General features: G+C 43.0%; 3 protein-coding genes and 1 long non-coding RNA gene across 11 annotated transcripts; 3 read left to right on the top strand and 1 right to left on the bottom strand.

Annotated features, from left to right (window-relative positions):
- The first annotated feature begins 6,433 nt into the window (after window positions 1-6,433).
- LOC140719042 (uncharacterized) lies at window positions 6,434-29,680 on the top strand. Its single transcript, XM_073033400.1, has 2 exons — window positions 6,434-6,483; window positions 28,018-29,680. Exon 2 carries the CDS (start codon window positions 28,523-28,525, stop codon window positions 29,456-29,458), a length of 936 nt encoding a protein of 311 aa, XP_072889501.1. The 5' UTR covers window positions 6,434-6,483; window positions 28,018-28,522; the 3' UTR covers window positions 29,459-29,680.
- A 54,940-nt stretch (window positions 29,681-84,620) lies between these two features.
- On the top strand, window positions 84,621-104,381 carry LOC140719264 (uncharacterized). 2 transcript variants are annotated; one of them, XM_073033769.1, is made up of 2 exons: window positions 84,621-85,109; window positions 102,154-104,381. In XM_073033769.1, the coding sequence occupies exons 1-2, from the start codon at window positions 84,720-84,722 to the stop codon at window positions 103,798-103,800; spliced, it is 2,037 nt and encodes a 678-aa protein (XP_072889870.1). In that variant the 5' UTR covers window positions 84,621-84,719; the 3' UTR covers window positions 103,801-104,381. The 2 variants fall into 2 exon arrangements, with proteins under 2 accessions (XP_072889870.1, XP_072889869.1); XM_073033768.1 differs by lacking the exon at window positions 84,621-85,109 and adding an exon at window positions 100,371-100,395 and having other exon boundaries at window positions 101,366-104,381.
- Window positions 104,382-120,827: 16,446 nt separating this feature from the next.
- On the top strand, window positions 120,828-281,889 carry LOC140719268 (BAR/IMD domain-containing adapter protein 2-like 2). 7 transcript variants are annotated; one of them, XM_073033773.1, is made up of 15 exons: window positions 132,637-132,953; window positions 154,804-154,879; window positions 167,879-167,965; window positions 183,415-183,476; window positions 185,396-185,467; window positions 189,685-189,801; window positions 211,538-211,684; window positions 215,726-215,842; window positions 221,090-221,237; window positions 237,051-237,258; window positions 241,946-242,017; window positions 247,599-247,824; window positions 265,503-265,543; window positions 269,789-269,883; window positions 281,675-281,889. In XM_073033773.1, exons 1-14 carry the CDS (start codon window positions 132,903-132,905, stop codon window positions 269,862-269,864), a joined length of 1,500 nt encoding a protein of 499 aa, XP_072889874.1. In that variant the 5' UTR covers window positions 132,637-132,902; the 3' UTR covers window positions 269,865-269,883; window positions 281,675-281,889. The 7 variants fall into 7 exon arrangements, 5 of the variants coding, with proteins under 5 accessions (XP_072889875.1, XP_072889878.1, XP_072889877.1 ...); XR_012096878.1 differs by having other exon boundaries at window positions 132,639-132,953; window positions 269,789-275,749; window positions 281,675-281,877; XR_012096879.1 differs by having other exon boundaries at window positions 132,639-132,953; window positions 269,789-275,749; window positions 281,634-281,877.
- On the bottom strand, window positions 124,330-132,701 carry LOC140719269 (uncharacterized). Its single transcript, XR_012096880.1, has 3 exons — window positions 132,383-132,701; window positions 125,752-125,855; window positions 124,330-124,857 (listed from the first exon to the last, which is right to left on the bottom strand). It is a non-coding gene; the product is annotated as an uncharacterized lncRNA (long non-coding RNA).
- Window positions 281,890-288,358: the final 6,469 nt, after the last annotated feature.

The following is a 288,358-nucleotide window of genomic DNA, read 5'->3' as shown; positions in this document are numbered from 1 at the left end:
ATCTTATTTCCTCCCTGTTACCTATACATGTTATACATCTCTCTCCTCTTCTTTATCAGAGTTCCAATATCCCTCGAGAACCAAGGTTCCTTATCCTTATTTGTTTTGCCAGGGCAATACCTGGGACTGTCAGGGCTAACCCTGACAGGAACATACAAACTCTGCACTCTCAAAATTTCTCCTTTGAAGGCCTCCCACTTACCAATCACATCCTTGCCAGAGAACAACCTGTCCCAATCCAAGCTTTTTAGATCCTTTCTCATTTCTTCAAATTTGGCCTTTTTCCAGTTTAGAACTTCAACCCGAGGACCAGATCTATCTTTATCCATGATCAAGTTGAATCTATCTATCTATCTGCTTCAAGCAGACTTCTATTCTACCAGTGCCCAAGAACAATGTGGTAGACTGTCTCAATGACTATCACTCAGTGGCATTTACATCCAATGATGAAGTGTTCTGAGAGGCTGCTGTTGAAGCATTTCAGTTCCTGTCTGAGTGGCGACTTGGATCCACTTCAGTTTGCCTACCAGAGCAACAGGCCCACAGAAGATGCTCTTAACACAACCTGGAACATCTGGACAGCAAAGGTCAGGACGCTCAGCATTCAATACCATCATTCCCTCAAATCTAATCAGTAAACTCCAAGCCCTGGGCCTCAATACCCCCTTGTACAATTGGATCCTGGATTTCCTCACTTGCAGACCCCAGTCAGTTTGGTTTGACAAAAACATCTCCTCCACAATCTCCATCAGCACAGGAGCACCATAGGGATGTGTGCTTAGCCCCCTGCTCTACTCACTTTACACCTACGACTGTGTGGCTAAGTACAGCGCGAACGCCATATATACATTTGCTAATAATACCACTGTTGTGGGCTGTATCAAAGGTGATGATGAATCAGCATACAGGAGGGAGATGGAAAATTTGGCTGTGGTGTAATAACAACAACCTCTCACTCAATGTCAGTAAGACCAAGGAACTGATAGTAGAGCAAACACAAGGAAATCTGCAGATGCTGGAAATTCAAACAACACACACAAAATGCTGTTGGAACAGAGCAGGCCGGGCAGCATCTATAGGGAGAAGCACTGTCGACGTTTCGGGCCGAGACCCAGGAGAGGCAAACCAGAGGTCCATGAGCAAGTACTCATTAGAGGATCAGAGGTGGAGAGGGTCAGTAACTTTAAATTCCTGGGGGTGACTATCTTAGAGGACCTGTCTTGGACGCATCATATAAATGTAATTTGCAAAGAAAGCACAGCAATGCCTGTACTTCCTTAGGAGTCTAAGAAGATTTGATATAATGTCAAAAATTTTGACAAACTTATAGATGTGTAGAGGAGAGTGTATTTACTGGCTACATCATGGAATATCCTACAAAAGATAATGGATTCAGCCAGCTATATCGGGGTAAAACTCTCCCAACCATTAAGCCCATCTACATGAAACATTGCCGTAGAAAAGCAGCATCCATCATCACCACACAGGTCATGCTCTTTTCTTGCGGCTGCCATCAGGTAGAAGGTACAAGAGCCTCAGGACTCGCACCACCAGGTTCAAGAACAGTTACTACCCCTCAACCATCAGGCTCTTGAACAAAAGGGGATAACTACACTCATTCTGTTTCTGGTGTTCCCACAACCAATGGTCTCACAATGGACTCTTTATCTCGTTATTTCATGCTCTCGTTATTTATTGCTATTGATTTATATTTGCATTTGCAGTTTGTTGTCCTATGCTTTGTTCCATTTTTCATTGATCCTGTTATAGTTACTATTTTTTACTGAGTTAAGTATTGTATGTAATTAGTTTTGCTACAACAAGTGTATGGGACATTGGAAAAAAGTTGAATTTCCCCATGGGGATGAATAAAGTATCTATCTATCTATCTATCTATCTATTCTATAGATTTGCTGTACGCCTGTAGGAAAATGAATCTCAGGGTCATGTGTGGTGACATAAGCGTACTCTGATAATAACATTTACTTTGCACTTTGATGAAATCTCCTCCAGAGCCTGGCATCCTCTGAGTGCATGCCTGAGTTTTGGAATTGTTTCTCCAGATCTGATGCAGCATAAAAACAATATACATAAAGAAAACAATAAAAACACAATAAATACAAATCTTGATAATACTGATTGTGCTTACATAAAGTGACTCAAATGTAATCATAGTATTCATTTGGAAAGGAACAGAATATAAGAGCAAGTATTTAATGCAGAGGCTTTATAAGGCATTGGTCAGACTGAACTAGGAGTATTGAAAGCAATATTAGGCCCCTTAGATAAGCTGGCATTGTAGAGTTCCCAGAGGACGTTCCGGTAATCAAAGGTTAATGTATGGGGAGCATTTGATGGCTCTGGGGCTGTACTTGCTGGAGCTTAGAAGAATGTGGGGGAAGGGGGTGGTGGTTTCTCCAACATTGAAAAGCCCATCTGGGGTCCAAGAACCCCTTGATTAATGGTATTGGGCCATGGGATAAAAAGGTTAAGGACCCCTGGGTGGACATGGAGGGGATGTTTCCTATAGTAGGGGAGTCAGGACCAGAGGGCACAGATAGAGTGGGTGTGGAGAGGATGTTTCCTATAGTGGGGGAGTCAGGACCAGAGGGCACAGGTAGAGTGGGTGTGGAGAGGATGTTTCCTATAGTGGGGGAGTCTAGGACCAGAGGACACAGATAGAGTGGGTGTGGAGAGGATGTTTCCTCTAGTGGGGGAGTCAGGATCAGAGGGCACAGGTAGAGTGGGTGTGGAGAGGATGTTTCCTATAGTGGGGGAGTCAGGACCAGAGGGCACAGGTAGAGTGGATGTGGAGAGGATGTTTCCTATAGTGGGGGAGTCTAGGACCAGAGGACACAGATAGAGTGGGTGTGGAGAGGATGTTTCCTATAGTGGGGGAGTCTAGGACCAGAGGACACAGATAGAGTGGGTGTGGAGAGGATGTTTCCTATAGTGGGGGAGTCAGGATCAGAGGGCACAGGTAGAGTGGGTGTGGAGAGGATGTTTCCTATAGTGGGGGAGTCAGGACCAGAGGGCACAGGAAGAGTGGATGTGGAGAGGATGTTTCCTATAGTAGGGGAGTCAGGATCAGAGGGCACAGGTAGAGTGGATGTGGAGAGGATGTTTCCTATAGTGGGGGAGTCAGGACCAGAGGGCACAGGTAGAGTGGATGTGGAGAGGATGTTTCCTATAGTAGGGGAGTCAGGATCAGAGGGCACAGGTAGAGTGGATGTGGAGGGGATGTTTCCTATAGTAGGGGAGTCAGGACCAGAGGGCACAGGTAGAGTGGATGTGGAGAGGATGTTTCCTATAGTAGGGGAGTCAGGATCAGAGGGCACAGGTAGAGTGGATGTGGAGGGGATGTTTCCTATAGTAGGGGAGTCAGGACCAGAGGGCACAGGTAGAGTGGCTGTGGCGAAGACGTTTCCTATAGTGAGGGAGTCCAGGACTAGAGGGCATAGATAGAGTAGATGTGGAGAGGATGTTTCCTATAGTAGGGGAGTCAGGATCAGAGGGCACAGGTAGAGTGGATGTGGCGAAGATGTTTCCTATAGTGAGGGAGTCCAGGACTAGAGGGCATAGATAGAGTAGATGTGGAGAGGATGTTTCCTATAGTGGTGGAATCTAGGACCAGAGGCACAGCCTCAAAATAGGACAACACTTCAGAACAGAGATGGGAAGGAATTTCTTTAGCCAGGTAATAGTGAATCTGTGGAATTCAATGCAATGGACAGCTGTGGAGGCCAAGTCAATGAGTATACATAAAGTGGAGTTTGATAGGTTCTTGATTAGTAAGGCTGTGAGAGGTTACAGGGAGAGAGTAGGAGCTTGAAAGTGGCCAACAGAAGCAAAAAGTAACAGAGTCTTCACCCAGATTGAGCAGAAAGCTTTAAAAATCAATGTTACTAGCTGTTTTTTTCAGAGCTAGAGCAATAGCCAATCGGAGTTTGTGATTCATTAGCAAGGTCAAATAAAAATAAGGCAGGGACAGGTGAAGCGGCCATTATTGGAGTGCAGCAGTGTTTGAGTGGAGAGACTTTTGGCTTTGGCTCAGTAGGCATGGGCAACGTAAGTATCTGGTTAGCTTTTTCTTGTTCATTCTTCATCTGTAAGTGTATCGTTAGGGCAGTAAGAATGGCTCCAGGGGCTGGATGATGTTCTTTGTGTGAGATGTGGGAATTCTTGGAGATCTGCAACCTCCCGAATAACCACATCTGCACCAGGTGGACTGAGCTGCAGCTCCTCAGAGAACATGTTGAAGAACTGGAGCTGCACCTCAATGACCTTTGGCTCATATGGGAAACTGAGGAGATGATAGTTAGATGCTATAGGGAGGTAGCCATCGCTAGGGTGCAGGAGGCAGGTGAATTTGTGACTGCCAGGAGAGGAAAGGGAAACAGGAGTAGGTACAGAGCAGCCCTGTGGTTCTTCTCCTAAATTACAAGTGTAACACTTTGGATACTGTTGGCAGGGAAATCTTACTAGGGACTGGGTCTTTGGCACTGAGTGTGGTGCTGTGGCTCAAAAGGGAAGGGGGCTGAGGGGGAGTGTAGTGGCCACAGGACATTCCATTGTTAGAGCAGTAGATAGCAAAGTCTACGAAGCGATAGAGGGACCCAGATGGTATGCTGCTTCTCAGGTGCCTGGGTGTGGATGTCTTGCATTGTGTCCATGACATTCTAAAGTGGGAGAGTGAGCAGCCAGCCTTGGTATATACTGGTACCAATGACATAGGAAGGAGAAGAGGGGAGGTCATGCAGAGAGAATTTAGAGAGTAAGGCAGAAAGCTGAAAAGCAGGACCACCAGGGTAACAATCTCTGGATTACTGCCTGTGCCACATGCCAGTGAGGAAAAGGATAGGATAACTTAGCAGATGAATGTGTGGCTGAGGAACTAGCGCAGGGGTAGTGATTCACAAGGTATGACCTGTACAAAAGGGATAGGCTACACCTGAACCTGAGGGGGACTAACATCCTTGTGGAAAGGTTTGCTAGAACTGTTGGAGAGGGTTTAACCAAATTTTGCAGGGGAATGGGAATCGGAGTGATCGGGCTGTAGAAAGAGATGTTAGTTTACAAGCAGAGATAGTGTATAATGAGACTATCAGGAAGGTCAGGCAGATGAGAGGGAAAAATTGCAGTTAGTGGGATGGGTGCAGTGTAATAGGGGACAAAATTGAAAAGGCTGACAAATACAGGACTGAAGGTATTTGAATACATACAGGATACAGAATAAAGTGGGTTATCTTGTAGCACAGTTAGAGATTTGCAGGTGTGACGTTGTGGTCATTGCAGAGTTGTAACTGAAAGACAATTGCAGTTGGGAGCTTAATGTCCCTGAATACACAAGTTATTGAAAGGACAGGTAGATAGGCAGAGCAGGAGTGGCTCTGGTGTTAAAAAAATGAAATCAAATCTTTAGAAAGAGGTGATATAGGATTGGAAGATGTAGAATCATTGTGGATAGAGTCAAGAAACTGCAAGGTTAGAAGACCCTGATGGGTGTTGTTGATAGGCCAGACACATTCCAGCATGCTACAAATATTTGCTTTTGCATTCTGCAATCCTTCAATTGTATTCAAATACTTTTTCTGAAGTAGCTTTCAAAGAGTTGCCAGGTCTTCTAAAACATCATCAAGGATAGTTAATGCTAATCATTTCAAAGTTAAATCAACATTATATAAAAGAACGTGGCACATGGGAGCACTTCAGTTACTGTACTGCTGTGCACCCATGCAGCTTAAAGCTGCCTTCTGAACCACTTGATGTAGAATTGTCATCAGATTTCCTTCCACCGTTTCTGTGACATCAGCAGACTTGGACATCTTGCGTATCATCCCCTCCTCATGGTCGTTATCTTGTGAACAACTGTGGTTAAGAACCGGTCACTGGGTACTTCAAAAGTTATCCCCTTCCTGTCTGACGAGGGAATCAGACCAGGAGGATGAGGCTACAAATGAAAGATCAGCAACACTTGGAAACTGATTGACTCAGAATAAGAGGTTTATATTTTCAAAGTGCTGGAGGAACTCAGTGGGTCAGTTGACGTTTTGTGCTGAGACACTTCAACATGCCTAGGCTGTTTACTCCTCTGCTTAGATGCTGCCTGACCTGCTGAGTTCCTGTTGCACTTTGTGGATGTTGCTCTACAGTTTGTTTACAGCATCTGCAGAATCCCGTGTGTTTTATATGTGCGTTTGTCAATGAGTTGGATTTTGACAGTTGTCACACGGATTGCCCGTTGACATTGAGTATATTGTTTGTGGGAGTTTCCTGCATGATAACATTGACTGCTTTTGAGAAGTCTGTGTGGAACCAGTTCTTGCCGACACCTTTGATGCTACTTTGAGTACCCACAAACCTCTGCGCTTCAGAAATTGCCGTTGGTGACCCAGCGATCAAATGCGCAGGCGTAAAGGACTCCGCGCAGTCCCGTAAACCGCGCATGCGTGCAGTCGGCAGGCTGTGGCGGGTCGGCGGCAGGTAGGAGAGGGGTTCTCGTCAGCACCGCGACTCGGGGGCAATTGTTGCGAGCTCCGGACACATCGTGTCTCCACATCCCCCGTCCTTTTCCCTCTCTCTCAGCCCCACGGTCCATACTTGGGCCCGGGTAACGTTCTGCTCATGAGCGAGTGAATATCGCCATGCGTCTCCCGTTAATATCACCGGCATATGTCGTGAAATGTGTTTTTGCGGTAGCAGTACAATGCAATGCATTTAAAAACTGAATTACAGTAAATACATATAATATGTAGTGGGAAATATAGCGAAGTAGTGTTCGTGGGTTCAACGTCCATTCATTCAGAAATCTGATGGCTGAGGGGAAGAAGCTATTTCTGAATCATTGAGTGTGTGCCTTCAGGCTCCTGTACCTCCTTCCTGATGGTAGCAATGAGAAGAGCACGTGTCCTAGGTGATGGGGGTCTTCAGTTTAGGAAGTCGAGGATCCAGTTGCAGAGGGAGGTACAGAGGCCCAGGTTCTGTAGGTTATTAATCAAGACTGTGAATCATAGTGTTAAATCCTGAGTTACAGTCAACGAACAACATCCTGACATGGGTGTTTATATTGGCCAGATGATCTGGGGCTGTGTGAAGAGCCACTGAGATTACATCTGCCGTACACCTATTGTGATAGGCAAACTGCAGTGGGTCCAGGTCCTTCCTGAGGCAAAATGTCGACTCTTTTCCATAGATGCTGCCTGGCCTGCCGAATTCCTCCAGCATTTGCTTCTCCCTTGTAATGTCAGCTTCACTTACCTCTGTCCCTGCAACACTTGGAACTTCCAGTATACTGCTAGTGTCATACTGCACAGTGAAGACTGATACAAAATATTTATTCTGTTAGAACATAGAACAGTACAGCATGATATTGTGCCGAACCAGCTAAAGAGCCAAACCCAAAGATCACAAGACAAAGGAGCAGAAGTAGGTCATTCGGCCCATCAAGTCTGCTCTGCCACTCCACCATGAGCTAAACTATTCTCCCGTCTAGTTCCAATTTCCGGCTTTTTTCCCCATATCCCTTGATACCCTGACTAATCAGATACCTGTCAATCTCCTCCTTAAAAACCTTCAATGATTGGGCCTCCACAGCTGTATGTAGCAAAGAATTCCATAAATCCACGACCCTCTGGCTAAAAAAATTTCTCATCTGTTTTAAATGGGTACCTTCTAATTCTAAGACTGTGACCTCTTGTCCTGGACTCACCCACCAAGGGAAAAGCCTTTCCACATCTACTCTGTCCAACCCTTTCAACATTCAAAATGTTTCTATGAGATCCCCTCTCATTCTTCTATACTCTAATGAATACAATCCAAGAGCCGATAAACGCTCCTCATATGTTAGTCCCTGCATTCCAGGAATTATCCTAGTGAATCTTCTCTGAACTCTCTCCAACATCAGTACATCCTTTCATAGAAACATAGAAAATAGGTGTAGGAGTAGGCCATTTGGCCCTTCGAGCCTCACCGCCATTCAGTATGATCATGGCTGATCATCCAACTCAGAACCCTGTACCTGCTTTCTCTCCATACCCCCTGATCTCTTTAGCCACAAGGGCCATATCTAACTCCCTCTTAAATATAGCCAATGAACTGGCCTCAACTGTTTCCTGTGGCAGAGAATTCCACAGATTCACCACTCTCTGTGTGAAGATGTTTTTTCTCATCTCGGTCCTAAAAGGCTTCCCCTTTATCTTTAAACTGTGACCCCTCGTTCTGGACTTCCCCAACATTGGGAACAATCTTCCTGCATCTAGCCTGTCCAATCCCTTTAGAATTTTATACGTTTCAATAAGATCCCCCCTCAATCTTCTAAATTCCAGTGAGTATAAGCCTAGTCGATCCAGTCTTTCTTCATATGAAAGTCCTGCCATCCCAGGAATCAATCTGGTGAACCTTCTTTGTACTCTCTTTATGGCAAGAATGTCTTTCCTCAGATTAGGGGACCAAAACTGCACACAATAGATAGATAGATACTTTATTCATCCCCATGGGGAAATTCAACTTTTTTTCCAATGTCCCATACACTTGTTGTAGCAAAACTAATTACATACAATACTTAACTCAGTAAAAAATATGATATGCATCTAAATCACTATCTCAAAAAGCATTAATAATAGCTTTTAAAAAGTTCTTAAGTCCTGGCGGTAGAATTGTAAAGCCTAATGGCATTGGGGAGTATTGACCTCTTCATCCTGTCTGAGGAGCATTGCATCGATAGTAACCTGTCGCTGAAACTGCTTCTCTGTCTCTGGATGGTGCTATGTAGAGGATGTTCAGAGTTATCCATAATTGACCGTAGCCTACTCAGCGCCCTTCGCTCAGCTACCGATGTTAAACCCTCCAGTACTTTGCCCACGACAGAGCCCGCCTTCCTTACCAGCTTATTAAGACGTGAGGCGTCCCTCTTCTTAATGCTTCCTCCCCAACACGCCACCACAAAGAAGAGGGCGCTCTCCACAACTGACCTATAGAACATCTTCAGCATCTCACTACAGACATTGAATGACGCCAACCTTCTTAGGAAGTACAGTCGACTCTGTGCCTTCCTGCACAAGGCATCTGTGTTGGCAGTCCAGTCTAGCTTCTCGTCTAACTGTACTCCCAGATACTTGTAGGTCTTAACCTGCTCCACACATTCTCCATTAATGATCACTGGCTCCATATGAGGCCTAGATCTCCTAAAGTCCACCACCATCTCCTTGGTCTTGGTGATATTGAGACGCAGGTAGTTTGAGTTGCACCATATCATTCCACTCCAGGTGTGGTCTCACCAAGGCCTTGTACAACTGCAGTAGAACCTCCCTGCTCCTGTACTGGAATCCTTTTGCTATGAATGCCAACATACCATTTGCCTTTTTCACCGCCTACTGTACCTGCATGCCCACTTTCAATGACTGGTGTACAATGACACCCAGGTCTTGTTGCACCTTCCCTTTTCCTAATCGGCCACCATTCAGATAATAATGTTTTCCTGTTCTTGCTACCAAAGTGGATAACCTCACATTTATCCACATTAAATTGCATCTGCCATGAATTTGCCCACTCACCTAACCTATCCAAGTCACCCTGCATCCTCTTAGCATCCTCCTCACAGCTAACACCGCCGCCCAGCTTTGTGTCATCCGCAAACTTGGAGATGCTGCATTTAATTCCCTCATCTAAATCATTAATATATATTGTAAACAACTGGGGTCCCAGCACTGAGCCTTGCTGTACCCCACTAGTCACTGCCTGCCATTCTGAAAAGGTCCCGTTTACGCCCACTCTTTACTTCCTGTTTGCCAACCAATTCTCTATCCACATCAATACCATACCCCCAATACCGTGTGCTTTAAGTTTGCACACTAATCTCCTGTGTGGGACCTTGTCAAAAGCCTTTTGAAAATCTAAATATACCACATCCACTGGTTCTCCCCTATCCACTCTACTAGTTACATCCTCAAAAAATTCTATAAGATTCGTCAGACTTGATTTTCCTTTCACAAATCCATGCTGACTTTGTCAGATGATTTCACCGCTTTCCAAATGTGCTGTTATCACATCTTTGATAACTGACTCTAGCATTTTCCCCACCACTGATGTCATGCTAACCGTCTATAATTCCCCAGTTTCTCTCTCCCTCCTTTTTTAAAAAATGGGGTTACATTAGTCACCCTCCGATCCTCAGGAACTAATCCAGAATCTAAAGTGTTTTGAAAAATTATTACTAATGCATCCACTATTTCTTGGGCTACTTCCTTAAGCACTCTGGGATGCAGACCATCTGGCCCTGGGGATTTATCTGCCTTTAATCCCTTCAATTTACCTAACACCACTTCCCTACTAACATGTATTTCCCTCAGTTCCTCCATCTCACTAGACCCTTGGTCCCCTACTATTTCTGGAAGATTATTTATGTCCTCCTTAGTGAAGACAGAACCAAAGTAGTTATTCAATTGGTCTGCCATGTCCTTGTTCCCCATGATCAATTCACCTGTTTCTGACTGTAAGGGACCTACATTTGTCTTAACCAGTCTTTTTCTTTTCACATATCTATAAAAGCTTTTACAGTCACTTTTTATGTTTCCTGCCAACTTTCTCTCATAATCATTTTTCCCTTTCCTAATTAAGCTCTTTGTCCTCCTCTGCTGGTCTCTGAATTTCTCCCAGTCCTCAGGTGTGCCGTGTTTTCTGGCTAATTTGTATGTTTCTTCTTTGGACTTGATACTATCCCTAATTTCCCTTGTCAGCCACGGGTGCACTACCTTCCCTGGTTTATTCCTTTGCCAAACTGGGATGAACAATTGTTGTAGTTCATCCATGCGATCTTTAAATGCTTGCCATTGCATATCCACCATCAACCCTTTAAGTATCATTTGCCAGTCTATCTTAGCTAATTCACGTCTCAGACCTTCAAAGTTACCCTTCTTTAAGTTCAGAACCTTTGTTTCTGAATTAACTAAGTCACTCTCCATCTTAATGAAGAATTCCACCATATTATGGTCACTCTTACCCAAGGGGCCTCGAACGACAAGATTGCTAACTAACCCTTCCTCATTGCTCAGTACCCAATCTAGAATAGCCTGCTCTTTAGTTGGTTCCTCGACATGTTGGTTCAGAAAACCATCCCACATACATTCCAAGAAATCCTCTTCCTCAGCACCCTTACCAATTTGGTTCACCCAATCTATATGTAGATTGAAGTCACCCATTATAACTACTGTTCCTTTATTGCACGCATTTCTAATTTCCTGTTTAATGCCATCCCTAACCTCACTACTACTGTTAAGTGGCCTGTACACAACTCCCACCAGCGTTTTCTGCCCCTTAGTGTTATGCAGTTCTACCCATATCGATTCCACATCCTCCAGGCTAATGTCCTTCCTTTCTATTGCGTTAATCTCCTCTCTAACCAGCAACGCTACCCCACCTCCTTTTCTTTCCTGTCTATCCCTCCTGAATATTGAATATCCCTGGATGTTGAGCTCCCATCCTCGGTCACCCTGGAGCCATGTCTCTGTGATCCCAACTATATCATATTCATTAATAACTATCTGCACATTCAATTCATCCACCTTGTTATGAACGCTCCATGCATTGACACACAAAGCCTTCAGGCTTGTTTTTACAACACTCTTAGCCCTTATATAATTATGTTGAAAAGTGGCCCTTTTTGGTTTTTACCCTGGATTTGCCTGCCCGTCACTTTTACTTCTCACCTTACTACTTTTTGCTTCTTCCCTCATTTTACACCCCTCTGTCTCTCTGCACTTGTTCCCATCCCCCTGCCACATTAGTTTAAATCCTCCTGAACAGCAGTAGCAAACGCTCCCCCTTGGACATTGGTTCCAGTCCAGCCCAGGTGCAGACCATCCTGTTTGTACCGGTCCCACCTCCCCTAGAACTGGTTCCAGTGCCCCACAAATTTGAATCCCTCCCCCTTGCATCATTTTTCAAGCCACATATTCATCTGAAATATCCTCCTGTTTCTACTCTGACTAGCACGTGGCACTAGTAGTAATCCAGAGATTATTACCTTCGTGGTCCTACTTTTTAGTTTATCTCCTAACTCCCTAAATTCACCTTGTAGGACATCATCCCATTTTTTACCTATATCGTTGGTACCTATGTGCACCATGACCACTGGCTGTTCATCCTCCTGCTCCAGAATGTCCTGCAGCCGCTCAGAGACATCCTTGACCCTTGCACCAGGGAGTCAACATACCATCCTGGAGTCTCGTTTGCAGCTGCAGAAATGCCTATCTATTCCCCTTACAATCGAATCCCCTATCACTATAGCTCTCCAACTCTTTTTTCCTTCCCTCCTGTGCCGCAGAGCCACCCATGGTGCCATGAACTCGGCTGCTGCTGCCTTCATCTGATGAGACTTCTCCCCCAACAGTATCCAAAACAAAGTATATATGTTTAGGAGGGAGATGACCTCAGTGGACTCCTGCACTACCTGTCTTCTAAGATAGGGGGCCCAAAACTGCACACAGTATTCCAAATGGGGTCTCACCAGTGCCCCATAGAGCCTCATCAACACCTCCTTACTCTTATACACTATTCCTCTTGAAATGAATGCCAACATCGCATTCACTTTCCTTACTGCCGATCCAACCTGGTGGTTAACCTTTAGGGTATCATGCACTTCGACCCCCAAGTCCCTTTGCACTTACGATTTTTGAATTTTCTCCCCATCTAAATAATAATCTGCCCAATTGTTTCTGCTTCCAAAATGTACAACCGTACACTTCTCAACATTGCATCTCATCTGCCATTTCTTTGCCCACTCTCCTAAACTGACCAAGTCTCTCTGCAACCTTTCCGTTTCTTCAACACTTCCTGCTCCTCCACCTATCTTGGTGTCATCCGCAAACTTAGCCACAAAACCGTTTAATCCATAATCTGAATAATCGATATACAGTGTAAAAAGAAGAGGCCCCATCACCGACCCCTGCGGAACACCACTAGTGACCGGCAACCAACCAGAATAGGATCCCTGTATTCCCACTCTTTGCTTTCTGCCTATCAGCCAATGCTCTACCCATTCCAATATCCTTCCTGTAATCCCATGGGCCCTCATCTTATTAAGCAGCCTCTTATGCGGCACCTTATCAAAGGCCTTTTGAAAATCCAAATACACAACATCCGGAGCCTCTCCCTTGACAATCTTATTTGAGATTACCTCAAAAAATTCCAATAGGTTGGTGAGGCAGGATCTTCCCTTCATGAAACCATGCTGGCTTTGGCTTGGGCCTATTTTGTCATGCACCTCAAGGTAATTCATAATCTCATCCTTAAGGATCGACTCCAATAACTTTCCAACTACCGATGTCAGACTAATAGGTCTGTAATTTTATTTTTGCTGCCTCCCCCTTTCTTAAACAACGGAACTACATTTGCGACCTTCCAGTCCTCCGGAACTGTGCCCGAGTCCACTGATTCCTGGAAGATTATTTCCAATGCCTCCACAATCTCCAAAGCCACCTCCTTCAGAACACGTGGATGCACCTCATCTGGTCTGGGAGACTTATCTATCCTTAGTCCATTTAGCTTCTCAAGCACTTTCTCTCTAGTAATCTTGACTGTACCTAATTCTATTCCCTGAGACCTCTGGCTATCAGGTATGTTGCTAATATCCTCCATTGTGAGACTGATGCAAAATACCCATTTAGTTCCTCTGCCATCTCTTTGTTACCCATTTATAATTTCTCCAGCATCCTTTTCAATGGGTCCTATATCTACCCATGTCACTCTTTTACTCTTCATATATTTAAAAAAACTCCTGGTGTCCTTTTTTTATGTTAATTGCCAATTTCCTTTCATAATTCATCTTTTCTTTCCTAATGACTTTCTTAGTTTCCTTCTGTAAATTTTTAAAATTCGTCCAGTCCTCAGTTTTCCCACTAATTTTTGCTTCCTTGTACGCTGCCTCTTTTGCTTTTATTTTAGCCTTAACTTCTCTCGCTAGCCACATTTGTGTCATTTCTCCTTTTATGATTTTCTTTTTTCTTGGAATATATTTTTCCTGCACTGTCCTTATTTCTTGTAGGAATTTCATCCAATTCTGCTCTACTGTCCCTCCATTTAGCTTACTTTTCCAATCAACTTGGGCCAGTTCCTCTCTCATACCACTGTAATTTTCTTTGTTCCACTGAAATATTGATACACCTGATACCAGCTTCTCCTTTTCAAATTTGAAACTGAACTTGATCATATTATGATCACGACTTCCAAGGGGTTCCATTACCTCTAGTTCCCTAATCAACTCAGGCTCATTACACAGCACCCAATCCAAAACAGCTGATCTCCTGGTGGGCATCCCGTAGGCACTCTACAAACTCCCTCTCCTGAGCTCCAGTATCTTCCTGACTTTCCCAATCCACTTTCATATTAAAATCTCCCATAATTATCTTGACATTTTCCTTCTGATATGCTTTTTCTATTTCCAGCTGTAACTTGTAGTCCACATCCCGGCTGCTGTTTGGAGGCCTGTATATAACTGCTATTAGTGTCTTTTTACCCTTGCCATTTCTTAACTTGACCCATAGGGATTCTACTACTTCTGATCCTATGTCCCTTCTTTCTAGTGATTTGATATCATTGCTTACCATCAGGGCCACGCCACCCCCTTTACCTACTTTCCTATCTTTCCTATCTTTCCTATACACGGTGTATCCTTGAACATTTAGCTCCCAATCACATCCATCATTTAGCCATGACTCAGTGATGGCCACTGTGTCATATCTTTTAACCTGTAGCTGTACATCAAAGTCATCCACTTTATTTCTAATGCTGCGGGCATTTAAGTATAGTACACTTAGCTGAGTATCTGTTACTGATTTTGTTATGTTTCTATTGCACAGCAAATTATCCTGTCTATTCACCTGCCTGTCCTTCTTGCCATCTTTGCTGCTCAGTATCTTTGACTTATTTCTATTTTCCTCTTCCTCGACCCTAACACTGGTTTCCTTCCTCTTGCCAACTTAGTTTAAACCCTCCCTAACAGCTATATTAAACAATCCTGCCAGGATATTAGTACCCTTTGAGTTCAGGTGTAACCCATCGTTTCTGTATAAGTCATGCCTCCCCCAAAATAGATTCCAGTGATCTAAGAATTTGAAGCCCTGCCTCCTGCACCAGTTACTTAGCCACACATTCATCTGCTTAATTCTGCTATTCTTACCATCATTGGTGCGTGGCTCAGACAGTAATCCTGAGATTATTACTCTGGAGGTCCGGCTTTTCACTTTTCTTCCTAGCTCCCAGTAATCTTCCTTTAGGACCTCCTCGCTTTTTCTGTCTATGTCATTGGTACCAACATGTACCAAGAATTCTGGTTGCTCAGGATACTCTGGACCCGATCCAAGATATCTCGTACCCTCGCACCAGGGAGGCAACACACCATTCGGGTATCCTTGTCTGGCTCGCAGAATCTCTTGTCTGCTCCCCTCACGATGGAATCCCCTATAACGACTGCATTTCTCCTTGCTCTCTTGATCACGGCACTGGGCAGAGTGCCAGAGTCCCGTTCGTTGTGGTCTTCCTCTGTCTGGTCAACCTCTCCAACAGTATCTAAAACTATATATCGATTCCTGAGGGGAACTGTCACAGAGGTGCTGTCCACTATCTCTCTATAGGTACTATTGATCAGCTCCTCACTTTCTCTAATTAGCTGAAGGTCATCAAGTTGTTGCTCCATATCCCTCACACGATTCCTAAGGAGCTTCATCTCATTGCATCTGGAGCAGATGTAATCCTGGGGGAGGCTGGGAGTCTCTCAGGATCCCCACATCTGGCACTCCAGGCACAACACTAATCCTAAATGCATACCTATAATGCTACTGTTAGCTCTACATAAAAAAAAAACCTGTAACCTATCACTTTACTGTGAGACTCAACGGTCGCAGAAAGCCTCTTCCCATTTCCGCCTAAGCCCGTTGAGCCAAAGCCCTATCACTCTGTACCCGTTCACTCCGCTGCCCGCTGGATATGGTGGTGTTCTTTTTAAATCTTCCGCACCTGCACAGTTGTGCCTCTTTTATCCCAATTAGTTTGGGGGATAAAACGTGAATTTTTTCCCGAAAACTGGCGACTTACTCTGCTGCTTGCTTGCTGTGATTCAGAGGAACCGTTGAAGCTTGCTTCCCTTTTTAAAGGGACTCTGAGGTCACGCGCCTGTGCAGTTGTGCCTCTTTTATCCCAAGTAGTTTGGAAAAAAAAACCTGAACTTTTCCCTGAAAACCGGCAACTTACTCCACTGCCTGCTTGCTGTGATTCAGAACATAAATCTCTCCTACCTACATAATATCCGTATCCCTTCATCTTCCTTACATTCATGTGCCCATCCACACAGTTCATGTAACTTCAATCAATTCATGCCCCTGACACCCGGAACTTCCACCATACTTCTAGTGTCTTCCACAGTGAAGACTGATGTAAAATACATATTCAGTTTGTCCACCATTTCGTTCTCCCCCATTACTACAATGTTGTCCAGCAGTCTGTTATCTACTCTCGCCTTACTTTTAGACTTTATGTATCTGTAAAATCTTCTGGTATCCTCTTTAATAGTATTGGCTAGCTTTCTTTTGTATTCCTTCTTTACCTTGCTTTTTTAATTTCACCTTCTGTTGGTTTTTAAAAGCTTCCCAATCCTCTAACTTCCCACTGATCTTTGCTCTATTACATGCCCTGTCTTTGGCTTTTAGCCATGGTTGTGACATCTTGCCTTTAGAATACTTCTTCCTTTCTGGAATATATGTATCCTGTGTCTTCCGAATTGCTTCCAGAAATTCCAGCCATTGCTGCTCTGTCATCATCCCTGCCAGTGTTCTTTTCCAATCAATTCTGGCCAGCTCCTCTCTCAGTCCTCTGTAATTCCCTTTACTCCACTGATACATCTGTCTTCAGCTTCTCCTTCTCAAATTTCAGGGTGAATTTTATCATGTTATGAGATCACTGGTCCATAAGGGTTCCTTTGTCTTAAGCTCTAATCAATTCTGATTCATTGCACAACATTCAATCCAAAATAGCTGATCCCTTAGTGGGCTGCTCTAAAACGCCATCTCATAGGCATTTTACAAATTCCCCCTCCTGGAATCCAGCACCAATCTGATTTTCCCAATCAACCTGCATATTGTAACATTACTATTGTAACCTGACTATTGTAACATTATCCTTTTGGCATCCGTTTTCTATCTCCTTTTGTAATTTGTAGACCACATCCTTAGTACTGTTTGGGGGTCTGTATACAATTCCCATCAGGGCCTTTTTATCCTTGCAGTTCCTTAGCTCTAACCACAATGATTCATTAACTTCTGACCCTATGTCACCTCTTTCTAACGATTTGATAGCAATTTTTTACCGACAGAGCCATGCCAGCCCCTCTACCTTCTTGCCTATCCTCTTGTGTATCCTTGGACCCTTAGCCATAATCTTTCAGCTGCAATTCAATGATGCCTACAACATTATCTATGCTAATCTCTAACTCGGCTACAAGTTTATCTATCTTATTCTATATACTGCACGCATTCAGTCCTGTATTCACCCTTTACAATTTTGTCCATTTGACCTCTCCACTATCTGTTCTGACACTCTGGTTCCTATCCCTCTGCAGCTCTAGTTTAAACCCCACAGTGAAGCACCAGCAAACCTTCCCACTAGAATATTTGTCCCCTTCCAGTTCATGTGCAAGCTGTCTCTTCTGTACAGGTCCCACCTCTCCAGAAGAGACCCCGATGATCCAAAAAATCTTATGCCCTCCCTCCTACACCAACTGCTTAGCCACTTGTTAATCTGTATAGTTTTCCTCTTTCTGGCCTCTCTAGAACGTGGTTTGGGTAGCAATCCTGAGATCATGACCCTGGAGGTCCTGCCCTTTAACTTAGCACCTAACTCCCTGAACTCAAGTTGCAGAACCTCATAATTTCTTCCTACCCATATCATTGGTACTTAGATGGATCATGACTTCTGGCTGTTCACCCTCCCACTTATTAATATTGAGGACCTGATCCGAGATAGATCAGACCCTATCTTCCGGGAATCTTGTTCTCATCAACAGAACCTTCTTTCTGTTACCTTAACTAATGAATCTCCTATCACCACAGCTTGTTTCTTCTTGCCCCCCTACTCCCCTTCCCTTTTGAATCACTGAGTCAGATTCAGTATCAGAGACCTGACCACTGTGTCATTCCACACCCCTCCCCCACAAATAGTATCCAAAGGAATCTACCTGTTGTTGTGGGGGATGGATCAGGGTACTCTGCACTGGCTGTTTAATCCCTTTCTCCTTCCTGAATGTCTCCCAGTCTCCTGTGTCCTGCACCTCGGGTGTAATTACCTCTCTGTATGTCCTATCTATCACTCCTCAGTCTCCTGAATGATCTGGAGTTCCAGTTCCAGCTCCAATTCCTTAATGCAGAGTGGTAGAAGCTGCAGCTGGATGCACTTCTCACAGTTGTAGTCGTCAGGACACTGCATGTCCCCCTGCCTTCCCACATTCCGCAACTGCCCTGTCTGGCATCTCTGCTGTCCTAGCTGAGCAAATATAAAGATGGGAAGAAGAAAAACTTCACCTTGAGCTTTTCTTTTTTTCCTTTCTCTGACTGAAGCCTCAAAGTGCTAAAACCTTAAGATCACTACTCCGACTCCACTCAATAAACAGTATCCTGACAGAAGTATTATTATTGTCTAGATGTTCAAGGCTGTGTGAAGAGCTGGTGAGATCACACCCGCATAGACCTCCCTATTGTGGTGATAAGCAAATTGCAGTGGGCCCAGGTCTTTGCTGAGACAGGAGTCAATTCTAGCCATAACCAACCACTCAAAGCACTTCACCCAGGAAGAGCAGAGCAAGTTGGGCACTGGTATAATTTTTGCCCTTTTGAAGCAGGTAGAAACTCTTGACTGTGGCAGTGAGAGAATGAAAATGTCTAAACTCAACTGAATCGCAAAATTTACACAAATGTCCTCTTTGGTAAGCAGTGACCTTCTGCCAAAGCTTATCTGTGTAAAACTGGAGTCCCAATCTACCATTGTTCTGATTGCATAGGGTCCATTATTAACACTGAATCCCTTGCTACAGCTCAAACACCCTAGGCATATTCATCTCTATCAACTGCTGAACTCCAGCAAATGAACAGATTTCAGGTGAGACCATTCTTGAAGATCTCTCTGACAAGGAATGTTCCCTTTCTGGACAGACATACTTTCCTGAGTATAGATGTTGGGCAGTTTGAAAGCTTTCACTTTCCAAGCCAACTACTTCCAATCCTGAATCAATGTAGCTATTCACATCTCTTGCCCCATGGTGCATAAAAGACTGTGTTTCTTTTCCTATCAGGTTGAGCTTGTTCATGAGGTTCACTGTGCAGAACACTGCTGTACTTCCTTGATCTTGGAAAGCTTAAGTACCCACCATCTTGATACTCTTCTTAGACTTCACCTGATCTGGAATTACAGGAAGTTTACAATCATGATCACCACCCCCAGTAAGGCCATGAGATACCAGGGCATTACTCACTGCTGTGTTTGTTTCTTCCTTGGCTTGTTTCAAATCTGTACTCTTTTTAACAGAGTGAATATGAAGTATGCTGGGTTGTTTGCCCTCTTTTGGAAGAGGACAGTGAGGCTTTGAGAAGAAGTGCGGCGGCGGCCATTTTCAAATTGCTTCTCAGATCGGAGTTCTGAGAGGCGGGACTGCGCAGGCGCGTGAAGGAGGCCTGGGAAGGAGGGAAGATATAAAAAGGAGAGAAGGAGTGAGGTAGTTCTCTTTTGGAAGAGGACAGCGAGGCTTTGAGAAGAAGTGCGGCGGCGGCCATTTTCAAATTGCTTCTCAGATCGGAGTTCTGAGAGGCGGGACTGCGCAGGCGCGTGAGGGAGGCCTGGGAAGGAGGGAAGATATAAAAAGGAGAGAAGGAGTGAGCTTTAAGCAGCGGGCAGCGGAGTGAGCCGGGAGCAGAGTGTATGGCTTGGGCTCAGAGGGCTTAGGCGGAAGAGGGCACAGTAGGCTTATCTTTTAGTTCTCCTTGTTATTTTCAGTTATTCGGGAAGTATCAGTGTGAGGGCAGCTTGTTCTCGGTGTCGGATGTGGGAGATCCTGGAGTCTCCGAGCCTCCCGGACGTCCACATCTGCGCCAGGTGTGTCGAACTGCAGCTCCTGAGGGACCGAGTTAGGGAACTGGAGCTGCAGCTCGATGACCTTCGCCTGGTCAGGGAGAGTGAGGAGGTGATAGAGAGGAGTTACAGGCAGGTGGTCACTCCGGGGCCACGGGAGGCAGATAGGTGGGTCACGGTCAGGAAGGGGAAGGGGCAGGTACTAGAGAGTACCCCAGTGGCTGTACCCCTTGACAATAAGTACTCATGTTTGAGTACTGTTGGGGGGGACAGCCTACCTGGAGGAAGTGACAGTGGCCGGGCCTCCGGCACAGAGGACGGCCCTGTAGCTCAGAAGGGTAGGGATAGAAGAAAGAGGACCATAGTAATAGGGGACTCGATAGTCAGACAGGCGGTTCTGTGGAGGTGATCGGGAGTCCCGGATGGTAGTTTGCCTCCCTGGTGCCAGGGTCCGGGATGTTTCTGATCACGTCCAAGATATCCTGAAGTGGGAGGGTGAGGAGCCAGAGGTCGTGGTACATGTAGGTACCAATGACATAGGTAGGAAAGGGGAAGAGGTCCTGAAACGAGAGTATAGGGAGTTAGGAAGGCAGTTAAGAAGAAGGACCGCAAAGGTAGTAATCTCGGGATTACTGCCTGTGCCACGCGACAGTGAGAGTAGGAATGGAATTAGGTGGAGGATGAATGCGTGGCTGAGGGATTGGAGCAGGGGGCAGGGATTCAAGTTTCTGGATCATTGGGACCTCTTCTGGGGCAGGCGTGACCTGTTCAAGAAGGACGGGTTACACTTGAATCCTGGGGGGACCAATATCCTAGCGGGGAGGTTTGCTAGGGCTACAGGGCAGACTTTAAACTAGTAAGATGGGGGGGCAGAAATCAATTTGAGGAAACTATGGGAGAGGAGGTTAGTTCACCAGTAGAGCAAGTAAGTAGACAGTGTGTGAGGGAGGAAAGGCAGGTGATGGAGAAGGGATGCGCTCAGCCCGAAGATGTAGGGCAGAAGAAAGAACAGGATAATAAATTTGAATGCATTGCTAGGGATGAAAAGAGAGGAGGAGGTGGAGAGTATCTTAAATGTATCTATTTTAATGCTAGGAGCATTATAAGAAAGGTGGATGAGCTTAAAGCGTGGATTGATACCGGAATTATGATGTTGTAGCTATTAGTGAAACATGGTTGCAGGAAGGGTGTGATTGGCAACTAAATATTCCTGGATTTAGTTGCTTCAGGTGTGATAGAGTAGGAGGGGCCAGAGGAGGAGGTGTTGCATTGCTTGTCCGAGAAAAACTTATGGCGGTGCTTTGGAAGGATAGATTACAGAGCTCCTCTAGGGAGTCTATTTGGGTGGAATTGAGGAATGGGAAAGGTGTAGTAACACTGATAGGAGTGTATTATAGGCCACCTAATGGGGAGCGTGAGTTGGAAGAGCAAATGTGTAAGGAGATAGCAGATATTTGTAGTAAACACAAGGTGGTGATAGTGGGAGATTTTAATTTTCCTCACATAGATTGGGAAGCTCATTCTGTAAAAGGGCTGGATGGTTTAGAGTTTGTGAAATGTGTGCAGGATAGTTTTTTGCAACAATACATAGAAGTACCGACTAGAGATGGGGCAGTGTTGGATCTCCTGTTAGGGAATGCGATAGGTCAGCTGACAGATGTATGTGTTGGGGAGCACTTCGGGTCCAGTGATCACAATAGCATTAGCTTCAATATAATTATGGAGAAGGACAGGACTGGACCTAGAGTTGAGATTTTTGATTGGAGAAAGGCTAACTTTGAGGAGATGCGCAGGGATTTAGAGAGAGTGGATTGGGTCAAGTTGTTTTATGGGAAGGATGTAATAGAGAAATGGAGGTCATTTAAGGGTGAAATTATGAGGGTACAGAATCTTTATGTTCCTGTTCGGTTGAAAGGAAAGGTTAAAGGTTTGAAAGCGCCATGGTTTTCAAGGGATATTAGAAACTTGGTTCGAAAAAAGAGGGATGTCTACAATAGATATAGGCAGCATGGAGTAAAGGAATTGCTTGAGGAATATAAAGAATGTAAAAGGAAACTTAAGAAAGAGATTAGAAAAGCTAAAAGAAGTTACGAGTTTGGTTTGGCAAATAAGGTGGAAGTAAATCCGAAAGGCTTCTACAGTTATATTAAAAGCAAGAGGATAGTGAGGGATAAAATTGGTCCCTTAGAGAATCAGGGTGGTCAGCTATGTGTGGAGCCGAGGGAGATGGGAGAGATTTTGAACGATTTCTTCTCTTCGGTATTCACTAAGGAGAAGGATATTGAATGGTGTAAGGTGTGGGAAACAAGTAAGGAAGTTATGGAACCTATGACAATTAAAGAGGTGGAAGTACTGGCGCTTTTAAGAAATTTAAAAGTGGATAAATCTCCGGGTCCTGACTGGATATTCCCCAGGACCTTGAGGGAAGTTTGTGTAGAGATAGTAGGAGCTCTGACGGAGATCTTTCAGATGTCATTAGAAACGGGGATTGTGCCGGAGGATTGGCGTATTGCTCATGTGGTTCCATTGTTTAAAAAGGGTTCTAGAAGTAAGCCTGGCAATTATAGACCTGTCAGTTTGACATCAGTGGTGGGTAAATTAATGGAAAGTATTCTTAGAGATAGTATTCATAATTATCTGGATAGACAGGATCTGATTAGGAGTAGCCAGCATGGATTTGTGCGTGGAAGGTCATGTTTGACAAACCTTATTGAATTTTTTGAAGTAGTTATGAGGAATGTTGACGAGGGTAAGGCAGTGGATGTAGTCTATATGGACTTCAGCAAGGCCTTTGACAAAGTTCCACGTGGAAGGTTAGTTAAGAAGGTTCAGTCGTTAGGTATTAATGCTGGAGTAATAAAATGGATTCAACAGTGGCTAGATGGGAGATGCCAGAGAGTAGTGGTGGATAATTGTTTATCGGGATGGAGGCCGGTGACTAGCGGGGTGCCTCAGGGATCTGTTTTGGGCCCAATGTTGTTTGTAATATACATAAATGATCTGGATGATGGGGTGGTAAATTGGATTAGTAAGTATGCAGGTGATAGTAAGGAAGGTGGCGTTGTGGATAATGAAGTAGGTTTTCAAAGTTTGCAGAGAGATTTAGGCCAGTTAGAAGAGTGGGCTGAACGATGGCGGATGGAGTTTAATGCTGATAAGTGTGAGGTGCTACATTTTGGTAGGAATAATCCAAAAAGGACATACATGGTAAATGGTAGGGCATTGAAGAATGTAGTAGAACAGAGAGATCTAGGAATAACAGTGCATAGTTCCCTGAAGGTGGAGTCTCATGTAGATAGGATGATGAAGAAGGCTTTTGGAACGCTGGCCTTTATAAATCAGAGCATTGAGTACAGAAGTTGGGATGTAATGTTAAAATTGTACAAGGCATTGGTAAGGCCAAATTTGGAATATTGTGTACAGTTCTGGTCACCGAATTATAGGAAAGATATCAATAAATTAGAGAGAGTGCAGAGACGATTTACTAGGATGTTACCTGGGTTTCAGCACTTAAGTTACAGAGAAAGGTTGAACAAGTTAGGTCTCTATTCATTGGAGCGTAGAAGGTTGAGGGGGGATTTGATCGAGGTATTTAAAATGTTGAGAGGGATAGATAGAGTTGACGTGAATTGGCTGTTTCCATTGAGAGTAGGGGAGATTCAAACGAGAGGACATGATTTGAGAGTTAGGGGGCAAAAGTTTAAGGGAAACACGAGGGGGTATTTCTTTACTCAGAGAGTGGTAGCTGTGTGGAATGAGCTTCCTGTAGAAGTAGTAGAGGCCAGTTCAGTTGTGTCATTTAAGGTAAAATTGGATAGGTTTATGGACAGGAAAGGAGTGGAGGGTTATGGGCTGAGTGCGGGTAGGTGGGACTAGGTGAGATTAAGAGTTCGACACAGACTAGGAGGGCTGGAATGGCCTGTTTCCGTGCTGTGATTGTTATATGGTTTTATATGGTTATACCTTTGTATGAAAGGTGATTCTCGCAATCCTTGCTAATGTGTCCCTGACACAAACAAGCAAAGTAGGCACCATTTTCTTTCAGAAACTTACATCTCCTTCTGAACTTTTTTCATCAGTTTGGAGCACAAATACAAAGTATGTTCACCCTGGCGGAATAGACAAACCTTATTGTTAGTTCTGGACACAGCCTTCCTTTGCCTTCACAGCCGTCACAGTGGTGGCAAAATGCTTCCAGTAGCCTTAGACTGAATTCGTGATCCAGTTTTATTCATACCTTTACTTACTGCCAGGTTGTAGGTTTGTATACTTTCCCAAACACTGGGTGTGTAACAATGAAGTCAACAATGTCAGTGAAATTAACCTTACGGTTGTGCCTTTTTAGCAGTTCATACACTGCTGATCTTCATTCTTTTCTAAGTTCATTGGGTAATTTATTTACAAGAATCTTTGTATTAGCAGGCATGTTCAACTCATGTCGTATTCAAAGCCTGAGAAGACGCAGGTCACTCAGGTTTGCCAACTGAATAAAAAAGGCAGCAACTCCTGGCAGTTTGGAACTTTGAGCAGCAGCCAATCAGAGTTCAGGATTGATTGTCAAGAGCAAATTAAAGTGGGGCAAGCAGAGCAGCCATCAACAGAGTGGACAAAGTTAGAGTGGAGATTTTGAAACTTCAGTCAGAGAGGGCAAAAAAGCTCTAGGTAAACTCCCCCCCCCCCCCCCCCCCAACAGTTTATTGTTCTTCCTTCTTGTGTTGACAGAGGTTGTTAAGACCTCTACAAGGCTAGACAAGGGGGAGTGTCATAGGATGGAAGGCCTTAGAAGAAAGAAAGGGGGAAGGGAGCACCAGAGGAAGGTGGAGAACAGGTAATTTTTCTTTTATTTTCTCTTTCCCTCTCACAATAGCTCCTTGCCTGTTCTCCATCTTCCTCTGGTGCTCCCCTCAGTGGTAGGGGTACAATAGGGTCTTTTAAGAGGTTCTTAGGTAGGTACATGGAGCTTAGAAAAATAGAGGGCTATGAATAAGCCTGGGTAGTTCTAAGGTAAGGACACGTTCGGCACAGCTTTGTGGGCTGAAGGGCCTGTATTGTGTTGTAGGTTTTCTATGTTTCTAAAGGTCTGGGGAACAAAAGGATTTGAGGGCATGCACGTTCCAGGGATCACATCATGCATTATTGGCCATGAAGCATTGGCACTGCTGCAGGTGCTTGCAGAGTATAAGAATTTCAAAATAACATTTAAGATAGACATCAGGAGGGTAAAAGAAGGCATGGGGTTGTCCTAGCAGACAAAGTGAAAGAGAATCCTGAGGGATTCTACAGATATGTTTAGAGCAAAATGTTTGCAAGGGTCAAAATTGGTCCTCTGGAAGATTAGAATGGTAATCCGTGTGTGAAGCCAAAATAGATGTAGGAGATCTTAAATGAATCTTTTGCATCTGTACGTCGTCAGGAGACAGACACAGTCTGTAGATGTGAGGCAAACTGGCATCAACTTCATGGGCCCTCAACAGATTACAGTGGAAGAGGTGTTTGCTGTCCTGAGGCAGATTAGGCTGGATAAATCCCCAGGCCTGACAAAGTGTTCTCCCAAACCATGCGGGTGAGGGGGGGGGCAAGTGCAGAAATTGCAGGGCCCAAGCAGAGATGATTAGATTATCCTTTGTGACAGGAGAGGTACCAAAGGATGTTGTTCTGCTGCTTGAGAAAGGCTGTCAGTATAAACCAGGAAATTACAGGTTGGTGTCTGATGTTGAACGGACATCAAACAGCAGCTCATACCTTTTCACCTTGTATATACACTATACAGCTTTTCAGTCTAACCCAGTTGGTCACAGCAGCGTTTGACCTCTTCAAAACTGTTTCAAACCAAACACAGTGTGAACGACAAAAAAAAAGGTCGTACTTGCCACAAGCTGCTATTCGTTTGGTATAACTGTTGAAATCCTTGCTGACAAAATGTAGCAGCAAAAATTGATCCTAAATCAAAACACAACAATTGCCGCCAGCCTGAGCCCCCACACAGAGTTGTTATACTTGAGTGACATGCCCACACCTCCAGTGATTGCTCCAAAGAGTCAAATTCCTTATTTTGATCCTCTATTAGCAATTAGCAAACATACAATTAAGCATTATTGAGGCAACACAAGTGAATCTGCAGATGCTGGAAATAAATAAAAAAACAAAATGCTGGCAGAACTCAGCAGGCCAGACAGCATCTATGGGAGGAGGTAGTGACGACGTTTCGGGCTGAAATCCTTCATCAGGAGTGAAGTAACATGGGATGGTCAAGGGGGGATAAGAAGTGGGGGGAGGGATAAAGTAGAGAGCTAGGAAGTGATAGGTTGGAGGGAAATGGGCTGGGGGAAAGTGGAGAATTATGGGAAATAAAAGAGAAAGAAAGGTAGGGCTGGGGGGAGATTATAGTGAGGGGGGACAAAAGCGAAAGAGAACCAGACTGAAATGATAGATAGGGATGGGGGTAAGTGGGGGGGTCAGGGGTATCAACGGAGGCCGCAGACTGGGAGACCGTTTTGCCGAACACCGGTGCTCAGTCCTCCAGCAGTGGCGGGATCTCCCTGTGGCCACACACTTCAATTCCACAGACCACTCCCACTCCGATATGTCTGTCCATGGCCGCCTCTACTGTCAAGATGAGGCCGCGCGCAGGTCAATGGAGTCCCACCTGGGTAGCCTCCTACCTGCTGTCATGAACATCCAACTCTCAGACCTCCGTTGATATCCCTGCCCCCCCCCCGCCTTAACCCCATCCCTATCTATTATTTCAGTCTGGTTCTCTTTCTCTTTTGTCCCCCCTCACTATAATCTCCCCCCAGCCCTACCTTTCTTTCTCTTTTATTTCCCATAATTCTCCACCTTCCCCCAGCCCAATTCCCTCCAACCTATCACTTCCCAGCTCTCTACTTTATCCCTCCCCCCACTTCTTATCCCCCCTTGACCATCCCATGTTACTTCACTCCTGATGAAGGATTTCAGCCCGAAACGTCGTCACTACCTCCTCCCATAGATGCTGTCTGGCCTGCTGAGTTCTGCCAGCATTTTGGGTTTTTAAGCATTATTGAGGGTCAGGCAAGATATGACCTCTGCCAGCCACTAGCTACAAAGTGCCACAAAATAAGCATGAATACATAATTTACTCCCTTCACATTGACCACGGCCCACTGATGTTACTAGTTATAATAAACACGCAGCACAGAATGCATGGGTCCTGCATTACTCCCCAATGCAGCATGTTTTGACCTATCCTCTCTGGATACATAATGATATCAAACACCTTTCTGCTGGGGAACAGGTGACCTGTAGTTTACACATCACTAAAGTGTCTCACTCCAAATAGAAATGATGCTGCCCTCCTCCCCTCCATGTTCATTGGAATTACCATCGCTGAGTTCGCCATTGTCAGTCACCTTGGGACTTGCGGTGGGGGGGTTTGTAGGTTGTGGTCAAAGTAAGTAGAAAGTCTCTAGGATCAGCCATGTAATATCATGTGTTCTTGTAGTGCTGTGGGACATAACCAGATCTTGAAATAATACCAATGGAGAGAGATAAACTGAGCCACGTCACGGAATGAAGATGAGCAGGAATGGTCCATTCTGGTACAGACAGAAAATACAGTCAGAGAACTGAATGGTCAGTCCGGGTGCCTGATCTGTGCTCAGTTAGAAGATCAGGAGTTGTTCCTCCAACTTGAGTTGAACTTCACTGTAACAGGGTGATGTCAGACTTCAGCATGAAGACTGAAATGATTTCATCTGAAATGCTATCTGTGCCCATTGATGTGTCTTGTAAATCTTTTTACAGGTGAGAAACCGCACAGAATTTGTGTGCAGGAATCTCAAGCACAACAACACGTCAGTTCCAATGTCCGTATACAGGTATTTAAGGAATGACCAGATATTTCTTTTGTAACACCAATATTTCTATTGATCCTAGGAGATGAAGTATCTCATCCCAGCTGGAAACGTTCTTTGCATCTGAAATTAAGTTTTCGGTTTGAACTCAGTGAGTCCACTGGAACCCGGGTGCTGAGAACACACCAGCATTTATTGATCTGTTGTGTCTGTGGGAAGCGATTCATTTTATCATCCAAACCGATCGTACAACAGAAGTTTCACAGCAGTGAGAGGCCATTCACTTGATCCATGTGTAAGAAGAGATTCACTCACTCTGCTGATCCACAGACACACCAGTGAGTCACAAGGAAAGAGACTGTTCAATTGTCCGATGTATGGGAAGAGATTTATTTGATAATCTGATCTGCTGACACTGGGGAGAGGGTGTTCGTCTGTTCAGACTGGGAAGTGATTCACTCAGTCATCCCTTCTACAGACTCAATACCGAGTACACACGAGAGAGGCTGTTCACCAGCTCAGACTGTGGGAAGGGATTCACTCCATCAATCCACTTATAATCACACCAGTCAGTTCACATTGGGAAGATGCAGTTCACCTGCTCAGACTGTGGGAAGGGATTCACTCGATCATCTGATCTATTGGCACACCAGAGAGTTCACACTGGGGAGAGGCCGTTCAGCTGTTCAGACTGTGGGAAGGCATTCACACAGATATCCAGCTTACTGAGACACCAGCGAGTTCACACTGGGGAGAAACCATTTACTTGCTCACATTGTGGGAAAGGATTCATTCATTCATCTCACCTGAAGCTACATCTGCGAGTTCACACTGGAGAGAGGCCATTCACCTGCTCTGAATGTGGGAAGGGATTTTCTCAGTCATGTAACCTTGTGGCGCACTATCAAGTTCACACAGGGAAGAAGCTGTTCACCTGCTCTGAATGTGGGAAGGCATTCAGTCGGTCATCTGACCTACTGATACACCAGTCAGTTCACACTGGAGAGAGGCCATTCACCTGCTCACATTGCGGGAAAGGATTCAGTCAGTCATCTCATCTGAAGATACATCAGCGAGTTCACACTGGGGAGAGGCCGTTTCGTTGCTCAGACTGTGGGAAGGGATTCACTCGATCATCTGACCTACTGGCACACCAGAGAGTTCACACTGGGGAGAGGCCATTCACTTGCTCCGACTGTGGGAAGGCATTCACACAGTTATCTAGCCTTCTGAGACACCAGCGAGTTCACACTGGGGAGAAACCATTTACCTGCTCACATTGTGGGAAGGGATTTATACACTCATCTTACCTGAAGCAGCATCTGCGAGTTCACACTGGAGAGAGGCCGTTCACCTGCTCTGAATGTGGGAAGGGATTTTCTCAGTCATGCAACCTTGTGGCGCACTATCAAGTTCACACTGTGGAGAGGCCGTTCACCTGCTCTGAATGTGGGAAGGGATTCAATCATTCATCAAACCTTCGGAAGCACTACGGTGTTCACACTGGGGAAAAGTTTAAATAAGCTGCATGCTGGATATTTAACCATCACAGTTACTGAATCCAGAGGCAAGTTCACAAGTGACTGTTGGTGTCAAACTCTCTAATTATTGTTGCTGCTCATCACACCCAGTTCTGCACCCTGGTCACTGGGACTGGGAGGAGTTCCTTCAGCTGATGTTCACATTTAATGGGACTGGAGTTTAATATTCTGAATCTGTGACAAATAAATCAGTTTTATTTTAAACTCTGTCTCAGGTACTCAGTGAAACTACAACACATCCAGTGTACATTAGTCAACTCCACCCAGCTGGTCCATGACAGTCTTTATGTTCAATGACAGGTCACTTTATGGGTCACTTTCATTGCTTCCATCGGGCATTGTCCCACACAGCAGGGTTGTTGGAATAGAGAGTGTGCTCTAAAGTCTGAAAACAGAATGTGGAATGTTAAGCTGGATGTTCAGTGGAGCAGGGTCAGACACCAGAGGCGGGTCAGCTCAGGGCAGAGTTTCAGTCTCTGGACAGTGAGAGCTGTAAGAGGAAGAGGAGCAGGGGAACTGTGGGGGGGGGGGGGGGGTGGGTTAACAACAAATGGCAGAGTCGCAACAGTTGGAAGCTGATTGATGGATTTTAAAAAATGATTTGAATTTGGCTGTTGACACCCAGAATGCCTGTTGACATTAAGTATATTGCCTATGGAAGCTTGTTGTTTTAAGCTGGCAACTGATTTCCTATAAAAATATTGACCAGATAGGTGCTGTTTGGCAGAGAAGAGGTTATGCTTGTACTCAGTTTCAAAGGCACTGTATTTACCCAGAAATCTGAGGTTAAGAATATACTATCACGGTAAATTAAGTACTCAGGTCCTGATAATCCAAAGTTGTGCCCGAAGGCATATATGCATTCAGTGGACTAAAGGCTATGTAAGGATTTAGGACTCTCACGAAAAATATACTACTTTATTAACTACTTTATCTGGCATGAAGTTAAATATATCTCCAACTTAAGTAGATAAACTATTTTCTACCAATTGAAATGGAACATTAAGGTCAGGTTTGATGACAACAACCAGACCAGCTGATGCCCGTATTTCAGTAGCTGATGGGACTGTGGCCCAAAAGAAGGAGCTGGGTCCAACTTCTAGTGAATTAAAATGGCAATTAGAGTGGCACAGGAAAAACAAACTCAGTGTCTTCCCAGGTTACTCCACAGATCACCTTTGTGAGGCCACTTTATGAGTTCCCCACTGTCAATCACGTCAGGGTGACAGTGATCGCAGTCTCTAGGAGCAGCTGGGTAAATACCAGATAGATACTGGGTTGGGCAGTGGGACGTGCCCAGAACTGTTAAGCTCTAGGAATGGACAGATACACACTGAGCCAAATCACATATCAATGACTGGCAAGATTGGCTCATCATTATAGTAGAACAACACCCTGAACCAAAAATATTGAAACATGGCAGACTCAATAATGTTAGTCAGATGTGAGTTACTAGAACATTGAATAGTACAGGCCCTTCAGCCCATGATGTACTGATGTGGAATCATCTCCAAGATCAACCTAAATGTTCCTTCCTGCACAGCCCTCCAGTTTTCTAACCTGGTAAACCCCCTCTGCACTCTTTCTAATGCTTCCACATCCTTCCTATAGAACTGAACATAATGCTCAGTGTATAACCAGGATTTTATAGAACTACAACGTTACGTCACCGCTCTTGAACTCAATAACCATATAACCATATAACAATCACAGCACGGAAACAGGCCATTCCGGCCCTCCTAGTCCGTGCCGAACTCTTAATCTCACCTAGTCCCACCTACCCGCACTCAGCCCATAACCCTCCACTCCTTTCCTATCCATATACCTATCCAATTTTACCTTAAATGACACAACTGAACTGGCCTCTACTACTTCTACAGGAAGCTCATTCCACACAGCTATCACTCTCTGAGTAAAGAAATACCCCCTCGTGTTTCCCTTAAACTTTTGCCCCCTAACTCTCAAATCATGTCCTCTCGTTTGAATCTCCCCTACTCTCAATGGAAACAGCCTATTCACGTCAACTCTATCTATCCCTCTCAACATTTTAAATACCTCGATCAAATCCCCCCTCAACCTTCTACGCTCCAATGAATAGAGACCTAACTTGTTCAACCTTTCTCTGTAACTTAAGTGCTGAAACCCAGGTAACATCCTAGTAAATCGTCTCTGCACTCTCTCTAATTTATTGATATCTTTCCTATAATTCGGTGACCAGAACTGTACACAATATTCCAAATTTGGCCTTACCAATGCCTTGTACAATTTTAACATTACATCCCAACTTCTGTACTCAATGCTCTGATTTATAAAGGCCAGCGTTCCAAAAGCCTTCTTCACCACCCTATCTACATGAGACTCCACCTTCAGGGAACTATGCACTGTTATTCCTAGATCTCTCTGTTCCACTGCATTCCTCAATGCCCTACCATTTACCCTGTATGTTCTATTTGGATTATTCCTGCCAAAATGTAGAACCTCACACTTCTCAGCATTAAACTCCATCTGCCAACGTAATACCTGACTAAAGAAAGCCAACATCCCATACATCATCTTAGCCACCTTATCAACTTGCATGGAAACTTTGAGGGATCTATGGATGTTTCTCCACACTGCCAGAAATCCTGTCATTAACTCTGTATTCTGCCTTCAAATTCATACTTCCAAAGTAAATTTGGAATTGTATGTGTTTGCACCTCCTGGCTGCTTGGGGCACAACAGAGGGGGAGTAATGTTACTGTGGCAGAAACCTATGTAAATACTACACTGTGGTTTACAAATCCCTCTGGCCTCTTCTCGTCTGCCTATCACCTCCCCCCCCCCCGCCCCGTGCCCCTCCTTTCCTCTCCCCAATGGTCCACTCTCCTCTCATCACATTCCTTCCTCGCCAGCTCTTTTCCCACTCATCTGACTTCATTTATCACTTATTTACCATCCTCCTTCCCCTCCCCCTCTATCTTTTTACTCTGACTTCTCCTTTCCTTATCAGACCTGAAGAAGGGTCTTGGCGTGAAACGTTGACTGTTTATTAATTGCCACAGATGCTGCTTGACCTGCTGACTTCCAGCTTTTTGCATGGCCCTTCAGAATTTGGTGACCGGAGCAATCAAATGCCCATGCGTATAGTTGACAGAAATGGCGCATGTGCTCTCAGCCCCATGATCCGTACCTGGGCCCTAGGGCGTCTTGCTGATAAGTAATGGTGGTGTGGCCATTTATGTGGCACATGTGCGTTGCAGACACTGTGACTAATAAACGTGTCTGTTCATCGGCATTTTTGGGTAAAGTGGCAACCTGGGTACCGTTCCAGGTCATCTCTGCCAGTCTGTAGGGCGAATTGGAAGGGCAGGTGGTTGGATCTGTCAGATACTGCCGAGCTCCAGCTCTCTAAATCCAAGTACAGCTTGGGGAAAAAAGCAGCTTTAGTTCTTGAGAAAATCACCTGTGTTTACCTCCTTTTATTCTGGACTTTTCCACCCATGAAGACATGTTTTGTACCATTCTCTCTGGGTACATTTCTCCTGGGTAACAAGTGACTTGCACCTTTCACATCACAAAAGCAGCACAAGTTGTTCCTCCAACTTGGGTTGAACCTTACTGTAACAGTGTGATGTCAGACATCACCATGGAGACTAAAGTTATTTCACATGAAATGCTGTCCTTCACCCATTGATGTCTTTTGTAAGTCTTTGAGACAGGTTAGAAATGACTAAAGAATTTGTGACCACAAGATAGAGGAGCAGAAACAGGAAATTAGGCCATTGGGCCCATGGAGTCTGGTCTTCCATTTCATCTCACAGACTCAATCTCCTTCCTTCTTCCTGTATCCCTTCATACCTTGACTAATCAAGAATCTATCAACCTCTGCTTTAAATATACCCAATGACTTGGCCTGTGGCAATGAATTCCACAGATTCACCACTGACTGGCTAAAGAAATTCCTCCTCATCTCTGTTATAAATGAATGTTTCTCTATTCTGAGGCAATATCTTCTGGTTATAGATTCCCCCAATATGGGAAATGTCTTCTCAACATCCCCTCTATAGAGGCCCTTCAACATTCCAAAGGTTTCAATGAGTTCCTGCCCCCACCCTTATTTTGAGTTCTAGTAAGTACAGGCCCAGAGACATCAAATGCTCTTCCTATGATAAGTCTTTCAATCCTGGAATCACTTTTATGAATTCTGAACCCTCTCCAATGTCAGCACATCCTTTCTTAGATAAGGGGCCCAGAAATGCTAACAATACTGCAAGTGGGACCTCACCAGTGCCTTATAAAGTCTCAACATTACATCCTTGCTTTTTATGTTCTCGTCCTCTTGAAATGAATGAATGCTAGCATTGCATTTGCCGCCTTCACCGTAGACTCAACCTACAAATTATCCTTTTCAAGATCCTGCATATTATCCCCCCGAATGTGTACAACAGCTTCTGGTAGTCAAAAAGTTAAGACATCTGACTAAAAACATAACTAAAAATACCTTTTCTGAGGTAAATTATTGATGCAAACAGTGAAGGGGCAAGTGATGGTGAGGTGAGTTCAGGTGATAAGCTGAGATGACGTGTTGCAGAATCATTACAGATGGAGTTCCAATGCCTGTGGGCAAGTTTGCATCATTCTGGGTGCTGAAAGGAGAAGTTGGGTCTAGATAGAGAACATAAGGTACTCATTCAACTGGCCCGGGAGTGAGGTTGGATCACTCTGGGCTCCAAGTTTGAGAGCAGCTTTGGCATGGAGTGAGTCGCTGGGCACAGTGGTCTAGGTCCGGGGGGCTTTCGCAGCAGTAGTGTGAAGTATAACACACTGTTTAGACAATTTAAATGCTGGGTCAGATCGGAGATGAGCTGATTTCACTTGTTCTCTGCAATCTTCATTCTTCTCTCCAGGGCACTGGAGCCTCTTGCTGTTTCGCTGTTCGGTCAATTCAAACACTGGCCCAGATAGACTGAAAAGACTATGAGCCGATATCACTGTTCGCGGTGGTCATCTCCATGGTGTTGATGCTATGAAGATTGCCCAGCTGCTGTGCTGCTTGCCAGCTATTACAATGAACTGATGAGCAAGGCTTTGGCCCTGCTCCATGCTGCTCTGTGGTTCAGATGTGAGGGCTCAATTTTAGTTTGGAATGCTGTTGTTCACTTCAATTGTTTCCCTTTTTTTCCCTCTTGCACATCAAGTGTTAGTCTTTTTAGTTTCATTCTTTAATTAGCTTCTTTCAGGTTTCTTGCTTTATGGCTACCAGTGAGCAAACAAATTTCGTTTGTATAATTCTTTGAAAATAAATGAATCTTTAATCCTTCCTTTGCATCTCAGACTTTTGAATTTTCACTGCATTTAGAATACAGTCTACGCTTTTAATCCTTCTACTAAAGTGCATGACCATACACTTCTCAACACTACATTCCATCTCCATTAGAATTCCATTAGAATTTGCTCATTCTAATCTGTCCAAAGTCCTTCTGTAGCCTCTCTGCTTCCTCCAAACTAACTCCCCCTCCTATCTTTGCATCATCCACAAAACTGACCACAAAAAAATCAATTCCATCATCCAAATCAATGACATATGACATAAAAATAATCAGTCCCAACACAGCCCCCTGTGGAACACCACTAGTTACAGACAACCAACCAGAAAAAGCTACCTTTATTCCTACTCTTTGCCTACTGCCAATCAGTCAATGCCCGTGTTAGTATCTTTCCTGTAATACCATGGAGTCTGAACTTGTCAAGCAGCTTCAATGCTGCATCTTGTTAAGGCCTTCTGAAAATCCAGGTACATAACATTCACCAATGTTCCTTTGTCTATTCTGCTTCTTGTTTCTTCAATGAGTTCCAACAGATTTGCCAGGCTAGATTTTCCCTTAAGGAAAGCATGCTGACTATGGTTTCAACAAGTACCCGAAAGCACATCTTTAACAATCGACACCCAATGTCTTCCCAACCACTGAGTTTTTTTCTGTTCATTTACGGGATGTGAGCATTGCCAGCTAAGCCAATATATATTGCCCATCCCCAGTTGTCCTTGAGAAGTTGGTGATGAGCTGCCTTCTTAGACAAATTAGAATGGGCAAAGAGGTGGTAGTTGGAGTACAGTGCAGGACGTATATGGTTATGCACTTTGGTAGAAGGAATAAAAATAGACCATTTTCTAAACGGGGAGAAAATTCAAAAATCCAAGGTATAAAGGGATTTGGGAGAACTCATGCAGGATTCCCCAAAGGTTAATTTCAAGTAAAGTCAGGTTGAATTGGTTGTGAGGCAGGCAAATGGAATGTTAGCATTCATTTCAAGAGGACTAGAATATAAATGCAAGAATGTAACGCTGAGGCTGTATTAGGAACTGCTAAGGACTTACTTGGAGTATTGTGGGCAGTTTTGAGCTCCTTATTTAAGAAAGGATGTGCTGACATTGGAGAGGGTACAGGGGAGGTTCATGAGAATGATTCCAGGAATGAGAAGTTATTATATGAGCTGTGATTGAAGGTTCTGGGCCTGTACTCACTGGAATTTAAAAGAATGCGGGGGGGGGGGAATTCAGGGGAAATCTCCTTGAAACCTAATGAATGTTGAAAGACCTCAATAGAGTGGAATTGAAGAGAATGTTTCTTTTAGAGGCGGAGTCCAGGACCACGTGACATAGCCTCAAAATAGAACAGAGATGAGGAGGCAAACACGAGGAAATCTGCAGATGCTGGAAATTCAAGCCAGGCAGCATCTATAAGAAGAAGTACAGTCGATGTTTCGGGCTGAGACCCTTTGTCAGGACTAACTGAAAGAACAGATAGTAAGAGGTATGAAAGTGGGAGGGGGAGGGATAAAGCTAAGAGCTGGAAAGTTGATGGGCAAAAGAGATGCACAGCTGGAGGAGGAATTCTTTTAGCCATTTAGAGTGGTGAATCTGCATTTTGTTTCTACAGGTAACTGGAGATCAGGTCACTGGGGCCAGATAAGGAGGCGATTAATAAGTCAGGGGGTGAAAGGGTATGGAGAAACTGGAGACCCAGAGATGGGGTGAGTGGGTATTTAGAAGGTGGTAGGGATGACACATTGATGGAAGTTAGTGGGGGGAGGGTAGGTGAAGGGGGTAATAGTGAGATGGAGTGGGTGGTGAGGGAAAGCCGGAGCCCCAGAGTTCTAATGTTTTCTGGCATTCATTTTCTGGATTTTTTCTCTGTTTCATGGATGTCTGTAAAAAGTAAGGATTTCAGTTTCAGTACAGTATACATTCTCTGATATTAAACAGAACCATTGAACCATCTGGGGGAATGGGTTGACCGATGGACAGTGGAGGGAGGGGGGGTTCAGTGATTACAGGGACTTGGCAGAGACTGGTGGCAGTGATGAGGGATTAAGAGGGGGGGGGAAGAGTGTGAGTGGAAAATGAACAACCCAGAGAAGGAGTAAGGGAGAGAGGTGTGGAGTGACCCAATGATTGGTGAGAGGAGTGACTCAGAGATGGCTGGAGTAAGTGGGTGACCCTGAAACAGGGAGAGGATGTGGGGATTAGGAGAGGTGTGGGGAATAGGAAGATCTAGAGACTGGGTGATAAAAGGTCTTGGTCTGAAACATCAGCGGTTCCATAGACATTCCCTGAATTCCTCTAGCACTTTGTGTGTGAGTTGTATGTAGTTTTGTTGGTTATTATCTGTAAGACTGTATCATGACAAGTATTCTATGTATGTAAATAAGGCATTGGAACTGTACAAGATTTCAAATTTTTTATTTAGTCATGTATTGGATGTGGGTGTCGCCAGCTAAGCCTGCATTTATTGCCCATCCATAGTTGCCCTTGAGAAAGTAATGATGGTGAGTGACTTGGAGGGGGATTTCCAAGTGGAGGTGTTCCCAGGTATCTGTTCTCGTCCATCTAGATGGTAGTGGTGCTGCCTTAGGAAATTTGGTGTATTGCTGCAGTGCATCTTGTAGATAGTACACACTGTTGTTTGATGAAGCCATTCATTCTTTTAACTTGTCCCGAAGATGTGTGCAATGAAGAGGCTATTTAATGTTTATTTGTTGCCATAATTCTTCACAAACACTTACGGTGTAATGTGTTCCTTGGTCAGAGTCAATGTGACTTTGCAATCTCCATCTAGGGATATAGTCGTAAATCAGAGTTTTGGCTGTGTATGTGGCTGCTGGGAGAGCTTCCACCCATCTTGAAAATTTGTCCACTGTTACTAACACATCTGAATATCCTTGGCATTTCAGTAATGTAGTCCACTTGTAGATGTAAAAATGGACTAGGTGGGGCAGGAGTACTTAGTTGAGGTAGCTTCTCCAATGATCTGAGGTTTGTTTTCTGACATGTCATACATCTCTCAACTGTTTGTTGAGCTTGCATCCTGAACTTTGGATTCCACCACCTTTGGGAGAATCTGTCAGCCATCCTTTGCACTTCAATGCATCCTAAGGAGATAATCTGTTAAGAAAGCAGTTCAGCTGGGCCATTAGTTCCATATCTCTATACTCTATCACCATTTAACAACCCACCATTTTTCATCCAGTCCCACTTCTCTTCATTTGAACATTGATCCTGCATTTCTCAAATCTTTTATGTTCGTCTGTGATACAGAGTTAACTTGGTTTCAGTTGTTACGTACCCCGTAACTGGGTCACTTACCAGCAAAGATCGAGAGGTCCGTTGAAGTCTGATGGTACTATTTTTAAAAGTCTTTATTTATAAAGAGGCACAAAAATAAGATTAATACAAACATTCAGATAATATATGTCGTCAATACTCAATCTAAAAGCGCGGGTATAGTAATAATCATCAATAAGAAATAGCTCTATCGTTTGTCTAGGGGATAATATAATGTCCGATGGAAATATAAAAGTCACTCAGTTCCTGCAGGCTTCAGCCTTTGGGGACCGCTGGGTTTTCACTTGTTGGAGAGAGAGAGATTTGTGAGAAAAGAAACTTGCCTGGGTCTTTTGATGAGGCCAATCCGTTGAGTCGGGGGAGTTGGTCCCCCGTTGTTAGTTCAAGAAAATCGTTTCTGTGGTACCCGCCACCGGCTCCCAGGCAAGGGAACCGAATGCACGTGGCTTCCCGCTATTACGGGATCGCTAGCGTTTCTTCTGGTGCGTCTGAGGGGCCGTCTCTACAGCCCCTCTTTTATCTTGACTCGCAGGGTAGTAGATGTCAATCAGATTGGGGGTGAGGCAATCTCTCTCTCAACCAGCCCACTTTGCCCGAGGGCTTGCACATAGCCTAGTCCCCAATCCACAAATGTGTCTCCAAGAGACAATGGCCAATGTCGCGTTATTTTGCATCGCCGGGGAACGAGGCATCCGGCACGTCTCTCTCCCATTTCCTGGGTCCACTGACCCACCCCACTAGTGCTCTTGCGATTCTCACAAAGGAGGGGGCTGCGGGCAAAACACAGTTATCTGGTTTTCTTCCATTTCTTTTATTCCTTCTCTCAATCCCCTTTTTGCAGTTTCGTCTTTGAATGCATTTCCACAGCTTTCCATTGTGCCCATTCTAGAGTGACCTTTACATTTTATTATGGAAACTTCTGATCATAGTTGCACGATTTCCTTAAGTTCTCATACTAGTTGAACATTCTTGATTGGAGTTCCCAGGCTGTAAGAAATCCTCTTTGTCTCCATAGATTTCTGAAGTCATGAACAACTCCGAAAGCATATCGAGAATCCATGTAGATATTAACTATCTTCCTTCTGCTAGCTTACAGGCTCCAATTAAAGCTTTCAGTTCTGCCTGCCATGCAGAGGTACCAGGAGCAATGCTTCCTGAGGCCATCATTTCATTTTCTGTGACAACAACTGTTACATATCCCGTAACTGGATCACTTACCAGCAAAGATAGAGAGGTCCACTGAAGTCTGATGGTACCATTTTTAAACGTTTTTATTTATAAAGGGGCACAAACGGAAGGTTAATACAAACATTTTTGATAACATACATCGTCAATACTCAATCTAAAGCACAGGTATAGTAATAATCAATCAGAAATAAGCTCTATCGTTGTCTAGGGGATAATATATTGTCCATTTGGAAATATAACAGTCATTCAAAAGTTGGCAGGCTTCAGCCTTTTGGGAACCACTGGGTTTCCCGTGTTGGAGAGAGAGCGAGCGAGAGATTGGTGAGAAAAGGAACACTTGCCCGGGTCCTTACGAAGCAAAGCCGTGGAATCAGGGGAGCAGGCTTCCCTGTTGTTAGTTAAAAGTGTTTTTCCGTGATTCCAGCCACAGACTCCCGATTCGGAATCTAACACACGTGGTCCTGCTACGACGGGATTGCTATCGTGTCTCCTTGGTGCGTCTAAAGGGGTCGTCCCCCCCAGACCCTCCTTTATACTTCCTCACGGGATCGCAGGTGTCAATCTCTCTCTCAACCAGCCCACTTTGCCCGAGGGCTTTACACGTGGTCTTCATGAGACAATAGTCAAGGTCGCCTTATTCTGCATCCGGGTGGAACGCGGTATTCAGCACGTCTCTCTCTCTCCCATTTCCTGTGTCTATTCAGCACGTCTCTCTCTTCTCTTGGGTCATTGACCCCCCCCCCTTCACTAGGGCTCTTGCGATTCTCACAAAGGAGGGGGCTGGTATCATAACACCTCCCCTCTTAAACGTTTTTTACCAGCGGTTAAAAACAGTGGTATAGAGTCTTACAGGATTTTTGAATCTACCACAATACACAAGCTTTTCTTTTCACAGAGTTCTACTGTTATACATTCAAGTCAGTATCTAAACCGTTAACGATTACAGTGTCCCTTTCTTTAATATCTTAACATCGCGTACCGTACTAAAAATCTTGTAGCATCAGACTTCAATTCAATAACCACCTATTTATTTATTTTTTTTCAGCAACAAAACTAAGGAGGTGTGATCTTAGCTTAGGTGCATCTACAAAAGTTTATGCGAATACTAATCGTTTCGGTCGTTTCACTTCACCGGCAGGTCTCCAAAGGGGCTGTCTTTATTATTCACAGGCTTTGGCGCAACCCCGTACAACCTGCTTTGCTGTTTAAAAATGGCATCCCTATTAACCGTCGCCTCTTTTTCGGTGAGTCCCCCCGTGGGGAACTTGAGTAATTTGGCGTGGTGAACTCCCGCCCGTCTCGTTCATCGGGGTCATCTTATCAACACCACTTAGACCATTTCAACCCAATTCTGTAATTTTACCCAGGCGGCAAGCCCTTTTGTCAGGACCATGCAGGCTGATGGGTTTCAGTTCGAACCTTTCCCTCAGGCCGCATTTAAATTTCGGCCTTTTCACAGCGCTCTCTTGAATAACAACAGCGTGTGGGGCACCTTTACATTCCAAATCAACCTGTAATCGATGCGCAGGCACCGCGTTACCAAGCCCTCGTTTCTGTAGCTTGGTTGCTTCTTCTGACACCAATCTAAACTTTAAATTTTCTTCATTCGATTTGGGAACTACAAACTTCCCGTTCCCTTCAGTAATAATGTTTATTCCCCCTTGGTTGAGTTCCACTTTAAGGTTCACCACCCCTTCGTGTACCAACACCTGGGAACCCTCCCTTCCCCCAATTACCAGGGTTAACCGTGTCTTCACTAAACCCAGTCCATCTGACCCACAGGGACTGCATTCCTTTTCAACTGAATCAAGTACCTCAGACTTTTTCTGAGCTCCATTACTAGGTTCAGTACCACGTGCATCCACATCTTGGACACACTCAAACGGGACATCTGCCTCTTCCAGGCTTTCAATACCCGTACCCTTTATAAATTCTAAATTCCCCTGATACTCCCAGTTCCTCTCTGGGCAACTCCCTTCCGGAGTAAACTCAACCCCGCGGGCTGAAACAACCTCGTCTGCCAACCCAGCAGACCTCTCCAAGGTAATGGCATCCTTTTCATCTAGAACTGCCTTCATCTCATTATCGGGAACACCTTGATAACTCTCAACTTCTTCAAACAGGGCTGCCACCCCCGACAGATCATCCATGTCCAACTCTGGACCTTTTAACAGCTTTTTCCGTTTCTCATCTTTATTTCCTACCTCTAGGACCTTTCTCTTCGCTAAGGGCAGATCTTGCTCCTCTCCCTTAACCCCTTTCACTTTACTACTCTTCGGTTTACCACCCTCAGAACCCTCGTGGTACAGGGTCGGTAGGACCGTCTCGGCCAAATCAATACTGGCCAGATTTAAACTGCTCGCTTTCTCAGCTGCCTTTCTCGACAGGCTGCGAATGCTCGCGCCTGTGGTACAGACTGGAGATGCGAGGGGCGGGGCTGCAATCCTCACAGGCTGTTTGAGCCGTGTCCAAACCTGCCCCCTGGCTAAATCATTTCCGAGGAGGACGTCCGCGTCAGTTCTCGGGAATTCTAATGGCACCCCTATTTCGACTGGTCCAGATACCAGCTCACAATCCATAATTACCTGATGTAGGGGCACCATTTTTTATTCTTGTACCTATCCCCTTCACGGCGACCATTCCCCTTCTCCGACCGAAATCTAGTATCTCACGGCGGATCAACGACAGCTCCGCCCCGGTGTCTCGCCAGATTCGGACGGGAATGGGTGGGTCTCCCCCCTTCACGGACACGGTTCCGGGTGACAGCCAAGTCTCTGACCCTTCTCGTACTCTGTCTACCCGGGGCTCTCTCGTCGATTTACTGATTACCACGGCACACCCGATAGGGACCGCTGCTCTCCCTTTTTCTGGCTCCTTTCTCGGAGCAAAGCACCTAGAGGCAATATGTCCTCCCTTCCCACAATTAAAACAGGTCAAGCCCGGAAATCTCGGGCCGCCTGGCCTTTCCCCCTCAACCTTACCACTAGCTCCCGGCGGGACCTCTGCCTCAGCCGGCGGACTTTCCCTACCGTTCCGACGGTCTCTCGGGTAACCTTTTGGCGAGGAAATCTTTATCCTGTGGGTTAGGGCATATTCATCTGCGAACCTAGCAATTTCTGAGATGGACTTATTCGCCTTCTCATTCAAATACATCCGGATCTCCTCCGGAACACACCCTTTTAATTCCTCAATCAGAAATAACTCCCTGATACGCCCATAATCCCCGTCCACCTGTTCCGCGGTGCACCAACGGTCCAAGAGCACACCCTTTTCGTAGGCTAGCTGGGTATACGTTTGATTCCACCCTTTCCGTAAATTTCTGAACCTTTGTCTATACGCTTCCGGTACTAGCTCGTAACTCCGGAGAATGGCCTCCTTTACTTTGGCATAATTCTCCGCTTCCCCTTCCTCGACGGCCAAGGCCGCATATGCTCGTTGTGCCTTCCCCTTTAACACACTTTGTAACAACGCCACCCACTGCTCTTTGGGCCACTTTTGATTTACTGCCACCTTTTCAAAAAGCAAGAAATAACTATCAACATCCGACTCTTCGAATGGAGGTACTACCCTCAACTCCCGACTAACATTAAACCTCTCGTCTCGATCTAACCCTAGATCTCTTCGCTCTTTCTTTAACTTCTCCATCTCCAAGTCATGTTCCCTCTGTTCTCGTTTCTCCTCATACTCTTTGCTTTTCAGCTCGTTTCCTCTCGTTCTCGGCTACTTCTAGCTCCTTTAGTTGGAACTCCTGCACCCTTTCTTTCTCTCTCTCAGCCGCTTCCAGCTGCTTTATTTTAAATTCATGTTCCAACCTTAATTTCTCCAACTCTAGCTGATCCATCCCACTCGCTGGTACTGTTTCAGGGTTATTTTCCACTACCTCAGCTTCGAACACATCCTTCCCAATGTAATACCGAGTTATGGCCCCTCGCACCTCCCGCTTTTTCATGGACGACCTCACTTCTGTGAGGTCCAATCCCTTTGCCAAATTTAACAAGTCTGATTTGGTGGCCGCCTCTAGCGCCTCCACAGTCGGGTTTTTCATAAATTCATCCACGTCCATCTTTGCTGGTTTCCCGTCTGGCTACCCGCGTACCAGATCCAATTTATTTTATTTTTTTTTGACTTACAAACTCAATTCACTGCCCTCCCAATTAGGTTTCAAATCTTGAGACCAGGCCCCCACGTTGTTACGTATCCCGTAACTGGATCACTTACCAGCAAAGATAGAGAAGTCCACTGAAGTCTGATGGTACCATTTTTAAACGTTTTTATTTATAAAGGGGCACAAACGGAAGGTTAATACAAACATTTTTGATAACATACGTCGTCAATACTCAATCTAAAGCACAGGTATAGTAATAATCAATCAGAAATAAGCTCTATCGTTGTCTAGGGGATAATATATTGTCCATTTGGAAATATAACAGTCATTCAAAAGTCGGCAGGCTTCAGCCTTTTGGGAACCGCTGGGTTTCCCTTGTTGGAGAGAGAGCGAGCGAGAGATTGGTGAGAAAAGGAACACTTGCCCGGGTCCTTACAAAGCAAAGCCGTGGAATCAGGGGAGCAGGCTTCCCTGTTGTTAGTTAAAAGCGTTTTTCTGTGATTCCAGCCACAGACTCCCGATTCGGAATCTAACGCACGTGGCTTCCTTCAAAATGGCTTCCCGCTACGACGGGATCGCTATCGTGTCTCCTTGGTGCGTCTAAAGGGGTCGTCCCCCCCCAGACCCTCCTTTATACTTCCTCACGGGATCGCAGGTGTCAATCTCTCTCTCAACCAGCCCACTTTGCTTGAGGGCTTTACACGTGGTCTTCATGAGACAATAGTCAAGGTCGCCTTATTCTGCATCCCGGTGGAACGTGGTATTCAGCACGTCTCTCTCTCTCCCATTTCCTGTGTCTATTCAGCACGTCTCTCTCTTCTCTTGGGTCATTGACCCCCCCCCTTCACTAGGGCTCTTGCGATTCTCACAAAGGAGGGGGGCTGGTATCATAACACAACCATTCAAATTCCTCCCTCAATTGTTGAGGTGCACTTCTTTTTGGTAATTTGCATTTTCTTGGCAATTTTGTTGTTGCATGGTCATGATCATCGTGGTCTTCCATGTCCATGGACAATAGTGTAGCTGGATTCGTTGGATTTGTTCATTGAATGCTGCTGTTAAGAGCCTCAAGAACAGTGGTCCACATGGACCACATGGATCAGCTTCACCAATCAAACCATCCATGAAAGTCGACTTGAAAGGACCATATGGGGATTCTTTTGTATTATCTTAAGTATTGCTTGAATTCCTGAATAGGTGACCTAAACTGTCTTGTAGTGGTCTTCAGAAATATCTCAAGACTTTTGTTTGCAATCATCCTGTGTTGGGATTGTCCTTCCAATCATTTCTTAATTTCATCCCAATCATCTGATAAATTCTGTTTATCCTCTCCTATACCATATTCAACTTGAAGTGTCAACTGTCGTATTTGTTGTGAAGATCTCTTACAGCTGGTGCTTTTGGAGATTTAGTAGTTTGCTTCTGAGCTTTGGTCACTGTTTTAAGTTTGATCTTGATAAATACTCTTCACTTTTAGACTTCACTATTATGAGACAATATAATTATATGATTATAACTTGATTTCTTAAAACTTACAATCTGATTTTTTTTAGTAGGGCTCATAGCCAGCTGAGCCAAACAAATTCTTCGAAGTTATTCTTTCAGCCTGTGGATTTATCAAGGCTTATTTCTTAGCCTGTTAGAGTTGCAATCAGAATTTTTAAATAGGGATCCACCACAAATAAAGTAAAATACAGGTTTCTTCTCACTTTTAAACTCCCTTTAAACATGTACTGAACAGAATCAGATTTTTTTTTTGACAGTTCAGGAATGGAGAAGCTCTCTTACCTCTTGGATGCGCACCAAAACTTCCTTTCTTTGTCTGACGAATTCCTTGAAGTAACTGTTCCAAGTTGGGTGCCAAGAGCTGTCAGATCTCATATTTTTGATCCCTGGGTTCTTTTCGGAGTTCACAAATGAGTGAGAAATGTTGATATGCTGAGTCTTCATGATTGCTTATTTTAAAGTTTAAACAAAAATTGGAAACTAAGTGAGGAGCTGAGAAGCAAAGAACAAATTTAATAAAATGCAGAAGAAGATGGCGCCTTTCAATAAATCTGTCACCTTTATACTCGAGATAACAGAAAATTGCTTACATAACAAATTCCAATCAAATTGTTATATAATTAAAACAATTACAACACGTGCCAATGTAAATGAAAAGGAATATGTAATTGTTATACTGCTTTCAGCCAGTGAATGAGGATGAAACTACTACATACTGTGAAAAATCAATGATTTTGTTAAAAATTCAAGTTGTTATTATGTCCATAAAAATGACCATAAGACAAAGGAGCAGAATTAGGCCATTTGGCCCATTAAATTTGCTCTGCCATTTCATCTTGGCTGATCCATTTTCCCTCTCAGCCCTTCTGCTTTCTCCCCATATCCCTTTATGCTCTGACTAATCAAGAAGCCTACACCCTCTGTCTGAAAAATACCCAATGACTTGGCTACAACAGCTGCCTGTGGCAAGGAATTCCATAGATTCATCACTCTCTGGCTGAAGAAATTCCTTCTCATCTCCATTCTAAAAGGACATCCTTCTATTCTGAGGCTGTGTCCTCTGTTCTTAGACTCTCCCACTGTAGGAAGCATCCTCTCCACATCCACTCTATCAAGGCCTTTCACCATTCGATAGGTTTCAATGAGGTCACCCCTCATTCTTCTGAATTCCAGTGAGTAGAGGCTCAGAGCCATCAAATGCTCCTCATATGACAAGCCGTTCAAACCTGGAATCATTTTTGTGAATCTCCTTCAAACCCTCTCCAATGTTAGCACATCTTTACTTAGCCAAAGGGCCCAAAACTGTTCACAATACTCCAAATGAGTCCTCCAGTGCTTTCCTTGTAAATTCTCAACATTACATTCTTGCTTATTATATTCTAGTCCTCTTGAAATGAATGCTAACATTGGATTTGCCTTCCTCACTACAGACTCAACCTGCAAATTAACCTTTCGGGAATCCTGCACAAGTCCATTTGCACCTCAGATTCTCGAGTTTTCTATCCATTTAGAAAATAGCCAATACTTTTATTTCTTCCACCAAAGTTCATGACCATATATTTCCCGACACTGTATTCCATCTGTCACGTCTTTGCCCATTATCCTAACCTGTCTAAATCTGTCTGTAGCCTCTCTGCTTCCTCAGAACTACCTGCCCCTTCACCTATCTTCGCTTGCAAACTTGGCCACAAAGCCATTAATTTCATTATCCAAGTCACTGACATAATGTATAAAGAAGCTATCCTAATACTGACCCCTGTGGAACACCAGCAGCCAACCAGGAAAGGCTTTCTTTATTCCCAGTCATCATCTCCTGCCAATCAGCCAATGCTCTATACATGCTAGTATCTTTCCTATAATACCATGGGCTCTAAACTTGCTAAGCAGCCTCATATGGGGCACCTCGTCAAGGACCTGAAAATCCAGGTACATGACATCAATCAATTCTCCTTTGCATATCCTGCTTGTTATTTCTTCAAATAACTGCAATAGATTTGTCAGGCAAGATTTTCCTTTGATGCAACCATGCTGACTATGGCCTATTTTAACATGTGCCTCCAAGTACACCAAAACCATATCCTTAACAATCGGCTCCAATATCTTCCTAAGCACTTAGGTCAGACTAACTGGCCTATAGAAACATAGAAAATAGGTGCAGGAGTAGGCCATTCGGCCCTTTGAGCCTGCACCGCCATTCAGTATGATCATGGCTGATCTTCCAACTCAGAACCCTGTACCTGCTTTCCCTCCCTCAATCTATAATTTCCTTTCTTCTGCCTCTCTCCCTTCTTGAAGAGTAGAGTGACAGTTGCAATTTTTCACTCTTCTGAAATAATTCTGGAATTAATTGATTCTTGAAAGATCATTAATAATTCCTCCACAATCTCTTCAGTCACCCCTTTCAGAATCTTGGGGTGTACACCATCTGGTCCGAGTGACTTATCTACCTTCAGTTTCCAAGGAACCTTCTCCATTGTAGGGGCAACTTCACACACTTCTGATATTGCCACTCTTTAACTTCTGCTAGTGTCTTTCACAGTGAAGACTTTTGCAAAATAGTTTGTCTGTCATTTCATTGTCCCCCATTGGCACCTCTCCAGCATCATTTTCCAGCAGTCCAATATCTATTCTTGCTTCTTTTTTACACTTTATGTATCTGAAGAAACTTTTGGTATCCTCTTTAATATTATTGACTAGCTTATCTTTGTATTCCATATGATCATGAGACCATAAGTCATAGGAGCAGAATTAGGCCATTCAGCCTATTGAGTCCACTTCGCCATTTCATCATGGCTGATTCTGGATCCCACTGAACCCCATATACCCCCCCCCCCACCATATCCCTTGAAGCCCCAACCTATCAGGAATCAACTTCTGCTTTAAATATACCCATGGACTTGGCCTCCACCACAGTCTGTGGCACAACATTCCACAGATTTACCACTCTTTAGCTAAAGAATTCCTCCTTCCTTTTGTTCTAAAAGGTTGCCCCTCAATTTTGAGGCCATGTCCACTAGTTCCGGATACTCCCACCAGGGGAAAACACCCTTTTCATCACTTTCATATTTCATCTGTTCCTTCTTTATGACATTTTTTGGTTCCCTTCTGTTGGTTTTTAAAAGCTTCCCAATCCTCTAACTTCCCATTCATTTTTGTTCTATTATATGCCCCCTCTCTGGCTTTTATGTTGGCTTTGACTTGTAAGTCACTGTCGTGTCATCCTTCCATTAGAACATTTCTCCCACTTTGGGATATAGTTATCATGTGCTTTCAATTTGCTCCTAGAAACTCCAGCCAATGCTGTGTTCCCTTCCAATCAACATTAATCAGCTCCTCTTTCATGCCCCTGTAATTCCATTTACTCCACCATATTACTGATACATCTGACTTCAGCCTCTCTCTCTCAAATAGAAGGATGAATTTTATCATGAGATCACTGGAGCATAAGGGTTCCTTTGTCTTAAGCTCTCTAATCAATTCTGAATCATTGCACAACATCCAATCCAGAATAGCTGATCCCCTTGTGGGTTGAACCATGAGCTGCTCTAAGGAGCTTAGAAAAGCTCCTTAGCCAAAAAGCCATCTAGGCATTCTGCAAATTTCCCTCTTGGGATCCAGCACCAACCTGATTTTCCCAATCTATCTGCAAATTGATGTCCACCCTGACTATTGTAATATTGCCCTTTTGACATGCATTTTCTATCTCCCATTGTAATTTGTAGACCACATCTTTACTACTGTTTGGGGGTCTGTATATAACACCCATCGGGGTCTTTTTACCCACAATGATTCAACATGTTCTGATTCCATGTCACCTCTTTCTAATGACTTGATTTCATTTTTTCTGACAGTGCACCACCTCCTCTGCCTGCTTGCCTGTGCTTTTGATACAATGTGTAGCCTTGTATATTAAACTCACAGCTATAATCTTCTTTCATCCATGAATCATTGAGGCCCACAATGTCATACATGCCAATTTGTAACTCTGCTACAATTTACCTACCTTATTCTGTGTGCTGAATGCACTATCACTCTGGTTCCCATCCCCCTGCCAAATTAGTTTAAACACTCCGGAACAACTCTAGCAAATCTTCCCGCAGGTGTAACCTGTGCATTCCGTGCAGGTCATACGTTCCCAAGAAGAGATCCCAATGATCCATAAATCTGAACTCCTGCCCCCTTCACCAGTTTCTCATCCACACATTCATGTGCCAAGTCATCCTATTCTTACCCTCACTGGCACGTAACATAAGCAGCAATTCAGAGATTACTACTCTGGAGGTCCTGTTTCTCAGTTTTCTACCTAGCTGCCTAAAATCACTCTTCAGGACCTCCTCACATTTGCTACCAGTGGCATCGGGGCCAACATATACCAAGACTTCTGGGTGTGGCTTCCATTGGCAGGTTGTCCCCTTGAATAGTGGTATATTTATTATTGAGGGGATAGCCACAGGGGTACTCTGCAGTGGCAGCCCATTTCCCTTCCTTCTCCTGACAGTGACCTGCCCCATGCAACTACCTCCCTGTAGCCCCTATCACCTCCTCAGTGTCCAACAAGAACTGAAGGTCATTGAGCTGCAGTTCCATTTGTTTCATACATTCTCTGAGGAGCACATCTAGTGCAGATGTCCAGGAGGCTGAAGTTCCCCCAGAATTCCCACATCTTGCACACAGAACTAAACATGGCCCCTGGAGCCATTCTAACTGCACTAACTGTGCCCTAACAGAAATAAATTTTTAAAAATCTTCCCAGGTAGTTACACAAACACAAGAAAATCTTCAGATGCTGGAAATTCAAGCAACACACAGAAAATGCTGGTGGAACACAGCAGGCCAGGCAGCATCTATAGGAAGAAGTACAGTTGACGTTTTGGGCCAAGACCCTTCGGCCCGAAATGTTGACTGTACTTCTTCCTGTAGATGCTGCCTGGCCTGCTGTGTTCCACCAGCATTTTGTGTGTGTTCCCAGATAGTTACCTTGCCTAAGCCTAATAAGTCAAAGCCACTCCAACACTGGTCCACTCCAAGATTTGGCTGCTCCGCTCACGCCTGCTTTATCTTTATTCACCCTTTCTAATGAATTCCACTCAGTGATTGGTCGCAGTCCCACTCTGAAAAACTGTCATGATGTTCTGCCTTTTTAATTGAGTGTGAACCTAATTGAAAAAGTAGCTCTCTTCTCGTGCTCCTGCTCAGTGATCACCACAGTCCAACTCCTTACTACGGTTAAGTCTTAAGATCTTTTAGTCATGCATTAATTCAACTAATATCTTTCAAAGAATTTAATTAAAATTACATTTCTACTGCTATGCTGTTAGGCATTTTATTTTAGAAGTTTTCTGCAAATGCAGTGTGTTCTGTTAGTGTTTTGCATAAACTTCATAGACTAGTGTTTTGGCTTCAGCTCAGATAAGGAGCCATTTGTTCAACTTCAAAGTGTGGGGTCAGCCAGTCGGGTTTGTCTTGCTGTCAGCTCAACTGCACTTGAATGTGAAGGAGTGACAGACACAGCAGAACTAATGTGCTGTTGTATTGGAGATTCCCATGCAGAAATTTCTTGCCTTTTCTACCCTGTAAAAAGTTTGAAAAGAAGGTCAATGGGTAAAAGACAATATTTCAGCTAAGATAATTTTAGTCTTTATGGTGACCTCTGACATCACACTGTTACAGCGAGACTGAACACATTTTGGAGGAACAACACCTCAGTGCCAACTGGACACAGTTCAGGCATCCAGACACAACATCAAATGATCTGTCTTCCTCTGTGTATCAGAATGGATACACCGAAGGATACACTTCGTCAACCTGTGACTGGCCTCAGTTTGTCTCTCTGCATTAGTATAGATTCACATTCTGGGCATGTCCCACAGACCTACTAAGAGCACACAGTATTTACACAAATCAGGGCTTTGGGGCTGCAGACCAAGTGGGGTCTGTAGATTAAGGGGAGTAGGGGGAGGGAATGAGAGCAGGAGGATAAGACTACAAATGAATGATCAGCAAAATTTCGAAACTGATTGACTGAAATAAGAGGTTCATGTTGCCATCATCGTCGAGAATGGCAGCTTAAGTCACTAGCTCCTCCGGAAAAATGCATATTAAGCCCCGTTAACCCATCAAATATAGTATTTTTCAAAAAATATTTGAACTGAAAAGAGGGGCAAGAATGGGGAAAAAGAATGGAAATAAAAAAAGTGACACTGTGGAGCCTGCGGCCGAGAGGAGTGCAGCAAGCAGCTCTCTTACACGACCGCGTGCTAGCGAGGCGGACGCTGGGCCTCGTTCAGGCGAAGCAGCGAATATGAATGAAATTCTGAAAGAGATAGATAGAAAGATAGATAGATAGATACTTTATTCATCCCCATGGGGAAATTCAACTTTTTTCCAATGTCCCATACACTTGTTGTAGCAAAATTACATACAATACTTAACTCAGTAAAAAAATATGATATACATCTAAATCACTATCTCAAAAAGCATTAATAATAGCTTTTAAAAAGTTCTTAAGTCCTGGCGGTAGAATTGTAAAGCCTAATGGCATTGGGGAGTATTGACCTCTTCATCCTGTCTGAGGAGCATTGCATCGATAGTAACCTGTCGCTGAAACTGCTTCTCTGTCTCTGGATGGTGCTATGTAGAGGATGTTCAGAGTTATCCATAATTGACCGTAGCCTACTCAGCGCCCTTCGCTCAGCTACCGATGTTAAACTCTCCAGTACTTTGCCCACGACAGAGCCCGCCTTCCTTACCAGCTTATTAAGATGTGAGGCGTCCCTCTTCTTAATGCTTCCTCCCCAACACGCCACCACAAAGAAGAGGGCGCTCTCCACAACTGACCTATAGAACATCTTCAGCATCTCACTACAGACATTGAATGACGCCAACCTTCTTAGGAAGTACAGTCAACTCTGTGCCTTCCTGCACAAGGCATCTGTGTTGGCAGTCCAGTCTAGCTTCTCGTCTAACTGTACTCCCAGATACTTGTAGGTCTTAACCTGCTCCACACATTCTCCATTAATGATCACTGGCTCCATATGAGGCCTAGATCTCCTAAAGTCCACCACCATCTCCTTGGTCTTGGTGATATTGAGACGCAGGTAGTTTGAGTTGCACCATATCACAAAGTCCTGTATCAGTTTCCTATACTCCTCCTCCTGTCCATTCCTGACACACCCCACTATGGCCGTGTCATCAGCGAACTTCTGCACATGGCAGGACTCCGAGTTATATTGGAAGTCTGATGTGTACAGGGTGAACAGGACCGGAGAGAGTACGGTTCCCTGCGGCGTCCCTGTGCTGCTGACCACCGTGTCAGACCTACAGTCTCCCAACCGCACATACTGAGGTCTATCTGTCAAGTAGTCCACTATCCAATCCACCACGTGAGAGTCTACTCCCATCTCCGTTAGTTTGTGCCTTAAGATCTTGGGCTGGATGGTGTTAAAGGCACTAGAGAAGTCAAGGAATGTAATCCTCACAGCACAACTGACCCCCTCTAGGTGAGAGAGTGATTTGTGCAACAAATACGTGATAGCATCCTCCACTCCCACCTTCTCCTTATACGCAAACTGAAGGGACTTCCAGAAAGAAATAAAGCAGCAGCTACATGATATTAAGTCTGAGCTCGCCAACGTCAATCAAAAAATAGCTGCGGCAGAGACCCGAACTGAGAAGGTGGAAGATCGCGTTCAAAATGTTGAACGAATACTGAGTAAGACGATAAAAATATTAAATCACCAAGAAGGTAAACTGCTTGACCTGGAGGGAAGATCACGGCGGAAAAATATCAGAATCTACAATGTTCCCGAAGGAGCGGAGGGCTCGTCTATGACGGAGTTTGTCAGAAAGTTGCTGCGGGACGAGCTGGAGCTTCCCTCAACTATGGAGCTGGAAATCGAGAGAACGCATTGCACGTTAGTCTCAAAGTCTACCGAAGATAAGCCACGTTCAATAATAATAAAATTCCTTCGGAACAGCACCAAGGCGGAGATTCTGTGAAGGGCCTGGGGTAAGAAGAGAGTGTTTATAGATGATAAAGTAATATATTTTGACCAAGATTACCGCCCGCGGTCCTGCAGAAATGTAAAGAATACACTGAAATAAAGAGAGTACTAAAGCAAAAAAAGATTAGATTTCAAACTCCGTACCCTGCTAAACTTCGAGTGTTCTATGACGACGGAACGCGGTTGTACCAGAGAGTGGAAGAGGCAACTACAGACATGAAGGCCAGAGGGTTGCCCGTCAGCATGACCAAATCGAGGGAAAGCCTGGCAGAGGAATTATCCCGCTCTGCTTGTGAAATAGTGCGAGAGTCGAGAAGGCAGGAGACGGGAGGAGGCCGAGAGAAGTATATCAGGAAGAGACCGGGTGTTTCCCAAAGACAGTCCTCACCCCCTTCAGAAGAGCCATAAGGTTTGGCTAACTTTAAAAAATGTTGAGAGGCTAAATGGAAGCAAAAGTAGACAGTGATATACCTATCTCGAGAAATACTTATTATAATGTGGATTTTATATTACTTAGTTGTTATTCTTTATTCGCTCACTTACTCCTTTTTCCCCACCAGAATGAGAATATATATATATATATGTGAGCATATATGTGTATGTATGTAATATATATATATATTCTCACGGAGTCTCCCAAAGGTGGCACTGGCTTTGGCAATTCTGTTGCTGATCTCTGCATCTATGTTCACCGCTCGTGATAGAGTACTGCCCAGATAAGTAAAGCTGTCGACTACCGGTAGCTTCTGCCTCTTTACTGTGATGTGTGGTTCCTGGTAGGGCTTTCCGCATGCAGGCTGGTACATAACTTCGTTCTTTTTGGTGTTGATTGTAAGTCCAAAGTTGTCAGAATTGCCAAAGCCAGTGCTGCCTTTGGGAGACTCCATGAGAATGTATGGGAGCAGAGAGGACTCAGCCTTACCACTAAGCTGAAGGTTCTCACCACCCTCCTCTATGCCAACAAGACCTGGACTGTCTACAGCAGACACGCTAGACAACTCAACCACTTCCACTTGAGCTGCCTCCGCAGACTTCTGCATGTACGATGGCAGAACAAAGTCCCAGACACAGAGGTCCTGGAGCGGGCTAGCACCCACAGCGTCTACACCGTCCTACAGAAAGCCCAAGCCAGATGGTCTGGCCATGTCGTCAGGATGTCTGACAGTCGACTACAAAAACAGCTGCTGTATGGAGAGCTAAGCCAGGGCAAGCGCTCAGTTGGAGGGCAGAAGAAACGTTTCAAAGACTGCCTCAAAGTGTCCCTCAACATCAATCCCAGTAGCTGGGAATCGCTTGCTCTGGATCGCTCAACCTGGAGAAGCAAGACCACTAAAGGAGCGTATGCAGCAGAAATCAGATGCACCGCAGAGGCTCAGAGGAAACGCGCTGCGCGCAAGGCTCGAGCTACCTCCACTTCCACTGCAGCACCTACCCTCTTGTGTCCCACATGTGGGCGAGCTTTCAGGGCCCGGATTGGCCTCACCAGTCACCTCCGGACCCACAGTCACAAATCCTCCACCTGACAGAACTCGTGGTCGTCTTCAGACTTTGAAATACAAACAACAACGTGTGTGTGTGTGTGTGTGTGTGTGTGTGTGTGTGTGTGTGTGTGTGTGTGTGTGTGTGTGTGTGTGTGTGTGTGTGTGTGTGTGTGTGTGTGTGTGTGTGTGTGTGTATATACACAGCAGGAATACACAAGGAAATCTTTTCTGTGTAATGGATTTGTTCTCTGACTTTTATTAATACTGCAATGGGGGCCCTCAACTCACAAGTAGGAGGGGTTATCCCCCACAGTTAGACATTTCCTCTAGCTTAACATAGGGTCATCTGCTGGAGACCTCAGCCTTGGAATCACACGTTCGTTGCCATTTGTGTTATTATTTGCGTTTCTTGGTTCTTATTTGTTCAGGGAGTAGATCGATTAAGTTTTATTCTAATTTCAGTGACACATTGACAGATAAATACAGATGGCTAAGGACAAGGTAAAATTCATTTCTTTTAATGTCAATGGGCTATTAAATCCAATCAAACGTAATAGAATTTTATCCAAAATGAGAAAAGAACAAGCCCATGTAGTATATTTACAGGAAACTCATTTAAGTGATAATGAGCATAAAAAACTAAAGAGAATGGGCTTCACTAATTTGTTTTTTTCATATAAATCAGGACATAGGAGAGGAGTTGCTATTCTTATCTCAAGTAAGCTAAATTTTGAAAAAGTATTCAAAATGGGAGATAAAGAGGGCAGATATATTATGGTAAGGGGGAATATAGACAGACATTCAGTTACTCTATTGAATATATACACACACCCAGGAAGTGATATTGGTTTCTTTCAGAAAATTACTGATACTATGGTAATGGAAACAGAAGGTCTCCTGATATGTGGGGGAGACTTAAATTTACAATTACAACCAAACTTAGACTCTTCCAATAGAAAAACCTATGAAACAAAATCTTTACATAAGAAAGTTAATACGCTTTTTGAGGATGTTGGTTTAATTGATATATGGAGAGACCTTTTCCCCGACAGAAGGGATTACACTCATTATTCTGCTCCCCATTCTGTATATACAAGAATAGACTATTTCACAACATTTGGAAAATACAAAGACAAAATAAACACCTGTGGAATTGGGACAATAGATGTAAGTGACCATGCAGCTACATATTTATCTGTTGATTTTGACCTACAACCAAAGAATACTATTTGGAAACTAAATTCAAGTCTACTCAATGATCCGTACTTTAAGGAACAAATTAAAAAAGAAATTGGTCTCTACTTAGAATTTAATGATAATGGAGAGGTTTCACCTCCCATTTTATGGGATACTCTGAAGGCAGTCTTAAGAGGAAAAATTATAGAGATATCTTCATATAAGAAAATAATAAGGAATAAAACATTAGAGGAATTACAAAATAGGCTGAAGGAACTGGAGGAGAAACACAAATTTGGCACAGGATACATTGGGGAAATTAAAAGAATTAGGAATGAAATTAATAGTTTGGCTACGCAAGAAATCAGGAAAAATTTAATGTTTCTGAAACTGAGACATTATGAAAGTGGATCGAAATCTATGAAAATACTGGCGTGGAAACTGAAAAAAAAGATAGCAGAAAATACAATTAATAGAATTAGGGACCCAAGAATGAAAATGATAAAAAAATAAGCTAAGTGAAATTCAAGAAGCTTTTGAAGTGTTTTACAAAACTCTATATTCCAAAGTTCCAGGGGGAAGCATAACCCAAATTGACACCTTCTTGAATTCACTAAAGTTACCCACTTTAAGCGAAGAACGAAATCGAATGATGACTGCTGACATAACTGAAGTTGAATTAAAAGCTGCAATTAGTAGGCTTAAATTAAGCAAGTCACCAGGATCAGATGGGTATACGGCAGAGTGGTACAAAGAATTTAAAAATGAGATAATTCCTGTTTTACTCCCCACACTGAACTGGGCTCTAAAAAAGGCACAAATGCCACCCAGTTAGAAGGAATCGATAATCTCAGCTATACCGAAAGAAGGCAAGGATAAAACGGAATGCGGGTCATTTAGACCAATATCTGTTCTTAATGTAGATTATAGATTATTTACCTCCATCATGGCCAAACGATTAGAAGAGTTTCTACCCATACTGATACGTAACGATCAGACAGGTTTTATACGACAACGCCAGACACAAGACAATATACGAAGGACACTTCACATTATGGATCATATACAAAAAAATTAAGTCGAAGCAATAGTGATTAGCGTGGACACTGAAAAGGCATTCGATTTGGTTAATTGGAATTTTCTTTACAGAGTTTTACATAGATTTGGTTTCCAAGACACAATTATTAAAACTATACAGACACTTTATGACAATCTTACTGCTAGGATTAAAATCAATGGATGTTTATCAAATAGTCTTAGCCTCGAAAGGGGCACGAGACAGGGTTGTGCATGGTCATTGCTACTCTTTGCGTTAAATCTGGAACCATTAGCTCAATACATCAGACAAAATAAATATATCAGGGGAATTATTATTTAAAGGGACAGAGCATAAATTGGCTTGTTATGCGGATGACATTTTGATCTAGCTAGGGCAACCAACATACTCTTTACCTAAATTGATGCAATCCTTTGAACAATATGGTCAATTATCAGGATACAAGATCCACATAGATAAAACCCAATTACTTTCATATTACTATAGCCCACCAAGAGAAATTGAAAGTAGATGCCCCTGGGCATGGCACACAGAGTCTTTCAAATAATTGGGCACCATCATGACAAAAGATTTGGCAAAATTATCAGAATGTAATTATCAGCCTTTATATAAAAAATTAAGGAAGATGTGGCAAGATGGAACCTGATTCTTTTTTTCAGTCTCAGTTCAAGGATTGAGTCTATTAAAATGAATATACTGCCCAGACTGTTATATCTCTTTCAGACCCTACCAATAGAGATTAATCAAAATCAATTCAATGAATGGAACAAGATGTTATCAAGGTATATTTGGCAGGGTAAAAAGCCTAGAGTTTGCCTCAAAACTTTGCAATTAGCAAAGGAAAAGGGGGGGATGGGGCCTACCTTCTCTTAGAGATTATTATTTTGCAGCACAGTTGAGAGCTGTGATATGTTGGTGCAACCCATCATATGACGCTCAATGGAAAAACATTGAGGAGCGGGTACTTCCCATCCCCATACAAGCAATTTTGGCTGATAACAACCTGCAAAGGTACATAAATACTATTGATAACCCATGGGTGAAATTGACTCTTAAAATATGGAAAACTACTATAAAAGAATATAATCTAGAGGGAGATATTGCAATTCTAAAATGGTGTGCATATGACTCGGATTTTACAACAAGTAAATTGGATGCTAGATTTAAGGACTGGACAGCTAAAGGAATAACAGCTCTTTGCAACATAATGAAAGAAGGAACACTGTTCAGTTTTGAAATGCTTAAAGAGAAACACTTATTAGAAGAACAAGATTTTTATCGGTATTTACAGATGTGACAATATGTTAATAAGACGCTTAAAAATGTAACCAAGGTAAGTACATGCTTGATAGAGCTATTTAGAAAAGGATATAATTCAGATAATGGTAGTAGAATCATTTCAAGCATGTATAAGGGGTTGTTAAATCTTAAAACACATTCGACTTCATACATTAAAACAAAATGGGAGAAGGAAGGAGGGATAATTATATCTGAGGAAGAATGGACAACAATATGGAGTTATCAATGGAAGTGTACCAGTTCACAGAAATGGAGGGAGTTTGGATGGAAAAACTTGATAAGATATTTTATTACACCCTCTCAGAAATCCCATTATGATAGTAACCTGCCTGTTTGCTGGAGAAATTGTGGAAGTCAAAATGCAAATCATTATCATATTTTTTGGAACTGCCCTGTTATCAAAAACTATTGGAGGGGGATACACAATGCCCTACAAGACATCTTTAAATGTGAAATACCCTTAGAGAGTAAGACCATATATTTTGGATGTATACCTCAAGAATGGTTGAAAAGAGATAAATATTTACTGAATATACTGTTGGTGGCTGGTAAAAAGACTCTTACTAGGAAATGGTTATCACAGGAGAGCCCAACTTTAAATACATGGATGGAAATTACAATGGACATTAGCAAAATGGAGAAGATAACAACATCTGTTAATCATAAGCTGGAACAATTTGATTCATACTGGGAAAAATAGTTTAACTACATAATGCCTCATAGGCCTGATTTTATTCTCACAAATCAATGAATATGTTGTTAAAAAAGATCACTTCCTACTTGTACATAGTTCTTTCCTTTTGCTTATTTTTTCTTTCCACTCTTTTCTTTAAGTGTATACCTCAGATAAATACTTTTTGTGGAGATTTGTGATATATATGATTATATGATATATATGTACAATGTCTGAAATACATCTTATGGAAATGTTTGTTTGATGATGAACTTCAATAAAAAAAATTACAAAAAAAAAGTGGTTCATGTTGGCAAAATGCTGGAGGAACTCAGTGGGTCAAGCAGCATCAATGGAATGGACATTTCCAGTCGAAACACTTCACCTTGCGTAGTCAGTTTATTCGTCTGCTTAGATGGTGTCTGACCTGCTGAGTTCCTGCAGCACTTTCTGTGTGTTCCTCTACAGTTTATTTCCAGAATCCCTTGTGTTGTACAGTATATCTATCTGCATTTGCAAGTGAATTGGACTGTTGTCACACGGAATGCCTGTTTTCAATGAGTATACTGTTTGTGCGAACTTGCTGGGTTAATATAGCTATTCCGTTTTCTACATGAAAACACTGATTGCTTTTGAGACATAGGGGGTGGAATCAGTGCTGGCCGACACTCTTAATGGCACTTGGCTTACCCACAAATCTCCGCGCTTCAGGCTTTATTATCGGTATCACAGCAACCAAATACGCATGTGTAATGCACACAAATCGCGCATGCGCTCGGTAGGCGACAGGCTCTGGAAAATTGGTCGTAGGTAGGAGTGGGTCTCGGGGTAGGCATTTCATCAGCGCGACTGGGGGACAATTGTTACGAGTTCCGGCCACACTGTAACTCCGCATCCCGGTCCTTACCCCCTCTCTCAGCCCCAGCCCCCGGGAGCTTTCTGCTCACGAGAAAGGGACGAGGGTCATTTCTCTAGCGCATGCGCATCGCTGGGACCGTATATGGATAGGCGAGTCTCGTTCAGGATCAGGTCAAAGTTCAAAGTAACATTTATTAACAGAAGACATACACGTCATCGCATACAACCCTGAGATTATTTTTTCTATAGACAAGTCAATAGAACAGCAACTAAACAGGGTCTGTAAACATCGGGAATTGTGAACTAAACAAACTGTTCAAGTACAAATATAAATAGCAATAAATAACGAGCGTGAAATAACATGGTGAGTCCTTAATTCAGTGTAGTTATCCCATTTTGTTCGAGAGCCTGATGGTTGAAGAGTAATAACTGCTCTTGAAACTGGTGGTACGAGTCCTGACGCACCTGTACCTTCTACCTGGTGGCAGCAGCGAGAAAAGAGAATTGCCTGGGATCTTTGATGATGGATGCTGCTTTCAAAGAACAACACAGCACAGTACAGGCCATTCGGCCCACGATGTTGTGCTGACCCTTAAACCCTGCCTCCTATAAAACCCTCCACCTTAAATTTCTTCATATACCTGTCTAGTAGTCTCTTAAATTTCACTAGTGTATCTGCCTCCACCACTGACTCAGGCAGTGCATTCCACACACCAACTACACTCTGAGTAAAAAACCTTCCTCTAATTTCCCCCTTGAACTTCCCACCCCTTACCTTAAAGTCATGTCCTTTTGTATTGAGCAGTGGTGCCCTGGGGAAGAGGTGCTGGCTGTCCACTCATATCTATTCCTCTTAATATCTTGTATACCTCTATCAAGTCTCTTCTCATCCTCCTTCTCTCCAGAGAGTAAAGCCCTAGCTCCCTTAATCTCTGATCATAATGCATACTCTCTAAACCAGGCAGCATCCTGATAAATCTCCTCTGTACCCTTTTCAATGCTTCCACATCCTTCCTATAGTGAGGTGACCAGAGCTGGGCACAGTACTCCAAGTGTGAACTAACCAGAGTTTTATAGAGCTGCATCATTACTTTGCGACTCTTAAGTTCTACCCTTTGACTTATGAAAGCTAACACTCCATAAGCTTTCTTAACTACCCTATCTACCTGTGAGGCTACTTTCAGGGATCTGTGGACATGTACCCCCAGATCCCTCTGCTCCTCCACACTCCCAATTATCCTGCCATTTACTTTGTACTCTGCCTTTGAGTTTGTCCTTCCAAAGTGTACCACCTCACATTTCTCCAGGTTGAACTCCATCTGCCACTTCTCAGCCCACTTCTGCATCCTATCAATGTCAACCCACCCTTCTATCCCCACATCCAGGTCGTTAATAAAAATCACAAAAAGTAGAGGTCCCAGAACCGATCCTTGTGGGACACCACTAGTCACAGCCCTCCAATCCAAATGTATTCCCTCCACCACGACCCTCTGCTTTCTGCAGGCAAGCCAATTCTGAATCCACTTGGCCAAACTTCCCTGGATCCGAATGCCTTCTGACTTTCTGAATAAGCTTACCATGTGGTACCTTGTCAAATGCCTTACTAAAATCCATGTAGATCACATCCACTGCAGTACCCTCATCTGTATGCCTGGTTCCTATGGCAACATTACATGCAGATGTGCTCAATGGTTGTAAGGGCTTTACCTGTGATATACTGGGCCAAATCCACCACTTTTTGTAGGATTTTCCGCTCAAAGGCATTGGTGCTTCCCTACCAGGCCACAATTCAGCTGGTCAGCACACTTTCCACCACACATCTATAGAAGACTGCCAAGGTTTTTGATGAATAGCCGAATCTCCACAGGTTCCTGGGAAAGTAGAGACGCTGTTGTGCTTTTTTTGCAATTACATTTATATGGATGGGTCCAAGACAGGTCCTCTGAGACAGTGACACCCAGGAATTTAAAGTTACTGACCCTCTTCACCTCTGATGATAATTGGAACAAGAACCTCTGATCCCTCACCTGAAGACCACAATCAGTTCCTTGGTTCTACTGACATTGCGGCTGTTATTACACCACTCAGCCAAATATTTAATTTCAGTCTTGTATGCTGATTCATCACCACCTTTGATACAGTCCACAACAACAGTGTTATCAGCAAACTTGTAGATGGTATTGGAGCTGTGCTTAGTCAGTCAGAGGTGTAAAGTGAGTAGAGAAGGGGGCTAAGTACACATCTCTGTGGTGCTCTGTGCTGATGGAGATTGTGGAGGAGATGTTTTGCCGATATGAACTGATTGGGGTCTACAAGTGAGGAAATCCAAGATCCATTGCACAAGGTGTTATTGAGATCCAGGTCTTGGAGTTTACTGATGTGGTAACTTCTACTTCACAAAAGGACCACTTGACAATTTTATGGCTAAAAAAAAAATCTTTATCTGGGACGGAAAATAATATTTACAATACAGAGGCTTTCAGGTACCTCGTGCGGCAGGGGTGGAAGTAAAGCCCCACTGACCCCGGAACCCACCTCTCATTACCAACAGCTTTCCGATTAGTATTAACTTACTTTTAATAATACTCACATTACAACACTTCTCCCCCTTTAAATCCAACATTCCCCAAATATAGAAGAACTGGGAAATAAAAGCAGTAGTATCATTGGAAACTCCATGGAACTGTCTGCCTCTGAGCCTGTATCATGACGCAGGCGCACATGGTCCTGATGTCTGCAGAGAACACGCGCATCAGTCAGCTTAACAACATAGGAGACTGAACCACTCTGCTCAAGAATAACCCCAGGTAGCCATTGCTGATTATTGCTACCGCTGAAGTTCCTCACATAGACATTGTCATCCGGTTCTAACTGTCTCTCTCATGCATGTTGATCATGTCCCTCCTTCTGCTTTTCCTGCTTTCTCTCCACTTTTGCCTTCGTGTCCGGGCACAGCAGGTCCAATCTTGACTTGGGCCTACACCCCATCAGCATCTCTGCTGGAGTGCATGCAGTCGTAGTCTGTGGCGTGAGGCAGTATTTAAACAGGAAACGTGAAAGCAGGGTACTAAGAGAATCACCTGTCATTTGCTTCAGGCCTTCCTTCACTGTCTGAACAGCCCGCTCAGCCAAACCATTTGAAGCTGGGTGGAAAGGGGCCGTCCGAATGTGACGAATGCCATTCTGTTGCATGAGCTCACTGAACAGCTCACTGGTGAACGTCGGGACATTATCAGTGACCAGAGTGTCAGGCAATCCGTGGACTGCAAACACTTGCCTGAGTTTGTCCATGGTTGAGGGGGCTGTGATGTTGCCCATGATGTAAGCTTCTATCCAATTGGAGTGCACATCTACCAGTACAAGAAACATCTGCCCCATAAAAGGGCCAGCAAAGTCCAAATGTAGCCTAGACCAGGGGGTAGACTGGCTACTCCCATGGGTGCAAGGGAGCTGGTGGTGGCATGTTCTGATTGGTCTGACATTGCGTGCATGATTTTACCTTGTTCTCCAGATCCTGATCCATTCTTGGCCACCAGACGTAGGATCTTGCAAGGCTTTTCATTCGAGACACCCCTGGATGAGTCTCATGAATTTCTTCCATAATCTGTGAACGGCCAGGGGGAGGCACAATGACCCTCGCCCCCCAGAAACTGCAGCCATTGTGTTTGGCATAAGGCCTCAGTTCCTCTCCTTCCATGACTCTGGGCCAACCTTGTAAAAGGAAAGTCTTGACTTGAGACAGGACTGGGTCCCTCTCTGTCCATTGCTTGATCTGGGTCACCTTTACAGGTGTCTCTGACAATGAAAACACAGTCTCTGGAGGCACATTTGTAGTACCAGGTGTCTCAGGTAAAGGTAGTCGACTCAGCGCATTGGCGTTTGCGTTATCCCCACTCGCTCTGTACACTGTAGTATACAGTGACAATGTGAGAGCCCAACTGGCTGAGGCTAGTGGTGGGATGCATCTGGTCTCACTAAAAAGGCTCATCAGTGGTTTATCGTCCATATAAATTGTGAATGCGCGTTCATAGAGGTACTGATGAAAGCGTTTGACCGCAAAAGCAACGGGCAGACCTTCTTTGTCTAGCTGTGAATATCCCTTCTCAGCAGCCATCAGGGTACGTGAAGCAAAACCAATAGGCTTCTCTGAATGGTCCTCCATTATATGTGAGAGAACTGCCCCAACTCCATAGGGTGAAGTGTCGCATGAAAGGGTGATCTCCTTGTCTGGGTCATAGTGAACAAGCAGCTTCGTTGAGTGTAGGAGTTTTTTCATTTCCTTGCAAGCTTCCTCCTGCTCTTCACCCCACTTCCACTTAGTGTCAATAGACAATAGGTGCAGGAGTAGGCCATTCAGCCCTTTGAGACAGCACCGCCATTCACTGTGATCATGGCTGATCATCCACAATCAGTACCCCGTTCCTGCCTTCTCCTCATATCCCTTGACTCTGCTATCTTTAAGCGCTCTATCTATCCAGAGAATTGGCCTCCACTGCCTTTTGAGGCAGAGTATTCCACAGATCCACAACTCTCAGGTGAAAAAGTTCTTCCTCAACTCCATTCTAAATGGCCTACCCCTTATTCTTAAACTGTGGCCTCTGGTTCTGGACTCCCCCAACATCGGGAACATTTTTCCTGCCTCTAGCATGTCCAATCCCTTAATAATCTTATATGTTTCAATCAGATCCCCTCTCATCCTTCTAAATTCCAGTGTATACAAGCCCAGTCACTCCAATCTTTCAACATATGACAGTCCCACCATCCCGGGAATTAACCTTGTGAACCTACGCTGCACTCCCTCAATAGCAAGAATGTCCTTCCTCAAATTTGGAGACCAAAACTGGTGTGGTCTCACCAGGGCCCTGTACAACTGCAGAAGGACCTCTTTGCTCCTATACTCAACTCCCCTGGTTATGAAGGCCAACATGCCATTAGCGTTCTTCACTGCCTGCTGTACCTGCATGCTTACTTTCAGTGACTGATGAACAAGGACACCTAGATCTCATTGTACATCCCTTTCCTAACTTGACACTATTCAGATAGTAATCTGCCTTCCTGTTTGTGCCACCGAAGTGGATAACCTCACATTTATCCACATTAAACTGCATCTGCCATGCATCTGCCCACTCAGCCAACCTGTCCAAGTCACCCTGCATTCTCCTAACATCCTCCTCACATTTCACACTGCTACCCAGCTTTGTGTCATCTGCAAATTTGCTAATGTTACTTTTAATCCCTTCATCTAAATCATTAATGTATATTGTAAGTAGCTGCGGTCCCAGCACCAAGCCTTGCGTACCCTACTAGTCACTGCCCGCCATTCTAAAAGGGATCCGTTAATCCCCACTCTTCCTTACAGACTTTCCTGTCTGCCAACCAATTTTCTATCTGTGTTAGTACCCTACCCCCAATACCATGTGCTCTAATTTTGCCCACTAATCTCCTGTGTGGGACCTTATCAAAGGCTTTCTGAAAGTCCAGGTACACCACATCTACTAGCTCTCCCTTGTCCATTTTCATAGTTATATCCTCAAAAAACACCAGAATATTAGTCAAGCATGACTTCCACTTCGTAAATCTATGCTTACTCGGACCGATCCTTTTATTGCTATCCAAATGTGCCGCTATTTCATCTTTTATAATTGACTCCAGCATCTCCCCCACCACTGATGTCAGGCTAACTGGTCTATAATTCCCTGTTTTCTCTCTCCCTCCTTTCTTAAAAAGTGGGATAACATTAGCTACCCTCCAATCCTGAGGAACTGATCCTGAATCTATAGAACATTGGAAAATGATTACCAATGCGTCCACGATTTCTTGAGCCACCTCCTTAAGTACCCTGGGATGCAGACCATCAGGCCCGGGGAATTATCAGCCTTCAGTCCCATCAGTCTACCCAACACCATTTTCTGCCTAATGTGAATTTCCTTTAGTTCCTCCATTACCCTAGGTCCTCTGGCCACTATTACATCTGGGAGATTGTTTGTGTCTTCCCTAGTGAAGACAGATCCAAAGTACCTGTTCAACTCGTCTGCCATTTCCTTGTTCCCCATTATAAATTCACCTGTTTCTGTCTTCAAGGGCCCAACTTTGGTCTTAACTAATTTTTTCCTATTCACATACCTAAAGAAGCTTTTACTATGCTTCTTTATATTCTTAGCTAGCTTACCTTTGTACCTCATCTTTTCTCCCCGTATTGCCTTTTTAGTTACCTTCTGTTGCTCCTTAAAAGTTTCCCAATCCACTGGCTTCCTGCTCATTTTTGCTATGTTATACTTCTTCTCTTTAATTTTTATACTGTCCTTGGCTTCCCTTGTCAGCCATGGTCACCCCCTACTCCCCTTAGAATCTTTCTTCCTCTTTGGAATGAACTGATCCTGCACCTTCTGTATGATTCCCAGAAATACCTGCCATTATTGCACTGTCATCCCTGCTAGGGTATCCTTACAGTCAACTTTGGCAGGCTCCTCCCTCATGGCTCCATAGTCCCTTTTGTTCAACTGTAATGCTGATACTTCCTATTTCCCCTTCTCCCTCTCAAATTGTAGATTAAAGCTTATCATATTATGGTCACTACCTCCTAATGGCTTCTTTACCTTGAGTTCCCTTATCAAATCCAGTTCATGACACAACACTAAATCCAGAATTGCCTTCTCCCTGGTAGGCTCCAGTACAAGCTGCTCTAAGAATCCATCTTGGAGGCACTTCACAAACTCCCTTTCTTGGGGTCCAGTACCAACCTGATTTTCCCAGTCTACCTGCATGTGGAAATCCCCTATAACAACTGTAGCATTACCTTTGCGACATGCCAATTTTAACTCTTGATTGAACTTGCACCCTATATCCAGGCTACTATTTGGGGGCCTGTAGATAACTCCCATTAGGGTCTTTTTGCCCTTACAGTTTCTCAGTTCTATCCATACTGACTCTACATCTCCTGATTCTATGTCAACCCTCGCAAAGTACTGAATTTCATTCCTTACCAACAGAGCCACCCCACCCCCTCTGCCCACCTGTCTGTCCTTTCGATAAGACGTATACCCTTGAATGTTCATTTCCCAGCCCTGGTCCTCTTGCAGCCATGTCTCTGTTATTCCTACAACATCATACTTGCCAATTTCCAACTGAGCCTCAAGCTCATCTACTTTACTTCTTATACTTTGTGAAGCAGCTTGTACAGTGGGGCCAAAACTTTGAGAGGTCAGGAAGAAACTTGCCACAATAATTCATCATGCCCAAAAATGATCTGAGTTCAGTGATGCTCTTGGGGCTTGGGGCCTCCTTGATAGCTCTCACTTTGTCCTCCACTGGGCAAAGCCCCTCAGCTGTAATCTTGTGTCCCAGGTAGGTCACACTTGGAGCCAGGAACACAATCGCAGCCCTGCATCTGAGAGCCTCTTCAGCACTAAGTTAGCCAGATATTCTCCCTCCGTGGCTCCCATGATCAAAATATCATCAAGATACACTGCTACGTGCGGAATCCCCTGCAGCAAAGAGTCCATTGTCCTTTGGAAAATGGCGGGGCTAGACGCCACTCCAAACACCAGGCGATTGTATTTGAATAATCCCTTGTGTGTATTGATTGTGACATACTCCTTTGAATCCTCGTCGAGCAGTAGCTGTTGGTAGGCGTGGCTCACGTCCAGCTTTGTGAACAGCTTACCCTGACAGGGTCGCAAACAGGTCATCCACCCGTGGCAATGGGTACTCCTCCAGCTTAGAGGCCCGATTCACCGTAACCTTGTAGTCCCCACATATCCTCACCGTTTTATCTGCCTTCAAAACTGGAACAATAGGAGCTGCCCAGCTTGAAAACTGGACGGGCTCAATGATGCCCAGCCCCTGTAAACATTCCAGCTCCTCCTTGACTTTGCCTTTCACGGCATAGGGCTTAAAAAAACATGGTGTGGCCTCAGGGTCGACATGGAGTTTCACAGTCATGCCCTTCAGTGTGCTCACCTCGTCCCTGAAAACTTCACTCTACCGCTGCAGAATGTCCTCCGTCATGTGTTCATGCCAGTTGAGCTGGATTTTGCGAAGCCAATCGCGGTCCAAAAGACTAGGCCCACTGCCCTTAGCTATCACCAGCCTGGCTTCAGCCTTCTGACTCTCCGCTGAAATATCCACATATAACACCCTTAAATGAGGTATGGGCTGCCCCATATAGGTCCTGAGTTTGAGCTTTGACGGTCTGATGGGAGGCAGGTTGGACCCCCATGTACTCTTGTAGGTCTCCTCACTAACGACCGATGCAGTAGCCCCTAAATCTCAAACTTAATGTCCTTACCCCGAAAGTAACTGTGGCATAATATGGTACAGGTAGTTCCTCATCAGTTTCCACCCTAAACATGTTGTAGGCACACGCTGCCTCTTCGTCTGCTTCTCCTAGGTGGTGTGTGGCTGCCTGAGACTGTTGAGCTTTCCCCTGACCAGGCTTAACCTTACCCTTTAAACTCCTGAACTTTTTAGCTAAGTGTCCCTTTTTGCTACAAGCATGGCAGACAGTATCTTTGAATTTGAAAATATTTGCATAGTGCGTCCCTCCACACCGAAAACATTCCACCCGCTTTGCCTGTTCACCAGTCTTCCTCCTGACTTGGTGCACTGCCGCAGACTGCGACCCCCCCATGTCCTTTCTGGATATCCTTGGCGTTATTAGAAGCCATCTCCATGCCTTGGGCAATCTCTAGCATTGTACGGCGTAATAATTAATGCTGCATACTAATTTATTACGGAGCCTGTCAACCAACACGGCTCCAAAATCACAATGCTCCGACAGTTGCCGAAGCTCGGCCACAGAATTAGCCAGACTGACCTGGCTGTGAAACTTGAACCGTTGGACTATCACCGAAGGTTTCAGATTGTGGTGGTTTCCTACGAGCTTGACCAGTTCATCATATGGAATTTCTCCTGGTTTCCATGGTTTGGCTAAGTTCCTTATCAACTTTTAAGTCTTTGCCCCACACACACTGAGGAGAATAGAGCACTTCTTAGCCTCCCAGCATAGTGTCCCAACCTTTCCTCATTCTCCAGCCAGTTAACATAAGAACATAAGAGATAGGAGCAGGAGTAGGCCAATCGGCCCCTCAAGCCTGCTCCGCCATTCAACAAGATCATGGCTGATCCAATCTTAACTCTAGTTTTCACCGAATCCCACAAGGCAACAGTGCCAACCAACAGGGCACCATGCCGCCCATTTATTTTATTATTCATTCCACCCAAACCCATGTGATCAACCGGGGAAAAAAAAACGAGTTGCCAATTGAGGAGAAAAAATCTGGAAAATTCCTCTCCGACCCATCCAGGCTATCGAAAACTGGTCCAGGAGATCACATGGCTGATCTAAACCTAGCCTCATGTCCACTTACCTGCTCGCTCACCGTATCCCCTAATGCCATTTTTATCCAGGAAAATGTCTATCTCTGTTTTGAATTTATTGAGTGTAGTAGCTTCCACAGCTCTCTGGGGCAGTAAATTCCACAGCCCCACTACCCTCTGAGTGAAGAAATTTCTCCGCATCTCAGTCCTGGAACGGCATCCCCTTATTTTAAGATTATGCCCCCTAGTCCTAGTTTCACCCATCATTGGGAACATTCTCCCCGCATCCACCCGATCAAGCCCCTTCACAATCTTATATGTTTCAATAAGATCACCTCTCATTCTTCGGAACTCCAATGAGTAGAGTCCCAATCTACTCAACCTCTCATCATACATCAACCCACCCATCCCCGGAATTAACCTAGTGAACCTTCTCTGCACTGCCTCGAGAGCCAGTATGTCCTTTCTTAAATATGGACACCAGAACTGCACGCAGTACTCCAGGTGTGGTCTCACCAATACCCGGTACAACTGCAGTAAGACCTCCCTGTTCTTATACTCCATCCCCCAGCAATAAAAGCCAGCATTCCATTGGCCTTCTTGACCACCTGCTGCACTTGCATACTAACTTTTTGTGTTTCCTGCACCAGGACCCCCAGATCCCTTTGCACAGAAGCACTTTCCAGTTTCTCTCCATTTAGATAATAACTTGCACTATTACTTTTCCTGCCAAAGTGCAAGACCTCACACTTGTCAGTATTATAGTTCATCTGCCAAATGTCTGCCCAATCACTCAGCCTATCTATGTCCCCCTGCAGGGTTTCAATGTCCTCCGCACTCATTACACTCCCTCCCATCTTTGTGTCATCAGCAAACTTCGATACGTTGCACTTAGTCCCTTTCTCCAAATCATTAATATAGATTGTAAAGAGTTGGGGTCCCAACACCGACCCCTGCGGAACACCACTAGTCACCAACTGCCAGTCTGAGAATAAACCATTTATCCCAACTCTCTGTTTTCTGTTAGAAAGCCAATCCTCCACCCATGCCAGAATATTATCCCCAATCCCATGATTTTTTACTTTAAGTAATAATCTTTGGTGTGGCACCTTGTCAAATGCCTTTTGGAAGTCCAAATACACCACATCCACTGGTTCCCCTTTATCTACCCTATATGTTATGTCCTCAAAGAACTCTAACAAATTTGTCAAACATGACTTCCCTTTTGTAAAGCCATGCTGACTTTGTCCTATTAAGCTATGTTTATCCAAATGCCCTGTTACTGTTTCCTTAATTATCGATTCCAACATTTTGCCAACCACAGATGTTAGGCTAACTGGCCTATAATTCCCAGCCTTCTGTCTATTGCCCTTTTTAAATAAAGGAGTTACATTAGCATTTTTCCAATCTGCCGGGACCATTGCCGAGTCCAGCGAGTTTTGAAAAATTATCACTAATGCATCCACAATCCCGACCGCCACTTCCCTTAAGACCCTAGGATGCAAGCCATCCGGTCCAGGGGATTTATCCACCTTCAGTCCCATTAATTTATCAAGTACCATTTCCTTGGTGATTTGAATCGTAGTTAGCTTCTCTCCCCCTAGAGCCCCCTGTTTATCCAGTGTTGGGATATTTTGAGTGTCCTCTACTGTAAAAACTGATACAAAATATTTGTTCAGCGTTTCCGCCATCTCCATGTCCCCTACCATTAATTTCCCGGTCTCATCTTCTAGGGGACCAACATTTACTTTAGCCACCCTTTTTCTTTTTATGTAACTATAAAAACTCTTACTTTCTGCTTTTATGTTTTTCGCCAATTTACTTTCATAATCTATCTTCCCCTTCTTAATCAATCTTTTTGTTATTTGCTGCTGATCTTTAAAAGCTTCTCGATCTTCAATCTTCCCACTAGATTTAGCTACCTTATATAACTTTCTTTTTAGTCGTATTCTTTGCTTTATTTCTTTACTTAGCCACGGATAACTATTTTTTCTTTTACACCCTTTTTTCTTCAGTGGAATATATTTTTCTTGATAGTTGTAAAATAACTCCTTAAATATACACCACTGATCAAGTACCGATTTACCCTTTAATCTATTTTCCCAATCCATCTTAAGCAATTCCGCTCTCATACCATCATAGTCTCCTTTATTTAAGCTCAGTACGCTTGTTTGAGATCCAACCCTCTCATCCTCTAATTGAATATGGAATTCGACCATGTTATGGTCACTCATTCCAAGGGGATCCTTTACTAGGACATTTTTTATTAGTCCTGTCTCATTACACAGGACCAGATCTAAGACTGCTTGCCCCCTTGTCGGCTCAGTAACGTATTGTTCAAGGAACCCATCCCGAATACACTCAATAAACTCTTCTTCAAGGCTGCCATGTCAGACTTGATTAGTCCAGTCAATATGAAAGTTAAAATCCCCCATAATTATAGTTCTCGCCTTCCTCCACAAATTCACCGATCATCCCGAATGTAGCCATCCGAATGCAAGGCTCCTCATCCGTTCACAGCTCCTGATCGAAACGAGCCGACACATCCACAAAACCAGTTCACCTCGTCGCCAAAAATATGTGGTAACTTTACAAAAGGACCACTCGACAATTTTATGACCAAAAGAAAATCTTTATTTGGGACGGCAAATGATATTTACAATACAGAGGCTTTCAGGTACCTCGTGCGGCAGGGGTGGTGGATGAACTGTATACAATGCATACCAGAAATAAAACCCCGCTGACCCCGGAACCAGCCTCTTGTTACCAATAGCTTCCCGATTAGTATTAACTTATTTCTAATAATACTCACATTACACCAACTGAGTAGTTCAGAGGGGTTGATGATATTAAATGCTGAGCTGTAATCAGTAAAGAGCATCCTGATGTTTGCATCTTTGCTGTCCATATGTTCCAATGAGCCAACGAGATAGCATCTGCTGTAGACTGTTGCTTTTGTAGGTGAACTGAAGCAGACTGAATTTGAATTGACTGTATTTCTGACATCCTTCACATACATGAGGTGTAAAAATCTTTACGTTACTTCTCTGTCTAAATGTGCAATGTGCAATCGTAATAATTTATAATAAATAGAACAGTTAATGTAACATAGAAATACACTCAAATCAGTGTGATCTAGTCAGTCTGATGGCCTGGTGGAAGAAGCTGTCCTGGAGCTTGTTGTTCCTGGCTTTTATGCTGTGGTACCGTTTCCTGGATGGTAGAAGCTGGAACAGTTTGTGGTTGGGGGTGACTCGGGTCCCCGGTGATCTTTTGGGCCCTTTTTATGCACTTGTCTCTGTAAATGTCCTGAATAGTGGGAAGTTCACATCTACTGATGCGCTGGGCTGTCCGCACCACTCTCTGCAGATTAAGGGAGGTACAGTTCCCATACCAGGCAGTGATGCAGCCAGTCAGGATGCTCTTAATTGTGCCCCTGTAGAAAGTTCTTAGGATTTTAGGGCCAATACTAAACTTGCTCAACCATCTGAGGTGAAAGAGGCGCTGTTGTGCTTTTTTCACCGCACAGCTGGTGTACAGGCCACGTGAGGTCCTCGCTGATGTGGATGCCCTCTCAACCAGCTCCTTCATTTTTGCGACATTGAGGGAGTTGTTGTTTCCTTGACACCACTGTGTCAGAGAGGTGACTCCTTCCCTGTAGGCCACCTCATTATTGTTTGAGATAAGGCCAATCAATGTAGCCTTGTCGGCAAATTTAATTAGCAGATTAGAGCTGTGGGTGGCGACACAGTCATGGGTATACAGGGAGTAAAGGAGGGGACTTAGTACACAGCCCTGAGTGGATCCTGTGTTGAGAGTCAGAGGGTTGGAGGTGTGGGAGCTCACACTTCCCACCTGCTGGCGATCTGACAGGAAGTCCAGGATCCAGCTGCACAAGGCAGGGTCAAGGCCGAGGTCTCTGAGCTTCCTGTGGAGCCTGGATGGAATTATGGTGTTGAATGCTGAACTGTAGTCCAAGAACAGTATTCTCACATTAGCATTCTTCTTCTCCAGATGTGTAAGGATGGTATGTAGAGCAGTGGCTACTCCGCCAGGAGCTGATATGCTTCAACACCAGCCTCTCAAAACACTTCATCACTGTGAATGTAAGTGCCACTGGGTGATAGTCATTAAGATGGGTTACCATGTTCTTCTTGGGCACCGGTACGCTTGAAGCCTACTTGAAGCAGGTGGGTACCATATACTGCCAGAATGAGAGGTTGATGATGTCTGTGAATACACCAGTCAGTTGGTCAGCACAGCTCTTCAGTACTCAGCCAGGTACTTCACCCGGACTGAATGCCTCCTTGGATTCACTCTCTTGAAGGCAGCCTGCACGTCATCTTCAGGTACTGAGACCAAAGGGTCATCGGGAGACATGGGGGTATGTGATGGTTCCTCCCTGTTCTAGTGATCAAAGTGAGCATAGAAGGCATTGAGCTCATCTGGAGGTGAAGCTTTGTCTTTAGATTTAACTTTGTAGGAGGTTATGGCATTCAAACCCTGTCATAGCTATTGAGCATCCCTCGTTGACTCCAGCCTAGTCCAGAATCTCCACTTCGCCCGAGAGATGGCTTTCCGGAGATCATACCTGCACCTCTTGTAGCATTCTTCATCTTCAGACATGAATGTCTTTGTTCTGGCTCTCAGCAGGTTCCAGATTTCATTGTTCACCCAGGTTTCTGATTGAGGAAAACCCTGAACGATTTTGTGAGGGCACACTCATCCACAGCTGTTTCAATAGAGTCTGTAATGACCCTGGTGTGGTCATTCAGGTCCTCAGGTGAGTTCTTGAACTTGGCCCAGTCCACTGACCCAAGGCAATCCTGTAACCGTTCCTCAGCCTCCCACGACCACCTCTTGGTTATCTTGATCTCTGGAGCCTTGCTGTTCAGGATTTGTCTGTATGCAGGTAGTAGGGGTACAGCCAAATGATCTGCCTTGCCAAAATGCAGACTCGGGAAGGAACAATAGGCATTCCTTATTGTGGTGTAGCAGTGGTCTAGTGCTTGGGACCTCTACTGGAACAGGTTGTGTGCTGGTGATAGTTGGGCAGGGTTTTCTTCAAACAGGTATCTTGTTGGCCTGGATAAAATTGCCAACAATAATTTGAAATGCATTGGGATGAACTGTTACTTGTTTACAGCCAACATCAGCTGCTGATGGTATATAAACTGTGGTCAGGATCACAGATGATAGTTTGCCTTCCAGGTGCCAGGGTCCAGGATGTTTCTGATCATGTCCATGGTATCTTGAAGTGGGAAGGAGGTTGTGGTACATATTGGTACCAAAGACATAGGTAGGAAAAGGGAGGAGATCCTGAAAAAGGAATACAGGGAGTTAGGAAGGAGGTTGAGAAGCAGGACCTCAAAAGTAGTAATCTCAGGATTACTGCCTGTGCCACATGACAGTGAGTTTAGGGATAGAGTGAGGTGGAGGATAAAGGTGTGGCTGAGGGATTGGAGCAGGGAGCAGGGATTCAGATTTCTGGATCATTGGGACCTCTTTTGGGGCAGGTGTGACCTGTATAAAAAGGACAGGTTGCACTTCAATCCGAGGGGGGCCAATATCCTGGTGGGAAGGTTTGCTAAGGCTACTGGGGAGAGTTTAAACTAGAATTTCTGGGGGTTGGGAACCAAACTGAAGTGACGGAGGAAAGGGAGGTTGGCTCACAAATATAGAAAGCTTGGAGACAGTGCAAAAGGGAGGATAGGCAGGTGATAGAGAAGGGACACGCTCAGTTCGATGGTTTGAAATGTGTCTATTTTAATGTGAGGAGTATCATTAATAAAGCGGATGAGCTTAGAGCATGGCTCAGCATTTGGAGTTATGATGTGGCCATTACAGAGACTTGGATGGTGCAGGGGCAGGAATGGCTACTTCAAGTGCCAAGTATTAGATGTTTCAGAAAGGATAAGGATGGAGGCAAAAGAGGTGGGGGCATGGCACTGTTGATCAGAGATAGTGTCACGGCTGCAGAAAAGGAGGAAGTCATGGAGGGGTTGTCTATGGAGTCTCTGTGGGTGGAAGTTAGGAATAGGAAGGAGTCAGTAACTCAACTGGGTGTTTTTTATAGACCACCCAATAGTAACAGGGACATCGAGAAACAGATAGGGAGACAGATTCTGGAAAGGAGTAATAATAATCGGGTTGTTGTGGTGGTAGATTTTAATTTCCTAAATATTGATTGGCATCTCCCTAGAGTGAGGGGTTTATATGGGGCAGAGTTTGTTAGGTGTGTTCAGGAAGGTTTCTTGACACAATATGTAGATAAGCCTACAAGAGGAGAGGCTGTACTTGATCTGGTATTGGGAAACGAACCTGGTCAGGTGCCAGGTCTCTCAGTGGGAGAGCATTTTGGAGATAGTGATCACAACTCTATCTCCTTTACCATAGCATTGGAGAGGGATAGGAACAGACAAGTTAGGCAAGTGTTTAGTAAGGAGAAATATGAGGCTATCAGGCAGGAACTTGGAAGCATAAATTGGAAACAGATGTTCTCAGGGCAACGTACAGAAGAAATGTGGCAAATGTTCAGGGGATATTTGCATGGGGTTCTGAGTAGTTGCGTTCCAATGAGACAGGGAAAGGATGGTAGTGTACAAGATCGGTGGTGTACAAAGGCTGTTGTAAATCTAGTCAAGAAGAAAAGAAGAGCTTACGAAAGGTTCAAAAAACTAGGTAATGATGTGAATCTGGAAGATTATAAGGCTAGCAGGAAGGAGCTTACAAATGAAATTAGGAGAACCAGAAGGGGCAGTGAGAATGCCTTGGTGGACAGGATTATGGAAAACCCCAAGGCATTCTACCAGTATGTGAAGATCAAGAGGATAAGACGTGAGAGAATAGGACCAATCAAGTGTGACAATGGAGAAGTGTGTATGGAACCGGAGGAAATAGCGGAGGTACTTAATGAATACTTTGCCTCGGTATTCACTATGGAAAAGGATCTTGGCAATTGTAGGGATGACTTGCAGTGGACTGAAAAGCTTGAGAATGTAGATAGTAAGAAAGGGAATGTGCTGGAGTTTTTGGAAAGCATCACGTTGGATAAGTCACCAGCACTAGACGGGATGTACCCCAGGCTACTGTGGGAAGCGAGGGAGGATATTGTTGAACCACTGGCAATGATCTTTGCATCATCATGAGAACAGGAGAGGTTCTGGAGGATTGGAGGGTTACAGAGTTTATTTCCTTATTCAAGAAAGGGAGTAGGGATAGCCCAGGAAATTATAGGCCAGTGAGTCTTACTTCAGTGGTTGGTAAGTTGATGGAGAAGATCCTGAGAGGCAGGATTTATGAACATTTGGAGATGGCGCTGTGGATGGCCGCCATGGTACTACGCTCTCTGGTACTGTTGCTATTTTTTTCTGATTTGCCCTGTTTTCTGCAATTCCTCTCTGATTACATACAGCAGAGAGGAACTTCTAAAGATTAGTGAATTTGCCACCAACTGTTCTGCACCGTTTATGGATAGTTTTATGGAGGTTTTGGTCCGAGGTGCTGCAGCAGCTCTGACTAGTCTGTGCGCGAGATGCTGTAGAGGGAAGCGAGCTCATTAAACTGAGATGGCGGGGATTTCAATTTGCGCTCCCGTTGATTCACCTGGTCCTGTTTGTTGACTTCAGCTCGGCGTTTAACACCATCGTCCCAGAAATCCTCCACTCCACTCACCCAGCTTACTGTCTCCCCCGCCATCTGTCAGTGGATCACAAGTTTCCTGACTGACAGGGTGCAGCAAGTGAGCCTGGGGAGCATCATCTCTAGCACCCGGACAATCAGTACCGGTGCCCCCCAGGGATGTGTGCTCTCCCCACTGCTCTTCTCCCTTTACACTAATGACTGCACCTCGCAGGATCCATCTGTTAAACTGAAGTTTGCATACGACACAACTGTCATTGGCCTTATCCGAGACGGTGATACAGACGGGAGGTGGAACGGCTGGCCCTCTGGTGTGGTCAGAATAATCTGGAGCTAAATACGCTCAAACCTGTGGAAATGACAGTGGGCTTCAGGAGGAGCCCCCACTGACTATACTCAACAGTATTGTGTCTGCTGTGGAGACCTTCAGATTTCTGGGTGTCACAATCTCCCAGGACCTGAAGTGGACACCCAACGCGGACACTCTTATTAAAAAAGGCTCAGCAGAGGTTGTATTTCCTATGTCAACTCAGGAAGTACAACCTGCCTCAGGAGCTGCTGATTCAATTCTATTCAGGAATAATCCAGTCTGTTCTCTGTTTGTCCATCACTGTCTGGTTTGGATCAGCTACCAGACAAGACAAGAATAGACTCCAAAGAACCGTCAGGGCTGCGGAAAGGATTATTAGTGTGAAGCTGCCCTCAATCCAGGACTTATATGCATCTAGAGTCAGGAAGTGAGCAAACAGCATTATTGTAGACCCATCACACCCTGGACATCAGCTGTTCCAACTCCTTCCTTCTGGTAGGCGCTTTAGATCACTGTATGCCAGGACAAATAGGTACAAGAACAGTTTCTTTCTGTATGCCATCAGACTTATGAACACTTGAATTTTAGTCTATTATAAATCAAGGGGGACCTCATTGTATATAGTTTATGATTATTTGCACTATTGTTTTTGTTTGCTTTTAATTCTGTACAGAGAGAGCTCAGGAAACCGGCATCAAATTCCCTGTATGTGTCCTCATACTTGGCGATAATAAAGGATTCTGATTCTGATAATATGATTAGGAATAGTCAGCATGGCTTTGTCAAAGGCTGGTCCTGCCTTACGAGCCTGATTGAATTTTTTGAGGATGTAACTAAGCGCATTGATGTAAGTAGAGCCGTAGATGTAGTGTATATGGATTTTAGCAAGGCATTTGATAAGGTACCCATGCAAGGCTTATTGAGAAAGTAAGGAGGCATGGGATTCAAGGGGACATTGTTTTGTGGATCCAGAACTGGCTTGCCCACAGAAGGCAAAGAGTGGTTGTAGACGGGTTATATTCTGCATGGAGGTCGGTGACCAGTGGTGTGCCTCAGGGATCTGTTCTAGGACCCCTTCTCTTCGTGATTTTTATAAATGACCTGGATGAGAAAGTGGAGGGATGGGTTAGTAAATTTGCTGATAACACAAAGGTTGGGGGTGTTGTGGATAGTGTGGAGGGCTGTCAGAGGTTACAACGGGACATTGATAGGATGCAAAACTGGGCTGAGAAGTGGCAGATGGAGTTAAACCCAGATAAGTGTGAGGTCATTAATTTTGGTAGGTCAAATATGATGGCAGAATATAGCATTAATGGTAAGGCTCTTGGCAGTGTGGAGAATCGGGGATCTTGGGGTCCGAGTCCATAGGACATTCAAAGCTTCTATGCAGGTTGACTCTGTGGTTAAGAAGGTATATATTGAACTGGCCTTCATCAATCATGGAATTGAGTTTAAGAGCCGAGAGGTAATGTTGTAGCTATAAAGGACCCTGATCAGACCACACTTGGAGTACTGTGCTCAGTTCTGGTCACCTCACTATAGGAAGGACATGGAAACCATAGAAAGGGTGCAGAGGAGATTTACAAGGATGTTGCCTGAATTGGGGAGCATGCCTTACGAGAATAGGTTGAGTGAACTCGGCCTTTTCTCCGTGGAGCGAAGGAGGATGAGAGGTGACCTGATAGAGGTGTACAAGATAATGAGAGGCTTTAATAGTGTGGATAGTCTGAGGCTTTTCCCCAGTGCTGAAATGGCTAGCATGAGAGGGCATAGTTTTAAGGTGCTTGGAAGAAGGTACAGAGGAGATGTCAGGGGTAAGTTTTTTACGCAGAGAGTGGTGAGTGCGTGGAATGGGCCACCAGCGGTGGTGGTGGAGGAGGAAACTATAGGGTCTTTTAAGAGACTCCTGGATGGCTACATGGAGCTTAAAAAAAAATAGAGAGCTATGGGTAAAACCTAGTTAGTTCTAAGGTAGGGACATGTTGAAGGGCCTGTATTGTGCTGTATGTTTTCTATGTTTCTGTGTGAACTCCCAAGGCAAATAGAGTGATCTACATTTAATTGTTATTTGTTCTTAAGTCAGGGGAAGAAGAAGTTGACATTACCCCAACATCTGTGCACCAACGAGAATTGACTAAAAAGGATACGCCACCACCTCTTTCCTCACCAGAGTTCACAGTTTGATCATTCTGAAAATGGTAAAACCTTCCGGTCTTATCACAGCATCCGGTGTATCTGCATTTTACCAAATTGCAGTGCAACAAACAATTGAGATCTGCCTCTTCCTTCAGATAGATTGATGTCACCAGCGTAAGTCTGAAATTTGTTGCTTTTGTTACAGCATCGCAGTGTATTAAAAAAAACTGAATTACAGCGGGGTGTATATATATGATAAATAGGCATATTCCATACTGAGTATCCTGAGAAAGTTTATTCAACATATACGCCGGGAAAGCATTACCTGTACATCCTTTTTCAGTACATAAAATAGTTAATTTAAATTAGTTCAAAAAAATAGTGAGGTAGTGTTCATGGGTTCAATATCCATTCAGAAATTTGATGGCAGAGGGGAAGGAGCTGTTCCTGAATTGTTGAGTGTGCGCCTTCAGGCTCCTGTTATTCCTTCCTGATGTTTGCAGTGAGAAGAAGGCATGTGTGATGGGGGTCCTTAATAATGGTCACTGCCTTTGTGAGGTATTGCTCCTTGAAGATGTCCTGGATTCTACAGAAGCTAGTGCCCATGATGGAGCTGACTTCTCTTACCTTGCAGTTTACTTTGATCCTGAGCCCCCCCCCACCCCACCCTGCCCATACGAGACAGTGAAGCAGCCACTTAGAATGCTCTCCACGATACACCTGTAGAAATTTGTGAGTGTCTTTGCTGACATACCAATTCTCCTCAAACTCCTAATGAAATATAGCTGCTGCTGTGCCTTCTTTGTAGCTGCATCGATATGTTGAGCCCAGGATAGATCCTCAGAGATGTTGACGCTCAGGAACTTGAAACTGCTCACTCTTTCCACTTCTGATCCCTCTATGAGGACTGGTGTGCGTGCGTTCCCTCATCTTACCCTTTCTGAAGTCCGTCATCAGTTCTTTGGTCTTACTGATGCTGAGTGCAAGGTAGTCGCTGCGACACAATTCAACTAGCTGATCGATCTTGATCCTGATGCCTTCTTGAATCTGATATTCTGCCAACAATAGCTGTCATCATCAAATTTATAGATGGCACTTGAGCTGTGCTTAGCTATACAGTCAACAGTGTAGAGAGAGAGGAGAGTAGTGACTAAACACACAGCCTTGAGGTATGTCAGTGATGATTGCCAGCAGGGTGGAGATGTTATTTCTGACCTGCACAGACTGCGGTCTTCTGGTGAGGAAGTTGAGGATCCAGTTCCAGAGGGAGATACAAAGGCCCAGGTTTTGAAGGTATTCATTCAGAAGTTTAAGAATGATTGTGTTAACAGACGGACAGACATACTTTATTGATCCCGAGGGAAAATGCTGAGCTGTAGTCAACACAAGTATTAGTATTGTCCAGGTGATCTAAGGCTGTGAAGAGTCAAAGAGATTGCATCCACTGCAGACCTATAGGCAAATTGCAGTGGGTCCATGTCTTTGCTGAACGAGGAATTAATTCTAGCCATGACCAACCTCTCAAAGCACTTTATATACTGGACTTAAGGTGTTATACTTAAATGCACGCAGCATAAGGAATAAAGTGGATGATCTTGTTGTACAGTTACAGATTGGCAAGTATGATATTGGCCATCACTGAGACATGGCTAAAGGATGCATGTCTCTGGGAGCTGAATGTCCAAGGACACACGGTGTATCGTAAGGATAGGCAGGTAGGTAGAGGGGTGGCGTGGCTTTAATGGTAAGAAATGATATTAAATCATTAGAAAGGGTTGACATAGGATTGGAAGGTACAGAATCTTTATGGACTGAGCTAAGAAATCGCAGGGGTAAAAGGACCCTGATGGCAGTTATCTGCAGGCCTCCAAACAGCTGCAGTGATGTGGACTACAAATTACAACAGGAAATAGAAAAGGCTTGCCAGAAGGGCAGTGTTATGATAATTGTAGGGGATTTTAACATGCGAGTGGATTGGGAAAATCAGGTCAGCACTGGATCTCAAGAGAGAGAATTTGTAGAATGTCTACGAGATGGCTTTTTAGAACAGCTTGTTGTTGAGCCCACTAGGGGATCGGCTGTACTGGATTGGGTATTGTGTAATGAACCAGAGGTGATTAGAGAGATGGAAGTGAAGGAACCCTTAGGAGGCAGTGATCACAACATGATTGAGTTCACTGTGAAATTTGAGAAAGAGAAGCCGAAATCCGATGTGTCATTATTTCAGTGAAGTAAAGGAAATTACAGTGGCATGAGAGAGGAACTGGCCAAGGTTGACTGGAAAGGGACACTAGCGGGAAGGACAGCAGAGAAGCAGAGGCTGGAGTTTATGCGAGAAGTGAGGAAGGTGCAAGACAGATATATTCCAAAGAAGAAGAAATTTTCGAATGGAAAAAGGATGCAGCCGTGGCTGACAAGAGAAGTCAAAGCCAAAGTAAAAGCAAAGCAGAGGGCATACAAGGAAGCAAAAATTAGTGGGAAGACAGAGGATTGGGAAGTTTTTAAAAGCTTACAAAAGGAAACTAAGAAGGTCATTAAGAGGGAAAAGATGAACTATGAAAGGAAGCTAGCAAATAATATCAAAGAGGATACTAAAAGCTTTTTTAAGTATATAAAGAGTAAAAGACAGGTAAGAGTAGACATAGGACTGATAGAAAATGATGCTGGAGAAATTGTAAAGGGAGATAAGGAGATGGCAGAGGAACTGAATGAGTATTTTGCATCAGTCTTCTCTGAGGAAGACATCAGCAATATACCGGAAATTCAAGGGTGTCAGGGAAGAGAAATATGCGCAGTCACAATTACGACAGAGAAAGTACTCAGGAAGCTGAATAGTCTAAGGGTAGATAAATCTCCTGGACTAGATGGAATGCGGGAAGTAGCTGTGATCTTTCAAAAGTCGATTCTGGCCTGGTTCTGGAGGACTGGAAGATTGCAAATGTCACTCCACTATTTAAGAAGGGGGCAAGGAAGCAAAAAGGAAATTATAGACCTGTTAGCTTGACATTGGTGGTTGGGAAGTTGTTGGAGTCGATTGTCAAAGATGAGGTTATGGAGTACCTGGAGGCATATGACAAGATAGGCAGAACTGAGCATGTTTCCTTAAAGGAAAATCCTGCCTGACAAACCTAGTGCAATTTTTTGAGGAAATTACAAGTAGGCTAGACAAGGGAGATGTAGTGGATGTTGTGTATTTGGATTTTCAGAAGGCCTTTGACAAGGTGCCACACATGAGGCTGCTAAACAAGAGCCCATGGAATTACTGGAAAGTTACATACGTGGATAGAGCGTTGGTTGATTGGCAGGAAACAGAGAGTGGGAATAAAGGGATCCCATTCTGGTTGGCTGCCGGTTACCAGTGGTCCGCAGACATCCGTGTTGGGGCCGCTTCTTTTTACGTTGTATATCAATGATTTGGATTATGGAATAGATAGCTTTGTGGCTAAGTTTGCTGGTGATACAAAGATAGGTGGAGGGACCGGTAGTGCTGAGGAAACAGAGAGTCTGCAGAGAGACTTAGATAGATTGGGGGAATGGGCAAAGAAGTGGCAAATGAATTACAATGTCGGAAAGTGCACGGTCATGCACTTTGGTAGAAGAAATAAACGGGCAGACTATTATTTAAATGGGGAGAGAATTCAAAGTTCTGAGATGCAACGGGACTTGGGAGTCCTCGTGCAGGATACCCTTAAGGTTAACCTCCAGTTTGAGTCAGTGGTGAAGAAGACGAATGCAATGTTGGCATTCATTTCTAGAGGAATAAGTATAGGAGCAGGGATGTGATGTTGAGGCTCTATAAGGCACTGGTAAGACCTCACTTGGAATACTTGCAGTTTTGGGCTCTTTATTTAAGAAAGGATGTGCTGACATTGGAGAGGGTTCAGAGAAGATTCACTAGAATGATTCCAGGAATGAGAGGGTTAACATATGAGGAATGTTTGACCACTTTTGGACTGTACTCCATGGAGTTTAGAAGAATGAGGGGGTCCTCATAGAAACATTTTGAATGTCGAAAGGCATGGACAGAGTGGATGTGGCAAAGTTGTTTCTCATGGTGGGGGAGTCTAGTACGAGAGGACATGACTTGAGGACAGCAGAGCGCCCATTCAGAACAGAGATACGAAAAAAAATTTTTAGCCAGAGGGTGGTGAATCTATGGAATTTGTTGCCACGGGCGGCAGTGGAGGCCAAGTCATTGGGTGTATTAAGGCAGAGATTGATAGGTATCTGAGTAGTCAGGGCATCAAAGGTTATGGTGAGAAGGCGGGGGAATGGAACTAAAGGAGAGATTGGATTAACTCATGATGAAATGGTGGAGCAGACTTGATGGGCCAAATGGCCGACTTCTGCTCCTTTGTCTTATGGTCTTAATCACCCTGGTTGATAGTCATTAAGGCAGCTCACTCAGCTCTTCTTGGGTGCTGGTATAATTATTGCCCTTTTGAAGCAGACAGGAACCTCCAACTGTAGCAATGAGAGATTGAACATGCCTTTGAATACTCCACCAGTTAGTTGGCACAGGTTTTCAGAGCCTTACCAGGTACTCCATTGGGTATGAGGCAGCCATGGGTGACAGTTGTGCTTTCCCTGGTAATATACTTCCAAGATAATCTTGGATGAAGAATCCACCTTTCAGTCAATGAAAATGTCAGTTAGTGCTCCATGGGGAAAGATCCTTCCATCACATTTAGTTGAGAAAATTACCCTTGTTTTACCTCTTTCTTTGGACCTTTCTCCAAATGAGAACATGTTTTGTCCTTTTCTTTCTGGGCACAAAATGATATTAATACATTTATTCTGGATAACAAGTGACACAAAACTTACACATCACAAAAGCGCCACAATCTAAATAGAAATATAACTGCCCTCCTTTTCATATTCATTGTCATTGATGAGTTCACCACTGTCAGTCATCTCAAGGGATGGGTGTAGGGTCAGAGTAATTAGAAACTCTCCAGAATCAGCCTTGTAATATCATGTGCTCTTTGTAGCGCTGTGGGACTTGACCAGATCTTGAAATAATACTAATGGAGAGAGACAAACTGAGCCACATCACAGAATGAAGATGGGCAGGAATGGTCCATTCTGTTACAAGCAGAAAAACAGAGAACTGAATAGTCCGTCTGGATCACTAATCCGTGTGCAGTTAGAAGATTGTTCGTCCAACTTGGGTTGAAGCTTGTTGAAACGGTGTGATGTCAGACATCATCATCGAGACTAAACTTATCCCATCTGAAATGCTGTAGTTCATCCACTGATGTCTTTTGTAAATCTTTTTACAGGTTAGAAATGACTAAGAATCTGTGTACAGGAATCTCAAAGACAACAACAGGTCAGTTCCAATGTCTCTGTCAGGTATTTAAGGAGTGACCAGATACTTCCTTTGTAACATCGATATATCTGTTGTTGATCCTAGGAGATGAAGATGTATCTGAGTGAAATCTACTGGAACCAGGGTGCTGAGAACACACTAGCATTTGTTGATCTGTTCTGTCTGTGGGAAGCGATTGATTCTGTCATTCAAGCTGATGATACGACAGAAATTTCACAGCAGTGAGAGGCCATTCACTTACTCTGTCTGTTGAAAGGGATTCACTCACTCAGCCAATCTGCAGACACACCAGTGAGTTCACAGGGGACAGAGACTGTTCAATTGTTCGTTGTGGGGTAAGAGACTCACTTGGTAATCTGATCTGCTCACACATCTGTGAGTTCTCACTGTGGAAAGGCTTTTTGTTGGTTCAGACTGTGGGATTCATGCAGTCATGCCACCTACAGATTACTAAATTGGTTTACACTAGGGAAGAGACCATTCACCCACTCAGACTGTGGGATGAGATTCACCCACTCATCTGACCAATTGGCACACTAGTCAGTTCACACTGCAGAGATGCTGATCACCTGCTCAGACTCTGGGAAGGGATTCACTCAGTCATCTCAGCTGAAGGTACGTCAGCAAACTCACACTGGGAAGAGGCCATTTAGCTGCCCAGACTGTGGGAAGGGATTCACTCGATCATCTGACCGACTGGCACACCAGCAAGTTCACACTGGGGAGAAGTTGTACACCTGCTCAGACTGTAGGAAAGGATTCACTCAGTTATCTAACCTACTGGCTCACCAGCGAGTTCACGCTGGGGAGAAACCGTTCACCTGCTCAGATTGTGGGAAGGGTTTCACCCAGTCATCTCAACTGAAGGTACATCAGCGAGTTCACACTGGAGAGAGGCCGTTCACCTGCTCTGAATGTGGGAAGAGATTTTCTCAGTCAAGCAACCTTGTGGCGCACTATTAAGTTCACTCTGTGGAGAGGCCATTCACCTGCTCAGACTGTGGGAAGGGATTCAATCATTCATCCAACCTTCGGAAGCACTACGGTGTTCACACTGGGGAAAAGTTTAAATAAGCTGCATGCTGGGTATTTAACCATCACAGTTACTGAATCCAGAGGCAAGTTCACAAGTGACTGTTGGTGTCAAATTCTAATTATTGCTGCTGCTCGTCACATCCAGTTCTGCACCCTGGTACTGGGACTGGGAGGAGTTTATCCTGTTGATGTTTACATTTAATGGGACTGGAGTTTAATATTCCGGATTTGTGTCAAATAAATCAGTTTTATTTTAAACTTTGTCTCAGATACTCAGTGAACCTACAACACACCCAGTGTACATAAGGGAATCAGCTGTGTCCAGGAGGTACCTGCCAGTATTTCTGTTCAATGACGGTCCTTTTAAAACCTTCCCTACTGTTCACCTCTCACTCTCCCTGTGGTGATGGGTTCCAAACAGTCCCCACTCAGTGGGTGAAGAGGTTTCCCGTGAATTTCCTACATGACTTTCTGCAGACTGAAGAAGACAATGAGCTGACTGCAACACACAAAAAATGCTGGAGGAACTCAGCAGGCCAGTCAGCATCTAGGAAAAGAGTACAGTCAATGTTTTGGGCCGAAATAACTTCATCAGGACTGGAAAAACGGATGAGCAGTTAGAGTGTGAAAGTGCGGCGGTGGGGGGAGACGGTGAGAGATACTAGGTGTTATGTGAAACTGGGAAAGGTGAGGGTTGAAGTAAAGAGCTGGGAAGTTGATTGGTGAACGAGATACAAGGCTGGAGAATGGGGTATCTGATAGGAGAAGACAGAAGGCGATGGAAGAAAGAAAAGGGGGAGGAGACTAGATGAGGTGAAGGGTATGTTTCTGTGCTGCAGTGCTCTGATTTGTAATTTCCACAGTTAGTGGTTTGCTGCTAACAACTGAACCCAGAGATTTACAGAGTGGGTGAAGAGGCTGTCCAGCGATTGTTCTGTGCTCAAAGCAATTGGGACGTCCCATTGCTGAGCAGATATTGTCTTCTCATTCTATTTTGCTCAGTCTGCCACTCAGCAAGTTCATTGCTTACTGGAAATCACAGAATCAGAGAAGGGACCCAACAGAGGGCTCCCCATTCTACCTCAGTCTGGTGATGGGGAAAGGCTCCCACTCCCAGAGAGTGACGTGGGAATCCTTTGTGCAAATGTTCACAAAGTTGGACAAAATACTGAAAAAGGTTCTGGATTTTGATATAGTAAAACAACTCACTGAACTGAAAATCACATTGAAACATGGCAGACTTAATAACACTAGTCAGATCTGATTTAATAGAACATATTTAACATTTTAACAGCACAGTATGGGCCCTTTGGCCATGATGTTGTACCGACTGTGGAATCTCCAAGATCAATCCAAATGTGGGAATCTCCTACATCACCTCCATTTTTCTATCAAGCATCTGCCTATCCAAGAGTCTCTTAAATGTCCTTAAAGTATCTGCCTTGGCCTCCACCAGTAGCCGAGAATTCTACACACCCACTACTCTGAGCAAAGAACCTTGCACCCTCCAAACACCTTAAAAATATAGCCCATCATATAACCATTTCTGCCCTGGGAAATATCTTTGGCTATCCTCTCGATTGTCTCATTATCTTGTCCATCTCCATCATGTCAGCTCTCATCCTCCTTCACTCCAAAGAGAAAAGCCCTAACTCACACTACCTATCCCCATAATACATACTGTATAATCTAGGCAATATCCTGGTAAACCTCCCCTGCACCCCTGCTAATGTTACCAAATTCTTCCTATAATCAGGGTCTCAGAACTGAACAAAGTGTTTCAAGTGTGGCCGAAGCAGGGCTTTATAGAACTGCAACATTACCTCGCAGCTCTTGAACTCAGTTGCTGGCTATGAAGGAATGTGTGATGGAAATCACTCAGTAAGTACATTGCTTACACATGGGTATTTACACACGTGCAAACATTGCTTTGTCACTGCTGTCGTTGCACTGAGTGTGTGCACCTCAATGTCTTCCCTCCGGTATACTTTCATAATGGATTGCCTTTATGGTTTCTTTCCCTCCATGATCAAATGGAATATTCTATTTCCTTAGCAATGTGGATGTGTAAATGTGTATATGTGTCTGTATACTGTATTTAATGTAGATACTTTTGTTTATTTTGTGGGGTGCATCATATTCTAATTTGTGTGTAGTCTTGTGGGTAATTAAAGATGGTACATCCTGGTGTGGGTAGCTCTCAGTGGGAGAGGGAGAGATAGATAGATAAAGAGAGAGATCAAGCGGCCAGGAGTTCACACTGGAAATACTGTAGTATGGTGCTATTTCTGGTAGATATACTTTTGTAACTATTGGCAGTTTTCTTGACACTATTTTCATTAACTTTTGTAAGTTTGATTTTTGACACACCTAATAAACACCTTTGCACAAAAGTCTTTCTTTGGTCAAAACCCATGTGGGTTTACAGCTCCTTAACCACTCAATCAACTTCAGTGGAAACTAAGGGGTCTATGATAGTGGACCTTAATATCCCTCTGTTCCTTCTCACTGCTAAACATCCTGCCATTAACTCTGTCTACTGCCTTCAAATTTGTACTTACAAAGTAAATCACTGCACTTATCCATGGGTGAACAGTTAGTGACCACAACTCCTTAACTTTCAGGATAGCTATAGATAGGGATAGGTACTGTCCTTCTGGGCGAGTTTTGGAGTAGGACAAATTATGAGGATATTATACAGGAATTAAGAATTCATTAGGAACACCTTTCTCTGACAAGTCCACAGCAGACATGTGGAGGGTGTTTAAAGATCATTTGCACAGAGTACTGGAAAGGTATGTTCTATTAGAAGGAAGGATGGGGATGAAAAGATTAGAGAAACTTGGATGTCCAGAGAGGTAATGAAAATTCATTAAGAAGAAAAAGGCAAAGTATGTCAAGCTTTGGAAGTTAGGATCAAACAAGGCAACATGAGGAGTATAAAGAAGCCAGGGAAGAACTAAAGAAAGGAATTAGGAAAGCCTAGAGGAGCCATGAAAAGTCCTGGCAAGTAGGATTAAGGTGAATTCCTAGGCACTGTATGGAAATTGTTGAATTCATACATCAAGAGTGAAAGGAGAACGAGGGAGAGGGTGAGACCACTCTACGATAAAATGGGAAACATTTGCTTGGATGTGGAGAATGTGAGTGAGGTACTGAATGAGTACTTTGTTTCAGTATTTACAGATGAAAAGGATGTGGAAGACCAGGAAGATCACTGCTAAGTGTGTAAAATGTTAGGGTGTTTAGACGTCAAGGAGGAGGAAGTGTAGGGCTTCCTAAGGAGTATTAGACCATAATACATAGGAGCAGAATTAGCCCATTCAGCCCATCGAGTCTTCTCCGCCATTCCATCTTGGCTGATCCCAGATCCCACTTAACCCTTTTTGCCATATCCTTTGATGACTTGACCAATCAGGAAACTATAAACTTCTGCCTTAAATGCACCCATAGACTTGGCCTCTACTGCAGTCTGTGACAGAGCAAATTCCACAGATTCACTACTCTCTGGTTCGAAAAATTCCTCTTACTTTTATTCTAGAGGGTCACCCCTCAATTCTCAGGCTGTTCCCTCGAGTTCTGGATACCACCACTAGAAGAAATACCCTCTCCATATCCACCCTATCTAGTCCTTTCAACATTCAGTAGGTTTTAATGAGATCCCCCTGCATTCTTCTAAATTCCAGTGAGACCAGGCCAAAAGATACTAAATGCTCCTCAAATATTAACCCCTTCATTTCCAGAATAATTTTCGTGAACCTCCTCTGGACTCTCTCCAATGACAACACATCCTTCCTGAGAAATGGGACCCAGAGCTGTTGACAATACTCCAAGTGTGGCCTGACTGGTGTCTTATAAAGGCTCAGCATTATCTCCTTGCTTTTATATTCTATTCCCCTTGAAATAAATGTCAACATTGCATTTGCCTTCTTCGCCACAGACTCAACCTGTAAATTATTCTTCTGGAACTCTTGGACAAGGACTCCTGCACCTCAGTTGTTTGAACCTTATGCCAATTTAGATAATAGTCCACACTATTGTTCCTTTTAACAAAATGCATATCGTACATTTCCCAACACTATTCCATCTGCCATTTTTTTGCCCTTTCTTCCAATTTGTCTTAAGTCCTGCTGCAATCACAATGTGAAAAGTAGCGGTCCTAACACTGACCCCTCAGGAACACCAACAGTAACTGGCAGCCAACCATAAATGACTCCCTTTATTCCCATTCACTGCCTCCTGTCTGTCAGCCATTCCTCTACCCATGCCAGTATCTTTCCTGTAATGTCACAGGATTTTATCATGTTAAGCAGCCTCATGTGTGGCAGCCTGTCAAAGTCCTGAAAATCCAAGTAAATGGCATCCACTGCCTCTCCTTTGTCCACCCTGTTTGTTACTTCCTTGAAGAACTCTACAGATTTGTCAGGCAAGATCTCCCTTTACAGGAACTATGTTGACTTTGACTTATCTTATCATTTGTCTCCAAGTACCCCAAAACCTCATCCTTAATAATAGATTCCAGCACTTTCCCAACCACTGAGGTCAAGTTAACTGGTGTATAATTTATTTTCTTTGCCTTCCTCCTTTCTTAAAGAGTAGAGCGATATTTCCAATCTTCCAGGTACAGGACCATGCCAGGATCAAGTGACTCTTGAAAGATCATGACTTAATTTCTCTAACATTTCTCATACATTAAATGTACCTTTGAAACCAATGCATCCATGATCTCTTCAGCAACCTCTCTCAGGACTCTGGGATGTAGTTAATCTGGTCCAAGTGACTTTTCCACCTTAAGATCTTTGGGTTTGGTGGGTTCCAGTGACATCATCATCAAGAATGGCAGCTTAAATCAATAGCTCCTCCAGAAAAACACATATTTTGTCCCGTTAACCCATCAAATATAGGATTTTTCGAAAGTATTTGAACTGATAAGAGGGGCAAGAATGGAAATAAAAAAAGCGACACTGGAGCCTGTGGATGAGATGGGTGCAGCGAGTGGCTCTCCTACCCGACCGCATGCTAGCAAGGCTGACGATGGGCCTTGTTCAGGCGAAGCGGCAAATATGATCAAACTTTTGAAAGAGATACAGGAGTTCCAAAAAGATATAAAACAGCAGCTACATGATATTAAGTTAGAGCTCGCCAACGTCAATCAAAAAATAGTGGTGGCAGAGACTCGAATTGAGAAGGTGGAAGATCGTGTGCAAAATGTGGAACAGATGCTAAGTAAGATGATAAAAATACTAAATCAACAAGAAAGTAAACTGCTTGACCTGGAGGCAAGATTACGGTGGAAAAATATCAGGATATACAACATTCTTGAAGGAGCGGAGGGTTTGTCTATGACAGAGTTTGTACAAAGGTTGCTGCGGGACTTGCTGGAGCTTCCCTCGACTATGAAGCTGGAAATTGAGAGGGCGCATCATGCGATCGTTCCGCAGCCTACCCGAGACAGAAGATAAGCCACGCTCAATAGTAATTAAATTCCTTCAATACAGTACCAAGGCGGAGATTCTACAAAGGGCCTGGGGTATGAAGAGTGTGTTTTTAGACGGTAAATTAATATATTTCGATCAAGATTACCCCCCGCGGTCCTGCAGAAACGTAAAGAATACTCTGAAGTAAAGCAAATACTAAAGCAAGAAAGGATTAGATTTCAAACTCCATACCCTGCTAAACTTCGAGTGTTTTATCAAGATGGGATCCAACTGCATCAGACAGCGGAAGAGGCGACTATAGACATGAAGGCCAGAGGGTTGCCTGTCAGCGTGATCAAAGCAGGAAAGCCTGGCAGAGGAATTATCCTGCTCTGCTTGGGAAATAGTGCGAGAATCGAGAAGGCAGGAGATAGGAGGAGGGCGAGAGAAGTATATTAGGAGGAGACTGGGAGTTTTCCAAAGACAGCCTCCACCCCCTTCAGAAGAGCCATAAGGTTTGGCTAACTTTAAACATGTTGAGAAGCTAAACGGAAGCAAAAATAGACGGTGATATACCTATCTCGAGAAATACTTATTATAATGTGGATTTTATATTACTCAGTTACTCTTCTTCATTCACTCACTTACTCCTTTTTCCCCACCAAAATGAGAATATATGTATGTGTGTGTATATGGGGGGGGGAAGAGAAGAGATGAGGGGGGGGGGAAGAGGGAGAGGGAGAGGGAGAGGGAGAGAGGGAGAGAGGGAGAGAGGGAGAGAGGGGGAGAGAGAGAGAGAGAGAGAGAGAGAGAGAGAGAGAGAGAGAGAGAGAGAGAGAGAGAGAGAGAGAGAGAGAGAGAGAGAGAGAGAGAGAGAGAGAGAGAGATGCACAGGGAAATCTTTTCTGTGTAATGGATTTGTTCACTGACTTTTATGGATACTGCAATGGGGGCCCTCAACTCACAGGTAGGAGGGGTTATCCCCTACAGCTAGACATTTCCTCTAGCTCAACCCAGGGTCATCTACTAGAGCCCTCAGCCTTGGAATCACACCTTCGTTGCCTTTTTTGTTATTATTTGCGTTTCTTGGTTCTTATTTGTTCAGGGAGTAGTTCGATTAAGTTTTATTCTGCTAATTTCAATGATACATTGATAAATACAGATGGCTAAGGACAAAGTAAAATTCATTTCTTTTAATGTCAATGGGCTATTAAATCCAATCAAATATAAGAGAATTTTATCCAAAATGAAAAAAGAACAAGCCCATGTAGTATATTTACAGGAAACTCACTTAAGTGATAATGAGCATAAAAAACTAAAGAGAATGGGCGTCACTAATTTATTTTTCACCTCATATAAACCAGGACATAGGAGAGGAGTTGCTATTCTTATCTCAAGTAAGCTAAATTTTGAAAAAGTATTTGAAATGGGAGATAAGGAGGGCAGATATATTCTGGTAAGGGGAAATATAGATGGAAATTCAGTTACTCTATTGAATATATATGCACCCCCGGGAAGTGATATTGGTTTCTTTCAGAAAATTACTGATATTATGGTAGCAGAAACAGAAGGTCTCCTGATATGTGGGGGAGACTTAAATTTAGAATTACAACCAATTTACAAATTAAATTTAAATTTACAATTACAATTACTCTTTCAATAGAAAAACCTATGAAACAAAATCCTTACGTAAGAAGGTTAATACACTTTTTGAGGATGTTGGTTTAATTGATATATGGAGGGACCTTTTCCCCGACAGAAGGGATAACACTCATTATTCTGCTCCCCATTCTGTATATACAAGAATAGACTATTTCACAACATTTGGAAAAGACAAAGACAAAATAAACACCTGTGGAATTGGGACAATAGATGTAAGTGACCATGCACCTATATATTTATCTGTTGATTTTGACTTACAACCAAAGAAATACTATATGGAAACTAAATTCAAGTCTACTCAATGATCCGTACTTTAAAGAACAAATTAAAAAAGAAATTGGTCTCTACTTAGAATTCAAAGATAATCGACAGGTTTCACCTCCCATTTTATGGGATACTCTGAAGGCTGTCTTAAGAGGGAGAATAATAGCAATATCTTCATATAAGAAAAAATAAGGAATAAAACATTAGAGGAATTACAAAATAGGCTGAACGAACTAGAGAAAAAACACAATTTGAATTTGGCGCAGGATACATTAGAGGAAATTTTAAAAATTAGGAATGAAATTAATAGTTTGGCTATGCAAGAAATCAAGAAAAATTTAATGTTTCTGAAACAGAGACATTATGAAAGTGGATCTAAGTCTATGAATATACTGGCGTGAAAACTGAAAAAAAAAGCAGAAAATACAATTCATAGAATTAGGGATCCAAGAACAAAAATGATAAAAAATAAGCTAAGTGAAATTCAAGAAGCGTTTGAAGTGTTTTACAAAACTCTATATTACAAAGTTCCAGGGGGAAGCATAACCCAAATTGACACCCTCCTGAATTCTCTAGATTTACCCACTTTAAGCAAAGAACAAAATAGAACGATGACTGCTGACATAACTTAAGTTGAATTAAAAGCTGCAATTAGTAGGCTTAAATTAAGCAAGTCACCAGGATCAGATGGGTATACGGCAGAGTGGTACAAAGAATTTAAAAATGAGTTAATTCCTGTTTTACTCCCCACACTGAAATGGGCTCTAAAAAAGGCACAAATGCCACCCAGTTGGAAGGAAGCGATAATCTCAGCTGTACCGAAAGAAGGCAAGGATAAAATGGAATGTGGGTCATTTAGACCAATATCCGTTCTTGAAGTAGATTATAGATTAATTACCTCCATCATGGCCAAACGATTAGAAGAGTTTCTACCCATACTGATACGTAACGATCAGACAGGTTTTATACGACAACGCCAAACATGAGAAAATATACGAAGGACACTTCACATTATGGATCATATACAAAAAAAAATCAAAGCAATGGTGATAAGCGTGGACGCTGAAAAGCCATTTGATTCGGTTAATTGGAATTTTCTTTAGAGTTTTACATAAATTTGGTTTCCAAGACACAATTATTAAAACTATACAGACTCATATGACAATCCTACTGCTAGGATTAAAATCAATGGATATTTATCAAATAGTCTTACCTTAGAAAGGGGCACGAGACAGGGTTGTGCATGGTCACCGCTACTCTTCGCATTATATCTGGAACCATTAGCTCAATACATCAGACAAAATGAAGATATCAGGGGAATTACTATTAAAGGGACAGAGCATAAATTGGCTTGTTAAGCAGATGACATTTTGATCTATCTAGGGCAACCTAAAATGATGCAATCCTTTCAACAATATGGTCAATTATCAGGATACAAGATCAACATAGATAAAACCCAATTACTTTCATATAACTATAGCCCACCAAGAGAAATTGAAAGTAGATATTCCTGGGCATGGCAAACAGATTTGGCAAAATTATCAGATGCAATTATCAGCCTTCATATAAAAGAAATTAAGGAAGATATGGCAAGATGGAACCTGATTCCTTTTTTTTAGTCTCAGTTCAAGGATTGAGTCTATTAAAATGAATATACAGCCCAAACTGTTATATCTCTTTCAGACTCTACCAATAGAGAGTAATCAAAACCAATTCAATGAATGGAACAAGATGTTATCAAGGTATATTTGGCAAGGTAAAAGGCCTAGAGTTTGTCTCAAAACTTTGCAATTAGCAAAGGAAAAGGGGGATAGGGCCTACCTTCTCTTAGAGATTATGATTTTGCAGCACAGTTGAGAGCTGTGATATGTTGGTGCAACCCATCATATGATGCTCAATGGAAAAACATTGAGGAGCGGGTACTTCCCATCCTCATAGAAGCAATTTTAGCTGATAACAACCTGCAAAGGTACATAAATACTATTGATAACCCATGGGTGAAACTGACTCTTAAAATATGGAAAACTACTGTAAAATATAATCTAGAGGGAGATATTGCAATTCTTAAATGGTGTGCATATGGCTCAGATTTTACACTGAATAAACTGGATGCTGGATTTAAGGACTGGAGAGCGAAAGGAATAACAGTTCTTTGCAACATAATGAAAGAAGGAACACTGTTCAGTTTTGAAATGCTTAAAGAGAAACTTATTAGAAAAAAAAGATTTTTATCGGTATTTACAGATGCGATAATATGTTAATAGGACACTTAAAAATGTAACCAAAGCAAGACATGCTTGATAGAGCTATTTAGAAAAGCATATAATTCAGATAACGGTAGTAGAATCCTTTCAAGCATATATAAGGGGTTGTCAAATCTTAAAACACATTCGACTTCATACATTAAAACAAAATGGGAGAAGGAAGGAGGGATAATTATATCTGAGGAAGAATGGACAATAATATGGAGGTATCAATGGAAGTGTACCAGTTCACAGAAATGGAGGGAGTTCGGATGGAAAAACTTGATAAGATATTTTATTACACCCTCTCAGAAATCCCATTATGGTAGTAATGCTGGAGAAATTGTGGAAATCAAAATGCAAATCATTATCATATTTTTTGGGACTGCCCTGTTAACAAAGACTATTGGAGGGGGATACACAATGCCCTACAAGACATCTTTAAATTTTTAAATGTGAAATACCCTTAAAGAGTAAGACCATATATTTTGGGTATATACCTCAAGAATGGTTGAAAAGAGATAAATATTTAATGAATACACTGCTGGTGGCTGGTAAAAAGACTCTTGCTAGGACATGGTTATCACAGGAGAGCCCAACTTTAAATGTATGGATGGACGTTACAATGGACATTTACAAAATGGAGAAGATAACAGCATCTGTTAATCATAAGCTGGAACAATTTGATTCATACTGGGAAAAATGGTTTAACTACATAATGCCTGATAGGCCTGATTTTATTCTCACAAATCAATAAATATGTTGTAAAAAAGTACAAGTACTCCCTACTTGTACATAGTTTTTTCCTTTTGCTTGTTTTTTCTTTCCACTCTTTTCTATAAGTGTATACCTCAGATAAATACTATGTCGAGTTTTGTGACATATGTGATTATATATGTACAATACTGAAATACATCTTATGGAAATGTTTGTTTGATGATGAACTTGAATAAAAAAAAAATTACAAAAGAAAGATCTTTGAGTTTGCCTTGCACTTTTCCCTTTGTAATAGCAATGGTGCTCACTCCTACTCCTTGACACTCACTGACCTCTGGCACACTACTAGTGCTTTCCACAGTGAAGACCGATGCTAAGTACCCATTAAGTTCATCTGCAATTTCTTTCTCTTCCGTTACTACTTCACCAGCATTATTTTCCAGCAGTCCGATATCACTCTTTATATAACTGATAAAACTTTAAGTATCCTACTTAAGATGGATAAGTCCTCAGGGCCTAATGGGATTTACTCCAGGTTATCAAAGGAGGCAATAGATGAGATTGCTGGACCCTTGACCTGTATGTTTGTGTCCTCTCTAGCCACAAGCGAGGTCCCAGAGGAATGGTGAAGAAGCTCTATTTAAGAAGGGAACAGGGGAAAATCCTGGGAACCAGAGTCTTTCATCAGATGTAGGGATATTGCTGGAGAAAATTCTTAGGGATGATTCCAGAAATGGACAGGTTATCATACGAGCAACTTTTGATGGCTCTGGATCTGTACTCACTGGAATTTTTTTTTGATCTAAGTATTTTTATTAACAAAGAAAAACAGTTGAACATATGTTATAATACAACCAACCATTTTATACTAGTTACAAAAAGAACCACTCACCCCTCAATAAACAAGAACAAATTTACCAGAATTTCTGAGATTTACCAGGATGCTGCCTGGTTTAGAGAGTATGGATCATGATCAGAGATTAAGGGAGCTAGGGCTTTACTCTTTGGAGAGGAGGAGGATGGGAGGAGACATGATAGAGGTGCATAAGATATTAAGAGGAATAGACAGAGTGGACAGCCAGCGCCTCTTCCCCAGGGCACCACTGCTCAGTACAAGAGGAAATGGCTTTAAGGTAAGGGGAAGTTCAAGGGGGATATTAGAGGAAGGTTTTTCACTGAGAGAGTGGTTGGTGTGTGGAATGCACTGCCTGAGTCAGTGGTGGAGGCAGATACACTAGTGAAGTTTAAGAGACTACTAGACAGGTATACGGAGGAATTTAAGGTGGGGGGTTATATGGGAGGCAGGGTTTGAGGGTTGGCACAACATTATGGGCCTAAGGGCCTGTAATTTGCTGTCCTATTCTATGTTCTAAATAGAACCAGCCAGATCAGTCAAAAATAGATACATATTGAAGGATTCAAAATTAAACCTAATCGTGAAAAGTACCCCCCCCCCCCCGAAAAAAAGCTTCAACATCTCAAAGATAGTGACCACAGAGAAAACATATTTCCACGACAAAAGACTAGGATAATCATAATACTTTTTCTTGGCACTGCAGGGAACTATTGATTCTGCAACTGTTTATGAACAGCCCATTGGAGTCCCACATATGAAAAATGCATTACTGGTCCATGATCATAGCTTTCTCTGGATCCAGAAATTCTTTTACCATCCCGTTGTGTGTAATGCGGAGTCGAGCAGGGAACAGTATACCATATCAGATATCTGGCTGGTCACACAGCAGTTTTCTGACATCCGTGAATGCAGCTCGAGCTTTGGTGATAAAAACACAAAATGCTGGCAGAACTCAGCAGGCCAGACAGCATCTATGGGAGGAGATAGTGACGACGTTTCGGGCCGTAACCCTTCATCAGGAGCTTTGGTGACCCCTGTGGTGTAGTCTGGAAAAATAGCGATGGGTTTCCCATTGTAGTTAAGTGGAGCCTGGTTTCGGCCTCGATGTAAACATCGACACAGTCCTGATAATAATGTAGTTTAACTACAATTGCACGCGGTTTACCGCTGTTTTTTTTTTGACGTGAGACTCTGTTGCGAGTGGTCAATAAGAACGTCTTTGTCCAATTTAAGCACCCCTGACAGTAATTTAGAAATGGACTCTGTGGAACTTGACCCAGGCCCCTAAGCAACCCCCAAAATACGGATATTGTACCTCCGCATTCTTCCCTCCATGTCTTCACATTTATCATTTAAGTCCTTCAGCTCTGACTTCAGGGTGTTTCCGATGGTTTGAAGCGATACCATTTCATCTGACCACGATGATATGCCGTCTTCCATGTCTGTAACATTAGCCTTTACTTGGTCAATCTCAACTTGGGTCCGTGCCACATTGTTTGCTAACTTGGTTCTTACTACCTGCAACTCATTTTTCAGGTTCTGTAGTTGAAATCTTTGGTGAGGGCGTTTTTCAGCTCTGCTCTTATCACCGCAGAGATGTCCGTTTTTAGCTCTGAGAGGAGCTGAATTTTTAGGTCTTCCTTGTCCATTTTGCCTGAGTTCATGCAGGGTAGAGTATTTGAGCAATCACGGGCAGCACTTAAACTCTGCGCCGGGGAGTCGGTCGTCTTGGTGTTAGTGGGCCCAGTGTTCTTATATTTTCGAAGCTTACATGACATTACTGCATGTCAGAGAATAAAGTAACTCTCGCTATACGTACTTAGACGACTTATTTACTTACTTTGATAAGATTTGAAAGAAAGCACTATTCTAAATATAAAATAAAGGTTAGGCAGGAGCCCAGCCAAACATGCCTTACTCCATTGCTTGCTCACGTGGTCCCCCCTCTGTACTCGCTGGAATTTAGAACAATGAGGGGGGATCTCATTGAAACCTTTCGAATGTTGAAAGGCCTGGACGGAGTAAATGTGGAAAGGATGTTGCCTATGGTGGGAGAGTCGAGGACACAAGAGGGCACAGCCTCAGGATAGATGGGTGTCCATTCAAAACAGAGATGTGGAGAAATTTCTTCAGCTAGAGGGTGGTGAATTTGTGGAATTTGTTGCCACGTGCAGCTGTGGTGGCCAGGTCGTTGGGTGTATTTAAGGCAGAGATTGGTAGGTTCTTGATTGGACATGGCATCAAAGGTTATGGGGAGAAGGCCAGGAAATGGGGTTGAGAAAAAAAAGGATCAGCCATGATTGAATGGCAGAGCAGACTCGATGGGCCAAATGGCCTAATTCTGCTCCTATGTGTTATGGTCTTATGGATAGGATATGCAAGCATTTGGAAACCCATGGCCTAAATAGGAGAGCCAGCATGGCTTTGTATATGACAGGTTGTGCCTTACCACTTGAAAAGGTGATGAGAGAGATTGATGAGGGTAGGACAGTGGATGTTGTCTACATGGATTTTAGTAAGGTGTTTGACAAATTTCCTCATGGGAGGCTAATCCAGATGGTTAAGATGCATAGGGTAAGTGGCAAATTGGCTGTTTGGATTCAGAACTGGCTTGCACTTAGAAGACAGAGGGTAATGGTTGAAGGGATTTATTCAAGCTGGAGGTCTGTAATTAGTGCTGTTCTGCAGGGATCTGTGCTGGGACCTCTGCTGTTTGTGATGTATAGAAATGACCTGGATGAAAATGTAGATGGGTGGGTTAGTAAATTTGCAGATGACACCAAGATTTGTGAAGTTGTGGATAGTGCAGAATACTGACAAAGAGATGGCAGGGCATTAATAGAGTTGCTGAGCAGAGAGAACTTGGGATCTCAGTTCATAGTTCCTTGAAAGGGTGGTTAAGAAAGCTTATCGAATGCTTGTTTTTATTAGTCGAGGTAATGAGTTCAAGTCAGGAGATTATGTTGCAACTTGATAAAACTCTGGTTAGGCCACATTTGGAATATTGTGTACAGTTCTGGTTGCCTCACTATAGGAAGAATGTTGACTCTTTGGAGAGGGTGCAGAACAGGTTTACTAAGATGCTGTCTGGTTTAGAGGGCATGTGTTATCACGAGAGGCTGGGTACACCTGGGTTGTTTTCTCTGGAGTGCGGGAGGCTGAGGGGAGATCTGATAGAGGTTTATGTGATTATGATAGGCATAGATAGAGTGCACAGAGAGTATCTGTTTCCCAGGGTTAAAATATCTAATACTGGAGGGGATGCATTGAAGGTGAGAGGGGGTAGGTTCAAGGGGAATGTGAGGGATAAGTTTTTTACTCAGAGAATGGTGGATGCCTGAAATGCACCACCTGGTATGGCGGTAAAGGCAGATACATTATAGGCTTTTAAGAGACTTTTGGATACACACATGGATATAAAGAGGATGGAAGGATACAGTAGGAGGGATTACTGTTTTTTTAAATTTGCTTTTTAACACAATATCTTGGACCGAATAGCCTATTCCTGTGTTGTATATTTTTATGTTCTATGACAAACAGATATTAAAATCACAATGTCTTTGTACCTACTGGAATATTTTTCGCAGAAACTTATGTAAATGTTACGTTGTGGTTTACAAACCCCTCTTGGCCTCTTATCTCTTCTTCTCACCTGCCTACCATCTCCCCCCCCCCCCCCGTGCTCCTCCTTCCCTCTCCCCCACGGTCCACCCTCCGCTCCCATCACATTCCTTCCTCTCCAGCCCTTTACTTTTCCCACCCACCTGACTTCACCTATCACTTTCCAGCTAACCTGCTTTCCATCCCCCACTACCTTTTTATTCGAGAGTCTTCTCCCTTCCTTTTCAGGCCTGAAGAAGGACACAGCCTGAAATGTTGACTTTTAATAGAGTCCAGTTGCTGAGCTCCCCCAGCATCTACTGCGCTGCAGAATTCGGCGACCGTGACCCAGCGATCGAATGCGCATGCGTAATGTCAGACAGGTCCGAAACTCGCGCATGCGCTCACAGTACGTCAGGCGTCCAGACGGATTGCAGCAGGTAGGAGTGAGGTTCCGGGAGGGGTTTCCTCAGCACTGGCGTCGGCACCGCGACTCAGGGGCAATTGTTGCGAGCTCCGGACACACCGTGGTCCCGCATCCCGGGACATTCCTGGTCCTTTCCCTCTCTCTCAGCCCCAAGTAGCCGGGCCCTGGGGACCTTTCTGCTGATGAGCAAAGGTGTTGCCGCCATTCAGCGACGCATGCGCATGGCTGGGACGGGACGGGACGGGACGGGTCTCCGGTTTCAGAGTCTGAGGGAATAGCGGCGAATCATCTGCCGAGCTCCATCTGTCTAAATCCCAGCATTAGGAACTCGGAACAAAAACATCTCAGAAAGAATCTACCTTCCTGTCAATGAAAATGTTAATTAGTGCTGCAGGGGATAAAAGAACAAAATCCTTCCATCACATTTAGTTCTCGAGAAAATCACTTTTGTTTTAACGCTTTCTCTGAGCCTTTCTATTCGTGAGATTTTGTTTTGTAGCATCTGTCTGGGTACAAAATGATATCAAACACGTTTCACTTGGGTAACAAGTGACCCATAGATTTCACATCGCAAAAGTGCCACACTCCAGATACTGCCCTCTTCACCTTCATATTCATTGGCATTACCATCGATGAGTTTACCACCACCAATCACTTGTGGGGTGGGGTTAGAGTAATTAGGAAGTCTCCAGGATCAGCCGTGTAATATCGTGCTCTTTGTAGCGCTGTGGGACATGACTAGAACTGGAAATAACACAAGTAGAGAGAGGCAAACTGAGTCATGTTACAGATTGAAGACGGGCAGGAGTGCTCCATTCTGATACAGACAGGAAGTCAGTTAGAGAACTGGATGCCTGATTCCTCCAGCTTGGGTTGAACCTTGTTGTAACAGTGTGATGTCAGACATGGCCATCGAGAATAAAGTTATCTCATCTGAAATGCTGTCCTTCACCCATTGATGTCTTTTGTAAATCTTTTTACAGGTTAGAAATGACAAAGAATCTGTGTACAGGAATCTCAAACACAACAGCACATCAGTTCTAAGGACTCTGTCTGGATATTTAAGGAGTGACCAAATATTTCCTTTGTAACACCAATTTATCTGTTGGCCCTTGAAGAAATATCTCGACCACAGCTGGAAACAGGCTTTGTGTCTGAAATGAAGTTTTTTTTGTTGTAACTCAGTGAAATCCACTGGAACCCAGGTGCTAACACACCAGCACTGAAGATCGGTTCTTCAACTGTATCGACTGTGTGACGGATTTACTGTGACATCTGACTTGGTGACTTGCCAGTTAATTGATAGAAGGGAGATATCATTCTCCTGTCAGTGTGATAAGGGATTCTCTTACTCAACTGACCCACAGAGACACCAGTGAGCTCAAAGGGGGAAGAGGCCATTCACCTGCTCTGTCTGGGATAGGATCTGCTCAGTCATCCAGCCTGAAGATACATCAGCAAGTTCACATCACAGTGAGATGGTTTACCTGTTCTGTTTGTGGAAAGCAAATCATTCTGTCATCCAAGCTGCTGATACATCAGAAAATTTACAGCGGGAGGCCATTCAGTTGCTCTGTGTGTAGGAAGAGGTTCACTCACTCAGCTGATCTGCAGAGATACGAGTCATTTGACAAGGGAGAGACTGTTCAACAGTTCTGAGTGGGAAGAGATTCACTCGGTCATCAGATCTGTTGACCCAAAGTGAGACCACACTGGGGAGAGGCAGTTTACCTGTTCAGAAGCTTGGAAGGGATTCACTTAGTCATCTGAGCGATTGATGCATCAGTCAGTTCACACTGGGGAGATGCCATTTATCTGCTCAGACTGTGGAAAGGGATTCACTCAGTCATCCCACCTTCAGACACATCAACGAGTTCACACTGGGGAGAAGCCGTTCACCTGCTCAGACTGTGGGAAGGGATTCACTCGATTATCTCACCTACAGGCACACCAGTCTGTTCACACTGGGGAGTGGCCATTCCTCTGCTTAGAGTGTGGGAAGGGATTCACTCGATCGTCTGACCTACTGGCACACCAGTCAGTGCACACTGGGGAGACACCGTTCAGTTGCTCAGAATGTGGGAAGGGATTCACTCAGTCATCTCAGCTGAAGGTACATCAGCGAGTTCACACTGGGGAGAGACCATTCATCTGCTCAGACTGTGGGAAGGGATTCACTCGATCATCTCACCTGCAGGCACACCAGACAATTCACACTGGGGAGAAGCCGTTTACTTGCTTAGATTGTGGGAAGGGATTCACACGATCATCTGATCTTTTGGCACACCAGTCAATTCACACTGGGGAGGCACCATTCAGCTGCTCATACTGTGGAAAGGGATTCACTCAGTCATCGCAACTGAAGGTACATCAGCGAGTTCACACTGGGGAGAGACCATTCATCTGCTCAGACTGTGGGAAGGGATTCACTCGGTCATCTCACCTTCTAGCACATCTGCGAGTTCACACTGGGGAAAAACCATTCACCTGCACAGACTGTGGGAAGGCATTCACTCAGTCATCTCAACTGAAGCTACATCAGCGGGTTCACACTGGGGAGAGACCATTCACCTGCACAGACTGTGGGAAGGGATTCACTCAGTCATCTTCCCTACTGGCACACCAGAGAGTTCACACTGGTGACAGGCCGTTCACCTGCTCAGACTGTGGGAAAGGATTCACTCGATCATCTGACCTACTGACACACCAGTCCGTTCACACTGGAGAGAGGCCATTCACATGCTCAGACTGTGGGAAGGGATTCACTCGATCATCTCATCTACAAGCACACCAGTCAGTTCACAGTGGGGAGACACCGTTCACCTGCTGTTACTGTGGTAAGGGATTTACTCAGTCATCTCAACTGAAGCTGCATCAGAGAGTTCACACTGGGGAGAGGATATTCACCTGCTCAGAATGTGGGAAAGAATTCACTCGGTCATCTCACTTACTGGCACATCAGCGAGTTCACACTGGGGAGAAACCATTCACCTGCTTAGACTGTGGGAAGGGATTCACTCAGTCATCTCAACTGAGGGTGCATCAGCGAGTTCACACTGGGGAGAGGCCATTCAGCTGCTCAGATTGTGGGAAGGAATTCACTCGGTTATCTCACCTACAGGCACACCAGCGAGTTCACACTGGGGAGAGACCATTTACCTGCTCAGTCTGTGGGAAGGGATTTACACAGTCATCTTCCCTACTGGCACATCAGCGAGTTCACACTGGGGAAAGGCCATTCATCTGCTCAGACTGTGGGAAAGCATTCACTCAGTCATCGCAACTGAAGGTACATCAGCGAGTTCACACTGGAGAGAGGCCATTCATCTGCTTTGAGTGTGGGAAGCGATTCACTCAGTCATCTTCCCTATTGGCACACCAGCGTGTTCACATTGGGGAGAAACCGTTCAACTACTGAGAATGTGGGAAGGAATTCACTCGCGTCAATTTAACTGAAACTACATTAAGTTCACGCTGGGGAGTGGATGTTCACTGCTCGGCCTGTGAAAATGGATTCAGTTGATCATCTGACATAAAGACGTTCACGCTGTTCTGTGTGTGGGAAGGGATTCACTGAATTATATTCCGAACTGGCATACCAGTGTGTTCAGACTATGAAGAAACCATTGTGGTAAGGGTTTTCGTTGGTCATTTCAATTGAAGGAACGTCAGTGGGTTTGGACTGGAGAGAGGCCCTGAATGTGGGAAGGGATTCACTCCCGTTTTCCCACCTTATGACACACTATCGGGTTGACACTGGGGAAAGAGTTGAAATATGCTGCATGTTGGATATTTGACCATCACAGTTACTGAGTTGAGGGGCAAGTTCAAGAGTGACTGTTGGTCTTGAACTCTTCAATTATTGCTGCTGCTCATCACGCCCAGTTCTGCACCCTGCTCACTGGGACTGGGAGGAGTTTCTTCCGCTGCTGTTCACCTTTAATGGGACTGTAGTTTCATACTCAGGATCAGTGACAAATAAATCAAGTCTATTTTAAACTTTATCTCAGGGACTTAGTGAAACTACATCACACCCAGTGTACATAAAGGAGGCAGCTCAGTCGATCTGCTCCATGCCAGTATTTCTGTTCCACGCCAGTCCTCTGAAATTCATGTTTGCTGTTCACCTTTCACTTTTCCCGTGGTGATGGGTTCCAAGAATAACCACTGTGGGTGAGGAGGTTTCCCTTGAATCTCCTGCATGGCTTTCTTCAGATTGTGAGCTGATTGCAGTTGTGTCTGACCTGTTGTTTGTCCCTTAAATCTCTGGGCTGAGGAAGAATGACATTGTTAGTTAACCAAAGTAACACACACAAAATGCTGGAGAGCTCAGCATCTGTGGAAAAGCGTAAACAGTTGATGTTTCGGACACTTGATGAGTCCTGACGAAGGGTCTCGGCCTAAAATGATGACTGTTTACACTTTTCCATAGACGCTGCTTGGCCTGCTGAGTTCCTCCAGCTTTTTTGTGTGTGCTGCTTTGGAATTCCAGAATCTGCAGATATTCTCATGTTTGTTTCCTGTCCATTTCAATGTTATGGGTCATTTTCACTTACTCCAAAGGGTTGTGTCTCACACAGCGGAGTTGTTGAATACACCACCATAAAGTCTAAAAGCGGATGTGGAGCAGCAGTCCGTAAACTCTAAAAGCAGAGTTGGATGTTCAATGCAACAGGGTCAGAAACTAGACAGGGCAGAGTTTTGGTCTCTGCACAGTGGTAGGGGTAAGAGGAGTAAGGAAACAGCAGGGGTGGGTTGGGAGTTTGAAAATGGATAGCAGAATTGCAATATTTGGAAGCTGGTTAACAGAAATAGATATTTTATTTATTTTGTTGATACACAGAATGCCTGTTGACATTGAGTATATTGCCTGTGGAAGCTTGCTGTGTTAAGCTGGCAACTGAGTTCCTATAAGAATATTGTCTAGATTGGTGCCATTTGGTAGAGGGCAGCCAATAGTTCTAAACACTTCCAATAGCACTGTTCTTATCCAGAAACCTCTGAGCTGAAGAATGTACAATCACTGCAAATCATGCAACTGCAGAGTCCAAAGTTTGCTGAAAGCTGGGTACACATCCAGTTGACAAAAGGCTTCAGGAGTGGGTGTGTTGTACTTCTCAGGCACAGCTGCGATCTTACTAGGTAAAGCTAAAGGTTTGAGACTTGGATGAAAAGTTATAGTTTCAAGTTTAAGTCAAAGTACATATATGTCACCAAATCAACCACAAAATTAATTTTCTTGTGGAAATGCTCAATAACCATGATAGAATTAATATAAGACCCCACTAACAGGTCAGAGAACCAGTGTGCAAGTACAAAAAGCACCACAGAGATAAACTAAGTCCTTGTGTCTTGGCCCGAAATGTCGACAGTGCTTCTCCTTATAGATGCTGCCTGGTCTGCTGTGTTCCACCAGCATTTTGTGTGTGTTGTTTGAATTTCCAGCATCTGCAGATTTCCTCGTGTTAACTATTCTTGACATTCATTTGTATTGCCATTGCTGTGTTCATCGCTATCAATCACCTCAGGGTCACAATGATCGGAAGTCGCCATGTAAATACTGTGTTCTGGTACTTGCCTAGAACTGTTAAGCACTAGCAGTGGACTGAGACACACTGAACCAAATCACAAATATATAAAATGAACTACCATTCGGTTAGATCAGCATTTAAAAAGGCAGTTAGTTCTGAGTTAAACAATCAATGTCGGAGTGCGTTTTTAAAAAAAAAAGCAAACTACCTTTCAATCAGGACTCGGATCGAGATTTAAAAGGCAGGGATTTGCGGCAGTTTCTCTGAGTTGAGCAGTGACCAATCGGATTCATTAGAAAGAGGCAATAAAACTACAGCAACTCAAATGCAAATGGAGCAGCCATTCTTTTGACTCTGCCAGTTTTAGAGTGGCTTTTGCTCATCAGGCTTGGGTGAGGTTAAGCATCCGGTAAGTTTCATTCTTTGTGATCTTACTTGTTTATTCATTATCTGTTAGGGCACAATAGTTTAGTGAGAACGGCTGTTTGTAGGACGTGGGAAATCTACCAGATAAACACATCTGCACCGAGTGCACAGGGTTGCCACTGCTGCGAGAACGTATTAACGAACTGGAGCTTTAGCTGAATGACCTTCGACTCATGGGAGAATCAGGAGCTATAGGGAGGCAGTCACCCCTAGATTGCAGGAGACAGGTAACTGGGTGACTGTCAGGGAAATTCGCAGCCAGTGCAGAGAACACCTGCGCCTATTCCCCTCAATAATTACCATGGGGGAGCCACAGTGACCTCTGGCACTGAGCTGTGCTGTGGCTCAGAAGAGCAGAGAAGTGAAGAGGACTGCAGTGTTGACAAGAGATTTCATAGAGGAACAGAGACGAGATTTTGAGTGTGCGATAAAGATGATGGTATGTTGTCCCCTTGAGTCAGGGTCAGAGATGTCTTGGATCAGATCCAAGGTATTCTCAAGGCAAGGGTTTGCAGCCAGAAGTCATGGTACACATTGGTATCAATGACATAGGTAGACAAAGTGAAGAGATCCTGAAGATATATTTTAGGGAGCTAGGTAGAAGGCTGAAAAACAGGACCTCCAGGGTAGTAATCTCTGGATTGCTGCCTGTGCTGCGCACCAGTGAGTGTAAGAACAAAATGATTTGAATGCATGGCTGAGGAACTAGTGCAGGAGGCAGGAGTTAGGATTTATGGATCATTGGGATCTCTTTTGGGGAAGGTACGACCTGTACAAAAGGGATGGGTTACACCCTTTTGTACCTTGAACCCGAGGTGGTACAATATCCTTGTGGGCAGGTTGGCTGAAGTTATTCAGGAGGGCTTAAACTAATTTGGCAGGGAGATGGGAACTGGAGTGATAGTGCTGAGGTTGAGGTAGTTGGTTTACAAACAAAATCAATGTGTAGTGAGACTCTGAGCAAGGGGAGGATGATGATAGGGCAAAACTGCAATCAACAGGATAAGTTGCAATGTAAAAGGTGGACAAAATCAAAAAGGGTGTATACAGGACTTAAGGTGTTATATTTGAATGCACACAGTATATGGAGTAAAGTAAATGAACTTGAGGTTACAGTTATGGATTGGCATATTTAATATTGTAGGTAACACTGATTCATGGCTGAAAGATGGTTATAGCTGGAAGCTCAATGTCGAAGGATACACATTGTATCAAAAGGGCAGGCAGGAAGTCGGGGGGTGGCATTGTTCTGTTGGTAAAAAATGAGAATTAGAAACAGGTGACATAGGGTTAGAAGGTGTTGGATCATTGTGCATAGAGCTAAAGAACTGCAAGAGTAAAAAGACCCCAGTGGTAGCTGTATTCAGAACCCCAAACAGATTACAACAGAAGATAGAAAATGCATACCAAAAGTGCAATGTTATAATAGTCACGGGGGATTTCAATATGCAGATAGATTGGGAAAATCAAGTTGAAGCTGGATCCCAAGAGGGGAATTTTAGAATGCCTATGGGATGGATTTTTAGAGCAACTTGATGTTGCATCCACCTGGGGATCAGCTATTCTGGATTGGGTATTGTGCAATGAAACAGAATTGATTAGAGAGCTTAAGGTTAAAGAACGCTTAGGAGGAAGTGTTCATAATATGATCAAATTCACCGTTAAATTTTAGAAAGAGAACGTAAGTCAGTAGTACAATAGATTAAGGGAATTACAGAGGCACGAGAGAGGAAGAGGCCAGAATTGATTGGAAAAGAACACTGGCAGGGATGATGGCAGAGCAGCGATGGCTGGAATTTCTAGAAGCAATTATGGAAGGCACGAGATATATACATCTCAAAGAGCAAGAAGTTCTTGAGGCAAGATGACACAACTGTGACTAACTATAAAAGAGGGGACATAAAATAGAGCAAAAATTAGAGGGAAGTTAGGATTAGGAAACTTAAAAAACACCAGAAGGCAACTAAAAATCATTAAGAAGGTAAAGATGGAATTCAAAAGTAAGCTAGCCAATAATATTAAAGAAGATACATAAAGTATAAAAGAGAGGTGAGAGTGGATATCAGACTGCTGGAAAATGATGCTGGAGAGGTGAAGGCTGACTTTGCATCAGCCTTCACTGTGGAAGACACAAGCAGTGTGGTGCAAGTTCAGGGATTATGAAGTATGTGAAGTTACTATTACTGGAGAAGTTCTTGGGAAATTGAAAGATGTGAAACATGGACCAGATTGTGTACATTGCAGAGTTCTGAAAGAGATGGTTGAAGAGATTGTGGAGGCATTAGTAGTGATGGTTCAAGAACCACTAGATTCGGGAATGGTTCTGGAAGACTGGAAAATTGCAAATGTTACTCTCCTCTTCAAGAAGGGGGAGAGGCAGAGGAAATGAAATTATAGGCCAGTTGGTCTGACCTCAGTGTTTGGGAAGATGTTGGAGTCAATTGTTAAGATGTGATTTCAGGGTACTTAGAGGCACATAATAGGGCAACACACACAAAATGCTGGTGAATCCTGATGAAGGGTCTCAGCCCGAAATGTCAACAGTGCTTCTTCCTATAGATGCTGCCTGGCCTGCTGCGTTCCACCAGCATTTTGTGTGTGTTGCTTGAATTTCCAGCATCTGCAGATTTCCTCATGTTTGCTTAATAAAATAGACTTTTTTTGCATTGTATGTCAGTGATTTGGATGACAGAGTTGATAACTTTATTGCAAAGGTTGCAGGCGATCTGAAGATAAGTGTAGGAGCAGGTGGTTTTGAGGAAGTAGAGAGGATATAGAAAGATTTAGACAGGTTATGAGAATGGGCAAAGTAGTGGCTGATGGACTACAGTGTTGGGAAGTGGATGGTCATGCACTTTGGTAAAAAAAAATAAAATGATAGACTATTTTCTAAATGGAGAAAAAATACAGAAATCTGATGTGCAGGATTCCCTAAAGGTTAATTTGCAGATTGAGTCTAGTGTGGAAGGCAAATGTGATGTTAAGAGGACTAGAATATAAAAGCAAGCATGTAATGTTGAGACTTTATAAAGCACTGGTGAGGCCTCTCGAGTATTGTGAGCTGTTTCAGGCCCCTTGGAGTCCCAGTTAAGGAAAGAATGTGCTGAAACTGAAGAGGGTTCAAAGGAGGTTCACAAAAGTGATTCCAGGATTGAACAGCATGTCATATGAGGAATGTTCGACGGCTGGTCCTGTATTCACTGGAGTTCAAAAGATTGGGGGATGACTTTATTGAACCCTATTGAATGGTGAAAGGTCTTAATAGAGTGGATGTGGAGAGAATATTTCTTATGGTGGGAGTGTCTAAAACCAGAAGACAAAGCCTCAGAATAGAGGGATGTCCTTTTAGAATGGAGGTGAGGAGAAATTTCTTTAGCCACAGGGTGGTGAATCTGTGGAATTCTTTGCCACAGGCAGCTATGGAGGCCAGATCTGCATGTATTTAAAATGGATTCTGGATTGGTCAGGGAATGAAGGGAAATGGGGAGAAAGCAGAAGATTAGGGCTGAGAGGAAAATGATGAAATGGCAAAGCAGACTTGGCCTAATTGGCCTAATTCTGCTCCAATATCTTATGGTTTATGGTCTTTTGACAGGTAGCATTGTCCCATTATGATACAGACAGGTGGACAATCAGGCAAGTTGATGCTGAGTTCAGATGCTTGAACCGTGACAAACTAGAAGTTGCAGATTTGTGCTCTTGTGTGGAACCTCACTGTAACAGTTTGCTGACAGACCTTACCTTGGAGACTAAAACTATCTCATATGAAATGCTGTCCTTCACCCATTGATATATTTTGTAACGTTACAGGGTAGAAAAGGCAAAGAATCTGTGTACAGCAATCTCAAACACAACAAAATGTCAGTTCTAATGTCTCTGTCAAGTATTTAAGGAGTGACCAGATATTTCCTTTGTAACACCAATATATCTTTCGTTGGTCCTAAGAGATGATGAAATATCTCATCAGAGTTGTAAAAGTGCTTTGTGTCTGAAATGAAGTTTTCTGTTTTAACTTTTCATTGAACCACATTGGATCCAACACTCCAGCATATCTTCACCAGAGCTTAAACACTCAACTGTTTGAATGTGGGAAGGATTCAATGTCATTTGACATGACAAGTTCACGCTGCACAGAGGCCATTCCATTGCTGGCTATTTGGAATGGGATAAACTCGGTCATCCAGCCTAAGGATACATCAGGGATTTCACACCACAGAGAGACTGTGGGCATGGATTCATTCAGTTGTCCAAACTGAATATCAGAAAATTTACAGTGGAAGAGGTTATTCACCTGCTCTGTGTGTGGAATGAGATTCATTCAGTCATTCTAGCTACTGACACATCAGATAGCTCATTCCAGGGTGAGGCCTTTAGCCAATTATGTGTCAGGGAATTTCCTTGGTCATCCCACCTCTAGACACACCAGTGAGTTTACAGTGGTGAGAGACCATGCGTGAGAAGGAATTCACCTTGTGAGGTGATAACAAATTCACACTTAAGCTGTATACCTAACCTGTGTGAGTTTACTCCCATTGGCTCAACTGCTCAAACACCAGCTAGTTCACACGGGGAAGCCATTTGTTCAATTTTTAACTATCACATTTAGTGAATCCAGTTGCAAGTTCAAGAGTGTTCAATCCTGCAGTTGTTCATGACACCTGGATATGAACCCTGGTCGCTGGACACGGGAGGGAGTTCTGATAACATTAGCTTTTCATTGAACTAGATTTAAATATTGTGGCACTTTTATAAATAAATCAATTTTAGTTTAAATCTTGTGACTCTGCAGCACACTCATGAGGTCATTTTGTCCTGGTCCCTGCCACTGTTTCTATTCATACATAGATACATTCCTACAGGCAGTAAAATAATGAACAAAACTACACACAAAGTGCAGAAAGAACTCTGGGAACATCTATGAGTAGAGTAAAGAATCGATGTTTCAGGCTGAACCCTTCATCACATGTTCTTGGTCTTAGTGTGTTGCCTTTTCCCCCTCATTCCCTGTCCTTGTGTCTCTTGCTTTTCTGCCCCACTCAGGGCCACCCTCTTGTCCCCTCCTCCTCTACCCTGTCTTTGAGGTGCCCTCTTCCCGCCACTCCTGACATTTCTGGGTCAGTCCACCCCACTCCCCTCCCCTTCATCTGTGTTGGCCGCTTTCATCTCACTGGAATCTCTGGGTCACCCCTTACCATCTCCCCTGTCATTTCTGTGTCTCCTCCACTCACCTCTCCCACCCTACCTTGGGGGTTGCAATCTTCCCCTCGTCTCTGGATCTCCTCCTTTCCCCTTCCCTCATCTCTAGATATCTGCCCTTCCCCTACACTTGTCTCCAGATCTGCTTCCCTCTGCCCCAGCCCCTTCCGCAATCCAGGTCTACACCCTCACCATATCTGCATCTCTTCTTCCCACCTCCCTTGTCTCTGGGTCACCTCAACCATTCCTTACTGCCCACACAGGCCTCTGGCTTCCTCTTGTCTCCCCCCGCATCACTGTCTTCCCCCAACCTCCCATTCTCAATTCCCTTTTCCTCTTCCCATCTCTCAGTCACCCCCATTCCTCCAGCTCTGTGTTGTCTCTTCCACCCTTCCACCCCTGCACCTCTCTGTGGTTCTCCCTCTCCATTCTCTCTCTGGGACACCCCATTTCTGAGTGTGTCTTTGGGATACCCTCCCTTCCACAGTCACCTCTTGTGCATCTCTCTTTCCTGTCACTCCATCCCATTCTATCCGGCTCTGAGAAGACCCCTTTTCCCTACACCATACCCAGCCACTTTTGGATGTCATTCATCCCCTTGTCTTTGGGACATGTCCTTCCTACCCACTCCCACATCTAATATGCCTCCACCCCTTCCCATCAGAAGATGCGCCTTCTAGCCTTACGTCTGTGGATACCCCAGTCACCACCACCCTCTCTGTCTCTGGGACAGTCCCTTCCACCTCCCCATATATGAGAATTTCCCTGTCCCCTCTACTAACCACACCTGTGTCTCGACAGCCACCAATCTCCCACTCCCCCATCCGGTCTTGGGAGGACTCCTTCCCTGTCTCTGAAATGGATACTCCCCATTTCCATCTCCATTCCCCACATCTCCACGATGCCTCCTTCCTCCCTGCATCTGGGTTGCCTCATCTCTGGGGCAACTGTATCCCACTAGCAATTGGATGCCCCCTTCCTCCTCCTATCATCCCCACCAAACTCTATTAATGGATACCCTACCCATCTCGTATCTGGGATGACTTCACTGCTTCACTGAAATACCTTTCCACACTCCATAACCACACTTATGGGATGCCCCTTTCCCCCACCCCTCCTCAACCCATTTCCAGAATGCCCTCTTCCTCACTCCCACACCTGCCTCATTGATACAATTTCCCCCTCCTGAACCTATGCCTGTAACACCCCTTTCCCCTCTTCTGTTTCACCGCACCCCAAACTGGGTCATGTCCCTTCAAGTCTCAACAACACCCTCTTCCTCTTCTACCCCCTTCTCTGGCATGACACCACCACTCTCCTTTGGGTGTCTGGATAGACCCTTCTCCCTATGTTTCTGGGACACCCCTTCAGTGTTGTCTCAGTGTCACCCATTCCTCCCATCTCTATGACACCTTATTCCGCCCATCTCCTTTCCCCAACAACTCACAAACTCTGCGACAACTCTGACTTCCCCATTCTCCAAATCCTCAATCCTGGCTCATCCCATGTACTGTGACCCCGGTGTAGAACTGGGTGTGAAGAGCATCAGCAGTGACTGCAGAGTTCGACACCAACACTCACTTATGAACTTGCCTCTGGATTCAGCAACTTCTCAGTGTGAAGTGACTGGTGTGTCACTAGATGTGTTGAGTAAGTGAATGCCTTCTCTCAGTCTTAGCAGATCAACGACCTCTCCCCAGTGTGAACTCACTTGTCTGTGAACTGATCAGATGACAGGTAAATCTCTTCCCACACATGGAACAGTTGATCTCTCTCTATGGGAATTCACTGGTGTACCTGCAGGTCCCACGGATGGATTAAGCAAATTTTCTAATGTATGGTCAACTTAGATGACAGAGTGAATTGCTTTCTGTAGTCGGGATAAGTGAGCCATGTCAATATGGTGTGAATTTGCTGTGATGGATTGCGCTCAATCAGCGAACAGGAGCACAAGAAGAAGTTCCAATTTCACATAGGTTTGCAGTGAAGGTGAACCAAGGTAGTGCTTCATGGCAGTTTTCAGGAGTTGTACTGTGCACAATCTGTGAACGGGATTCATTAGAAAGGGAAAATAAAGCAGAGGAAAGTGGAGCGGGCACTGTGTGAATAGGCTGCTATTAGAGTGGTTTTGACTATCAGATATGGGTGAGCTAAATATCTGGCAAGTTTCTTATTCTTTATTCTGCATTCCTCATCTGTTAGGGCAAAGTTAGTGCAGTGAGACTGGCTCCGGGGATGTGTTTAGTTCTGTGTGTGAGATGTGGGGATTCTAAGACACCTCCAGCCTCCTGGTAACCGTATCTGCACCAGGTGCACTGAGATGCTTTTCTTCAGAAAACATGTTAATGGAACTGGAGCTGCAGCTCAATGACCTTTGGCTCGTATGGGAGACTGAGGAAATGATAGATCGGAGCTATGGAGTGGTAGTCACTCCTAGGTTGCAGGAGGCAGGTATCACACATGACCACTATATCCCATGAAGCCTCATTCTGAAAGCAGATGTGATGGAGACAGAGGAATTGTGAAATTTACAAGTAGTAGGGTGGGATGAGGTAGCCTAGGTAGCTATTGGAGTCTGTGGAGAAGCTCTCTCCAGAGATAGAGACACTGAGATTGAGAAAGGGAATGGAGGTGCCATACATGGACCAGTTGAATTTGAGGGCAGGGTGGAAGTTGGAGGCAAAATGGATGAAGTCGAAGAGTTCAGCACGGGTGTAGGAAGCAGCACCACTATAGTCGTCAAAGTAGCTTAGGAAAAGTGCGGGACTTTCACCAGTGTAGGCGTGGAACATAGACTGTTCCACGTAGCTGACAAATAGGCAGGCATAGCTGGGACCCATGGTTATCCCTTTTGTTTGAAGGAAGTGGGAGGAGCTAAAGGAGTAATTATTGAGAGTGAGATCAAGTTCCGCTAGGTGGAGGAGAGTACTGGTGAAGGGAAACTCATGAGGTCTAGGGTCCAGAAAAAAATCAGATCTTTGAGGCCATCTGGTGGGGGATCCATTTTCCATCCCCTTTTCCCTCTCTCACATCATCTCACCAATCAACTTCCCAGCTCTTTACTTCATCCCGCCTTCTCCAGGATTCACCTATCACTTGGTAGTTCTCTCTCCCTTCCCCCCACTTTTTAAATCTATTCCTCTGCTTTGTTTCTCCAGTCCTGCTGGAGTTTTGGGTTTCAGCCCAAAACGTTGACTGTACTTTTTTCCATAGCTGCTGCCTGGCCTGCTGAGTTCCTCCAGCATTTTGTGTGTGTGGTTTGGATTTCCAGCCATCTGCAGATTTTCTCCTGTTTGTGGTTTGATCTCTTGCAATACCTACCATTGCCACATGGCAGCAAGGCTGCTCCACCCATCGAAGAACAAATTGAAATTATTTCTTAATCTGGGGACTGTAATTCTGACCAACAAGCAAAATAAATTTCTCATCTTCAGACAAAGTATGGTCTTCATATACTTAGCAAGCAAGCAGGAGGTCCATTTTCCTGCTCTGCTGTATCTGCAGTGGTTTTGGTTTCTGGGTGGATGTGGTGATCCAGGAGGAGGCAGAGAAGCTGAACACAATTTTGAAAGAGTTTGACTGTACTGATGTATGAATATTACAGTGGAGTTAAGGGAATGACATACAGTGGATTACAGAGTTACAGAGGCATTGGAGAGGAGTTGGCCGGAATTGATTGGAAAAGAACACTGGCAGGGATGATGACAGAGCAGCAATGGCTGGAATTTCTGGAAACAATTTGGATATATACAAGATATATACATCCCAAAGAGGAAGAAATGGGGTTGGCATGGTAGCGTACTGGCTTATAGTACAGAAACCTGGGTTCAATTTCCGCTGCTGCTTGTAAGGAGTTTGTACAATCTATCGTGACCGCATGGATTTCCTCTGGGTGCTCTGGTTTTCTCCCACAGTCCAAAGATATAGTGGTTGGTAGGTTAATTGGTCATTGTAAATTGTCTTGTGATTAGGCTGGAATTAAATAGGTGATTGCTGGGTATATTATAGAGCAAAAATTGTGGGAAAATAAAGGATTGGGAAGCTTTTAAAAACCAACAGAAGGCAACTAAAAATATTATTAAGAAGGTAAATATGGAATATGAAAGTAAGCTGGCCAATAGTATTAAAGCAGATACCAAAAATTTCTTCAGATAAAGTGTAAAAGAGAGGCAAGAGTGGATATCTGAGCACTGGAAAACAATATTGGGGAGGTAGTAATGGAGGACAAGGAAATGGTGGATGAATTTAGTAAGTGTTTTGTGTCAGTCTTCACTGTGGAAAACACTAGCAATTTGGTGGAAGTTCCAGGTGTTGGGGGTCATGAAGTGTGTGAAGTTACCATTACTAGGGAGAATGTTCCAGGGAAACTGAAAGTTCTAAAGGTAGATAAGTCACCTGGACCAGATGGTGTACACCCCAGGGTTCTGAAAGGGGTGGCTGAAGAAATTGTGGAAGCATTAGTAATGATCTTTTAAGAATTACTAGATTCTGGAATGGTTCCAGATAACTGGAAAATTGCAAATGTCACTCCACTCTTCAAGAAGAGAGAGCGGCAGAAGAAAGGAGACTATAGGCCAGTTAGTCTGACCTCAGTGGTTAGGAAGATGTTGGAGTTGATTATTAAGTCTGAGGTCTTAGGGTACCTGGAGGCACATGTAAAATAGACTGTAGCCAGCATGGTTTCCTCAAGGGAAAATTTTGCCTAACAAATCTGTTGGAATTCTTTGAAGAAATAACAAGCAGGATAGACAAAGGAGAATCGGTTGATGTACTTGAATTTTCGGAAGGCCTTTGACAAGGTGTCACGCATGAGGTTACTTAATAAGCTAGAGCTCATGGTATTACAGGGAAGATTCTAGCATGGATAAAGCTGTGACTGATTGGCAGGAGGCAAAGGATGGGAATAAAGGGAGCCTTTTCTGGTTGGCTGCTGGTGACTAGTGGTGTTCCACAGGGGTCTGTGTTGGGATCAATTAATTTTACATTATTTGTCAGTGGTTTATATGATGGAATTGATAGCTTTGTTGCAAAGTTTGCAGACAATATGTGGAGGGGCAGGTAGTTTTGAGGAAGAGAGACTACAGAGATGACAGATTAGGAGAATGGGTAAAGAAATGACAGATAGAATACAGAGTTGGAAGTGTATGGTCATACACTTTGGTAGAAGAAATGAAAGGGTTGACAATTTTCTAAATGGAGAGAAAATACAAAAATCTGAGGTGCAAATGGACTTGAGAGTCCTTGTGCAGTATTCCCTAAAGTTTAATTTGCAGTTTGAGTCTGTGGTGAGGAAAATTAGGATGAGAGTGGAGGAGGTTCAAAGGAGGTTCTTGAAAATGAATCCAGGATTGAATGGTTTGTCATGTGAAGAATTTTTGATGGCTCTGGGCCTGTATTCGCAGGAATTCCAAAGAATGAGGGGTTACCTCATTGAAACCTATGAAATGGTGAAAGGCTTTGATAGAGGCTTTGAAGATGTTTCCTTTGGTGGAAGAGTGTGAGACCAAAGGACACAGACTCAGAATGGAGGGGCATCCTTTTAGAACGGAGATGTGGAGTAATTACTTTAGGCACTGAATGGTGAATCCATGGGATTCTTTGTCACAGGCAGCTGTGACAAAGGCTAACTCTCCAAGGCAGGAGAGAGAGGCTGAGAGGAAAATTGGATCAGCCATGATGAAATGGTGGAGCAGACTCAATGGGCCAAATAGCCTAATTCGGCTCCTATATTTGTGGTCTTACGGTGCTGAAATGGAGATTGCAGGCACAGACAGGTGGCAGCAGCTGCTCACCCAATTCCCTCACCAACAACTATGATTCATGGTGAATGAATCCAGAGTCTCTCTGGTGAGAAATAATTTTGCTTTTTCAGGAGTGGGAAAGGGAGAGTGAGGACCCCTTTATGGCTTGATAATCTCAGGTCACTTCATTTCACTATTAAAATAGGCTCTGGATAAGATGCCCTCTAAACAGTTAATAAATAGCAAAAAATGAAGTAGGTGGGACTGGAGAGGAAAGAATGACACAGACAGTTACCTTGCTTGATTATTTATTTATTCTCAAGTTAAATTATTAGAGACCTGCAACAGGTACTTGGCTTTTCCATTGCATTTCCACCCAATCTTCCCACTCCTCCTTTCCCGCTCTCATTCATTATACAAGGTGAATACTTTTGTAACAAACAAAATGCTGAAGGAACTCAGCAGGCCAGGCAGCATCGATGGAAAAGAGAAAACAGTCGATGTTTCGAACGGAGACCCTTCATCAGGACTATAAAAAGGAGATGAGAAGTCAGAGTAAGAATGTGGGGGGGGGGGGGTGGGGAGAGGAAGAAGTACTAGTAGGTGATAAGTGAAACTGGGAGAGTTAGCCTTGCAAGTGGAACAAGTGCCACACCTGTCCCTACACCTCCTCCCTCACTACCATTCAGAGCCCCAAGCAGTCCTTCCAGGTGAGGTGACATATCACCTGTGAGTCTATGGGGTCTTAGACTACCCGGTGCTCCTGGTGTGGCCTCCTGTATGTCGGTGAGACCCGACATAGATCAGGAGACCACTTTGCTGAGCACCTATCAGTCTGCTAGAAGAAGTGGGATCTCCCAATGGTCCTCCGTTTCAATTTGACTTCCCATCCCCATTCCAACATGTCAGTCCATGGCACATACAGGTTGAGGGAACAACACCTTATAGTCCATCTGAGCAGCCTCCAGATTGTTGCCATGAACATCGACTTCTTGAACTTCCGGTTATTGCCCCCACTTTCACCATTTCTCTCTCTCATCTTTTCACCTGCCCATCACCACCTCCTCCCCTTTCTTCCATGGTTCTGTCTTCTCCCCCAGTTTCACTATCACCAACCACCTTGTACTTTTTCCTCCCCACCTCCCCACCTTATTCATCTCTTTTTTTACCCAGTCTTGATAAAGGTCTTGGCCTGAAATGTTGACTATTTACTCTTTTCCATAGACACTGCCTGGCCTGCTGACTTCCACCAGCATTTTGGGTGTGTTACTTTGATTTCCAGCATCTTCAGATTTTCTCTTGAAGGCGAGAATGTTGTCTTTGTAAGGTTGACCATCATTCCTTAGTGGCAAAAAGAGAGCTTGTTGATATTGGATTTTGCTTTAAATTCCAAATGTCTCGAATGTTCAGTGTTCAAAATTAATTTTCCTACACTTCTGGTGCTCTAAGTACACTTCATTCACCATCTCCCTGCTGTATGGTGCAGTTCTGAAATCAAACCAGCCAATATCATTAACCAAGTCCATTGGATTCATCATATCAGTGCTGGCCCTTGTGTTTGCACCTTCAGATTAGTGACCCGGGCCTCAAGCTCTTAAACTCTCTCCCTGTATCTCTCTTCCCTCCTCACTACTTATTGCCAGAAAGACAAAGGATTTGTTTCTGATATCTCTGATTATGCATCATGTAAAAGTGAGAAATTGGGTTGTTGAAGGAGGAACAGCAATGACTATTCTCCAGACTCTGGGACCTCACCTGTGGCCAATGAGGACATAAAGATCTTTGCCAAGCCCCACTGATCTATTCTCCTGACTCTCTCTAATACCTAAGAGCTCCAGGCTCTTAATGTTCTTCAGGAGTTCCAACACCTCACCCTTGATGATAATAGCAAGACCCTGTACATCAGCAAGACCCTCCCTGATCTCACTGTCCTCCACGTCCTCCTACTTGCAGAATAACAATGCACAGTACTTCATCCACTTGGCATCCATTTCCTGATTTATCCTTAGCTCGTCTTAACTTTGCCCAAGGTATCCTTTTGTTTGTTGGTGTATATAAAAATCATGGATTCACTTTCATTCTACTCACCAAGGACATTCTACTCACCAAGGACATCTTAACCCTCCAGATTCCCTGATACAAGTCCATGGTATAGGAACAATGCCAGCTTGGATAGCATGGCTGACTCGCAGGAGGCAAAAAGGAAGCCTTTTCTAGTTGGCTGCCGGTGACTAATGGTGTTTTGTAGAGGTCAGTATTGAGACTGCTTCTTTTCATGTTATATGCCCGTTAACTCGATAGTGGAATTGATGGCTTTGCGGCCAAGCTTGCAGACAAAAAGGGATTGGTGGAGGGCCAGGTCATATTGAGGATGCAGAAGGACGAGGTCAGATTAGGAGGATGGACAATGAAGTAGCAGATAGAATACAATGTAAGGGAGTTTATGATCATGAACTTTGGCAGAAGGAATAAAGGTGTAGACTATATTCTAAATGTGGACCAAATTCAGAAATCAGGTGCAAAGGTACGTGGGAGTGCAGGCTAATTTGAGTCTTGGTGGTAATGAAGGGAAATGCAATATTAGCATTCATTTCAAGGGGATTAGAATATAAAAGCAAGGATGTAATGCAGAGGCTTTAAAAGCTATTGGTTAGACTGCACCTGAAAATCATTTAATGGCTCTGGGCCTCTACTCACTGGAGTTTAGAAGGATGAGGAGTGGATCTCATTGAAGTCTATCGAATATTTAAAGGCCTAAATTGAGTGAATGTGGAGAGGATGTTTCCTATAGTGGGGGACTCTAGGACAGAGGGCACAGCCTCAGAATAGAGGGAAGTTCATTTAGAATGGAGATGAACAGGAAATTCTTTAGCCAGAGGGTGGTGAATCTGTGGAATTAATTGCCACATGTGTCTGTGGAGGGCCAAGTCATTGGGTATATTTAATGCAGAGGTTGATATGTTTCTGATTAGTAAAGGTGTCAAAGTTTATGGGGAGAAGGCAGGAAAATGAGCTTGAAAGGGATATTCACAAAATGTTGGTGGAATGCAGCAGGCCTTTTGTGCGTGTTGCTTGAATTTCCAGCAACTGCAGATTTCCTCGTGATTGAGAGGGATATTAACTGAATCATGCTGGAATGCTAGATTAGACTCGATGGACAAACTGGCCTAATTTTGCTCTGATGTTTTGTGGTCTATAGCCCCTGCTTCCTTTATATTTCTCAAATGCCATGCTCAGCTTCACATTCTGATGTCTGACATCATCTTCATTTTCTCTTTTAACTAACATTAAAGCCTCTCCTGACGGCCAAGGTTCCTGAAATTTCCCATGCTTGTCTCTCTTACTGACTGACAGAAAATGCTGGAAGTTTTTTGGAGCTTTGAGCAGCAGCCAGTTGGAGAGATCAGCAGCTTGAGAAGCTGCAATCCACTCAGGCATCTCTGACTGGGTATTAAAGGCAGTGGTTCATGGCAATTTTTTGTTTTGGAGCTTTGAGCAGCGGCCAGCTGGAGCTTGAGAGGTTGTAATCCACTCAGGCATCACTGGTCAACTATTAATGGCAATGACTTGTGGCATTTTGTTTTAGACTTTTAGCAGTGGCCAGTCAGCGTTTGGGGTTGATTAGCAAGAACCAATCAAAGCAAGCAGAGCAGCCGTTGTCAAGTGGCCAGCTCCGGAGTGGACAGTGTCAAAGTGGAGATTGTAGGCTTTCGCTCTCTGAGGCCTCAGTCAGAGAAGGCAAACAAATGAATTTATTTTCCCCCCCTTTTCCAGTTTAAGATGGTTCTGGTGACCTTCAGCGACTTCTGGCTGGTGGCTAACAGAACAAGGAAAGCGACTAAATACTTTGTTAACCATACTTTTTCTGGCGAATGATCATCGTGAGTAATAGTTTGTAACTTTCCTTTGGAGTTGGGTAATTTGAAGTGGCATTCCCAAGGCAAGGTGAGGCGGTAGGCCCTGGTACTGAGAGTGTGGAAGAGCATGAAAAGTCATTCACAGGCCAAATCAAAACCACAGGGTCCAGGCCCTAGAGCGCTTTGATGCTGGAGAACACGGTGTTCGGCCAGAGATTTATAGGCCGAATCGAAGGGGCAAGGACTGGTATTTCCAAGTGGCAGAACCTGTTTGGACGGAGATTTAAGCGCCCGGCCACATTGAAAAGGTCAGAGTGTTGGGGCCCGAGGCAAGGTGGGAGCCGGTTCAGGTTGTTGCTTCATGATGTTTACTCAGCTGCACTCAACTATGGGACTCTGGTGGACTTCAGTTCAGAAACACTATTTGCTGTTACAGTTACTGTTTGCATGATGTATTTTCATTGTATCATTCGGTGTTTCACAGTCTTTTTTAATGGGTTATTTTATTTTATTCTTCATGGCTTTTTATGGGCATGATGTGGTTTTTATTCTCTACACATTGAGTATTTATATATATATATGTATACACACACACACACCTTTTTGAGTGTTTTTTTGGCTGCCATTTTGTTCAGTTTTATGTGCGTAGGAATGATCTGTGGTGGGGGGGAGGTTCAATATGGTTGATCTGATTTGTTCGTTTTGTTGTGCAGGAGAAGGGATGTGGGGGTTGAAGTGCCTGGTCCATTTTTGTTCTTTTTTTTTGGTGGGGAGGTGAGATTTGGGAGTTGATGATTCCATCCAGGCTCAACAGGAAGCTCAGAGTCCTCGGCCTTGACCCTGCCTTGTGCAGCTGGATCCTGGACTTCCTGTCAGATTGTCGGCAGCTTTCATGTCTTATCATGCTCTTCACATACTTGTAGAATGCCTTGGGGTTTTCCTTAATCCTGCCCGCCAAGGCCTTCTCATGGCTCCTTCTGGCTCTCCTAATTTCCTTCTTAAGCTCCTTCCTGTTAGCCTTATAATCTTCTAGATCTCTAACATTACTTAGCTCTCTGAACCTTTTGTAAGCTTTTCTTCTTGACTAGATTTATTACAGCTTTTGTACACCATGGTTCCTGTACCCGACCATAACTTCCCTGTCTCATTGGAACATAACTATGCAGAACTCCACACAAATATCCCCTGAACATTTGTTTTACTGTTATTGTTTTGTTGCCTGTTGTGTTTTGTGCTGTTCTGCAGAGCATTGTGGGCACACTATTAGGACCATAGAACATTACAGCACAGAAACAGGCCTTTTGACCCTTCTTGGCTGTGCTAAACCATTTTCTGCCTAGTCTCACTGACCTGCACCCGGGCCATATCCCTCCAAACCCCTCTCATCCCTATACCTGTCCAAGTTTTTCTTAAATGTCAAAAGTGAGCCCGCATTCACCACTTCATCTGGCAGCTCATTCCACACTCCCACCACTCTCTGCGTGAAGAAGCCCCCCCTAATGTTCCCTCTAAACTTTTCACCCTTAACCCATGACCTCTGGATTTTTTCTCCCCTAGCCTCAGTGGAAAAAGCCTGCTTGCATTCACTCTATCTATACCCATCATAATTTTATACACCTCTATCAAATCACCCCTCATTCTCCTACACTCCAGGGAATAAAGTCGTAACCTACTCAACCTTTCTCTGTAACTCAGTTTCTCAAGTCCCGGTAACATCCTTGTAAACCTTCTCTGCACTCTTTCAACCTTATTAATATCCTTCCTGTAATTAGGTGACCAAAACTGCACACAATACTCCAAATTCGGTCTCACCAATGTCTTATACAACCCACAGCTTTAATCTGCTAATGAAATTTGCCTACGACACTACATTGATTGGCTTAATCTCAAACAATAACGAGGCGGCCTAAGGGAAGTCATCTCTCTGACACAGTGGTGTCAAGAAAACAACCTCTCCCTCAATGTTGCAAAAACGAAATTATAATTTACTTATTATTATTTAATTATTTATGGTTTTATATTGCTATATCTCTACACTATTCTTGGTTGGTGCGACTGTAACCAAACCCAATTTCCCTCGGGATCAATAAAGTATGTCTGTCTGTCTGTGTAGTATCTTCAGCAAATTTAATTAGCAGATTGGAGTTGTGGGTGATGACACAGTTATGGGTATACAGAGAGTAAAGGAGGGAGCTTAGGACACAGCCCTGAGGGGCACCTGTATTGAGGGTCAGAGGTGTAGAGGTGAGGGAGCCCACTCTTGCCACCTGCTGGCATTCTGACAGGAAGTCCAGGATCCATCTACACAAGGCAGGGTAAAGGCCAAAGTCTCTGAGCTTTTTGAACGTGGGTGGAACTATGGTGTTGAATGCTGAACTGTAGTCCAAGAACAGTATTTTCACATCAGCATCCTTCTTCTCCAGATGTGTCAGGATGATGTATGGAGCTGTGGCTATTGCATCATCCATCGATCAGATGAGTCGGTAGGTGAATTGTAGGGAATCCAGTGTGGGTGGTAGAGCGCTGCAGATGTAGTCCTTGACCAGCTTCTGAAAGCATTTGTTTATTGAGGTGAGTGTGAGAGGACATCAGTCGTTCAGACATGTTACCATGTGTTTTTAGGCACATGGACAATGGTGGATAAAGCAAAAAATTAGTGGGAAGACTGAGGATGTCGAAAGGATGTTTCCCATGGTGGGGGAGTCTCAGACAAGAGGGAACAGCCTCAGTGTAGAAGGGCATCCATTTAAAACAGAGGTGGAGAAATTTCTTTCACCCAAGAGTGGTAAATTTGTGGAATTTATTACCACAGTCAGCTGTGGAGGCCAGACTGTAGAGTGTATTTAAGGCAGAGATTGATATGTTTTTGATTAGACGTGGTATTACAGGTTATGGGGAGTAGGCTGGGGAGTGGTGGGGCTGAGGAGGGGGAAAAAAAGGATCAGCCATGATGGAATGGTGGAGCAGGCTCAAATGGCCAATTTCTGCTTCTATGTCTTATGGTCTTCAAAGGTTTCAAAGGTACATTTAATGCCAGAAAAATGTATACAATATACATCCTGAATAGCTTTTTCTTCACAACATCCACAAAAATAGAGGAGTGTCCCAAAGAATGAATGACAGTTAAAAGTCAGAACCCCAAAGCCCCCCCCCAGACCCCCCCACACGTAAGCAGCAGGAAAGCAACGATCCCCCTCCCACCAGTAAAAAAGCATTGGCGCCCTCCACTAAGCACTCAAGTGTGCAGCAAAGCATCAATAAAGACACAGACTTGCAGTACCCCAAAGACTAATCGTTTACCTAGTAATTTGACATATCCCAGGCTCTCTCTCTCTTTCCCTAATAAAGGAAAAAGAGGTGTCTCTGTTTCACAGTGAGAGTGGTGACATAACAAACAACTTGCTGATTTACGATGTTAGAAGTCAGTTGTGTTGCTTTTTTCAAGTTTTGTGCCCAAAGAATTCGGGTCTCTAGGCACACAGCCAGCTTGCTGCTTTCTATCTTCTGTCTCCCACGGCACATCGATTCCCTACTGAGGCACCGCCCATGAGTTTGCCCGCCTCTAGAGCCATGAAATCCCAGAACTCCGAAGGAGTGCTAATCTTCTAGGCTGAGCCCTTGGAATATTGAATTAGAGCCAGTCATGAGACCCCGAGAGTGGGTCCCATTCCCACCCACAAAGAACCGAAGCATGTAACTCCAGATCATGGTCTTCAAAAGAACCCTGAAAGGGAAAAATAGAGATATTAAAGATAGAAATAGGTCTAAATGTCGCAAATAGGGGAGAGGGAGACCCTGGTGGTCCTCTCCATGTGTAAATCCAGGCACTAAGAACATCTGCCTTACACATAACTCTTCAAATAAATACATTTTGATACATCAGTCCCACAGTGTTCTTTATCCTGGTGCTGCCTGACTTTTCCTTCAGTTGTATTTTACCTACTCTAATCTAACCCAAGGGATAAAGTTATGGAGAAATTCACAATGCCGAAGTTGCAGAATTGTTGGGACTCAATAATTTGCAGCCAAGTAGATGCAAAGAGAGGTGACCCAGTGGATAGAAATTTTCAAAACATGTTAAAGTCCAGAATGATTGAAAATCTCAGTATGAATATCAGCTGATGTCAATCCCTAAGCTCACAAGGGAAGGAATACAAACCTCTGATGTCCGGATGTGCTGGCACTGTTGAAGCTGCAAGGCAGTCAGCACTTCCTCGCGTTCTTACCTAAGTGAGCATGGTATAAAAACAGGCCCGTTTTGCAGCTGAGGGCTGCCTTATATCGGGATAGAGAAAGGTGGAGGAATGATGCATCATTGCCTGGGTGAGTGTAGAATGTCAGCCATTTTAGCAAGCTCCCTACAGTCCATCCTGGGGGCACTAGCGAAGGCTATACAAACTTGGTCAGGCATTTGCTGCATGAAGAGTTCTTTAAAAATAAAACAAGGATTTTTTCCCCCCAGGAATGATAGCATGTGATCCATTAGCTCTGAAGTCCTGACATTGCCAAGCATGGGCAAGGAGAGCAACTGTTTGGCACACTCAGACCCTGATAGTCCAAAAGTATGTAAAAGGTGAGTTTTCAGTGATCGGTATTTATCGTGTTCAGGCAGACTCACCTCTCCTCAAGACAGCAAACAGCTCCTCCTCTGTAATTTGAATAGGGTCCACGATTTCACTGTTGCATCTCCTCACATCTATAAACTCTGTGTCCATCTCCAGACTAAATATAAATGCAAAAAATCCAATTAAAATCTCCCCCATCTCTTTTGGCTCCACACATAGATCTGACCTTGCTGAGAACCAATTTTGACCTTTTCTATCCTTTTGCTCTTAAGACATCTGTAGGTACCTCTGATTCTCCTTCAACTTGTCTGCAAGAGCAACCTCATATCTTCTTTTAGCCCCTCTACTTTCCTTCTTAGGTGTTCTCTTGCATTTCTTATACAGTACTCCTCAAGTACCTCATTTGTTCCTGCCTTTTTATACCTCCTTTTTCTCAATCAGGGCCTCAAATCTCAAACCAGAGCTTTAACATCCCTCCACAGCTTTCTGTCATTATATCCTTAATAATAGTCTTCCAGGATTTTCTCCAAGGTCTGCCCATCTGGTCTATAATTCCCTGTTATCTCTTTCTTTTTATTTTGGAGGGATTGATAGAATACAGTAAGATTCACATACTGATACAGCTCTAGTCTCCTTATTTGAAGAGAGATTTTTTCCCTCCCCTTCCCCGCTTCTATTTCTCACTCTGGCCTTTTATCTCTCTCACCTCATGTCTCCTCCACCTTCCCTTTCTCCTATAGTCCTGTCACAACCAGTGGTCATTTTCAGCTAGGATGTGGATTGTATTTTCTCAGTGTAACCTCGTGTTCCTTGGATTGTTTGCCTTTCATATCTAATTGGCTTTGGACTAGCTCTGGGTTTTCACTTTGTTTATCATGTGTCTCATTTAGGATCATGGGGATTGTTTAACTCCCTTTGTAATCACTTTAATTCAATTTGGGACAATTTGAATCAACATGGGATTTTCAATGTAGTTTTTGTCTTTGGGGTTATTGCTTTGTCTGGACACTGGGTGACTGTCAAGAGAGGGAAGGGGAGTAGACAGGAAGAGCAGAGCACCCCTGTGGCTGTTCCCATCAACAATAAGTATACCATTTTGGATACTGTTGATGGGGATGACCTACCAGGGACAAGCTGCAGTGGTTGTGTCTCTGGCTCCGAGACTGGACCCTCAGCTCAGAAGGGAAGGAGGGAAAAGAGGAGAGCAGTAGTGATAGGGGGACAGATAGGAAGAGATCGAGAATCCCGGTGCCTCCCTGGTGCCAGGGTCCGCGATATCTCGGATCAAGTTCTCAGTATTCTCAAGAGGGAGGGTGAGCAGCCAGATGTCGTGATCCATGTAGGGACCAATGACGTGGGTAGGAAAAGTGAGGAGGTCCTGAAAGGTGAGTTTAGGGAGCTAGGTGCCAAGTTAAAGGACAGGACCTCCAGGATAGCAATCTCAGGATTGCTACCAGTGCCACGTACAGGTGGGTTTAGAAATAGTAAGATAGTGCAGATCAACATGTGGCTGAAGACATGGTGCAGGAGGGAGGGCTTCAGATTTATAGATAATTGGGCAATTTTCCAGTGAAGGTGGGACCTGTTCTGGTGGGACGGTTTATATCTGAACTGGAGGGGGACAAATATTGCCAGAGAGGCTCCAGTGGATTTAAACTAGATATGAGGGGGGAGGGGAACTAGAGTGTAGGAACAGATGTATGGGAGAAGGAAGAAGAAGAAGACAGTAAAGTTCTTTGTATTGTTAGAGATAAACAGAGAGGAAGAGATGGAGAATTTCTTAAATGCATTTATTTTAATGCTAGGAGCATTGTAAGAAAGGTGGATGAGCTTAGAGCATGGATTGATACCTGGAAATATGATGTTGTAGCTATTAGTGAAACATGGTTGCAGGAGGGGTGTGATTGGCAACTAAATATTCCTGGATTTTGTTGCTTCCAGTGTGATAGAGTCAGAGGGACAAGAGGGGGAGGTGTTGCATTGCTTGTCAGAGAAAATATTACAGCAGTGCTTTGGCAGGATAGATTAGAGGGCTCATCTAGGGAGGCTATTTGGGTGGAATTGAGGAATGGGAAAGGTGTAGTAACACTTATAGGGGTGTATTATAGACCACCTAATGGGGAGTGAGAATTGGAGGAGCAAATTTGCAAGGAGATAGCAGATATTTGTAGTAAGTACAGGGTTGTGATTGTGGGAGATTTTAATTTTCCACACATAGACTGGGAAGCCCATACTGTAAAAGGGATGGATGGTTTGGAGTTAGTAAAATATGTGCAGGATAGTCTTTTGCAGCAATACATAGAGATACCAACAAGAGAAGGGGCAGATGTTGGATCTTCTGTTAGGGAATGAAATAGGTCAGGTGATGGAGGTATGTGCTGGGGAGCACTTCGGGTCCAGTGATCACAATGCCATTAGTTTCAATGTAATTATGGAGAAGGATAGGACTGGACCCAGAGTTGAGATTTTCGATTGGAGAAAGGCTAAATTTGAGGAGATGCAAAAGGAGTGGATTGGGACAATTTGTTTATGGGAAGGATGTAATAGAGAAATGGAGGTCATTTAAAGGTGAAATTTTGAGGGTACAGAATCTTTATGTTCCTGTTAGGTTGAAAGGAAAGGTTAAAAGTTTGAGAGAGCCATGATTTTCAAGGGATATTGGAAACTTGGTTAAGAAAAAGAGAGATATCTACAATAAATATAGGCAGCATGGAGTAAATGAGGTGCTTGAGGAATATAAAGAATGTAAGAAGAATCTTAAGAAAGAAATTAGAAAAGCTAAAAGAAGATACGAGGTTGCTTTGGCAAGTCAAATGAAAATAAATCCGAAGGGTTTCTACAGTTATATTAATAGCAAAAGGACAGTGAGGAATAAAATTGGTCCTTTAGAGAATCAGAGTGGACAGCTATGTGTGGAGCCGAAAGAGATAGGGGAGATTTTGAACAATTTCTTTTCTTCGGTATTCACTAAGGAGAAGGATATTGAATTGTGTAAAGTAAGGGAAACAAGTAGAGAAGTTATGGAAACTATGACGATTAAAGACGAGGAAGTACTGGCGCTTTTAAGGAATATAAAAGTGGATAAATCTCCGGGTCCTGACAGGATATTCCCTAGGACCTTGAGGGAGGTTAGTGTAGAAATAGCAGGGGCTCTGACAGAAATATTTCAGATGTCATTAGAAACGGGGATGGTGCCGGAGGATTGGCATATTGCTCATGTGGTTCCATTGTTTTAAAAGGGTTCTAAGAGTAAACCTAGCAATTATAGGCCTGTCAGCTTGACATCAGTGGTGAGTAAATTAATGGAAAGTATTCTTAGAGATGGTATATATAATTATCTGGATAGACAGGGTCTGATTAGGAACAGTCCACATGGATTTGTGCGTGGAAGGTCATGTTTGACAAATCTTATTGAATTTTTTGAAGAGGTTACGAGGAAAGTTGACGAGGGTAAAGCAGTGGATGTTGTCTATATGGACTTCAGTAAGGCCTTTGACGAGGTTCTGCATGGAAGGTTAGTTAGGAAGGTTCAATCGTTAGGTATTAATATTGAAGTAGTAAAACGGATTCAACAGTGGACGGATGGGAGATGCCAGAGAGTAGTGGTGGATAACTGTTTGTCAGGTTGGAGGCCAGTGACTAGTGGTGTGCCTCCGGTATCAGAACAGAGTGATCTGGGAATAATGGTGCATAGTTCCCTGAAGGTGGAATCTCATGTGGATAGGGTGGTGAAGAAAGCTTTTGGTATGTTGGCCTTTATAAATCAGAGCATTGAGTATAGGAGTTGAGATGTAATGTTGAAATTGTACAAGGCATTGGTAAGGCTGAATTTGGAGTCTTGTGTACAGTTCTGGTCACTGAATTATAGGAAAGATGTCAACAAAATAGAGAGAGTACAGAGAAGATTTACTAGAATGTTACCTGGGTTTCAGCACCTAAGTTACAGGGAAAGGTTGAACAAGTTAGGTCTTTATTCTTTGGAGCGTAGAAGGTCAAGGGGGGACTTGATAAAGGTATTTAAAATTATGAGGGGAATAGATCGAGTTGACCTGGATAGACTTTTTCCATTGAGAGTAGAGGAGATTCAAACAAGAGGACATGAGTTGAGACTTAGGGGACAAAAGTTTAAGGGTAACACGAGGGGGAATTTCTTTACTCAGAGTGTGGTAGCTGTGTGGAACGAGCTTCCAGTAGAAGTGGTAGAGGCAGGTTCGGTATTGTCATTTAAAGCAGAATTGGATAGGTATATGGACAGGAAAGGAATGGAGGGTTATGGGCTGAGTGCGGGTCAGTGGGACTAGGTGAGAGTAAGCATTCAGCATGGACTAGAAGGGCCGAGATGGCCTTTTTCCATGCTGTAATTGTTATATGGTTATATGGTCTGATTGGTCCTGAATACCTACATGTCTCGAGGTGTATTTCAGTTGGGGGCTTGCCAACTCCTTTGCTCAGTCATTGTGGATCCTCGTCTGGTGAAACTCTGACCAAATTCTTCTGTGTATCATGTATGATTTCATTTCTTCAAGATTCTGTGGAGTTTGCCTGGGATCCTGTTACTGTTTCTGGTTAACTTCTGTAACAAATCTTTTGTTTTGTTTGAATTGCCAAAGTCTCTGGGATTCTCCCTAGTATCCAAGACCTCTCTCAGAAAGGTGACATCCATTATTTAGGATTCCATCACCCAGGACATGCCCTCTTCTCATTGTTACTATCAGGAAGGAGGTACAGAAGCCTGAAAGCACACAATCAGTGATTCAGGAACAGCTTCTTTCCCTTTGCCGTCCAATTCCTAAATGGACATTGAACCTATGAACTAGTTTAAAAAAAACTTCAGTTTATGCACTATTTTTAATTTAACTATTTAATATATATTTCTACACTTACTGTAATTGATTTTTTCCAGTTTTATCATATATTGCATTGTACTGCTGTCACTGTTTAACAAATTTCATGACACTTGCCTGTGATATTAAACCTGATTCCGTTTCTAGCAGTTGAGTTCACTAGTGACCCTGACAGGTTCACTCTCCCCTCCTATCACATTTCTTCCTCTCCAGCCCTTTACCTTTCCCACCCAACTGCCTTCACCTATCACATTCTAGCTATCCTTCCTCTCCCCACCGCTGTTTATTCTGGCACTGTCCCCCTTCCCTCTCAGTCCTGAAGAAGGTTCTCAGACCAAAACATCAGCTTTTTATATATTTCCATAGATGTGCCTGACCTGCTGAGTTCCCCAGTGTTTTTATGTGTTTCTTTGGATTTCCAGCATCTACAAATGTTTGCATGCTTTTGAAGATATACTTGCTGTGGAGTCTGTGCAGGGGAGGTTCATCAAGATGATTCTGCAGATGAGGGGGTTAGCTTAGCTCAGTAGGTGAGACTAAAACTAGGGTGAAGATGAGGAGTTTTCAAGTTCAAGCTCAGTCTGTTGTCATTCAATTCTATGCATGTATACCATTAAATGAAACAACAATCCTCTGGATCAAGGTGCACAACAAAATACATATACCTCACACACACAACACATTAAAGTAATATTACCACAAATAACAAATAATATGGTGCATTTACAACACAAGCTAATAAGTATAATAATGCTGTGATGAGGCCTGGGTGGTGGGACAGAGTTCAGTAGGTTCCTAGTCAGACAGTCAGAGAGTAGTGAATCTATAGAATGTTCTGCCCAGGGAAGCAGTAGAGGCTACCTCATTAAATATATTTAAGACACAGTTAGACACACTTTTGCATAGCAGGGAAATGAAGGGTTATGGGGAAAAGGCAGGGTGGTAGAGCCCGGCCAGATCAGCCATGATCTCATTGAATGTCGGAGCAGGCTCGACAGGCCCGGAGGCCTAGTCCTGCTCCTGTTCTGTGTTCAGTGACTGGTTCACCACTATTTACATGTATAAATAGTGTAACTCTGATCATTGGGGCAGCAATAGCATTACGCTAACCGCTAAACTAACGTGCACTTACTGAGTTCCGTACCCATCCCTGTCTGTGAAGAGTTTGTATGTTTTCCCCATGAGTTTCCTCCCACGTTCCAAAGATGTACGGGTTAGTACACATGGGTGTAATTGGGCAGCATGGGATTGTTGGGCTGGAAGGGCCTGTTACTGTGCTGTATCTTTAAATAAAAATAAAATAAATACCTTCAGTTTGCAGACAGGGCAAAGCTGAATGGGAGAGTGAACTGGGAGTACATTAGTTATCTTCCAAACCACAAACATACAGACTGTCAGTTCCTGGAGATGTATACATTTTCACTCCCAACAGTTTCCGTATAAATAGATACCAAGCTATCTGTTGGTAAATGGATTGTTTCCATTCACAAACCACAGGTAGGAAATAGCCAAGCCTGTGATGTGTTTCAGCTCAGCAGTGCTCAATGTGTTCACAATTACTGTTTTAACTGTGTAATGTTTGTGATGTATGCACATTATGAAAATAAGTTTTTCACTGTACCTCGGTAGATATGACAATGATAAACCAATTTGGCAGCTTACACTTTGTCAAAGGACACAGCAGGATATAGATCAGTTGGAAATTTGGGAGAAGAAATGGAATTTTTTTCGATATATACCTCTGAACAGGCCTTTTCCAGCATCCCCTGCCACCTTGATTTAACCCTAACCTATTCATGGGAGAATTTACAAAGACCGATATATCTTGGTACATACATACCTGGTATGTCTTGGACAGTGGAAAGTAACCGAGCACCAGGTGAAAACCCATGCATTCGATGGGGAGGATGTAGAGTGACGCTTTATAGAGAATGCCAGGATTGAACAGAGAGAGAGGAAGGACGGGAGGGGAAAGGTTGGAGAAAAGGAGAGGGCAAGAATGTGTGTGAGAGAGTGAGCGAGAGAGGAAGAGAGAGAGTGAGACAAGGAGAGAAAGAAAGAAAGAAAGGCCAGTACATAAAGAAGTTTTGAAACCTATGTCAAACAGCCACTAATGTTTTAATACAGCCCTGGTATGTTTTTAAAAATTCTTACTCTTTAGGCTGGTAAGCGATCTGAGGGAGAGAGAGAGAGAGCAAGGTTCAGGTTTGACACCAGCCGATAAATAATTAACAGTATGATCCGCTGCTCATCTGGACTATAGTTGCTGTCTCAGCCTTTAGCCAAAGAGTGTTTCCGGATAGCAGAAAGAACGACTTGTTCGCAACACTTCGTGACATCTGTTTACCCTTCTCTGGATCATGGCTCTCTCAACTGAGCAAGTCTATTACTCCACTCTGAGTGCCTATCAGGTAAGTCCGATTTGGTGTTAGAACGATTTTTTATTCTATGGGTGGTAACAGGCACCAGAAGACAATGAGAACCACGTCACAGGTCTGATAAATGTTGCTTTTATTTCACAAAGATATCAGATGTTCACTAAATGGAAAAAACAGTTGTATTCAGAGAGGAATTATTTCCGTCTTCACAGCATCTGCTCTCAGAATGAGGCTTTTCATTCTAGAATGAAGGAGATGTCCTCCTTTTTCAAAGCAAGGGGTTTCCTTTCCTCCACCATCAACACTTCCCTCAACCACATCTCTTCCATTTCACGCATGTCTGCTCTTACCCTGACCTCCCGCCACCCTACCAGGCTTAGGGTTCCTTATGTCCTCACCAACCACCCCACCAGCTTCCACGTCCAGCATTCTCCAGAACTTCCACCATCTCCAAAGGGATCCCACCACCAAGCTCATCTTTCCCTCCCGTACCCCCCCACTTTCTGCATGGTTTGCTCCCTATGTGACTCCCTTGTCCGTTCGTTCCTCCTCAATGATCTCCCTCCTGGCACTTACCCTTGCAAGCTGAACAAGTGCTATACCTGTCCCTACACCTCCTCCGTCACTACTGTTCAGGGCCCCAAACAGTCCTTCCAGGTGAGGCAACACTTCACCTGTGAGTCTGTTGGGGCCTCCTGTATATCGGTGAGACCCGATGTAGATTGGGTGGTTGTTTCGCCGAGTACCTATGCTCTGTGCTATCGAAGGGTCTCGGTCCGAAATGTTGAGTGTACCTTTTTCAATAGGTGCTGCTTGCCCTGCTGAGTTCCTCCAGCATTTTGTGTGTGTTGCTTGGATTTCCAGCATCTGCAGATTTTCTCTTGTTTGTTATTTTTTCCTGTATCTGGTTAAAGTTTAGATTCATTTTCTTGTTTTGACAAACCTCTTTGTCTTGCTTTTCTCTTTAATAGCTTCATGTTTACTGAGTCTCCCATCATCTCTACAAAAAGGAATTTATTTAGCTAGAGAGTGGTGACTGATTCATTGGGGATATTCTGTGGAGGCCAATTCATTGGGGATATTGAAAGTGGAGACTAATGGATTCTTGATTTGTAAGAATATGGAAGGTTATGGGGAGAAGGCAGGGGAATGGAGTTGAGATGGAAAATAGATCAGCCACAGCAGAAACAGAGAGCAGATTCAATAGGTTGAATGGCATAATTCTGCTCCTGTGTCATAGAAAACCTACAGCACAATATAGGCCCTTTGGCCCACAAAGCTGTGCCGAACATGGCCTTAACTTAGAAATTACCTACGGTTACCCATAGCATTCTATTTTTCTGAGCTCCATGTATCTGTCCAGGAGTCTCTTAAAATACCCTATTGTATCCACCTCCACCACTGTCGCTGGCAGTCCATTCCACGCACTCACACTCTCTGCTTAAAAAAACTTAACCCTGACATCTCCTCTCGTGCTAGCCATTTCAGCCTTGGGAAAAAGCCTCCGACTATCCACACAATCAATGCCTTTCATCATCTTATACACCTCTATCAGGTCACCTCTCATCCTTCATCGCTGCAAGAAAAAATGCTGAGTTCACTCAACCTATTCTCATAAGGCATGCTTCCCAATCCAGGCAACATCCTTGTAAATCTCCTCTGCACCCTTTCTATGGTTTCCACATCCTTCCTGTAGTAAGGCAACCAGAACTGAGCACAGTACTCCAAGTGAGGTTTGACCAGGGTCCTATATAACTGCAACATTTACCTCTTGGCTCCTAAATTCAATCCCACGTTTGATGAAGGCTAATGCACTGTATGCTTTCTTAACCACAGAGTCAACCTGCACAGCAGCTTTGAGTGTCCTATGGACTTGGACCCTCAAGATTCCTCTGATCCTTTACACTGCCAAGAGTCTTACCATTAATACTATATTCTGCCATCATATTTGACCTACCAGAATGAACCACCTCACACTTATCTGGGTTGAACTCCATCCGCCACTTCTCAGCCCAGTTTTACATCCTATCTGTGTCCCACTGTAACCTCTGACAGCCCTCCACACTATCCACAACACCTCCAACCTTTGTGTCATTAGTAAATTTACTAACCCATCCCTCCACTTCCTCATCCAGGTCATTTATAAAAATCACAAAGAGTAAGGGTCCCAGAACAGATCCCTGAGGCACTCCACTGGTGACCGACCTCCATGCAGAATATGACCCGTATACAACTACTCTTTGCCTTCTGTGGGCAAGCCAATTCTGGATCCACAAAGCAAGGTCCCCTTGAATCCCACGTCTCCTTAATTGGCGTTGCATAGGGTACCTTATCAAATGCCTTACTGAAATCTATATATACTACATCTACTGCTCTACCTTCATCAATGTGTTTAGTCACATCCTCAGAATATTCAATCAGGCTCATAAAGCACGATCTGCCTTTTACAAAGCCATGCTGACTATTCCTAATCATATTATGGTCTTATAGTATAAGATATCCTTATGTCCCAGTACGAAGGAGTGTGGGTTATTTAGATGAATCTTTTGGTTGGCTTGCTCCTGGGACTGGCCAAAATGCCCACTCTCAGGTTCTGGCAGTTGATGGATCAGCCTGAGCTAACAGTCTGCCTGTCTTCTGGGAAAATGTCCTTGTCTGTGTGTCCCTTAAGAAGGAGTACATGGAGCAATGTGGGACTTCCAGAATCAGTGGGTACCACAAATAAAGATGAAGATTATTTTGTTTTTGTCATACATGCATCGAAATTCTTAGTGAAATGCACTGAGGATGTGCTGGGCAGCTGACAAATGTCACCACGTTTCCCACGCTAACATTGCATGCTAACGTCTCTCTAATCCTAACCCAAACATCTTTGGAAACTGAGAGGAAGCACACATTCACGGGGAGAATGTGCAGTCTCCTTAAGGACAACGGTGGGAATGGAACCCAATCACTGGTGCTGTAAGCGTTACACTAGCTGCTCCACTACCATACCACAGGTGCTTCAGTACATTCTGGATAGTTATTGCTGTATCGTAATCCAAAACAATTGACTGTAAATAGAATGAATCATGAAGTACAGTAATGTAATGATACTTTGCAATCAGTGAATCAACCTTCTTTGGAAAAAGTTACAAAAAATTCTCTTCTGTGGTTCAGATTTTCCTCTGGTGATGTTACTAAACAGGTTTAAACAAACCACCTCAGGGACTAAATAAATCAAGATTCAAGATCAAGATTGTTTAATGCCATTTCCAGTAACCAAGTGTAAAGGAGAAGAAAATAATTGTTACTCCAGATAGAATGCAGCACAAAAAAGCACAATAAGATAATTAACACAATAATAAAAACAAAATAAATATAAATACATAAGATAGCTTCCTCTCAGCGGCCACTTCATTAGGTACCTTCTGTATCTAATCAAGTGGCCGCTGATTGTATGTTCATGGTGCTCTGCTGCTGGAGGCCATTCACTTCAAGGTTCAATATGTTGCACGTGCATTCAGAGATCCTCCTCTGCACGCCACTGTTGTAACATGTGGTTATTTCAGTTACTGTTGCCTTCCTGTCAGCTTGAACCAGTCTAATCATTCTCCTCTGACCTCTCTCATTAACATGTTTTCACCCACAGAATGGCCACTCACTGAATTTTGTTTTGTATTTTGTGAAAATCCAGGTGATCAGCAATTTCTGAGATACTCAAACCACTGCATTTGGCACCAACAATCATTCCATGGTCGAAGTCACTTAGATTACATTTCTTCTCCATTCTGATGTTTGGATTGAGCAACAATTGAACCTCTTGACCAAGTCTGCATGCTTTTATGCATTGAGATACTGCCTATGACTGGCTGATTAGATATTTGTATTAATGAACAGGTGTACCTGTGTGCACTGAATAAATTATTGTGTGTGAGAGAGAGAGAGAGAGAGAGGGAGAGTGTGTGTGTGGTCCTACATTATATTGCTGTTCTTTTTCCTGCTTCTTTCTGGCCTGTATATATGTCCTTGGTGATGGGTAGGCTGGTGCCAATGATGCATTTGGCATCACTGTAGTGCAGTTTCCATACCATGCTGTGATGTAACATGTTAGGATGCTCTCTATATGCACCTTTAGAATGTCATGTGCAAGATACTGTTGTGAAGTTGGAGGAAAATCTTGAGCCCAGAAGTCAGGGTGAAGTCATGGCCAATGTAATCTGCATGTTGTTAGAATACTGTTAACTCCCAGCAGGTTGTAGTACAGGTTATAATTTGCTATTGTTCCTGCCCTTTGGTGGGGTGTACCCTCGTTGCGCTACGACCAATGGGAACGATGTATAAGAACCTGAAGACTCATTCAATGTTTCAGAAACAGATTCTTCCCCTCTGTCATCAGATTTCTGAACATGAACACTACCTCATTACTGATGGGGTGGCATGTAGCATAGCAGACAGTGTAATTCTTTACAGCACTAGCGACTGGAAGATTAGGGTTCAATTCCCACCGCTATCTGTAAGAGGTCTGTATATTCTCACCCTGACAATGTGCCTCCAGTTTTTTCCCACATTCCCAAAACAGAAGATCATCCTTGCTCTCCCCAACACTTAACCAAGCCATCGAGCTTTATAGCATTGACCAAAGGAACTAACTTGGAGCAGAGAATTTGGTTTTGCATTGACATAATGAAGAAGACAAGGAACAGGAGCAGGGGTAAACTAACTGGCCTTTTGCACCTTCTCCACCACTAGCCACAGAGCATTCTCTTTGTTATATTGGGTGTTAGCATCTCAGAGGATCTATCCTGGGCCCAACACGTTGACACAATTACAAAGAAGGCATACCAGTGGTTCTATTTCATTAGAAGTTTGAGGACTTTCAATATGTCACCAAAGAACATTCAACATGGAACAGTACAGCACAGGAGCAGGCCATATGGCCCACAGTGATGTGCCAACTTAGCTAAAATGCAAATCAAAAACATCCAAACACCAATCCCTCCTACCTACACCATGCCCATACCCCTCCATCTTCCTTAAATCCATGTGCCTATCCAAGCATGTCCTGTATGCCTCTAATGTATTTGCCTCTTATCACAATACCAGGCATCCATGTCTTTCTGTGTGTGTAAAAAAAACAAAAAAAAACAAAAAAAAAACTTACCCCTCATGTCCCCCTTGAACCTACCCCCTTTCATCTTCAATGCATGACTTCTGGTATTAGACATTTTAACCCTGGGAAACAGATACTCTCTGTCCACTCTATCTATGCCTCTCATAATCATGTAAATCTGTATCAGATCACCCCTCAGCCTCTGGCAGACATGAGAAAACAACCCAGGTTTATTCAGCCTTTTGTGATGGCACATACCCTCTAAACCAGGCAGCATCCTGTTTATGATCACTTAGCCCTAAGGGTTCTGTTACCTTAAGCTTTCTTATCAAATCTGGTTCATTACACGACACCCAATCCAGAATTGCCTTTTCCTCTGGTGGATCTAACCACAAGCTGCACCAAAAATCCACCTTGTAGGTATTCTACAAATTCCCTCTCTCAGTATGAAGCACCATTCTGTTTTTTTCTAGTCTACCTGCATATTGAAATCCCCTAAAGCAATCATAACATTGTCATTTTAAAATCTCTTTTCTTTCTCCCATTGCAATTTGTAAACCACATCCTGGTTACTGTTTGGAGACCTGAATATAACTCATAACCGTGTCTTTTAAACCTTGCATTTTCTTAATTCTTCCCACAAGGAAAAAGAATCTAGTGCTTTCCCAACATATACGACAAATAAACTCTGCTTGGGCTACCAGCTGGGTACAGATGTCAGTTGTAGCTGACACTCTGCCATCTTCTTCAGGGATGATGACTAGGCATGTCTAATCTGATAGAAATTATACTCCCATTATCTGTCCCTCTTGATTGGATAGTCCTCAATCAATCAGGTTTCAGCTGTCCCACCCTTGTTTACAATCGAATACCAGTTCTTACTTGGAGCAAGACCTACGTCTTTGTTAAAATTCTTTCTCTCTAGTTTTATATTTTCACAGTTTCTGGAAAGATTGCTAGGATCCTAAAGAAATACCATCCACAAACTTATAAGGAGGCTTATATCCCAGTTTATATGGGTCAGAGATGACCTATGACTCAGGACAGCTGGCATTTACAGCGTATTTTGGCCAGCTAGGATGCATAGTGAAAACCCTTATTGAGGAGCACAGGAGGTGTATCCATTTGGGTTATCTGGAGAAATTGGTGGTAGCAGAATATTGCATTCACAATGGCCTAAGGATTGATTTTGATGACACAGAACTTCTGTGCCACACCAGTGGTTTGTAGGACCGCCTAGTGTAGGAATTCAGTTGTAAACAAGGTGCGACAATGGAAATCTGATTGGTTGAGAACTAACCAATCAGGAGAGATGGATGATGGGCGTATATATACCAACGGATTAGATGTATCTATGCATCATCCCTGTTGAAGATGGCAGTTTGTCATTGAAATATTGGTTAAAATCAATACCTGTACCTGGCTACTAGCCTGAGAAGAGTTTAACTGTCTACCACGAGAATTCTACATCTTCTGATCCCATGTCACCTCTTGTTATGGATTTGATTTCATTTTTAGCCAACAACCATCCCACCCCTCTGCCTACCTGCCTGTCCTTTTGATACAATGTGTATCCTTGGATGTTAAAGCTGGCCTTTATAAATCAGAGCATTGAGTACAGAAGTTGGGATGTAATGTTAAAATTGTACAAGGCATTGGTAAGGCCAAATTTGGAATATTGTGTACAGTTCTGGTCACCGAATTATAGGAAAGATATCAATAAATTAGAGAGAGTGCAGAGACGATTTACTAGGATGTTACCTGGGTTTCAGCACTTAAGTTACAGAGAAAGGTTGAACAAGTTAGGTCTCTATTCATTGGAGTGTAGAAGGTTGAGGGGGGATTTGATCGAGGTATTTAAAATTTTGAGAGGGATAGATAGAGTTGACGTGAATAGGCTGTTTCCATTGAGAGTAGGGGAGATTCAAACGAGAGGACATGATTTGAGAGTTAGGGGGCAAAAGTTTAAGGGAAACACGAGGGGGTATTTCTTTACTCAGAGAGTGATAGCTGTGTGGAATGAGCTTCCTGTAGAAGTAGTAGAGGCCAGTTCAGTTGTGTCATTTAAGGTAAAATTGGATAGGTATATGGACAGGAAAGGAGTGGAGGGTTATGGGCTGAGTGCGGGTAGGTGGGACTAGGTGAGATTAAGAGTTTGGCACGGACTAGGAGGGCCGAGATGGCCTGTTTCCATGCTGTGATTGTTATATATGGTTATACTGTGATCTCCTTTCAGCCACAACTCAGTGATTCCCACTACGTCATACTGCAAATCTACAACTGCACTACAAGATCACCTAACTTATTCTGCACATTGGGTGCATTCAAATTCATCACCTTCAGTCCTGTATTCATCACCCTTTTCAATTTGTCCTCATCTTATTAGGTGATAGTAAATCCTTACACCTTTCTAAACGTTTTTGTCTTTTTATTTATTATAGAGACTTTCCTAACCTCTCCTGTACTCGTCTTCCCTTTTATTTTATCCTCACATTTCCAAACTGTTTAAAGACACATTTCAACCCATGGGACTGACTGCAATTTTCCCCTATCTACTACCTGTCCTTCCTCACACTCGTCCTACAAATTGAATCTACTTGTATGCCAACTGCCCCATCCTCTGCCCTATCATTCTGGTTCCCACCCCTATCAAATGAGTCTCAACAACTCCAGGAAACCTGCCTGCAAGGATTCTGAACCCCTCGATTTCATGTGTAATCTTTTCTTTCTGTACAGGTCATACCTTCCCAAAGATCCAGAGATATGAAACCCCTGCCCTGGCACCAATTCCTCAGCCCCACATTAATCTGCCAAATTATCCAATTCTTACCCTCATTGGTACGTGGCACAGGTAGCTTTCTACCTAGCTCTCTAAATTCTCTCTTCAGGACCTCCTTCCTTTTAGTATCTATGTTGTTGCTATCAATAAGTATCAAGAATTCTGGATGCTCACCTTCCCTCTTTTGAATGCTGTGGACCCATCTGAGACGCCCCTGATCCTGACACCTGAAAGGCAACATACTATCTGTGTGTCCCTTTCACGTCCACATATTCTCCTGTTTGTTCTTCTAACTATGGAATCTGTTATCACCACTGCACTCTTCTTCTCCCCTTCGCTTCTGAGCCATAGAACCAGGCACAGTGTCAGAAACCTTGTTGCTGTGGCTTTCCACAGCTAGGTTGTCTCCTCTAACAGTAGCTGAAGTGATATACTTATTATTGAGGGGAATAGCCACAAGACAGTTGGCTAAGTGGATGGAAAGGAGGGGGTTCAGTGAGATATGGGGCAAATGCAGGGAATTGGGACCAGCTTAGTGAGCACCAGGATCGACATGGATGAGTTAGGCTGAAGGGCTTGAGTCTATTTTGTTTAAGACCATAGGATATAGGAGCAGAAGTAGGCCATTCAGTCCATCAAGTCTGCTCAATCATGTTCTGATCCAATTCTTCCAGTCATCCCAACTCCCCTGCCTTCTCAAGTCAAGTCAAGTCACTTTTTATTGTTATTTCAACCATAACTGCTGGTACAGTACACAGTAAAAATAAGACAATGTTTTTCAGTACCATGGTGCTACATGAAACAATACAAAAACTACACTGAACTATATAAAATAACACAAAAACTGCACTAGACTACAGACCTACCCAGGACTGCATAAAGTGCACAAAACAGTGCAGGCATTACAATAAATAATAAACAAGACAATAGGCACAGTAGAGGGCAGTAAGTTGGTGTCAGTCCAGACTCTGGGTACTGATGCCTTGGCTAATCAAGAACCTATCTATCTCTGCCTTAAATGCACCCAGTGACTTGGCCTCCATTGCCACTCGTGGCAACGAATTCTACAGATTTACCACCCTGTGACTAAAGTAATTTCTCTGCATCTCTGTTCTAAGTGGACATCCTTCAATCCTCTAGCCATTTCCTCTTGTCCTAGGCTCCCCTACCATGGGAAATAACTTTGCCATATTAAATCTGTTCAAGCCTTTTAACATTTGGAATGTTTCTATGAGATCCCCCCTCATTCTCCTGAACTCCAGGGAATACAACCCAAAAGTTGCCAGATGTTCCTCATACGGTAAACCTTTCATTCCTGGAATCATTCTTGTGAATCTTCTTTGAACACTCTCCATGTCAGTATATCCTTTCTAAAATAAGGAGGCCAAAACTGCACACAATACTCCGTGTGGTCTCACAAGTACCTTATAGAGCCTCAACATCACATCCCTCCTCTCATATTCTATACCTCTAGAAATGAATGCCAACGTTATATTCGCCTTCGCCAATGACTCAACCTGGAGGGTATCCTGCACAAGGACTCCCAAGTCCCTTTGCATCTGTGCATTTTGAATTCCCTCCATCTAAGTAATAGTTTGCCCATTTATTTCTTCCACCAAAGTGCATGACCATACACTTTCTAGCATTTTATTTCATTTGCCACTTCTTTTCCCATTCCCCTAAACTATCTAAGTCTCTCTGCAGGCTCTTTGTTTCCTCAACACACACACTCCTCCACCTATCTTTGTATCATCGGCAGATTTAGCCACAAATACATTAATCCCATAGTCCAAATCATTGACATACATTGTAAAATGCATCTGACCCCTGTCGAACTCCACTGGTAACTGGTAGCCAGCCAGAAAAGGATCCCTTTATTCCCACTCTCTGTTTGGAGCTGATCAGCCAATGCTCCACCCTGTGCTTGTAATTGCCCTGTAATTCCATGGGTGATTATCTTCCTAAGCAGCCTCATTTGTGGCACCTTGTCAAAGGCCTTCTGAAAATCCAAGTTGTCTACTGCATCTCCTTTGTCTACCCTGCCTGTAATTTCCTCAAAAAATTGCAGTAGGTTTGTCAGGCAGGACTTTCCTTTCAAGAAACCATTCTGGCTTTGGCCTGTCTTGTCATGTGCCTCAAGGTACTCCGTAATATCATCCCTAACAATCAATTCCAACAACTTCCCAACCACTGATGTCAGGCTAACAGGACTATAGTCTCCTTTCTGCTGCCTCCCACCCTTCTTAAATAGTGGAATAACAGTTGCAATTTTTCAGTCATCCAAAAGATCATTGTAAATGCCTCCACAATCTCTACAGCTACTTACTTTAGAACCCGAGGGTGCATTCCATCAGGTCCAGGATGGACCCTCAGACCAGTAAGCTTCCTGAGCACCTTTTCAGTCGTAATTTTCACCGCACATACCTCACTTCCCTGACACTCTTGGATGTCCGGTACACTGAAGATGTCTTCCACTGTGAAGACTGATGCAAAATACGCATTCAGTTCCTCTGCCATCTTTGTGCCTCTCATTACAATATCTCATTTTCTATTAGTCCTACATCTACCCTCAGCTCACTTTTACTCTTTATATACTTAAAAAAGCTTTTAGTATCTTCTTTGATATTAGTTGCCAGCTTCCTTTAATAATTCATCTTTTCCTTCCTAATGACCTTCTTAGTTTCCTTCTGAAAGTTTTTCAAAAATTCCCAATCCTCTTTCTTCACACTTGCTTTGGCTTCCTTGTATGCCCTCTCTTTTGCTTTTACTTTGGCTCTGACTTCACTTGTCAGCCATGGCAGTGTTCTTATTCCATTCAAAAATTTTTCTTATTTGGAATATATCTGTCTTGCACTTCTCTCATTTTCCACAGAAACTCCAGCCATTGCTGCTCTGCTGTCTTTCCTGCTAGTGTCCCTTTCCAGTCGACCTTGGCCAGTTCCCCTGTCATGCCATTGTAATTTCCTTTATTTCACTGAAATACCAACACATTGGAATTTAGTTTCTCCTTCTCAAATTTCAAAGTGAACTCAATTATATTGTGATAACTGTTCCCTAAGGCTTCCTTAACCTTAAGCTCTCCTATCACCTTCAGATCATTGCACAACACCCAATACGGTATAGCCAATCCCCTAGTGGGTTGAACAACAAGCTGTTCTAAAAAGCTATCACTTAGACATTTTTGGTGTCCAGTACTGGCCTGGTTTTCCCAATCCACTTTCATGTTAAAATCCCCAACGATTATCATGACTTTACCCTTCTAACATGCTTTTTCTTTCTCCTGCTGTAATTTGTAATCCATATCCTGGCTGCTGTTTGGAGGCCTGTATACAACTGCCATTAGGGTCCTTTTACGCTTATCACTTCATAACTCAACCCATAGAGACTCTACACCTTCCGATCCTATGTCATCCCTTTCTAATGATTTAATATTATTTCTTATACACAGGGCCACACCACCCCCTCTGCCTACTAACCTATCTTTCTAATACACCCAATGGCAGCTAACCTTTAGCCAAGTTTCAGAGATGGCCACAGCGTCATTGTTGCCAATCTGTAGCTGAATTTCAAGATCATCTATTTTATTTCTTATGCTGCATGCATTCAAACATAACACTTGCAAATTTATTCAAATTTAACAAGTTTAACTCTATACCTCTCTTCAATTGCCTGAGAGCTAACCTATGACCTTCCTTCCTGTCAGAAGGAAATTATTTTTCAATAGGTTATTCTAATTTTATTGTTGTGTTCATTTAAAAATAAACAGAGAATCTGAAACAAAAGCACGGACTACTGGAAACACCACACAGGTCAGGCAGCATCTGTGAAGAGAGAAAAACAGTCAATGTTTTGGGTTTATAATCCTTCATAGTTTTGTCTGCATTGGTCATTAGAGATTCGAACTCAGTGAAATTTTAAGAAGTATGTATTCATATTCTGTATGTTGAGATAAGGGGTGAGATCACCTCCAACTAATTCTCATGGAATCTATAGGCCATTTGGCCCAACTAATCTATACTGGCATGTATAAGCCTCCTCCTGCTCCACTTCATCTAATCCTGTCAGCAACAGAAATACTGTGGGGAGAGGAAAAACATTCTGAACATTTCTCCTGTACAGGTAGTCTCTCCCTCTCCATTTTGTTTAAATTATTCCTCCTACTGCCTCTCAAAATTCAAAGTTTAAAGTTCAAAGTAAATTTTATTATCAGAGTACATGTATGTCACCACATTCAACCCTGAGATTCTTTTTCCTGTGGGCACACTCGGCAAATCTATAGAATAGTAACTGTAACAGGATCAATGAAAGATAGAGTATAGAAAATGACAAACTGTGCAAATGCAAATATAAATAAATAACAATAAATAATGAGAACATGAAATACCAAGATAAAGAGTCCATAAAGTGAGATCATTGGTTGTGGAACATCTCAATAGATGAGTGTAATTATCCTCTTTTGTTCAAGAGTCTGATAATTGACTCTCAATTCATTTCCATATAAGACATCTGAGCAGAATTAGGCCATTAGGTCCATTGAGTCTGCTCTACCACTTCATCATGACTGATTTATAATCCCTCTCAACCCCACTCTCCTGCCTTCTTCCCATAACCTTTGATGTCCTTACTAATAAAGAACATATGAACCTCCACTTTAGATATATTCAATAACTTGGCCATCATAGTCATCTGTGGCAAGGTATTCCATTTGTTCACCAACCTCTCGTGAAAGAAATTCCTCTGTATCTCTGGTCTAAAGGAATGGATTTCTATTCTGATGCTGTGCTCTCTGATCATAGACTCTCCCTCAATAGGAAATACCCTCTCCATATCCCCCCTATCTAGGCCTTTCAATATTTGGTTTCAATGAGATTCCCCATCATTCTTCTAAATTCCAGTGAGCACGGGCCCAGAGCCATCAAATGCTTCTCATACGTTAACTCTTTCATTCCCAGGATAATTCTCATGGAGCTCCTCTGGACCCTCTCCAATGCCAGCACATCCTTTCTTAGATAAGGGGCCCTAAACTGCTTACAATATTCCTCAGAAGCCTAGCCTATGCTTTGTGAGTGATGTGAGGGCCTCCGTTGGCCAGAGTTGACCATGTATGTTGCATCCCAACTGTCTAGATATGCAAGCCTGGGCAGTATAATACGGAGAGTAAACTGTTACCATTGTAGCAAGCTCCCCCTCTCCAAGCATCTGATGAACCCAAAGGAACAGCAGAGACTGATACAGTTCGGTACCAGCAGCAACACAGGAGTTGCTAGTCAACATTGAACTCAATGTAGGGCTGCCTTAGGGACTCCAGCTCTGAATTTTTCCTTCGGGGTTTACTCCTGAAGCCTTCCCCATGAGTGGGTGTAGCCGCAAGGCAGTAGAGGTTTGAGATCAGAATTTTTCTTCTACATGAGATGCCAACCACAGCTGACGAACCCATCTGCTCAAAGCGGCTGATTTTAAGGTGCCAGTAACCCACCTTTGTCCCTTCTCCTGTCATTAGCAACAGTTCCACCAGGCTTAGTAGCTAAGCCAAGCGTGAAGGCCAGGAGCTGGACTTGGTTGTCAGAGGCTGTTTGAGGTGCACACCATTGGGAGCTAATCCCCATTATCATCCCTGGCTATAACAATCTTGTAAAGCCCAGGAAAACGTTTAAGGATACAGTGGCTGCCTTCCTATTTTATTCAAGTCCTCACCACTTGCTCTGTGTAAGGTAGGGCATGATATCAAATTCTTTTAATTAGTTAATTGCCCATTTTAAACCTCACAGTTTAACAATTTATTATTTATTAATAGGCAATGTGACCTGAGTACATATCCTGTTATTATCTCATTAAACCAGTTAGGGCCAATCTATTGGAGAGTTGTAAGCTTTCCAATTTATTTGTTGTTACAGCCAAGCATCCCAAGTATAAGCTGCTAATGTTGCAGGTGTCTCCTTATAGATGAGTGCACTGCACGTCCATTGAATTATTTATTATTTTATGTAACAAGAGTACATTAACAGTGAATCAGAATCAGGTTTAACATCACTGACATACACCCAGTGGCCACTTTATTAGGTGCAGGTGTAAAGCATAAAGAACATAATCAAACAATAAAAACAAAACACTCTAAATCTAACTACCCTCATTAGTTATGTCTGTACACCTGCCCTTTAATGCAAATATTTAATCGACCAACCATGTGGCAGCAATTCAATACATGTAAACATGCAGAAATGGTCAAGGGGTTCAATTGTTCAGACAAAATAAGAATGGGGGAGAAATGTGATCTAATGACTTTGACCGTGGAATGATTGTGGGTTCCAGATAGGATGATCTCAGAAACTGCCGATCTCCGAAAACTGCCGAACTGCATTCTGAAGTGGGAGGGTGATCAGCCAGATGTTGTGGTACACATCGGTACCAATGACATAGGTAGAAAGAGTCAGGAGTACAGAGAGTGTACTCTCTGAAGAGTGAGTACAGAGAGCTTGGTAGGAAGTTGAAAAACAGGACCTCGAGGATAGTAATCTCCGGATTGCTGCCTGTGCCACGTGCCAGTGAGGGTAAGACTAGGATGCTCTGGCAGATGAACACGTGGCTGAGAAACTGGTGTAGGGGGCAGGGTTTGAGATTTCTAGATCATTGGGACCTCTTCTGGGGATCTGTACAAGAGAGATGGGTTACACCTGAACTACAAGGGGACCAATATACTTGCAGGGAGGTTTGCTAGTGTTATTGGGGAGGGTTTAAACTAGATTTGCAGGGGGATGGGAACCAGAGTGCCAGAGTAGATAGTAGAATGGGGGTAAAAATAAATGATGTTAGTAGTTCATGCAAAGTCATAAATAGTAAGGTTGTGTGTGGTGGTAACAGTCTTCTGAGGTGTGTATATTTCAATGCAAGGAGTATTGTGGGAAAGGCAGATAAGCTGAGGGCCTGGATTGACACATGGAATTATGACATCATAGCCATTACTGAAACTTGGCTACAGGAGGGGCAGGACTGGCAGCTCAATGTTCCAGGGTTCCGATGTTTCAGATGTCATAGAGGCAGAGGGATGAAGGGTGGGGGGTGGCTTTGCTAGTCAGGGAAAATATTACAGCAGTGCTTCGGCAGGAAAGATTAGAGGGCTTGTCTACTGAGACCATATGGGTGGAGCTGAGAAGGTATGACCACATTAATAGGGTTGTATTATAGACCACCCAATAGTCAGCGAGAATTGGAGGAGCAAATCTGCAGAGAGATAGCAGACAACTGCAGGAGACAGAAAGTTGTGATTGTAGGGGATTTTAATTTTCCACACATTGATTGGGCCTCCCATACTGTTAAAGGTCTAGATGGGTTAGAGTTTGTGAAATGTGTTCAGGAAAGTTTTCTAAATCAATATATAGATGTACCAACTAGGGAGGATGCAATATTAGATCTCCTATTAGGAAATGAGTTAGGGCAGGTGATGGAAGTGTGTGTAGGGGAACACTTTGGTTCCAGTGATCATAACGTCATTAGTTTCAACTTGATCATGGATAAAGATTGTTCTGGTCCTTGGGTTGAAGTTCTAAACTGGAAAAAGGCCAAATTTGAAGAAATGAGAAAGGATCTAAAAAGCGTAGATTGGGACAGGTTGTTCTCTGGCAAGGATGTAATTGGTAAGTGGGAGGCCTTCAAAGGAGAAACTTTGAGAGTGCAGAGTTTGTATGTTCCTGTCAGGGTTAAAGGCAAAATGAATAAGAATAAAGAACCTTGGTTCTCGAGGGATATTGGAACTCTGATAAAGAAGAAGAGATATTTATAACATGTATAGGCAACAGGGAGGAAATAAGATGCTTGAGGAGTATAAAAAGAGTAAAAAAATACTTTAGAAAGAAATGAGGAGGGCTCAAAGAAGACATGAGGTTGCTTTGGCAGTCAAGGTGAAGGATAATCCTAAGAGCTTCTACAGGTATGTTAAGAGCAAAAGGATAGTAAGGGATAAAATTGGTCCTCTTGAAGATCAGAGTGGTCGGCTATGTATGGAACCAAAAGAAATGGGGTAGATCATAAATGGGTTTTTTGCATCTGTATTTACTAAGGAAACTGGAATGGAGTCTATGGAAACAAGGCAAACAAGTAGGGAGGTCATGGAACTTATACAGATTAAAGAGGAGGAGGTGCTTGCTGTCTTGAGGCAAATCAGAGTAGATAAATCCCCAGGACCTGACAGGGTATTCCCTCGGACCTTGAGGGAGACTAGTGTTGAAATTTCAGGGGCCCTGGCAGAAATATTTAAAATGTCGATATCCACGGGTCACGTGCTGGAGGATTGGAGGATAGCTCATGTAGTTCCATTGTTTAAAAAAGGCTCAAAAAGTAAGCCGGGAAATTACAGGCTGGTAAGTTTGACATCGGTAGTAGGTAAATTATTGGAAGGAATACTAAGAGATAGGATCTACAAGTATTTGGATAGACAGGGACTTATTAGAAACAGTCAGCATGGCTTTGTGCATGGTAGGTCATGTTTAACCAATCTATTAGAGTTTTTCGAGGAAGTTACCAGGAAAGTGGATGAAGGGAAGGCAGTGGATGTTGTCTACATGGACTTCAGTAAGGCCTTTGACAAGGTCCCACAAGGGAGGTTAGTTAGGAAGATTCAGTTGCTAGGTATACATGGAGAGGTAGTAAATCGGAGTAGACATTGGCTCAATGGAAGAAGCCAGAGAGTGGTAGTGGAGGATTGCTACTCTGAATGGAGGCCTGTGACTAGTGGTGTGCCACAGGGATCAGTGCTGGATCCATTGTTATTTGTCATCTATATCAATGATCTGGATGATAATGTGGCAAATTGGATCAGCAAATTTGCTGATGATACAAAGATTGGAGGTGTAGTGGACAGTGAGGAAGGTTTCCAAAGCTTGCAGAGGGATTTGGACCAGTGGAGGAATGGGCTGAAAAATGGCAGATGGAGTTTAATGCGGACAATTGTGAGGTATTGCACTTCAGAAGGTCAAACCAATGTAGAACATACAAGGTAAATGGTAGGACAGTGAGGAGTGCAGTAGAACAGAGGGATCTGGGAGTACAGATACATAATTCCCTAAAAGTGGTGTCACAAGTAGAAAGGGTTGTAAAGAGAGCTTTTGGTACATTGGCCTTTATAAATCAAAGTATTGAGTATAAGAGTTGGAATGTAATGGTGAGGTTGTATAAGACATGGGTGAGACCGAATTTGGAGTATTGTGTGCAGTTTTGGTCACCTAATTACAGGAAGGATATTAATAAGGTTGAAAGAGTGCAGAGAAGGTTTACAAGCATGTTGCCGGGACTTGAGAAACTGAGTTACAGAGAAAGTTTGAATAGGTTAGGACTTTATTCCCTGGAGTGTAGGAGAATGAGGGGTGATTTGTTAGAGGTGTATAAAATTATGATGGATATAGATAGAGTGAATGCAAGCAGGCTTTTTCCACTGAGACCAGGGGAGAAAAAAACCCAGAGGTCATGGGTTAAGGGTGAAGGGTGAAAAGTTTAAAGGGAACATTGTTGGGGGGCTTCTTCATGCAGAGAGTGGTGGGAGTGTGGAATGAGCTGCTAGATGAAGTGGTGAATGCGGGCTCACTTTTGACATTTAAGAAAAACTTGGACAGGTACATGGATGAGAGGGGTTTGGAGGGTTATGGCCCAGGTGCAGGTCAGTGGGACTAGGCAGAAAAATGGTTTGGCACAGCCAAGAAGGGCCAAAAGGCCTGTTTCTGTGCTGTAATGCTCTATGGTTCCCAGGATTGTCATAGACATCAATTTCTAGAGATTACAGAGAAGGGTGTGAAAAAGGGAGAACAAAATCCAGTGAGCAGCAGTTCTGTGGGTGGAAATGCCTTGTTAGTGAGAGAGAACAGAGGAAAATGGCCAGAATATTTCAAGTTTTCAGGAAGATGAGAGCAACTCAAATAACTACGTGTGTGTGTACAGAAGAGCATTTCTGAATGCATAACACATTGAATCTTGAAGTGGAAGGGCTACAGCAACAGAAGACCATGAAAATACCTCCTGTACCTAATAAAGTGACCACTGATGGTATAAAGGCAATCCTATAAAACACAATGTACAATATACAATACACAATACACAGTCTAGTTGTACGTATGTAAAGTGACACTAGGTGATATGGATGATGGTGGATTAATGAGTGGAAGTATTGATGCTGTGAGGGGAAGTAACATTTGAGTCTTATGGTCCTGGTGTGGATGCTGTGTAGTGGGGCAAACAGTCCATGAACAGGGTAGGTGGGATCCTTCATGATGTTGCTGACCTTAACAGTAAGCCTAAACATTACAGTAAGCTCTGCTTTGACTTGGACTCAGTTAGGGAGAAAATAACAGGATTTTGACCCAGTGACAATGAAGGGCCATTGCCAACTTAAGATGATTTATTGCAGGGGTCAATATGTAGTGGGTCCTGTGCACCTGAAATCCTCCTTGTATGATGTAGCAAAGGTCAGGAGCTTGGGAGGTGCCACTAAATAGCCTACTCACATATGTGGCATATTTGATCTAACTCTTCCCTCCTACATAGTCCTCCATTTTTCTATCATCCATCAGCTTATCTAAGAGTCTCTTAAACATCCCTAATGTATCTGCCTCTACCTGCGCCACCCCTGGCAGGGTAATCCACACACCCATCAATATCTTGCGTATTAAACTTACCTCTGATATTCCCCTATACTTTCCTCCAATCACCTAATAATTATGCCCCTTGGTATTAACCATTTCCACCTGGGACAAGGTCTGTGGTTATCCCCTCAATCTATGCCTCTTATTGTCTTGTACACTTCTATCAAATCATCCCTCATCCTCCTCCTCCTCTCCAAAGAGAAAAGCCCTAGTTCACTCAGCCTTTCCACATAAGATATATGCTCTAATCCAGACAGCATCCTGGTAAATCTCTGCATCCTCTCTAAAGCTTCTACATCCTTCCCATAATGAGGTGACCAGAACTGAACACATTATTCCAAGTGTGTTCTAACCAGAGTTTTATAGAGTTGCAATATTTTCTCATTGCTCTTGAACTCAATACCAGACTAGTGAAGGGCAACACATCACACACCTCCTTAACCTTCTTATCAATTTGTGCTGCAACTTTGAATCCTAATATACATGTTTCTTCCCATATTCTCATCAACACTTCCCAGATTCTAATATCACTAACACAATAGGGTCAATTTACAGGGTACCAATTAATGTACCAACCCCTCGGATGTAGGAGGAAGCTGGATAATCCAAGGGAGTCCCACACAGTCACTGAAATTGTGCAAACTTCACACAGACAGCACCTGAGGTCAAACCTGAGTCTCTTGCTGCTTTGAAGTTTAGTTCTACCGGCTATGCCACTGTGCTGGTCTGAGGTTAATCATTTTTTAAAATATACACTTTGTACATTAAAAATACATTAATGATCGGATGATGGGGTGGTAAATTGGATTAGTAAGTATGCAGATGATACTAAGGTAGGTGGCATTGTGGATAATGAAGTAGGTTTTCAAAGTTTGCAGAGAGATTTAGGCCAGTTAGAAGAGTGGGCTGAGCGATGGCAGATGGAGTTTAATGCTGATAAGTGTGAGGTGCTACATTTTGGTAGAACTAATCAAAACAGGACATACATAGTAAATGGCAGGGCATTGAAGAATGCAGTAGAACAGAGTGATCTAGGAATAATGGTGCATAGTTCCCTGAAGGTGGAATCTCATGTGAATAGGGTGGTGAAGAAAGCTTTTGGTATGTTGGCCTTTATAAATCAGAGCATTGAGTATAGGAGTTGGGATGTAATGTTAAAATTTTACAAGGCATTGGTAAGGCCAAATTTGGAGTATTGTGTACAGTTCTGGTCACCGAATTATAGGAAAGATGTCAACAAAATAGAGAGAGTACAGAGAAGATTTACTAGAATGTTACCTGGGTTTCAGTACCTAAGTTACAGGGAAAGGTTGAACAAGTTAGGTCTTTATTATTTGGAGCATAGAAGGTTGAGGGGGGACTTGATAGAGGTATTTAAAATTATGAGGGGGATAGATAGAGTTGACATGGATAGGCTTTTTCCATTGAGAGTAGGGGAGATTCAAACAAGAGGACATGAGTTGAGACTTGGGAGAAAAAGTTTAAGGGTAACACGAGGGGGAATTTCTTTACTCAGAGAGTGGTAGCTGTATGGAATGAGCTTTCAGTAGAAGTGGTAGAGGCAGGTTCGGTATTGTCATTTAGAGCAAAATTGGATAGGTATATGGACAGGAAAGGAATGGAGGGTTATGGGCTGAGTGTGGGTCAGTAGGATTAGGTGAGAATAAGCATTCCGCATGGACTAGAAGGGCCGAGATGGCCTGTTTCCGTGCTGTAATTGTTATATGGTTATATATGTTACACAAATGATTAGACTTCAACATTGTTTCCTAAAAAACTGGCCTCATGATTGCTGAAGCAGCTTCAGAAGTTTAGTTCTGCTACTTTTATATCTTGTCATAGTGGATTGGGAGTTTTTGTGGAACTCCATCAATGTTCCTCATGTTGTGGTCAATACATTATCTAGAAGAAATTAATGCACAAATCTCCTGATGTGACAAAATGGTGGAATATAAAATCAGGGCTTCTGCATGTGTAATATTGTTTCTTGTACAATGTAAGGCTATTCCTGTCAGGACTAGGAGCCCTGTAGCCATTTTGTTAAGAAGCTAGCATGGAAAGACATTTGGCAAAGATGATGAGTGTGAAGAAAAGGGGCCTTTTTTGGTTGGTTGCTGGTGACTAGTTGTTCGGTGTTGGGACCACCTCTTTTCATATTAACAGTCAATGATCTGGATGGGTTTGTGGCAAGTTTGTAGATGATACAAAGATAGGCAGGTTGAGGAAGTAGGGGGTCTGCAAAAGGACTTGGACAGATTAGGAGAACAGGCAAAAACGTGGCAGACGGAATGCAATATAGAAAAGCGTATTGTCATGCACTTTGGTAAATGGAATAAAGATACAGGCTATTTTCTAAATGGGGAACAAATTCAGAAATTGGAGGAACAAAGTAAATTGAGAGTCCTAGTACAGAATTCTCTTGGTTAACTTGCAGGTTTAGTCAGTAGTGAGGAAGGCAAATGCAACGTTAGCATTCATTTCGAGAGGACTAGAATACAAAAACAAGGGTATAATGCTGAGGCTTTATAAGTCACTGGTCAGATGGCATTTGGCATATTGCGAGCAGTTTTAGGCCTCTTATCTAAGAAAGGCAGCACTGGTATTGAGTGGGCCCAGAGGAGGTTTATGAGAATGATCCCAGGAATGAAAGGATTAATGTATGAGGAGCATTTGATGGCTGTGGACATGTACTCGCTAGAGTTAAGACGGGGGGTGGGGGGGTGGTGTGGTCTTTGAAACTTAAATAATAAAGAAAGGCCTAGATAGAGTGGACAAAAAGAGAATATTTCCAATTGTGGGAGAGTCTAGGACCAGAGGGCACTGCATCAGAATAGAAAGATGTTCGACTCAAACAGGAATGAGGAAATTCTTTAGCGAGAGAGTGTTGCATCTGTGGAATTCATTACCACAGTCATTTGTGGAGACCTAGCCATTGGCTATATTTGAAGCTCAGGCTGACAAGTTCTTGATTAGCAAGGACGTTGAAGGTTATGGGGAGAAAACAAGAGAATGTGGTTGAGAGGTTCGGGTTTAACTCAGCCATGATGGAATAGTGGAGCAGACTCAATGGGTGGAATGGCCTAATTCTGTTCCTATGTCTTATTCTGCCTGGATTCATTGGAGACGTCTGAGTGATCTGGATCCAGGCTGCTGGCCAAGTTGGAGGTATTCAGTGTTTGACTGTTGGTGGATCCTGATATTTTTGCAATCCAAAGATTCCTTCAGAAGTCAAGAACAAGGCATAAAACTTGTTGCTAACAATCATTTTATTAAGTATCACATGAGTGGAAAGTGAACAAGAAAGAAGAGTACAAAGGAAAATAAAGATAACAATTACGCACCACAATCCAACACTGTGTAACCAAGGTAATTGTGTTTGACTTGCAGAATATAATGGAACAGTTCAATCCTGGATTACAGAATCTGGTGTTGCTTGGGAGCAACTTTGTCAGAGCGTTTCGAAGTAAGTATTGAATCGATGGAGTGTCTGTGACATTTAATTCTTCATTTAACATAACTACGCATCATGGTAGTGTAGTGGTCAGTGTCATGCTTTATAGCACCAGTGATCTGGGTGCAATTCTGACTGCTGTCTGTAGGCTATTTGTGTGTTTCCCTGTGACTGCGAGGGTGCTCCAGTTTTCTTCCAAGTTCCAAAGACATAGGGGTTAGGGTTAGTAAGTTGTGAGCATTCTATATTGATGTGAGAAGTATGATGACTCTTGCAAGCTGTCCCAGCTCATTCTTGAATGTGTTGGTCACTGACACAAATGACTCATTTCACCGTCTGTTTCATTGTACATGTGAGAAATAATGCTGATCTTTAAAAATCTCTTTATTTTTATTGCTTTGAGGCTTGTTAAGATCATATGACAGCAGAATAGACAGTTTGATGTTCAAAAGAACTTTAAACACGGTTACACCAACTCGAATGAGGAGTTCTGAAGTATATAATTTAGTTCATTTCAGCAGCCACAGCTAAATGCAGGCTGCAGAGCCAGTCTTTAGCGAAGCGCCCCAGTCCGCATCAATGGCCCTGATCAAACCGCTCAAAAACAGCAAAAACAGAGTAACTCCAGAAACAAATGCAATATGAACCTCAGTCTCCCAAAACGAGTCCACGGCCTCGAGCCTCGCTGAGCCTTGCAATGTCCTGCTCTTTCCTCTGACAGTAGCAAACGACCGGCAGTCGGCACTGAACACCTGCCCACACTCCACTCTCGTTTCGTTGACTTCAACTTTGCTTGACACCTCATTTGGGGAGAAGCAATGGAGTCGATCATGGGCTTACACTCCACTTCCAGGACTTCAGCCCTCAAGGCTCTAAACCTCTCTGAATTTCCCAGGAGACAGCGACGCATCAAATCGCTCAATCTACTCAAAAATACACCATGAAAATGTAAATCGCAAGTCCCAATCACATGCTGTTTAGTAGTAGAATCATATTTGAAATGTAAATCACAGGTTCCAATCACACACTGTTTAGTAGTAGAAGCATATTTGAAAGAAGACCTAAATGAGTAAGAGAAGTAGCTTTGTGAACTGTCTGCAGGATGTCGCCATTGGTCACATTGTTTGCTGGTGCCATTTTGCTGGAAAAAGATGCCAGAAGGAAAATAAAACATGAAGGATCTCACCCATCCTGTTTAAACTCAGGGGAGTTTGTCCCTCTCCCATCAGGGAAGAGGCAATGCAGTATCCATGCAAAAACATTTACTTCGCCAAGCAATAAGGCCAATCCAGTAACCTACCCTTCACACCCTCAACCACCACTACTTTATTATTTCCTGTCAGTCACCTCTTCTTTGTGGTGGCGTGTTGGGGAGGAAGCATTAAGAAGAGGGACGCCTCACGTCTTAATAAGCTGGTAAGGAAGGCGGGCTCTGTTGTGGGCAAAGTACTGGAGAGTTTAACATCGGTAGCTGAGCGAAGGGCGCTGAGTAGGCTACGGTCAATTATGGATAACTCTGAACATCCTCTACATAGCACCATCAAGAGACAGAGAAGCAGTTTCAGCGACAGGTTACTATCGATGCAATGCTCCTCAGACAGGATGAAGAGGCCAATACTCCCCAATGCCATTAGGCTTTACAATTCTACCGCCAGGACTTAAGAACTTTTTAAAAGCTATTATTAATGCTTTTTGAGATAGTGATTTAGATGCATATCATATTTTTTACTGAGTTAAGTATTGTATGTAATTAGTTTTGCTACAACAAGTGTATGGGACATTGGAAAAAAGTTGAATTTCCCCATGGGGATGAATAAAGTATCTATCTATCTTATGTCCAGACAATCCTGTGGCTAGCATCACTTTATGTACATACAGTCAGCCTATGTACATAGTCTTTTCAGTTGATTAGTGTAAAAAAAAAGCCAAATTAAATCCACTGTGATTCAATGTTGAATACTTTTTATAGGCACTGGTATACAGTATAAGCTAATCTTCTGTATTTATATAGTGTTTTTTAAATTATGTTCCTTCTGCTTATTGTGTTGTTTATGCTGCCTCAGATCCAGACTAACATTCATTTTGTTCTCCTTTCAATCTGTGTACTGATGCATACACTGTGATGAATCATGAATTTTCTCTGCAGTTTATAAGCTAATGCTAGTGCCTGTCTCAGACACACGGGATCAGATGGCACCTAGAAGGGAGGATGATTTTTTTAAAAACAGATACAAGGTTCACATTGAGCGCTGTCAGTAACCTTATCTTTCAGGAATAAGATTGCCCAACTACAGCATTTCAGTTAACATGGCCCGTCATTTAATGATCTGATCAAAGTGTGCTTGGCTGTCAGTCCACAGGATCTGAGGCACTTCACACACAGGAATTGCTTATGAGAAATAGAGTTCAAGGACATCTATCTAATTCAGCAATAAAACCACTCCTGGACACTGAACAAAGATCATCGTTCCTGAATTCCTGCCATGTTTAACTTTACTGCACAGTTTCTCTAAATAAAGTAACAAGCCCTTCGACCCATTGAGCATACACTGCCCAATTACACCCATGTTACCAATTAACCTATTAACTGGTGTATCTTTGGAAATGTGGGAGGAAACTGGATCACCCAGCAGAAACACCTGGAGAACATACAAGCAGCAGCAGGAATTGAATCTGGGCCACTGACACTGTAAAACGTTATGCTAGATGCTACACTAGCCCAGTAAATTCTCACTTCAGCGTGAGGTCCTTTTACCAATTAAGGTCTAGCCACTGGAAAGGAAATTTGTATAGGAAATACAAATCTTGCTTACTTGCAGCAAGATTCCTCAAATAGAAATACAATTAGGTAACATTGATTGAGGGATATATATTGGGCAAAACATTAGTATTAATTAACTCTCCTGTTTCTATGGTATTTTTTGTCTCTAGTCATAGAATATTCAACATTTTGGTTTAACACTGAGCTTAATGAATTAGTTTTTTTCCTACACATAACCATTTGAAAATGTGACAATAGTCTTTTTCAATGCCAGATGAGGGTAATATTGTCCAGGACAAAAGGTTAACCTCTTCTTCAATAGTGACATACTGTATGATTTTTTTTTTGCCCATTGAGAGAAGACGGACAGTATTCTGCCTTAATGTCTGTCTCACACTGCAGTATCCAGCTCTTTCAGACTGAATGTTTGTCCCATTTCTGACATACAGTTTGATATTTCTTGCCTTTCCCCTCTGCAACAGAGGCCAAGTACACTGTATTTTATACCTGGTGTTTTTTGGCCATGTTGGCAGTCACTCAATTCATACCGTACCCACCTCTGAAGTCAAAGTCCTGTATTACATCATACAGTGGAGATATCACCACAAGCATTTAAGCTGACACTCCTGCAAACAAGCAATCAGGTGTGCTACAAAATATCTTCTAAAAGGACACCCCTTTTATCCAAGGGCACAGCCTCAGAATAAAGGAATGTCCCTTTAAAACTGAGAAGAGAAGGAATTTCAGCCAGAAGGTGATGAATCTGTGGAAACTAAATTACTGGGTATATTTAAAGTGGTGATTGATAGATTCTTGAGGGGTAAGAGGGTTAAAGGTTGTGGAGAGAAGGCAGGAAAATAACGGTGAGGGAAAAAAAAATCAGCCATGACTGAATGGTGAAGCAGACACAATGGACTGAATGGCCTAATTCTGCTTTTGTACCTTATGGTCTGTTGTCTGCCCTGAGACTCCTTATGCCTATAATAGACATCCTGATGCATGAGAGAGGCCTTTATTTAGAGATACAGCACAGTAGCAGGCAGTTATGGCATTAAAAAGCCCGTGTGACTGATTAACCACCCAACCTGTAGGTCTTTGGGATGTGGGAGGAAACTGGAGCACCCGGAGGAAATCTGTGAGGCCATGGGGAGAACGTACAAACTCCTTATAGACAGTGGTGAAATGGAACTTGGTTCGCTGGTGCTGTGATTCAGATATGTTTATCACATGTACGTTGAACCACACAATGAAATGAATGATTTTCATTAATAACCAACATACCCAAGGATGCACCGAGGTCAGCCTGCAAGTGTCACCATATTCCGGCGCCATGTCCACATGCTCAAAACAACAAAACCGAAGACTACAAACAACAGGACAACTACAGCAAAACAAGTCCCTCCCTCCCTCCCTCTCCTCTCTCCCTCCCACCTTGCATCTGATCATTGTAGTGGTAGTTAATAGTGTTATTCCTTTGTCACTCTGTTAGCCACTCTCAAACAGGAGGAGTTCACATACTGTACAATAGTGTTCAGCTGAATATCCTGCATGCTGGTGGCCTGGTGTGCTCGCACTATCCCTCAATAACAAAGTGGTTGATCATTGATGAATTGGTGCTACAGACCAAGTGAGATCCCCAACAAGGAAGAACTTACAGTATGACTTTATTCAAAAAATATTCAGAGATTTACCAACCTAAACTGCCTATGCTAGCTTGCTAAATTGTATACACCATGAGGCTAAGCTGAGAAAGGAACAGGGTTGTTAGGCAAAGCCTTCAAAGTACAGCCAAAAGTGGATACATTGTAATAATCTGTGGGCTACTAGCCTGGGGAAGTCAGAGGTGCAGAGGAACATAGGAGTCCTCGTGCAAGACTCCCCAGAAGGTTAATTCACAGATTGCATCTGTGGTAAAGAAGGCAAATGCAATGTTGGCATTTACTTCAAAGGGAATAAAATATAAAAGCAAGGGGATAGTGCTGAAGCTTTATAAGACACTAGTTAGGCCACACTTGGAATATTGTCAACAGTTTTGGGCCCTTTATCTCAGAAAGGATGTGTTCTCATTGGGGAGAGTCTAGAGAAAGTTCATGTGCATGATTTCAGTTGAGCTCAGCTCAAACAAAACAGACATGCAAAACAAATTAGGTAACGTGTCCAACTGCAATAGATGTAGCAAGTCTCCATTCCACTTCAATGTGCTCTGTCCAGTAAAAGAAGTGAAATACTATCAATGCAATAGAGATGGCAATTATAAAAGCCAGTGTCAGTCGAAAACAGTTCATCAAGAGGTCGAAGAACCTATATCCAGATGGAGAGAGAGCTTTCCTTGGGGCTCTAGATTCAAATAGACAAGGCTGGTGTACTACAAAATGAGGCAGTGACATTCAAAATGGAAAGTGGGGCAGATGTCACAGCCATCTCCATATGCCTGTTCACAAAACTAATGAAGAAAACAGGCATTATGCTAAACCCAGCGAAGAAAATGCTCATGATGCCAGAACAATGCAAGTTCAATGTGAAAGGAATGTTTACTACTTCCATCTGTAAAAATGAGAAACAGTTAAAAGAGGATGTCTACATGTTCAGAATCTCTTCTCACCACTACTGTGACAACATGCCATTGAGAAGCTGAACCTCATTGCAAGGTTCAGTGGTTGGAGAAGTACCCGAAGCTGTTCACAGGCCTGGGGGTACTGCTAAGGCACCCTTCTATTGAGCAAACATTTGGTATACTTTTGGAGTGGAGGAAAGTTTGTCACTGATCTTGATGCAAACTTAAGGTTCTGGCAGATCCATTTAGCTCCTGAGTCACAGAAGTTCACAACTTTTATCACACCATATAGATGCCAAGTCTTCAAGAACCTCCCTTTTGGTATCTCATCAACCCCTGAGCTCCTTCAGATGAGGATGAACCAAATTTTGGAGGGACTGGAAGGAGTAGTCTGCTACATGGACGATATACTCATCTTTGGAGTCTCAAGATGCAAGTCAAAAGAGTAGAAGCTATCTTGGAGAAACTGAAGTGAGCTGGATTCACCCTGAACAAAAAGAAATGTGAATTTGCAAAGTTGGAGGTGAAGTTCTTAGGCCACCAACTGTCCTCAGAGGGAGTGCAACCAGAGTCAGACAAACTGGCAGGAGTTTGGAACATGGAACAAGCTACAAATGAATCAGAGATTCACAGTTTCCTTGGTATGGTAAGCCAGCTGGGTAACTTATTTCCTGATTTGGCAGAGAAAACAAAGCCACTATGTGATCTCCTCTCTCAGAGAAATGTTTGGACTTGGGATACACCGCAGGAGAAGACACTCTCATCATTTAAAACAGAGCTTATCTCTCTGCCACCATCGGCATTCTTTGATCCGAACAAAGCAACCAAGTTCTCAGCAGACACCTCTTTCTTTGGCCTAAGGGGAGTGCTCACACAGTACTGCAGTGGTGTATGGAAACCGGTGGCATATGCATCAAGAACACCAAATACCTACTTGAAACACACCAGAGACCACTTGTCAGCCTCCTCAGCTCAAAAAGCTTGTTTGATTTAACCCCCACATCTGAAAAGATTCAGAATGAGGTATATGTGATACTGTTATGACATTGAACGTATCCCTGGCAAATCTTCCACAACACTGGACACTGTCGAGGATGCCTTGCAAAGGTGAGTGGACGGAAACTGACTCTGACCTCATGGAAAATACAAATACTTTATTGTCACCAAAACAATTGATACTAGAGCATACAATCATCACAGTGATAATTGTTTTTTTTAAATTTTTTTAAATATAATTATTATATATTATTAAATATTCAAATATTTATTTGATATTATTTCTCCCTGAAGTACAAATCAAAGTAAGTATAATAAAAATTTAAATTATAGATCATAATTAGAAAAGAGAAAAGGGAAAGTATGGTAGTGCAAGTCAGGTCCAGATATTTGGAAGGTACACCCCAGATCTGGATCAGGATCTGTTCAGCAGTCTTATCACAGTTGGAAAGAAGCTGTTCCCAAATCTGGCCGTACATATCTTCATGCTCCTGAACCTTCTCCCGGAGGGAAGCGGGACAAAAAATGTGTTGGCTGGGTGGGACTTATCCTTGATTATCCTGGCAGTATTGCTCCGACAGCGTGTGGTATAAAGTGAGTTCAAGGATGGAAGATTGGTTTGTGTGATGTGCTGGGCTATGTTCACGATCTTCTGCAGCTTCTTCCGGTCTTGGACAGGACTACTTCCGTACCAGGTTGTGATGCACCCTAGAAGAATGCTTTCTACGGTGCACCTATACAAGTTAGTGAGGGTTTTAGGGGACAGGCCAAATTTCTTCAGCTTTCTGAGGAAGTAAAGGCCCTGGTGGGCCTTCTTGGCAGTGGACTGTGCTTGGTTAGACCAAGTCAGGTCATTTGTAATATTCACCAATAAATACCAACATCTGCTTAGCTCAGGGATGTGAAAGTTTTCCTGCATCATGGAGTAAATGGGACAAAAATCTCACTGAGTTGAAAAAGGACCAAATGGGCAGCTAAGTCATGCAATACTGTGAGACATGGATGGCTAGCTGTTCTGGAACGAGCTCACAAACTCAGACCTTGCTGGCTTGAAAGAGACACACTCACCATTCTTGATGGTTTGCTGCTAAAGGGCTCCAGACTCTCCATTCCAGCTTCTGTGCATGTCAAAATCATCAGTCAAATCCACCATGGACATCAAGGCATTGAAAAATGCCACCTGAGAGCAAGGCAATCGGTGTGGTGGCCTGGTCTGAGCACACAGCTGTGAGATTATGTGAAGCATGCAGAAAACTGCACAAAAATTATTGTAGCTCTCAGTCCCATAGAATTCCTAGACTCCCTATGGCAAATTGCAGGGACAGACATTTTCAAGCTGAAAAGAGGCAAATATAGTGCCTATAAAAAAAGTATTCTTCCCCCCCCCCTTCAGAAGTTTTCAGTTTTATTGTTTTACAACATTTAATCACAGTGGGTTTAATCTGATTTTTTTGACACTGATCAATAGAAAAAGACTCTTTCTTGTCAATGTGAAAACAAATCTCTACAAAGTGATCTAAATTAATTACAAATATGAAACAAAATAATTGATTGCACAAGTATTCACCCCCTTCAAGTCAGTATGCACCTTTGGCATCAAATGCAGCCTTGAGTCTGTGTGGGGAGCTGTCTGTCAGCTTTGCACATCTGGACACTGCAATTTTTCCGCGTTTTCTTTACAAAACTGCTCAAGCTCTGTCAGATTGCATGAGGATCACGAGTGAACAGCTTTTTCATTTCCAGCCAAAAATTCTCAATTGGATTGAGGTCTGGAGTCTGACTTGGCCACTCCAGGAATTAGGCCATTCAGCCTATCAAGTCCACGCAGCCATTTCATCATGTCTGATCCCAGATCCCATTCAACCCCATACACCTGCCCTCTTACCATATCCCTTGATAACCCCGACCAGTCAGGAGTCTAACAACTTCCACTTTAAATATACCCATGGAGTTGGCCTCCACCACAGTCTGTGGCAGAGCATTCTACAGATTCATCACCCTCTGGCTAAAAAAAAAATTCCTTATTACTTATGTTCTAAAAGGTCGTCCCTCAATTTTGAGGCTGTGCCTTCTAGTTCTGGATACTCGCACCAAAGGAAACATCCTCTCCACATCCACCTTATCTAGTTCTTTCAACATTCAATAGATTTCGATGAGATCCCCAAGCATTCTTCTAAATTCCAGTGAGTACAAGCCCAAAGTTGCCAGATGCTCCTCACGAGTTAACCCCTTCTTTCTCGGAATCATCCTTGTGAACCTCCTCTGGACTCTTTCCAATAAGACAACATCCTTTCTAAGATAAGGGGCCTTATCTGTTGACAATAGTACTGTTGACAATACTCTTAAATGCAGCCTGACTAGTGTCTTATAAAGCTTCAGCATTATCTTCTTGTTTTTATATTCTATTTCCCTTGAAATAAATGCCAACATTGCATTTGCTTTCTTTACCACAGACTCAGCCTGTAAATTCTGGGAGCCTTGTACAAGGACTCCCAAATCCCTTTGCACCTCTGATGTTTGAACCTTCTCCCCATTTAGATAATAGTCTTCCTTTTGCCAACATGCACCATCATACATTTCTTAACATTGTATTCCATCTGCACTTTTCCCCCCCATTCTTCCAATTCACTTAGGTCCTCTTGCAATCGTATTGCTTCCTCAGCTCTATCTACCTCTCCACCTATCTTCGTATCATCTGCAAACTTTGCCACAAGCTATTTATTCCACTATCTAAATCATTGACAAGCAATGTGAAAAGTAGTGGTCTCAATACTGACCCCTGAAGAACACCACGTCACTGGCAGCCAACCAGAAAAGGCCTCCTTTATCCCCACACACTGCCTTCTGCCTATCAGCCATTCCTCTATCCATGCCAGTAACTTTTCTGTAACACCATAAGATTTTATATTTTTAAACAGCCTCATGTGAGACACCTCATCAAATGCCTTCTGAAAATCTAAGTAAGTGACATCCATTGCCTCGGCTTTGTCCACTCTGCTTGTTATTTCCCCGAAGAACTCTACAGATTTGTCAGGCAAGATTTTATTGCCTTGCATATCTTCTCCCAAGTCACAGTTCTCTTGCAGACTGCATCAAGTTTTCCTCTAGGATTTCCCTGTATTTTGCTTCATTCATTTTACTCTCTACCTTCAGAGGCCTTCCAGGGCCTGCTGCAGTGAACATCCCCACATCATGATGCAACCACCACCATTCTTCACGGTAGGGATGGTGTGTTTTTGATTATGTGTGGTGTTTGGCTTATGCCAAACGTATCGTTTAGCCTAATGGCCAAAAAGCCCAATTTTAGTTTCATCAGACCATAGAACCTTCTTCCAGCTGACTTCAGTGTCGCATATGCCTTCTGGCAAACACAAGCCAAGATTTCATGAGTTTTTTTTCAACAGAGGCTTTCTCTTTGCCACTCTTCCATAAAGCTGTGACTGGTGAGGTACCCGGGCAACAGTTGTTGTATGCACAGTTTCTCCCATCTCAGCGACTGAAGCTTGCAACTCCTCCAGAGTGGCCTCCCTCACTAGTCCCCTTCTTACACTGTCACTCAGTTTTTGAGGACAGCCTGCTCTAGGCAGATTTACAGCTATACCATATTCTTTCCATTTCTTGATGATTGACTTAACTGAACTCCAAGCGATATTCAGTGACTTAGAAATTTCTTGTATCCAACTTCTGACTTGTGCTTTTCAATAACCTTTACACAGAGTTGCTTAGAGCATTCTTTTGTCTTCATGGTGTAGTTTTTGCCAGGATACTGACTCACCAGCAGCTGGACCTTCCATATACAGGTGTATTTTTACTACAATGAACTGAAACATCTTGACTACACACAGGTGATTTCCATTTAACTAATTATATGACTTCATATAACCATTGATTGCACCAGTAATTTGGTGTGTCATTTTAAAGGGAGGGTGAATATTTATGCAATCAATTATTTTGTGTTTTATGTTTGTTATTCATTTTGATTACTTTGTAGAGATCTGTTTTCACTTTGACATGGATGTGTCTTTTTTGGTTGATCAGTGTCAAAAAAGCCAAATTAAATCCTCTGTAATTCAACATTGTAAAACGGTAAACTATGAAAACTTTCCGGGGGGGGGGGGGGGGGGTGAATATTTTTTGTAGGCACTGTATTTTCTCACTGTGGATTACTACTCAAGGAATTTTCAGGTGTCCAAACTGTCCTTTACATCTTCAGCAGCAGTTATACAGCACCTGAAAGCTGTATTTGCTCACCATGGAATTCCAGAGACACTTGTGTCAAACAATGCAATGGTCCACAGTTCTCCTGCTCAGAATTCAAAACCTTTGCTATGAGTTCAAACACCTGACAAGCAGTGCACAATACCCAAGGCAATGGGGAAGCGGAAAGGGCTGAAGGCAAAAGGCATAAGCACTGCTAGCTTATCACCCTACACCTCTTGTGAATGGCTATAGTTCATCAAAGTTGTCAATGGGCCAGAGACTGAGAGCATGCCTACCCGTTCTTCCTTCCAACCCACACAAAATGCTGGAAGAACTCAGCAGGCTAGGCAGCATCTGTGGAAAAAAGCACAGTTGATGTTTTGGGTCGAGACCGTTCGGCAGGACTGGAGAAAAATGCTGAGTAGATTTAAACGGTGGGGTGAGAGAAGAGAGAAACACCAGGTGATAGGTAAAACCTGAAGAGGGAGGGGATGAAACAAAGAGCTGGGAAAGAGACAGAAGGCCATGGAAGAGAGAAAAAAGGGGGGAGGGCACCAGAGGGAGGCAATGGGTGGGCAAGGAGATAAGGTGAGGGAGGGATAAGGAAATGGTAAAGGGGGTGTAGTGGGGGGCATTACCAGAAGTTTGAGAAATCGATGTTCATCCCATCAAGTTGGAGGCTACCCAAACAGAATATTAGATATTGTTTTCCAACCTAAGTGTGGCCTCATCATGACAGTGGAGGAGGCCATGGATGGACATATTAGGATGGGAATGGGAAGTGGAATTAAAATGGGTGGCCACTGGGAGATCCTGCCAGAACCTCCATTAAGTTTTGTGCTTTTTTGAAAAGAGTTCTAATCTTGAAAATATTTCACAAAATAGAGACTGTTCTTTTTAAAAAAAGGAATTGGTGAAAAAAGGAGGAAACAGAGAGTGAGACAGAGAGAGTTAAAACAAAGAAAAAGACAGTTAAGTTGGCAATTTTTATGTTTATGTAAGGAGCATAAGTCATGTGCAATGGGTAAACTGAATTGCTTTATTTCAGACAAGAAGTACATGTGTGGATTTTCTTTTTTTCAAGAAGATGAGATGTCATAGTTAATAGTGTTATTTCTGTGTCACAGTTAACCACTCCCACATGGGAGGAGTTTACATACTATACAAGCAGGGTTCTCAATAAAGTTCAGTTAACTACCCTGCACGGTAGCATCTTAGTGTGCTCAATAATGAACACAACAACCCTGGGACGCACCATGACCACATTGTTGGCATTTGATTATGCTGCTGAGGCCTGGACTTTGGATGTCATTTATTGCATGTCTAGAGCATGGAGTGGAGGCCTCAACCCTGGATGTCACCCATTCACACTGCTGTCTTTCAAACATGGAGCGCAGAGCCAAGTCCTGACCTCTGACTCTTCTACATCCTGTCCTCAAACCATGATCAGACCCCTAATTGCCACACATCACTGCCCCAAATGCTATCCTGACTCCTGACCCTTAACTCCCCTTTCTGTCCTAAAAACCATCCCAATAAGAAAAAACGAAGTCTGAGCCATGGTTGTTTGAGTAATAGTGCTACACTAACTGCTACATCACCACATCACAGAGATGTTGTTGGCCCACTAACCCTAACTGTATGACTTTGGAATGTGAAAGGAAACCAGAGCACCCAGAGGAAACCCACATGGTCATGGGGAGAGCGTACAAACTCCTTACAGATAGCGACAGGAATCGAACCCCGATCTAACAGCTGGTGCTGTAAAGTGTTACGCTAACTGCTATGATACCATGGCATGTCCTAAACAAAGAATGACAAACAATCAGAATTAGATTTGTTATCAACGATGTATGTTGTGAAATTTGTTGTTTTATGGCAGCAGTTCAGTGCAATACATAAAGCATAGTACAAATTACAGTAAGAAATATATATTAGAAATATATAGTGCAAAAGAGAGCAAAATTAGTGAGGCAGTGTTGTGGGTTCTTAAATGATTCAGAAATCTGATGGTGGAGGGGTCGGAGCTGTTCCTAATATGTGTGTCTTCAGGCTGCTGTACCTCCTTCTTGATGGTGCTAATGAGAAGAGGGTGTCTTTAAAGATGGATTCCAGCTTTTGGAGACATTGTCTTTGAAGGTGTGCTTGATGCTGGGGAGGCTAGAGGTATGATGGTGCTGCCATCAATGTTCAATAAAGACAAATTGTGCAAAAAAATACTGATAAAATAAGTTGTAAAGAGTCATTAGCCATATGTCTGTAGTTGTAGAGTAAATTTATATCTCCTGAGCTAATTGCTTGTCACCCAATAACCAACCCTTGTCCCAATAGAGGCAGAGCTTGCAGTTTCATTAACCTTTTGAGGCACCTCAGAGCCCCTAGACATTGTGAGGAGCAGGTCAGCCTCACTCCCGAGACACTGCCTAAGCGGGAAGGGAATCCCTCGGTGATGTACCCCCTTTTCCACAACTACTAACTTATTATTGTAATCCTCTTGCAGCATTGACTGGGGCAGCAAATGCATACTTTGCTGCGGTTGCGAAATTTGGTGAGCAGGCCTTGAAGACATCGACATCGCAGACACTGGGTAAGAGAGCATTACCCTGAGGGTCAGGGCTTTTCCCACGGTTGGTCTCCCCAAGGATCACCTTAGTCCATAAAACCAGAAGACATTAGGCCATTCCACCCATTGAGTCTACTCCATCATTCCATCATGGCTAATTTATTATCCCCCTCAACCCCATTCTCCTGCCTTCTTCCCACAACCTTGATGCCCTGACTAATCAAGAATCTATCAACTTCCACCTTAAAATACCGAATAACTTTGTCTCCACAGTTGTCTGTGGCAATGAATTCCACAGATTTACCATCCTGTGGCAAAAGGATTTTCTTTTCATCTCTGTTCTAAAAGGATGTCCTTCTATGCCCTGTGACTTTACACTCCTCTTCTATAGTAAACATCCTCTCCATGTCCACTCTATCTAGTCCTTTCAATATTTGATTGGTTTCAATGAGATCCCTTCTCATTCTTCTGAACTCCAGTGAGTCATGTTGGTGAACCTTCTTACAGTATGAACAAGTTACGGCTTTTCTGTCCAGTGTGAGGGAGGCTGATAGGCAGCTTGATAGAGTTGTATAAGGTGATAAGAGGCATAGATAGCAACAGACACAAAATGCTGGAGGAACTCTGTGAGTTAGGCAGCATCTATGGAGGGGAATAAACAATCAATGTTGCTGAGTTCCTCCAGCATTTTTTCAGTTACTTAAGATTATCTGCATCTCAAAGAGTTAGGTTCTAAATGGCAATTAAGAATATGGGATAAAGTTAAAAAAACATCTCTCCAAAATTTGTCCAAACTAGGACAGGCCCAATACATATGAATAAGAGAAGCCTCGCCCCCTTTACACTTATCACAAAAGGGACTAATATCAGGATAGAACCATGATAATTTAGTTTTAGACATATGAGCCCTATGTACAACCTTGAACTGTAAAAGGCAGTGGCGAGTACATAAAGAGATTGAATTAACTGATTTAAGAATTGAATCCCCAACCTCATCAGACAGAGAAATATTTAAATTATGCTCCCAGGCAGTTCTGATTTTATCAAAGGGGGCACATCTCAAAGTCGTTAACTTATTGTGAATAGTAGATATCAAACCTTTGCCCAATGAGTTTATACAAAGAAACAGGTCCACAACGTTTTTCTCGGGCATCTCTGGAAAGTCTGATATTAAAGGGTTAATAAAATGTCTAATTTGAAGATATCTAAAGAAACCCTTTGATTGTTCTTTTTTGGCACCTTGGGTGAAGTTGACATGCATCTGAGTCCGACTAAACGCCGAACTTTTGCATCTCTTTTGGTTGGACGGTTAGTTCTTTTTAGGTGGAGAGATGTTGCCCCACCCACTCATGCTCAATGGCTTAAAGATATCATGTCTTGTTTAGACCTTGAAAAGATTCATTATTCACTTCTTAATTTGGACATGAAGTTTCATATGGTGTGGGTACCTTTTCTTGAATATTTTCGTAATTCCTGTTTAACGGTTTATCCACTTTTTTTGTACTACAATCCCTTACTTACAGCTTTTTTTTCAGGTTAAGTTTTACGTTTTTTTTGTTGTGAAATACATTATAGTTTAGGCAGTAGGCATTATGCTTTTTTATATTTATAGCTCTGTGGTGAGGAAACCTCTGATTAACTTTGCATTGTAATGGTTGGCTTGGAGTTTTGTAGTGGGAGGGTTGTAGTGATTTCATTTTGGGTACTTTTTCTGTATTGTTATGAATTGTATATTAGACACATTTGTTTAGCACTGTATAATTCTCCATTTTGCTGGTGTTTTTTTTCTGTTGGGTAGATATAGTGTAGAAACGTATAAAAAATAATTAAAAAAAAGATTATCTGCATCTGCAGAAGCTGTTGTGTCCATGAGAGGCATAGTTGGAGTGGATAGCCAGTGCCTTTTTTTCCAAGGTAACAATGGTTAGTTCAAGCAGACATACTTTTATGGTGATTGGAGGAAAGCATAGAGGGAATATGAGGAAATTTTTCATGCAGAGAGTGATAAATGCATGAAACATGGTGGTATGAGGGGTGGCGGTAGAGGTAGATATAGTACAGTGTCTATAAAAAGTATGCGCCCCCCCTTGGAAGTTTTCATGTTTCATTGTTTTACAACACTGAATCACAGTGGATTTAATTTTGCTTTTTGGACTCTGATCAACAGAAAAAGACTCTTTCGTGTCAAAGTGGAAACTGATCTCTATAAAGTGATTTAAATTAATTACAAATATAAAACACAAAAAAATTGATTGCATAAGTATTTGCCCCCTTTAATATGACACACCAAATCATCACTGGTGCAGCCAATTGGTTTTGGGAATCACATAATTGGTTAAATGGAGATCTGTTTTTGGAGACCTCTGTGCAGTCAAGGAGTTTCAATTTATTGTAGTCAAAATACACCTTGAAATGTATCTTGAAAGTCCAACTGCTGGTGAGTTAGTATCCTGGCAAAATCAACACCGTGAAGATAAAAGAACACACCAAGCAACTCCGCAAAAAGGTTATTGAAAAGCACGCATCAGGAGATGGATACAAGAAAGTTTTCATCACTGAATATCCCTTGGAGTACAATTAAGTCAATCATCAAGGAATGGAAAGAAAATGGCACAGCTGTAAATCTGCCTGGAGCAGGTTGTCATCAAATAGTGAGTGACCATGAAAGAAGGGGACTAGTGTGGGAGACCACCAAGAGACCTATGACAGCTCTGGAGGAGTTACAAGCTTCAGTGGCTGAGATGGGAGAGACTGCACATACAACTGTTGCTGGGGTGTGCTTCACCAGTCACAGCTTTATGGGAGAGTGGAAAAGAGAAAGCCTCTGTTGAAAAAAATTCACATGAAATCTCGGCTCGAGTTTACCAGAAGACATGTGAGAGACTCTGAAGTTAGCTGGAAGATGGTTCTATAGTCTGATGAAACTAAAATTGAGCTTTTTGGCCATCAGAAAAAATGATAGGTTTGACATAAGCCAAATACTGCACATTATCAAAAACACACCTCCCCTGCTTGAGCAGTTTTGTAAAGAAGAATAGGGAAAAATTGCCATGTCCAGATGTGCAAAGCCGATAGAGACATATCCACACAGAGCTGAAGGGGGCGAATACTTATGCAATCAATTTTTTTTTGTGTTTTATATTTGTAATTATTTTAGATCACCTTGTAGGGATCTGTTTTCACTTTGACAGAAAGAGTCTTTTTCTGTGGTCAAAAAAAGCCAATTTAAATCCTCTGTGATTCAATGTTGTAAAACAATAAAATATGAAAACTTTCAAGGAGGTGAATACTTTTTAAAGGACCATTTAATTTCAAAGTTCAAAGTAAATTTATAATCAAAGTGTGTATATGATTAATTTTTTTGTAGACGTTCACAGTGGAAGAAAGACACACAATAGAATCAGTGAAAAACTACATAAAACTACATACCATGGTGCAAAGGATGATAATCCTTGCAAATATAAACTTAATAAATAAATAATACTGTGAACATGAGTTGTAGAGTTATTGAAAGTGAGTCCATAGGTTGTGGAGTCGACCTCTTAGATAAGATATAGGCACCTGAATGATAGAAAAATGGAGGGCTATGTGGGAGGGAAGTTTAAATGTTGGGCAGTATGTTAAATGGTCGGCACAACATTGTGGGTTGAAGGGTCTGTTCTGTGCTGTACTGTTCAATGTTTTATGTTTAACACTAGTACCCTTCCATAATGAAATATGTAGCAGTTCCTTTTTCCAGCTACTTGTTGAGGTACAAGGACAACCAGAATCCTTTCCCTCTTCTTTTCCATTTGAACCTTTCCACTATTAATTCTTCCATGAGATTCATCTGGAGCTTTTTCAGATTCAATCGTGACATCACCCAGGTCTCTGCTACCCATTCACCATCCATTTCAGATCTCACCCAATTGCTCACTGACCAGCGCTGAGCCCCAGTTAAGAAACAAGATCTCTCCTTTAGCCCCTCTCACCTTCTCCAGACTCAAGGGGTAGCCATGGGTTCCAGCTATGTCTCCCTTTTTGTTTGCTACAAAGAGCAGTCCATGTTCAAATCCTTCCCTGATAATACTTTCCAACTGTTCCTTCGCTACATTGATGACTGCATTGGTGCTGCTTCATACACCCATGTTGAGCACATCAATTTCATCAACTTTGCCTTCTACCTCCTCTCTGTCCTTAAATTCAATTGGTTCATACCTGACACCTCCCTCCGCTCTATTGATCTCTCTGTCTCCATCTGTGGAGACAGACTGTTTACTGCCAGCTTTTATCAAACTACCAATTCCCACAGCTATTTTGACGATATCTCTTCCCACCCTGTCTCCTGTAAAAATGCTGTTCCCTTTTCCCAGTTCCTTCATCCCTGTCATATCTGTTGTCAGGATCTGGCTTTCCTTTTCCGGAGAGTTGTGGGGGTCTGGAATGCACTGCCTCGGAAGGTAGTGGAGGCCAATTCTCTGGATGCTTTCAAGAAGGAGCTAGATAGGTATCTTATGGATAGGGGAATCAAGGGATATGGGGACAAGGCAGGAACCAGGTATTGATAGGAATTGATCAGCCATGATCTCAAAATGGCGTTGCAGGCTCGAAGGGCCGAATGGTCTACTTCTGCACCTATTGTCTATTGACATCCAACACATCATTCAACACAGCTTCAGCCATCTCAAAAAGCCACCAAGCTCATCTTTACCTCCTCTGGCCACTTCTCAATTTCTGCAGGGGTCACTCCCTTTGTGATTTCCTTGTCCTTTAATCCCTCCTTACTAAGGTTCCTCCTGGCACTTATCCCTGCAGGTGGCCGAAGTGCTATACTTGGCCATTCACCAACTCCCTCACCTCCATTCAGGGCCCCAAACAGTCCTTCCAGGAAAGGCAACGCTTCACGTATGAATCTGTTGGGTTGTGTATTGTGTCTGATGCTCCTGATACAGCTTTCTCCACATTGGTGAGACTCATCATAAATTGGGGGACCACTTTGTTGAGTATCTCTGCTCCATCCTCCAATAGCAGAATTTCCCGGTGTGCAGCTATTTTAATTCCTAATCTCATTCCCATTCCAACATGTGCCATGATGAGGCCATTCTCAGAGTGGAGGAGCAACACCTCATATTCAGTTTGGGTAGCCTCCAATCAGAAAAGGCTTCCTTTATTCTCATTCTTTGCCTCCTGCCAATTAGCCACTGCTTTATCCATGCTAGAATCTTTACTATAATACAGCCTCATTTACTATTAAACAGCTTCATGTGTGGCACCTTGTCAAAGGCCTTCTGAAAATCTAGTACACAACACCAACCGAATCTCCTTTGTCTATCCTGCTTGTTATTTCTTCGAAGAATTCCAACTGATGTGTCAGGCAAGATTTTCCCTTGAGGAAACCATGCTGACTATGGCCTATTTTATCATGTGCCTCCAAGTACCCTGAGGCTCATTCTTAATCATCAACTCCAACATCTCAACCACTGAGGTCAGACTAACTGGCCTATAGTTTCCTTTCTTCTGCCTCTCTCCCTTGTTGATGAGTGGAATAAAATTTGCAATTTTCAGTCTTCCAAAACCATTACAGAATCTAATGATTCTTAAAAGAGCATTACTAATGGCTCCAGCATCTCCTCAGCCATCTCTTTCAGAACTCTGGGGTGTACACCATCTGGTCCAGGTGACTTATCTACCTTCAGACCTTTCAGTTTCCCAAGAACCTTCTCTCTAGTAATGGTAACTTTACACACTTCATGAGCCCGGACACTTTCGAACTCCCACCATAATGCTAGTGTCTTCTGCAGTGAAGACTGTTGCAAAATACTTGGTCAATTCATCCACCATTTCCATGTTCCCCCTTTACTACCTCTCCAGCATAATTTTTCAGCAGTCCAATATCCACTCTCTCCTCTTTTACACATTATGTACCTGAAGAAACTTTTGGTATCCTCTTTAATATTACTGGCTAGCTTACTATTGTATTCCATCTGTACCTTCTTAATGACGTTTTAATGAACATAAGAACATAAGAGATAGGAGCAGGAGTAGGCCAATCGGCCCCTCAAGCCTGCTCCGCCATTCAACAAGATCATGGCTGATCCAATCTTAACTCTAGTTTTCACCGAATCCCACAAGGCAACAGTGCCAACCAACAGGGCACCATGCCGACCATTCTATTTTATTATTCATCCCGCCCAAACCCATGTGATCACCCGGGGAAAAAAAACCGAGTTGCCAATTGAGGAGAAAAAATCTGGAAAATTCCTCTCTGACCCATCCAGGCTATCGAAAACTGGTCCAGGAGATCACATGGCTGATCTAAACCTAGCCTCATGTCCACTTACCTGCTCGCTCACCGTATCCCCAAATGCCATTTTTATCCAGGAAAATGTCTATCTCCGTTTTGAATTTATTGAGTGTAGTAGCTTCCACAGCTCTCTGGGGCAGTAAATTCCACAGCCCCACTACCCTCTGAGTGAAGAAATTTCTCCGTATCTCAGTCCTGGAACGGCATCCCCTTATTTTAAGATTATGCCCCCTAGTCCTAGTTTCACCCATCATTGGGAACATTCTCCCCGCATCCACCCGATCAAGCCCCTTCACAATCTTATATGTTTCAATAAGATCGCCTTATGATCTTTCAATTATTATCTTTCAATAATGATTCTATGTTGATTTTTAAAAGCTTCCCAATCTTCTAACTTCCCACTAATTTTTGCTCTATTATATGTCCTCCCTTTGGCTTTTATGTTGGCTTTGACTTCTCATGTTAGCCATAGTTGTGTCATCTTGCCTTTAGAATACTTCTTTGGGATGCATATATTATGTGCCTTTTGAATTGCTTACAGAAATTTCATCCATTGCTGCTCTGCCATCAACCCTGTCAGAGTTCTTTTCCAATCAGGCCAACTCCTCTCTAATGCCTTTGGAATTCCCTTTACTCCTCAGTAATAGTCATACATCAGACTTTAGCTTCTTCTTATCAAATTTCAGGATGAATTCAATCATATTATGATCACTTTCCCCTAAGGTTTCTTTAATATTAAGGTTTCTAAACAATTCTGGTTTGTTGCACAACACCCAATCCAGAATAGTTTATCCCTTAGTGGGCTCAACCACAAGCTGCTCTAAAAAGCCATCTCGTAGGCATGCTAGAAAGTCCCCCTCCTGGAATCCGGCACCAAATTGATTTTCCCCAATCTACCTGCATATTGGAATCCCCCTTGACTATTGTAACATTGCCCTTTTGGAATGCATTTTCTGTCTCCCATTGTAATTTGTAGACTGCATCCTTCCTATTGTTTGGGATTCTGTATACATCTCCCAACAGGGTCTTTTTACCCTTGGAGTTCCTTAGCTCTATCCACAATGACTCAACAGCTTCTGACCCCACAATACCTCTTTCTAATGATTTGATATAATTTTTTATCAAAGTACATTGTTGCCCCCTCTGCCTTCCTGCCTGTCCTTTGACAATAAGCTCCCAACTGTAATCTTCTTTCAGCCATGATTCAGTGATATCTACATCATACCTGCCAATCTGCAAATGTGCTACAAGTTCATCTACTTTATTCCATATACTTTGCATATTTAAGTCAAATCAAGTCAACTTTTATTGTCATTTCGACCATAACTGCTGGTACAGTGCATAGTGAAAATGAGACAACATTTTTCAGGACCATGGTTTACATGATACATTTCAAAAACTAGACTGAACTATGTAATTAAAAAAAAAACACAGAGAAAGCTATACTAGACTACAGACCTACACTGGACTGCATAAGGTGCACAAAAACAGTGCAGGCATTACAATAAATAATAAACAGGACAGTAGGGCAAGGTGTCAGTCCAGGCTTCGGGTATTGAGGAGTCTGATAGCTTGGGGGAAGTAACTGTTATATAGTCTGGTTGTGAGAGCCCGAATGCTTCGGAGCCTTTTCCCAGACGGCAGGAGGGAGAAGAGATTGTATGAGGGGTGCATGGGGTCCTTCATAATGCTATTTCCTTTGCGGATGTGGCGTGTAGTGTAAATGTCCATGATGGCGGGAAGAGAGACCCCGATGATCTTCTCAGCTGACTTCACTATCCGCTGCAGGGTCTTGCGATCTGAGATGGTGCAATTTCTGAACCAGGCAGTGATGCAGCTGCTCAGGATGCTCTCAATACAACCCCTGTAGAAAGTGATGAGGATGGGGGTTGGGAGATGGACTTTCCTCAGCTTTCACAAAAAGTAGAGACGCTGCTGGGCTTTCTTTGCTATGGAGCTGGTGTTGAGGGACCAGGTGAGATTCTTCATCAGGTGAACACCAAGAAATTTGGTGCTCTTTACGATCTCTACCGAGGAGCCATTGATGTTCAGCAGGGAGTGGTCGCTCTGTGCCCTCCTGAAGTCAACAACCATCTCTTTTGTTTTATTCACATTAAGAGACAGGTTGTTGGCTCTGCACCAGTCCATTAGCCGCTGCACCTCCTCTTTGCAAGCTGACTCGTCGTTCTTGTTGATGAGACCCACCACGGTTGTGTCATCGGCGAACTTGATGATATGATTTGAGCTGTGTGTTGCAGCACAGTCATGGGTCAGCAGAGTGAACAGCAGTGGACTGAGCATTCAACCCTGGGGAGCCCCCGTGCTCAGTGTGATGGTGTTGGAGATGCAGCTCCCGATCCGGACTGACTGAGGTCACCCAGTCAGGAAGTCTAGGATCCAGTTGCAGAGGGAGGTGTTCAGGCCCGGTAGGCTCAGCTTTCTAATCAGTTTCTGAGGGATGATTGTGTTGAATGCTGAACTGAAATCTATGAACAGCATCGTGTCTTATGGTGACAGTATGTGTCTTTTTTGTCCAGGTGGGTTAGGGCCAGGTAGAGGGTGGTGGCAATGGCGTTATCTGTTGAACGGTTGGGACAGTGCACAAACTGCAGGGGGTCCAGTGAGGGGGGCAGCAGGGTCTTGATATGCCTCATGACGAGCCTCTCGAAACACTTCATGATGATGGATGTAAGTGCAACGGGACGGTAGTCATTTAGGCAGGACACTGAAGACTTCTTCGGCACAGGGACGATGGTGGCGGCCTTGAAGCACGTTGAAATGGTGGCACTGCTCAGGGAGATGTTGAAGATGTCAGTGAGAACATCTGCCAGCTGGTCTGCACATCCTCTGAGCACTCTACCAGGGATGTTGTCTTGTCCAGCAGCCTTCCATGGGTTGACCCCGCACAGGGTTCTTCTCACATCAGCCACGGAGAGACATAGCACCTGGTCATTCGTAGGAGGGGTGGACTTCCTCGCCGCCACGTCATTTTCCGCCTCAAACCGGGCGTAGAAGTTATTCAGCGCATTTGTGAGGGAGGCATCACCTGCACAGTCAGGTGACGTTGTCTTTTAATTGGTGATGTCCTGGATGCCCTTCCACATGCACCGCGTGTCGCTGCTGTCCTGGAAGTGACTGTGGATTAGCTGGGCATGTGCACGCTTTGCCCCTTTGATGGCTCGGGACAGTTTGGCCCTTGCTGTTGTTAAATATAATATAATATTTAAATATAACACTTTAAGTCCTGTATTCACCCTTTTCGAATTTGTCTGCCTTTTACATTGCAACACATTCTGCTGATTGCAATTTTGCCCCATCAACAGCCTCTCCTCGCTGCACATTGCTTCTGTTTGTAAACCAGCTACCTTGTCCACCTTTCCTACAATACTTCTTGCATTGAAATATTGGTAGCTGAGAACACTAGTTGCACCATGCTTAACCGTTTCATTTTTAACTTTGTCTGAGGTCTCACCAACATCTGCCTCCACAACCTCTCCATGTTCTGGCACTCTAGTTCCCATCCCCCTGCAACTCTAGTTTAACCCCACCCTGCAGCATTAACAAACCTTACCACAGGATATTAGTCCCCCACCAGTTCAGGTGGAAACCGTATTGTCTGTACAGGTCCTACCTTCCGTGGAAGAGAGCCCAATGACCCAAAAAATCTTATGCCCTCCCTCCTACACCAACTCCTTAGCCACATATTAAACTGTATAATCTTCCTAGTTCTGGCCTCACTAGCACATGGCATGGGTAGCAATCCTGAGATCATAACCCTGGAGGTTCTGCCCTTAATTTAGCAACTAACTCCCTGAACTCCCTATGCAGAACCTCATCACACGTCCTTACTACCTCATTGGTACCTGCATAGACCTTGACTTCAGGCTGTTCACCATCCTACTTAAGAATGCTGAGGACTTGATCCAAGATATCCCAGACCCTAGCACCTGGGAGGTAACATATCATCCAGGAATCTTGTTCTTGTCCACAGAACCTTTTGTCTATTCCGCTAACTAATGAAACCCTTATCATCAGGTATCATCACAGCGTGCCTCTTTTCACCCCTTCCCTTCTGAGTCGCAGAGCCAGACTCAGTGCCAGAGGCCTGACCACTGTGACTTTCTTCTGTTAGGTCAATGCCTTTAATCACCTTGTAATTTTAAGATCTTATCATCTATCATCCTAAGCTCTGGAATTTCCTTCCTAAATCTCTCTGCATCTTCACCCCTCCTTAAAATCTACCTTTCTGGTCAAGTTTTTGATTGAAGATTGCTGGTGTAGTGGTTAAATTCAGGTAACATAGAGGCCAGAACCAACAACTTTGAGATGAGTGTTCAAGTACCACCAGAGCTCCCTGGGAAATTAAAATGTTAATTAGATATTAGTTAGAATCTAAATTAGCCTCACTAATTGTCTTAAAACTCATTTGGCTCTTTAATATCTGTCAGGAAATTTACTCAGGTAACTCCAGACCCAAGGTACTTTGACTCCAAAATGGCTCCATAACAAGCACAATATCATTGCAGGAGTCCGGGAAGACAGCTCAACCCCAGATTCTCAAGGACAAGAAATATAGGCTTTTAGAAATATAGGTACAATTCTTGCACTGGGCAAGAAATATAGGCTTTGTCACTGATAATCACATCTCAACGTATGAAAACACTCTGCTAATCTCCACCATACCTATAGGGCTTCTCAGTTTCATTCAAGAGACTTGTTCACGTTGGCAACAACCACTGCTGATTCAGATAGATATGGAAGTTGTAAACACTACAGGTTTATGAACTAATGAACATTCTGTACGATAAAACAACACTTAGTTCTGTTACTCGGAAACCTGACCACCAACCAACCGATATGTATGTACCCCACTCCCTCTCTCCCACTCTACCTCTCCCACTCTCTTCCTCTTCCTATCTGCCATGCTGTTTTCCCTCTCTGATCTTATCTGTTAGTTTCAAAATCCAGGAAACACCTAGCTTCATTCGTAGTTCCTGTAGAAGTAGTAGAGGCCAGTTCAGTTGTGTCATTTAAGGTAAAATTGGATAGGTATATGGACAGGAAAGGAGTGGAGGGTTATGGGCTGAGTGCGGGTAGGTGGGACTAGGTGAGATTAAGAGTTCGGCACGGACTAGGAGGGCCGGAATGGCCTGTTTCCGTGCTGTGATTGTTATATGGTTATATGGTTTCAAAAGTACATTTTATAGTTCACTAATTACTTGCTTTGGCTCCTCTTTATTTATTTATTGAGACTTTAGTTATTTATTGACTTTCTTGCAGGCTGGTTTTGAATGGGACTCTGGTACTAATTGTCTAGAACTGCGACAAATATTGCTTGCATAAGCAATATGGCTTTATATTTCAAGCTCTCCTTTGTCATCTGGATACCTTTATCAATAGTATGTCCTGACTTGTTCCAAAGGTCAGTGCTTTGTTTGCATGGCTCGTGGATTTCTTGTCTAATTCTTTCCTAGACAATCCTTTTGTTGCCAAACAACACCACGGCCTATATTAGTGTCTGTCTTTCAAATCCTTCACCTTTCACTTAAAATAGTGATTAGCATAAAGTTAATACAGTGCCAGCAATCTCCATTCAGGGTTCATTCTTGTCGCTGCCTGTAAGGAGTTCGTCTGTGGCCATATGAGTTTCCTGTTTCCTCCCACATTCCAAAGACTTATGTTTCAGGTTAGTAACTAGTGGGCATATTATATTGCTGTTGCAAATGTGGTGACACTTGCAGGCTGTTCAGCACAATCTTCACTGAGATGATATGACACAAACAACACATTTCTTTGTATGTGTCGATGTTTTGATTAATAGAGGAATGAACAGGTAAGAGGACATGCTGGAGCTTTTGGAAAGCATCAAATTGGATAAGTCACCGGGACTGGATGAGATATATCCTAGGCTACTGTGGGAGGTGAGGGAGAAGATTGCTGATCCTCTGGCAATGATCTTTGCATCATCAGTGGGGATGGGAGAGGTTCCAGAGGACTGGAGGGTTGCAGATATTGTTCCTTTATTCAAGAAAGGGAGTAGAGATAGTCCAGGAAATTATAGACCAGGTAGTCTTCAACTACAACACAGAGTCTTGCCATCTTCAGAAGTTTTCTGATGACTCTGCCATAGTTGGATGCATCAGCAAGGGAGATGAGGCTGAGTACAGGGCTACGGTGGGAAACTTTGTCACATGGTGCAAGCAGAATCATCTGCAACTTAATGTGAAAAAGACTAGGGAGCTGATGGTGGACCTGAGGAGGGCTAAGGCACCGGTGACCCCTGTTTCCATCCAAGGGGTCAGTGTGGACATAGTGGAGGATTACAAATACCTGGGGATACGAATGGACAATAAACTGGACTGGTCAAAGAACACTGAGGCTGTCTACAAGAAGGGTCAGAGCCGTCTCTATTTCCTGAGGAGACTGAGGTCCTTTAAAAGGCCTGTTCCACACTGTATCTCTAAATAAATAAATACTATCTGCCGGACGATGCTGAGGATGTTCTACGAGGCTGTGGTGGCCAGTGCTATCATGTTTGCTGTTGTGTGCTGGGGCAGCAGGCTGAGGGTAGCAGACACCAACAGAATCAACAAACTCATTCATAAGGCCAGTGATGTTGTGGGGGTGGAACTGGACTCACTGATGGTGGTGTCTGAAAAGAGGATGCTGTCCAAGTTGCATGCCATCTTGGACAATGACTCCCATCCACTCCATAATGTACTGGTTAGGCACAGGAGTACATTCAGCCAGAGACTCATTCCACCGAGATGTAACACTGAGCGTCATAGGAAGTCATTCCTACCTGTGGCCATCAAACTTTACAACTCCTCCCTCAGAGTGTCAGACACCCTGAGCCAACAGGCTGGTCCTGGACTTATTTCCAGTTGGCATGATTAAGTTATTATTATTTAATTATTTATGGTTTTTATATTGCTATATTTCTTCACTTTTCTTGGTTGGTGCGGCTGTAAATAAACCCAATTTCCCTCGGGATCAATAAAGTATGTTTGTCTGTCTGTCGTACTTCAGTGGTTGGTAAGTTGATGGGGAAGATTCTGAGGGGCGGGATTTATGAATATTTGGAGAAGCATAATATGATTTGGAATAGTCAGCATGTCTTTGTGAAAGGCAGATCGTACCTTACAAGCCTAATTGAATTTTTTGAAGATGTGACGAAACACATTGATGAAGGTAGAGCCATAGATGTAGTATATGTGGATTTCAGCAAGGCACCCATGCAAGGTTGGGGAGCATGCCTTATGAGAATATGCTGTGTGTGAACTCGGTCTTTTTTCCTTGGAGCGATGGAGGATGAGAGGTGTCCTGATAGAGGTCTATAAGATGATGAAAGGCATTGATCGTGTGGATAGTTAGAGGCTTTTTCCAGGGCTAAAATGGCTAGCACGAGAGGGCACAGGTGCTTGAAAGTAGGTACAGAGGAGATGTCAGGGGTAATTTTTTTACACAGAGTGGTTAGTGTGTGGAATGGGCTGCCGGCAACGGTGGTGGAGGTGGATATGATAGGGTCTTTTAAAAGACTCCTAGACAGGTACATGGAGCTCAGAAAAATAGAGGGCTATAGGTAAGCCTAGTAATTTCTAAGGTAGGGACATGTTTGGCATAACTTTGTGGGCTGAAGGGCCTGTCTTGTTCTGTAGGTTTTCTATGTTTCTATTCTCATAGGACATGCTCCCCAATCCAGGCAACATCCCTGTAAATCTCCTCTGCACCCTTTCTATAGTTTCCACCTCCTTCCTGTAGTGAGGTGACCAAATCTGAGCACAGTACTCCAAGTGGGGTCTGACCAGAGTCCTATATAGCTGCAACATTACCTCTTGGCTCCTAAATTCAATTCCACGATTGATGAATGGGATTAGTGTTTGAAAGTGTCTGGACCTGCTTGTGGGTGATTGGGATTAGTGTTTATAAATGTATGGACCTGCTTGCGGGTGAATGGGATTAGTGTTTGGAAGTGTCTGGACCTGCTTGTGGGTGATTGGGGTTAATGTTTGGAAGTGTCTGGACCTGCTGTGGGTGAATGAGATTAGTGTGGAGCAGTGTCTGGATCTGCCTGTGGGTGATTGGGATTAGTGTTTGGAGGTGTCTAGACCTGTTTGTGGGTGAATGGGTTAGTGTAACAAAACACGCGAACATGGAGTGATGAAGGTCCTGTTTCTGTGCTGTACAACTCAATAACTCTCAATGCAATTCACTTATATAGATCAAAGTGTGACAAAGAACATCATGAAGAAATATTCTGACCAAAAGCATGTGTTTCATAAATTGATGTGATGTGTTACCAACATTTTAAAATTATTTTCCTGGTGGGGAAATGGAGGTGACTTCTCATTGATTGAAGGGCAGCAACATTTAATTTTTCTTTGTTCGGGGCACAGATGGGCTGAAAGTTTTGCGTTATTTGTTTCTCCTCTAACCTTCCAATACACTAGATACTCAGTGGCCTTTCTTTTAGGTACACCTGTAAACCTGCATGTTAATGCAAATATGTATTCATCATAATGCAAATATGTTAATGCAAATATGTATTCATCTCAATGCATAAGAGCATGCAGGCAAGGCCAAGAGGTTCAGATGTTGTTTAGACCAAACATCAGAATTGGGATAAAATGTGATGTAAGTGGCTTTGACCGTGGAATGATTTTTGGTGCCAGATGATTTGGTTTGAACAGATTTTTGGTTTGAGTATCGCAGAATCTGCTGATCCTGGAATTTTCACACACAACAGTCTCTAATGTTTACAGAGAATGGTGTGAAATACAAAAAAAAATCTAGTGAGTGGCAGTTCTGTGGGTGAAAATGCTTTTTAATGAGAGAGGTCAGAGGAGAATAGCCAGGTTGGTTCAAGCTGACAGGAAGGTGAAAGTAACTGAAATAACCGCACGTTACAACAGTGATATGCAGAAGAGCATCTCTGAATGCACAACACGTTGAACCTTGAAGTGAATGGGCTACAGCAGAGGAAGACTGCACCAAATTCCATTCCAGTAACTGCTCTATTAGGTACTCTCCTTGCCTAATAAAGTAGCCACTGAGTGTATCTCAGAAGATGTGACAATAATAATTGACTTCCAATTCCAAAGCAGCTTTCTCAAAGGAAAGAGTAGGTCCTTTGAACCTTTGAATACTTGTCCTTGGAAGTGATTTTCTCACCTCTTTTCCTGTCGCCCAGGTCAGGTACTGTTGCAGATGGCGGACACCCAGAGGGAGCTAAGCAATGACTTGGAAATCATTGTAAGTACTTCTTTCCTGAGATAGTTAACCTAACTCAAGAGACTTACTCAAGATAGCAACAAACCACTAGTGATTCAGGTATACAAGTTACCTGAATTCAATCTGATAAGCATGCTAGCTAATGGTTAGTGCATCGCTTTACAGCACAGCAACCCGGGTTCAATACCTTTCATTGTCTGTACATTCTGCCCCGTGACTACGTGAATTTCCTGCAGGTGCACCACATTCCAAACGCTTACTGGTTAGTAGGTTAGTTGGTCACATGTGTGGGCTTGTTGGTCCGGAAGACCCTGTACCTCTAAATAAAAAAATGAAAATAAAATTTAAAGTAAGTTGTCAACACAACAGGTTTATTATAGAACTTATTATGTAACTTCTGCCTCTCAGGATCTTCTCCATCAACTTATCAACCACTGAAGAAAGATCACTGGTCTATAATTTCCTGGGTTATCTCTACTCCCTTTCTTGAATAAGGGAACAACATCTGCAAGCCTTCAATCCTCTGGAACTTCTCCTGTCTCCAAAGATCATTGCCAGAGGCTCAGCAATCTCTTCCCTCACCTCTCACAGTAGCCTGGGGTATATCTCATCGTCCCGGTGACTTATCCAACTTGATGCTTTCCAAAATCTCCAGCATATCCTCTTCCTTAATGTCTATATGTTCAGGCTTTTCAGTCCACTGTAAGTTATCCCTACAATTGCCAAGGTCGTTTTTCACAGTGAATACTGAAGCAAAATATTCATCATTACCCCCACTATCTCCTCCAGTTTCATACACACTTTTGATTGTCTTATTCTCTCATGTCTTATCCTCTTGGTCTTCACACACTTGTAGAATGCCCTCTCTTGACCCCTTCTGGCTCCTATCTAATTCATGTTCTGTACAAATTCATGAAATAATAGGTGACAAAAATGGTTGTCACACTTCCAGTCCAATGAACCCACACTACTCAATTACACCCATTACACAATTAACCTGCTAAACCGAAACATCTGGAGGAAACCCATGTGGTCACAGGGAAAATGTACGAGTTTCTTATGGACAGTGATAGGAACCGACCCAGGTCTCTGGCATTGTAATAGCATTATGCTAACTGCTGTGCTACCATTCTGCTGGTGATCAGGTGTGTTTCGTCCAGGTGCTCCAGTTTACCCTCATCGTGACTCCCCCCCCCCCCCCCCCCCCACCAAGCCCATCCAACATCCACAACCACCAAGTTCCTTCAGCTTCTTGTTCATTGAAGATTGACTCTATTCCATTACTCACCAGATGCCATGCCCTGGTATACCACTGGGTGTTACAGTTTCTCACAACTGGGGAATGGACTGATCCTACAGTCTGACAGTGAGGTTTCACAATCAGGCCGGACGTTTACGGTCTGACAGTGAGGTTTCACAATCAGGCCGGACGCTTACGGTCTGACAGTGAGGTTTCACAATCAGGCCGGACGTTTACGGTCTGACAGTGAGGTTTCACAATCAGGCCGGACGCTTACGGTCTGACAGTGAGGTTTCACAATCAGGCCGGACGTTTACGGTCTGACAGTGAGGTTTCACAATCAGGCCGGACGTTTACGGTCTGACAGTGAGGTTTCACAATCAGGCCGGACGTTTACGGTCTGACAGTGAGGTTTCACAATCAGGCCGGACGTTTACGGTCTGACAGTGAGATTTCACAATCAGGCCGGACGTTTACGGTCTGACAGTGAGGTTTCACAATAAGGCCGGACGTTTACGGTCTGACAGTGAGGTTTCACAATCAGGCCAGACTTTTACAGTCTGACAGTGAGGTTTTACAATCAGGCCGGACGCTTACGGTCTGACAGTGAGGTTTCACAATCAGGCCGGACGTTTACGGTCTGACAGTGAGGTTTCACAATCAGGCCAGATTTTCCAGTGACTGATGTTTATCTTTACAGTTTCGGAGGTTTAACGACGAGCTTCTTCGGGAGATGGAACAGAATACTAAACTGGACATGGATTATATAACTGTGAGTCAACATTCCTCATTGGTTAGTTTCAAGTTTGGACGGAACAGTGATGCGACTAGTCAAGCTGCTGCCTCACAGCAACAGATGGTTCAGGTTCAAAGCTGATCTCTGATGCTGTCTGTGTGGAATTTGCATGTTTTCCCTGTGATCCTATAGGTTTCTCCTGAGTGCTCTGGTTTCCTCGCACTTTACGAAGGTGTGCCGGTTGGCAGGTTAATTGTTCCTAGTGTGTAGGTGAGTGACAGAGTCTGGGAGGAGTTGGTGGGAATGTGGTGAGGAAGGCAAATGCAGTGTTTGCATTCATTTCGAGAGGACTAGAAAATAAAAGTAAGGCTGTAATGCTGAGACTCTGGTCAGCTAAGACTGAGTGTCATGAGCAGTTTTGGACCTCTTGTCTAAGAAAGGATGTGCTGGCATTGGAGAGGGTCCAGAGGAGGTTCATGAAGAATAAAAGGGTTAACCTATGAGGAGCATTTGAGACTCTGGTCCTGTACTTGCTGGAGTTTAGAAGAATGAGGAGGCATCTCATTGAAAAGCCTAAACAAAGTGGGCATAGAGAGGATGTTTCCTATACTAGGGGAGTCTAGGGTCAGAGGGCACAGCATCAGAATAGAAGGACCTCTGTATTGAACAGAGATAAGGAGGAATTTCTTTAGTTAGAGGGTGGTGAATCTGTGGAATTCATTGCCACAGATGTCTGTGGAGGTCAAGTCATTGAGTATACTTAAAGTGGAGGTGATGGGTTCTGAATTAGAAAGGATGTCAAAGGTTACAGGGAGAAGACAGGCAAATGGGGTTGAGAGGGATAATAAATCAGCCGTGATGTAATGGCAGAGCAGACTCGATGGGCCGAATAGCCTAATTCTGCTCCCATGTCGTATGGAATATGAGTAAAATGTAGGAGGAACTGACATCAAGTCAGGAATGAATGTTGTATCTTTATAAAACTGTTAAGTTTGTAACTGGGGTGGTATATTAATTTCAGGCAGAATGAGGAGGTTTTGGAGAGGGTGCAGAAAAGCTTTACCAGGATTAGAGGGCTATAAGGAGAGGCTGGACATACTAGGGTTGTTTTTTCTAGAGCAGCAGAAGCTGAGGGGAGTCCTGACATAAATCTATAAAATTATGAGAGACATGGGTAGAGTAATAGCTGGTATTTTTTAAAATATCTAATCCTAGAGGACATGCATTTAAATTGATGGGGGAGAGTGTAAAGGAGATGAGTGGGGAAGAATTTTTACACAGAGAGTGATGGGTGACTGGATTGTGCTGCCAGAAGTGGTAGTGCAGGCAGATATTGTAGAGGAATATTAGGGGCTCCTAGATAGGCTCATGAATATGTAGAGAATGGAGGGATATCATCCATTTGCAGGTAGAAAGAATTTGCTTAAACAAACATCATCATAATTAGTTTGGCACAGCACTGTGGGCCAAAGGGACTGTTTCTGTGTTGTATGGTTTCATGTTCTGTATGTATTGAAGCTACAATATAGAGTTATAGAGTACAGCACAGAAACAGGCCCTGTGGCCCATCTAGTCCATGCCAAAACCAGTTAAACTGCCTACTCCCATTGACCTGTACCAGCACCATAGCCGTCCATATCCCTACTATCCATGTACCTATCCAAACTTCTCTTAAATATTGAAATCAAAATTGCACTCACCACTTGTGATGGCAGCCGTGCCGCACTCTCACCACCTTCTTAGTGAAGAAGTTGCCTATTGTGTTCCCCTTAAACTTCTCATCTTTCACCCTTAACCCATGACCTCTGGTTGCATCCCACCCAACCCCAGCGGAAAAAGCCTGAGGTGGCTCAGAGGCAGGAGTGATACCCTAGCCAGTTGTTGAGAGTTAGATATGAAGCCTTTCTGTCCAATGGGCAAAGGGGGGAAAGAAGCAATCAGTGTGAGAAACCTCGGGCTGTGTTGGCAGCTGGCACAATGTTGTCCAACGCAGGACTGATCTGATCCTGGTGAACTTCCACAATCACTGGATCCATACCAGCCATCACTTACATACTCATTCTCCATTAATCCCACGCCTTCTTTAATAGGAGTAGGACCATTGAACATTTTCCATCATTCAATATCATAACTGATTTAGCTGTGGATTCAGCTCCACCTACCTGCTTTTTCCCCATCATTCTAACTCACCTGCTATGGAAAAATCTACCATTCTGTCTTAAATATAGTTAATGATGTAGCCTCTATTGCTTCCCTGGGCAGAGAATTTCACAGATTCACTATTCTCTGGAAAAAGCCATTTCTCCTCATCTCTGTTCTAACAATATACCTCTGAATCTCAAGGCGATGTGCTCTCACTTTCCAGTACTCCATCTACCAGACCCTTGCCTACTTACTCCATTTATTTCTCGCTGTGCACTCTCCTTATCCACTGCAAAATTTGCTTTTCCACTCAATTTTCTTCTTCCTCAGAAAGCTGAAACAGGCCGAACTCCCACAAAAGCTGTTGCTTAACTTCTACAGAAGTACAATTGAAACTATCCTGACCAACAGCACCACATTGTGGTATGCCAGCTGCACAGCTGCTGGGCGACAAGACCTGCATCGTGTGGTGAAGGCGGCCCAGTGAATTGTCAGAATGGAGCTCACAGGACTAGATACCATCTATTCCAGCAGACTCAGGAGGAAAGCAATCAGCATAACTAGAGATACCACACATCCCGGCCACTCCCTGTTTGACCCGCTGTCGTCCAGCAAAAGGTTCAGGACACTAAAAGCTAGAACAAATAGACTGAGGAACAGCTTCTACCCCAGAGCTGTGGCCTCCATCACACCACTCCCACAGAGCAATGACTGAAACTGTGAGCACACACAAGGACTCAAATACTTGCACTAACGGCACTTTGTGCATTACTGTGATATTCTGGTGCTGCTGCAACTTATTTTCTGCTACTTATTTATTTAATACTGCTTTTCTATTACTGTCTTGTTTTTATCTACCATTTTGTTTAATTGCCTGAGAGGAAGCCAAACAGAGTTTCACTGTATCTATGTATAATGACAATAAAGATAATTCATTCATTTATTCATTTAGGGTATTCTCCAAACATACCTATCAGCTCCCCACCTTACTAAAGGCAATTTATTTACAGTGGCCAATTAACCCAGCATCCCTGAACATCTCTGGGATGTGGGAGGAAACCAGAGAATTTGGAGAAGATGTACAGAGAGAATGTACAAACTCCACAGAGACAGTGGCAGAGGTCAGGGTCAATTCCCGGGTCTCTGGCACTGTGACACAGTGACTGTACCAGATATACCTCTGTTACATTGTAAAACACATTCTTGGACCTTGTTATATGGCAAGGTATTGAACACTTTCAGCACACTACAGATCTTATGTATCTATTTTACAGTATCTACTTAAGGAAATAATCTCAAGCCCACAGTATGATAAAAGACCGTAAGAAATAGGAACAGAATTAGGCCATTCAGCCCATTGAGTCTGTTCTGCCATTCCATCATGGCTGATCCTGGATGTCACTGTCACCTGAAGAATCTAGTTTCACATGCAACAGCCACAAATGGATATAGGACATAGGAAACTGAATCAGGAATCTAACCCTTCCCTCTATTTATATAAATATATATATATATTTATATAACCCTCTATTTTTTCATTATCCATATGCCTATCTAAGAGTTTCTTAATTTCCCCAACATATCTGTCTCTATCACCATCCTTGGCAGGGCATTCCATGCACTTTCCACTCTCTATCAAATAAACTTACTTTTGACATCCCCCTACTTTCCTCCAGTCACCTTAAAATTCTGTCCATTATTAGCCATTTCTGCCCTTGGAAAGAGTCTGTGGATATCCACTAAATCTTTGCATCTTATCATCTTGTACACCTCTATCAATTCACCCTTCATCCTCCTTCACTCCAAAGAGAAAAGCTGTAACTCGCTCAACCTATCCTCGTAAGATATGCTCTTTAATACAGGCAGCATCCTGATAAATCTCCTGGGCACGATCTTTAAAGCTTCCACATCCTTCTTATAATGAAGTGACCAAAAATTAACTCAATATTCCAAGTGTGAACTAATCAGGGTTTTAAAGAGTTGCAACATTTGCTCACTGCTCTTGAACTCAATTCCCCAACAAATGAAGGCCAACGCATCATATGTCTTCTTAACCAACCAATTAACTTGCACAGCAACGTTGAGGCATGTGTGGTTCCCTTTCTTTGCAGAAAAGCAAGTACCAGTTTGAAAAGGAACACAGAAGCAGGAGTCAGATGTTAAAAGAAGCGAATACAGACCTGCAGAGGGTTGAGCGGATGAGAAGCCCATACACCAGGGATGTGCAGGTAGGTGCTGGTCCTTACTGGAATATCGGTGGACACAGCTTGAATGGAACAATGCAGAGAGTGATTTTCAATTGGCTTCCAGATTGCCCATTTTGGGGATTGGTAACTGGTTCATTACTGCCCCTTGCACTGAGATACAGTGAAAAACTTTGTTTTGCATGCCATTCAGACAGATCATTTCTTACGTAAGTACATCAAGGTTGTACATCAATAACATAATGCAGAATATAGTGATAATTCTACACACACAAAATGCTGGAGGAACTAAGCATCTATGGAAAAGAGTAAACAGCCAAAACCCTTCATCAAGACTGTCACTGAACAGTCAGGACTGTTGCTACTGCTACAGTAAGAGTGCTGGTATACAAATAAGGTGCAAGGGCCATGGTGAGGTAGATTGAGAGATCAACATATATATATACAGTATATATACTGTATACAGTGTGTGTGTATATATGTGTATATGTGTGTATGTATATATATATATATATGTAATCTCAATAGCTGGTTGGGTCTTTCCCACTCAACATCTCCACAGTTGTATCTCCTGTCAGGGTGTGTGGATTGTGGGATTATTTTGGACATTAAGTTATGAGTTGGTTGGGCTTCAGGTTAATACAGAGGAGCTGTACAGGTCCTCCCCAGGTCAGGATAGACCATAGGACTATAAGTAGGAGCAAAATTAGTCAATTTGGCCCATCAAGTCTGCTCTGTCATTCTATTATGGCTGATTTATTGTTCCCCTCAATCCCATTTTCCTGTCTTTGCTCATAATCTTTGACACCCTTACTAATAAAGAACCTATCAATCTACATTTTAAATATACCCAGTGACATGACCTCTATCAAACATTGTAGATAGATTCCGTTCCTGAGAACTATTTGTAATCTGAACAGTTTGTAAATTGGGAATGAATGACAACAGTAGGTGGGAGAGGAACACAGACACAATAGTTACAGGAGAGTGAGCAGACACAGAAAGAGTAGCCTCCATCTGGCCATACTGACTCAGTGAGGGAGGGAGGGAGTTTCCTCAGTGCTCTCAGACAGGCCTTTGTTTTTGTAGCTCGGGAATGGGGAGAGAGAAGCCACTCAGAAATGCTCCTGCTTTCAACCAACAAAAGATGCCATCAGCCCTGAACACAATGGCAAATCCCCAATGGTCCTGTCACTCTCCTGCAGAGTCTGCTCATGAGTTGGATGTTTGTAACCCAAGAAAGACCTCGATTGAATCTCGGGAAAATCAGACAAATCTGCTGTCCACCATTGCTCCAAATGGGTTAGTGTTAACTCACAGTTTTAGTCACTGTTGTTCATAACTGAACACTTGAAGCTGCTGGGCTTCATTGCTCTTCCAAGAATTTGCAGCTGTTACTGGCTCTCCTAACTTGCTTAGCAAATCAGCGACCAGAGCCTGTTTATTAATTAACTGATTTGAAAAACAACTGGGCCAAGGTCTGCCAGTCAGTTTCTCCATTCTGTGGGTGGGGCCAACAGTTTCTGGCCTGTGCTTCTGAAGATTTTTTGACATGCGTCTTCTCACAGAGGCTGGTGAATCTTTGGAAGCTTCTGTCCTGTTGGGTTCTTGAGGTGTGGTCTCCCACAGATTCAGCACCCTCTGGCTAGAAAAATTCCTCCTCATCTTTGTCTGAAAGTGATATCTGTACACTGAAGTTGCGCCCACTGGTCTTATACTCCTCCAAAATATTTCCACTCCATCCACTTTGTCCAGGATTTTTAATGTTTGATATGTTTCACTCAATCTCATTCTTCTAAACTCCAGTGAGTGTAGGCCCAGTGTAATTAAACACTCCTTTCATTCCCAGTATCATTCTCATGAACCTGCACTGGACACTCCTCAATGCCAGCACATCCTTCCTTGGATAAAATGGTCCAAAACTGCTCACAATATTCCAAGTGTGGTACATGTTCTTAGGTTTTTCTGTGGGGAGAGGGGAGAAGAGAGAATGACTAGGGTAGGAGGGGTCTTTGTCTACATTGTACCACATATGAAACTGAAGACACACATTCAATGTTTCAGGAACAGCTTCTTCCCCCCACCCCACCATCAGATTTCTGAATGGATAATTAACTCATAGACACTACCTCAATGCATAGAACCATTTAACATCTTCTCCCCTAGCCTCTGAAAAAACCTGCTTGCATTCACTCTATCTATACCCATCATAATTTTATATACCTCTATCAAATCTCCCCTCATTCTTCTACACTTCAGGGAATAACATCCTAACCTATTCAACCTTTCTCTGTTACTCAGTTTATCAAGTCCTGGCAACATCCTTGTAAACCTTCTCTGCACTCTTTCAACCTTATTAATATCCTTCCTGTAATTCGGTGACCAAAACTGCACATAATACTCCAAATTCGGCCTCACCAATGTCTTATACAACCTCACCATAACATTCCAACTCTTATACTCAATACTTTGATTTATAAAGACCAATATACCAAAAGCTCTCTTTACTACCCTATCTACTTGTGATGCCACTTTTAGGGAATTTTGTATCTGTATTCCTAGATCCCTCTGTTCTACTGCACTCCTCAGTGCCCTACCATTTACCTTGTATGTTCTACCTTGATTTTTCCTTCCAAAGTGCAAGACCTCACACTTCTCTGTATTAAACTCCATCTGCCATTTTTCAGCCCATTTTTCCAGCTGGTCCAAATCCATCTGCAGGCTTTGAAAACCTTCCTCATTGTCCATTGCACCTCCAATCTTTGTATCATCAGCAAATTTGCTGATCCAATTTACCACATTATCATCCAGATCATTGATATAGATGACAAATAACAATGGACCAGCACCGATCCCTGTGGCACACCACTAGTCACAGGCCTCCACTCAGAGAAGCAATCCTCCACTATCACTCTCTGACTTCTCCCATTGAGCCAATGTCTAATTCAATTTACTACCTCACCATGTATACCTAGCGACTGAATCTTCCTAACTAACCTCCCATGTGGGACCTTGTCAATGGCCTTACTGAAGTCCATGTAGACAACATCCACTGCCTTCCCTTCATCCATTTTCCTGGTAACCTCCTCGAAAAGCTCTAATAGATTTGTTAAACTTGACCTACCACGCACAAAGCTGTGCTGACTCTCCCTAATAAGTCCCTGTCTATCTAAATACTTGTAGATCCTATCTCTTAGTACTCCTTCCAATAATTTACCTACTGCCGACGTCAAACTTACTGGCCTATAATTTCCCGGATTACTTTTGGAGCCTTTTTTAAACAACGGAACAACATGAGCTATCCTCCAATCCTCCGGCACCTCACCCGTGGATACCGACATTTAAAATATATCTGTCAGGGCCCCTGAAATTTCAACACTAGTCTCCTTCAAGGTCTGAGGGAATACCCTGTCAGGTCCTGGGGATTTATCTACTCTGATTTGCCTCAGTTGAAATATCTTTATTGTCATTCCATAGTGCAATTTGTCATGCACCACTACAGCGAAAATGAGTTTGCAACTTGTACTCAATAAAACAACCAATAAAATAAATAAACAATAAATAAAATCAAGTAACCAGCCAGTACAAGCAATGTCCAGCAGTACAAAAGTGTAACTCAGATGCATGACAGCCATAAAACCAGTATTAAAAGTAGCAATATAACAAATTTATGGACGATGCTTGATCGATTGGTTCAGAGCAATTATACCTCTGGGGAGAAAACTATTTTTCAGTCTGGAAGTGCGGACATAGAAAATCTTATAACATCTGCCAGATGGAAGATGTTCAAACAGATGATTGCATGGGTGTGTATTGTCCTTATAGATGCTTGTAGCTTTCTTTAGGCAGCATGAGCTGTAGGTGTCCTCCAGGACTGGGAGCTGTGTCCCAATGATCTTCTGTGCGCTAGGGATGACCCACTGAAGTGCTTTCCTATCAGTTGCTGTACAACTGAGATACCACACAGAGATGCAGTATGAAGATAGCAAGCACCTCCTCCTCTTCAATCTGTATAGGTTGCATGTCCTCACTACCTGTTTGCCTTATTTCCATTGCCTCCATGCCAGTTTCCTTAGTAAATACAGACGCAAAAAACCCATTTAAGATCTCCCCCATTTCTTTTGGTTCCATACATAGCTGACCACTCTGATCTTCAAGAGGACCAATTTTATCCCTTACTATCCTTTTGCTCTTAATATACCTGTAGAAGCTCTTTGTATTATCCTTCACCTTGACTGCCGAAGCTACCTCATGTCTTCTTTTAGCCCTCCCGATTTCTTCCTTAAGTATTTTTTTTGCACTTTTAATACTCCTTAAGCACCTTATTTGCTCCCCGTTTCCTATACATGTCATACATCTCTCTCTTCTTCTTTATCAGAGTTCCAATATCCCTAGAGTACCAAGGTTCCCTATTCTTATTCACTTTGCCTTTAATCCTGACAGGAACATACAAACCGTCTATTCTCAAAATTTTTCCTTTGAAGGCCTCCCACTTACCAATCACATCCTTGCCAGAGAACAACCTGTTCCAATCTACGCTTTTTAGATTCTTCCTCATTTCTTCAAATTTGGCCTTTTTCCAGTTTAGAACCTCAATCCGAGGACCAGATCTATCTTTATTCTTGATCAAGTTGAAACTAATGGTGTTATGATCACTGGAACCAAAGTGTTCCCCTACACACACTTCCGTCTCTTGTCCTAACTCGTTTCCTAATAGGAGATCTAATATTGCATCCTCTCTAGTCGGTACCTCTATATATTGATTCAGAAAACTTTCCTGAACATATTTCACAAACTCTAACCCATCTAGACCTTTAACAGTATGGGAGTCCCAATCAATATGTGGAAAATTAAAATCCCCTACTATCACAACTTTTCATTTCCTGCAGTTGTCTGCTATCTCTCTGCAGATTTGCTCTTCCAATTCTTTCTGACTATTGGGTGGTCTATAATACATTTTTTTCTTTTTTTGGCACTATTTTTGCACTACTTACTTATTAAATATATTAAGTAAGAAATATATTTAAAAAATTAAAGTAAAAATATTTCTTATTACCATTGGGTGCTATTGGTAACGTAGCAGTTTGGGTAACACTATTACAGCATGGGGCACTCCAGAGTTCAGAGCTGAATTCTGTATGTCTTTCCCATAGAATGCATGAGTTTTCTAGTTTCCTCCCATAGTCCAAAGATGTACCAGATAGATTAAATGGTCATTAGAAATTATCCTGTGATTAGGTTAGGGTTAACTGGGGTGATGATTGGTTACTAGGGCAGTGTAGCTTATTAGGCCGGACAGGTCTATCCCACGCTGTATCACTAAGTAAAATAAATAACTGCGGCCACAAAACAACAAGTTTCACAACATATGCCTGTGATATTAAACCTGATTCTGATCTTTCATTTTTTAAGAAGGAGATCTCACAATAAGGCAGTGGAGTGAATACAGAGGAGATTTTCCAGAAGGTTGCTTAGAATGGATTTGTTCAGGTAGGAGGAGAGACCAGAGAGGCTGATTTGTTTTCCTTGGAGTGGTTGTAGGTGAGTGCAGATCTGATAGAGGTGTTCAAAAAGTATGAGCGGCCTAAATAGTGAAAAAGAACTCTTTCGCCATTCAGTGATCTGATTCGGTTTTGCCACTGCCTGTAAGGAGCTTGTATATTCTCCCCCTAACCACATGGGTTTCCTCCGGGTGCTCCAGTCTCAGCCCACATTCCAAAGACGGACAGGTTAGTCGGTTAATTGGTCACGTGGGTGTGGGCTCGTTGGGCTAGAAGGGCCTATTACAGTACTGTATCTCTAAATTAAAATAAAATAAATTATAGAGTAATTTAAAACCAAAGGTCAAAAGATTAAAATGAGGAATAGGAGAAACTGAGAAATTTTGAGGAATTTTTAAAAACTCAGTGAGAGGTTATAATTTAGAATGCCCGAGAAAGAATGGAGGCAAGAACTCTTGTAACATTTAAAAAGTGTGTTAATGAGAAATGGAAATGCCAAAGCATAAAAGACTATAGATCATGCTGATAAATGGGATTATTAGAGATGAAATGATGGTGGGCAGAGACATGATGGGTCAAAGGGTCTGTTTCTGTCTGTATGACTCCAATTTTACACATTACATCCCCTTTTCTCCACCCTTATTCACTCACCTTGTCTGTCTACATTCTCCAGAAGTCACTTCACCTCCTTCTCACAACCCAGACTGCAACCTGGCTAGCGGTGTTCTGCAGACATGGATATATTGCACTCGGGTCAAGGTTATTGAGGATGGTGTATTCCAACTCTGCTTTTTGTCCCTGAACCAATCCTTCCTCCACACCAGTGTATCACTGCAAACTTAATAACCTTGCACAGATTTGACTGACTACATTAATGTATAATAGAAATTATGTTCAGAGACATTTAAAGAAGCAAATAGATGAAAATAATTAAAAATGTAAAATTATATTTAAAAATAAGTTTAATTAAAACTCTGAGCATTCTTTTGCTATCTGCCTTCCCTCCTCTCTCTCCTATATTCTTCACTGTCAACTTTTCTTTTTCAATAAGATTTTTTGTTATATGTCAGTGATTAGAATGATGGAATTGATTGCTTTGTTACAAAGTTTGCAGACAGTATGAAGCTAGGTAGAGGGTCGGGTAGTTTTGAGGAAGCAGAGAGGCTACAAAAGGACTTAGGCAGATTCGGAGAATGGCAAAGAAATGGTAGATGGAATACAGTGTTGAGAAGTGTATGGTCATGCACTTTGGGAGGAGAAATGAAAGGGCTGACAATTTTATAAATGGAGAGAAAATACTGAGGTGTAAAATAACTTGGGAGTCCTTTTTCAGGATACCCTAAAAGTTAATGTAACCCCCTGGGTCGCCTCAGGCTCGCTCAGCTTGTTCTAGTCTAGGGGGAGCAGCCTTCGGCCCCACCAAACTGGGTAATCAGCCGGTGTGGATGCTGTGTGATGTCCCCACCTCGCCCAAAAAACAGACGGTACACCATATGCGATTAAATGAGTACAATTTATAAAGGTTACTATAACTAAGTGATTAATAACGATACATTATATATGAAGGAAAAAAAATAAAGAAAAGGCGCCAAACTTATCAAAGTCCAAACCACTTCATGCACAACCGTTGGAGCTCAATTACTGAAGTCTTCTGGCCACCATTCGATCCCCTCCGAACTCCTCAACTTGCAGCTCAGGACCATCCGAAGTGGTCAACCAAGCACATCTATCTTCGTCTCCTCTCCTCGGGGTACCTCCTGGCCTCGGACCCCCACTTGTGGTCCGTTCCATGCCCAGTTTACAGCATCACGTCCTCTCTCTCTCACCCCCTCGCGCCGATCTGCCCAAAAGCCCGCCAACAATAGCTTACAGACTCAGAAGGAAGAACAACATTAATCCCAATTGGTTTACAAAGGAATACAATTCTCGTTATCAGTAAATTTTAACCCAAACAAGCTTCCAGCACTCTCTCGCAACAAAGAAGCATTCCTACTTTTAACAAACAAAGAAGCCATTTTGATCAACATACGCAGTAACAAAGAAAAAGAAGAAACCCCCTTTACATTAAGTTGCATTTAGCGTCTGTGGTGAGGAAGGCAAATGCAATGTAGTGAGGACTAGAATATAAAAGGAAGGATGTAATGTTGAGATTTTATAAAACACTGGTGAATTGAATTGAATTGACTTTATTTCTTACATCCTTCGCATACATGAGGAGTAAAAATCTTCATGTTATGTCTCCATCTAAATGTGCAATGTGCAATTTGTATTCATTTATAATAATTTATAATAAATAGAACAGTCAATATAATATAGGAAATACACACAAATCAGTGTGAGTTAATCTGTCTGATGGCCTGGTGGAAGAAGCTGTCCTGGAGCCTGTTGGTCCTGGCTTTTATGCCGTGGTACCGTTTCCCAGATGGTAGCAGTTTGTGATTGGGGTGACAATGACCCTTTGTGCCCTTTTTACACACCTGTCTTTGTAAATGTCTTGAATCATGGGAAATTCATAACTACAGATGTGCTGGGCTGCCCACACCACTCTCTGCAGAGTCCAGCAATTAAGGGAGGTACAGTTCCCATATGGCTGGTGGCGTAGTGGCATTAGTGCTGGACTTTGGGGTGAGAGATCCCGAGTTCGAATCCAGCTGGCTCCTGTGCCTGGGTTGGATATATACCTCAAGAATGGTTGAAAAGAGATAAATATTTACTGAATATACTGTTGGTGGCTGGTAAAAAGACTCTTACTAGAAAATGGAAATTCCAAACTTCCTCAACCGTCTGAGGTGAAAGGGGCGCTGTTGTGGTTGTTGGTGATGTGGGTGCCGAGGAACTTAAAGCTATTTACCCTCAAATCTATTGATGTCACATCTCCATTCCTCCTGTAATCCACAACCAGCTCCTTTGTTTTCATGACATTGAGGGAGAGGTTGTTTTCTTGACACCATGAGAGATGACTTCTTCCTTGTAGGCCACCTCATTATTTTTTGAAATGAGGCCAATCAATGTAGTGTTGTCGGCAAATTTAATTAGCAGATTAGAGCTCTGGGTGGTGACACAGTCATGGTTATACAGGGAGTAAAGGAGTGGACTTAGTACACAACCCTGGGGGTGTAACATCACCCACTGAAGCAGAGCATCATCCATCATGTCCCGTAGGTTTGGATCCTGCTGACGTTGGTGGCCTCCAGAGAGATTTCATCACTCTTTTCCTTCTCATCAATAGGTGATGCTGGCTGCACACTCACTCAAGACAGAAGACATAGGAGTAGAATTAGGCTATTCAGCCCATCCATTCTGCTCCACCATTCCATCCTGGCTGATCCTGGAACCACTCAACCCCATACACCTGCCTTCTCACCATATCTGTCGATGCCCTGACAAATCAGGAAACTATTAATTTTCAAGGTCTTGGTCTCCACAGCCAGAGTATTCCACAGATTCATTAATGGCTGGCTAAAAAAATTCCTTCTTACCTGTGTTCTACATTTTGAGACTTGGCCCTCTAGTTCTGGATACCTCCACCATAAGAAACATCCTCTCCACGTCCACCTTTCAATATTCAGTAGGTTTCAATGAGATTCCCCCCACCCCCACCGCATTCTTCTAAATTCCAGTGAGTACAGGGCAAAGGCTGCCAAGTGCTCCTCATATGTTAACCCCTTCATTCCTGGAATCAACTTTGTGAACCTCCTCTGGACACTCTCCAATGACAACACATCCTTCTGAGATAGAATCTTAAGAAAGAAATTAGAAAAGCTAAAAGAAGATATGAGGTTGCTTTGGCAAGTAAGGTGAAAATAAATCCAAAGGGTTTCTACAGTTATATTAATAGCAAAAGGATAGTGAGGGATAAAATTGGTCCCTTAGAGAATTAGAGTGGACAGCTATGTGTGGAGCCGAAAGAGATGGAGGAGATTTTGAACAATTTTTTTTCTTCGGTATTCACTAAGGAGAAGGATATTGAATTGTGTAAGGTAAGGGAAACAAGTAGGGAAGTTATGGAAACTATGACAATTAAAGAGGAGATTAAAGTACTGGTGCTTTTTTTTGTAAGTTTTTTTTATTGAAGTTCATCATCAAACAAACATTTCCATAAGATGTATTTCAGACGTTGTACATATATATCATATAATCATATATATCACAAATCTCCGCAAAGTATTTATCTGAGGTATCCACTTATAGAAAAGAGTGGAAAGAGAAAACAAACAAAAGGAAAGAACTATGTACAAGTAGGGAGTGATTTTTTTTACAACATATTCATTGATTTGTGAGAATAAAATCAGGCCTATGAGGCATTATGTAGTTAAACCATTTTTCCCAGTATGAATCAAATTGTTCCAGCTTAAGATTAACAGATGCTGTTATCTTCTCCATTTTGTAAATGTCCATTGTAATTTCCATCCATGTATTTAAAGTTGGGCTCTCCTGTGATAACCATTTCCTAGTAAGAGTCTTTTTACCGGCCACCAACAGTATATTCAGTAAATATACTCTTTTCAACCATTCTTGAGGTATATATCCAAAATATATTGTCTTATTTTCTAAGGGTATTTCACATTTAAAGATGTCTCATAGGGCATTGTGTATCCCCCTCCAATTGTTCTTAATAACAGGGCAATCCCAAAAAATATGATAATGATTTGCATTTTGATTTCCACAATTTCTCCAGCAAACAGGGAGGTTACTATCATAGTGGGATTTCTGAGAGGGTGTAATAAAATACCTTATCAAGTTTTTCCATCCAAACTCCCTCCATTTCTGTGAACTGGTACACTTCCATTGATACCTCCATATTGTTGTCCATTCTTCCTCAGATATAATTATCTCTCCTTCCTTCTCCCATTTTGTTTTAATGTATGAAGTCGAATGTGTTTTAAGATTTGACAACCCCTTATACATGCTTGAAATGTTTCTACTATCGTTATCTGAATTATATGCTTTTCTAAATAGCTCTATCAAGCATGTAATGTACTTGTCTTGGTTACATTTTTAAGCATCTTATTAACATATTGTCGCATCTGTAAATACCGATAAAAATCTTATTTTTCTAATGTGTTTCTCTTTAAGCATTTCAAAACTGAACAGTGTTCCTTCTTTCATTATATTGCAAAGAACTGTTATTCCTTTAGCTGTCCAGTCCTTAAATCTAGCATCCAATTTATTTGGTGTAAAATCCGAGTCATATGCACACCATTTAAGAATTGCAATATCTCCCTCTAGATTATATTCTTTTATAGTAGTTTTCCATATTTTAAGAGTCAATTTCGCCCATGGGTTATCAATAGTATTTATGTATCTTTGCAGGTTGTTATCAGCCAAAATTGTTTGTACGGGGATGGGAAGTACCTGCTCCTCAATGTTTTTCCATTGTTTTTCAAGGAGGTTACTGGGAAACTTAATGAAGGCAAGGCAGTGGATGTTGTTTACCTGGACTTTAACAAGGTGTTTGACAAGCTCAGGAAGGTTTAGTCAGCTGGCATTCAAGATGAGATAGTACATTCGATTAGACACTGGCTTTGTGAGGGAAGCCAGAGAGTGACAGTAGACGGTTGCCCCTCTGACTGGAGGCCTGTGACTAACAGCGTGCCGCAAGGATCGGTGCTGGGTCTGTTGTTTGTCATCTATATCAATGATCTGGACAATAATATGGTTAACTGGATCAGCAAATTTGTGGATGACACCAAGATTGGGGTTGTAGTGGACAGTGAGAAAGACTATCAACTTGCAGTGGGATATGGACCAGCTGGAAAAATGGGCTGAAAAATGGCAGATGGAATTTAATGCAGACATGTGTGAGGCATATGAGGATAAATCATGGTAGGTGTTACACGTTGAGCAGGAGGGTGATAAGTTTTGTAACTCCAAAACATAAAACTAATTGAAAGCAAATCACGGAGCCAAGATAACTTATGTACATTCTTAGAGTTACTTTTAGTGATACATGCACATATGACGTAGCGGCGTAATGACATATACCATTTACTTACTTTTTCATATAATCTGTAATGAACTTTGTAAACAGCAAAGAATGTGTAATCAAACAACATATTTACAATATTACTCAAATATTACTGAAATATTTAATACACAACATAAGGCACTGAGGAGTGCAGAAGGACTAAGAGATCTGGGCGTATAGGTCCATAATTTATTAAAAGCGGCAACACAGGTAGATAGGGTGGTAAAGAAAATTTTTAGCACATTGACCTTCATAAATCAAAGCCCTGAGTACAGAAGTTGGAATGTTATGTTGAATTTGTATAAGACATTGGTGAGGCCTAATTTGGAATATTGTGTGCAGTTTCAGTTGTCTACCTACACGAAAGGTATTAATAAGATCAAAAGAGTACAGAGAAAATTTACAAGGATGTTGCCAGGACCTCAGAATGTGAGTTATAGGGCAAGTTTGATTAGGTTAGAACTTCATTCCCTGGAGCGTAGAAGAATGTGGGAAGATTTGATAGAGGTATACAAAATTATATATCAGGTAAATGCAAGCTGGCTTTTTCACTGAGGTTGGGAGAGACGAGAACTCGAGATCATAGGTTAAGGGTGAAAGGTGAAATGTTTAAGGGGGACACGAAGGGAAACATCTTCACTCAGCAGGTGGTGAGAGTGTGGACGAGCTGCCAGTGGAAGTGGTGGATGTGGGATCGATTTCAACATTTAAGAGAAATTTGGACAGGTACATGGATGGGAGGTGCAGGTCAATGTGACTATGCAGTTTACTGGTTTGGCATGAACTAGGTGGGCTGAAGGAATTGTTTCTGTGTGGTACTTCTCTACGACTGATAAAATACTATATACAAATGGGTAGAAACTCCTTTAATCGTTTGGCCACGATGGAGGTAAATAATCTATAATCTACATTAAGAACAGATATTGGTCTAAATGACCTGCATTCCATTTTATCCTTGCCTTCTTTTGGTATAGCTGAGATTATCGCTTCCTTTCAACTGGGTGGCATTTGTGCCTTTTTTAGAGCCCAGTTCAGTGTGGGGAGTAAAACAGGAATTAACTCATTTTTAATTTCTTTGTACCACTCTGCCGTATACCCATCTGATCCTGGTGACTTGCTTAATTTAAGCCTACTAATTGCAGCTTTTAATTCAACTTCAGTTATGTCAGCAGTCATTGTTCTATTTTGTTTTTCGCTTAAAGTGGGTAACTCTAGAGAATTCAAGAAGGTGTCAATTTGGGTTATGCTTCCCCCTGGAACTTGGGAATGTAGAGTTTTGTAAAACACTTCAGAAGCATCTTGAATTTCACTTAGCTTATTTTTTATCATTTTCTTTATTGGGTCCCTAATTCTATGAATTGTATTTTCTGCTATCTTTTTTTTCAGTTTTCACGCCAGTATTTTCATAGATTTCGATCCACTTTCATAATGTCTCTGTTTCAGAAACATTAAATTTTTCCTGATTTCTTGCATAGCCAAACTATTAATTTCATTCCTAATTCTTTTAATTTCCCCTAATGTATCCTGTGCCAAATTCAATTTGTATTTTTTCTCTAGTTTCTTCAGCCTATTTTGTAATTCCTCTAATGTTTTATTCCTTATTTTTTTCTTATATGAAGATATCGCTATAATTTTCCCTCTTAAGACCGCCTTCAGAGTATCCCAAAAAATGGGAGGTGAAACCTCTCCATTATCATTAAATTCTAAGTAGAGACCAATTTCTTTTTTAATTTGTTCCTTAAAGTACGGATCATTGAGTAGACTTGAATTTAGTTTCCAAATAGTATTCTTTGGTTGTAGGTCAAAATCAACAGATAAATATATAGGTGCATGGTCACTTACATCTATTGCCCCAATTCCACAGGTGTTTATTTTGTCTTTGTCTTTTCCAAATGTTATAAAATAGTCTATTCTTGTATATACAGAATGGGGAGCAGAATAATGAGTGTAATCCCTTCTGTCGGGGAAAAGGTCCCTCCATATATCAATTAAACCAACATCCTCAAAAAGCGTATTAACTTTCTTATGTAAAGATTTTGTTTCATAGGTTTTTCTATTGGAAGAGTCTAAGTTTGGTTGTAATTGTAAATTTAAGTCTCCCCCACATATCAGGAGACCTTCTGTTTCCGTTACCACAATATCAGTAATTTTCTGAAAGAAACCAATATCACTTCCCAGGGGTGTGTATATATTCAATAGAATAACTGAAATTCTGTCTATAGTCCCCCTTACCAGAATATATCTGCCCTCTTTATCTCCCATTTTGAATACTTTTTCAAAATTTAGCTTACTTGAGATAAGAATAGCAACTCCTCTCCTATGTCCTGATTTATATGAGGAGAAAAACAGATTAGTGAAGCCCATTCTCTTTAGTTTTTTATGCTCATTATCACTTAAATGAGTTTCCTGTAAATATACTACATGGGCTTGTTCTTTTCTCATTTTGGATAAAATTCTATTACGTTTGACTGGGTTTAATAGCCCATTGACATTAAAAGAAATGAATTTCCCCTTGTCCTTAGCCATCTGTATTTATCAGTCAATGTATCATTGAAATTAGAATAAAGCTTAATCGATCTACTCCCTGAACAAATAAGAGCCAAGAAATGCAAATAATAACACAAATGGCAACGAACGTGTGATTCCAAGGCTGAGGTCTCTAGTAAATGACCTTGCATTGAGCTAGAGGAAATGTCTAAATGTGGGGGATAACCCCTCCTACTTGTGAGTTGAGGGCCCCCATTGCAGTATTCATAAAAGTCAGTGAACAAATCCATTACACAGAAAAGATTTCCCTGTGTACTCCTCATATATATACACGTGTGCGGCACACACACACACACACACACACACACACATATATATATATATCCATACATATACATATATATTACATACATACACATATATGCACACATATATATATTCTCATTTTGGTGGGGAAAAAGGGGTAAGTGAGCGAATAAAGAATAACAACTAAGTAATATAAAATCCACATTATAATAAGTATTTCTCGAGATAGGTATATCACCATGTACTTTTGCTTCCGTTTAGCTTCTCAACATTTTTAAAGTTAGCCAAACCTTATGGCTCTTCCCGAAGGGGGTGAGGACTGTCTTTGAAAAACTCCAGGTCTCTTCCTGATATACTTCTCCTGTCTCCTGCCTTCTCGATTCTCACACTATTTCCCAAGTGGAGCGGGATAATTCCTCTGCCAGGATTTCCCTCGGTTTGGTCACGCTGACAGGCAACCCTCTGGCCTTCATGTCTGTAGTTGCCTCTTCCACTCTCTGGTACAACCGCGTCCCGTCGTCATAAAACACTCGAAGTTTAGCACGGTGCGGAGTTTGAAATCTAATCTTTTTTTGCTTTAGTACTCGCTTTACTTCAGAGTATTCTTTACGTTTCTGCAGGACCGCAGTGGAGGGGGGGTAATCTTGGTTGAAATATATTACTTTATCATCTAAAAATGCTGTCTTCTTACCCCAGTCCCTTAGTAGAATCTCCACCTTGGTGTTGTACCAAAGTAATTTAACTATTATTGAGCGTGGCTTATCTTGGGTAGACTTTGAGACTAACGTGCAATGCGTTCTCTCGATTTCCAGCTCCATAGTTGAGGGAAGCTCTAGCACGTCCCATAGCAACTTTCCGACAAACTCTGTCATAGATGAGACCTCCGCTCCTTTGGGAACGTTGTAGATTTTAATATTTTTCTGCCGCGATCTTCCCTCCAGGTCAAGCAGTTTACCTTCTTGGTGATTTAATATTTTTATCGTCTTACTCAGTATTCGTTCAACGTTTTGAACGCGATCTTCCACCTTCTCAATTCGAGTCTCTGCCACTGCTATTTTTTGATTGACGTTGGCGAGCTCTGACTTAATATCATGTAGCTGCTGCTTTATTTCTTTCTGGAACTCCCTTATCTTTTTCAGAATTTCGATCATATTCGCTGCTTCGCCTGAACGAGGCCCCGCATCCGCCTCGCTAGCACGTGGTCGGGTAGGAGAGCCGCTCACTGCACTCCTCTCGGCCGCAGGCTCCGCATGTCGCTTTTTAAATTTCCATTCTTTTTCCCCATTTTTGCCCCTCTTTTCAGTTCAAATATTTTTTGAAAAATACTATATTTGATGTGTTAACGGGGCTTAATACGCGTTTTTCCAGAGGAGCTAGTGACTTAAGCTGCCATTCTCAACGATGACGTCACCGGAAACCAGTACTGGCGCTTTTAAGGAATATAAAAGTGGATAAATCTCCAGGTCCTGACAGGATATTCCCTGGGACCTTGAGGGAAGTTAGTGTAGAAATAGCAGGGGCTCTGACAGAAATATTTCAAATGTCATTAGAAACGGGGATGGTGCTGGAGGATTGGCGTATTGCTCATGTGGTTCCATTGTTTAAAAAGGGTTCTAAGAGTAAACCGAGCAATTATAGGCCTGTCAGTTTGACGTCAGTGGTGGGTAAATTAATGGAAAGTATTCTTAGAGATGGTATATATAATTATCTGGATAGACAGGGTCTGATTAGGAACAGTCAACATGGATTTGTGCGTGGAAGGTCATGTTTGACAAATCTTATTGAAGTTTTTGAAGAGGTTACGAGGAAAGTTGTCGAGAGTAAAGCAGTGGATGTTGTCTATATGGACTTCAGTAAGGCCTTTGACAAGGTTCTGCACAGAAGGTTAGGAAGGTTCAGTCGTTAGGTATTAATATTGAAGTAGTAAAATGGATTCAACAGTGGCTGGATGGGAGAGGCCAGAGAGTAGTGGTGGATAACTGTTTGTCAGGTTAGAGGCCGGTGACTAGTGGTGTGCCTTAGGGATCTGTACTGGGTCCAATGTTGTTTGTCATATACATTAATGATCTAGATGATGGGGTGGTAAATTAGATTAGTAAGTATGCAGATGATACTAAGGTAGGTGGCGTTGTGGATAATGACGTAGGTTTTCAAAGTTTGCAGAGAGATTTAGGCCAGTTAGAAGAGTGGGCTGAAAGATGGCAGATGGAGCTTAATGCTGATAAATGTGAGGTGCTACATTTTAGTCGGAATAATCCAAATAGGACATACATGGTAAATGGTAGGGCTTTGAAGAATGCAGTAGAACAGAGTGATCTAGGAATAATGGTGCATAGTTCCCTGAAGGTGGAATCTCATGTGGATAGGGTGGTGAAGAAAGCTTTTGGTATGCTGGCCTTTATAAATCAGAGCATTCAGTATAGGAGTTGGGATGTAATGTTAAAATTGTACAAGGCATTGGTAAGGCCGAATTTAGAGTATCGTGTACAGTTCTGGTCATCGAATTATAGGAAAGATGGCAACAAAATAGAGAGAGTACAGAGAAGATTTACTAGAATGTTACCTGGGTTTCAGCACCTAAGTTACAGGGAGGGATTGAACAAGTTAGGTCTTTATTCTTTGGAGCATAGAAGGTGGAGGGGAACTTGATAGAGGTATTTAAAATAATGAGGGGGATAGATAAAGTTGACGTGGATAGGCTTTTTCCATTGAGAGTAGGGGAGTTTCAAAAAAGAGGACATGAGTTGAGAGTTAGGGGGCAAAAGTTTAAGGGTAACACGAGGAATTTCTATACTCAGAGAGTGGTAGCTGTGTGGAACGAGCTTCCAGTAGAAGTGGTAGAGGCAGGTTTGGTATTGTCATTTAAAGTAAAATTGGATAGGTATATGGACAGGAAAGGAATGGAGGGTTATGGGCTGAGTGCGGGTCAGTGGGACTAGGTGAGAGTAAGTGTTTGGCATGGACTAGAAGGGCCGAGATGGCCTGTTTCCGTGCTGTAATTGTTATATGGTTATATATGAGATATGGGGCACAAAACTGTTGACAATGCTCAAAATGTGGCCTGATTAGTGTCTTATAAAGCCTCAGCATTACCTCCTTGCTTTTATATTCTATTCCCCTTGAAATAAATGCCAACATTACATTTGTCTTCTTTACCACCAACTCAACCTGTAAATTAACCTTCTGAAAGTCTTGCATGAGGTTTCCTGAGTCCCTCTGTACCTGTGATGTTTGAATTTTCTCCCCATTTAGATAATAGCCTGCAGTTTTGTACCTTTTACCAAAATGCATTACCATACATTTCCCAACACTTGTTAAGCAGCCTCATGTGTGGCACCTCATCAAATACCATCTGAAAATTCAAGTAAATGACATTCTCTGTCTCTCCTTTGTGAAACCTGCTTGTTACTTCCTCGAAGTGCTCTAACAGATTTATCAGGCAAGATTTCCATTCACAGAAACCATGCTGACTTTGACTTATTTTATCATAGGTCTCCAGGTACCTTGAAACCTCATCCTTAATAGTAGACTCCAACACATTCCTAACCATTGAGATCTGGCTATCTGGCCTATAATTTCCTTTCTTTTTCCCTCCTCCCTTCTTAAAGAGTGGAGTGATATTTGCAATCTTCCAGTCCTCCGGGACCATGCCAGAATCAAGTGATTCTTTAAAGATTATGACCAATGCACCCATTATCTCTCTAGCAACCTCTCTCAGGAGTCCAATATCAACTCTCACCTCCCTTTTACTCTTTACATAACTGAAAAACCTTTTAGTATCCTGCTTTATATTATTGGCAAGTTTAGACCATGAGGCAGAATTAGGCCATTTGACCCATTGAGTCTGCTCCGCCATTCAACCGTGGATGATACTTTTTTCTCCTTTTCTCAGCTCCACTCCCTGTAACCTCTGATGCCATGTCCAATCCAGAACTTATCAAGCTCTGCCTTAAATACACCCAGTAACCTGGCCTCCACAGCTGCCTGTAGGAAATAAATTCCACAAATTTCACCACCCTCTGGATAAAGAAATTTCTCCACATCCCTTTTTAAAATGGATGGCCCTTTATCCTGAGGCTGTGCCCTCTTGCCCTAGACTCCCCCACCAATGTGAAACGTCCTTTCCATGTCTACCATGTCTGGGCCTTTCAACATTCAAAAGGTTTCAATGATGTCCTCCCTCATCCTTCTAAATTCCAGCGAGTACAGACCCAAAGTTATCAAATGTTCATCATATGATAAGCCTTTTATTCCCAGAATCATCTTTGTGAACCTCCTCTGAACCCTCTCCAATGCCAGCACATTTTTCTTAGATGAGGAGCCAAAAACTATTCACAATATTCAAGGTGAGGCCTCACCTGTGCCCTATAAAGCCTGAGCATCACATCCCTGCTCTTGTATTCTAAACCTCTTGAAATAAATGCTAACATTGCATTTGCCTTTCTCATCACTTACTGAGTCTACCTGCAAGTTATCCTTTAGATCGTTTTGCATAAGGTCTCTTAGATTTTTGGATTTTCTCTCCATTTAGAAAATATTCTGCATATTTATTTCTTCTACCAAAGTGCATGACCATGCATTTTCCAGCATTGCATTTCATTTGCCACTATCTTGCCCATTCTCCTAATCTGTCTAAGTCCCTCCACAGCTTACCTGGTTCCTCAATGCTACCTGCCTCTCCACCAATCTTTGTATCATTTGCAAACTTGGCTACAAGCCCATCTATTCCATCAACTAAATCATTGATATACATCATAAAAAGAAGTGGTCCCAACATCGACCCCTGCAGAACACCACTAGTTACTGGCAGCCAACCAGAAAAAGATCCTTTTATTCCCACTCACTACCTCCTACTAATTTCCTTTCTGCTGCCTTCCTGCTTGTCCGAAAGAGTGGAGTGACATTTGCAATTTTCCAGTCCTCTGGTACTATGCCAGAGTCCAATGATTTACCCTCATATTTAATCTTTTCCCTTCTAATGGCTTTTTAGTTACCTTTTGCTGGATTTTAAAAACATCAAGCATCCAGCTTTTCACTCACTTTTGCTACATTATATGCCCTTCCCTTGGCTTTTATGTAGTCCTTAACTTCCCTTGTCAGCCATGGTAGCCTACTCCTGCTATTTGAGAACTACTTCTGTGAGACATGTCTATCTTGTGCCTTGTGAACTATTCCCTGAAAGTTCAGCCATCTCTGCTCTGCCATCATCCCACCAGTATCCTCTTCCAATCCACCTGGGCAAGCTCCTCTCTCATGCCTCTGTAATTCTGTTTATTTAATTGTGATACTGATACATCTGACTTGTGCTTCTCCCTCTCAAATTGCAGTCTGAATTTAATAATACTATGAATACTGACTCCTTAGGGTTCCTACCTTAAGCTCTCCAATAAAATCTGGATTATTACAAAACACCCAATCTAAGATAGCCTTTCCCCAAGTAGGCTCAAGCACAAACTGCTCTAAAAGCCATCTCATAGGCATTCCACAAATTCTCTGTCCTGCAAACCAACACCAACCGGATTTTCTCAATCCCCTTGCATATTGATATCTCCCATTACAATTGAGCAACTGTGTTATACAGGAAGTGTTGCCCTTGAAGGGTATTTGTAGTGAACAGTTGATGAACCTAGCAGGTGGAACCTGTGGTGTTCATAGACCTCTGATGCGCTGGCACTGTCAAAACTGCAAGGTGGTCGGCACTTCCTAGCATTCGTACCAAAGCAAGTGTGGTGAAAACACAGACCCGGTGTTGTCGGTTTCGCAGTTGCGGGCATCCTTTGTTGGGTGCCTTGTTGACTGGGCTTAGTGAGATAGAGAAAGGAGGAGGAATGATGCATCACTGCCTGGGTGAGTGTAGACTGTCAGCCATTTTAGTCTTTTACAGGTGCATTAGTGAGGGTATGTGAACTGGATCAGGCAGCTGCTGCACGAAGACTTTTTAAAGTATGAAATGAGGGACAGGAGAGACAGCATATTAGCTGTCTCTATTAGCTCTGACTGTTTAGCATCGCTGAAGCTGGGCAAGGAGAAAAACTGTGTGATGCACTCAGACTCTGTTTGTCCAGAAGTCTATAAAAGGTGAGTTTTCAGCAGTAAGTATTTATCGTGTACAGGCAGTTGTTGTAGTAGACTCATCACACTCATTACTGTGGAGTTACTGAATGACACTACCATATAGAAATATTTGGTGGTGGTGGGGATTTCTCACAGCACCAATTAGGCCTCGGCTTGTACAAACCAAGCAGCGGCATTTTGCTTCCAAAACTCCAGCAGTTTCAAAGTTGGCTGACATGTTCAATAACTCTGGAATCGTTCTAGAACATCAGGGTCGCCAATGTAGGTCTTCATAAATAAACTGGCAGAGGCATTTTGTGTTGCAACTTATTTATTGTAATCCAAACATTGAACACAAAGCACTTTACATAATTATGTCATCGCACTACAACAGCTTCTTAAAGTGAACCCCAACTCAATGTTGGTGGCTGTAAATTATGTATTTTTCTAACAATTGCATTACCCTCCAATAACACTCTTAACTTCTCAGACTTCTGGTATGGCTACAATCAACAACTGGATGAGCAATAATTTCCTGAAACTAAATGAAGATAAAACTGAGATACTTCTGGTTGGTCCCAAAGCCAAAAGAGATAAAACTTATTGATAAACTTGGAAAGTTGCAAAATCAGAAATAATAAGCCTGGGTGTTATCCTTGATTCAGATTTGAATTTTAAATCCCACATTAAAAAAAAGCGAGCGGAGGAGCATTTTTACATTTTAAAAATATTGCAAAAGTATGTTCATTTCAGTCACATACTGATGCTGTAAAACTAATTCTCACCTTTATATTGAATAGACTAGATTACTGCAATGCACTTTTCATTGGCCTTCCAAAGCAATCTATTGATAAACTTCAACTCATTCAGAATGCCACTTTTAGCCAAAACCTGGATGAGGAAGCATTTCACTTCCACCCTAGTTACTCTATGTTGGCTTCCTCTATCTTTTAGAATTGATTTTAAAGTTTTCTTCCCTGTTTTTAAAGCTCATAAATGGTCTGGGACATAACAGAATAGTTTTGTATTTTAATCCTGCTGGAGCTTTCTGATCTTTTTCCACCAGTCTCTTAAACTTAAATTATCTCCTTCAAAAGATAATTGTCAGGTCAAAGAAATGCAGTATCTCTGATCATTGTCAGTCAATTTTTGAACTACTCTCCTAAACTTTGGAATTAAATACCTAAAACTATAAGGGATGCAGACTCAGTTAACATATTTAAACACTACCTCAAAACAGATTTACTTAACCTTGCTTTTAACTAACATCTTTTTGTCTTTTATTTTCATGTCTATTTTAATTTTATTTTCATATTTGTACAAACGATTCCCATTGAGAAGCCTCATCCACATAAAAGTGCTCTATCAATACATTTATTATTATTATTATTATTATTATGACTTCGTCTCCCTCTCTCAGAAACATCCTCATTTTCTGTTTCAGGAGAAGTTCCACAGTCTCGAGACTGGCATGCAATCATTCCTCCAGAACAGCTACAAGCTAGTCGTAGCTGAGGAGCGCCGTCGCTATCGGTTCCTTGTGGAGAAACACTTCCACTTGTCCTGCAACTTCCTCAGTTTCTATACTAAGGTCAGCATTGCTTCCTCAGAGTATTCTACAGCACAACACTTACTTTTAAGTTTAGGATCCACTATGCTCTACAAGTAAATGGAAGAAAGTTGTTCAATAACCATTTTGTATTAACTCGGCCACATCCTATGGCTCTTAAAAGACAGAACTGATTCAAATTCAGGTTTTTTATCAGTGAATTCTGTTGTGAAATTTGTAGCTTTGTGGCAGCAATACAAACAGTAAAAATTATGATAAATTACAATAATAAACAAACAAATAAATTAATACTCACTGACCACTTCCACTGAGTGTATGTTTGTGCTCTTCGGTTGTTGTAGGCCATCCTCTTCAAGGTTTGAGGTGTTGTGTGTTGAGAGATACCCTTCTGCACACCACTGCTGTAATACGAGTTACTGTCACCTTCTTGTAGAGTTTGCACCAGTCTGGCCATTCTCCTCTGACCTCTCTTATTAACCAGCCGTATTGACACACAGAACTGCCACTCACTGGATGTTGTTTTAGTTTTTTCCAGCACTCTCTGTAAATTGTAGAGACAGTTGTGTGTGAAATTCCGAAAAGATCAACAGTTTATGAGATAGTGAAACCACCCTGCCTGGCACAAACAGTCATTCCACAGTCAAAGTCACTTAGATCACATTTCTTCCCCATTCTGATGTTTGGTCTGAACAACAACTCTTGTCTGCATGCTTTAATGCATTGAGTTCATTCACACATAATTGGCTTATTATATATTTGCATTAACAAGCAGGTGTAAAGGTGTAGCTAATAAAGTGGGCACTGAATGTATGTGCGCTTTGATAATAATTTCACTTTATACTGATGTAGGATAGACAGGCAGTTGCTAGTAACACACAAAATGCTGGAGGAACTCAGCAGGTCTGGCAGCATCTTTCGAAAAGAGTAAACGGTCAATGTTTTGGGCTGAGACTCTTCATCAAGACTGGAAAAAAAGATGAGAGTTCTGAACAAGAAGATGGAGAGAAGAGAGGAAGAAGCACATGGTGGTTGGTGATAAGTGAAACCTGGAGAGGGGAAGTTTTGAAGTAAAGAGCTGGGAAGTCGTATGGTGAAAGAGATTAAGGACTGGAGAAGGGGGAATCTGATAGGAGAGGGTAGAAGACAGGAGCGCCAGAGGGCAAGAAAGGAGATAAGGTAAGAGAAGGGAATGGGGAAATGGTAAAGGAGTCGGGGGGGGGGGCAATTACTGGAAGTTCGAGAAATCAATGTTCATACCATCAGGTTGGAGGCTACCAGATGAAATATAAGGTGTTGCTTCTCCAACCTCAGTGTGGCCTCAGCACAGCAGTAGAGGAGGCCATGGACTGGCATATCAGAATAGGAGTGGGAAGTAGAATTGAAATGTGTGGCCACCAGAAATTCTGCTTTTACTGGCTATGTTGGGTCTCACATATTTGGTCCAATATTTTGTGCTGATCTTTGAATCTCCTCAAAGATCAATGTAATGCTACCATCCTACATAGCTCTTCATTTTTATATCGGGAGGCCATAATGGAAGCACTGGATGCAGAAGATGACCCCAACAGACTCACAGGTGAAGTGTTGTCTCATCTAGAAGGACTGTTTGGGGCCCTGAATAGCAGTGAAGAAAGAGATGTAAGGACAGGTTATGGCACTTGCACTGCTTGCAAGGAAAAGTACCCCAGGAGGGAGATCAGTGGGGAAGGATGAATGGACAAAGGAGTTGTGTAGGGAGTGATCCTTGAAGAAAGTGAGAGGAGAGGAAAGATGTGTTTGGTGGTGGGATCCCTTTGGAGCTGGCAGAAGTTATGGAAAATTATGTGCTGGACGCAAAGGCCAGTAGGATGGTAGGTGAGGACAAGAGGAATCCTATCCCTAGTGGAGTGGTGGGAGGATAGGGTGAGGGCAGATGTGCATAAAATGGAAGAGATGCGGGTGTGGGCAGTGTTGATGGTGGTCTGCAGCACCAATTGAGTCATCGATGTAAGAAAAGTTCTGTTGACCGAAAGGTAAGCATAGCTGGGACCCATGCAAGTGCCCATGGGCACCTTCAAACAAAAGGAGTAGCCATGGGTACTCGCATGGGTCCCTGCTATGCCTGCCTGTTTTCAGCTATGTGGAACAGTCTATGTTCTAAGCCTACACTGGTGTCACTCCCCAACTTTTCCTACGTTACATTGATGACTGGGTGCTGCTTCCTGCATCCATGCTGAGCTCATCAACTTCATTCACTTTGCCTCCAACTTCCGCCCTGCCCTCAAGTGTACCTTGTCCACTTCTGACACCTCCCTCCCCTTTCTTGACCTCTCTGTCTCTATCTCTGGAGAAAGCTTACCCACTGGTATCTTTTATAAACTCGATTCTCACAGATACCTCTTTCCATCCTGTTACTTGAAAAAACACTAACCCCTTCTCTCAATTCATCAATACCACAATGCTCTCAGGATGAGGCTTTTCATTCCAGAACTAATGAGATATCCTCGTTCGTCAAAGAAAGGGGCTTTCTTCCTCCACCATCAGCGCTGCCCTCACCTGCATTCTCTTCCATTTTGCACATGTCTGCCCTCACCCCATCCTCCTGCTGCTCCACCAGGGATTGGGTTCCTCAGCTTCCACATCCCACATGTAATTCTCCATAACTTCTGCTTTCTCCATTGGGATCCCACTACAAGCACGTCTTTTCCTCCCTCCCTCCCCCACCCCACTTTCTGCTTTCTGCCTAGATCACGACCTACACGACTCGCTGTTCATTCGTCCCTTCCCACTGATCTCCCTCTTGGTACTTATAATTACAAGTGGATTAAGTGCTCCACCTGACCTTACACCTTGTTCCTCACTTGCGCCAAACAGTCTTTCCAGGTGAGGAGACACTTCCCCTGTGTGTCTTTTGGGGTTATCTACTGTATCTGGTGCACCTGTTGTGGCCTCCTGTATATCAGTGGGACCCGCTTCTCCAAGTAACTGCTTCTCCAGTAATTGCGCCTCCCTCGTTATCATTCTCCCATTCCCATTTCCCTCGCTCACTTTATCCTCTTACTTGTCCCCCACCTTTTTGCTCTGACTTCTCATCTTTTTTCTCAGTCCTGTCTCAGCCCAAAACATTGACTGTTTATGTTTCCCTTAGGTGGTGCAGAGGCTGCTGAGTTCCACCAACATTTTGTGCACATTGTTTGGATTTCTGGCATCTGCAGATTTTAGAAGTTGCTAGTGTTGTGACCAGAGCCTCACATGTGGATCTCTGCAGGTCCTTTCGGGTCTGTGTGGAGTCACATATTGATAACTCTGTTATGTACCCCGTAACGGGTTAAAAGAACCAGCAGAAATGGAACACACCTGGAGTCTGGTTTTGCTATAAACAAAACACTATTTAATAGTATCTATGTAATATAGTAATAAAACCAGATAAAGCAAACAGGTTAGCAGTGTTTATGCATATATAAGTATGTAGATATAAAACCCCAAACTCCGTCAAGTTCAGGTGGTAAATGATACAGTCTTACGATGGTATAGGTATGAAGTCAGTTCAGTTCATGATATTGAGTTGAGTAGAATTGAGGAGAGAGAGAGAGGTGATTTGTTTTCCAAGTAAGCCGATGCCATCGATTCTTCCATGTCGTCCTCTGAAATCCTGTTGAAGTCACCGACTGTGACCACGCAGTGAAGGTATCAACCCAGGCAAGGGTTAAACACACTGATAGCTTCCCACCGGTCACCCCATTTCCACACTGCAAGCAAAACCCACCCTTTCATGGGCACACAAAGTTCATCCAGTGTCTGTTTTGTCAGTGTCTCCCGTGTGTCTGAAAAGCCAGTTGATCTTGTATATATCCCAAACATGCTGAACGCCATCATATAGCTCCGCCCTGCCGTAACCATGGCAAATCACGGGCTGTTCAGTGCTCTCTCTCTCTGAATCAGCACATACACACTCTCTCTTTCTAAAGGAACAGTCCATATTGAATAAACCTTAAGATCTCGTCACAACCCCGTAGGTACCTATGAGCTATCTAACCACCTGCAGCTCTTCACCTCATTCTTTGCCTTCCTGCTTTGTTTCAGGCGCGGGATTCCCTTCACAACAAGATTCCAGTGTGGAGCGAACACTCCAGTGCTGCATCGCAAGGCAACACCTCCGGCAGAGCCAGCCCACGCATCTCAACAGTGCCTCTCAACATGGTAATCGGAAAATGGGAAAGGCTGTTCCACACTCCATGGTTTCCCAGCCTGAGTTACCAATTCTTCCAATGGCTGGTCACAACCATGGCAACAAAGCAATGATTTAGAATATAGAACAGTATGGCCCAATATAACAGCACTTTGGTCCAATATTTTGTGCTGATCTTTGAATCTCCTCAAAGGTCAATCTAACTCTGTCATCCTACATAGCTCTACATTTTTATATCATCCATGTGATATGGTTATTTTAATGACCCGAATATATCTGCCTCTACTTCTTTTTCTCCTGGGAAAAAGTCTTTGGCTATGCTCTCAATCAATGTCTTTTATCTTCTATCAAGTCTCCTCTCATCCTCCTTTACTCCAAAGAGAAACGCTCTAGCTCACTCAACCTATCTTCATTGTCCAAGCACATTTGTTTCTGACACATTCTGTGTGGTCTCCAGTGACAAAGTCTGGACAATGAACCAGAGACATGGGTTCAAAAAGCAGCATAGCCAATAAGATATCTGAAACTAGATCATTAAATAACAGGTATGAAGCTGGTTTCTATAACATGGATCTTGAAAGTATTATATTACAGTATTGTAAAAATCCATCTAGTTCACCATTATTCTTTAGAGATGAAAATACTTACCAGATCTGACCACATTGAGGTTCTTGGAATCGTTTTTGTGAACCTCCTTTGAACTCTCTCCAGTTTCAGCATATCCTTTCCAAGATAAGGGGCCCAAAACTGCTCACAATACTTCAAGTGAGGCCTCACCAGTACTTTATAAACTCTAAACATCACATCCTTGCTTTTATAATTGAGTCCTCTTGAAATGAATGCTAACATTGCATTGCCTTCCTCACCACAGACTTAACTGCAAATTAACCTTTAGGGAATCCTGCACAAGGACTCCCAAGTCACTTTGCACCTCAGATTTTTGTACTTCATCTCCATTTAGAAAATAGTCAATCCTTTCATTTCTTCTATCAAAGTGCATTACCAAACACTGTCACTGGATTCCATCTGCTACTTCTTTGTCCATTCTCTTAATCTGTCTAAGTCATTCTGTAGCCTCATTTCTTCCTCAAAACTACCTGTCCCTCCACCTATCTTCATATTTTCTGCAAGCTTTGCAGCAAAGTCATCACCATCCAGCCCAAGATCTTAAGGCACAAACTAACGGAGATGGGAGTAGACTCTCACATGGTGGATTGGATAGTGGACTACTTGACAGATAGACCTCAGTATGTGCGGTTGGGAGACTGTAGGTCTGACACGGTGGTCAGCAGCACAGGAGCGCCGCAGGGGACCGTGCTCTCTCCGGTCCTGTTCACCCTGTACACATCAGACTTCCAATATAACTCGGAGTCCTGCCATGTGCAGAAGTTCGCTGACGACACGGCCATAGTGGGGTGTGTCAGGAATGGACAGGAGGAGGAGTATAGGAAACTGATACAGGACTTTGTGATATGGTGCAACTCAAACTACCTGCGTCTCAATATCACCAAGACCAAGGAGATGGTGGTGGACTTTAGGAGATCTAGGCCTCATATGGAGCCAGTGATCATTAATGGAGAATGTGTGGAGCAGGTTAAGACCTACAAGTATCTGGGAGTACAGTTAGACGAGAAGCTAGACTGGACTGCCAACACAGATGCCTTGTGCAGGAAGGCACAGAGTCGACTGTACTTCCTTAGAAGGTTGGCGTCATTCAATGTCTGTAGTGAGATGCTGAAGATGTTCTATAGGTCAGTTGTGGAGAGCGCCCTCTTCTTTGTGGTGGCGTGTTGGGGAGGCAGCATTAAGAAGAGGGACGCCTCACGTCTTAATAAGCTGGTAAGGAAGGCGGGCTCTGTCGTGGGCAAAGTACTGGAGAGTTTAACATCGGTAGCTGAGCGAAGGGCGCTGAGAGGGTGCTCTCCACATCTGACCTATAGAACATCTTCAGCATCTCACTACAGACATTGAATGACGCCAACCTTCTAAGGAAGTACAGTCGACTCTGTGCCTTCCTGCACAAGGCATCTGTGTTGGCAGTCCAGTCTAGCTTCTCGTCTAACTGTACTCCCAGATACTTGTAGGTCTTAACCTGCTCCACACATTCTCCATTAATGATCACTGGCTCCATATGAGGCTACGGTCAATTATGGAAAACCCTGAACATCCTCTACATAGCACCATCCAGAGACAGAGAAGCAGTTTCAGCGACAGGTTGCTATCGATGCAATGCTCCTCAGACAGGATGAAGAGGTCAATACTCCCCAATGCCATTAGGCTTTACAATTCAACCGCCAGGAGTAAGATATGTTAAAGTGCCGGGGTTGATTGTATTTAATGTATTTAAGTAAACTACTTAAGAACTTTTTAAAAGCTATTATTAATGCTTTTTGAGAGAGTGATTTAGATGCATATCATATTTTTACTGAGTTAAGTATTGTATGTAATTAGTTTTGCTACAACAAGTGTATGGGACATTGGAAAAAATGTTGAATTTCCCCATGGGGATGAATAAAGTATCTATCTATCTATCTATCTATTCCATCATTGACATGTAAAAAGAATCCATCCCAACACCACGTTACTGACAGCCAACCAGAAAAGGCTCTTCTTATTCCTACTCTTTGCCTCCTGCCAACCAGCCACTGCTTAATCCATGCTAGATCTTTCCTGTAATACCATGAGCTTCATCTGTGGCACCTTGTCAAAGGCCTTCTGAAAATCCAAGTACACAACATCAACCGATTCTCCTTTTCTATCCTCTTGTTATTTCTTCAAATATTCTAATAGATTTGGTATGGATCATGTACAGAATGAGGAGAGTATTACTTTAATTTGGCATTGTGTTCATCACAGGCATCATGAGTTGAAGGGACTGAATTCTGTACATGAATGGCAGGGCAGGGCAGGGCAGGCTTGAGGGGCCTACTGTTGCTCCTGGTTATTTCTGTTCTAATAACCAGCAAGTGCTACCAATGTACAGAAAAAAGAGCAACACGCAGAAAATGCTGGAAGAACTCAGCAGGCCAGGCAGCATCTATGGAAAAGAGTACAGTTGATGTTTCAGACTGAGACACTTCATCAGGACTGGAGAAAAAAGATGAAAAGTCAGAGTAAGAATGTGGGGGTAGGGGAGGAAAAAACACAAGGTGATAGGTGAAATTGGGAGTGGAGAGAAGGCTGAAGTAAAGAGGTGGGAAGTAGATTGGTGAAGGAGATGGGGGAATCTAATAGGAGAGGACAGAAGGCCATGGAAGAAAGAAAAGGAGGAGGAACCCCAGAGGGAGGTGATGGTCAGGTAAGGAGAGAAGGTGAGAGAGGGAGATGGGAATAAGAAATTGTGAAGGTGGGGACATTTCTGGAAGTTTGAGAAATCGATGTTCATGCCATCAGGTTGGAGGCTACTTAGATGGAATATAATGTGTTGCTCCTCAAACCTGAGTGTGACCTCATCATGACAGTAGAGGAGGCCATGGAGTGACATGTTGGAATGTGAATGGGAAGTGGAATTACACTGGGTTACCACTGAGAGATCCCGCTTTTTCTGGCAGATGGAGCTGCTTGGTGAAGCGGTCTTCCAATCTACATCATATCTCACAGGTGACAGGGTAGTTAAGAAAGCTTATGGGGTGTTAGCTTTCATAAGTCGAGGGATAGAGTTTAAGAGATGCGATGTAATGATGCAGCTCTATAAAACTCTAGTTAGGCCACACTTGGAGTACTGCGTCCAGTTCTGGTTGCCTCAGTATAAGAAGGATGTGGAAGCATTGGAAAGGGTACAGAGGAGATATACCAGGATGCTGCCTGGTTTAGAGAGTATGGATTATGATCTGAGATTAAGGAAGCTAGGGCTTTACTTTTTGGAGAGAAGGAGGATGAGAGGAGACATGATAGAGGTGTACAAGATATTAAGAGGAATAGACAGAGTGGACAGCCAGTGCCTCTTCCCCAGGGCACCACTGCTCAGTACAAGAGGACATGGCTTTAAGGTAAGGGGAGGGAAGTTCAAGGGGGATATTAGAGGAAGGTTTTTCACTCAGAGAGTGGTTGGTGCGTGGAATGCACTGCCTGAGTCAGTGGTGGAGGCAGATACACTAGTGAAGTTTAAAAGACTACTAGTCAGGTATATGGAGGAATTTAAGGTGAGGGGTTATATGGGAGGCAGGGTTTGAGGGTCGGCACAACATTGTGGGCCCAAGGGCCTGTAATGTGCTGTACTATTCTATGTTCTATGTTCTATCTCACCAATATACAGGTGGCCCCACTAGGAGCACTGAATGCAGTAGATGACACCAACAGACTGACAGGTGAAGTGTCGCCTCACCTGGAAGGACTGTTTGGAGCCCAGAATAGCAGTAAGGGAGGTGGTGTAGAGGCAGGTGTAGCACTTGTTCCACTTGCAAGGATAAGTGCCAGGAGGGAGATAAGTGGGGAGGGACGTATGGACAAGGGTGTCAAATAGGGAGCGATTCCTGTGGAAAGCAGAATGTGGGGTGGGGGGGGGGGGTGTGGTGAAAGATGTGCTTGGTGGTGGGATCCCATTGCAAATGGAAGAAGTTATAGACAATTATGTGCTGGACACGGTGGTAGGTGAGGACAAGAGGAACCCAGTCCCTGGTGGGGTGGCAGGAGGTGAGGCCAGATGTGCATGGAATGGAAGAGATGCAGCATTGATGGTGGAGAAAGGGAAGCCCCTTTATTTGAAGAAGGAGGACATCTCTTTTGTTCTGGAATGAGAAGCCTTATCCTGAGAGCAGATGCGACGGAGATAGTGGAATTGAGAGAAGGGGATGGCAGGGCGGGAAGAGGTATAGTCCAGGTAGCTGTGAAGAATCAGTGGCTTTAAAATAAACATCAGTAGATAAGCTGTCTCCAGAGATAGAGACAGAGAAATCGAGAAAGGGGAGTGAGGTGTCAGAAATGGACTAGGTAAATTTGAGGGCAGAGTGGAAGTTGGAGGGAAAGTTAATGAAGTTGACAAGCTCAGCATGGGTGCAGAATGCAGCAACAATGCTGTTGCTGATCTGACATAGGAAAAATTGGGGAGTGATACCAGTGTAAGCTTGGAACATAGCTGACCAAAAGGCAGGCGTAGCTGGGATCAGTGCCAGTGTCTATGGCTACACCTTTGAAAAAGAGCATAATTTCTGCTCTGTATTCAGTTCAGTGAATTCGAAGCACTGTAATACAGTGCTGCAAACAGGTGGCTTGCAGTCATTAAGATGCAGTAAGTTGACTAACTTTGTTTCTCCCCACAGAATGATACTTCCAATTTCAACAGCATCTCGAGACGTAGCTTTATACCCAGCCCTCAGCCTTTGAGAAAATGGAGTGAGTTAAATGGTGAGCTGTCACCGTTTCCAAATCCCGAGCTGTCGAAATCAGGAGAAAGGAGCCCTTCCATGAGTAAGATATTGTGAAATACCTCATGCATTTCTATCTCACTTGCAATTACTTTCATATTTTACTGAAAATCTTTGAATTGCCTCCACTTCTCATCTTCATTGTACTGTTCTTATAGAAGCTCTCATGTATGCTGGTATAGTTACGTAGTAATTAGCTTAAGTATTCCAGTGCAGTGATTAACTTGAGTATTCCAGTGTGGTGATTAGCTTGAGTCTTCCAGCATTGTGACTAGCTTGCTTGTCCCAGTGTGGTGAGTGTAGATAGGGTTGTAAAGAGAGCTTTTGGTACATTGGCCTTTGTAAATCAAAGTATTGAGTATAAGAGTTGGAATGTTATGGTGATGTTGTATAAGGTATTGGTGAGGCCGAATTTGAAGTATTGTGTGCAGTTTTGGTCACCAAATTACAGGAAAGATATTAATAAGGTTGAAAGAGTGCAGAGAAGGTTTACAAGGATGTTTCCGGGACTTGAGAAACTGAGTAACAGAGAAAGGTTGAATAGGTTAGGACTTTATTCCCTGGAGCGTAGAAGAATGGGGGGAGATTTGATGGAGATGTATAAAATTATGATGGTACAGATAGAGTGAATGCAAGCAGGTTTTTTCCACTGAGGCGAGGGGAGAAAAAAACCAGAGGACATGGGTTAAGGGTGAAGGGAGAAAAGTTGAAAGGGAACAATAGGGGGGGCTTCTTCACACAAAGAGTGGTAGGAGTGTGGAATGAGCTGCCAGACCGAAGTGGTAAATGCAGGCTCACTTTTAACATTTAAGAAAAACTTGGACAGGTACATGGATGCGAGGTGTATGGAGGAATATGGTCCAGGTGCAGGTCAGTGGGACTAGGCAGAAAAATGGTTTGGCACAGCCAAGAAGGGCCAAAAGGCCTGTTTCTGTGCTGTAATGTTCTATGGTTCTATTCAAGATTGTTTATTGTCATTTCCAAAACACTGTGTGCTGCGTCTGCGAGGCTGAGTCTGACGCCGTGGAAGTCCATAGCGGGGGTATTCTCTTCTGCCGCCTGCGTGGGATGACGAGTCTATCGGGACCCTGAGGACTTGTGGAAACTGTGTGGTGGTTTCTTTCAAACTTATAGTCTTTTAACATCTTTGGACTATTTTTACTGTGCCCATGGTCTTTTTTTTAAATCAATTACGGTATTGTCTGCACTGATGTAACTATATGTTAACTATAACTATGTGGTTTTGTGTAGGTCTTGTAGCTTTAGTTTTTGGTTTGTTGGGTGGTAGAGTTGGTCTCCTGACTTGGTGTGTCTGGGTAGTGTTGTTTTGTCTGATGAGTTTGGAGCTCCTTTCCGGGGAACGCGCTAAGACGGTAGCGTGATATTAATACGCAGCTCCCTCTCCGGACTCTGGATTTGGGGATAACCAAACGTTATGTGGATTTTCTGGTGTAGTCTGTTTTGTCGTGTGCTTTTGTGATATCATTCTGGAGAACGTTGTCTCATTTTTTAACTGCATTGCATTTGTGACAATAAATGACAATAAACTGAAACTGAACTGAACAAGTGTAAAGGCAAATGAAATAATTGTTACTCTGGATTTGATACAGCACAAAAAAACAGAATAAGAGAAAGAATACAACAATAAAATACTCAATACATATAAATAGGTAAGATAACTTATATACATAGATTGATTGTATGTCCATAAAGTGACACTAGGTACAGGAGTGTTTGTACATAAGGTGAGTGACAGGAAATTGTGAAGTGGTGGTGGTTGGGATGTGGAAGGGTGAGTTGGTGGGTTATTAGGTAGAAGTGTTGATAGGCTTTACTGCTTGGAGAAAGTAACTGTTTTTGTGTCTGATGGTCCTGGTGTGGATACTACACAGCCTCCTCTCTGATGGGAGGCTATTGCTGTGCCCACGACCCAAGTTCGATTCCTGCCCCTGTCAGTAAGGAGATTGTATGTTCTTCCTGTGACTGTGTGGGTTTTGTCTGGGTTTTTGGGTTTCCTCCCACCTTCCAAAGGTTAATTGGTTGCATGTGTGTAACTGGATGGTTTGGAGTCATTCTGCTGGAAGGCCCTGTTACCATGGTGAATCTGTAAATAAAATAAGACGTAAGCCCTGTAATCACACAGTTTACCAACCCTAAAAAAAGGCTATACAAATATTTAACCTACTTATCTGTTCTCAATAACTCATGTTTATGATGTCTTAAACAAGGTAGTGAAACAAAACTAATCAGATAAGTAGTTATTCTGGAGATACAAGAGACTGCGGATGCTGGAATTTGGAGCAACAAACAATCTGCTGGGCAACTCAACAGGTCGGGCAGTGTCTGAGGAGGGAAATAGTCAACCATTTCGATCAAAACTGTGAATCTGTCTCAAACAACACATACAAAATGCTGGAGGTACTCAGTTGGTCAAGCAGCGTCTAGAGAAAGGAATTAACAGTAAACTTTTTGGGCCAAGTCAGGAAAGGAAGGCCAAAATAATAAGGTTGGGGGAGGTGAAGGAGTACAAGTTAGAATATAGTAGGTGAAGCCAAATTTGGGGGGGGGGATGAAGTGAAAAGCTGGAAGATGACAGGTGGAAAAGGTAAAAGGCTGAAGAAGGATAGGAGAGGAGCTTGAACCATGGGAGAAAGAGAAGGAGGAAGAGATAGGCAGGTGAGGGGAAGAGGTAAGAGGGGAGCCAAACTGGAGAATGGAAGAAGAGGGAAGGGAAAGGAGGAAAATTATTGGAAGTTGGAGAAATCGATGTTCATGCCATTTAGATGGAGACGACCCAGAAGGGATACGAGATGTTGCTCCTTCAACCTGAGAGTAACCTCGTTGTGTCAGTAGAAGAGGCCATGGATGAACACGTGTTGGAATGAGAATGGGGAATAGAATTAAAATAAGTCCTGTCGAAGGGTCTTGGGTTGAAACGTTAACAGTTTTCCCCCTCCAGCCTGACTTGCTGAGTTCCTTCAGCACTTTGTGTATGCTCATCAAAATTTCCAGCATCTTCAGAATCTCTTGTGTATATGGCTTCCTAGAACTGAGTAAGCTTCTTCCAAGAGTTTCCACTTCCCCCAACATTCCACTAATGGTAGGTTAGTGGGTTAAGCCATGGTAAATCACTCCCCTTTTAAGGCTGGACAGATGTGGGTTGTTTTCTCTGCAGTGGTGGTGGCTGGGGGTGGGGGTGGAGATTTGCCAGAGGATTAAAAAATTATGGGAGTCAGAGAGTATCTTTTTTTCCATGGGTTGAAATGTCTAATACCAGAGGGCATGCTTAGAAGGCGAGTGGGTGTAAGTTCAAAGGAGATGTGAGGGGCAGATTTTTTTACACAGAGAGTAGCGAGTTCCTGAAATGCACTGGGATGGTGGTAGAGACAGATATATCAGGGACTTTTAAGGGACGTTTAGATAGGAACATGAATGTGAGGAAAATGAAAGGATGTGGACATTCTGTAGATGAAAGGGATTAGGTTAGTTAGACAGTTGATTACTAATTTAATTAGATTTGCATAATATTGTGGGCTGAAAGACCTGATCCTGTGCCATGATCCTGTGCTGTTCCAAGATCTAGTGTCAGTAGTTGGCTGAAAAATGTATTTATTTCTTTATTTAGCAGAATGGGCCCTTTTGGTACTTCAGGTCATGCTGTCCCAGCAACCCCTGACAATTCTGATTTAATCTTAACCTAATCACAATGAACATTTAACCTGAACGGTATGTCTTTGGACTGTGGGAGGAAACTGGAATGCCCAGGGAAAACCCATGCATTCCATGGGGAAGATGTACAGACTCTTTACAGATAATGCCAGAATTGAGCAACAAACTCTGCCCCGAGCTGTAATAGTGTCATGCTAAAAGCTACACTGCATTGTTGGTAGGCCTGTGAGAGAGATTATACCAGAGGTACAGAGAAACATGGAGATAGAGGGCAAGGATTATATTGTGCGGCTTCTTTCATCGTGTCAGTAGCTTTTAACAGACAACACTATGTAAATATATGACATGAAATTTCTTTAAAACATTTCTACATGGAGGACTTCGAGGAGAGGGCTCTGAGTTTGTTGCTGTTATGCCCCAAACGCTTCTTCAGAGATGTCAATGACACCTTTGTAGTGTGGCCTCATGGACTCCAGGCACTCCAACAGTTCCAAGACCATCTGAACAGTATGCTTCCAAATATTTAATTTATGATGGAGATGGTGAAGAATGGTTGTCTCCCATTCCTGGACATTCTAATATGATGCAAACCATGTGGTAGCCTTGGACATAGCGTCTATCAGAAACCCACTCACGCGGACTTATACCTCAACAATAACAGCCAACATAGGGCAGTTCACACGTCCCAACATAGGGCAGTTCTTTCTATTTTGATTAACTGTGTGAAAACTATTTCAAACCCGAAGAATCTCCCTGGGGAAATATGCACAACATTCCTGCAGAATGGCTACAAGGAGAAGGAAATCAATTGGGCCCTTAAAAGGGCTGATGGAAAAAACTGGAAACCTAACATTGAGAAGGAACTTGTCGATACTGCCTGTCTTACAGAAACATAGAAACATAGAAAACTTACAGCACAATACAGGTCCTCTGGCCCACAAAGTTGTGCTGAACATGTCCTTACCTTAGAACTACCTAGGCTTACTCATAGCCCTCTATTTTTCTAAGCTCCAAGTACCTGTCCAGGAGTCTCTTAAAAGACCCTATCGTATCCACCGCCACCGCTGCTGCCGGCGGCCCATTCCACGCACTCACTACTCTCTGCAAAAAAACTACCCCTGACATCTCCTCTGTACCTACTTACAAGCACCTTAAAACTGTGCCCTCTTGTGTTAGCCATTTTAGTCCTGAGAAGAAGCCTCTGACTATCCACACGATCAATGTCATCTCATTATCTTGTACACCTCTACCAGGTTACCTCTTATCTTCTGTTGCTCCAAGGAGAAAAAGCCAAGTTCACTCAACCTATTCTCATAAGGCATGCTCCCCAATGCAGGCAACATCCTTGTAAATCTCCTCTGCACCCTTTCTATGGTTTCCATGTCCTTCCTGTAGTGAGGTGACCAGAATTGAGCACAGTACTCCAAGTGGGGCCTGACCAGGGTCCTACATTGCTGCAACATTACCCCTCGGCTACTAAACTCATTCCCATGATTGATGAAGGCCAGTGCACCGTATGCCTTCTTAACCACAGCGTCTTCCCTATATTTCTGCTCTTTTATTGCCAGGATTGCCAGGATCTTGAAGAAATACCAGATTAATACCATCCACAAACCTGTAAGGAAGCTCTAATCACACCTTATGTGGGCCAATGGTGACTTAGGATTCAGGATGGCTGGCGTTTACAGGATTCCCTGTGAATGCTGAGCAGCTTTTTTCGGCAGGATGGGATGCATGTTGGAAATCCGCATCAAGGAGTACAGGATATGTATCCGTCTGGGTTACCCGGGAAAAATTGGTTAGTAGCAGAACATTGCATCAAAGGCCATAGGAGTAACTTCGAAGACACAGAACTACTGCACTGCGCCAGTGGCTTTTGGGGCCACCTGTTGAAGGAAGCCATTGAAAAATAAAAGAGGAAAAGAATTTTAACAAAGACGAAGGTCTCACTCTAAGTAAGAATTAGAATTCGATTGTAACCAAGGTGGGAGAGTGTTAACCTGATTGGATGAGCACTAACCAATTAAGTGGGACACAACTCAGGAATATATACACACACCATCAGATTAGATGTGCCTGGGCATCATCCCTGATGAAGATGGCAGAGTCTGTCATCAAAATGTTGGTTCTAATCAATACCAGTACTCGGCTGGAAGCCTGAGATGAGTTTACTTATGACATTTCTTGTTTTAGAAACATAGAATGCAGGCCCTTCGGCCCACAAAGCTGTGCTGAACATGTCTTTACTACAGAAATTACCTAGGGTTACCCATAGCCCTCTATTTATCCAAGTTCCATGTACCTATCCAGGAGTCTTTTAAAGTACCCTATCATATCTGCCTCCACCATCATTGCCGGCAGCCCATTCTACGCACTCTCCACACACGTGTAAAAAACTTACCCCTGACATCTCCTCTGTACCTACTTCCAAGAACCTTAAAACTGTGCCCTCTCGTGTTAGCCATTTCAGCCCTGGGAAAAAGAAGCCTCTGACTATCCACACGATCAATGCCTCTCATCATCTTATACAGCTCATATGCAAAATCTCTTCTGCTATCTAAATCTACATTACATTAGTTCAGTGCTACTGTTCTTTGATCAGTAACGTTCTTGGATAAATATATGTAATATTTACATATGTTTTAACAACAATATGTTTATTCAGAGAAGTTACTGTAACCCAGAAAAATAGCACTGGTTCTACACCAGTTCCAAGAAGGGCAATCCCCTTGTCCAGTTCCTTATCCTATTTCCCTATAGCCCAATGATTTATTCTTAAGATCAGGATTAATATCACTGACATATGTTGTGAAATTTGTTGCTTTGTGGCAGTATACAGCGCAATACCTAGGGTTTATGCTGCCTGCTTAGACAGTGGGTAGAGTGTTAACAACATGAACAGTGATGTTTTCAGATCATACCTTTTACCATCAAGGAAGCCTTAGATTTGAGATTCTGCACATTGAAAACAACGTCACCTGCATCTGAAAGAGTCGCTTCATGCTTCAAACCATTCATTGCCTTTCACTAACTGCCCATTAACGGTCCAGTAATATTCATCAATTCCTTCATGAGAAAGTATACATTCAAAGGATCCACTTTCTCCCTCTTTAACCTCTGTGCTCTTCAGCCGCTTTGTGATTCCAATGTTTAGATCTTGTTTTGTGGCAGAAGTGCAGTGCAAAGATATAAAATTATAATAAATTACAAAATAAATAAGTAGTGCAAAATAGGAATAGTGAGGTAATATTTGTGGGTTCAGGGACCATTCAGATGGTGGAGGGAAGAAGCTGTTGCTGAAACATTAACTGTGGGTCTTCAGGCTCCTGTACCTCTTTCCTGATGATAATAATTGGAAAAGAATACATGAAATAATCATTGTTTCGTGTTTAATTGGGATCACATCGCCAAATCTGTCTTCATTATGTGGGCAGCTCTCCATTAGTGTGGATCTGTTGGACTCAGTGGCCTGCTTCATGTTGTTAACTCCATGAATGCATTAGTGCTGTATCTTGCAAGAATGCAGAATGCAAAAGTGTTATCACCTTTGCAGCAAGTTACCACCCTGTTCACACAGATCACAGTTCACCTTTGATACTTCTTTTCTGGATCTCTCTGTGTCTATTACAAGGAAGTTTTGGTTCTCAAGGGGCTTGAGAGTTTGAGCAGGCTAGGAATTTATTCCTCGGAGCATAGGAGATTGGTGGGGTAACCTTAGAGAATGTATGGCATTTGGGTTAGGGTTAGTAAACTGTGGGCATCCTATGTTGGTACCAGAGGCATGGCGACACTTGCAGGCTTCCCACAGCGTATCCGAGAATTGTGTTGGTTGTTGACGCAAACAATGCAATTCACTGTATGTCTCAATGTTTCAATATACATGTAACAAATAAAGTGAATCTTTAAATCTTTAAAATCATGAAGGGCATAGACAGGGTGAAAACACACAGTCCTTTTCTCAGCGAAAGAGAAACAAAAATTAGAGGTCATAAGTTTAGGGTGAGAGGTTCTTCACCCACAAGGGTGGTGCAGTTATGGAATTAGACAATAAGATCATAAGACACAGGAACAGAATTGGACCATTTGCCCATTGAGTCTGCTCCACCATTCCGTCAAGATGATTTATTATCCCTTTCAACTGCTTTTTCCTGCCTTTCTCCCATAATCTTTGATGCCCTTACTTTCCTGCTATTTGAGGAAAGGGGAAGTATGAGTGTGAGGGCAGCTTGTTGTTCTCGGTGTTGAATGTGGGAGGTCCTGGAGTCTCCTAGCGCCCCAGACGTCCATATCTGTGCCAGCTGCAGCTCCTAAGGGACTGTGTTAGGGAACTGGGGTTGCAGCTCGATGATCTTCGTCTGGTCAGGGAGAGTAAGGAGTTCATAGAGAGGAGTTACAGGCAGGTGGTCACACCAGGGCCACGGGAGGCAGACAGGTGGGTCACGGTTAGGAGGGGGACGGGGAAGAATCAGGTACTAGAGAGTACCCCGGTGGCTGTACCTCTTGACAGTAAGTACTCCTGTTTACTGTTGGGGAGGACAGCCTACCTGGGGGAAGCAACAGTGGCTGTGCCTCTGGCACAGAGTCTGGCCCTGTAGCTCAGAAAGGTAGGGAAAGGAAGAGGAAGGCAGTAGTAATAGGGGACTCGATAGTTAGGGGGTCAGATAGGTGATTCTGTGGACGCAATCAGGTAGTTTGCCTCCCTGGTGCCAGGGTTCGGGATGTTTCTGATCGCGTCCAAGATATCCTGAAGTGGGAGGGTGAGGAGCCAGAGGTCGTGGTACATATAGGTACCAATGACATAGGTAGGAAAAGGGAAGAGGTCCTGAAAGGAGAATATAGGGACTTAGGAAGGCAGTTGAGAAGAAGGACCACAAAGGTAGTAATCTCGGGATTACTGCCTATGCCACGCGACAATGCGAGTAGGAATGGAATGAGGGGGAGGATAAATGCATGGCTGAGGGATTGGAGCAGGGAGCAGGGATTCAAATTTCTGGATCATTGTGACCTCTTTTGGGGCAGGTGTGACCTGTACAAAAAGGATGGGTTACACTTGAATCCTAGGGGGACCAATATCCTGGCGGGGAGATTTGCTAAGGCTACTGGGGAGACTTTAAACTAGAATGGTTGGGAGGTGGGAATCAATTTGAAGAGACTAGGGGAGAGGAGGTTAATTCAGAAATAGAGAAAGCTAGTAGACAATGTGTGAGGGAGGATAGGCAGGTGGTTGAGAAGGGGAGCACTCAGACCAAAGGTGTAGGGGATAAGGAAGAAAAAGACAATAAAGTTGTTTGCATCATTAGGGATAAACAGAGAGGAAGAGGTGGAAAGTTTCTTAAATGCATCTACGTTTGTATTTTAATGCTAGGAGCATTGTAAGAAAGGTGGATGAGCTTATAGCATGGATTGATACCTGGAAATATGATGTTGTAGCTATTAGTGAAACATGGTTGCAGGAGGGGTGTGATTGGCAACTAAATATTCCTGGATTTCGTTGCTTCAGGTGTGATAGAAATGGAGGGGCAGGAGGGGGAGGTGTTGCATTGCTTGTCTGAGAAAATATTACAGCGGTGCTTTGGCAGGATAGATTAGAGGGCTCATCTAGGGAGGCTATTTGGGTGGAATTGAGGAATGGGAAAGGTGCAGTAACACTTATAGGGGTGTATTATAGACCACCTAATGGGGAGTGAGAATTGGAGGAGCAAATTTGTAAGGAGATAGCAAATATTTGTTGTGATTGTGGGAGATTTTAATTTTCCACACATAGACTGGGAAGTCCATTCTGTAAAAGGGATGGATGGTTTGGAGTTTGTAAAATGTGTGCAGGATAGTTTTTTGCAGCAATACATAGAGGTACTGACTAGAGAAGGAGCAGTGTTGGATCTCCTGTTAGGGAATGAGGTGACGGGTGTATGTGTTGGGGAGCACTTTGGGTCGAGTGATCACAATACCATTAGTTTCAATATAATTATGGAGAAGGATAGGACTGGACCCAGGGTTGAGATTTTTGATTGGAGAAAGGCTAACTTTGAGGAGATGCGAAAGGACTTAGAAGGAGTGGATTGGGACAATTTGTTTTATGGGAAGGATGTAATAGAGAAATGGAGGTCATTTAAAGGGGAAATTTTGAGGGTACAGAATCTTTATGTTCCTGTTAGGTTGAAAGGAAAGGTTAAAAGTTTGAGAGCGCCATGGTTTTCAATGGATATTGGAAACTTGGTTCGGAAAAAGAGGGAGATCTATAATAAATATAGGCAGCATGGAGTAAATGAGGTGCTCGAAGAATATAAAGAATGTGAAAAGAATCTTAAGAAATTAGAAAAGCTAAAAGAAGATACGAGGTTGCTTTGGCAAATAAGGTGAAAATAAATCCGAAGGGTTTCTACAGTTATATTAATAGCAAAAGGATAGTGAGGGATAAAATTGGTCCCTTAGAGAATCAGAGCGGACAGCTATGTGCGGAGCCGAAAGAGATGGGGAGATTTTGAACAATTTCTTTTCTTTGGCATTCACCAACGAAAAGGATATTGAATTGTGTAAGGTAAGGGAAACAAGTAGGGAAGTTATGGAAACTATGCCAATTAAAGAGGAGGAAGTACTGGCACTTTTAAGGAATATAAAAGTGGATAAATCTCTAGGTCCTGACAGGATATTCAACTAAGACCTTGAGGGAAGTTGGTGTAGAAATAGCAGGGGCTCTGACAGAAATATTTCAAATGTCATTAGAAACGGGGATGGTGCCAGAGGATTGATGTATTGCTCATGTGGTTCCATTGTTTAAAAAGGGTTCTAAGAGTAAACCTAGCAATTATAGGCCTGTCAGTTTGATGTCAGTGGTGGGTAAATTAATGGAAAGTATTCTTAGAGATGATATATATAATTATCTGGATAGACAGAGTCTGATTAGGAATAGTCAGCATGGATTTGTGCGTGGAAGGTCATGTTTGACAAATCTTATTGAATTTTTTAAAGAGGTTACGAGGAAAGTTGTCGAGGGTAAAGCAGTGGATTTTGTCTGTATGGACTTCAGTAAGCCCTTTGACAAGGTTCCACATGGAAGGTTAGTTAGGAAGGTTCAATCGTTAGGTATTAATATTGAAGTAGTAAAATGGATTCAACAGTTTCTAGATGGGAGATGCCAGAGAGTAGTGGTGAATAACTGTTTGTCCGGTTGGAGGCCGGTGACTACTGGTGTGCCTCAGAGATCTGTACTGGGTCCAATGTTGTTTGTCATTTACATTAATGATCTGGATGATGGGGTGGTAAATTGGATTAGTAAGTATGCGGATGATACTAAGGTAGGAGGCGTTGTGGATAATGAAGTAGGTTTTCAAAGCTTGCAGAGAGATTTAGGCCAGTTAGAAGAGTGGGCTGAACGATGGCAGATGGATTTTAATGCTGATAAGTGTGAGGTGCTACATTTTGGTAGGAATAATCCAAATAGGACATACATGGTAAATGGTAGGGCATTCAAGAATGCAGTAGAACAGAGTGATCTAAGAATAATGGTGCATAGTTCCCTGAAGGTGGAATCTCATGTGGGTAGGGTGGTGAAGAAAGCTTTTGGTATGCTGGCCTTTATAAATCAGAGCATTGAGTATAGGAGTTGGGATGTAATGTTAAAATTGTACAAGGCATTGGTGAGGCCAAATTTGGAGTACTGTGTACAGTTCTGGTCACCGAATTATAGGAAAGATATCAACAAAATAGAGAGAGTACAGAGAAGATTTACTAGAATGTTACCTGGGTTTCAGTACCTAAGTTACAGGGAAAGGCTGAACAAGTTAGTTCTTTATTCTTTGGAGCGCAGAAGGTTGGGGGGGGGGGGCGCTTGATAGAGGTATTTAAAATAATGAGGGGGATAGATCGAGTTGACGTGGATAGGCATTTTAGCCTATCCACGTCCACATTGAGAGTAGGGGAGATGCAAACAAGATGACATGATTTGAGAGTTAGGGGGCAAAAGTTTAAGGGTAACACGAGGGGGAATTTCTTTACTCAGAGTGGTAGCTGTGTGGATTGAGCTTCTAGTAGAAGTGGTAGAGACAGGTTCAGTATTGTCATTTAAACTAATATTGGATAGGTATATGGACAGGAAAGGAATGGAGAATTATGGGCTGAGTGCGGGCCAGTGGGACTAGGTGAGTGTAAGCGTCGGCACAGACTAGAAGGGCCGGGAGGGCCTGTTTCCGTGCTGTAATTGTTATATGGTTATATTGTTATACCAAGAAATATCAATCTCCGCTTTAAATATACCCTTTTACTTGGCTCCCACGGCTATCTGTGGCATTGAATTCCACAGAATCACCACCTTTTGGCTAAAGAAATTTCTTCTCATCTCAGTTCTAAATGGACATCCTATTATTCGAAGACTGTGCCCTCTGGTTCCCCCCCCCCCCCCCCCCCCACCATAGTAAGCATCCACTTTATCTAGGCCTTTCAATATTTCAATGAGATCTCCCACTTATTCTCCTCAACTCATCCAGAGCCATGAGGAAGTACACATCCAGAGCCATGAAATGCTTCTCATTCCCGGGATCATTTTTGTGAACCTCCTCTGGACCCTCTCCAATGGCAGGACATTCATTCTTAGATAAGGAGCCCAAAACTGCTCACAATACTCCATTAGACCATGATATAGGAGCAGAAGTAGGTCAGTTGGCCCATTATGTCTGTTCCACCATTTAATCATGGGCTGATCCAATTTTTCCAGACATCCCTACTCCCCTGTCTTCTCCCCATACCTTTTGATGCCCAAGTGAGGTCTGACAAATACCTTATAAGGCCTCAGCATCACATCCTCGCTTTTGTATGCTTGTCCTCTTGAATTCAATGCTAGCATTGCATTTGCCTTCCTAATCACTAACTCTACCTGGAATTAGCTGTCAGGGAAAGTAAGTGAGGTGGGTACAATGACCACATTTAATAAGTAATTGGATAGGCATATAGATGGGAAAGGTTTAAAAGGATAAGGGCTTTGTGATATGGGATGAGTTTAGATGTGAATGAGTTGGATTGAAGGGCCTATTTCTGTGCTGTATAGCTCTATGAATCCATAGCTCTGTCTCAGAAGGCTGACTAATTGCTAACATTGATAGAGTGGCAACGGTTAGCATAATGCTTTACAGTACCAGCGATGCGGGTTCAATTCCCACTGCTGACTGTAAGGAGTTTGTACATTCTCCTTGTGATCGTGTAGGTTTCCTCTGGGTGCTCCGGTTTCCTCCCACAGTCTAAAGACGTACTGGTTGGTAGGTTAATTGGTCATTGTAAATTGTTCTGCAATTAGGCTAGGGTTAAATCAGGGGTTTATGGGCAATGTGGTACAAAGGGCCAGAAGGGCCTTTTCTCAATAAATAAATAAATCTTTTAAAAGCTGTATTGTTTCTTTGATTATTTATTATTTATTATTGATTCTTGATTTATCATCATAGGCCAAAACTTTCTGCTTCTCAAAGACACCAACAGATTCAGCTCAGAATCATCTAAGCCAAAGTCTTTCCCACCGTGTTGGAAAGTTGGCAGTCAGAGCTGTCTTGGTCAACCATGACCAGCGTGCCTTTAAACAATGAAGTGGAATGCAGAACATGGCAGAAGATCCTTCAAAACCAGAGGAACTAGATGCAATGCAATAGGAACAGAGAAGTTATTAGAAAACATTGTGAGGGACAGGGATAATGATCACTTGGAAAGGCAGAGAAAGCTGGCGTGGTTCCTGCCTGACCAATCTGACTATGTTTTTTGAGGAGTATTGTTGGGGATAGTGTAGTAAATGTTATTTATATGGATTTCAATGAGGTCCCAAATCGGATGATGCTGGATCCTGATGCTTTTGCAATCCAGGGGCTCTTCAGAAGTCAAAAGTGAGCCATAAAACTGATTGCTAGCAATTTTATCAGTGTTACATGAACAACAAAAGACAAAGGAAAAAGTAGTATACGTTGTCTTATACTCAGAATGGAGTTAATCAAATAATCCAATTAATCTACAAAATAGCCAGATTCTAATGCTACAGAAAACTAAGAAGTTGCTACAAAAATACAGAAGCAACTGTACCATAATTACTGGAAAAATCACTGAACAATTCCACGTATATACACTCAGTGGCCATTTTATTAGGTACCTCCTGAACCTACCTAATAAAGTGGCCACTGAGTGTAGGTTTGTGATCTTCTGCTGCTGTAGCCCATTCATTCCAAGATTTGATATGTTATGCATTCAGAGATGCTCTTCTGTACATCGGTGTTGTAACATGTGGTTATTTGAGTTACTGTTGCCTTTTTCTCAGCTTGAACCATCATCTGCAGATTTCCTCGGGTCTGATAATATACCAGGCCGGGTTCTGAAAAACTGCACGGCTCAGCTGACTGAGGTGTTGACAGATATATTCAACATTTCTCTGTAGCTATCTATTGCCCCCTTGTCTTTCAAGGCAGCAACCATCATTCCAGTGCCAAAGGAGGTGACCTGCCTAAATGATGATCATCTGGTAACATTTACATCAACCATTATGAAATGCTTTGAGCGCTAGTCATGGAGCACATTAAAGCCTTTCTCCCAGCTACATTAGACGCTTTTCAGTTTGCCTTTTGCTGAAGTTAATCCACTGATGATGCAATAGACTCTGCCCTGTTCTGCCTGGAAAATGGGGTCTCATATGCCAGGCTGCTGTTTATAGACTTCAGTTCAGCATTCAACGCCATATCCAGAAACAGGTGGGGAAACTGTCGTTGCTATGTCTTAACACCTCCCTCTACAATTGAATACTGGATTTAACAGTGAGGCACAGTCAGTCCATGTGGGCAGCAATGTTTCTCATGCCATTGCGCTGAGCACTGGTGCCCCCCAAGGCTGTGTGCTCAGCCTGCTACTGTTCACACTGCTGATGCATGACTGTGTCACTGGATCCAGCTCAAACCGTGTCATGAAGTCTGTGGATGACACAACAATGGTTGGCCTTATCGGGAACAATGACGAGGCAGAGTACAGAGAGGAAGTGAAGTGACTGGTGTGAGAAGAGCAATTGAAGCCTGAGTGTGGAGAAGGCAAAGGAAATCATTGAAGACATCAGGAAGGTGCAGACGGACTATCACTCTGTCTGAATACATGGCTCCTCTGTAGTGAGAGTTAAATGCACCAAGTTCCTGGTAGTTCACATCATGGATGTCCTCACCTGATCCCTTAATATCACTTCACTGGACAAAGTGGCACAGCAGCACCTCCACTTCCTACGAAGGTTGAGGCAAGCAAGGCTCCTCCCTCCCCCCCACCCCATCTTAAATTTGTTTTACAGGAGCACCATTGAGAGTGTCCTGACAAGAAACATCTCCGTCTGGTATGGGAGCAGTTGAGCATTGGGACTGGAAGTCCCTACAAAGAACTGTGAGAACAGCCGAGAGGACCATAGGGGTCTCCCTACCATCCATCTGGGACATTTATCAGGAGTACTGTGTACTTAGTATTATTAAGGATCCTACCCATCCATACAGCACCCCCTTTAACTTTCTGCCATCAGGCAGGAACTATAATGCATAAAAACAAGAATGGCCAGGATGAGAAACGGTTTCTGAACTCCCAGCCGCATTATATTTGAAGTGTCACTGGTTAATCTGTGACCTTACAATATTCAATATTGATGCTCTTTAGTTTGCTATTTATGTGTGATTCATCTATAGATTTTATCCTTACCTTCATAAGTTATCATGTGTGTTAAGTGTGCTACTGTACCTTACACCCTGGTTTGAAGAAACATTGTTTTCTTTCTATATACATATGGTTATATACATGTATCTGGTTAAATGACACTAGACTTGATTTGAATGCTCTCCACAAGAAGTGTAGAAGTTTTTGAGTGTCTTAGGTGACAAACCAAATCTCTTCAAATTCATAATGCTGTCTTGCCTTCTTTGTAGCTGCATCAATATGTTGGGGCCAGGTTAGATTCTCAGAGAGATCTTGACACCGAGGAACTTGAAATTGTTCACTCTCTCCACTTCTGATCCCTCTTTGAGGATAGAAGTTGTCATTAAGCCCATGGGTCTTGGTCCAAAATATCGATTGTTTATTTTCTGCTTTAGCCATTGCCTGAACTGCTGAGTTCCTCCAGAATTTTGGGTGTGTTACCTTATCTATGTCTCTGAAAATCTTATATAATTCTATCAGGTTTGATGCTTGTTTCATCTCCTCTCAGGACTGAACTCTATTGGTGGCCTGTCGAATTGTGGACCTCAGGGGACCAAGGTCAATGCAATGACTGGTACTACAGTCCAGGCAGTCATCTCCCATTCTGCTGCAGGAAATCAGAGTTTGCTAAGTTTTGAGAAAGGTGACATCATCTTGATATTGGTGCCAGAGTCAAAGAGTGGCTGGTTGTTTGGAAAGCTTGAAGGAACATCTAAGTACGTAATCAGCACAAGTGCCAAATTAATTTCTGCAACCGAGTGTTTTAACCATTGCTTTTAAATTGTGTGTTTTCCTAATCTTTAATTTACCGTGAAGTCTTTGAATATTCTCAATGTATTTGATGTATTTATCTATCACATCTACATTGAAACATACAGAAAAACATGTCATTTGCATTAACAAACACAACGTAAGTGTCACCACACATTTTGGTGCTAACATAGCATGCCCATAATGTTTAGCAAAACAACACAAGCAACAACAACAAGCAAAACAACATCAGCAAATCAAGCCCCTTTACCTCCATCCCACCCACTCACACATACACAGACAAGCCACCAACCCTAGGACAGGCCCCCTCCAGTCCTTGGCCCCAGATTCTCAGACTCGTAAACATATGGCCTCGAAACTTCAGACCCTGGCCTGGACTAGGAGGCACAATGACCCAGGGGATTCAATGTTCAAACCTTCCCCTTGGAGGCACAAGACATGTGGATGCCAGAATTTGAAACAATTTCTCTGCTGGAGAAAGTCGGCTGGTCAAGCAGCAATTGTGGGGAGAAAACCCCAGTGCAGTGTTTTAACCCGAAACATTGATAATTCTTTCTACCACCCTACAAATGCTGCTTGACCCGCTGAGTTCTTCCAGCAAGTTGAATGTTGCTTCAGTTCATGGTGCACTGCCACCATGACTGCTCAGAGAGGGACTATTCCACTGGGATAGGCTTCACTTGCATATGACTGGGGTCAGTATCCAAGTCAATAACCAACATCCCCCCCCCCCCCACACTCAGCTGTCACATCATCAGGAACATCAGTCTGAAGTGCCAACAATTTTTCTGTTCAGATTGCTGAGTCCTTCTAGCACTTTTTATTTGATTTAAGATTACCAGCACCTGCATATCTTTGACTGGTTAATTGATAGAATACAATATTTGTTCTTGCAGCATTAGTTCCTGTAGTTCTGAGTGGTCTAGATCAACATGAATGCAGCAATACTATTACTGCAAAATAGTGTAAGAATTACCCAAAAGATTAACTAATCGAATCCAAGCAGGAATTCACTTGGGTCATTAAAGAAATGAAACTATAAGAACTGAATTGGAATTGGTTTATTCTTCAAGGTTCATTTCATTGTCAAAGTCTGCATCTACAATACTACTCTGATATTTCTCTTCTCCAGATGGCCAAGGAAAGTAAAAGCAACAAAACCTGTAGACCCCAGAATCTCCCACCCCCTCCCAGCAGAAAAAGAACAGCAATAATCCCTGAACCCCACCTCCGCAGAAAAAATCAGTGACAATAAATCCCTGACCCCCTCCTCTACAGAAAAAACAGTGACAATACAAATCCTACCCCCTGCAGAAAAAACAGCGACAATACAATCCCTGACCCCCTCCTCCGCAGAAAAAAACTGTGACAATAAATCTCTGACCCCCTCCTCTGCAGAAAAAAACTGTGACAATAAATCCCTGACCCCCTCCTCTGCAGAAAAAAACTGACAATAAATCCCTGATCCCCTCCTGTGCAGAAAAAAAACAGTGAAAATAAATTTCTGACCCCCTCCTCCACAGAAAAAACAGTAACAATACAAATCCTAACCCCCCGCAGAAAAAACAGCAACAATGTCCCCTCTTCCTCCACAATAAAAACAACAGCAATACAATTCTCGACCCCCTCCCTGCAGATAAAGAACAGCAACAATAGCAATCGCCCTCCCCTCCCAGCAGAAAAAAAAGTGACAATATTATCTCTGACCCCCCTCCCAGCAGAAATAAAAACAGCAATGCAATCCCTGACCCCCTTCTCTGCACAAAACATTGTCACATGTGACAAGGTACATAGAACATACAACATAGCGCAGTATAGGCTCTTTGACCCATGATGTTGTACCAACATTTCCACCTACTCCAAGATCAATCTAACCCTTCCCTCCCACATAACCTCCATTTTCCTTGCAGCCATGTGCTTATCTTAAATGTCCCTCATGTACCTGCTTCTCTCACCATCGCCGGCAGTGCTTTCCATGCAACCACTACTCTCTGTGTAAAAGACCTACTTCTGGCACGTTGCAGCAGATAGTGCATCCAGTGAGTGAGCAGTAGGGTGTCTGTTGTCTGGGTTGCCTTGTCATAGAGTCATATAGTACTACACCACAGAAATAGGTCCTTTGTCCCATCTAGTCTGTGCTGACCCAGTCTTCTGCCTATTCCCATCTATCAATATTTGGAAGATAACCCTCCACACCTCTCTCATCTATATATCTATTCAAACTTCTCTTAAGTATTACAATTGAATCTGCATCTACAAATTCTGCTGACAGCTCATTCCATGTTTGCACCACCCTCTGAGTGAAGAAGATACCCCTCATGTTCCACTTAAATATTCCATCATTCATCCTAAATTTATGATCTCTGATTCGAGTCTCACTGAACCTGTGGGGAAAAGCCTGCGTACGTTCACCTTATCTACACCCCAAATGCATAACAGTGTAACACGTTACAGTGCTATTGATTGGAAGATCGTGGTTCGATTCCCACCACACTAAGAAGTTTGTACGTTCTCCCATGACCATGTAGATTTCCTCTGGATGCTCCAGTTTCCTCCCACATTCCAAAGAAGTATGAATCAGAGTTAGTAAGTTGTTGGCAAAAACATGGTGATGCTTGTGGGCTGCCCCCCAGCTCATCGTTTAGTTATGTTGGACGTTGGCACATTTCACAGTATGTTTCATTGTACCTGGCATAAATAAAGCTAATCTCTTTAATTCTGTGTAACTCTTTCAGATCTTCTCTGATTCTCCTGCACACAAAGAAAGAAGTCCTAATCTCTTCAACTTTTCCCTATAACTAAAGTCCTCAAGTCCTGGCAACATCCTTGTAAATTTTCTCTGCACTCTTTCAAACTTATTGAAATCTTTCCTATAGACAGGTTACCAGAACTGCACACAATACATCAGAATTAGTCTCACCAACGTCTTAGACAACTTCAATGTAACATCCCAACTCCTGTACTCTGTGCCCTGATTTACAAAGGCCAATATGCTGAACCTATCTACCTATGACGCCACTTTCAAGAATTACGGATTTATGGATTTGTATTCCCAGGTCCGTCTGTAATACTGCATTCTGCGAACCCTGATAGTGTCCTAAATTTCACTGATCTTCCTGAGTGTTGTTAGTACAGCACTCATCCAGCCACACGGGGAGTCGTCCAACAATCTCCTGGCATGTGTTTCATCAATGGTGGAAAGACTTTGTGAGTCACTTTGTGCCAGATTCCTAGTCCTTCATTCTTCATGATAGTCATGTTTCTGGCCTGGTTAGGTCTGTGGTTTGTAGTGATTCCTGGGATGTCGGGAAGGAGGAACTCAAATGACGATAATGCCATTGAATGTCAAATGGAGAAGGCGGAATCTATTTTGAACTAGGTATTTGTTTCTTGGTATTAGCTTATTATTGTCACTTGTACAGAGATACAGTGAAAAGCTTGTCTTACATATTGTTCATACAGATCAATTCACTACCCAGTGCATTGAGGTATAATGAGTTAAAGCAACAATGCAGAATATAGTGTAACATCTACAGCGAAAGTGCAGTGCAGGTCAATAATAAAGTACATGATCATAACAAAGTAGATCGTGAAGTCAAGCATCTATTTTATCATACAAGGGAACCATTCAATAGTCCTGTGGCACTCAATACAAAGAACCTATTGCTAAGTGTTTTACAGGACATTGTAGGATAGTGTAAGACATCGAAGCAGAATTAGGCTTAGGACCATTCAAATCTACTCTTTCATTCATTAATGGCTGATTTATTTTCAGTTTTTAACCCCATTCTCCTTCCTTCTTCCTGTAATCTTTGACACCCTTACAAATCAAGAACCCTTCAACCTTTACTTTAAATATACCCAATGACTTGGCCTCCACAGCCATCTGTATCAATGAATTCCACAGATTCACCACTCCAAAGAAATTCCTCGTTATCTCTATTCTAAAAGGATTTTCTTCTATTCTGAAGCTGTGTCCTCTGATCCTAGACCCTCCTGCTCTTGGAAACATGGTCACCACATCCACTCTGCCCTTGTATGGTTTGAATGTTATCCTCTCCCTTGAGTGAATGGTTTGACATGCCAAGCCTCAGTCCCCCACGCAAACACTTCCCTTTAATTTCAGCACCACTTGATGTTTGCTTAATGCATTATTTTTCTACATACATCATAAACATCGGCATTGCAACTTCTGCGTAAGTATAGTTTATTTATTGGGATGCAGTGCAGAATGAGCACATGGCCCAGCAATCTTCCGATTTAACCCTAAGCCTAATCATGGGATAATTTACAATCACCAATTAACCTACCAACTGGTTTGTTGTTGGACTGTGTGTGGGGAAACCAGAGCACCCGGAGCAAATCCATGCAGTCACAAAGAGAACATACAAACTCTTTGCTGGCAGTGCTGGCTTGTTGGTATTGTAAAGCATTGTGCTAACCAACACACCACACGAACAAGCTAAGCAATTCAAACTATTTGAATTTAACCAGTAACATCCATCTGGAATGGAATATGGTTAAAGCAGCAAATAAAATTGAACTGAACCTTCTGAGCTTGAAATAAAGTCAGCAAAGATGCTTCTAATTTCTGCTTCATCAGACTGTGACTCTTCAACTTTGTTCCCACAGACAGGGCTGGTTCCCGCTCTCGTTTGTACAGCCTTTTCAAGGAAAGATTCGGTCACATGAGACAACACTCAGGTAAACATTTTACTGGGTATTGCGGGCAGGGGGACGTGAGGTTGGATATTGGTTCGAGTGTACTCGTGTTTGAGGTTTACTGCCATCAGTCTAATGGTTACATCAGTGGAGTGCAGATACTCACTGATTAATACTTTGTACGTGAGATGTATTTTGTCTGCTTCACACTACTTGTTTGTACTCATGTAGGTATCCAACTGCTTATTCAAGTTCAAAAGTCAAAGTTAAGGTTAAAGTGTATTTGTTATCAAAGTACATAGATGTCTCCATATACAAACCTGAGATTTGTTTTCTTGCAGGCATTTAGAGGAAAACAGAGAAATGCAATAGAATTTATGAAAACTGTACATAACTAAAGACTGACAAACAACTATAAAGTCTGCAAAGAAGACAAATTGTGCAAATAAATGAATAAATAATACTGAGAACATGAATTGTAGAGTTCTTGAGAATGAGTCTATAGGTTATGGAATCAGTTCAGATTTGAGGTTGTCCACGCAGGCTCAGGAGCCTGAAGGTTGTAGGATGAAAACTGTTCTTAAACCTGGTGGTATTGGGGACCTGGGCTCCTGTACCTCCTGCCTGATTGCAGCAATGAGAAGAGAGCATAGCCTGGGTAGTGAGACTCGATGATAGATCATCATTGCCTCTGGTGATTATCTTTGCATCATCAATAGGGACAGAAGATGTACTGGAGGATTGGAGGGTTGCAAATGTTGTTCTGTTGTTCAGGAAAGGGAGTAGAGATAACCCAGGAAATTATAGACCAGTGAATTTTACTTCAGTGGTGGGCAAGTTGTTGAAGAAAGTCCTGAGAGGCAGGGTTTATGAGTATTTGGAGAGACATAATCTGACTGGGGATAGTCATCATGGCTTTGTCAAGGATAGGTCTTGCCTTACAAACCTGATTGAATTCTTTGAGGATGTAACAAAATATATTAATGAGGTAGAGAAGTGGATGTAGTGTGTATGGATTTCATTAAGGCATTTGATAAGGTTCCCCATGCAAGGCTCATTCAGAAAGTAAGGAGGCATGGGATCCAAGGAGACCTTGCTTTGTGGATGCAGAATTGGCTTGCCCACAGATGGCAAAGAGTGGTTGTAGATGGTTCATATTCTGCATGGAACTCGATGACTAGTGGTGTTCCACAATGATCTGTTCTGGGACTCCTCCTCTTTGTGATTTTTATAAATGACCTGGATAAAGAAGCAGAGTGGTGGGTTAGTAAGTTTGCTGATGACACAAAAATTGGGGGTGTTGTGGATAGTCTGGAGGGTTGTCAGAGGTTACAGCAGGACATGGATAGAATGCAGAACTCTGCTGAGAAGTAGCAGATGAAGTTCAACCCAGATAAATGTGAAGTGGTTCATTTTAGTAGATCAAATTTGAAGACAGAATATAGTATTTATGTTAAGACACTTGGCAATGTGGAGGACCAGAGAGATCTTGGGGTCTGTGTCCATAGGACATTCAAAGCTGCTGTGCAGGTTGACAGTGTTGTTAAGAATGCGTATGGTGTGTTGGCCTTCATCAACAATGGGATTGGGTTTAAGAGCTGTGATGTAATGGGAAGGGCTCTTCCTGTGATGGACTGGGCTATATCCACCATTTTCTGTTGATTTTTCTGTTCCTGGGCCAACAGCATTGGTTTTTCCAGACCAGGCTGTGACACAACCAGTTAGGATAGTCTCTGGTGAGAAGATTATTCTATTCTGGATTCAGTTAGCACAGAATGCTAATTTGGGATGCTGCAAAGGTGCAGTCCCTTGAAGGGAACATTGCACCAAGGCCTTGCTGTTCTCATAGGTGAATCTGTGGGCTCGATTGTCACTAGTTCAAAGCTGAGTACTTTGGTCAGTATCTTGGCTAATACAATACATTCACTAAGTTGAATTGATACCACGGAACAAAACAGTGGTGGGAGATATAAGAGACTGCAATCGGAGCACCTAACAGTCTGCTGGAGGAATTTCATCATCAGTGAGCCCTGACCACCCAGGCCAAGCTCTCTTCCCATTTCTGCCATCGGGTTAGGAAGCACAGGAAGCTTAGGCTCTGCATCACCAGGTTCAGAAACAGCTAAGACCCTTCAACCATCAGGCTCCTGAACCAGTGTGGATAACTTCACTCACCTCAACCCTGAACTTATTCCACAAAGGTCAAGGGCTCTACATCTCATGTTCTCAGTGTTATTTATGTATATAATTCATTTGTTCATTCCGTTTTGCTTGCACAACTTGTTTTCTTTTGCAAATTGTTTCTTTGTCACTTTGCTCATAAATTCTATTGTATTTTTCTATTTTTCTGTAACGAATGGCAAGAAAGCGAATCTCAGGGTTATATATGGTAACCTACATGTGCTTTGATAATAAATTAACTGACTTTGACTGAATTCAGTGTGTCGAGCAGAATGTGTTGGGGGAAGCAGCTGTCGATGTTTCAGGGTTTTATCCTGAAACTTTGAGAGTTCCTTTCCTCCTACAGATGCTGCTCAACCCACTGCAAAAAGTTTGGTGAGACCACACTCGGAGTACTGTGTGTATTTCCAGTCGCCATTAACTGGAAAGCATTCAGAAGGATGTTGCCCAAAATGGATGGCTTGAATTATAAGGAGAGACTGGACAGGTTGGGATGGTTCGCCCTCTAGCATAGGAGGCGCAGCTTTATACAAAATCATCAGGGACATTTATAAGATGAATGTCACAGATTTATCCCAGAGCAGGGGAGACATGGATTTAAGGTGAGAGGAGAAAGATTTAACAGGGAGCTAATTGGTAGGTTTTTCACACAGAGGATATGGGGGGGGGGGGCATACTGTATGTACAGAATGAGCTTCCTGTGGAAAAGGTAGATACAATGTTTAGTACTTCAACTCTGCTTCACTCAACTCTGCTTCACTTCAACTCTGCTTCACATTCCCATTCAGATATGTCCGTACTTGGCCTCCTCTACTGCCATGATGAGGCCAAACTTAGGCTGGAGAAGCAACACCTCATATACCGTCTGGGTAGTCTCCAGCCCCTTGGTATGAACATCAAATTCTCCAACTTCTGGTAATTCCCTCCCTCTCCCTTCCCCCATCCCACTTTCACTCTGTCTCCTCTTCTAGCTGCCTATCACCCCTCTCATGATTCTGCCTTCTTCTACCACCCATAGTGCTATCCCCTTAGATTCCTTCTTCGCCTATCCCCTCCCTGCTTCCCCTCCCCCACCCCTTGATCTTTCCTCTGATTGGTTTTCCACCCTCCCCCCACCTTCTTTATGGGGCACTTGCCCCCTCCTTCTACAGTCCTGACGAAGGGTTTCAGCCCAAAATGTTGACTGCTTATTTCAACAGATGCTGCCCGACCTGCTGAGTTCATCCAGCTTGTTTGTATGTGTTGACAATGTTTAGTAGATATTTGTGGATCGAGGGATATGGGCCAAATGCAGACAAGTAGATCGGATAGTCTGCCGGTCTCCTTCCAAACAACACCACAGCTTGTATTAGTGGTCTGCATTTCTTAAACAGCACTGCACCTTCTTTGCAGTTTTTGACTTGCACTAACCATCATGTTTTACTTCTCAACCTTCTGCTATCTTAATACAGAGTTAGCATGAAAGGAAAGGTCACAGGTTAGGGGAGTATAAAACTAGAGGCGTGGGTTTAAAGTGAGAGAGGAAAATTTTAAAGGGGAAGAAAAGGGCCCATTTTTCACACAGTGCGCTGGTATATGGACTCAGCTGTCAGAAGAAGTGGTTGAGGCAAGAATAATAAAAACACTTAAAAAGAAATTAGACAGATACATAGCTAGGAAAGGTTTAGAGGAACATGGGGTAAATGCAGGTAGAAGGGACTAGCTTAGGTAGCTAGCATGGTCGAGTTAGGCCACTCATGCTGTATGACTCATACTGTGAGCTAAACAAAATGACCTCATTGATATGAAATCATTGATTCTACATAAGCTGGAGTAGGCCATCTGGCCCATCGAGCCTGCACCACCATACAATACAATCATGGCTGATCTGGTCTTGGACTCATGTCCACCTACCGGCCTTTTCCTCATAATCCTTAATTCCCCTGCTAAGATTTAACTATATTCAGTGAGGTACTCTACTGCTTCCCTGGGCAGAGAATGCCACAGATTCACTACTCTCTGGGAAAAACAAATCTCCAGTATAAATCTATTCCCTCTAATCTTGAGGCTATGTCTCCTAGTTATTGGGATCTTAGTTTTTGGGATCATTTTAGACCATAAGACATAGAAGCAAAATTAGGCCATTTGGCCTATCGAGTCTGCTCCGCTATTCAATTTTTTTCCCTTCCTCAGCCACACTCCCTGGCCTTCTCCCCATAACCTTTGATGCCGTGTCCAATCAAAAAGTAATCAAGCTCTGCTTTAAATACACTCAATGATCTGACCTGCACAGCTGCCTGTGGTAATAAATTCCACAAATTCACCACCCTCTGGCTAAAGAAATTTCTCTGCATCTTTGTTTTAAATGGATGCCCCTCTATTCTGAGGCTGTGCCCTCTTGTCCTAAACTCCCCCACCATGGGAAACATTGTTTCCACTTCTACCATGTCTAGGCATTTCAACATTTGAACGTTTCAATGAGATGCCCCCCCCCCCATCCTTCTAAATTCCTGCGAGTACAGACCCAGAGCTATCAAACATTCCTCGCATGATAACCCTTTCGTTCCTGGAATCATCCTTGTGAACCTCCTCTGAATCCTCTCTAATGCCAGCACATCTTTTCTTATATGAAGAGCCCAATACTGTTCACAATACTCAAGGTGAAGCCTCATCAATGCCTTATAGAGCCTCAGCATCACATCCCTGCTCTTGTATTCTCAACCTCTTGAAATGAATGCTAACATTGCATTTGCCTTCCTCACCACCAACTCTACCTGCAAGTTAACCTTTAGGGTCTTCTGCACAAGGACTTCCAAGTCCCTTTGCATCTCAGATTTTTGGATTTTCTCCCTATTTATAAAATTGTCTGCACATTTATTTCTACTACCAAAGTGGATGATCATTCATTTTCCACCATTGTATTTCATTTGCCACTCTCTTGCCTGTTCTCCTAATCTGTCCAAGTCCTTCTACATCCTACCTGTTTCCTCAATACTACCTGCCCCTCCACCAGTCTTCGTATCATCTGCAAACTTGGCAACAAAGCTATCTATTCCATCATCTAAATCATTTACATACAGCATAAAAAGAAGCAGTTCCAAAACTGACTCCTGCAGAACACCACTAGTCACTGGCAGCCAACCAGAAAAGGAGCCTTCTATTCCCACTCGCTGCCTCCTACCAATCAGCCAATGCTCGAACCATGCCAGTAGCTTTCCTGTAAAGCCATGGACTCTTAACTTGGTAAGCAGCCTGATGCATGGCACCTTGTCAAAGGCCTTCTGAAAATCCAAATATACAACATACACTGCATCCCTTTTATCTATCATACTTGTAATCTCCTTAAAGAATTCCATCAGGTGTAATTTTGTGCCATGTTTCCTTTTATTGGACATGAAAGTGAACACAGGTAGTTTGGGGTGCTGTACTGTGCCTTCTTCCTTACGTTCTCTCCATTCTGCAGGCCATTTCCCTTGAGGAGCAGTCGAAGTGTTGAGAATCTGCTGGAGCCCAGGGAGCAGTACATGTTACCCCCGGTAGACTACAGCAGTTTGGCTGCAAGCAAGGTCCCTGTCCCACCGCCTCTGCCCCACCATACATCCCGGAGTCAGAGCCCGGCTCCACCAAACCAAAGGAGCCGGCGGAACAGCACAGTCAGCCTGGCCGTGTCAGATGGTGGCCAAAGCAGAGTGAGTATGCTGGAGAAGAAGTCTGTATGCTCCTTGAAACAATGGTATGAACCTGCTGTCTGAGACACTGTTCCCCTTAATGTAACATGCACTCACTTTATTTCATGCCTATTATATATAGAACAGAGAACATAAAAAACCTACAGCATAATATAGGCCCTTTGGCCCATATATACTTACTTTAGAAATTACCTAACCTATGGTAGGTTAATGTCATTTGTCATTAGAAGCAGGGATGGTGCCGGAGGATTGACATATTGCTCATGTGGTTCCATTGTTTATAAAGGGTTCTAAGAGTAAACCTAGCAATTATTGGCCTGTGAGTTTGACGTCAGTGGTGGGTAAATTAATGGAAAGTATTCTTAGAGATGGTATATATAATTATCTGGATAGACAAGGTCTGATTAGAAACAGTCAACATGGATTTGTACGTGGAAAGTCATGTTTGACAAATCTTATTGAATTTTTTGATGAAGTTACTAGGAAAGTTGACAAGGGTAAAGCAGTAGATGTTGTCTATATGGACCAGTAAGGCTTTTGACAAGGTTCCACACGGAAGGTTAGTTAGGAAGGTTCAATTGTTAGTATTAATATTGAAGTAGTAAAATGGATTCAACAGTGGCTGGATGGGAGATGCCAGAGAGTAGTGGTAGATAACTGTTTGTCAGGTTGAAGGCCAGTGACTACTAGTGTGCCTGAGGGATCTGTACTGGGTCCAATGTTGTTTGTCATATACATTAATGATCTGGATGATGGCCTGGTAAATTGGATTAGTAAGTATGCAGATGATACTAAGATAGGTGGTGTTGTGGATAATTAAGTAGGTTTTCAAAGCTTGCAGAGAGATTTAGGCCAGTTAGAAGAGTGGGCTAAAAGATGGCAGATGGAGTTTAATGCTGATAAGTGTGAGGTGCTACATTTTGGTAGGAATAATCAGAATAGGACATACATGGTAAATGGTAGGGCATTGAGGAATGCAGTAGAACAGAGTGATCTAAGAATAATGGTGCGTAGTTCCCTGAAGGTGGAATCTCATGTGGATAGGGTGGTGAAGAAAGCTTTTGGTATGCTGGCCTTTATAAATCAGAGCATTGAGTATAGGAGTTGGGATGTAATGTTAAAATTGTACAAGGCATTGGTGAGGCCAAATTTGGAGTATTGTGTACAGTTCTGATCACCGAATTATAAGAAAGATATCAACAAAATAGAGTACAGAGACGATTTACTAGATTGTTACCTGGGTTTCAGGGAAAGGTTGAACAAGTTAGGTCTTTATTCTTTGGAGATAGAAGGTTGAGGGGGGACTTGATAGTGGTATTTAAAATTATGAGGTGGAAAGATAGAGTTGATGTGGATAGGCTTTTTCCATTGAGAGTAGGGGAGATTCAAACAAGAAGACATGAGTTGAGAGTTAAGGGGCAAAAGTTTAGTGGTAACACGAGGGGGAACTTCTTTACACAGAGAGTGGTAGCTGTGTAAAACGAGCTTCCAGTAGAAGTGATAGAGGCAGGTTTGATACTGTCATTTAAAACAAATTGGATAGGTATATGGACAGGAAAGGAATGGAGGGTTATGGGCTCAGTGCAGGTCAGTGGGACTAGGTGAGAGTAAGCGTTCGGCACGGACTAGAAAGGCTGAGATGGCCTGTTTCTGTGCTGTAATTATATGGTTATATGGTAAATAGACTTCTTAAAAACGCTATTGTATTCGCCTCCACCACCATCACTAGCCCATTCTACACACTCACCACCCTCTGTGTAAGAAAACTGACCCCTGACATCTCCTCTGTACCTGCTTCCAAGCACCTTAAAACTGTGCCCTGTCATGTTAGCCATTTCAGCCCTGGGGAAAAAACCTCTGACTATCCACATGATCAATGCCTCTCATCGTCTTATACATCTTATATTCCTAATAAAGTGGCCACTTCCATGGTTTTCTGTTGCTGTAGCCCATCCACTTCAAGGTTCGATATGTTGTGCATTCAGAAATGCTCTTCTGCACATCAGTATTATAACACTTGGTTATTTGAGTTACTGTCACCTTCCTAACAGATTGAACCTGTCCTGATGAAGGTTCTCATCCTGAAACATCGACTGTTTACTCTTTTCCATAGATGTTGCCTGGCCTGTTAATTTCTGCTTTTAATACCCCTGGCCCTCTAGAGAGACAATTCCAGAGATCCATTGCCCCTCTGTGAGAAGTTTCTGTTCACCTTAGTTCTATGTGATCACTCCTTTAAATTGTAACATATTCCTAGTTTGAGGAAGGGGGAAAAGTTACCGGAATTTAGAGAAAATGGATGTTCATGTCATCAGGTTGGAGGCTACCCAAATGGAATATCAGGTGTTGCTCCTCCAACCTGAGAGAGGCCTCATTGTGGCAGTAGAGGAGGCCATGGACCGATAAGTCAGTATGGGAACAGGGAGTGAAATTAAAATGGTTGGTCAGTGGGAAATCCTCCCTGTTTCAGGCTGAGCAAAGGTACTTGGCAGTGCCCTACTCCCAATCTACATTATTCCTCTCCATAGATGCTGCCTGACCTGATGAGTTCCTCCAGTGTGTGTTTTATTAGCCTAATGATCCCTTGCGAACTGCCTTCAGTTTAAATGTATCCTTTCTAACATAAGGAGCACTGGAAACTGTGTGGGACTGGCTAGCCTGTGTTTTTAAGTTCGTCCTCTACTGCTGGATCTCTGAAGTGGCCCAGTCCTCCTGACACCCTGTGACTGTATGCTTGTGACATGGTTTCATCTCCCCTCATCAGCAGACCAAATTTGCTTCGATTCTCCTGGATACAACTTCACAACCAGATTTCTGGTGGCTTCAGGGGAGCTGCTCGTTCTGCTAAGTATATGGAGTCCGTAAGATAGCCTGGCTTTTACCCCGTATCTCGGGTATTTAACCCTCTCCCACTCCATAGCTCATGTTGTATTTCCCAAATCCAGTGCAGAAACATTCTATCTTTATGGAGGTTGTGTGTCCATTATTTTAACTGTATCCCAACACTAACAATTACTATTGGCTTTATTCTAGTCAAAGTATCCCAATGCAGAATTGCACAAATATTATCAGATAACATAAAAGCAAGGCTGTAATGCTGAGGCTTCATACAGCATTAGTCAGACCTCACTTGGACTATTACGAGCAGTCTTGGGATCTGTATTCAAAGAAAGGATACACAGGCATTGGAGAGTATCCATAGGTTCATGAGAATTGTCCCAGAAATGAAAGGGTTAAGAATGAAGGGGTATTTCATTGAAACCTATTGATTATTGAGTGGATGTAGAGATGATGCTTCTTATAGTGGGGGAGTCTAGGACCAGAAGATAACCTTAGAATGAAAGCATGTCCCTTCAGAACAGAGATGAGGAGGAATTTCTTTAGCCAAAGGGTGGTGAATCAGTGGAATTCATTGGTATAGGTGGCTGTAGAGGCCAAGTCGTTGGGTATATTTAAAACAGATTTTGATAGGTTCTTGATGAGTACAAAGGTTATGGGGAGAAGACAGGGGAATTTATTTACTTATTATTTATTGAGATACAATGCAGAATAGGCCCTTCTGGCCCTTGAAGCCACACTGTCCAGTGATCCTGACTTAAACCTAGCCTAATCATGCGACAATGTACAATGACCAACTAATCTACCAACCAATACATTTTTGGAATGTGGGAGGAAACCGGAGCACCTAGAGAAAACCCAAGCGGTCATAGGGAGCACATATAAACCCCTTACTGACAATGGTGGGAACTGAACCTGGGTCGCTGGTACTGTAAAGCATTGTGCTAACCACTATGCTACTGTGCTGAATGGGGTTGAGAGGTATTGTAAATTAGCCATGATAGAATGGTGGAGCAGACTCGATGGCCTGAATGGCCTAATTCTGCCACTATGTCTTATGGTCTAACGTTTGGCACTGAGTCACCTCAAGAGAGAACAACAAAATCATGGTGAAATTGATGAAATAGTGGGCTTGAGGGAAGAGAAGGGCTGGAGAGGAAGAAGTTTCTAGGGGAATACAGAGCTTGACCGTTACCAGGGCCACCATAAAATAAATCTGACACTGCACAAAAGGCCAAAACTGGGGGAGATCAGAGAACAATACAGATCTGGCTAATAGCAATAGAATCTTGTTGGGTACGGAGGTAACAAAATGCCATTTTGACTCCATAAATTTGCATGCTACAAGTTCATCATTCCTCAGCATGGTTTCTAGTTAGTCTTGCCCCAGAGCATCTCCCATATTGAGCTACTGCTCTTGGTCCAAGAAATAGTCCTGTTATTGTCCTTCTCTGGAGGAGAGATCTTCTCCATTTGACCTTCTCATTTTTCATTTTTCAATCTTTTTTTATTGATTTTCAAATAAAGAATATACAAATCAAAAGAGGAGTTTAACAAGTAGATAATATAAAAGACATATAAACAGCAATAGTAAAAACAGAGAATATATAATTTCAAAATCAAATAGATAAAATATTATGCTGTTATACATACAATGGTAAAAAAAAACTACAACTCCTCATAGCAATCATAAAAAAAGATTTGAAATTTTATTGATAAAGAAAAAACCCCCCCACTAACTAAACTGAAACAAAAAAAAGAGAAAGAAAAAAAAGGAAAGAAAAAGAAAGATTGGGCAGTCCAATTGAGGATAAAATTAATCTTCTCTTCCTCACTTTGGCTGGAATTAGAAATGATCTCAAAAGATAATTATGAAATAGAGGCAGGATATCTTGCCATTTGAATCTCTTCTGACATTCATTTAGATCATCTACCTTGTCCACATGCCCACCTGCCCATTGTGATTACAAAGACCAGCCATCCACAGGCTTCCATAGCTCCATAAATCTTGGGGTAAAGAGATCACTTCTCATCTCATTCTTAACAGGTCTGACTCCATTTCCTGAGACCAGGTCTTCTGATTAGACAGCATTCACTCGCAGAACATTACATTTTTAATTGATTTTATTTAGAGATACAGCATGGTAACAGGCCCTTCTGTGCTGCCCAATTACATCCATGGACCAATTAACCTACTAAACTGTAAGGGAGGAAACCCATATGGCCATGGGGAGAATGTACGAACACTTAATACACAATGGCAGGAACTGAACCCAGGTCACTGGTGCTATTATAGGGTTATGTTAACTGCTACACTACCATGTAATCCCTTTGCTGAGATCGTCTGTAAATCTTTTAAACCCCATCTGGTTAGCCCTTTAGTTTAATCTCCTCATTGGAAATCCCCCATTGAAGGAATTAATCTCAATTCTATGAAGTTCAAGGATAGGGCACACATATTCAGAGCTAGTAGACCTGGTGTACCATGTCTCCTGTGACCCAGGTTCAGTACTGGCCTTATGTGGTGCCTGTGTGGATCTTGCACATTGTCCCTCCCACATCCCAAAGACGTGTGAGTTCATTGGTAGATTGTCCATTGTAAATCAGAAACAGGTTTAATACCATTGGCATATGTTGTAAAATTTGTTGTTTTGTGGCAGCAGTACATTGTAATAATAAACTATAAATAACAAGATAAATAAATAAATAAATAAATAAATAAATATAAATATATATACACACACACACACACACACACACACACACATATATAATTAAATTAAGTAGGTAGTGTAAAAAGAGTAAAAAAACAGAACAAATATTGCGGATAGCAATGGTGGGGAGGCTGGTGCCCATGATGGAGCTGCTGAGTTTACAACTTTCTGCAGCTTTTTCCAATCCTGTGGAGTGGCCCCTCCATATCAGACAGCGATGCAACCAGTTAGAATGGTTTCCATGGTACAATTCTAGGAATTTGTGAGTGTCTTTGGTGACACACCAAGTCTCCTCAAACTTCTAATGAAATATTGCCGTTTTAATGCTTTCCCTTTGATTGCCTCAGTCTGTTGGACCCAGGATAGATAAATTAAGCCCAGTGTGTAGGGGAGAATTGGAATCCTGAGGGGACGGGGTTGATGAGAATGTGGGGAGAATAAAATGGATCTGTGTAAATGGGTCAGTGTATTGGACCACTGAGTCTTTGCACATACTGTGTGAATCTGTGACTGTACCAAGCCTGCATGAAGTCGGGTAAGCTGGCCTGCACCAAAGCAAACACTGAAAGAATCAGAATCAGGCTTATTATCACTGTTTTGCTGTACAAAGCAATACATAAAATGTTACTGTAAGTCAAGAGAAGAACTATAAAAAATTAAATAAGTAGTGCAAAGAGAGAGAAAAATGTGGCGGAGGGGAAGAAACTGTTTCTAAAGCATTGAGTTTGAGTCTTCAAGTCCCTGTACCTCCTCTCTGATGGTAGTAATGAGAAGAGAAATGTCTTTGGTAGCCATCAGCTGAAGGCACTCAACAGGTCAAGAAGCATCTAAGGAGAGAAATGGACAGTTGACAGGTTGAGACCCTTCATCTGGACTGAAAGATAGAAAGGAGATAGCCAGTATAAAGAGATGGAAGGACAGGTGATGGGTGCATCCAGCTGAAGAGGGGTGATAGGCGGAGGGAGGAGAGGAACAGGCAACAGAGGTTGGGAGGTGATATGTGGAGGCAACGAAGATCTGCAGATGGTGGAATCAATAGAGAGGAAGGTGGAACATGGAACCAAATAAGGGAATGTGGGGAGAGGATACGGGGCAGTGTGTGGGTGATGGGTGTAGGATGAACTGGGCAGTTCATGAGGACAGAGAGACACCAGCTTACTGGAAAATGTTCATGACATTGAGTTGTAGGCCACCCATCCAGGATATGAGATACAAACAGAAAATGCTGGAGGAACTCAGCAGGTCAGGCCGCATCTCCAGAGTGGAATAAACAGTCAACACTTAGAGCCAAGACACTTAATCAGAACACCTCTGGTTTACTTTAAGTCTCATCCTGGGAAGGAGAATTAAGATAGGAAAACATTTGGGGGGGGGGGGGGGATTCGTGGCCTCATCCAAATCCTGTACAAGGTTTCCCTACTTACGTACTTACATTCCTTTGCGGTTAAAGTCAACAACTATTTGTTTTCCAAATTACATGTTATTCAAAACTCCGCACTCTGCACAAGTTGGTGTTCTTTTTTCAAATTAGACCATGAGACTTAGGAGCAGAAGTAGACCGCATCCAACTCATTCCATTCTGCTCTGCATTCCTTCATGGCTGATATATTTTTCTGTCTTAATCCCATTCTTCTGCCTTCTCTCTGTAATCTTTGATGCCCTTCCCTGACTAATCAAGAACCTATCAACCTTCACTTTAAATATACCCAATGACTTGACACCTCCACAGCTGTCTGTGGCAATTTACCTCCCTCTGGCTAATGAAACTTCTCCCCATCTCTGATCTAATGGAATGTCCTTCTATTCTGAGACTGTGTCCTCTGGTTCTAGACTCTACTGCTACAGGAAGTAGCACTCCACATCCACATCCACTCCACTCTTTCCAGACCTTTCAATATTCAATAGATTTCAATGAGATTCTCTTCATTTTTCTAAACTCCAGCGAGTACTGGCCCAGAGGCACCAAACACTCCTTATACATTAACCCTTTCATTCTCGTGAACCTCCTCCTCTACCTGCTGCAACAATTCCCTTAAGTATATAGACTGCAGAATTGGGAATACTATGATCCATGGTTTGGTCTTGATCGATGGTCCATGTGGTGGTACTATCTTGTCCCAATGAGCCCGTGACTGATTATAAAAGTAGAACAAGGAGCAATTATGAAGTGAGAGAGGGTTAATAGTGTATGTCATTCTGTATTGAATTTCATCTGATATGGTGCATGGCTGTTCTATGCTTGGCCAGAATCTCTCCCTCTTCTCTGACTGCAATTCTGCTTACAGAGAAAGACAGAGTACTGTGCAGAGTTGAAGTGTGAAACATGTTTGTATGTTTTTAGCTAATTATGAGTCATGCTGGAAGAATTCTTGTGGTGTGTGATGCATGCTGTATCTCTTCACTATTTCACTGTGTTACCTCCACCTTCCTAGAATGCATTACTCATAGGCAAGCAAAAGCAAAGTCTCACACAAGCCTAGACATTGGATTTCGCCAATCTTCATTGTGCTAAATGGACAGATTTACATAAAGGTCTAAGGAATAGGAGCAGGAGTCGGCCATCTGGCTCTTTAGGCCTGCTCCCCATTCAATAAGATCATGGCCATGGACTAAGCTCCATCTACCTGCCCTTCTTCCATAACCCTTCATTCCCTGCTATGCCATAATCTGTCTAACTGTGTCTTAAATATATTCAAAGAGCTAGCCTCTACTCCTTCCCTGAGCAGAGAATTCAGTTTCATTCATTACTCACTGGGAAACACAGTTTCTCTTCGTCTCCATCCTAAATCTACTCCTCTGAATCATGTCACTACATGTAAAGAGAAAGATGAACATTGGCTTGTCACACATACATGAAAATGTGAAATGTGTCTTTTGTGTCAATGGCCACCACAGTCCGAGGACATGCTGGGTGTAGTCCCCAAGTGTTACCATGCTTCCGGCACCAACGTAGCATGCTCACAACATACTAACCCTAAATCTAAATGTACACCTTTTGTAATGTGTGAGGAAACTGGAGCACTCAGAGGAAACCCACATTGTCATGGGGAGAATGTACAAACTCCTTACAGAGAGTGCTAGGTAACTTTCCTGCCTTTACCTTCTGTATACCTTGTTACCATAAGATCCCTTTTCAATCTTCTGAATTCCAATGTGTGCTCAGCCCACTGCTGTTCATGCTGCTGATTCACAACTGCTCTGCCAGATGCATCTTAAACTGCTTCAAGTTCACTGATGGTGAACAGTGGTTGGCCTCAACAGCAACAGTGATCAGTCGGCATAAAGAGAGGAGGTAAAGAGACTTATCAAATGGTGCAAGAACAACAACTTGAGTGTCAACATGGACAAGATAAAAGAGTTGATTGTGGAATTAAGGAGGACACAGGTCAACCACTCTCCATTGCTCATCAATGGCTCTTATGTGCAGAGTGAAGAGCACAAAGTTCCTTGGTGTGCATATAACAGATAACCTGACCTGGATCCACAACACCTCTTCACTAGTTAAGAAGGTGCAGCAGGAGATTGAGGTGTGAAAGGCTCCCCACCCCCATTCTAACAATTTTCTACAAGGAGCACCATTGAGAGTGTCCTGTCTAGCTGCATCATTGTGTGGTATGGAAGCAGCAAGGCAATAGACCACAAGTCCCTACAGACAACAGTGAAAATCACTGAGAGGGTCACTGGGGTCTCCGTCCCCGCTATTTGTGACATTTTCCTGAAGCATCACAGACGAAGGATCCAAAACATTGTTGAGGATCCCCACCACCCACCCCACAATCTCTCTGACCCACTACCATCAGGAAGGAGATACAGAAACATCAGGACTAGGACTGTCAGACTGGGTAACAGTTTATTTCCCAGACTGAGCGACTAATAAATACCCTGCCACCATCAAGGTCCTGTCACTAGGACAGTGAGCTGTTTACTGTTTACTTATGCTGCACTTTACTACGTGCATTTTGAATTATATTTTATTAGCTTATTTATAGTATAATATTTTGGTTTGCATGCTATGTGGGTGGTACATGTTTTGTGGGTGCACCATGGTCTGGAGGAATGTTGTTTTGTTTGTATACATGTACAGTCAGATGACAATAAACTTGAACTCTAGTGTCAGGAGACTCAGCTCTCCTCATGGGATAACCTCCTCATCTCTGCAGTTTGAATTATATTCAGTGATTTGGGTCACACATTGGAGACCATTGTAAAATGTTATATCACCTCTAGTACTGTCTGTGTGGAGTTTACATGTTCACTCTGTGACCATGTGTTTGCTCCCACATCCCCAAGACGTGGTGGTTGGTAGGTTAACTGGTCATGATACATTGCCATTGTGTTCTTGAGTTGTAGAGAACTGATGGGAATAAGAAGAGAGATTTGGATAAGATTAGTGTGATGGGTTGAGTAGGATAATAAATCAGCTATGGGCCGGATGGCCTAGTTCTGTTCCTATGTCTTATGGTCTTATGATAGTGCAGACTTGATGGGCTGAGGGACCCGATCTCTTTATAACGCTGTAACCAACCAGCAGGTAGAGTAACACTTTTACAGTGCCAGTGATCACCACTGTGTCTGGAAGGAGTTTGTACCTTCTTCCCGTGACTGTCTTGGTTTTGTCCAATTTCCTCCTACATTCCAAAAACATATGGTTAGAGTTGTGAGTGGTGGGCATGTTATGTTGGCAGTGGAAGTGTGGCGACACTTGCCAGCCACCCAGCACAATCCTCACTGATCTGATTTGACACCAATGATGTATTTCACTGTATGTTTCAATGCATATGAGACAAATAAAGCCGCATCCTTATGGATCTGTGTGATTCTGGAGTTATGTTTGAGATGGGAATGTGGGGGTCAGAGGGTTTGATGGAAAGGGACGGGGAAATTAGGGGTCAGGGAGGCAGGAACTGAAAGGAAGAAGGAGGTGAGGGGATGTTGAAGTGCAGGAAGGGGGATACAGCCTTGGAGCTGGCAGTAGAGTTGATGAGAAGTGGGAATGGATTAAATATTTTGTCCTTGGGGGACTTGCTTTGGAGAAGTCACAGTGCAGTTTTTGTTGATCAAAGCCATTGATCATAGTGTGACTGCGATGAACTTGAGTAAAATCTAAACTGGCAACTCCATGAGCATAAAAACTCGATGACCCACAGGATACCTTTTAACTAAGAGATGATGGAAATCTTGAGCACACACGAAATGCTGGACGAACTTGGCAAATCAGGCAGCATCTTCAAAGAGAGGAATAAACTGCGGATATGTCAGGCTTAATTTTAAGGTGATTGGAGCAACGTATAGGAGGGGGATGCCAGAGGTAAGTTTTTCTTCACGAAGATTGGTGGGTGTGTGGATTGCCCTGCCAGGGTAGGTGGTAGAGGCAGATATATTAGGGGCATTTAAGAAACTCTTAGATTAACGCATAGATGATAGAAAAATGGAGGGCTATGTAGGAGGGAAAAGTTAGATTGATCTTCGAATAGGTTAAAAGTTCAGCAAAACTCATTGGCCGAAGGGCCTGTACTGTAATGTAATGTTCTGTGTTCTCAGCCTGAAACATGGGCTGTTTGATGAAGGGGCTCAGTCTGAAATGGTGACATTTTATTCTTCTGCATTGATGCTGCCGACTTGCTGACTTCCTTATGTACTTTTTAATTGAGTGATTTGATGATAAAAATAGACTTAGGTTTTTTATACCTCTACACCAATTTCATTCAATAATCTCCCAAAAAGAAGCATTAACACCAGGTGGCGCTATTGCACTGTGGATTAACACAGGTCACCTTGTTCTCCACATGACGCAAGACAAAGGTGTAGAATTAGGTTATTCAGCTCATTAAGTCTGCTCTGCAGCTAGTTCCCTAGCAGCTAGTTCCTATTGTTCGTTCATTTGTAGGAAATGAGGAACAAAGGTATGTTCTTTCTCTAATTATGCTTCAGGACTTGAGGGAACTCGATTCCCTGACTAATAATGGCCAACTCACCATAAGGCTTCTTAACTACCATGACGACATACACAGCAACTTTGAGGGAATCTATGGATGGGGACTCTAAGATCTCTCTGCTAAAAATTCTGCAATTAAACTTGTACTCTGACTTCAATTTTTTTCATATTGAACTCCACCTGCCACTTCTCTGCCCAGTTCTGCATTCTGACAACGTCAGTTTGGAAATACGACAGCCTTCTACACTATCAACCAACCAGTATTACTTTAAACTGGTAATAATTACCTTCAGTAGTATAAACTGCAACAGTTAATTGCACCTAAATTAGATAACACCATGGACTTCAGATTTACATCTCAGGATTATGAGTTCAGTCTTGGAGATTACTCGTCCAGTTGCAGTACTAGTCTGGACCAAGTGGACACTTTCAATTTTGAGGAGAGACTGGTTAGGCTGGAGCTATTTTCTTTGAAGCATAGGATGCTGAAGGTGACCTTATAGAGGTTTATAAAATGATGAGGGATATAGATGGTCACCTTTTTTTCTCAGGGCAGGGGAATGTGAAACAGGAGGGTTTGGGCTTAAGTTGTGAGGGGCAAGTTCTAAAGGAGACCTGAGGGCCAGCTTTTTCACACGGAGGGTTGTGGGTTATGGAATGAGCTGCCAGAGGAGGTGGTACAGGTGGCCACAATTACAACTTTTAAAAGACTTCTGGGATGGGAACAATTCAGAGAGATGGGCCTGTATCTTCAGTATGTACATATCCAAGTGCCTTTTAAGTATTGTAATTCACCCGCCTTTGTCACTTCCCGTGTCAGCTTATTCCATTACCCACCACACTTTGTCCCCCAGATTCCCGTTAAATCTTTCCCCTCTCACCTTAGCCTATGCCCTCCCCTCTATCTCTGCATTCCCCAACCCCCGGAAAACCACTGTGTACATTTTCCCTATCTATGCCCCTCACAATTTTATACGCCTCTATAAAACTGCCCCTGAACCTCCTAAATAAAGCCTGTCCAGCATCTCTCTATAATTCAGTCTCTCAAGTCCAGGAACATACTCATAAATCTTATCTGCCATCTTCCCAGCTTAATGGCAATCTGAATGTTATCTTTCGGATTGCAGGGTGATCTGATTGTCAGGGCATCTGCCCATGTTTCACAGCCTTCAGAGAGGGAATGGATCAGTGTGAGCTCCTTGGGGTTCTCTGCCTTAGGAAGTGGAAGGGGTCAAAACTGAAAGCACTGGAGTTTTGGATAATGGGGATGATGCAGAAAGATGATTGTTAGGAATGATAACCTTGGTGAATATTGGGACAGGTATGAGAATGGAATGACCTCCAGCTCCTGTTTTTCATGTCCTTATGATCGGAATGGTTTATTGGACCATTTCAGGGACTAAAGAAAGAAAGAGATGAGGCTTATTTGTCACATGTACATTGAAACTGACTCAGCTGGAGATCACCAACGTGACAGAATTGCTTCAACTCTGGACCGCACCTGGACCTGATCATCGAGGCCTGGTCCGAGGTCCACCACGTTCCTGGAGACCCGCACGGCCTGCTACCGTGTCGGAGCGCCTTGAGATGCGGCCCATTCCGACCAGCACCTCTCTGAAGCAGACGACCACACAGAAGTGATGTCGCAGACTTCAGGGTACCCCAGATGCTTCCCCAGAGTGAGCACTGTAGATCCCTGTTGGTGGCCATCCACAGCTGCCGGAAGTGAGGCTCCGCTCCGAAAAACCTTCCTCTAATATCCCCCTTGAACTTCCCTCCCCTTACCTTAAAGCCATGTCCTCTTGTACTGAGCAGTGGTGCCCTGGGGAAGAGGCGCTGGCTGTCCACTCTGTCTATTCCTCTTAATATTTTGTACACCTCTATCATGTAGATGTAGGTCCTTTACAGTCAGAAACAGGTGAATTGATCATAGGGAACAAAGACATGGCAGACCAATTGAATAACTACTTTGGTTCTGGCTTTACTAAGGAGGACATAAATAATCTTCCGGAAATAGTAAGGGACCGAGGGTCTAGTGAGATGGAGGAACTGAGGGAAATACATGTTAGTAGGGAAGTGGTGTTAGGTAAATTGAAGCGATTAAAGGCAGATAAATCCCTAGGGCCAGATGGTCTGCATCCCAGAGTGCTTAAGGAAGTAGCCCAAGAAATAGTGGATGCATTAGTGATAATTTTTCAAAACTCCTTAGATTCTGGATTAGTTCCTGAGGATTGGAGGGTGACTAATATAACCCCACTTTTTAAAAAAGGAGGGAGAGAGAAACCGGGGAATTATAGACCGGTTAGTCTGACATCGGTGGTGGGGAAAATGCTAGAGTCGGTTATCAAAGATATGGTAACAGCATATTTGGAAAGAGGTGAAATCATCGGACAAAGTCAGCATGGACTTGTGAAAGGAAAATCATGTCTGATGAATCTTATAGAATTTTTTGAAGATGTAACTAGTAGAGTGGATGGGGAGAACCAGTGGATGTGGTATATTTGGATTTTCAAAAGGCTTTTGACAAGATCCCACACAGGAGATTAGTGTGCAAACTTAAAGCACATGGTATTGGAGGTATGGTATTGATGTGGATAGAGAATTGGTTGGCAGACAGGAAGCAAAGAGTGGGAGTAAACGGGACCTTTTCAGAATGGGAGGCAGTGACTAGTGGGGTACCGCAAGGCTCAGTGCTGGGACCCCAGTTGTTTACAATATATATTAATGATTTAGACAAGGGAATTAAATGCAGCATCTCCAAGTTTGCAGATGACAAGAAGCTGGGCGGCGGTGTTAGCTGTGAGGAGGATGCTAAGAGGATGCAGGGTGACTTGGATAGGTTAGGTGAGTGGGCAAATTCATGGCAGATGCAATTTAATGTGGATAAATGTGAGGTTATCCACTTTGGTTGCAAGAACAGGAAAACAGATTATTATCTGAACGGTGGCCAATTAGGAAAAGGAGAGATGCAACGAGACCTGGGTGTCATTGTACACCAGTCATTGAAGGTGGGCATGCAGGTACAGCAGGCGGTGAAAAAGGCAAATGGTATGTTGGCATTCATAGCAAAAGGATTTGAGTACAGGAGCAGGGAGGTTCTGCTGCAGTTGTACAATGCCTTGGTGAGACCGCACCTAGAATATTGTGTGCAGTTTTGGTCCCCTAATCTGAGGAAAGACATTCTTGCCATAGAGGGAGTACAGAGAAGGTTCAGCAGGTTGATTCCTGGATGGCAGGACTTCCATATGAAGAAAGACTGGATCGACTAGGCTTATACTCACTGGAATTTAGAAGATTGAGGGGGGATCTTATTGAAACATATAAAATTCTAAAGGGATTGGACAGGCTAGATGCAGGAAGATTGTTTCTGATGTTGGGGAAGTCCAGAACGAGGGGTCACAGTTTAAGGATAAAGGGGAAGCCTTTTATAACCATATAACCATATAACAATCACAGCACAGAAACAGGCCATTCCGGCCCTCCTAGTCCGTGCCGAACTCTTAATCTCACCTAGTCCCACCTACCTGCACTCAGCCCATAACCCTCCACTCCTTTCCTGTCCATATACCTATCCAATTTTACCTTAAATGACACAACTGAACTGGCCTCTACTACTTCTACAGGAAGCTCATTCCACACAGCTATCACTCTCTGAGTAAAGAAATACCACCTCGTGTTTCCCTTAAACTTTTGCCCCCTAACTCTCAAATCATGACCTCTCGTTTGAATCTCCCCTACTCTCAATGGAAACAGCCTATTCACGTCAACTCTATCTATCCCTCTCAAAATTTTAAATACCTCGATTAAATCCCCCCTCAACCTTCTACGCTCCAATGAATAGAGACCTAACTTGTTCAACCCTCTGTAACCGAGATGAGGAAAAACTTCTTCACACAGAGAGTGGTGAATCTGTGGAATTCTCTGCCACAGGAAACAGTTGAGGCCGGTTCATTGGCTATATTTAAGAGGAAGTTAGACATGGCCCTTGTGGCTAAAGGGATCAGGGGGTATGGAGAGAAAGCAGATACAGGGTTCTGAGTTGGATGATCAGCCATGATCATACTGAATGGTGGTGCAGGCTCGAAGGGCCAAATGGCCTACTCCTGCACCTATTTTCTATGTTTCTATGTCTCCTCTCATCCTCCTTCTCTCCAAAGAGTAAAGCCCTAGCTCCTTTAATCTCTGATCATAATCCATACTCTCTAAACCAGGCAGCATCCTGGTAAATCTTTGAATTAATTTATTATTGTCACATATACTAAGATATGGGTTACTCACTTCCTTCACCTTCCTCTGTTGTCCCTCGTCCTTCCCTTTCTCTCATGGTGCACTCCTCTCAGTTATCAGATTCCTTTCTCAGCCACCTCTTCTACTTATCAAGTTCCAGCTTCTCACTTTATAACCTTTATCCCACCCACTTCCCCTCTCACTCACCTTCCTCCTCACCTGGCTTCACTGTCACCTGCCAGCTTATCCTCCTTCTCTTCCCCCCACCTTCCTATTCTGGTGTCTTCTCCCCTGCTTTCCAGTCCTGTTGAAGGGTCTTGGCCCAAAGCACTTACTGTTTGTTCCCCACAGTAGATGCTGTCTGACCTGCTGAGTTCCTCTAGCATTTTGTGTGTGTTGCAAAATATCCATACAGATGATTTCGAAACACAAGTACATCACGATAGTTAACATGAATAACAGTTACAAAGAACGTTACAGCTGCAGGTAACATTCATTAGAGATAGACAATAGGTGCAAGGGTCATGGTGAGATCAAGAGTTCATCTTTAACCAGCAAGAAGTCTATTCAGGAGTCTGATAACAGCCAGATAGAAGCTGTCCTTGAACCTAATGGTGTGTATATTCAAGCTTTTGTATCTTCTTCCAGCTGGGGGTAGGGGAGGGTGGTGAAAGGGAGAATGTGCGGGGGTGGGTGGGGGTGGGGGTGGGGTTGCAGGAGGGATCTTTGATTATGTTAGCTCGTAGGTGGTTGTGAAATTCCAGATCTCACTGGAGTGGGATGGGGTGAATCTTTCCTTTCCCAAGTACAGTGCAATTACAGCACTCACAAGACATTTGGGATGGGAAAGGTTTGGATCTAGAGGTCGTAGGTTCAAGGTGAAAAGGGAAAGATGGAATTGCAACTTGAGGGGAAACGTCTTCACCCAGATGGGATGAGCTGTTAGAGGAAGTGGTAGAGGCAGGTACAATAACAACACTTGAAAAGCACTTGGACAGGTACAGAAATAAGACAGATATAGGCCAAGCCCAGGGAGGGTGGTTATGAAAAGTGACAGCCCACAGTTAAAATCTCAGATCTTACTGCAAGTCCTTAGGCCAGAATATATTGTACAAAGTCTCTGTGTTTGATGTGACTGCATGAAACAGTTTTCTGGCCAATGGGAACAATTTTGTGTGTCTACCTGACAGTGTAACACCCCATTAGTGTTGGACTGAGAGGATCACATCTTTGGAGTCAAGCTCTCCAGTAGAAGTTTGAGGAATGAATATCTGGTTGGATGTTGTTTGGGGCCAGTAATGGGGAGTACTGATATTCCTGAGTGGGATGTGCTGAATCATTTGTCAAGGAAAAAATAATATATCCCTTCGCTCCGTCTGCAACAGGCAGTATTTTCCAGTGGCCTTCCAGGTTAATTCCAATACCGATTTTGTTCTCACATGTTGATTCATGGTCTCCTCCAGTACCATGACGAGACCTCACTCCAGCTAGAAGCTTCCAACATGATATCATGAACATCGATTTCTCTAACTTCCAGTAATTTCTCCCCCCTCCTTCTTCGCTCTTTTTCCATTCCCCATTCTTGCTGCTCTCTTACCTCTTCTCTTCTCCTCATCAGTCTATCATCTCATTCTGATGCCCCAGCTCCTTTCCTTTCTCCCATGGACCACTCTTCTCTCCTATCAGATTCTTTCTTCATCAGCCCTTTACCTTTTCTGCCTATCACTTCCCAGCTTCTCACTTCATCCTCCCTCCTCTACCCACTTACCTCCCCCCTCACCTGGTCTCACCTATCACCTATCAACTTGTACCCCTCCTCCCCGCACCTTCATACTCTGGTTTCTTCTCACTTCCTTTCCAGTCCTGATGAAGGATCTCAGCTGGAAACATCTATGCTGCCTGACCCGCTGAGTTCCTCCAGCATTTTATGTGTGTTGCATTCAATTTCTCTTTGTTTCTTTTAGATCTTTGGTGGTCCATATAACCAGCCCGAGATTTTTCCAAGGTAAGATTATTTTTATTCAAAGAAGATGTGCAAAAATGTTTGATGAAATCTGTTGAGTTGAGACATGAGAGCAGCAAACTTTTACCCAGGTTAAAGAAGGATTCATTCATTTTCTCATTCGTACGGGGATGGTTATGTCACAGGATGGAAATCTGAAATTAGGATTGGTTTATTATTGTCACATGTACTGAGAATCAGATAGAGATTCCCAAGATGACACAGTGTACGGCAGCCCTGTAGTGTACTCCAAAATGGCATTGTAACTTTCTGCTTCTCTCTCTACTTCCTTCTGCACTTCTCTTACTGAAAGTCACTTCAGGTATGATTGATTGACTCTTTTAAACATTGGAAAATCAGCATTCAATTATAACATGCCACCTTTCTACCTATAACTTTCTACCTTGTGACCCCCTGCTCACACAAACCACGGGTGGTTCATTCACCACGCCAGTATTACTGGGTAAGCACCACCAGAGGCGAGGAAGAAAAGCTGGCATCTTGGTTAGGCCAAAATCTCCTACCAATGGGAAATAAGACACTGTAACATCTTATGCTTTACCGAAACCTGGCCGTCAGAGGAAATACCAGACCAAGCCATCAAACACATTGGGTTCTCTGTGTTCTGACCTGTCTGGGAAAAGTAAAGATGAGCGAGTATGTTTCATAGTGAACAATGCTGGTACGACCCAGGTAGCGCGCACACCCTGAAATCCTTTTTCTCACTGGATCTGGAGTACCTTATGTTGCTATGTTGACTTTTCTGGCTGCCTAGAGAATTCGCGTCTGTTGTTATTACAGCCGTATACATCCCACCACAGGCCGAACAGAATGAACTTCGTGAAACCATCAATATTCATGAAACCACACCCCCAGCGGCTGCTTTCATCATCACCATAAGACCATAAGACAAAGGAGCAGAAGTCGGCCATTCGGCCCATCGAGTCTGCTCCACCATTTCATCACGAACTGATCCAATCTCCCCTTTAGTCCCATCCCCCAGCTTTCTCACCATAACCTTTGATGCCCTGCCTACTCAGATACCTATCAATCTCTGCCTTAGATACACCCAATGACCCGGCCTCCACTGCCACCCATGGCAACAAATTCCATAGATTCACCACCCTCTGGCTAAAAAATTTTTTTGCATCTCCGTTCTGAATGGGCGCCCTGCAATCCTCAAGTCACGTCCTCTCGTACTAGACTCCCCCACCATGGGAAACAGCTTTGCCACATCCACTCTGTCCATGCCTCTCAACATTCGAAATGATTCTATGAGGTCCCCCCTCATTTCTCTAAACTCCAAGGAGTACAGTCCAAGAGCGGTCTAACGTTCCTCATATGTTAACCCTCTCATTCCCGGATTCATTCTAGTGAATCTTCTCTGAGCCCTCTATAATGTCAGCACATCCTTTCTTAAATAAGAAGCCCAAAACTGCACACATTATTCCAAGTGAGGTCTTATCAGTGCCTTATAGAGCCTCACTGGCAACTTTAACCAAGCATCGTTGACTAGAAGTTACCTGAAGTTCTGCCAACACATTGAGGCGAGCACACGGGGAGGAAGCATTCTCGGCCACTACTACTCTCTCTTCCGCAATGTCTACAAAGCACTTCTCCACCCTCCTTTTGGAAAGTCTGACCATTCCTCGATCTTGCTCCTACCCGCCTACAGGCAGAAACAGGCAGGAAGTGGTCATAATGAAAACTATCCAGTGCTGCTCCAACCAATTAGACCCAATGTTACAAGACTGCTCTGATAGCATCACCTGGGAGGTATTGCAAGCTGAGAACATCTCCAAATACAGTACACGGACATGGAACCGCTCTGAAGACATTGCCCAAAAATTGGTCCAGATCTACCCAAACCAGAAGCTTGGGATAAATAGTCCAGTGTGTGATGCTGTCAGTGCAACGGATAAAGCCTTCACCTCTGGAGACCAGCAGAGCTCAGAAGATGCCACAATGATTTACATAGAGCCATCAAGGTGGGAAAATGGCAACACGGGGATAAAATCCAGTCGCAACTCTGCGACAATGACAATGGCAAGGACTGCACTCCATTGCGGACTTCAAGGGGAAATGCAGCGGTACAGCCAACATTGCCGCCTCGCTCCCAGGTGTGTCGATTCGAGGTTGATAGGACTGACAGCCCGAGCAGAGCCACTGATAAGACCTGCACCTTAGTCATCTCCAAGGCTGAGGTACGCAGAACATCCCAACATGTCAACATCGCGTCCACAACTTCTGTGCTGAACAGGTGGCTGGTGTGTTTACAGACATTCTTAATCTTTCCCTCTCCCAGTGTGCAGTGCCCTCCTGTTTTCCATCATTGCCCCTGTACCCAAGAAAACCAAACTAGCACATCTGAATGTTTGGCACCCTGCCACACTCATCTCAATTATAAGCAAATGCTTTGATAAGCTGGTTAAATATTACATCTGCAGCATGCTACCACCCACACTGGACCCTCTACAATTTGCCTGCTGATGGAACCAGTCTACTGAAGAAGCCATAGCCACAGTACTACACACCATCCTCACTCACCTGGAGAAGAGGGATGCATATATTAGAATGCTGTTCTGGGACTACAGCTCAGCATTCAATACCATAATTCCCTCCAGACTTGAGAAGAAGCTCAGAGACTTTGGCCTGCATCCCACCTTGTGCAGCTGGATCCTAGACTTCCTATTGGATCATTGACATGGGGAAGGGTGGACGGACTCCCTCACCTCCGCCCCTCTGACCCTCAACATAGGTGCACCTGTGTTCTGAGTCTCCTTCTCTACTCCCTTTACACCCATGACTGTACTGCCACACAGCTTCAATCTGCTGATCAAATTCGTAGATGGCACAACTTTGATCGGCCTTATTTCTAATGAGGCAGCCTACAGAAGAGAGGTTGACACCCTGACACAGTGGTGCCAGGTTAACAACCTCTCCATCAATGTCCAAAAACAAAAGAGTTGATTGTGGATTACAGGAGGAATGGAGACAGGCTGGGCTCGATCAACATTAATGGGACTGCAGTTGAGGGGGTGAGTAGTTTCAAGTTCCTTGGTTTACACATCATTGATGATCTCATCTGGACTGTACACACCAGCTCTGTGGCAAAAAAAGCACAGCGGTGTCTCTTCCACCTCAGACGGCTGAAGAAGTTCGGCATGGGCCCCGAAATCCTCAAGACCTTCTACAGGGGCACCATTGAGAGCATCCTGACTGGCTGTATCACTGCCTGGTACGGGAACTGCACCAACCTTGATCACTGGGCACTGCAGAGAGTGGTGCTGACAGCCCAGCACATCTGAGATGTGAACTTCCCTCCATTGAGGACATTTACAGGAGCAGGTGCAGAAAGAAGGCCTAGAAGATCATCGGAGACACCAGACACCCCAACCATAAATTGTTTCAGTTACGTCTACCTGGAAAAAGCTACTGCAGTATTAAAGCCAGGGCCAATGGGCTACAGGACAGCTTCTTTCTCCAAGCCGTTAGATTTTTAAATTCACATGTCTGTACATTGCAATGGACTCATAATGCAAAGATTTTACTCTCTCAGATAAAATAATAACATACAGAATAGCTACAGAGAAATTGCAGTGCAGATTGCCTAAGGGTGCAAGATCATAATGAGGTAGGTTCTGAGTTCAAGTGTCTATCTTATCATCTTAGGGAACCATTCAACAGCTACTGCAGTGGGGTAGAAGCTGTCCTTGAGCCCAGTGGCACATGTTTTTAGGGTTTTGTATCTTCTGCCTAATGGGAGAGGGATAAGAGAGAATAGTTGGAATGGGTAGGATTTTTGATTATGCTGGTTGCTTTGCCAAGACAGTGAGAAGAGTCCATGGAGGGGAGGCTGGCTTCCATGATATCCTCAGCTGTATGCAAAACTCTCTGCAGTTTTTGCAGTCACTGAGCTGCATCCAGATGGAATGCTGTTTTTGGAGTATCAATCAAAATTGATAGTCAAAGGGGTCATGCCAAATTTCTTTAACCTTTTCAGCAAGTAGAGGTATTGGTGAGCTTTCTTGGCCTTGCGTCACTCCTGGTGATGTTCACTCCTAGGAACTTAAAGTGAGTTATGAGGTGTGTGGGTGGTGCAATTAGAGGCAGGCATCATTGAACGTCTAATCAGTAATGATAGTTTGATGTTCTAGATGGGTGCTGTGAATCCCAACAGAAACTGAGACAGACAGGGAAAGAATTGGTGCTGTTGTTAATTCTCAAGCTTTTTCTTTCCTGTCCCAGGGGAACCAATCCATTTGCCACCGTGAAGCTGAAGCCAACTGTCACGAATGATCGGTCGATGCCTCTCATCCGATAGAGCAGCTGATGTGGATATGGTGAAGAATTAACTCAGCTGAACTTTATGTCCACAACAAGAGCATGATCACTACCATTGTCTCTTTCCAAGGCTTTCTTGGGACTAAAGTGTTTAGATCTCAAAGGAAAATAAAAATGAATATAGGAGGGCCCTTGAGTAAGATGGCTTTGAAGGGTTCTACACCCAGGGAATGTCATTAGCAACACCTCACACATGTTCTATGTGATTGACATGAAAAGCACATCTTGAATCAGTGAGCAGCAGGGAATAGAATACACTACCATTACCCTGGCAACCTGTGCTTGCAAATTAAGAAGGATAGCTTGCACGGGGGAATTAAAACATCTCATTGGGGTTAGTGGTGTCCCAAAATCTTCCAAAGTTGTATCCAGTTTCTATGGAGAAGCTAGATTTGGTGTATTGCTCCCAGTGTGAGGATAAAAGATTCCTATAATTGCCAGGAAATTCATGCCCCCCCTCCCCCCGGCAAAAGCAGGAATTTCCAACACTTTTCACGTTTAGTTCAGTTAAGTATGAGTTGTTATATTCTGAGAAGACAAAGGGTCTCAGCCCAAAACATCAACTGTTTATTCCTCTCCATAGATGCTGCTGAGTTCCTCCAGCATTTTCTGTGTGTTCACAATGAATGATGGAGTCCTGGGGAGAGCTGGAGTACAGATGACCTAGGAGGAGAATTATATGTATCTTTGAAAGTGGAGTGAGTTACAGGTAGACCATGTGGTGAAGAAGGCTTTTGATACCCTGACCTTCATCAGTCAGAGCAACACATATGGAAATTGGGATGTTGCAGTTGCACATTGATGAGGCCACATTTGGAATATTGGGTTCAGTTTGGTCAACCTGCTATAGGAAATACACAAGTAAGATGAAAAGAGTGCAGAAGAGATTTAGAAGAATTTTGCTCTGACGCAAGGGAGAATGGTTAAGGAGGCTGCACCATAGGAGAATGAGAGGTTGGTCATATAGAGGTGTAAAATTCAGGAGGGGCATAGATTAAGGTTATCATTATTTGTCTCATGTATATTGAAATGTGTTGTTTACATTAAAGATGTATGGGGGTGGGGGCAGCCTGAAAGAGTCCCAACATAGACCACAACTTACTAGCCCTAACTGTAGATCTTTGGAATGTGGGAGGAAACCAGAGCGCCTGGAGGAAACTCATAGGGAGAGCATACAGTTCTTAGAAATTGCAGTGGGCATCAAACTCTGACTGCTGATAGCAGGCACTGTAAAGTGATTGTGCTAACTAATACACTACCATGCTGCTCTGGTGGGAAGTGGAAGGTAGATGGAACTGGACCACAAGTCAGAAGGGATAATGGAGAATGATTCAACAGCTCTACGGACCACCTCCTCTGTCCCTTCATAGATACCTCACAAAACGAAATGGTTTGCTGGGAGGGACCTCTTCTCATCTCCTAATCTGCTTATCACCTCCGTGTTCTATTTCTCCTATGGTACCCTCTCCTCTCCTGTCAGATTCCCTCTTCTTCAGTCCTTTACCTCTTCCTCCTATCATTTCCCAGATCCTTTCTTCATCCCCGTCCCCCACCCACCTGGCTTCACCTATCACCTTCTAACTTGTATTCTTTCCCCTCCACCTACCTCTTATTCTGCCTACTTCCTCCTTCCCTTACATTGCTAATGAAGGATCTTGGCCGGAACCATTGACTCTAGACATTTATCTCCAGAAATGCTGCCTGACCTGCTGAATTCCACCTTCATTTTTTTTGTATTGTGGAGGGTCTTTGTTCATTATTAAGTCAATTGTGTTTGCTGATTTACAAAACAAATGGCGGGAAAGGGTAAAAGGAGAATTGGATTGTATTGGGAACTCTAATCAGGTTCAATAAACTGAGAGATTTAAAGTCAGAATCAGAATTGTATTTGGAATCAGATTTATCATCACTGACCTTGATAATATGAAATTTGTTGTTTTGTATGAAAAAGCACAAATCTACTATAAATTACAAAAATAAAGTGGAGCAAAAAAGGAATAATGAGGTAATGTTCATGGACCATTCAGGAATATGATGATTAAGGGGAAGACACTTTCTGAATAATTAGTGCCTGGTCTTTTGGCTCCTGTAATGTCTCCCCAGTAGTAAGAAGAGGATATGTCCCAGATGTTAAGGATCCTTAGCAATGGATGCTGCCTTCCTGAGGTGCCATTTTTGAAGATGTCCTCAGTGGAGAGGAGGGTTGTGCCTGTAATGATGCTGGTTAGGTCTACAAACCCCTGAAGCCTCTTGTGTTCCTCTGGATTGGCACCTCCATACCAGGCTATGATGGAATCAGTCAGAGTATCACTGCATATCTAGAGAAATTTCTTAGAGTCCTTGGTGACATATTAAATATCCTCAAACTCCTAATGAAGTATAACTGCTATTGTGTCATTGTCACGAATGCCTTAAAATGGCCCAGGGTAGATCCTCTGAGAGGCTACATATAGAGGTCTGATGAAAGTCTTCAACCTGAAATGTTAACTCTGTTTCCCATCCCACAGATAGGGGGATGACCTGCTGAATATTTTCATCATTTTTGTTCTTATCTCTTTCTAACATCTGCTGATTTTTGTTGATTTTCAGAAAAGTTTGTGTAAGGGGACACTTTGCATCTAGTGACCACAGTGCCATTATTTTCAAAATAAATATGGAAAAAGATAGGTGTGGTCTGCTGGCTAAGATTCTAAGTTGGCAAAAGGTTGATATTGATAGTATCAGAAAGGATCTGGCAAATGTGGATTGTGACAGGCTGTTTTCTGGCAAAGGGGTACTTGGTAAGTGAGAGGCCTTAAGTGAAATTTCAAGAGTACAAGCTTCCATGTGTCTGTCAGAATAAAATGTAAAGATAACAAGTGTAGGAAACCTTGGTTTTTTACTGAGGCCCTAGTTAAGAAAGAAAAGGAGGTGCATCACAGGTAGGAACAAATGGGGTGCTTCTGCAATGCAAGCAAACACGAAAGCTAAAAGAAGGCATGAACTTGCCCTAGCAGACAAGGTGAAGGAGATTCTAAAGATATCTTAAGTGCAAAAAGATTTCAAAGGACCGAATTGGTCCTCTGGAAGATCAGAATGGTAATGCATGCGTGAAGCCAGAAGAGATGGGGGATTCAATGGATTTTTGCATCTATTTATTTAGGAGACAGGCACAGAGTCTATAGATGTGAGGCAAAATGGAAGAGGAGGTGTTTGCTGTCTTGAGAGAAATTAGGGTGGATAAATCTCCAGGGCCTGACATGGTGTTTGCTCAGACCCTATGGGAGGAGTGCAGAAATTGCCAGGGTCCAGCAGAGATATTTAAATCATCCTTAGCAACAACTGAAGTACTGGAAGATTGGAGAATATCCAATGTTGTTCTGCTGTTTAAGAAAGGGTCTAAATATAAACCAGGAAATTACAGGCCAGTGAGCCTGACATCAGTAGTGGGGAAGTTATTGGAAGCTATGCTAAGGGACTGAATATATAAGTATTGGATAGACAGGGACTAATTAAGGATAGTCAGTATGGCTTCGTGTGTGGTAGGTCGTGTCTAACAAATTTTATAGAGTTTTTTGAGGAAGTTACCAGGAAAGTTGATGGAGGCAAGGCAGTGGATATTGTCTACATGGACTTTAGCAAGGCATTTGACAAGGTCTCGCATGGGAGTTGGTCAAGAAGGTTCAGTCACTTGGCATTCAAGATGACATTGCAAGTTGTATTAGACATTGGCTTTGTGGGAGAAGCCAGAGGGTGGTAGTAGGTGGTGCCTCTCTGATTGGAGGCCTGTAGTTTGTCATCTATATCAATGATCTGGATGATAATGTGGTTAACAAATTTGTGGATGACATCAAGATTGGGGGTGCAGTGGACAGCAAAGAAGATTATCATGGCTTGCAGCAGGATCTAGACCAGTTGGAAAAAAATGGGTGAAAAATAGCAAATGGAATTGAATGTGGATAAGTGCGAGGTGTTGGACTTTGGCAGGATCATCCAGGATAGGTCTTATATAGAGAATGGTAGTGCACTGAGGAGTGTGGTAGGACAAAGGGATCTGGAAGTACAAGTGCATCATACTTTGAAAATGGCATCACCTGTAGACAGGGTTCTAAAGAATGGTGATAGCACATTTGCCTTCATAAACCAGAGTATTGAGTACAGGAGATGGGGTATTCTGTTAAGTTGTATAAGACATTGAAAAAGCACAGAGAAAATTTACAAGGATGTTGCTGAGTCTGGAGGACGAGTTATAAAGAAAGATAAATAGGTTAGGACTTTATTCCTTGGAACATAGAAGCTTGAAAGGAGATTTAATAGAGGTATACAAAATTATGAGGAATACAGATAGGGTGAATACAAGCAGGCATTTTTGACTGAGATTAGGTGAAAGGTGTGAAGTTTAAGGGATTGTGAGGGGAAACGTATCCTCTCAGAGGGTCATGAGAGTGGAATGAACTGTCAGCTCAAGTGGTGCATGTGAACTCAATTTTAAAATTTAAAAGAAGTTTGGATAGTATGCTAGTAGGGCTATGGTCGATGGGAATAGACAGTTTTAATAGTTTGGCACAGACCAGATAGGCCAAATGGCCTGTTTTTGTTCCGTACTTTTCTATGATTCTATTACTCTAAAAGGAATAGAGATGGAGAGCAAACAGATGGGTGAAGAAGATGTGTTCAGAATCAGATTTATTATCACTGACAGATGGTTTATATATAAAAACTATACAGTATATACAAAAATAGTGAGGTAGTGTTCATGGGTCCAAATCCATTCAGAAATCAGATGCTGGAAGAGAAGAAGCTGTTCCTAAAAGGTTGAGTGAACCAATGGTAGTAATAAGAAGAGCCCTATATGGTGCAGGGCCTTCATGATGGATGCCACTGTTTTGAGGCATCACCTTATGACGATGTCCTCGATGATGAAGCCAGTGCCAGAGATGGAGCTGGGTAAGTTTACAACTCTTTGCAGCTTTTTTGGATGTTGTGATGCTGGAGAGTCAGGCTGCATCTGTAGAGAGAGGAGTAGACACAATGTTTTAACACACTAACATTTGAAAGGTTATCAATTTCAAAAGATAACTTTGACTTGTGTAGGATTTTCTGTGTTCATTTCAAAGTTTTGCCCATTTGGTAGTTTCAAAGTTCAAGGAATGTATAAATTATACAACCTTGAGATTTATTTGCTTACAGGTAGCCACAAAGCAAATCATTCAAAAGAACCCAATTAAAGAGAAGAATAAGCATAAAAGACCAGCATCTGATGCCCACCATCGTGGACGTCTTCAAATAGTGGCATCCATTATTAAAAACCCCATCAACCAGGACATTCCCCCTTCTCACTGATACCATCATATAACCATATAACTCTCACCTAGTCCCACCGACCTGCACTCAGCCCATAACCCTCCATTCCTTTCCTGCCCATATACCTATCCAATTTTTTTTTAAAAATGACAATATTGAACCTGCCTCTACCACTCCTACTGGAAGCTCGAAGCTCTGCCGGAGCTTCAGGGAGGAGGTACAGGAGCCTGAAGGCACACATGGAGTGATTCAGGAACATCCTCTTCCCCCTGCCACCTGATTCCTAAATGGACACAATGTAACTACTTTTTGCACTACTTATTTGATTTAACTTATATGTATATATTCTTCTTACTGTAAATCACAGTTTTTGTTTTTATGTATTGCAATGTACTGCTGCTGCTAAGTTAATAAATTTCATATCGTATGTCAGTGATTTTAAACCTGATTCTGAGTTGCAGGCAGGAATGGAAAAGGATGTACAATGTCCCATAAAATTAGTCTTGGTTGACAACATCCTTAGTGATATCAACTGTTACTGACTTTGGAGAGGTTTAATGATGGACACCCTCAGCACTGAAGGTACGCCTGTACTTTAGTGAAGTTTATTGTGTGAAAATAACATAAAGGTCATTCTTTCCACAGGCGCTAAACTTTATTGAAGAACATTTACAATCATTTCTTTGAAGTGAAGCTCACAGATTTGAAATCATCCACAGAGTGACTGTGGATGCATTTTCAGAAAACAACAATAGCTCTTGATCCACAGGGAAGGGAATTAATGATATGGCAGAGCGGATGAATATACTGAAAAGAAATAAGGCTTGACTTTTGTTGTCAGTGGGATTGGTAGACAGGTTTAATTCTTTGAGACAGAGCATAATTCCATCCCAATGTATTTTGTTTCATAAACAGATGATGGGAATGCTCCACAGGTCAGACAGAGGCAGAACTAATGCTGCAGATTGATGACTTTCACCAGAAGTAGGAAAAGTAAAACATTGACCATGCTTTTAAGTTGTGGAGTGTAGAGAGAACAAAGGTAATGTCCATGAAAGGGTGGAGACCAAGAGAGACTAAATGACAAAGGAGGTGGTGGGGTTGGCTCAGAGAGGATGGGGAAGACTTGTAAAATAGTGTTAATCTGTCTTGACCTATTATCAGGGTGGATGAGTCTGATACAACCCCAGAAAGTGCAGAAGTTCCTGGTGAGAAAATGGATTTGCCAAATTGCTGTGAATTCTTGCTGTCAATCTCTTCAATGTATCACCACAAGAGAATGAAGCACTACAGACGTTTTACAGTACCAGAGACCCAGGTTCAATTCCTGCCACCATCTGTAAGGAGTTTATACATTCTCTCCATGACTGCATGGGTTTCCTCCAGGTGCTCCGGTTTCCCCCCACATACCAATTGGTAGTTTAATTGCTTATTGTAAATTGTCCTGTCATTAGGCTAGGGTTGGCTCAAAGGGCCAGAAGGGCCTATTCCGCACTGTATCCCAATAAATAAATAGCCTGTTCAGTGGGAGCATTATCTGTGGGAGGAAAGAAATTGTTGATGTTTTGGGTCAAAATGTATGGCAACACTTGGGCTGTTGCTTATTGATTGTAACACAAATCATGCATTTCACTGTTATGTTTCGATGCAAATGTGATAAATAAACATGAATCTGAAAATCCTGTAATAGTAGGCCTTGATTGGGAGAAAGATCTTTATTCTGGTAAAATTTATAAGCTCAGTGAAGAAATAAAGAAGTATTAACCTTCATGTAACATCTGAATCTCTATTGCCAACTGTTGCCAGTTGACATGAGGCCAGTGATAGGCATTTTTATGTTGTTGAATGCATGCCCATCTGGAACTGAATTACAGCATTCAAATTAATTTCAATCAGGACCCTATATCTAATATAAAGCCAGGGCTTTGAACCCTGGCCCCAGGGATGAAAGAAGAGGCTTGCTTCCCAAGATGCAATGGGGCACTCCTGAAACTCGATCTCAGATAGACTTGAACCAGTCCTGAGGCACTGCAAAAGCTAAGGGACTAAAAGAGGAACTGATGTCACGGCCAGTGTAATAACGTCTGCTCAGCGATCCACAAAGGAGGATCACATGAGAAGAGCTTGAAGCTCATTGCGAGTCCCTGCATTCTTGTCTGAGCCTGCTGAAACACTCAGTCCTGATTTTATCAGGTACATCCTGACCAAATAGAGTGGCCACTGAGTGAATGTTCGTGGTCTTCTGCCGCTGTAGTTGTGTTCATATGTATGGTTAAATGACACTTCAAGGTTGGACGTTGTGTGTTTAGTGATGCTCTTCTATACAGCACTGTTGTAATGTGTGATTGTTTGAGTTACAGTGCTCCTAATAGAATGGCCACTCCAGCATTCTGAAGTTTTCACCCGGGGATATGAATATTGCACTGTTCACCTGTTGTCAAGTGTGCCTGCTACATGAGAGAAGGGCAGACAACCAGTGTTATCTGGGGAAAGGCAGATGAACAATCAGATGCTAGCATGTCATGAAGATGGCATCAAAGAGGCTCATGTGGATCACAGCCAGGAGGCCAAAATGATTTCTTCTGCACGCTGGTGAAGTTATTAGACTGGTGTCCAAAGACTTGGACAGTAATTCAATTTAACTATTTACAAAAACCTGGCTGGTGTCAGAAACTGCAAAACTACTACAGTGTTAAATCACACACAAAATGATGGAGGAACTCAGTAGGGCAGGCAGCATCTGTGGAAACAGTCAATGTTTCAGGCTGAGACCCTTCATCAGGACTGGAGAAAAAACGAAGTCGGAGTAACAAGATGGGGGGGGGGGGGGTAGGGGAGGAAGAAGTACAAAGTACTGTAGTAGATGGTAGGTGAAACAGGGAGAGGAGCGAAGTAAAGAGCTGGGAAGTCGATTGGTGAAAGAGAGACAGGGCTGCAGAAGGGGGAATCTGATGGGAGAGGACTGAAGGCCATGGAAGAAAGGGAAGTGGGAGGAGTACCAGAGGGAGGTGATGGGCAGGGAAGGAGGTAAGGGATATTAGGTGGGTCGGGCAGCATCTATGAGGGGTAAAACAGTTGATGTTTCAAGCTGAGGCACTTCAGTAGGACTGGAAAGGAAGGGAGCAAAGTCCAGAACAAGGTGGAAGGAGGAGGAGTACAAGCTGGCAGGTGATAGGTGAGACCAGGTGAAATGGAAAGTCAGTGGGTGGGTGGGGAAAGGGGAGGGGTGAAGTAAGGATGTGATAGGTGGAAGACTGAAATAGAAGGAATCTGATAGGACAGGAGAGTAGAACATGGGAGAAAGGGAAGGTGGATGGAAACCAGAGGGAGGTGATGGGCAGTTGAAGAGAAGAAAAGGTGTGAGAGGATAACCAGAATGGGGAAAATTAACTGGGGGACTTCACTGGGTTTAAGTTGCTTAAGAGATCCTGAGTTTATGAAGGGAACTCCAGAGTCATAATTTGGACCCTCACTTGACTCCACTTTGAGGAGGTTGGATGCTGGCATATCATTGGCTCTCCCCTCTGGTGGATCATAAGGGCCCTGATTCTTGTAAACATTTTGGTGAACTTCATTCTCTTCGTCAGCAATATTTGCATACTAAATGTAAATGGTAAACACTGCCCAGCCCATCGCAGGCTCGTCACTTTCTTCATCCAGTCCACCTTCAGGAAGGCTGATTTTATCATCAAGGATGCCTGCCACCCTGACCATTCTCTTTTCTGGGAGAAGATACAAGAACTCCAAAGCCTGGATGACCAGACTCGAGCAGATTCTTCTCCACTGCTCTCAGACTTCCAAACCAATCTGGATGACTGAGCAGTTCCACCATTCCCTGCTTTTGTTACAGATTAGAGATCAGTTTGACCCTGAGTCATTAGCTTAATTAAATCAACTATATTGGAATAGCTGCAATCGCCAACAGTAACCCTTTTTATAGACTACAAAGGGTGGTTTGATTCACACTGACTTTAATGGTCATCTATTAATCAGCACCCCAAACTGGGTAAAATCTATACTTTGATAATAGAATTACTTTGAACTTTGAATCAGAAATAAAGCTTTGGTATATAGGAATGAACACCTGCGCGCTTCAGGCAGCTTTTGTACATGTTACCCGTAACAGCACAGAAGCAGGCCATTCAGCCAATAGAGTCTTTACTGGCCATCAGCTACCAGTTTACATTAATGTCACGCTTATCCCATTTTATTCTCTCCACTCTTCCATCAACTCTCCCCAGAACATAGAACTCCTTCAGAGCAACTTACAGTGATCAGTTACTGACTCACGCTTCTTTGGGATGTGGGTGGAAACCAGAGTACCTGGAGGAAACTCACACAGAGTGCAGGATTGAGGCTCGGTCTCTGGTGCTGTGAGATGGTAACCCTACAAACTGAATTTGAGAACCCAGACTAGCAATAAAATGTAAGTGACTGCATGCAATTCAGAAAATACAATAACACAGAGGAGATCTCGTGTCATTCCTACTTAGCTATAATTTACATAACTAACACATAAAATAAAGGTCTGACCATTTAATTATGTAGAGGTTGTATTAATGCACAGTACACTCTGTAATCCAATCACAGTGGCTGTTTGTGTGTGTGTATTAGTGTGTGAGTGAGTACATGTGTGTGTGTGTGTGAGAGAGAGAGAGAGTGCGTGTGGGTATTTAGACTGGAGAGGACATTTTACATTTTTGTAAATTATATCTCTTTTGTAAGGTTTTAGTAAATGATATCTCTTTTAAGTTTGGTGTCATACACTAGAGTATGAATCCATACAACAGCCAAATCATTCGGTGAGTTTACACAGTGAAACAATTAAAAGCAACCAAGATTATAACACCATAAGATAGAGGTGCAGAATTAGGCCATTTGGCCTATCAAGTCTGCTCCACCATTTCATCTTTGCTGATCCTTTATCCCATCCTCAACCCCATTCTCCAGGCTTCTCCCAGTAACCCTTGATACCATGTCCAATCAAGAACATATCAATCTCTGTCTTAAACACACCTAATGGCCTGGCCTCCACAGCTGCCTGTGGTAAAAAAATCCACAAATTCACCACAGTCTGGCTAAAGAAAGTTCTCTGTATCTGTTTTAATTGGACGTCCCTCTATCCTGAGGCTGTGTCCTCTTGTCCTAGACTCCCCCCACCATGGCAAATATGCTTTCCACATCTGTTCTGTCTAGGCCTTTTAATATTTGAATAAGATACTCCCTCATCCTCCTAAATTCCAGTATATTATTGTGTACAGTTCTGGTCACCGAATTATAGGAAAGATGTCAACAAAATAGAGAGAGTACAGAGAAGATTTACTAGAATGTTACCTGGGTTTCAGTACCTAAATTACAGGGAAAGATTGAACAAGTTAGGTCTTCATTTTTTGGAGCGTAGAAGGTTGAGGGGGGACTTGATCGAGGTATTTAAAATTATGAGGGGGATAGATAGAGTTGACGTAGATAGGCTTTTTCCATTGAGAGTAGGGGAGATTCAAACAAGAGGACATGAGTTGAAACTTAGGGGGCAAAAGTTTAAGGGTAACATGAGGGGGAATTTCTTTACTCAGAGAGTGGTAGCTGTGTGGAATGAGCTTCCAGTAGAAGTGGTAGAGGCAGGTTCGGTATTGTCATTTAGAGCAAAATTGGATAGGTATATGGACAGGAAAGGAATGGAGGGTTATGGGCTGAGTGCGGGTCAGTGGGATTAGGTGAGAATAAGCGTTCGGCACTGACTAGAAGGGCTGAGATGGCCTGTTTCCATGCTGTAATTGTTATATGGTTATTATGTGTTAATGTGGGGGTTAAACCCTCCATCTAATCCAGAGCTGAGAAGCTGACTAAGTTGATGAATAGCCCTGCATTTCAGGGTCAGATTTTAGGTATGATGTCACAATGATGGATAACAGGGACCCCTGATGACTTCACAGTGTGCTTGGAACGGGGAAGGTGGTTTAAATTCACAGGCGGTTTGAAACTGAAGGTTTGGCTCTAATCCCTGTTCGTTTGTTCTTCAGTCACTGAAAGAGAAGACAACTAGATGTATTACACTGTTATATAGTGCCTTTGAACGGTGAGAATGTTTTATTCACCTTCCTTTTCCTCTTACATCATCCACCCTTTACTTTTACAGTCACCCTGTTGTACACAAAAAAAACACTTGAACATGTAAATGTAAATGTAAATGTAAACTAGAGCAGCTACTAGATATCTACCCAGCCACAATGACTCCAGGAGCTCCAAAAGGCAATCTCCTGCTTACACTGCAGTGCTGATGACATTGGTTCACTTATGTCCACACTTTATATATCTATACTGCACCTGAAGTGAAAATATGACTTTTCAGTCACGGAGATGTTTGTGTGTGAGAGAGAGTGTGTTTGTGTGTGTGTGTGTGAGAGAGAGGGGGATGTGTACATATGAATGTATGTATGTGTCCTTTTCACCTCTCATCCTCTCCCAGGATCTCTTCATCACCCAGTCCATCTGTGATTCCACTTTCAGGGAAGGCAGAACGTGAACCAGGGTCCTCACCGATCAAAGCATTGAGCAAGATTGAGAACGAGAGCGGAAGATGAGCAGGTTTTCGGTGCAGACTACCCACATTTGGACGTGTGGTGCTGTCTGCCCACGTTTGGAAACATGGCGCAGTCTGCCCACGTTTGGATGCGCGGTGCTGTCTGCCCACGTTTGGAAACATGGCGCAGTCTGCCCACGTTTGGAAACATGGCGCAGTCTGCCCACGTTTGGAAACATGGCGCAGTCTGCCCACGTTTGGATGCGCGGTGCTGTCTGCCCACATTTGGAAACATGGCGCAGTCTGCCCACGTTTGGAAACATGGCGCAGTCTGCCCACGTTTGGAAACATGGCGCTGTCTGCCCACGTTTGGAAACATGGCGCTGTCTGCCCACGTTTGGAAACATGGCGCAGTCTGCCCACGTTTGGAAACATGGCGCAGTCTGCCCACGTTTGGAAACATGGCGCAGTCTGCCCACGTTTGGATGCGCGGTGCTGTCTGCCCACATTTGGAAACATGGCGCAGTCTGCCCACGTTTGGAAACATGGCGCAGTCTGCCCACGTTTGGATGCGCGGTGCTGTCTGCCCACATTTGGAAACATGGCGCAGTCTGCCCACATTTGGAAACATGGCGCAGTCTGCCCACGTTTGGAAACATGGCGCTGTCTGCCCACGTTTGGAAACATGGCGCAGTCTGCCCACGTTTGGAAACATGGCGCTGTCTGCCCACGTTTGGAAACATGGCGCAGTCTGCCCACGTTTGGATGCGCGGTGCTGTCTGCCCACATTTGGACGCGCGGCGCCATCTGCTCACTGTCTCTCTCTAACTGCTGCTGGGGGAGGGGCAGGTTTGATTTCCTCAGCGCCATGCCTCATGGCTGTGGGACTCTTTTTCAGGGGACTTTGTGGTTTGATGTTTAATGTCCAGAGCGCTGGACATTAGGGTTAGGGTTAGGGGGTCAATGCGCTCCGTGGTAGTGGACAACTCTGCGGTTCAGGTTCCACGTGTTCCTGTTACACTTTTTTGCAACTTGCACAATTTGATTGAGGTGCCAAACTGAACTGACTCGGTGGCTGTTATGGTGATATCACGTGTCACGTGTATCATTGTGATTGGACACAGTTCGGAGCATGTGCAGAAATGACAGAATGATCTAGAAACTTGTATCATGAAAATGTGGTTGCTGTTGTAAATAAAAGTTCCAGTTTTAATTCTTCCAGAATATGGTTTGTTCTTAGGAACCCACGGTACGTTTAAAGAACACAACAGCTGTCACACGCCATTTCGGGAACTCTGCAGTCTGATGTTTAATAATCTCTGTGTTATTTGTTTGCTTTTTGATGTTTGCACGATTTGTTCTTTTTTGTGCATTAGGTGTTTGATAGAGTCATAGAGAGTTGTAGAAAAATACAGTACAGAAACGGGCCCATTACGCACCTTTTAAACTGCCTACAGCCATCATCTTGCACCCGGACCAGAGCCTTATCATCCATGTACCTATCCAAACTTCCCTATCTATACCCCTCATAACTTTGTATGCCTTCACCAAATCTCCCCTGAACAAGAAATAAAGTCCTAACCTGTTCAATCTTCCCTTATAACTCAGGTTCTCCAGCCCAGCAACATCATTGTAAATTTTTCTGTACTTTTTCAACCTTGTTTATATCTCTCCTGTAGGCAGGTGACCAAAACTTCAGACAATACAGTACTCCAAAGTAGGCCTCACCACATCTTATCCAATTTCAGCATAACATTCCAACTCCTGGACAATTTATGAAGGACAATATGCCAAAAGTTTTCCTTACGACCCTATCTACCTGTGATGCCACTTACAATGAACTATGGACCTGTGTTCCCTGACCCCTTTGTTCTACCACACTCCTCAGTGCCCTACCGTTCGCTGTGTAAGACCTAACCCTGGCTGGTCCTACCAAAGTGCAACACCTCACACTTGTCTGCATTAAATTCCATCTCCCATTTTGCATCCCATTTTTCCAGCTGGACCAGATCCTTGCAAGCCATGAAAGTCTTCCTCGGTGTCCACCACACCCCCAATTTTGCTGTCATCCACAAATTTACTGATCCAGTAAACTACATTATCATTAAGATCATTGAGGTAGATGACAAACAACAAAGGACCCAGCACCAATCCATTTGGCTCTCCACTAGTCACAGGCCACCAGTCAGAGAGGCAATCATCTACAACCACTCTCGGGCTTTTCCTGCAGAGCTAATCCAATTTTTCACCTCATCTTGAATGCCAAGCAATTGAACCTTCTTAACCAACCTTTCATGTAGGATCTTGTAAAAAAGCCTTGCTAACGTCCACTGCCTTGTCTTCATCAACTCCTGGTAACTTCCTCGAAAACTTCAATATGATTAGTTAGATATGACTTACCATACACAAAGCCAGGTTGATTATTCCTAATCAGTCCGAGTTTATCCAAATACTTGTATATCCAGTCCCTTAGAATACCTTCCAGTAACTCTCACTACTGATGCCAGGCGCACTGGCTGTTTTCTTAAACAGCGGAGCAATATTAGCTACTCTCAAATCCTCTGGTACCTCTCCTGTCGCTAAGGATGATTTAAAGATCTCTGCTAGGGCCCCTGCAATTTCTGCACTTGCCTCCCATAGGGTCCGAGAGAACACCTTGTCAGGCCCTGGGGATTTATCCACCCTAATTTGCCTCAAGTCATCAAACATCTCCTCCTCCGTAATCTGCATTGGGTCCATGAAGTCGATACCGCTTTGCTTCACTTCTATGGACTCTGTCCATTTCCTGAGTAAATACAGATGCAAAAAATCCTTTTAAGATCTCCCCATCTCTTTTTGCTCCATGCATGGATCTTCCAGAGGATGAATTTTGTCCCTTGCAATCCTTTTGCTCCTAACATGTATCCAGAATCCTTTTGGATTCTCCTTCACCTTGTCTGCTAGGCAACCTCTTGCCTTCTTTTGGCCCTCCTGATTTCCTTCTTAGGAGTTCTCTTGCATTTCCTGTACTTCATCGGCGCCTCCTCTCTGCCTTTATCTCCTATGCACCTCATTTTTTCTTAACTAGGGCCTCAATATCTCTAAACCTGTTATCTTTACCTTTAATTCAGATAGCCACATGCAAACTCTGTATTCTTAACATTTCAGTTTTGAAGGCCTCTAACTTTCAAGTACAGCTTTGCCAGAAAGCAACCTGTCCCAGTCCACACTTGCCACATCCTTTCTGAAGCCATCGAAATTGGCCTTTCTCCAATTCAGAATCTCAACCCACAGACCAGACCTGTCTTTTTCCATGTTTACTTTGAAACTAATGGCATTCTGATCACTAGATGCAAAGTGTTCCCCTACAGAAACTTCTGTCACCTGCCCTGTCTCATCTCCAACAGCAGATCAAGTATTACACTCTCTCTCATTTGGACTTCTATGTACTGATTAAGGAAGTTTCCCTGAACAAATTAGACAAAGTCTGTCCCATCTAGTCTGAGGATCCCAGTCAATATGTGGAAAGCTAAAATCCTGTTATAACAACCTTATGTTTCTTGCAACAGTCTGCAATCTCTTTATAAATTTGTTCCTCTAAATAACCATATAACAATTACAGCACGGAAACAGGACATCTCAGCCCTTCTAGTCTGTGCCGAACGCTTACTTTCATCTAGTCCCACCGACCTGCACTGAGCCCATAACCCTCCATTCCTTTCCTGTCCATATACCAATCCAATTTTTTTAAAATGATAATATCTCACTGCCTCTATCACCTCTACTGGAAGCTCGTTCCAAACAGCTACCACTCTCTGAGTAAAGAAGTTCCCCCTTGTGTTACCCCTAAACTTTTGCCCCTTAACTCTCAACATATCCTCTTGTTTGAATCTCCCCTACTCTCAATGGAAAAAGCCTATCCACGTCAACTCTGTCTATCCCCCTCATAATTTTAAACACCTCTATCAAGTCCCCCCTCAACCTTCTATGCTCCAAAGAATAAAGACCTAACTTGTTCAACCTTTCTTGGTAACTTAGGTGCTGAAATCCAGGTAACATTCTAGTAAATCTCCCTGTACTCTCTCTATTTTGTTGACATAATTCAGTGACCAGAACTGTACACAATACTCCAAATTTGGCCTCACCAATGCCTTGTACAATTTTAACATTACATCCCAACTCCTATACTCAATGCTCTGATTTATAAAGGCCAGCTTACCAAAAGCTTTCTTCACCACCCTATCCACATGAGATTCCACCTTCAGGGAACTATGCACCATTATTCCTAGGTCACTCTGTTCTACTGCATTCCTCAATGCCCTACCATTTACCATGTATGTCCTACTTTGATTATTCCTACCAAAATGTAGCACCTCACACTTATCAGCATTAAACTCTATCTGCCATCTTTCAGCCCACTCTTCTAACTAGCCTAAATCTCTCTGCAAACTTTGAAAACCCACTTCGTTATCCACAACACCACCTATCTTAGTATCATCTGCATACTTACTAATCCAATTTACCAGGCCATCATCCAGATCATTAATGTATATGACAAACAACATTGGATCCAGTACAGATCCCTGAGGCACTCCACTAGTCACTGGCCTCCAACCTGACAAACAGTTATCCAACACTATTCTCTGGCATCTCCCATCCAGCCACTGTTGAATCTATTTTACTACTTCAATATTAATACCTAACGACTGAACCTTTCTAATTAACCTTCCATGTGGAACCTTGTCAAAGGCCTTACTGAAGTCCATATAGACAACATCCACTGCTTTACCCTCGTCAACTTTCCTAGTAACCTCAACAACACCCAATAGTAATCCCCCGGACTATTGGGTGGCTTGTATTCCTCAGTTTCACCCACTGTCACTGTCCAATGCCACACTAGTCAAATTCTCTATAAAAATAAAAGACAAAAAGATGTTAGTTAAAAGCAAGATTAAATGAATAGGTAATCAAATCTCAAATAAGAGACAATCTGCAGATGCTGAAAATCCACACAACCCACACAAAATGCTGGAGGAATTCAGCAGTCCAGGCAACATCTATGGAAAAAAGTACAGTCGACGTTTTGGCCAAGTCTTGAGCAGGTGTTTAAATTACTGCCATCCCGTCTTTAACCTGTGACCTCATGTTCTCCCATCCTGGGAGCAAAGATTACAACTATCTGTCTTAGAACATAAAATACAGGAAGCCCTTGCAGGTTGAAATCAAAACTCAAGAACGAGAAGCATAATGAAACTGTATTCACACAGCATGCATCATGAGAAACACAGAGACTGCTTAACGATAAAAGTAGTCATTAAACATCTCTAATAATCTCAAATAAATGATGATCAGGTGTGTCAGGACCTGCCACTACCCAGTGCCCCTCGCTGGCCCAAAGGATTCATGACACACCCTCACCACCATATGACCAGCACCTGATGGCCCAGGGAGATCAGGATCTTTGTTATGAAATTCCATGACTAATCAAAGGTCCAGAATGGCTTGAAAGGGAACCCAGCATCTTTCCTCTGGACTGTAGCCTACCCAGTCTATGAGATATTGTATCTTGCCACAAACACAGCAACAGTCCAGTAGTGGCTTAAATGTATAAACCTGTTTTCCATTGATGAAACAAGGAGGGGCTGGAGCCTTGGGAGCAGGGGCCAAGGGCTAAAAGTTCAGGCTTGAGGCAAGAGTCATGAATGGTGGGATGGGATGAAAGATTCTGGGAAATTGTAAGCAATATGTCACTGAATTGATTTTCTGGAGAGCTGCTGTTGTGCTTTCTTTGTAGTTATATTTATATGATGAGGACAGGACAGGTCCTCTGAGACAGTGACACCCGGGAATTTAAAGATACTGACCTTCTCCATCTCTGATCCTCTGACGAGTACTGGCTCATGGACCTCTCCTGTAGTTTACAATTAGTTCCCTGATATTACTGACATTAAGAGAGAGGATGTTGTTATTACACCACTCAGCCAAATTTTCCATCGCCCTCCTGTATGCTGATTCATCACTACCTTTGGTACAGCCCACAATGGAAAGGCCCAGTAGATCTGTTACTGAGATTAATAAGTGGAGCTGTGATTGCACTGACATTTTCAATGAAATACTGATAGAAACTGGCAAACCCTAAAGAGTGTTGGAGTTGGTTGACTGATGTAGTTGTGACCAATTTCATACTGTTTGGGTCTTCCCAAGGTCCATCTTTACACCTATGACTGTGTAAATTCCTATTGAAAATGACAAAACCCAGAAGAGACTTTAGAGATATGAATTTAACTCTTCTCAAGTTTAACAAAAAGTTGGAGATCTAGCAGGAGTTCCAGTAGGAACTGAAGAATGCTCTGCACATGGTGGACATGTTCTTGAAGTAACTGAGAAACAATAAGAATATCCAGATAAACATAGACAAAGTGGTTAAGTCTCCCTCAGAGTGTGTCATTGATGAGGCTCTGAAGGACTACTGGAGCATTAACTAACCCAGTTAATCATAATGTCTGGTGAGAATATTGAAGGTCATCTTCCATTCATCTCCCTGTTGGATCTGGATCAGGTTGTAGGCATTCTGAAGGTCTAGTTTAGTGAAGACCATGGCTCCTTGTAATAATTCAAATGCCATGTTCATTAGAAGAAGTGGGTACCGGTTCTTAATTGTAATTCTATTTGGACCTCTGTACATGGTCTCA

This window comes from Hemitrygon akajei, chromosome 31 (assembly GCF_048418815.1).
Source record: "Hemitrygon akajei chromosome 31, sHemAka1.3, whole genome shotgun sequence".
NCBI lineage: Eukaryota > Metazoa > Chordata > Chondrichthyes > Myliobatiformes > Dasyatidae > Hemitrygon > Hemitrygon akajei.
The sequence above is the reverse complement of the archived record's forward strand: the minus strand, read 5'-3'. Positions and strand labels throughout refer to the sequence as shown.

What these genes read in the sequence shown, in the direction of transcription:
- LOC140719042 (XM_073033400.1), top strand. Translation starts at nt 28,523, where the DNA reads ATGCAGTTCACCTGCTCAGACTGTGGGAAGGGATTCACTCGATCATCT.
- LOC140719264 (XM_073033769.1), top strand. Translation starts at nt 84,720, where the DNA reads ATGCTGATCACCTGCTCAGACTCTGGGAAGGGATTCACTCAGTCATCT. An exon ending in TTTCTCAGTCAAGCAACCTT is followed by an intron (nt 85,110 to 102,153) that starts GTGGCGCACTAT and finishes TAGTCATCTGAG; the next exon opens with CGATTGATGCATCAGTCAGT.
- LOC140719268 (XM_073033773.1), top strand. Translation starts at nt 132,903, where the DNA reads ATGGCTCTCTCAACTGAGCAAGTCTATTACTCCACTCTGAGTGCCTAT. An exon ending in GCAATGACTTGGAAATCATT is followed by an intron (nt 183,477 to 185,395) that starts GTAAGTACTTCT and finishes TTATCTTTACAG; the next exon opens with TTTCGGAGGTTTAACGACGA. An exon ending in TCACATGAGACAACACTCAG is followed by an intron (nt 242,018 to 247,598) that starts GTAAACATTTTA and finishes TCCATTCTGCAG; the next exon opens with GCCATTTCCCTTGAGGAGCA.